Source organism: Meles meles, chromosome 2 (genome assembly GCF_922984935.1).
Source record: "Meles meles chromosome 2, mMelMel3.1 paternal haplotype, whole genome shotgun sequence".
Lineage (NCBI taxonomy): Eukaryota > Metazoa > Chordata > Mammalia > Carnivora > Mustelidae > Meles > Meles meles.
Window position 1 is genome coordinate 23,013,942 of NC_060067.1, and position 268,706 is coordinate 23,282,647.

General features: G+C 43.1%; 4 protein-coding genes and 1 non-coding gene across 6 annotated transcripts; 3 read left to right on the plus strand and 2 right to left on the minus strand.

Annotated features, from left to right (window-relative positions):
* Positions 1–44,166: 44,166 nt before the first annotated feature.
* Positions 44,167–117,428, plus strand: IGFBP7 (insulin like growth factor binding protein 7). Its single transcript, XM_045988549.1, has 5 exons — positions 44,167–44,705; positions 106,965–107,074; positions 114,884–115,000; positions 116,054–116,180; positions 117,174–117,428. Exons 1-4 carry the CDS (start codon positions 44,231–44,233, stop codon positions 116,162–116,164), a joined length of 813 nt encoding a protein of 270 aa, XP_045844505.1. The 5' UTR covers positions 44,167–44,230; the 3' UTR covers positions 116,165–116,180; positions 117,174–117,428.
* On the minus strand, positions 117,338–161,299 carry POLR2B (RNA polymerase II subunit B). The gene is made up of 25 exons (XM_045988524.1): positions 161,166–161,299; positions 155,698–155,770; positions 152,125–152,275; positions 149,185–149,297; positions 148,845–149,064; positions 148,133–148,291; positions 145,300–145,464; positions 142,407–142,603; positions 142,117–142,236; positions 140,769–140,955; positions 139,957–140,100; positions 139,577–139,716; positions 139,152–139,263; positions 135,061–135,215; positions 134,037–134,235; positions 133,560–133,728; positions 126,159–126,255; positions 125,020–125,114; positions 123,362–123,612; positions 123,191–123,280; positions 122,639–122,746; positions 121,186–121,299; positions 120,652–120,812; positions 118,072–118,267; positions 117,338–117,585 (listed from the first exon to the last, which is right to left on the minus strand). Exons 1-25 carry the CDS (start codon positions 161,182–161,184, stop codon positions 117,496–117,498), a joined length of 3,525 nt encoding a protein of 1,174 aa, XP_045844480.1. The 5' UTR covers positions 161,185–161,299; the 3' UTR covers positions 117,338–117,495.
* Positions 161,300–161,551: 252 nt separating this feature from the next.
* NOA1 (nitric oxide associated 1) lies at positions 161,552–175,299 on the plus strand. The gene is made up of 7 exons (XM_045988536.1): positions 161,552–163,100; positions 164,685–164,849; positions 165,516–165,721; positions 169,316–169,447; positions 170,539–170,655; positions 173,735–173,855; positions 174,761–175,299. Exons 1-7 carry the CDS (start codon positions 161,954–161,956, stop codon positions 174,958–174,960), a joined length of 2,088 nt encoding a protein of 695 aa, XP_045844492.1. The 5' UTR covers positions 161,552–161,953; the 3' UTR covers positions 174,961–175,299.
* A 13,194-nt stretch (positions 175,300–188,493) lies between these two features.
* On the minus strand, positions 188,494–212,722 carry REST (RE1 silencing transcription factor). Of its 2 annotated transcripts, none has more exons than XM_045997897.1 (4): positions 212,598–212,722; positions 209,353–210,256; positions 202,518–202,601; positions 188,494–195,347 (listed from the first exon to the last, which is right to left on the minus strand). In XM_045997897.1, exons 2-4 carry the CDS (start codon positions 210,245–210,247, stop codon positions 192,943–192,945), a joined length of 3,384 nt encoding a protein of 1,127 aa, XP_045853853.1. In that variant the 5' UTR covers positions 210,248–210,256; positions 212,598–212,722; the 3' UTR covers positions 188,494–192,942. The 2 variants fall into 2 exon arrangements, with proteins under 2 accessions (XP_045853853.1, XP_045853854.1); XM_045997898.1 differs by lacking the exon at positions 212,598–212,722 and adding an exon at positions 211,800–212,501.
* Positions 212,723–216,272: 3,550 nt separating this feature from the next.
* LOC123937733 lies at positions 216,273–216,388 on the plus strand. The gene has a single exon (XR_006817532.1). It is a non-coding gene; the product is annotated as a U5 spliceosomal RNA (small nuclear RNA).
* Positions 216,389–268,706: the final 52,318 nt, after the last annotated feature.

Below are 268,706 nucleotides of genomic sequence, written 5' to 3' on the forward strand. Positions count from 1 at the left end.
GCAAGAAAATCTGCGAGTTAAAAGTTGCCAGCCACTTCCATGTCTAACAAGTCATCTTGGGACACATTTTTGTTCTGGAAACAATCACATGGGCAGTTTCTTTTAGTTTTGCAAATGTAAGGCAGAGGCACCCATCGTAAGGCAACAATGTTCTTTGTCACAGAACATGTTCCTTGACAAAGGCTGCCCATTTCACCCTGCTGGCACTAAAACCAAATGTCACTGGGAAGTAGGTGAGCCAATCTGAGAAGGAGCCTAGAAGCTTCTAGGAGAAAAGAAATCAAGACTTCAGCTACATCTTCTTGGCTTTGCTAGCTTTCAAACATCTCTGATGAGTTTCGTTAGTTTTATATAGAAGCCCAGATTACAAAACAAGTGGTGTTTTAGTTTAGACAGAACACATGGCCCACTGCTGTGGCCACCGGGGCACTGTGCGTGTGAGAATACTGTGTATGAGGGCACACTAAGACACTGAAACACTGGGAGCCCACGCCATGACCGGTCCAGAACAGTGAGAAGAAATCTCTTTCCAGCACAGTGAGAACTATGCCCTGACGGGCTGATAGCACAGCCAGGGATGGTCCCAGGAAGTGGCAGCCAAGACAGTGTTAGAAACAGCAAATGCAGCCTACAGGGGACTCATAAGATTCTCCAGGGCTCTCTCCACAAGCCACTTATTCTTTAGTCTGAATAAATTGGGACAGAGGAGGGTTAAGTACATCGCAAGAAGGGGATCACTGAGAAAGAGAACATTTTCATGCTCAGTGAGATAGAGCCTCTATTCCATTCACTAGAGACATGACCATATTTTATGCCCCAAGCTGACAAAGCAGAAGATACACACTATACAAAAATATAAACCCACACGGTGTCTAACAAAAGGGGATTAAACTTCATAGTGTAGATTTTGTTCTCTCTTAACATTATACAGTTGGCCCTTGAATAACATAGGTTTGAACTGCATAGGTCCACTCACATATAGATTTTTTCCAATAAATATAGTCCAACGCCATAAATGTATTTTATCTTTCTTATAATTAATAATATTTTCTTTTGCTTACTTTTTACTAGCGTACAGCATATAATGCAGAATATGTGTGAGCTGATTATGTTATCATTCAGGCTTCTGGTCAACCATAGGCTCTACTAGTATTTAAGATTTGGGGAGCCAAAAGTGATATGTGGATCTTCAATTGCACAGGGAAGTCAGCATCCCTAACACCCATGTTGTTCAAGAGCCAACCATATACTGAGCATTTTCTGACATTAAACATATTTGGAAACACAATATTAATAGGTAATAAGAACTAAGACTCATGTAGTACTAATGTAACACTGTGTGAGGTAGTATCAGTAGCCTTATCTATAGATAAGGAAACTGAGGCATAAAAAGGTTGTATAACTTGCTTTTTTTTTTTAAGATTTTCATTTATTTATTTGACAGAGAGAGATCACAAGTAGGCAGAGAGGCAGGCAGAGAGGGGGGAAGCAGGCTCCCTGCTGAGCAGAGAGCCCGATGCGGGGCTCAATCCCAGGACCCTGAGATCATGACCTGAGCCGAAGGCAGCGGCTTAACCCACTGAGCCACCCAGGTGCCCCAGTTGTATAACTTGTTAATGACATGGCTAGTAAATGGAGAAGCTAGCATTTGAACCCAATTTTGTATACATAGGACATGTGATTATTTTCCTATAGTTAGTTCATTTTCCACATATTTTTGCTATTATAGATATGCAGTGATAAATATCCTTATACATAAATCTTTGAAAGTCAATAAAAATTTTTACCTAAATGTAGAACTTCACATGCATTGAACTCCATCACTTTAAAAAAAAAAAGTTATTATCTGAGTACAGGTGACCGACAATGTTACATTCATTTCAGATGTGCAACATAGTGTCTCAACTTCTCTATATGCTCTGGTCACCACAAGTTGTCTACCACCTGCCACCAAACATCCCTATTATAATATCACTGGCTACATTCCCTCTCCTGTGCCTTTTACTCCCCCTTACTTATACATTCCATAACTGCAAGTCTGTGTCTCCCATTCCCCTTCACTCATTTTGCCCATCCCTGCACCCCCTGGAAGCTATCAGTTTGTTCTCTGTATTTATAGGTCTGATTCTGCTTTTTGTTTGTTTATTCATTTGTTTTGTTTTTTAGATTCCACATATGAGTGAAATCATATAGTACTTGTCTTTCTCAGTCTAACTTGTTTCACTTGGCCCAATACCCTCTGGCATTGGGCCACAACTGGCAAAAATCTCATCCTTCTTTATGGTTATGTAATATTCCTGTGTGTGTGTGTGTGTGTGTGTGTGTGTTGTACACACCATATCTTCTTTATCTGTTCATCTATGAAGGGACACTTGGAAGCAGCCCAAGTAAATAATGCCTCAGTAAACATAAGGATACATAGATCTTTTCAAATTAGGATTTCTGTTTGGGTAAATACCCAATAGTGGAATTATTGGATCATATAGCTTTTCAATTTTTTTTAGGAACCTCCATACTATATTCCACAGCGACTGCATCAATTTATAGTTCCACCAATAGTGCACGAGGGCTTCTTTTTATCCACATCTTTGCCAACACTTATTATTTCTTTAAATTCCAGCACTTTTAATTTAAACCTGTGATATTTCTTGTATCTTGATTCTTCAATTCAGATTTTCCACTTTCCCCTCAACTTTTGTGTCATTCTGAGTTACCTGACCTGTTCTCCTCAAACAAATACTTATTCCTTATTTATTTATTTATTTATTTTTAGAAATCATTATTTTAGGTAGGCTCCACTCCCAACATGGGGCTCAAAAAACCCTGCAATCAAGAGTTGCATGCTCTACCGACTGAGCCAGCCAGGCACTGACAAATACTTTATCTTAAGCTTGACCCAGACAAGAAAAGTTCCTATGGCTTGGTCTCCGTCTCTCCCAGCAGTTCATCTCACACTCAGGCTCCCACTTTGTCAGCCAAACCATGCTCTCTTGGGCCACAGGGCCTTGCCACCTTCTGCTCCCTTTCCTGAAACCTCTCGCCTTCCCCTGGTGAACTCCCAACAGTCCTTCATGCTTCAGCTCAAGCTGAGGCCAGGGTGTGTTCTTTGTTATGTACTCACAGAACCATGTTCTTTTCCTTCCAAGTGGGAAATTCTTGCACTTGGTCATGAAATGATCTGATTAATAGCTGTCTTCCTTTTCACCGAAAAACTCCATGACCTGCTTTCTTATCATGGTACTCAATGCTGCCCTTAGTCTGGAGTGATGTTCAATGCATGTTTGCTAAATGAATGAATGAATGAATGAATGAATGAATGAATACAGCATCCCATGGCACAGCAATGGAACCACTGACCTTCCGGGGTGATAAAAGCATGCCTGGAGGGTGTCTGGGTGGTTCAGTGGGTTAGGCCTCTGCCTTCAGCTCAGGTCATGATCTCAGGGTCCTGGGATCGAGTCCCACATAATAAATAAAATCGTAAAAAAAAAAAAAAAAAAAGCATGCCTGGATTCATCAGCTTTCTTTGAGGATGATACTCTAATCAGTTATAATTTACAGCCTACACACATTCTTAACCCCATGATATCACTAGAGGGTGTCAGACACAGCTGAGATCAAGCTATCCCGTGATCGACTTTCTCTACTCTCTCCTCCCTCCAGACAACCTCTTTAGAGCCTCCAGTTATCCTTCCTAAGGTGGCTCTGATGACACAAATACCTGATTAAGAACCTTTGGGGTCCACAGTGCCCTCAGGATGAAGTCCAAGCTCCTAATCTTGACATTCAAGGCCCATCACGTTTTGGCCCTCACCTGTCTTTTTCCTCTTGTCTGCTGCCCCTAACATGGCCACCCCTGCCCCATATAGTGCAACACCACCGGTCTTCCCATACACCATGTGTTTGTATATCTCTGAGCCTTTTCTGTCTGTCCCCAGAATGCAAACCCTTCACCTCTGACAAACTCCTACTCATTCTTCAAGGTCCAAGGTCTAAGAACTAATGATTCCTTCTCTCAACTTCTTGTAGCATTTTGTACATAATTCTACTTTAGTATTTTCACCCTGGTTACATGTAGATTTTTGTATTTTCTGAGGGATTCTGAGCTTCTTGAAGGCAGGGACCATACCATTCACCTCGATCTCCCCAGTAACCACCTCTGTTCCTGACACAAAACAGGCATTCAATAAATGTTCATGCTGCTGTGCCTTTGGGTGTCACCCCATTCCACAAGCCTTGTGATACTTTTGAAAAACATTAGAATCTTAGAGCCATTGCTCACCAACCTGTCTAAAGATCCAGGAGTAGGTAGGATGACGAGATTCTCAGCAACAGAAGTGGTAAGTTCCCCATGGGGGCCTTGAGTCTCCGCTTCCTCCACCATCACCACCAGCTGCCAACCTCCCCAGCTTCCAGCAGTCCGGTGGGATGCCTGCTTCATCCTGCTAGTCCTCTCTGCTGCCTGTCTGTTCTTTCTATGCTTTTCTTTCTTTCTTTTTTTAATTTATTTATTTGTCAGAGAGACAGATGGTAGAGTGGCTGGTAGAGTGGCAGGCAGAGGCAGAGAGAGAAGCAGGCTCCCCACTGAGCAAGGAGCCCAATGCGGGACTCGATCCCAGAACCCTGGGATCATGACCTGAGCCAAAGGCAGCAGCTTAACCCACTGAGCCACTCAGGCGTCCCCTTTCTATACTTTTCCACCCTCTACTTCTTCATCACTTAGCCACAGTTCTGGACGGCTCGAGGTGAAGCTCCTACTGAAAGAATATCGGAAAACCTACATTCAGAAATCAAGCACAGAGAAGACTGCTGGTTTTCTTGAAAACCCGAAATGGAGACATTCTGGGGCTCTAACCCTCACCTCTTTCTTCCTCCTTCTACTCAGCTCGCTGCCTGTTTGCCCATCTCTCACATGCTCCCTCTTCTAATTTACGTGACTTTTTGCCTCAGCTCTCCATATTTAACTAGACCATTTCTTTCAGTATTCCAGTCCCAAAAATCTCAGAATAAGGCTCGGATCATCCCACTGCCCCTCCCCCAGTTTTATAGCTTTGGATCAGGTGTCCTGTCCCAGGCCAATCAGCCAGGGCTGAGAGAGGGGTTCAGATCATGTGGCTGGGTTTCCTGGACAGGAAGGGTGGAAAGAGAAGGGATGGTCAGATTTAGTGACTGCATCTTTAGTTAAGCACGAGGTGAGGACAGTTTTCAGTCTCTGACAAGCCTTAAAAGAGAAGCACCAGCTGTTTGGAGGTCAAGCATTGCCCACTATCCCCAATGGAATAGCCCGGAGACTGCTTTCTCCACATTGTTCCAAGCAGACCCTGTTAGTCTGGCCAAATGAAGACATGGGTCTGTAACTCAGAAGAGAAATTTTGACGGGAGATGAAAATGTGGATATCATCAGGATTAATGGGCAATAAACGGTGGTGGTGGAGAGGAGGAGGTGGGCATCGGCTCTATGCACGTAAATGGCTTCTCAGGGAGGTTGAGGAATGTGGGAGGAGGCTTAAAGACAGAATGCGGGGACCGGGGACGTGGAAAGAGTGGGCAAAGGAAGAAAATTCCTGAAGAATAGAAAGGAACGGCCAGAACAGTGGAAGTCTTAAAACCAAGATCTCTCCAAGGTGGGATAGAGTTTGGAGGAAGCGAGAGTGTCAAAACTAAAGAGATCAACTATGACAAGGATGAGCTTCTGAGGAGTGGAGAGGGGGTGGTCGAAGAGGATTGAGGAAGTCAGCAAATCACAGGTGGGGTGGGGGTGCCCTGAGATAAAGGTGAACAACAGAGAGGAACTTGGTGTTGCAGAGGAACTCAGGTGTTCCCTCTGAGATAAAGTTTCCTTGAAGATGTTTAGAAGCCGAAGGGAGAGGGCCGATCTCTTCAGAGCAGTTGAGAAACAATGGACAAGGAGTATAAGTGGAATGAGATTTCTGAGGGTGTGGGATCCGGAGTACGCTGTGAAGGATCCCACTTGGTTAGGGAGAGGCAGCGCCCCATTTGGGGGCGTTGCGGGTTCCAAGGTCAAGTGTAGGACATGGACCGCACAGGACCCAGCCCGCCGCCTTCCCAGCACGGCTCCAGCGCAGGGCGTGACGATGGTGCCCTCTAGTGGCTATAGTCGGCATCGCAGGGCACACGGAGCCTCTGTTGGCGGAAGACCCTAAATGAGAGGCACGACCCCCCCGGCCAGTGAGCGGTGGCGGCGGGGGAGGCAGGAGACCGAGGGAGAGGGAAGGGTGGTGAGGGCACGGTGGTCTCTAAGCATAAAGTTCACAACACAAGAGGATGGAGGGAGGAAACCATTTAGATAGGGGACATTGATCAGCCTTCCCTACGTTTCTCCTAGGGAGGCGGGGGAAGAAAACGATCTGGCCAATTAGCCAAAGCAACGGTTACGCCCGGAGCCACAAAAACACCTAAGTCTGAGTAAGCCCCGTGCCGTGCATTCAGACCTGTTGTGACCTGCCAGGCGCAGACCATCTGTAAATAGTGCAGCACAGAAGCATCAGGGGAGTCGGGAGGTGCTGCTACCTGCGCCTCGAAGCCAAGCACCGGGTAGTGGGGGAGGGAAACAGAGGGGCTCGAGCGCCGAGAGGACGCATCGGCTGAACAATGCTGCCATCTACCGGACAGGTCCGGGAATGAGCGGCCGGCCTGGCGCTCCCAAGATTGCTAGGGCACTCTGATGCAGAGGGAAAGGGGTCCCGCTCTGCAGTAGCATTGGGGAGGAGGGGTGTTCAGGCTTGACAACAGTGAGACTCACCTGACTCACATAGCGACTCAGGAAAATATGCAGGTGTTTTGTATTTTACGTTTTAAACTAACAAAGAAAAACCATACACCTGAAACAAATAATAACAATGTTAACGAACTGGAACTAAAATTTTGTAAAATAATGGCAACAAAGAAGCTGCTAGACACAGAACCTCTCCCCAAATAAAAATCTCCAATGAAATGTATATAACAAAGAGTAGATCAGTCTCGGGGGTCTGGAATGGTGCAGGTGGCAGTCTTCGGGTCCAAGGGCATTCTCAGCCTTACAGATCTATGCAGTGCATGGAAGCATGGAAAGAAGGTTTGGGTCTCGAGTCTGTGAGTTTCTCTGAGGTCAGTTTCTTCATCTCTAACATGGCAGTAACGTTGGCCTCAAAGAAATGTTCTTAGGACCAGATAGGCTGATCCTTGGAAAGAGTGTGCCAAGTATCAAGCTACACGTCATCACAAATGTGATCAAATACTAACTCTGGTTCCCTATCAGAGGGGACTGAACAAAACGTCCCACAATCAGGAGTTGTTGGTGTTGAGGGGAGACTTTAAGATTCTCCATTCCGTTTTCCCAGATACTATTTTTAGTAAAACCTGTCTTTCCTAAATGGTTCTCCCACACGGTCACTAGGGAGGTTGTAAGGAAGAAATTAAATCACTTTAGTAAAAAGCGTAGCTCTCCCTGAAGAGAGAAGGAACGGGGCATTTGCTCTTTGGAGTTGTATCTGTCAAATCAAAATGTATGTCAGTCTTATTTTTGGCAGCTGGACCACATGCTAGAGATTTTTGCAGTGAGCGTGATTTTCTCAATATTACTTAAGAGAATCTGAGGTTCATAAAGGTTAATTCTCCAAGGTCACCAAGCAAGGAAGCCGTAGGTATAAAACTCCCCACTGGGGGAGGGAAAATCAATAAACTTTGGATAAAGCCAGCCTTGAGCATAGGCAATATACCAGCCCATCCATAATGTCATTTCAGATACAGTATGAGGCTTTCCCTGCCTGATAAAAAGCACTTTCTCGGGGCGCCTGGGTGGCTCAGTGGATTAAGCTGCTGCCTTCGGCTCAGGTCATGATCTCAGGGTCCTGGGATCCAGCCCTGCATTGCTGCTCAGCAGGGAGCCTGCTACCTCCTCTCTCTCTCTGCCTGCCTCTCTGCCTGCTTGTGATCTCTCTCTCTGTCGAAGAAATAAATAAAATCTTTAAAAAAAAAAGCACTTTCTCGGCCTGCTTATAAAGAATATGTTACCATTAGAGAATGATTCTTCAAGTTTAAAACATTTTTGTTCCCCCCTTTTGAAAAGCAAATTCTCCTGAGAATGCTAATAACTTTTTAAGCTTTTTTAGTCATTTATACCTACCTAAGAAAGTTTATTGTATTCTTCCCTGGAGAGAAGCTTTTGATGGAGAGACAGATGAAAAAACGCGTGGACAGTCTGCATACTCGCAGGAAATGAAAAGGAAAGGAACACAGAAAGGGAGGCAGTTTGCCCCAAATTGCCAATTTCATTATTTTACCTAGAATTTTGGCTTTGATGATAGGAGGTGTTTTTGGTGCCAAAACACCATGGACTGAAAAAAACCAAGTTTGTTGGGGGACTCACATTTCCTCATTTCAACACTTAGTGGAAAACTACAGTAATCATGGCATAAGTCTGGTATTGGCACAAGGATTGACATAGAGAGAAATAGAATAAAATTGAGAGTTGAAAATAAACCTTAACATTTATGGCCAATTGATTTTTGACCAGGATGCCAAGACAATTCGTTGAGAGGGAAAATGGTCTTTTCAACAAACAGTGCTGGGAAAACAGGATATCCACATGTAAAAGAATGAAGTTGGACCCTTTAGTCACACTATATGACAAACTTAACGCCCTGTGGATTACAGACTTAAACATCACAGCCAAAACTATAAAACTCTTAGAAGAAAAGATAGGAGTCAATCTTCATGAACTCAAGTTAGGCAAAGACTTCTTAGCTACGACATAAAAGCACAAGGAACAAAAGTAAAAATAGATAAATTGGACTTAAATTTTAAAACTTTACTTCAGGGGCGCCTGGGTTAGGCATCCAACTCTTGATTTCAGCTTAGGTCATGATCTTGGGGTTGTGAGATTGAGCTCTGTGCTGGGCTTGGAATCTGTTTAAGATTTTCTCTCCCTCCCTCCCTGCCCCTCCCCTAAGTTTGCATGTGCACATGTGTGTGTGTGCGCACACGCACACATGTGCTCTCGCTCTCTCTCTCAATAAATAAAAAAGAAAAAAATTACATAAATATTTGTTGAATGAATGAGAAGCATGACCCCAGGAGACATTTTCATTAACATTAAGCTGCCAAGTCCCCGATGAGCACTCAGTTATGACCGTGCTTACCTGAGTATGAAATATCACCCATGCTGTTAAATGTCAAGGTCCAGAGGCACCTGGCCGGCTCAGTCAGAAGAGCACGCAAATCTTGATTTCGGGGTTGTGGGTTTGAGACCCACATTGGATATAGAGGAGACTTACATAAATAAAACTTTAAAAAATAAAACAAAAAATAAATGTCAAGGTCCGCAGCAGATAACCTGCCCCATCACCACCAGCAACAGTGACACCAAATAAAGAAGCAGAAGCTAAAAATAGAGTAAAGCCATTTAAAGATGCAGGTGAATATGGAGTGATCCAATAGAACTGTAATGTGAACCACGTGGGGACGCTGAATGTTCCAGTAGCAGCGATTTTAAAATTAAGAAACAGGGGCACACACCTGAGTGGCTCAGTCAGTTAAGCAGCTGCCTTCGGCTTGGGTCATGATCCCAGGGTCCTGGGATCGAGTCCCACATTAGCTCTCTGCTCAGTGTGGAGTCTGCTTCTCCCTCCTCCTCTGCCTGCTACTCCCCCTGTTTGTGCTCTCTTTTTCTCTCTGTCAAATAAACAAATTAAAATCTTTTTTAAAAATGAAGAAACAGCAGGTCAATATAATTTTAATAAAATATTTTCTAAATTATGATTTTTAAATATAATTATTTTACCCAACATATCAAAATATCTTTTCAACATATAATCCATAGAGAAACTATGGTTTCTCATAGTTATAGCTCATGGATTATATGAGGTAATTTACCTTCTTTCATACTAAGCCTTTGAAATTCACACTCACCGCTCATCTAGGTGTGGACCAGCCACATTTCCAGTGCCCGGTACCCACACGTGGCTCGTGCCAGCCCCATCTAGAGGCAGCAGCCTGATGTCCGACCACTTCCAAATAAGGATGAGTGGTGTCTCTGAAGCCTTGCTTCTTCAGTGAGCCTGACGTGAGTCTCTATGGGATTAAATGTCCATGTCCCTGTGTCTTCTCTGATTTGAGAAAAATCAGAACCAGGGTCCCTATGTACCCCAAGTAATGGAGCCAGATGGGGCCAAGACTCACGACCTGCTAGTCACAACTGGTAAGACTTGGGGCAAACCACTCCGTCTCTCAGGGGGCTGACTTCCTCCCAAATGAAATGTAGATCCTGTGTGAGGACCTTCAGAATGCCAGCCTGAACTCCCAGAACATGAACTAGTTCGGGGTCCTACTACTGGCTGCTTCGGCAGAATGGCTGAGGCTTAACTTTAAAAAAGAAGGAAATTGAGGCGCTGGGGTAGCTCATTCAGTTAAGCGACTAACTCTTGATTTCAGCTCAGGTCATGATCTCAGGGTCATGAGATGGAGCCCTGTGTCGGGCTTCACACTCAGTGCGGAGTCTGCTGCAGATTTTCTCTTTCCCTCACCTCCCCCCTGCTCACTCACACGTGTGTGTGCACACACTCTCTTGCTGTCTAAAAAGAAAAATAAATAAAATGGTTATTTTTAAAGAAGAAGAAGGAGGAGGAGAAGGAAATTCTACAGTATATGCCAATATGGATGGATCTGGACGACAGTACGCTAAGTGACATAAGCCAGACACAGAAAGACAATTATTGCATGAATCCACTTATATAAGGAATCTAAAACTGTCAGATTCCTAAAACACCAAGACTGGAATGTTGGTTGCCAGGAGCTAGAGGAAGGGGGAAGCGGATCATTATTAATCAACAGGCATAAAATTTCAGCTAATGAGTAAGTTTAACTTTTTACCAAAATTAGATTTTTCTTTCAACGTCTGAGCTGAGGCTTGAAAGGGGAGCTCCCACTTTCCTAGGACTTCTTGAGACCCAGGAGGGAGGCTAGCCCAGGAGAGGCCACTATGCAGTGGATTTCAGGTGACAGTCCATGGAGGGAGCTGGTGCTCCTTTCCAGCCCAGACACAGGAGATTTCACAAAGAGCCGATCAACTGCCAGAACACAGAATGGGGGGCATTCTCTATAACGTGGCCGAGCAACACACATGCTCGCGCCCTCTCTGCCTTTCGTACCATTCCAGAAACTCAGAGACATGTGGGCCGGGACACTTATAGATGCCAGCATCTCCAGAGAATGATGCCAAGATCAGTCATAGTAGGAGGACAATCCCAAACTCAACAGGAGCCCTCATAGCTGCTTCCCATCCTCTGCCCATCATCTGGTTTCCCATCGCCCGCACCCCTTCAAATTTCCATCAGAGCAGCTGTTGCATGTCATAGCCATAGAGAAAGCTAAACATTCTCCCATTGTCTAATTTATGCATTGGGTTCCTAGAACACTTGACATTAACCTCCTCCCAAATATTACCAAATTCATATCTCCATTCATGATGTCAACCTCTTTATCTCTTAGAAAGGTAACAGGGAAAAGAAACAAGCTTGAATGGCCTTTTTTTTTTTTTTGTCTGTCCGTAGCATTCTTGGAAATCTGTTAGCAAGGCAGCCAGCGCCTTCTCCCCTATTGTTAGCACCAGCTGGCGGGCCACCGGCTGACCGCACCTTGCCCGCGTCTGTGTTGCTCTCTGTTGCAGAATCCAACCTGGCGGCTTTCTGCTTTCTGCTCTCTGCTAAAGCAAAAGAGGGGTCATGGGTAACTGGGAAATTATCTGAATGAGATTAAAAAAAAAAGTGTTAAAGATACTGCTTGTTTAAATGGAACCATACAGGAGGGCCGCTGAAGCAGGTACCCTTTCCAAGCCCCCCTCCTAGGCAGCTACACAGCCTCAGCACACCTGGGCAGGGTGGGTTTGGAGGAAGCAGGTACAAGACAAGCAGACTTGGATGGATGGAAAGAAGGTGGAGAAAAGGTGAAAAAGAGGATGGTTCTGACCCAGGGAGGTGTGTTTGTTCAATGCCTGCATGGGAGACGTGTAGGTGAGCCACTCAGCCTTCGGGAAAATGCTTGCTGCTTCCCTGCGGAAATGCGGCCAGCAGCCAGCCTCCAGACGCTCTCCCAAGGGGTCGGGTGGGGGAGGGGGGTTCTGCCTCATACAGGAGGGACCCCTTCCCACAGCAGCCACATCTGGCAGCTAAGTGAAGCAGGGATCTGAAGGGCCCGCCACCATGGCCCCTTGTAGGATCACACGTCTGGACAGCACTCACTGCAGGACTCCTGGATCCCCTGAGGCTTTGCGGGGCTTGCACTGTGTCTCGGCCTCTCTTTCTTCCTCCTCCTGTCCCGCATGGGAGCTGATCCCAGTAAATGCCTGGACCCCAAACTCCATTTCAGCCTCCGCTTCTGATAACCCAAACCGCAGTAGCCTGGACTCGATCATACTAGATGTTTGACATGTGTTGCCCCTCTTAACGTGTACTGTTGTGTCTAAGATACTGTGTTGGTATATAGAAATACATAATATATAGTATGCAGTATATGTAACATTGTGTATGGTATAATATTGTATAGTGCGTGTATCTGTAATATATGGACACATATTATCAGTCCCCCTTTGCAACTGAGGATGCCAACGCTCTGAGAGGTTGAGTCACTTGTCCTTGGCTCACACGGTGGCAGGAGCGGGGTTTCAGAAGACCAGGCCCTCTGAGCGAACTGCTGGTGACCTAAAGTGTACCAGAAAGGAAGGCAAAAGGGGGAGAGGAGCGCTTCTAAGGGAAGAGCAGCGATGGGAGAGAAATTATAGTCACCTTTCGGTGACCTTTGGAACATACCCTGTACCCAAAATACTCCTTCTACCTGGCCAACTGCTAACTACACTCCCTTTCTCTCCAAAATTGGGGAGAAATTTTAATGTATAAATCCTGAGAAGAGAATTGCTTCCCCTTACTATAGTCATGTGGTCAAGTCAGCCAGCCCCCAGCCCCCAGCCCCCGCGCCCTGCCGCTGGCATCTTGTTGCCCTAGATCCCCCCTATCAGGAGAGAAGTGATATGACAAACTACCTCCTTCAGAGTGACACGCAAATGACAATGTGTGTACACCGGGCGAGATAATCCAGGACGCAGCTAATGTTTAACCTGAGCACCTGGGTTCCCGGTTGGAAAGCTATTTAGGGCAGGAAGGGCATGACATCGGCTGTCACTTTGCAGATTGGTGTGTGGAAGTCCAGTACTCCCAAAGCTGTTTATCTCTTTCTGGTTCTGTTGCCCGTAATTGAGATAAGGTAGACAATCTTTAGAAATCGTCTAGTGGTAAACATAGCTCTTCTTTACAGGGATACGGTTAACATGGATATTTTCTAAAAGCCGAAGCAGGATTCTTCATTAAGCAACATCATGAAACCCTGGTCTCTAAATATAGCAATTACGGGAGGTCTTTTTAATACAAATAAATAAAATCACTTGCAATCCAATTTTACTAGTCCTTTCAGTAAGCACTTAATCAAAACAATGTGCCACTTTGGAACAGGGTTATTTTGAGTTAAAGGCAACTGGGAGTAGAGAGATGTAAGAAGTTCTCTGCCCTCCCCTTACCTGCCTAAAAGCAGGGCGTAAATTCCCCTCTGTGAGTGTTTCCCTCCCCTCACCCCTACCAGCCAGAGAATTCTGTTTTTTTATTGAAGTATAGTTGACATAGAATTTTTGAGAAGAGCTGAGAAAAGCATTATCACGCTGAAATGAGTTTGCGTAAACAGATCTTACTAAAATAAGCTTGATGTTCCATTAGTTCCCCCCATATATTTCCTAGCCATTCCCCTACAATTTGTCATGCTTTGAAGCCTGTTGGGGACGATTATTGAAAAGATGTGACCGCCAAATGACCCGTGAGCTGGACCCAAGTGGTTGGAGGCCCTGCCTCCCCTTCCCGGTCCTAGGAAGGCAGGTTCTGATTGCCTTCTGCATTCCCAAAGGCCACTCCAAGGACACAGCCTTGAGATAGTGATGTAGTATTGTGAACACCTGCAGAGTATGCGTGACTAAGGCCGGGTTAAGGCCTCTTTGTAACGTTACAGATCTAGTGGGCGGGTGCAGGGAGCTATCTGTCCATTCTTTTCGCTGCACAAGATAAGCTTATTAAAACCTGCTACCGAGCAACCTGGAGTGGCCTGCCTCTTTCTTCCCTCTCTATGGGGCCCAGGGAAATGGGCTCTTTTCTCTTGTCAGTCTTTTATTACTTTATTTTTATAAGATTTATTTATTTATTTGGGAGAGAGGGGGGAGCAGAGGGAAAGAGAGAGACTCTCAAACAGACTGCCTGCTGAGAGCGGAGCCCTACACAGGGCTGGATCCCACAACCCGGAGATCGTGACCTGAGCCAAAATCAAGAGTCAGATGCTTAACTTACTGAGCCCCCCGGGTGCCCCTCTCTTTCGTTAGTTTAGTTCACAGACCCTCAGTTACTAAAATTAAGAGGTAGGGGAAAGTTCCCCCCACCCCATCCCAACATCAGCTACAGGCATCTTTTTTTTTCTTTTTTCAAGATTTTATTTATTTGAGAGAGAGAGAGAGAGAGAACACAAGCAGGGGGGAATAGCGGGCAGAGGGAGAAGCAGATGCCCTGCAGAGCAGAAAGCCCGACGCAGGGCCAAATCCCAAGATTCCAGTCTCAATCCCAGGACTCCAGGATCATGACCTGAGCTGAAGGCAGATGCTTTTTTTTTTTTTTTTAGATTTATTTATTTATTTATTTGACAGACCGCGATCACAAGCAGGCAGAGAGAGAGGAGAAAGCAGGCTTACCGCAGAGCAGAGACCCCGATGTGGGGCTTGATCCCAGGACCTTGGGATCATGACCTGAGCAGAAGGCAGAGGCCCTAACCCACTGAGCCACCCAGGCACCCCAAGGCAGATGCTTAACCAACTGAGCCACCCAGGCGCCCCATACAGGCATCTTTTTATTCAAGCCAGAGAGCCCTTTTGATTACTACTGAGTTTCCCTCTGCTTGGGCTCAAGATTTATTCTGCCTGACAATGCAGGTTCTTGCCGTTCTCTACTTCAAAGAAAAACACTTTCTAAATCAATGGTCTACTGAAAGGGAAAACCCATCACCTCCTGGGCTTTCTCTAGGAGTGGAGACCCTTGAGACACATGGACAAACTATCAGCCTGGAAGCGAAGAGGTTTGGGTCCTTTGCTAACTCTGTTCTATGACTTTCGCAATAACCAGTCTGGAGCCCAGTATCCTTGAAGAGGGAAGGGAAGGGAAAGAAAGGGAACAGAAGAGTTGACTCCAACTCCAAATCCTCCTCACTCTCAGAGTCACTCCAGCCCCTCGCTCTCTAAGTTTCAATTTCCCCATCTATAAGCTGAGGGGAAGGGAAGTTGACTAGACCAGCACTTCCCAAGGTGTGGTCCTCCTCTCCCACCACAACCAGCCCACCCCAGCAGCAACAGCAACGTTTGGGAATTTATTAGAAATGCAAATGTATGGGCTTGCAGAGACCTACATGCTAAATCAGAATCTCTGGGATGCAGCCCAGAAACCTGTTTTCTTCGTAAACTCTTCAGGTGATTCTCACTCAAATTCAAGAACCACTGGAGAAAGGATTTCACAGTTCTCTTCCCCATTAGAAACACTTAAACTCTTTTCCCCCAAATTTAAGATCTCGCTCCCTCCCTCCCTCTTTCTTTCTCTTAAGAACAAAACAAAAAACCTGCTCCAAACTTCTCTCTCTACAGATTACTAACTTCAAGGGACTTAAAATAAAATTTGCATTCAGTCATTTCCATAGCAACCTTAACAAAACCACAGAGATGCTTTTGTTCTTGAATATACCTGCTACTTCTTTTAAAGAGACTGTGTTCCTTTTTCACTTATAAATCCAATCTTATGTAAGGATATCTCTTAAAAACATCTCAGTAGCACATAATTACACTCCCAACCAGCAGAACAAAGAATGTCACTTAAATCATACCGCTTAATTGATCCTATATTCCAGCTCTTCTAAAGGCCAACCCTCAAGATGGAACACAATCTAAGATCCTAAATCTGCAGGAAAGAATCTGTCTCCGTAACAGTCGTCCGCACACAACTGCTGATTTCACACGCTGTCCAGTGACCCTACTTCTGGAAATTGCTGCCAGCTCTAACTGATGAACCACCCTCCCGCACTCTCAGACCGTGAATTTCTGGTGCAGCTGATTGTGTACCCAGGCCCAGGTTTGGCCCATAAAAACTTTCCTGGCCCTGGACACATGACCCATGTCATTCAGAGGTAGGAACATGACCCGTAGAAAACAATGAGATACGGACGGAAACTTCTAGGATATACACATGTGATATTTCTTCCTGGACTAGAGCGTGAAATGATGACCCCTAGAACTCCACAGTCGTTTTAATCCCATGGCAGGAGACTTGTCTGAGATGGAGCCCCTGAACAGGTGGAATTGTGAGGCCAGGAGAGTTAGTGGGGCCAGATATCATTTCTGAGCCTGTCTCAGACAATGCCTGGAACCAGCTCCCCTCTCCGGACCTTTTGGTCAAAAGCCCATTAGATTTTCTTTACTCACTTTGGGTTGACCTTCCTATCACCTCTGACCAGAAACATTTTAATGGATACAGAGTATAAATTAATGCATCTTTGGGTAGGCAACTTGTCAGTGTCTATAAAAAATCTCCCCATGCATAGCGCTTGTCCTAGAAATTCTACTTCCAGAAATACACTCTTCAGAAATACACTCATAGTTTTGGAAATACACACACACACACATTCATGAAGTTCATTGAAGTATTGTTTTCACAGCAAAGAGTTGGAAGCAGCCTAGTGTCATTTGATAGAGGAATGGGCCAATAAATCATGTTGCATCTGTACCATGGGACACTGTGGTGTCGTTAAAATGAATGAGGTAGGGGCACTTACACAGCTCAGTTGGTTAAGTGGCTGCCTTAGGCTTGGGTCATGATCCCAGGATCCTGGAATCAAGCCCCCTATCGGGCTCCCGCTCAGCATGGGAGTCTGCTTCTCCCTCTCCCTCTCCCCTCCCCCTGCTCATGCTCGCTCTCTCTCTCTCTGTCAAATAAATAAATAAAATATTTTTTAAATAAATAAATAAATGAAAGAGGTACATCAATATAGTGATGTTAAAAAAAATTCAGATATCAGGGCGCCGGGGTGACTCAGTGGGTTAAAGCCTCTGCCTTCGGCTCAGGTCATGATCCCAGGGTCCTGGGATTGAGCCCTGCATTGGGCTCTCTGCGAAGCAGGGGGCCTGCTTACCCCCCTCCGCCTACTTGTGATCTCTGTCTGTCAAAAAAATAAATAAAATATTTTTTTAAATTCAGATATCTATTGATAAGTAACAATTAGCAGTTCCAAAGAATATTTTTATATTCTATTGGAAGCAAGAGGTATGAATATATGAATTGAAAAGGTCTGGAACGATCAAATGGTCAATTCCATGGAGTGGGATAAGGGGACATTTATTTTAAAGCATTTTATATTGTTAAATTGTTATCTCTTATATAAACTACTTTGGTAAATAATAGAACAGAAAAAAAGAAAGAAAAGAAAAACACTAAAAATCCACTGAATTGTACTTTCTTCAGCAAACACTTAATCAGTGCCTACTGTATGCTTGGCTCTAGGCCTGGCTCTGCATATCCAGAGATGGGCCTCAGTATGAAGATAACACTAGGAGGTCTGTCCGTGCCTCACCTACTATTTTGAAGATTTGGCCATATTGAATCAGAGACTAACTCCATCTCATAAAAGTAAACATATGGGTTTTAGTATGTGTCTAGTAAAGTTATTACCACTAACTTACCATTCAGTGCTATCAGGAAATTTCTTAGTTGCATTTTACAACTAACTATGTTTTTCAAGGACTCCCAAAAAACCCAGAGCTCCTGGTAATAGTTATGAGACTGGTGGGAAAGCCAATACTAGGCATAGCCTTGAATCCTAGTGGCCCCATAAACAACACTTGCTTTTACTCTGTGAAACAGGCAAATGAGTTTTTTATTAAAAGAACATCTCGAAAACCAAGATCAATAAGGTTCTTATGTGCTGGGCTATATACCTCCTGAAAACTGACCCAAGACCACCAATTCATGTCCCAGAGACCACCAAACACCCTCTGTGGCGGGAGAGTGTGCAGTGGTTTCTAGAGAGCACCCGATTCCTTCTAGCAACAGAAAGATTTTAGCACACCTGTTCTATCCCCACCCCTGGGCAACCCAGTTTCCATGAAGCAATGAACTATTCACCAATCTCTTAACTATTAATCAGATCATTTGTTTACTTATGCTCTTGTCACTGCACTGTTAACTCCATGGACCATGTCAGGGGTACCTGGGTGGATCAGTCAGTTAAGCATCTGCCTTTGGCTCAGAACATGATCTCAGGGTCCTGGGATTTAGCCCCTCATCAGGCTCCCTGCGTCTCTCTCCCTCTGCTGCTCCTTCTGCTTGTGTTCTCGCTTTCCCTGTCAAATAAATAAGTAAAATCTTTAATAAAGGAGAGAGAGAGAGAGAAGGACCATGTCTATCCTTATATCCCCATCTCTAGCACAGGGTCTGACACACAACAGGGGCCTAATGAACATTGTTGAATTAATAACCTATTCTTTAGTCAAACCATTTTTATAGGTTTTTAAAGTGGAGTATAGCATTTTCACTTCCCTTCTCTGAGCTGTACTACAAGAAGACTAAGAACTATAAATTAAGAAGAAGCAAATGAGATGGTGCACACGGAACCTTCTATAAATTTCAGAGTCCTACACAAATCTTGGTGAGTAGTACTCAGGAAACGGCTAAAGTCTAAGGAATGGCTCCATCATATTCCTAACTTAATAGCCGACTTCGAAAATGAAGATCGTGGAGCAGTAAACACTTTAATACATGGGTTAAAGTATGTTTTTGTTTACTTATTTTTTAGAAACCTGCCTCATTTGTGCATTCATGATGTTAACAAAGAGAAAACATCATGGGGATGGGGCGGGTGGTCAACCCCAATCCTAGAGTCAAAGACTTTTAGAGGTAGATACGACATGGGTCAAGTACTGCACTTCTATCCCTTGAGAGATGCAAAATCTAAGTCTACAGCAGTGAAGTGACTTGGCTGGTGTCACCCAGCTAATTTTTCAAAGAGCCAGGAGAAGATCCTTTATCTCCCGGCTGACATTCCTCCTCTAAATCGTGCCAGGTCTGAAATTCTGATTGTGCTGGTTATTGTCAGACAATGGCTGGCATCTGGCTTTTCACTGTAAAATCAATACCTCAACACAAAAGTTAAATCAACATTACACTGAGTGTCAGTGATAACAAATTAAGCCACTTTAAGCTCAACAAAAATAGCTTTTTCTTTGCATACAGCTGTTTCTTTCCCTCTCTCCTCCTTCTTTTCCATGCACCAAACTCACACCTATCCTGGACACACCAGTGCAACTGGCAATTCAGAAAGATTCAGCAGCGAAATGCCCATCAGAGCAAAGCCCTGTTCTCAGCCACAGGAAGAAAGCAGTTGAAAATGCTGGGCATTCAAGTCACAAAAGATATGATTTCTGCCTGGGATTGTCCGATAACAAAAATGAATGATGGTTCTTTGCCTGAAAATACATATTGATTGTTGGCTGTGGATTTCACCATGTTTAATGCGGAAGTCACCATCCTTCAAATGTGTGTGAATTGAAGTTGCTGTTGCCTCTTCCTTGCAGGATGATTTGTAGCAAGAGACAAGACAAAGCAGGAGAAATGTCTACATCTGGGTCAGGCTGGACATTCTCCAGCCAATTTTCCACCCTGGATTATTTGATCTTCACTTCTCCGGTGCCCGTTGATTGCACGCAAAGGGCAGATGGATTGCCTGCATTTCACTGAGATGGAGGGGCCCTGGTATTCTTTAAAAGCTTTGGCAGAACTGAACTCCGTAAAGATCACCCCATATTCCCAGGCCAAGCCACCATTTAACAACTTAAATCTCTAGCGGCCTGACCTCGTCTACTTTCTGCTCTGCTGGCCTCTGAATGGGACCAAATAGAAACCAGCACAGATGCCGGGGGTCACCATCTCTCCCCGAGCCAGACCAAACTTCATCCTGGCTGCGCGAATGCAGCCATAGTTCCTTGCATCAATTTCTGATGCTTAAAAAGCATTAGGCTTTGTGGACTAATGTGGCTACCAAAATTCCTGCGGAAGATAGTTGACTGGTCATTCTTGGTCAACTGAGGACGAGATCTGTCTTCCCGAGCATCAGTTTCATGCCACTCACAACTTGAAGACCTCAGAGTCCAGTGAGCTCAGAGATTCTAAGTAGGAAGTTTCTTATAGTATAGAATTCAAGGGCTCCTAAAAGTTTTCCCTAACCCCAAATCCTTCCCCAACAGCCTATTATGATATCAAAAATCTCACCATTATAAGTATGTTTCATCAGAGTTCTATCAAATTAGGGTCTCTACATGGCCTTTGTAAAAATTCTAGAACCACTAAGAACACTAAATATTATCTCCACCTTAGCAGAAATGTCTTCTAAGTAGGCAGGCACTGAGCAAAAGGCGTTGTGAGGGTACGAAACATCCAGATTGGGGAGACACCTGGGGGATAGACAGTAAGAGAGTCACAGACTGGAAATACAGAATGGCGCCACAGATTTCCAATTTAGCCCAGGATCGGCTCAAGGAACACACCAATCTGGTTTATAAGAGAAATCAGTCCCAGTGAACTGTTCTGAAGATAACAGTAGTAAAATCCTAGAGGACATTCCCGGGAAGAGGTTTTTCATGCCTTTCCAGCCCTATAACTCACTTCATTGCTTTCTCCTAGGTGCCTAATGAGGGAAACAGGACTAGCGCCTAGACACAGGGAGGATTTGAAGAGGAGAAACATACTTTTCAGTATAACTGAGTGTCATTAAAAAGGTTTTTAATGCCTTATATAGTCAGCAAGACAAATTAGTTAACTTCACCTTCTTTTTTTTAAAAGTATAAAATATTGCCATTAGAGCAGCACCAAAAAAAAATCCCGTTAGATGTACCAATGCTTTATCATTGTTGCCAGTTCTTGCTTTGTCTAACTAATGACTTAATCATCTTTCTCCTTCCCCAAGTTAGAACGGACTTGGTTACCCCCTACTCAGTTGAGACTAAGGCTATGCATGTGGTCATGGCCTCCTTATCATCTCTTTTCAGGAAAGTCTCTATTGACTGAAATTCTTCTACTCTTTATGGATCCTGTATTGCCAGAGATGGCACATTCACTAACTTTCTTTATGGCTTGTTTTACGTGACTATTACAGAGGATCATACTGTATAAGGCCACACAGTATGGAGGTCATACTAAACACATACATGTGCCCACCTACTTCATGTATATCTATTTGACTCTGATTTCTGATACTAACTGAAACAATTTACGTCTCACACTTTAGGACCACCAAATTCATCTGAGATTATCCAATGTAACTACCTCAGTACTCACTGGTCTCTGAGGAAACCTGCCTAGGGATAAATCCTCCAAACTCTCTCCTCTCAATCTTTGGATGTGACCTCATTACCCATCATCCTCCTTCAGATCATCTGGGGATAAATGCTATGCCACCTCCCTTTTGAGAAAACCAGCTCAACGTTCTCTTGGTTTTGTCCATTTTGCCTCCCACAATATCTTGAAATATTAACTTTCTACTCTCACTGTCTTCGTAACACTCCCTTTCCTCCACCTACTTTTATACTCTAAATGTGCACCTGGCTCCCCAAATTAAAAGAACATCTCAATTCTCTCTCCATGTAGAAAGAGAAAGACTAACTTAATGACTAAACTGTACGTCCCTTAGACCATCTTACGGAAGTGCCGGTCACACGGTGGACACTCACATGTGATCTTTCTTTCCACCAGCTACTCCTCAGCGTTCCAGCCGAGCTGGATGGTGCAGCTTAGTGGGAAGGGCAAGGGCAGACCTTCAGAGTCAGGCAGATCTTGGTGTGCCTCTCAGCTGTCCCACTTACCATTGGGTCTAAATAATGGTGTGGGGCGTTGACAATGTGGTGAGATTGTGCATAAAGAATCAATGTGGGGTTTTTCCCTCTCCCACCATCAGGGGTAGGGACCATGATCTCAATTGTCATTGCATCTATCTCCAATCCCAAGAGACACACCTGGCATACAGAAGCCCCTTACTACGTATTTGTTGCACTAACATGCAACAGAGAACAAACATGATGATATCAGACCCCATAGACATATGGTGGGGACAGAAAAGGGTAAGGCAGAGAGTATCATGATCACCACAGAAAAAATGGTAAGACACTAAAGATTGCCAGAACAAGGGACTCTGATACTTGATTCCCTAGTCCTTCTTTAAAGTTTTTAAATATTTTATCTATTTATTTGACAGAGGGAGCGAGAGAGTACAAGCACGGGGAGCAGCAGAGGGAGAAGCACTCTCTCCACTGAGCAGAGAGCTGAATGCAGGGTTTGCTCCCAGGACCCTGGGATCATGACCCGAGCTGAAAGCAGACTCTTAACCAACTGAGCCGCCCAGGAGCCCCCCCACCCCATCCCAGTCCTTCTTTAAGGAGGTTCCTGTTAAAAAACCTTTTTGAATGACTCTACAATATTGATATGGGCATTTTTAGTCATAAAATGTTTTTATGTCAATCCTTCCTTTTGCCAAAAATGAGCAAGAATTTTAAACTTTCTTGGTTGGGTAGAAAGAGAAGAGATGGAAGAAACTAAAGGAGGATAAATTATCTGAAAGAACACTGAGGAAACATATTCAGGCATGGAATTCCAGAAACTAAAAGGCATCTCATCTTCGGTTCTGATTGAAGACGGATGTAAGTTCCCCTAGGGAAGGTTCCTTCCAACCCTTCTGAAAAGGTGTGCTTGAGTGAGTCTCTGCCCCTTTGCCTTGGATGTTTTGAAATTATGTAGCATTTTATACTCCCTAATTTTAGGATTTATTTGTTTTGGTGAAAGAGTGTATAGAGAGTTGCAGAAGAGAGTCCGTATATTATTAGAAACTAGAAGCTCCATATGATTATTAAGCAAAAGATGGCTGACCCACACTCTCGCTGTGGAAGAGAATTCGCTGTCACAGAAAGAAGGAACACTTTAGTAACCCAGAGCCTCTGAGGTTGCACCTAAGGCATCTGTCCCAAGTTCCAATAGCCAGAAGGAAGGCCTTGATCAGAAAGAATCATCGTCACAGACACAAAGCTAATGATGACACTCGAGGGCCATTACCAGGGGAAGCCAGGGGCTAGCAAGTTTCCACCACCAGAAACATGCCAGTTTCTGAAGTGCTTGCTTGCTCTCCTTGGTGGAGCAAAAGAGAGTAAATCTGAAATACTATCAGTTACCATTTTTTTAATCTTTTTTCTTTAAGATTTTATTTATTTATTTGACAGAGAGAGATCACAAGTAGCAGAGAGGCAGGCAGAGAGAGAGAGAGAGAGAGGGGGAAGCAGGCTCCCTGCTGAGCAGAGAGCCCAATGTGGGACTCAATCCCAGGACCCTGAGATCATGACCTGAGTCGAAGGCAGCGGCAATCTGCGGGACGGGGGAGAATAAAACAATAGATTCTGAAGATAAGAATATGAATTTTTAAAATTCTCTTCTCGGCTTTTCTTCTTTGTGATCCAAATAACATGGAGTATTTTGTGGTCAGTCGCAATACAGCTTTGAATGCAAAAGAATCTAAAAGTAAATATTTGAGAAGCAATTTAAATCTTTACAGAATTCTCCTGAAGAGAAAAGAAAGGGTGTTCGGTGGCAGGACACTAGGGAAAACTCCTTTAAGTCTTTTTTTTTTTTTTTTTTTTCCTATTTCTCCTCAGCAGCTCCTCACAAAAACTCAGTCTTTCTTCCTCTCCCTCCCATCCAGACCACTGGCTCAGAGATCTGTTCTGTTTTTCCAATAGCTCCGGGCTCTTTCCGCTACAGGTCAGACCTGTCTCTCTCTTCCTTCCAGCTCTTTGGGCATCACATTTCCACAATTAGCACAACAAACACTAGATCTAGTCTTCTTAGAAAAGGAGAGCAGGGAACTGTGGTTATTTATACATTAATACTTTTCAATGTCACCGACTCTTATCATACCTGTATTTCTAAAATTTTTTAATGAACACGTGTAACTTTGCAATCAGAAAAAAAGGCCATGTTTCCTTTTTTCAGTAAAACATAGAGTATCCTTAAAATAGAATATCCTAGGGGCACCTGGGTGGCTCAGTCAGTTAAGCTTCTACCTTGGGCTCAGGTCATGATCCCAGGGTCCTGGGATGGAGCTCCCCGTCGCATTGGGCTCCCTGCTCAGCGGGGGAGGCTGTTTCTCCCTCTCCCTCTGCCCCTCCCCCTGCTCACGCGCACTCTCTCTCAAATAAATAAGTAAAATCTTTAAAAATAAATTAGAGTATTCTAAAATAGTGATGCCCAGATTCTAGAATTTTATAATCAAGTACAATTTCCGTAAAAATCCTGGGGATTAACACAGGGCTAATACTTTTATATTTTGTCCCCCCAAAAGGATTATTTTTAAAATCTGCTATCCTCATCATTTCATAAAACAGAGAGTATTTTAACAACCTGAACAGCAGAGTAGGCATGGATTCTCCCAGCCGGCTCATGGCTTGGACAAGTTCTTTAAGTAATGGCTGAGAGTATTTCACGAGAATAGATAGAAATTGACTTCGGCTGATAAAAATTGGATACCCTTTTATGTTCAGAACAAGAGACAATTACATTCACCTGTCATTAACATAATATTTGAACTTATTTGCCATTGTTTTTCATTGCACTCGTTTCCCAGTATTCCTAACTACAAAGCACTACGCATTCACACTAAGCCCCTCGGACTCACTGGATAGAAGCAGCTTACATAGCTTTTTCAAAGGGCTTTTATACTGTTTCGTTTTGTCGTTCTTGTTAACAAAACATTCCCTTTCCTGAAACGTGTGTTCTTATTGAGGATGTAAATCTGGATGTTTCCAAAACAGATACATTTTAGGAGACATTACAGGTATAAGCTGTGTATGATAAAATAAATCACTTGTTCTCAGTAAGCGGGACTGAGGAATGCATTGTTGGGTTTCAGAATTTTAGCTGATTGCAGCTGCCAACTTCAGACTGCTGTCGGCTGGCTGGCTGGGGCTGTTCGGGGCTGACTGAGGGTCACGCACGCTGGAATCAGAAACACGCAGACAAAACTGGTCCCGGCCACCACGGAGTGCTTTGTGCTTTTGCTCCTATGCTTCCACTGGAGGGCCTCTACAGTTCATTAGGATTAGGAACAATACACTTTTTTAAAGATTTTTTAAATTTATTTATTTGACAGAGAGAGATCACAAGTAGACAGAGAGGCAGGCAGAGAGAGGGAAGCAGGCTCGCTGCTGAGCAGAGAGCCCGATGCGGGATTCGATCCCAGAACCCTGATATCATGACCCGAGCCGAAGGCAGAGGCTTAACCCACTAAGCCACCCAGACGCCCCAGGAACAATACACTTTTTAATGCTTTTGAAAATTATGGCAGGTGAAAACCTGAGTTAAAAAGAACGATATTGCTGGGGAGCCTGGGTGGCTTGGTCGGTTAAGTGTCTGACGCTTGATTTCAGCTCAGGTCATGATCTCAGGGTCATGAGATCGAGCCCCACATCAGGCTGAGAGTGGAACATCAGGCTGAGAGTGGAACCTGCTTAAGAGTCTCTCTCTTGGGCACCTGGGTGGCTCAGTAGGTTAAGCCTCTGCCTTTGGCTCAGGTCATGATCCCAGGGTCCTGGGATCGAACCCCGCATCGGGCTCTCTGCTCAGTAGCGAGCCTGCTTCCCTCTCTCTCTCTCTGCCTGCCTCTCTGTCTACTTGTGATTTCTCTCTGTCAAATAAATAAATAAAATCTTTAAAAAAAAAAAAAGGCAAAACAAACAAACAAAAACATATTTTTGATTAACACCAGCATCCCTTCTAGTTGCCCCCCTCCCCCGGAAGTAGCTCAGCTGACTTGCTTCTTAATCCGGCCCTACAAAATGCACTTGAATAATGGGTTTGACTTTTAAGTACAGTTTAAAAACCACAAAAGAACAAGCACACACATCAGGGTACCCCAGAGAGTTACAATATGTGGTTGTAAAATGAAGAGTATTTTGAAAGTCTCACACGGTTATTGACCTGTTTCCCTGACCAGCATCTCCTCCAAGCCCAAACTGATAACAATTACTTTACCTTTGAAGTAATTAGCTATGACTGCTGCCAGATATGGGAAGAAAAGGGGAAATGAAGAGAAGAACACCCCAGGTGATGACTGACAGAGTATCCTCTCTTTCCCAGGCAGGTGAAGAGAGGTGAGTCTGCTCCAAATATGTCCATCTTTCCCCTCTCCAACTGGCCAGTGTCCCCTGTGGAAAATCAGCTCAATGGCAGCAGTCTCTTCCCCTTCCCCTCGCAAATCTGCACCCACTGTTTTGTGCTGAGGCAAACAATTCATCTGATGTGAGAGAGGACCCCACCCAGAGTGAGAGAATCAAGCCCGGATTCCTCTCCAGCATCCCGGGGAGCTCCATCACCCCACCGGCAAGCCTGCCCACGTGGATGGGAGATCGGGGCCATAGGACTTGGCACTTGCCGGAGCTGCCCTCTGAAGCTCATCCAATAATCCCCCCACTGGATGCAGGAGGTATGGAGATAATGACTATTTCCTGAATATCGTGCTGTTTAAACAGCCCTGCTGTGGTGTTTGGAGAGATTCAGGATGTTTTTGCATCCCAGGTGCGGTTGGAGCTGCCGAGCTCAGCTAAACACAATGCACAGGCTTTGAGAACAGGTGGTGGCCCGCCAGATTGCTGGCAGTCGGGGTGGCGGCGGGTGTTTTTCTTGTTCCAGAAGTTGGCAGAGGAATGCATGCTTCAGTACAATCAGTAGCTTTCCATCCTCGAAAAAGGAATGTTTTCCCTGACCCCAGAGCATGAAGACACACTCTACACTGCTCAAAAGCCCTTTCTGAGACAGAACAAAGTCCAAAACTGCAGCCTGCCATGCAGAATCATCCTCACTTTATCCCCGATTTTAGCTGAAGCATTCTGGCTTGTAAAGTGAGCGACCCACTCAAGCTAGCTCAAGAGGGTATGTGTATGTGCAGAGCTGGTATTGCAGGAACACCAGGGAAGAGAGAGTTCTGGGGCTCAAAGGAGCTAGGAGTCCAGCAGGAATCAAAGCTCTCGGGGACCGTGTAGACGCTCCCATCTCTAGTTCCTTCACGACTGTCGACTATTTTCCTGTCTCTGTCACCCTCCTGGAAAGGGCTTCCCTGACCCCCTCTTCGCTGCTGTCTCTCCCAATTCTCTATCAAATAACCCAGTTTTATCATTTCATTGCCTTGACCACTGCAGTGGGTTGAATGTCGTTGTTCCCCAAATTCACATGTTGACATCTTGTCCCCAATGTGATATTATTCGGAGATGAGGCTTTGGGGAGGTAATTAGGTCATGACCAAGTCATAATTAGGTGGAACCTTCTTGAATGGCATTAGTGCCCTCTAGAAGAGGCCAAAGAGCTACCTAGTCCTCTTTCTGTCATGTGAGAATCTACAACAAAAAGCTGGCCGTCTGCAAACCAGGAAGCAGGACCTCATCAGGACGTGACTGTGTTGGTGCTCTGATCTTGGACTTCTGGCCTCTAGAACTGTGAGGAATACATTTCTGTGGTGTATTTACTGAGCACCCAGTTTACGGCACTTTGTTATAGAAGCCAGAACTAAGACAATTACCACCTGATTTTTTTTTAAATTTATCTGCTATTCATTTCCCCACTTTAACATATGCACGGTGACAGCAGGACTTTGTTCTGGACATCACCATAGCCCTAGACCCTCAAATAGCACAAGGCAGGTGGCCCTCAGGAAATGCATGACTGTTCACACTCAGCGCCCTCTGCTATGTAATTTCTGTGATAACAGGTTTAAATTCCCAAGAGAGGACATCTGATGGGTTCCCTAACCAGCAAAGGGACTTGTGCCATTCGTCCAATCAGCCAGGGCCAGGGGGAGGGGTCAGAGTCACCCTTTCCAAGGGACGAAAGATGTGAGGTCTCTAAGGGGTCTAGGAGTGAAGAAGACCTGAAACTTGTCTCAGAGGGGACTGGCCACCATTGCAGAGTTACCTCCCACTCCCCATGAACGTACACAAGTGTGTGGGCAACCCTCTTCCCCTCCCCATGCACGTGGATCACCCTCCAAGAAGACGCCTAGCTCAGACTAGACCTTCAGACTTGATGTTAGGCCACTCTGTATTCTCTGCTCCCAGATCTTGGCTCAAGCTATTCCGTCTCTGCCAGAAAGGCTCACCCAAGCTGGTCCAAGCTCCATCAGTCTACAGATGTTATAACCTTATTTCAGAAATCAACTCAGGTTCCATCCCTCGCCCAGATTCTGCCATTCGGAAGTAGCCACTCCTTTCCCCAAACTCAGGAACCACCTTGTTGCAACCTCTATTAGGGACTTATTCCAGGCTGCTTTCCAAGAGAAAGGTAAGAATCAGCTAATCAAATGCCACACAAAGACCCCTAGGAGTGGTAACCCAAAGACTTACAGTAAGACAGGAGTAAAGCATGATATCCACGCCAGGTACGAGAGGCAGCGATGAGTGTGCCCACACAGAGGACACACGTCCTTGAGGAATGCCATTGGGAAGAGGCTTCAAGGGTGATGAGGTTACATTTTGTCTACTTAACGATAAGGACAAGCCCAGTCTTTGCCCCGATGCAGACTGTCTCTAGATTTTATCCCTGAGACCAATGGTCATCCACTTTGGCTGCATATTAAGGTCACCTGGGATCCTTTTGAAAACTATCCCTGTCCAGACCCTACTCTAGAGACTGTGACTTAATTGCTCTGAGGCAGGGCATGGTCACTAAGAACGACTTAAACTATATCAAACAACATGTCAGAAGAGAAAGACAAGGGCTCTGAGTCCCAAGTGGACTGAGCATGAACCCCAGCTCTACCCTTTACCGGCTTCATCATCTGCGGCAAGTCACCGACAACATCTGAGCCTGCCTTTTCATACACAAATAAAGTGATGCCAGTTGTGTTTATCTCAAATGACTATCGTAAGGATTAGCGAAAACAGGTTTAAAATTCCTAGAACATAAAAGATGCCTCGATGAAATGCTGGGTATATGTATTATTATTTTTTTTAAGATTTTATTTATTTATTTGGCAAAGAGAGAGGGATCACAAGTAGGCAGAGCGGGGGTGCCTAGGTGGCTCAGTGGGTTAAAGCCTCTGCCTTCAGCTCAGGTCGTGATCTCAGGGTCCTGGGATCGAGCCCCGCATCAGGTTCTCTGCTCAGGGGGGAGCCTGCTTCCTCCTCTCTCTCTCTCTCTCTCTGCCTACCTCTCTGCCTACTTGTGACCTCTCTCTGTCAAATAAATAACAACAACAACAAAAAAAAAAACCAAGTAGGCAGAGCAGCAGGCAGAGAGAGAGGGGGAAGCAGGCTCCCTGCTGAACAGAGAGCCCGATGGGGGGCTCAATCCCAGGACCCTGAGATCACGACCTGAGCTGAAGGCAGAGGCTTAACGCACTGAGCCACCCAGGCGCCCCGGGTATGCATATTATTGAAGCCTCTCCCAACAACCTGCTGCAGAATGGTATTGAACACTCTATGGTTTAAACTTGTAAGGTAGTGTTGTCTCCACAAGAAAATATTAGTGCTTTAAGGAAGAGGGTTGCTTTGTCTTTAGATAGGCCACCTCAGCCCAGTTATGGAGGAAAGCCGACTGGCAGGCCAGATGTACTCTACTCTAAAAAGTAACATGGTCCAGACTGACTTTTCAGGGAGTCGATATGCCCTCCATGAGTGACATTTGTGTCAGCAACCCCAGCCCCGGAAGCAGCTATCTTGCCACAAAGCAACTGCCACAGAAGTCAGTAACTGCCCTTGAATAAGAATGCTGTGCCTGCAGAAAGCAATGGGTAGCACAGTTCCTATGGGAACATCACGTGAACGTGGGCCGGGCCTCTGTTACATTTTTCAGGCACGTTCGTATATGGGGGGGGGGGTATGCCACTGGGTACGAAAGACAAGGAGAAAGACATTTCCTGTTTTTTATCAGCAAAATAATAGTATCAGTTCCCAAATTCCATGAGAGAAATACTTCCTGGCTTTTTCGCTGTATTTGACCCTCTCCCCACCCAAAACTGGAACTCAGCCTGTAATGCAATGGTATGAAGCTGAGAGCTTGCAAAGTCTGGCTTGACTTAAATGGAGTTTGTGGGTAAGATACGCGTGTTGTCATTATAGTCTGGACCTCTAGAGAAGAGAAAATGGCACATTGTAATCAGGATAATTATTTGCTGACTTAATTTAGACTGTGGAAATGTTGATGAGCCTAGGTCCCTGCTTTAAAACATAAGATGTGGGAGAAAATTCCAACGTGGAAACATACAGGTTAAATTAAGCCAGACAATTGCAAGACAAACAAAAAAATATCTATGATAACAAAAGTATCCTGATCAGGACCCTAATTCATGAATTAACCTGTTATTTTTCTCAGCTGTGTACATTAGCCAGCGCTTGGTTGTTTTCCTCCATTAGCAGAGGGCCAACAAACCATGGCCCGTGAGTCAAAGCCAGCCTACCACCTGATTTTGTAAACAAAGTTTTATTGGTACACAGCCACAGTCACTTGTTGACACATCATCTATGGCTGTTTTCCTGCTACAACAACAGAGTTGTAGAGTTTCTGCAATTGTACGGCCTGAAAATTTTAAAATATTTCCTATGTGACTCCTTACCCGGGAAAGTTTGCCAAACCCTGCTCTGTTAAAACATGGCAAACGATCATCTCCCCACCGAAGATACTTAGGCTAACCATGATAACTTCAGTAAAAACATATTAAAATATATGCTTGAAGATTTACTTTTTGTATGGAATACACAGAATAGCAATAATGTGTTTATTATTTGTTACATACCACTTGGGAAATATTACTAAGTAAAATTGCCTTATACCACTAAATATCTATTTTTATATAGATAAGAGTTATGCTAACAGTAAAGATTTCATTTCAGTCTTTATTCGTAATTACTAGATAGTTAGTTATTTTCACTTATCAGGGCAACTTGGAAAAGAAATACGATTCATATTATTTCTGTCTTAGTTTTTCTACGGATTAAATGTAAAAGGAAATGGAGCTGGTGTGTTTAATTCAACTCAGCACTTTCTAACAAGGATGAAATAGTGTCAATTATATGCACTGCAGTTGTTTTAAAGCAAACTGAAACATAAAATATACTCAATTTAATTAAAGCATAAAAATAAAATGAGGTGTCAATAGTAAAAGAGTGAGAACAGCAGTATTGGTATGGTAATCTTATTTAGGCATCCAGATTTACTGCATCCAAAATTGTGTGGGTTTTAAACAGTCATTAATGGGAATCTGGTTAAAATAGAGCAACAAAGGAGGAAAAAAACAATTTAAATAAGTAACATTTTTCTTTTTTGCATTTAGCCATCTAAAGAAGGGGCTATTAAAATTTTAAATCAGTTTTTAATCAAAGTTTAGTAGTATAATATTTAATTGAAAACACCACCAGATGTTCTTTATCAAGACATCTTTCATAATGGCTAAATCAAGGTCTAAGAAGTTATTTAATGAGATAATTGTTGGTCTGTGAATACAGCAGCAATTTCTTATTTACTTATAACACTAAAACACACAGGTTTGGAGGGGAGCCGAGGTTCTGTTCACGGCTGTCTGTTTCTCGTCTCTCTCCCTGTGTGGTCCAAGCAAAGATGGGTGTTTTGCAACACCAAACCTCAAAGTCCAAGCCAACAGATGAGCCCCAAGTTTCAGTGCCTTGGGAGATGGGCATCCTCTTTGAACCCCAGGAAAAATTCCATTGATAAGATATAGGGCACAGGTAACACTCCAAGGTTCACAGGCACACAAAGCAAGGAAGGGAAATCACAGAGCTTGGCTTGCGGGAAGAGTTCATTTCAGAAAACAGTATTTGACCATTTTGGTAGGCAGAATTCTCAACTGACCACCCACTCTATTCTCCAGGACCATAAATATGAGGATATAGAATGCCCACGATTATGTTACTTACATGGCAGAAGAGATGTTGCTGATAGATGAAATTATGACTGATCAGTTGACTTGTAGTTAATCAGAAGGTAATTATCCAGGTGAGCCTAGTCCCATCACACGAACTTTCTAGAGACCAAGAGCTGTCACGGCTGGTGGCAGAAGAGGAAGTCCGAGGGATCTGAAGCTCTAGAAAGATTCAACAATGCTGTGACTGCTCCGAAGACAGAGGGGGCTGCATGCCAGGATCCGAGAGCTGTCCACCCGACAGCCAGCAAGCAAACAAGGACCTCCGTCCTACAACCCCCGGAACTAAGTTTTGCCAACAATCAAAATGGTCTTGGAAGTGGAGTCTTCCCCCAGAGCCTCCAGATAAGAACCCAATCCTGCCCACACTCTCCTTTTAGCCTCAGTAAAGAATCCAGTCAATCTGCCAGCTGCCCAACTTGTGTTAATTTGTTAAGCAGCGATAGAAAATGAACACCACCATCCCCTCCATTATGAAGGCCAGAAGGACCCCGCGTTTCCAAAGCATCTATTGGCTTTTCTTACTCAAGACTCTGCTTGATCAAATTCCTGAGATCCCCTTGACACTCACCGTGACATTAATAAAACTCTCTCTCTCTGGAAGAAAAGATGGAACTGAGAATCTATAAATGTTAAGCACATTATACCAAGATCGCCAAGCACCTTTCCCCAAGACAATCACTTTACCAGGTGGAGCCTGGTAATCTCCCTGAGATTCCTGGGTGACACCTTTCTTTCTCCAGAAAAGTTGTGCCTGGTTGGCCATTCAATGTTGCTACTATCCGGCAGAGGCAGACTTAGCTATGAACTTGTTTAAAATGCGGTGATTGAATTCAGGTTAGACATTAACATCTCTGCTACGCGGGAGGTAATAAAAAGGGTCCTTCCCCAAGCCCTCCGAATCAACCTCTGTTTGTGAGCAGAACCCTCTGTGTCGATTTTGCCCTTAAAAGAGAAGGACTAGGGCGCTTGGGTGGCTCAGTGGGTTAAAGCCTCTGCCTTCGGCTCAGTTCATGATCCCAGGGTCCTGGGATCCAGCCCCGAATTGGACTCTCTGCTCCGCGGGGAGCCTGCTTCCCTTCCTCTCTCTCTCTGCCTGCCTCTCCGCCTACTTGTGATCTCTGTCAAAGAAAGAAAGAAAGAAAGAAAGAAAGAAAGAAAGAACTAGAACTGCTTAGCCTTTTGAGAAAACGTGTCTCATCAGCAGGGGCTGCAACCCGCCTGGGGAATATTCAAATGTCATTTACTATTCTTTGAGATAGAGAATTAAAGAGCAACAGGAAACCCCTCTGATGCCTTGGAACCCCTGCCTTATCACTTATTTTAAAAGAATGAGAGGGGCACCTGGGTGGCTCAGCGGGTTGAGCCGCTGCCTTCGGCTCGGGTCGTGATCTCAGGGTCCTGGGATCGGGCCCCGCATCGGGCTCTCTGCTCGGCGGGGAGCTTGCTTCCCTCTCTCTCTCTGCCTGCCTCTCTGCCTACTTGTGATCTCTCTCTGTCAAGTCAATAAATAAAATCTTAAAAAAAAAAAAAAAAAGAATGAGAGTCCCCAAACCTCCGTAGGTCCTAAAGCAGCCACTGGAAACTGAAGAACTCCACGGGTGTGGAGGACACCAAGTTTGTCAAGACTAAGGACTGTTCTCCTAGAGACTCTCTCATCAGCAGATGGCTCAGAGACCCAGCTTGGCAGTCGCTCCGGTTTGGCTGGAAAGACCAGCACTACATAAACTGGTTTCCATCTTGCTCCACTCACCATTTTAACATCATCAGTATTCACACACGGTTGCTTAAAAGGCCGGCAGAAGGGGCGCCTGGGTGGCTCAGTGGGTTAAGTCTCTGCCTTCAGCTCAGGTCATGATCTCAGGGTCCTGGGATCGAGCCCCGCATGGGGCTCTCTGCTCAGCGGGGAGCCTACTTCCTCCTGTCTCTCTGCCTGCCTCTCTGCCTACTTGTGACATCTCTCTCTCTGTCAAATAAATAAATAAAATCTTAAAAAAAAAAGGCGGGGGGTGGGCGGCTTGTAACACTACTGAAAGATTTTCAAACTTAAGACAAACAGGTGTCTCTAACATTCTAATTGTGGTCTGCAAAGCTGTTTAGCCCTAAGTTATACCAACAGAACTACCCACCCAAATCCCTCACTCCCCAGTCCCTCCCCCCCCAAAAATATGAGAGGAATCAAGTGGGGGGTAAAGAAAAAGAAAAATAAAGCTGTGTTTACATAATTCCTCCAACTCAGTGAGAGGGGAAGTTCAAACAGTGATCTATTTTAGTCGATTCATGAATTTTGACAAACTTGTTGGTTTAGTAATCCTATGAAAACACTGAGGAATGTGCAGGAAATAATTGAATAATAACATTTATTGAGGGTTAGTTATGCCCAAAGCACTGTTGCAAGTGGTCTATGAGTATTAGTTCATTTAATGTCCCTACAACTTTGTGAGGTAGGTACAATTCTCATCCTCCTGTTACAGATGAGAAAACTGTGGCACAGGGAGGTTAAATTACTTATTCAAGCTCATAAACCTAGAAAGTGCTGGAAACTGGAATAAGAGAAGAAAGGGATCCCCCCAAATTATATATATTTATATCTAAATAGATATATACACATAATGTATGGTGCTGAGTTGTCTTAGATAACAGAGAGCTAACCAGTGGGCTCGGCAAAGGAGAGCAGGACAGGGCGGATGGACGGGACAAGGCTGGAGGCTGGACTCGAGGCCGAATCCATCCACAGATGCTGTGGGGAGCACGCCTGCGGTGTAGACATGAGCGTGAAGAACGCATGGAAGAGTGAGCGTAGTCGCCGGAGCAGCCGACCCAAGACAGCCCGGGAAGAAGGAACCGAGACTCAGGCGGCTCAGGACCGCAGAGGACCGGGAGGTCTACACCCGCAGGCGAGCATCAGACAGATCCGGCAACAGCCGGCCCGAGTCAAGGCTTGGTTGGGGTTTGGAAGCACAACCCTCAGAAGGGAATGGGGGCAAAGGAGAGGGGCAGGGTTCGGTCTCAGAGAGAGAGAGAATAGGATTTGGGAATGAGATGAATGCCAGCTTCTCTAGGGAATTCGAGAAGAGTGTGCACGCGAGGATGGCACGTTCAGGGAACTGGAAGGCTTTCGGTTTGGCAGGTCAGCGAGGTCAAAGGGGAAGGGTCAGTGATGCCGCTGGAGGACACGTTTTAAAATAATTTATTAAGAGGCGCCTGGGTGGCTCAATGGGTAAAGCCTCTGCCTTCGGCTTACGTCATGATCAGGGACCAGGGATCGAGCCCCACATTGGGATCTGCTCAGCGTGGCTGCTTCCTCCTCTCTCTCTGCCTGCCTCTCTGCCTACTTGTGATCTCTCTCTCTCTCTCTGTCAAATAAATACATAAAGTCTTGAAATAAAATAAAATAATTTATTAACAATTTTCTATGAAGCCTGACATTTTTCTTACCAGCTGGGGGTGGCTGATCAACAGTACTTATTTAGGTATAAACCTTCGATTGACCAGAGCTGCCTCAAGAGGCCCAGATTAAAAATTATATATGTTCTAATTGGTTTGAGGCAGTTATATCAGAGAATAGCTTTAATTGGGTCCCCAGTGAGCCTCTTCTTGCAAATGCCTGTGGTATAGAATTACACTGAGAATGTAACCAAAAAAAATAAAATGAAATAAAATTTAAAAAAAAAAAAAAAGAATGTAACCAAAGAAGATTCATCAGGCTGTCTTCTGAGAGGCCCATGAAGCTGGAAAGTGTTCCTTTCCCACATTAAGCCAGTTTCCCGGACTTGGAAATGTCCATCACCACACGGACATGCCATGGCGGAAAAGATGAAAGGTTTCCCGCACCGGAACCTTTGCCACATGGTCAAAGCCCCTCCTAATACTCCCACTGTGTACTGTCAGGACACCTCAGTTGGGTCTGCTTCCCACCCTGGTGGCTGCTCACGCCTCCAGGAAACCCCCCCACCCAGCTGTCAGTTATCCTGTCCCACAAAGACCTGAGACATGGGATCACACACAGGACATGAGGGATTTCACCAAAAGCTAAAGAGACACGAGTTCCCTTCTCTTAAAGTTGTATCCTCTCTCCCCTCTCTTGACTATCTCATCCCCAAATCACTTCTTCTGCAGTAAGAATATCCCTGGGGCACCTCCCCTGTTCCTGAAGGCCTTGACTATGAAGCCAACCACCAGTACACCTCATGGGCTTCCAGAACGCCAGGATAAAAAGGTCATCCCTGAAGCTTGAAAAAACCTAAAAAGGTTACTTCTCAATTAGGGATAGGAATAGACTTAAACAACCCAAGAGAATTCCACTCAACAAGAATCAAAAGAAGAGGGACTTTTTCCAGTATTCCCTCTGTTCTGGAACATCAACATTTCTCTTAAAAAGCAACCATTGGGGCGCCTGGGTGGCTCAGTGGGTTAAAGCCTCTGCCTTTGGCTCAGGTCATGATCCTGGGGTCCTGGGATCGAGCCCCACATCGGGCTCTCTGCTCGGTGGGGAGCCTGCTTTCCCCTCTCTATCTCTGCCTGCCTCTCTGCCTGCTTGTGATCTCTCTGTCAAATAAATAAATAAATCTTAAAAAAAAAAAGCAACCATTTTTATAAAGCATTAATGCTAGGAGAAGGCAGTAATGAGGGAGATGCCTTGGTGTTAGGGATTTGGATCTGACACTTGATGGCTATGGTTGGTGACAATACCAGAATTAGCTTGTTACTCACCCAGGAGGCTGACACACCAGCCAGGTAGCTACATTGTAGTCACAGATAAAGCAACAATCCTCTCTCTTGGTTATCAGCTTTTAAAAAAGTGAATCTTTAGCATCGGTGAAAGGAATGTTGTTATTCTACTCCCTTAACAAGCTTTGAAAAAAAAAAGAAAAAAAGCAGTTATCAGTGAAAGAAAATTTGTTACTCAACATCTTTACGCCCTCGCTGACGATCTGTTCTGAAGGGAAGGGATCAAAGCTCTCTGGATAAATATCCTCACAGACCTTCCGACACCCATATAACCCCCCCCCATAAGGACAAAGTTTTCCTCACAGTTGAGTCTGTGACTGAATCACTTATTCCCTGAAAATATTTTATTCATCCCGGCTTGCTATTCTCCCAGGCTTTTAGCAATGATGAGGAGACATTCTTTATTTTTTATTTTTCTACTTTGCCACGGTGAGTTATGGTATCGGGCAACTGGAAGATTAATATGGGGGCATTGCCTCATTTACCACCAAATGATCATATCATTTCCCCCATAACAAAAAAGGATGGAGCCTAATTATGGAATAACCCAAGGAGATTTCTCTCTACTTGTTGTCACAAGAAGCAATGCTTCTCTAATTTATTTTATAGGGGGATGCAAATGTAGAATTCTATGTTAATTCAAAGTTAAAGTGAAAAATAATGGATTTTTGGCCAGGAAATGAAGCTCTCAGAGATTTAACAGCCTCGTGTGGTATGTCTGGTACAGTGAGGATTAGAGCGTAAAACCTAAATTTTCTTTGCAATTGTGTATGTTTGGAAGTCAGCTTGCGATTCAGTGACCTTCTGAAATCTTGAAAGGTTGTCAGATAATAGAGCAGAGTGAGAGAGACTGTCTGCCTTGATGATCTCTAAAAGTCCTTCAGGGATCTCTGTGCCCCTGATGACTTATGACAGGGGATAATGGCACGCTCCTGCATCACCTCGCTTTCCGTGACCTCTAGAGAGTCCTTCAAGTTCTGTGTCTCTAATATTGAATTTTATAGGCTTTTAATGCCCTTTCAATTATATCATTAGCTATTCCCCTGCATAGCTATAGCTCTTTTAAGAGATCAGATGTAGAATGCTGATAAGAAATCGGTTTCTGTCCTTTATTAAACAATGAGATTTTATCATTGAGGGACTTCACATAGAGAGAACCAGCATCAAGGGCTCTGACTCTAAGTAAAATTTCCTGCAATGTCTCTATGACAATGTGGTATGATCACTAGGGAGCCTCCCCCTTGCCTTTCTAGAACTGTCCAAAAAGGATAGACCTGGTTTTGTAAAGATTCAGCACGGCCAAAATCAAGCTCATCCTCTCCCCCCAACACAAAACTGCCTCAGCAGCAGCTTTCACCAAGTCTCCAAGGCCAGAAATTTCGAGGTTTTCTCTTGACTTCCTCTCACAGTTACTTTCAAAGACCTGTATGTTCTACATCTTTAAAAAAACAAAACAAAACTCTCATCCCTCCCTTCCCCTCCATTTAGGATGACTGCATGTCCCTGTTGTCCAGGGCAATCTTGATTTATGCCCGTTGTCCCGGCAGAAGTATGAGCAGTACTCCCTGTTGCTCACGGAAGTCTCTGGGATGGGCAACAGATGATGTGGTCCATGCCGTGACTTCCCATCGCCACAGCTCACTTCAAGCCCTCCTTGGTTCTTGCCTGGATGGGAGTTGTAGTGGACAGTAGTAGTTGCCCAGCTGTCTAGTCTCTCGCCTACTGACATTTTAAAAATTTTAACTCAGGGGGCACCTGGGTGGCTCAGTGGGTTGAGCCTCTGCCCTCGGCTCAGGTCATGATCTCAGGGTCCTGGGATCAAGCCCTGCATTGGGCTCTCTGTTCAGCAGGGAGCCTGCTTCCCCCTCTCTCTCTGCCTGCTGCTCTGCCTGCTTGTGATCTCTCTCTGTGTCCAATAAATAAATAAATAAAATCTTTTCTAAAAAAAAAATTTAACTCAGTGCCCATTCCGTATCAGACCCAAGGTTGGCACCAGGTTGGGCTTCCCTGTAAGGCTGTGCGCTGTGCACACAGGAAGTGAGTGAAGCTGAAACTCAGTCCTCCCTTCACTTGCCGCGCCATATATTTTGTTGTGGGCTTAGTTCTCCTCCCTGGAGGAAAAGGCGACTTCTTCTTGGCTCAAAGACACCATCTACTTGCCAAGTCTTACAACCCCTGTGCTGTATCTGCCCAGGAAGGGGAGGGGGAGGCTTTCTTCTGGTTTATATAAAGACACTCCAAAGGCTAAAGGTAGCCCCTACTTTGTCGAAATGACACTTCTTCAAGTCTGTCCCTATTCGAATCCATTCCTCTCTTCTGTACTGACCTTCCTTTGCTGTCAACCTGATCCTGCCTCTCCCCTGCATCCTTCAACAGCTCACTGGCATCTGTGAGCTCAGGTCTGGAGTCGTGGGCGTGGTGTGCAAAACCTTTGACCATCTCGCATCTGCCTTCTCTCCAGAGCCATTTGTCCCCAGGCCTCCCCACGCACACCTTGCTGCAGCTGTGCTGGCGTTTTCCCGTTGTTGGCGTGTGCCAGAATTCTTCCCCCGGCTTCATCCTCTTCGTGTGCTGTGTATCTAGGCTGGCGACATCATTCACACCCCATCCTACCACCTGACAATCTACTTACTGGTTATGATGAAGGAGGGGGAGGGAGAGGAGGAGAAAATGAAATGATGATGAAGATGACGAGTATCTATCATAACAGACTGTTAGATAGAACAACTTTTCCTGTGCCTGGAAATGGAACTAGGATCCGCAACCCATAACTACAGATGCTTTGTGTCCCCACATTCTTCAAAAGAGCCACCAGAACGCTCCCCGGTGCTAAATGGCCAACAACAATCAACCCCACCAGACACGCTCACCCCTGCTCTATATAAGCAGGTTGGGGGGGGGGGCAATGAGAGCCTCGTGGAGGACACAGAAGGGTTTTCCTCCCCTTCCATGCCTGCCCCTTCCCACCCAAAGAAGCCAAGTTGAGGGGTGGGGGCAGCCAATATACTTACGGTGTTTGCAAAAATGGGAGACAAGTAGTCCATTTTCCAGTTAGATGTCTACTGGGGAGGCAGAGCACAGAGGGACACAGCAGAGCAGGCCACACGGCCCCCTCAGCCTCCCACAGGTGCCATAGAAGTTTGCCGGACTGGGAAGTCTTGGAGATGCCCCCCGCCCCAGAAAGGTGCTTGCTAGGTACGTGGTCCATTGGCAAAGGGTTTGGGAGTGTGCTGTGGGTTGGGGTGGAGGAATGTTGAGCTGAAATAGAATAGAAAATAAGGAGCTGGGAAGCAAATCTTATGACCTTCATCCAAAGGCCACCAGGAACACACCGGTAGTCGAATACATCGGCTTTCTTACTCAGTGTAGCAAGAGCCAATGAGCTGCAGAGTTCCCACAGTTAAGAGTGTTAGAAAGAACCGATTACAGGATTTGGACTTTGGGTGAGTAATTTTGGGGATGGTCTAAGGAGGCAGGAGTTCACTCAGGATGGAACAATTCTATGATTATCTCAATCATTCTTATGCATGGGGAAGGCAGACTTGAGTATAGAAATAATTGGTAAAGCAGCAGTCTTTTTTTTCTTTCAAGTTTTTATTTAGGTAAAGTAGCAGTCTTGTTTAGTGAGGGAGGGGCTGCTTAGTACTTTGTGGCCGGCACCTTGTCTGGAGTAGGGAGAAGATCTTGCCCTTATAGCCTTCGAGGAAACCAACCCTCCCAGCACCTTGATCTGGGGCTTCGAGACTCTGCAGCTGTAAGAAAATAAAAGTCTGGGGGCGCCTGGGTGGCTCAGTGGGTTAAAGCCTCTGCCTTCGGCTCAGGTCATGATCCCAGGAGCCTGGGATCGAGCCCCACATCCAGCTCTCTTCTCAGCAGGGAGCCTGCTCCCCGCCCCCCGCCTGCTTCTCTGTCTACTTGTGATCTGTCTGTCAAATAAATAAATAAAATCTTTTAAAAAAAAGAAAATAAATTTCTGTCATTTATACCACCTTATCTCCAGTATTTGATTATGGCAGCCCCGCAAACTAATGCACATGTATAACAAGTAAAGAGATTGAGTTAGTAACAAAATACAGTCCGTGAAGAAAAGCTGAGGCCCAGATGACTTCACTGGTGACGTCTGCTAAACATCTGAGGAAAAATTAACACCAGCTCTTCAGAAGCTCTTCAAAACAAACAAACAAGCAAACAAACACAAACAGAAGATGAGAGAATACTTCCTAACTCACTCTGAGGCCACTGTCACCCTGACACCAAAACCAAAAACAAAGCAAGCTGTGGTCCAATAATGCCAATGAACGCAGAGCCAAAACCCGGCAACAGCATATTAGCAGACCAAATCCAGAAACACATAAAAAAGGACGATACACCATGACTAAGTGGGATTTTACCCCAAGCAGGCAAGTTTGATTTAATGGTCAAAAATCAATTAATTTGCCATGCCATATCAATGGAATGAAACACATCTTTAATTGATCCTCTCAACAGATCCAAAAAAGGCATTTGGCAATTTGAAAGTTAAAATTCCAACTCTTGGTGATAAAAGCACTCAACAAAATGGGGAACAGAAAAGAATTTCCTCGGGGTACCTGGGTGGCTTTGTGGGTTAAGCCTCTGCCTTCCATTCAGGTCATGATCTCAGGGTCCTGGGATCGAGCCCCGCATCGGGATCTCTGCTCAGTGGGGACCCTGCTCCCCCCCCCTTTGCCTGCCTCACTGCCTACTGTGACCTCTCTCTGTCAAATAAATAAATAAAATCTTAAAAAAGAAAAGAGAAGAATTTCCTCAACTTGATATGACCATCTATCAAACACTCACAGGCAACATTATCCTTAGTGGTGAAAGAAAGCATTCCTTCTAAGGTTAAGGTCAGGACCAAGACAAGGATGTCCACTCTTACCACTTCTTACATTATACTGGAGGTTCTACCCAGGACAGTTAGGCAAGAAAAAAAAAAGGGGGTGAGGGGCATGGAGATTAAACGGGAAGAAGTATAAAGTTCCCTCTAGGGGCACCTGGGTGGCTCAGTGGGTTAAGCCGCTGCCTTCGGCTCAGATCATGATCTCAGGGTCCTGGGATTGAGTCCCGCATTGGGCTCTCTGCTCAGCAGGGAGCCTGCTTCGGAGCCTGTTTCGGAGCCTGCTTCCCTCTCTCTCTCTCTCTCTCTCTCTGCATGCCTCTCTGCCTACTTGTGATCTCTCTCTGTCAAATAAATAAATAAAATCTTAAAAAAAAAAGTTCCCTCTATTTGCAAATGACATAATCCTTTCTCCACACCCAGGCCTTTCAACGGACTAGAACAAAAGCTGAATTGGTGACAATATCTTATTTCTTGCAAGCAAGAATTTTCAGGTGCTCCTCCTTGGCGCCATCACACAGCCCAGGCGCCCCCTTCAGTGACAAGAACGCCACTGCTCTTCTGCTTCCTGGGCAGTGAGGACCCCAAAGGAATTCGACTGTCCCACGAGCTTGCCTTCTTACTGCTGGCTTTGATGCAGGGTTTCAGGACACCATACAGCTGCTGTCAGTGTCCCTATGATCCCTCCCCGCACAACTTGTAGAGCCTTAAGGCTTCATTCAGCTGCACACCCACCTGGGAGCTAACTGGATAAGCACCTTTGCTGCCTGTCTTCCCTTTCTGTCCCTGTCCATCCGCCTCCCCAAACCCCACTGCAACTGGTGTGTCCTTCTGTGGCCTTTCAAGTAAACTACTTGCCCTGGACTCCTTATTCTCCGGTCAGGTTGCGGGGAAGGTAAAACTGTGACAGGGTAGTCACAGTGGGTCATCAACTTAGCGGAACTTGACCAATGAGTTCACAACGTTGCAACAGAACAAGAAATTCCAGAGTGCGCTCTGGATTTGTTTCTTTTTTTTTTTTTTTTTAAAGATTTTATTTATTTATTTGACAGAGAGAGATCACAAGTAGGCAGAGAGGCAGGCAGAGAGAGTGAGAGGGAAGCAGGCTCCCTGCCGAGCAGAGCCCGATGTGGGACTCGATCCCAGGACCCTGAGATCATGACCTGAGCCGAAGGCAGCGGCTTAAACCACTGAGCCACCCAGGCGCCCTGGATTTGTTTCAATTTGGGACTGCATACTGGGTCATGTAAACTGTATCTCACAGTGGGACGAAAGCAAGAATATTTAGGAAAACTCTGCTCCAAAGACTTCTCATCGTTCATAAACAATGGCCACGTCAACATTTGACCTTGTAAAGAAAAGTGTCACTTTCCCAGAATATCTAAGGAGAGGCCAAAAAGCAGTGCCAGGTTTTCTAGAGAGAAGGATGCTTCGTTTTTTATTACCTGAATAAATTTTGTGATTGTATAATTTTCAAAAAAAGTTTACAAAGGAATCTTAGGAAGGCCGATGAGAGTGACATCACATATTGCCAGCGGCATCGTGAACCGCACACATGGGGTTATCAATCCTATAAATCCTCGGATTTGTGCTAAGAAAAAAGAACTCTGAAGGACTAAAAGGTGACATGCAGAATGACACACGTTGCAGTGTTGCATATTCAATAAAAAGGGAAAGAATTTAAAGGTCTGGATAGGAGGGATTTCTAAGGGCATACTCTCAGAAAAAGAGCCTTCAAGGGTAAGTCTGCAGAGCACTTTACAGGGAGACGGAGGAGGAAATGTCAGTCGTTTGTATCAAACACCTCATGGGATTACAGGAGAAATTGCTTCGGTGCCTCAGCGGCACACCCAGCGGTGCCCTGCTCTCTGGAGAGGTGTGATGGAGATCCACCACAATTTAAAATGAACCCAGGGCGATGAAGCAGCTCTCTCGCGAATTCCAGAACTCACACTTGAACTTGGCTTGGCATAAGCGAGCACAGGGGGAGGAGTCAATTATGAAGTTCCAAAAAAGAGGAGTGGTTGGCAATGGTTTGTCCTCTTTGCCCGGCACCCGAGACCACACCCGGTCTGTGGCCGACGGGGACACAAATCCCCCCGTGGGGTTTTAAACACGATTTGTTCTTAAAAGAGTCATCAGTAGTCAGGTGTCCCAGGTCCATGGAGAATTTAATCGATTAAACACAGGGTCGTCACGAAGTCGTTGTTGTCAAGAAGTACACACATTGGGGCTGGGACAGGCGCCGTCTCCGCGGGCGACCCCGAGGGACTGGGGAGCAGGGCGCGGGGCTGAGCGCAAGGGCCCGGGCGCAGCGGGTGCGGCGCGTTGGGGGGCAGAAGGCGAGCGAAGCGGACGCGAGGCCGAGCGCCCCGGGCCCGCGCGCAAGCCCGCCCCGCCGGCAGGGGCGCGCTGGAGCCGGGCGGTCCCGGGAGGCGCGGCGCGGGCGGGGCGGCCGAGCTCTCACCGCCCCGGGGTGTGGTTCCCAAGGCCCGGCCGGGAGGGGCGCCGGATTTAAAGCGCGGGGCTGCGGGACGGGACTCACTCGCGCTCCTACTGCCTCCGCACCCAGCCATGGAGCAGCCGCCGCTGAGCGTCCTGCTCGTCGGCGCCGCCGGCCTGCTGCTCCTGCTCCTGCCCCTCTCCTCTTCCTCCTCTTCGGATGCCTGCGGCCCATGCGAGCCGGCCGCCTGCCCGCCCCTGCCCCCGCGGGGCTGTCCGCTGGGCGAGACCCGCGACGCGTGCGGCTGCTGTCCGGTGTGCGCCCGCGGCGAGGGCGAGCCGTGCGGGGGCGGCGGCGCCGGCAGGGGGCACTGCGCGCCGGGCATGGAGTGCGTGAAGAGCCGCAAGAGGCGGAAGGGTAAAGCCGGGGCAGCAGCCGGCGGTCCGGAGGTGAGCGGCGTGTGCGTGTGCAAGAGCCGCTACCCGGTGTGCGGCAGCGACGGCGTCACCTACCCCAGCGGGTGCCAGCTGCGCGCCGCCAGCCTGAGGGCCGAGAGCCGCGGGGAGAAGGCCATCACCCAGGTCAGCAAGGGCACCTGCGAACAAGGTGGGCACGAGCGCTTTCCCTTCCGACCCCGCCCCGGCGGCCGCGCGCCCCCTGGCGGATCAGACCCGACAGGGCGTCCGTCGTCACGGTGGCCCGCTACGACTCCAGTGGGCATCCCGGGGGGAGACTGAGGCGAGGGGAGGAGGTGGCGCCGCCGGGAGGCAGGGGAGACGCCCCCCCCCCTCGTTTTATTTTGATAGCTTGTTTCGTGCGCCCAGAAGTGAGGACTGGCGACGGTATGTACATTCAGATGGCAAGTCGATTCGCAAAAGCTCCCCCCACTCTTTCGGAAAGCCAGGATGTCCTCTTCCCTCGTCCTTTCTTGGCTTGGGTGGATAGGTAGAAGTGAAGTCAGAGAGGGGGAAAGTTTGACGATGAAGTGCAAAGTCAGGACTTTCAGAAAAGGTATTTATCCTACGTTTAATTGACTAGGCTGTAAGAATTTTGAAAATTGGATTTTATGGTTCTTAATATTAGAGTAATTCACTTACTGGAAATTAAAGATTCTCAATCAGTAACCTAGCTAATTATTTGTGGGCATGAAGTACAAACTCTTGGATGAATGTTTTTATGTAGTTTATATTATGAACCTTATGATCATTTTGTTTTTCTTTCTTGTCCCATTTTTGTGTAACTCGTCCCCAGGATGCCCTGTTCAGCAGGAATGCCTTTGAGGTTATGTTTGATCGTTTATTTTAATTCCAGACAGGTCCAAACTTGCCATAAATGAAAGAGGAAAATAAATAAGTGTCTGGACTTGTAAGGGGAAAGAAACCTCAGGGATTTTAACTCTGTCTGAAATAACATTTTCCGTGGGCAGTAATTTCAAGGGAAAGCTAGAGATCCAACCTTGGCAGTCCCTCTCCTGGCCCCAGCCAATGTAGAAAAGGGGAAGGAGGCAGTTCCCTTGAAATGACAGAAGCAGTTGCTTCCTTAAGCACAGCCCAGACTTTTCTCCACACTTTCCAAATAATTCTTTTTTTAGAGCTTTTCCCAGAAGTCCATACTCTGACAGGTCGTATGTCGCCAATTTCAGAGTTCACTCCTGAAAGCCTTAAGTCGTGTGACTTACTGTTGACTCCTTAGATTACCGTCACCTTAAACTTAGAAAATCCCAACCCAAAATAATTCACAGACTTTTCCAACAGAAACACAGTCATTTTTTCTTTTGGATCTAATTTATCAGTCATTTCCTGAAAAGAGAAATGTGTGCAGTTTCAAAATTCATTCCAAATACTGCGATTTTTCTTACAAACCTTCCAAGGGAATGAATTTTTCCCCATAGTCTTTCCAAATGACTGGTACTTGCTTATCAGAGCAGAAGGTTCGCTGGGCGATTGTTTAAGCATTGTTGCCGATTCCGGCTGGTTTTATCCCTTTTTCTCTCCTACTGTGTGCACCTCTAAACACACAGGGGGATTATAAAATCTTGAGACTGGATAGTCGTTTAGAAGAGTCCTGCCACCTGATTGCCAGGTACACCCAGTTCCTCAGCATCTTTTCAGACTGCAAACCCATGAAGATACGGACCTGGTTTTTCTTTTTTTCTGGGAAAATGTTAAGGGACATAGCATCTAAAACTGGCAACTTTTACATAAATTAGCCTTTTCTTCCCAAACTAAATTTAGAGATACGGGTCTAGTGCCTGGGACCATTTATTATTACGCCAGAGAAAGCAGAAAAGACTTTGAGGTCTACCAGTATACTTTTCTACAACAGAGACGAATGGGGCCAAAACCAGATCTCCTGATATATTTCTCCTGATGTGGAGGTGTGTTGACAGTGACAGGCAAACGTGACAGTGCCGTTTCTTTCTGTGCCATTTAGTCCTAGGGCTCTGCGAAGAGTAGGAAGTGCATTTTCTAGGTTCCTCCAGCCATTTCTATGCTGAGAAGAAACTTGAGTTAGGCTTCCTCAAGTACTGAGAGGAAGGGGGCGTTCCTGTTCATCCCATTTACCGGCATTTATTGAGCATCTAGTACACGTCAGCAGTGTGCTGACACAAGTGTTCTCCAGCCACAGATGCACAAACAGATCTGGTCTTGATGAGTAAGAAACTATCCCTACAAGCTCGCCTCCTTGAGTGCTTTCCTTGGAGCCCTGGAGACCCTCCCAGTTGTCCCCTTCTTTTCTGAGATCACCACGTACCTACGGTCTGGGGAAAGATCTTGGTCTGCTTGTTTTCTGTGCCTGTGATGAGAGGCAAAGCCGTCATCTTGAAATATGTCCAAATGGTAATGAGCTAATCATCTCAAACCTTGGAACTGCCGTCATGAGTTTAGAGCCATTAGATCTGATTGAGGTCCCTGACGTCATGAGCAAGTGGAAGAGGGGATTTGACAATTCAGTTTGATAAAAAGTTCTGGAGGTGCTGAGGTCTACAATGAACTCACTCAGTTGGAAGAGAACAGGGCGCTCCTTTATTCCGGTTCTTGGTTGACGCCTTTTGTTCGTGGTTTGTTCGTGGTGCTTTAAATGCGAGCTTCTTGGGGATTCCACTGCAGCCACTTGGGGGTCTCTGTGTTCAGTACTTTTGGGACCCAAGTTCAAAGTACCTAGCAGGGCATACGAGGCTCTTGACCATAACGGTGTTATTATGGCCTCTTCTCCCCAACCCCTTTATGGTCCAGGCACAGAATGTTGCAGCTTGCTGTTTGCAATCACACCCTCACTGTCTTCCCACCCTTTGAACTCCAGGCCTTCAAGGATCAGCCCCTGTCCCTTTCTCCAGGAAGCAGCTTACCTGCCCGCCCCAACCCCGCTGCACTCCACCTACCCTGCACCCCCATGATGATGTCCTTGTCCTCCTCCGGTTCTCTGGAAGCATCCAGCCGTTTTCCAACCATATTTGTTGCCCAGATACTGTGTATATGTAAGCGAGAGGCGTTCTACCAGAATAGCAAGACACTGAGCTCTAGAGCCAGACTCCCGGGTGCACATCTTAATCCTGTCACTTACCCTGGGGCAAGTCACTTGACCTCTTGGAACTGGGTTTCCTCAACTGTAATAAAAGGATTATAATCGTACCTGTCTCAGAGTCCCCGTTGACATTCAGGTTGTGGCGATTATCCACAGAAAGCCCTCAATAGATATGCGTTGTCACTATGGAACTAGAAAGTAAGCTCCGTGAGGAAAGGGAATTTTCGCTTCCTGATCTGTGCCTACATCCATGCCTGGCACTCGTAGGTGCTTTAAACATACGCTGAATGAATTTTGAGTGTGCCAGGTGTTCTAGTCTCAGGGCGAGCAGCCTTGAATAAAATAACCAAGATCCCTCTCTCATGGCTTTTACTCAAAGCTTTAGACAGAAACAGCACATTTAACAGTGTGTGCCCTGAGAATGTACAACAGGGAGATGGGATGGAGGCTGGGGATGGAGCCGTGTGGCGTGAGGCCGGGCCAGGCCACGCAGAGGATCCGTGGGATGATTTCGGCCGAAGGATGAGAATTCCTGAGGGAAAAACCAGCTCTGCGGGTTTGTGGAGCACTCCCCATTGTCTCCACAGGGCTCTGGGAATGTCTGTCCTCCCCACTAGATCAGGAGCATCCTGAAAGAGGGACTCCATCTTGTAATAATTTATAAACACAGTGGCTGGCGATTCGTTGGACACTTGGTAAACACGTATTGGTTAAACAAGGAATCCATGGAAGGAAGAGCCTTCCCATTTGGAAATGCAGGCTGTGGAGTCTGCTCCCTGTCTGTTCTCCTTTCTCCTTGTATGTTCTGCCTTCCTGAAGTCTAGGCCAAGGAACACATCTGACCCTCGACTCCCCTTCCCTTCTAATGCTGTCCTGAACTCTAACATTAGGTGGTCAGTTTCCCCCTGAAATCCCAACATTTCTCTGGCAGAGGCTTAACCCACTGAGCAACTCAGGCACCCCCCAAAAATTAAATTATTAAAGGTCTGGTTTATCACCAGGGATGAGGGGAATGGAAGTCCGTGCAATACTCTGTTAAGCTAACACAGTTACACCATAAGATGGCTCACAGGACCTAGAGATAGGAGGAGCCGTCATCCAGATTTGTAGGAAAAGAGCCGGGAATGACTTCCTGGTAGAATAAGGTCCTGAGACGGGGATGTGAAGGCATTGGCTAGAGCAGAGCTGGTGTGGCAGTTGGAATGGACTTAAAAGGGAGATGTGATTGGGTATTATTAGCCACAGAAGGACTGGCACGTGGTTCCATGGGGCTTCCCTGCAGAGCAAGAGAGCAGAGGTGGCTAGACACTTGACAGAGCCCAGTGATGGAGGGAGACGTTTAGATGCATAGAGGTTTAGAGGTGATCACAAGAGCAGTGGAACCTAGTGAGTGATACGATAGGATTTACACTTTTTAAAAAATCTGTGTTGGCCACCCTTAGAATGGATTGAAAAGGGGCAAAATGGGGTCAGAGACCCCCATTAAGAAGCTGTTACAATAATCCCAGCAAGAGATGCCTAGACTTGTTCATACCTTAAGCTTCCCAGATCTTAGCAGCGTTGTCAGATCTGGGTCCCTAACCTACCGGGGCAAGCTCTGTGTTACTTGGGAGAGATGAGCCCATGGTGCTGCACTTTTTTCTTATAAATGACCCCTCACATGGCTTGCTGGTTAGCCTGCTCCCGAACTACAGACACTTTCTCGTTTCAGGAAGCTCCTCCTTTCTCTCCTACAATCCCCGTTCCTCTATCCACGTTCAGATCAGACACAGAAGAAGTCACACCCCCAAAAAGTCTCCCCCAGCTTTAAACATTTTTCTGGCCTCATTTGCCCTTCTGGAGCACAGAAACTTCAGGACCTTGGCTCATTCTTATTTTACCCAGTTTTAATCCCCACATTTCAGGGGAGATTTGAAAGCCAGAAGAAGCTTTCCACAAGATAATCGGCAGCTTTGGAAAAGGGTCCTAAAGGACTTCAGATTCTTTTTCCAAGAAAGTCATCCAAGAAACAAGTGAATGTTTCTGCATGGTTAGGAAGGAGTTGTTAAGTGGAAGGTGCCTGACCTTCTGTTCTAAGATTCCTCAGGAGACGGAATTAAGGGGCCTGGAATTCGTAGCCACGAGGCACATTTAGATTACGCAGTGGGAAGAACTTGCTCGTTTAAAAAACAAAAAAAAAACAACAGAAACGTGGAATACCGTACCATGCTCCTATAGGAGCCCAGAGAACTCTGTCTGAAAGTTTCTCTTATGGAGAGCTGAGAGAGAACCGTAGTGAGGAGCAGAAGCATGGGGAAGAAGCTGTTAAAAGTTTCAGATCTTCGATGCTCTAGACCTACGCGATGGCATGATTGAGCTAAGCCGGCCTCTGCTGACACCGCTAAATACGATTTCCATCCTTCCCTTAGAGCCTGCGCTCCGGGTTTACTGCAGATTTGCCTTCTACGAGAAGAAGCTGCCTTATAAGGCCCTCTTCGGGTAGTTCAGTGACAGCACGATTGTCTTGGATGGAGCCCAAGGGCAGCCAGCCTTCCTGCATTCTGGTGCTTCCTTCACCTCAAGTTACCCCCCAGATGATCTCACCTCATCTGTGTTTTTAATTGTAAGGCTCTTGTTTTTAGCAGCTGTTAAGAAGGAACCCTGAATTGTCATCAAACGGACTTGTAAGCCAGGGAGCCTGTGAATGTAAGCTTTTTTTTTTTGGTAATGTAGATCCAGGAGTGGGACTGTTAGAAAGATTCGAGGTGGGAGACGACTTATGAGTGTGTAAAGGAATGGCAGCTTCTTTCGGCAGTTCTAAAGATTTCCCTGCGAGACCTTTTACTGTTGAGGAAGGTGGGTGGGAGGGACTAGAAATGTGTAAGGAGAGCTTTCCCAAGACTGCGCTGGGTGGGTGTTTCAGGTCCATAGGATTCACCAGCCCACCACCCCCACAAAGCCTACAAAGGTGAGGAGAAGAAAGCCTCGGTTGATGGGGGGGGGGGGGAATTTGTTTTGTTTTACTTCAGATTGATGCGTTAAATTGCTGAACCCTTTTATCTCAAGTTGGGTTAATGGCAAAATGATCTGGGGCCTTTGAAAAAGCGAAGGTGTTGAACTGACTTTACTGTTCTACAAAGGAGGGCGGGCTTGCGGCTGATTAGGATCCGAGGGGCAAGAACGAGCCCCACCTCCCACCTCTGTTGGTATCTCCATGGGTGGGTTCCCCGGGAGAGGAGGAGAGGAGCCAGCTGTAGCCTGGGCTGGGTCCCAAAGCAGGCTGAGGTTGCAGAGAAGTTCTGGGTCCGCAACGTAAAACTGAGCCACGTTCATAAAGTAGGAAGTTACTTACAGTGAGAGAGCCAAGGACAAACCCACATATTCAGAGTAGGGTTGACTGTGAAAAGCAACACCCTCAGAGCTTCAGGATAACCCATATAATGAGTGAAGGAACAGTTACCTGCTTCACAGGATGTATGACATCACGTACCGTGTGCAGCCCCAGATCAGTGTCGAGTCGCTCTTGACTCTAACTGGGCAAGAACTGTACGCGGTACCCTGTAGGTAAAGAGAATAACCGATGTTTGTGCATCATTTACGGGTAGCGGTGGATGTTTGCTCCTTTGCTCCTCACGGCAGCCTTGGAAGGTAAGGGGAGTTACTTATCCCAGTTTCCGAACAGGGAAACTGCCGGTCAGCCATCCACACAGCCAGAAGACGGGGCGTTTCTGGTGTGTAAATCTAGGTATTCCCCAGGCTTGCTGTTCAAAGCGTGGCACCTAGACCCAGACTCGACCCTCAGCATGGTCTTTCTCCTCCGTTAACCTAAAATTATTTCAAAATAAACAGTTTAAAACAAGAGTCGGGGGGAGCACTGACTGGCTCAGCTGGTGGAGCGTGCAACTCTTGATCTCCGGACTATAAGTTCGAGCCCCACGCTGGGTGTAGAGATTACGTAAAAATAAAATTAAAAGAAAAAAACCTTCAGCGTGGAAAAAGTTTTAAGAATACCCTAATGGATATATCTTGCTTATATTTTCTCCTTGACAGATTGACAGGGGGTTAAATGATACATTCCTGTGTAAATAGTTCTAAAAAGAGCTTTATGCACATAAAATAGAAATTCGTTATGATAACAAAGGTGATGTCTTAGTTTACTTGGCTTTTTGGGGTAATGGGATGCACCTTATAATTAGTGTCATATTACATTCAGTGAAGGATGGTATTTCTTAAAGGAATGTATCTATACCGTGCGCCCCCCCCCGCCGGCCAGATACCTGAGCTCCATCTAGTGACAGTCCCTTCAAGGCCAGATGAGGACTTCACCTCAGTTGCAACCAAGGGCTTTTGAAGGGACAATGTGCTGGGAGCAGCTGGCCTGAATATTTTCTCAAGCGGGACCTCTTGGGGCATAACTTTTGTATGTGGCGTTTGATCATTTGCTAGGCTTTCTGGTAGCTCCGAGTAGGGTGAAGAAGGAGAAAAATCACTAAGAAAACTGGCAGCACACTCTGAAGTGTTCTCTTTCACCTGAAGGGTTAGCGCTGAGCACTGACTGAGCCCTGTCTCCCCCCCCCACCCCCACCCCCTGGCACGCTCCGGCATCCGTTTTCCCAGCTGGGATAATAATATTTACTCCACCTGTGCCTGGGTGGCTCAGTGGGTTAAAGCCTCTGCCTTCGACTCCCCAGGATCCTGGGATCGAGCCCCACATTGGGCTCTCTGCCTGGCGGGGAGCCTGCTTCCTCCTCTCTCTCTGCCTGCCTCTCTGCCTACTTGTGATCTCTGTCAAATAAATAAAATCTTCTAAAAAAAAATAGTATTTACTCCATATCTAAGCTGTGATTCATTGTAGGGCTCCTCTCTTTTGGGACTGAAGCATATTTTTTGTCAGGTGATGAGTTGCAAAAGAAGGAAAGTCCTTGTCAGGGTTTGAGAAAGCAAGCGTAATCCATTTCGACTTTCTGAGAGGAAAAGAGAGAGCACTTTAATATTCTAACAGGCAGAAATGCAGCTGACTTCAATCACCCCGTCCTTTCATGTTGTTTTTCTTGAAGAAGGGATGGCTCCAGCTCTTTTGGAGGCTTGTCTTTTCCCGGAGTGAGAGGGGCTCAAAGACATTTCCTTTACATCACAGCGGATTAGCAGGCCAGCGGTCAAGTAGTTGAATGGGGAAAGCTTTAGATCTAACATCTGTTCTGCTCTCTCTTCTGGCCTGACCCTAAGCGAGGAAGAAAATTTTATCAAGAAAGAGATCTCCTGGAACATTGAGAAGGTTCTGAAAGAGACCACACAGAAACGAGGCTTTAGGAATTTGTCTGGGTAGGCCGCGCCCGCAGGATGCGAAGCCGGCTCCTTCTCCATGGGAGCTCTCAGAAGTCTGTGCTCTAGGAACAGAAACCTGAATGTGAATTTCGGTAGCAGCGGCAGCAGTTACCCTGCGGGTCTGGCTTCGGAAGGACCCCCCCTCGGGAAGCCATGCAGCATGTGACCGAGAAATGAAATGTTTAGGCAGCAGCGGCTCTCAGAGGCAGCGAGGGGAACAGATTCGTGCGGAGAAGCTGCTTGTTAGAGCAGTGCAGCTGGAGAGGGCGGGCTGCGGCAGAGAGCAAGAGGCTGCCCAGGTTTTGACTGGCCAGAGCCTCAGAACCAGAGGCCCCTCTCTGCTCGGGCAGGTCTCATATCAGAGCTGTTGATGCAGCCTGGCCCTTTCTGCACCACCAAGCCTTTGGATCACTGGACGGTAACTGTCAGGGCCGGGCAGGCCTGTTGGGACCTAGTTGAGATGTGGGAACATGAGCAGCCCCTCCCTCATTGCTGCCTCCTTGGAGGCCTCTTTCTTTTCACTCGCTCTGCCTGGCCTGTCCTTGCATGCTGCCCTTTTCTCCTGCCTGAGCACAAAGAAATCTGGTTTTCTCTCTGCAACCCCAACCCTTTGTTAGTCACAGCGCTTGGCCAGCAACTTTATAAATGGTGAACTCTGCTCAGTCTGCACCCCAGTTCCGTCCCCAGACTCCTGCGCCGCATCTGGCATTCTGCCACAGAGCACGAATAAGCAAGAAGCAGGCTTGCCACCCCTGAAAGGTCCGTGTTATCCAGGAGATGGTCGTCCTTTTCTTGAGGCTTCTTTGAGATGAAGCTTTTTTTTTACATGCTTTAGGACCCTGGTTTATTCCATGCATCAGCCCAAACCCAGTGGCCCCTCCCAGGTCCAGTCCAGGAGGTAGGAGAGACAGCCATAGCCTCCTGGTGACCATGGGCTTGATAGGGCTCCAAGGAAGACCCCAGGCCTGACCCTACCAATTGCCTTCAATTCATTTGACTTCTGGGTCACCCAGCAGCCCAAATCTGACCAATACAAGTGAGGAAATACAGCAGAGATTGGCTAAGGGCATGAACTTTGGAGTCAGACCTCATGAGTCAGATCCCCCTTTACCACTTAACTACTGGGATGACCTTAACCTCCTTGATTCAGTTTTCTTGCTTGCAAAGCAGGTATAATAGTAAAGTCTGCCACTTAGGATCGTTGAGATCTTCGGTGAGCTAATACCTGAAAACCGTTGGTACCTGCCACATAGGAAAGTTTCAGTAAATGCTGTTTCATTTCAGTTTTTACTGTTACTAGGATTATAAACCCTGATGCAAGTTAGTTTATAAGTACCTTGATTGTGACATGTTGATGTCTTTGCCAGAGAGGTTGGGGGGAGGCGGGGAAAGAGAAAGAATCTTAAGCAGGCTTCCCATCCAGTGCAGGTCCGAATGCGGGTTCCATCTCACAACCCCAAGTTCATGACCTGAGCCCAAATCAAGAGTCAGATGCTCAACCGACTGAGCCACCAGCCGCCCCTACTTGATGTCTTACTTTGACCAGTCCAGATGTAATTCTGCCCTATGTATCTTCAGGCTAGATCTAAAACCTGTGTTTAAACCTATGCCAACAAAATGGCAGGGGGATGTTTTTACAAACAAATCCCTGAAAACCTTCCATCTCGTTCTTGTTCTTCAAGGATTTCAGGACAGGGAGTCCTCCATCTCTGAGAGATCGCAGAGCCAAATGCGAAGGGTTGCATGGGAAAACCCCAGGATACTGTCCACAGGGATCACTTTGCTTTATAGCATGGAATATTTCTGTCTTCCCTGTCCCACACTTCTAACAGCATTTTCAGGTAGAGAGGACATTTTAGATTCAAAGGACACTCAAATTATTTTTTTAAGTTTTTGTTTATTTATTTATTTGAGAGAGAGAGAGAGAGAGGAGAGCATGAGCGGAAAGAGGGAGAAGCAGGTTTCCACTGAGCAGGGAGCCTGATGTGGGGTTCCATCCCAGGACTCTGAGATCATGACCTCAGCTGAAGGCAGAGGCTTAACTGAGCCACCTAGGCACCCAAAGGACACTCAAATTAAGTAATTATTGGTCTGTTTCTTCCCTGCATATAATAGGAAATGTTTGGGGGGTTCGTTGGTTGGTTCATTTAAAAACAAAGAAAAATAAAGATACTGCTCCAAAGAAGAATATGAACCCAAATCAGAGATTGGCAAAGAGTATGATTAGTATTTATTAGGTGCATATTGGGTATTATCCTTGACTCCTAGAGACTTATTGGTATAAATAAAGCCCTTTGCATGCAATTCATGAATCTCCTCTTTGGCTTTCACGTGTAGCCTCAGCTTCGCCCGAACTCATTTAAAAATCGATACATTTAACTATAAACAGCCCTATTAGACTCAGGAAGGTACCCACTTAGGTGGGTTCTTTGCATCTGCTTGAAAAGTGGTGCCATCAACATCCCAGCACAGGGTGGAGAGTAGAAGAAAGGAGGGAATGGAGAGGAAGTTTGAGAAGCTAGGTAGCTCCTCAACTCCACCAGCTTCCGCGAGTTTAAGTGAAATTGACAGGACACTGGACCCACCAACTCTCCCTGCACGCAGTGTGCTCTGTCACATTCTAAGGCAGTGGTTCTTGACCTTGGCTGGACATCAGAATCCCCTGGGGAGTTCTATAAAATTCTGATGCCCAAGTTCTCCTGCAGGATTCTGATTTCATTGGTTTTCTCATAACCTGGGCAGCAAGACTTTTAAAAGCTCCTAGATGATTTAATGTGCAGGCCAGGTTCAGAACCATTGTTCTAGAAAGCCTTCAATGGACTTGGGGGTACATCGTTTCCTTAGGATAATAATGATGGGCCAGTTTTTGCTCCATTTATCCAGCGGGTAATGTCTTGCAGCAGGACAACTTCTCAGGATATCTGGTTCACCGTGGGAAAGGGGGAGCCCTAGAAACTGAGCACTCCGTCCCATGCAGGCAGCCCGGGTGGTTTGGCTGCTGCTTATCTCCTTGGCGGTTTGGGTGCTGTTATCGGAGTCAGACAGAATGGAACTGTTTCTACATCAGTATTTGTTGGTATTCATGAAGTTGGAATACCACAATACTTGAGGAAAAGTACTGCCCTAAAGCCACACAACTCAGTCTTTCAGTCCTGTCACTAGACCGTAAGTTCCATGAGTCCACTGCTTTGTATAGGTTTTGTTCACTGTTGAATCCGCGGTGTCTCTAGTTGGGATAGGATAGTGGGGATCCAGTACAGGTTGAGTAAATGAATGAATAATTAAGAGTGGATTGTGATGTGCCCTGTGGGGCAGGGGAGCCTTCACACTGGTGGACGGCCACCCTCTGCGTGTCACTCACACCCTCAGATCTCCAACAGGGAGAGGTGACTGTCCAGCTTATAGGTCCCCCAACCTAGAGGAGGATCTTTTGTCACTCAGCCTAGATCGTCCTAATTGTCATCTTCTCACATTGCCCCTTAAACTCGTATTCTACCATCACAACAACTGAGACTGCTGTCTGTCTCAGTTCTGTTCAGATTTTATTTATTCATGATAGAGGCAGCAAGAGAGGAAACACAAGCACAGGAGGGCTAGAGAGGGAGAAGCAGGCTCCCTGCTGAGCAGAGAGCCTGTTGTGGGGCTTGATCCCAGGACCCTGGGATCATGATCTGAGCCAAAGGCAGATGCCCAGTGGCTGAGCCACCCAGGTACCTCTGTTCTGCTCAATTTTATCATCTCCCCCAGTCACCTACCAGGCAGTAGTAGGGCACAGTATTCTACCACTGGCTGTGTGACTTTGGGAAATATATATAACCTCTCTGAGCATCAGTTTTCCCATCTGTAAAATGAAGCTTCTACCTCCGTCACAAGTTGGTTGTGAGAGTTACATGAGCGAATGCATCTTAAATGTTTAGCACTGTGTTTGACCCACGTTTGGCCCTTAATAAAGATGACTTCTGGTGATCTTTCGCCTTCAGTTAAACCACAATAGAGGAAGGCACGGATTCGCTTCATTCTCCCTATTTGTGGTATGGCAGGCCCTGAGTTAGTGAGCACTGAGCCATTGCTCTGAGGGGCAATGCAGTTAAGTTCCTGATCACGTATTTGTTAACCGCTCAGTACATAACTTTGTTTCATGTGTGTTTTTGCTTAAAGACAACTTACTTAATTTATATTGTTGATTTGTTCCCATTGAACTCATAACCAACAAGCCTGTAAGTCCTGCTTGGATGAAGCTGATCAAACACATCCTGTCCCCCTGTGTGTGTTTGCTTAGAACACGGACAGCACTTCAGCACTAAAATGGGGACCATTTTAAACAGTGAAATCACCAGCAGGAAAAAAAATGCAGAAAAAAAAAGTGGCAATAATCGACTGTGAAGGGGATTCTTGTTTACAATAGGAGAGCCAAAACAAGGCAGTTTGGCTGTGTTTGACCTCGGCTGGGAGACCTCAATCTATTTTATTTTATTTATTTTTATATATATATATATATAAAATTTGGGGGTTACGAATTGTAGTGAGTGGATGACTCCACAAATACAGAGTCCGTGAATAATGGGGGTCAATTGTCGGACACAGGTCATGGCCAACATTGGGGAACTACAGGGTTGCTGAGGGCAGAGCCCACTGTGGGCTGTGCTTCCTTGGTATGCCCCAAAGCTGGAACAGTTAAGGGCACAGTGCGGGTACTTAGTGGATAATTACTGGACTCTTAATCCAATTTAACAAACACACATCCTGTCCCTATGTCACCTGTCCCTGTGACAAGCTTCTGTTTTTCCCCTGCACTCATCTGCAAGCAGCGTTCCCATTCCCCAGGTGTTAGAAGGATAGATTTTACTGAATTTCTATAGAGACAGCAGGAGGGTCCCTCCCTTTTCTTTCTCCGGCCTTCCCACCAGCTAGAGTCTCCTGTGCGGGTCCTCCCTCACACACAGCCCGGCTGGCAGGCACCCCTCTTGACCTTGCCCGAAACCAGCCCTCTCCTCTCTCTCTTCAGCAATCAGGCTCTGTCTGGGCTCCTCCTGGTTCACCCATCACTTCTCTCAGGAGACGAAGGTTACCTGGATCATCACTGTCATTAGAAGCAGAAAATCATAATGATTCCCTAGGAATCATGTCAAGTACCTTCTTGTAAATGCTGTGCTAGCTGCCGTAATAAGGAAATTTGCAGGGATGAGAAGGATCGTGCCCCTTCTCTGAGGAGCCTGCAAACCTGTGGTCTGATGGTTTGCAAAGTATAGGAAGGCAGAGAAGAGGCAGTTGGACTAACATAAAAGAGCCACTTGTGAGTCCGATCAATAAAAATGTGCAGCAACAAAGAACATACATACAGCCCACCCCTCAACTCTTTATTTTTAACAATTAGAAGCCTATATTTTCGGGGCGCCTGGGTGGCTCAGTGGTTTAAGCCACTGCCTTCGGCTCAGGTCATGATCTCAGGGTCCTGGGATCAAGCCCCGCATCGGGCTCTCTGCTCAGCAGGGAGCCTGCTTCCCTCTCACTCTCTCTGCCTGCCTCTCTGCCTACTTGTGATCTTTGTCTGTCAAATAAAAAATTAAAAAAAAAATCTTTAAAAAAAAAAGCCTATATTTTCAATGCAATTTCTACTAAAAGGGAAAAAAAGGGAACAAAGGTATGTTCACATTTGTAGTCTATGACTACATTATAATTTAATTACAGACTTCATGAGCTTATAAATAATGTAACTATGGCTCGATGTGTAGTGTACAAATGACCAGTTATTACTTTGCCCCAAGTGACATTCTGGAGTAGAGACAAATGCATTTTATTTCTGTTTGCTCAGAATTGAGCTAAGGATAGATTGTTGATCCAAAAGAACCTCAAAGATTGTGTTTACCTTGGAGCACCCGGGTAGCTCAGTGGGTCAAAGCCTCTGCCTTCAGCTCAGGTCATGATCCCAGGGCCCTAGGAGTATCGAGCCCCGCATCGGGCTCTCTGCTCAGCAGGGAGTCTGCTTCCTCCTCTCTCTCTGCCTGCCTCTCTGCCTACTTGTGATCTCTGTCTGTCAAATAAATAAATAAAATCTTTAAAAAAATGACAAGTTTCTTAAATATTAAAAAAAAAAAAGATTGTGTTTACCTTGGTAAACACTAAGGAAAAAATGTAGTAAATTCACTTTATTCTACCCAGTTCCCTGACAAATGTATAAAAGCAAGATATTGAATAGGTGAAAATGACTTCTGAGATCACGAGGATACTATTTTGACATTAGTGATCCTTATCAGATGTTTAACTTTTGAGACAAACTACAGTGGGTTTTAAAGTCTAGACTTTACTTATCCTTGTTAATTCATTTCAGCTGGTGTGCAGTTTACGTGTGTTCTGGGAATGTGAGCTCATTTAATTTTGTTTTCAATTAAGATCTTTTTCATTACTGAAGAAAAACAAATGTTATGGAAACTTGTAGAATCCATTGAATTATTAAGTGTTCATTGTTAACTTTTTTATTGTACCCATTCCGTATTTTATTGTATTTCATGCTGGTGTTTTTCTAGGCATTTATTATAGAATTATTTAAATAGTGTTATTTGCATTTTTTATATCTTTTTCATTTATAACTATTCTCCAAGTGTTTCAGTCTTACAAATTTCATAATGCTACAAGATCATTTGAGTGAATCCTAATTTACTCCAGTTTTCTTCTGTCATAAATAACCTTAAAATTCACATCTTTGAACAAAAAGCTCTTCTTTCTTCTTTATGGTCTTTAGAATACCTTGCATTGGAGTTGCTGATTCAAAGGTATGGACATTTCAAAAACACTTCTAATACATATTGATAGTGGTGATTCCATTTTATTATTTCTTTTAAAGATTTTATTTGTCATAGAGGGAGAGTGAGAGAGAGCACAAGTAGAGGAAACAGCAGGCAGAGGGAGAGGCAGGCTCCCCGCTGAGCAGGGAGCCTGATGTGGGACTCATTCCCAAGGTATTGGGATCATGACCCGAGCTGAAGGCAGACGCTTAACTGACTGAGCCACCCAGGCATCCCTGGTGATTCCATTTTAAAAATTAGCTTCTTGGGGTGCCGAGTGGCTAAACAGGTTAAGCGTCTGCCTTTGCTCAGGTTGTGATCCCAGGGCCCTGGGATGGAGACCTGCATCAGGTTCCCTGCTCAGTGAGGATCTGGCTTCTCCCTCTCTCTCTGCCGGCAGCTCATGCTTGCTTGCTCTCTCTCAAATAAATAAAACCTTAAGTTAAAGGAAAAAAAAGTAGCCTATTCTCAATTAGACATATTTTCTCCAAAAAACAAAAGGCCAAAAGCAAAGCATTCCAATGTGTCGTTGAAATTACTTTCAAATTATCTTCAGACTTGGATTGTACTGTGACTGTCCCTCTCCAGTGTCTACAGACCGCTGAGAGTGACCCAGCCCCTCTGATAACATGTGCAGTGACTGGCCAGCACCCAGGAGCTCTGCCCATCATCCAGTCTGTGGGAGTGGATAGTTCAGGGTCAGCTGGAACTCCTCCATCAGGAGTCTCCTGCAGTGCTTTGCATTTGTTACAGTGCGCTTTGGTCAGTCAGACATTTTAAAATAATAGGGAGCTGGAGAGAATATGCCGTTGCACATCACTGAATTAGGATCCATTGAAAGCCTGTGCCTCTCTGCTAGAGTAGCTTGAAAATGTCTGTTGTAACGGCAGCCACCTCCGTGCGATCTGAACGGTCAGCACTTTGTGAACTTCGGAAGGCTTTGTCTTTAACGTTTTTTCGCAGAAGAAAAATAAGACCCCTTCTAACTGTTTGACCACAGTCAAACACATTACTGATTCTCGGCATCTCGTTCAACTAGCGATTCTCGGCATCTCATTAAATATGAGCTTGGTGCATAGTAGTAAGCCTGGGGCTTGGCCATCTCTTCCATCTGCGTTTGTGAGGTGGACTGTTACACGCCAGCTCTCTCAGGGACAGCCTGTGGCCTGTTCCGCTTACTACAGCAGGAAAAGAATCTGCTTACAACATTCTACTGCACAAGTCCTTGCAGCTCTCCTCGCGTCCTTAGAGATTGGCCAAGCCTTGCTTCCTTTTCCTCAAACCCTCCATCTCCAGCAGTTGAGGGACAGTCGTCCTCTCCGTAAGGCGGTTGTTCCTGTGAGTACACCAGTAACTACAGAGAGCTGAGGACAGATTTCTAAAACGGAGAAGCTGCACGTGATTGTTCCAGCAGAGCTTTTCCCGTATTTGCCCAGGAGTTAGGAATAGGACCGATATCCTCCATCAACAGGGAATAGCACAGTTCATAAGCGTTTTTACACATACACATAGGGGTGTCACCTTCTTAATCCTCCCAGGACCGCTGTGGGCTATTATCCTGACGTTACAAATGAGGCAGCCAAGGCTTGGCATGTTTGTGCCCAAGCAGAGCCCTAACTAACAGGAATCGCTTGAAGCTGGAGCAAGGATTCTGCGTAGGCAGGTGTGGACACGGGCACACGTGTGTACCCACATTGAACGCCCCCGGAAGCTAAAATGGAGCCCCGGGACCAGTGACACACAAGAGATGCTTCCTTCTGGCCCCTGATCTGTGGATCTTGGTTTCCATTCCTCAGACACAGCTCCCTGGATTAAGGCCACGTGTCCACACCCTCCGGTGACTCTGATTATCACCAGTGTGCGGAAGGGCGTGTGTTGTGCTGTGCTTTGGTTAAGCCATGCATGTCTTTTGGAAGGAAAATATCCAGAAAATCTAACACCGTTCTTTGAGCAAGCTAAAATAACTCGAAGTCAAGGTTTGGGCAGTGGTATTGCCTAGTACAGCAGGATAAAATGATTCCCCACGTCCCCGTGATTAACTTGGTTAATTACAAGTAGTCCACCTCCCAGCTGTGCACACTGCCTGCCTGGTCGGTTTTGCTCAGTAACTGGTGTGTCATTCAAATTTCTGAGGAAAATGCAAAATGAGTTTAAAAAGGTAATCACGAACCACTGCTTTCACATGTATTTTCTAAAAATTACCACTAAAAGGCAGAAGAGCTTGGGGCGCCTGCGTGGCTCAGTTGGTTGAGCGTCTGACTCTCGATTGCAGCTCGGATCATGATCCTCAGGGTCGTGAGATCAAGCCCTGCTTTGAGCTCTGTAGTGGGAAGTCTGCTGCTCTCCCTCCCCCTCTGTCCCTCCTCCCCGCCCCATGGGCTCACATGTGCTTGCTCTCTAAAATAATTACAAATTTTTTTAATTTAAAAAAAAAAACAGAAGAATTTTATGAAGAACAAATTAAGTTTTCAGTCAATATGAATAAAACCGAGTCCTGGGAGATTTATCGTGTGCGTGTGTACGCGTGTGTGTGATCTCTAAGGAATGGGAATGTGACCCACTCAGAGGTCCTTGAAACCAGCAGGGTGTATAAATAACAACAGAAAGGCCTGACTTTGAACACTGCCAAAGAAAGCAGGAAATAGGTTTCTCATGAAGTATGACATTTATCTCAAGACTCAAGAAGTTTTTAGGCAAGGAGGTGAAGGAACATTTCTCAGCAGTTTTCTGAATCAGTCATGTAACTTAGTTTGCAGTTTGTATGACTTTTTAGTTTGTAAGTAGTTTTATATAAGTCTGTGCCTGATGAGAAGGTGCTATCCTGTACCAGTTCCTTCAACACATAAGGGGATTGTTGGATTTGGGGAGGGGGAAGAGACCAGAATGATCACCGACAGAGAGCATCAGCTAGCGTCTCAGTAAGGAGTGTGTTCAGCTGCAAGTGACAGAAAATCTGGCTACCGTGTCTCATCCAACACACAGTTCGTTTGCTTGCACAACAAGGAGTGCAGGTGTAGACTACTGCCAGCGTGGGTTTAACTGCATAGCAGTTCCTCCCAGGACCCAGGTTCTTTCTGTTCTGTCATCCTTTGCCTTCTATTGGCTTTCATCTTCACGTTTAATAGCTCCAAGAAGGCTGCTGTGTCTCCAGCCATTGACTCTTAATTCAAGGTGGTGAGCAGGAACAGGAGAAAGAGCAATGCTGGTTGTGTGTCGTTTCATCAGGGGAGCAAAAGTTTCCCAGAAGCTCTCCTCTCAGCGAGTGTCTGCCTAATCTCATTGGCCAAAAATGGGTCAGTTGGCCACCCTAGCAGCCGGAAAGACTGAGAGTAAGGAGGGTGGAGGTTGGGGCAGAGTCAGCCCTTCCATGCCTGCCAGAGCCGGACAGCAGTTTCTCTGCAGAAACAGGTGTTAAGGTGAATGCAAAGGATGAGTGGAAGTTTGGTGTTTTGTAGGAGTCCACAGACCGCTCCCCCCAATCAGACTTCACTCAGCAGTGACCACTTTTGAAAAACAGATGACAAAATAGATCATGTCTGGAAAAAAAATGAGACAAGCTTATTTATAGCAAAATATGTCATTCCCAAAATTCAGTGGGAAGAGATTCTATGGAAAAGTTGCCAAAGATCTTCACAGAGACTTTTATGAAAGAAAGGACATTTCACTCCTTAGTGGTTTCCGTTCCAGAGGGGGTGGCTAGCAGATATGAGGATTCCTGCTTAGCTTGCGTTTATTATGGGGAAAGGGACACTTTGAAGGTAAATAGGAAGAAAGTCTTTATTGTTTGTATGAAGATACATGCTATGAAGATGTTTAGAAAACAAGCATCCTTTTGCAATTTATGAAAATCAAACTTCAAATCATCCTCAGGTCTAGGTATGATGAACTGTTATGTTTTTATGTTTATTGAAATTCCACGTAGGGGCACCTGGAGAGCTCAGTCGGTTAACCGTCTGCCTTCGGCTCAGGTCATGATCCCAGGATCCTGGGATTGAGCCCCACATCAGGCTCCCTGCTCAGTGGGGAGCCTGCTTCCCCCTCTGCCTGCTGTTCCCCCTGCTTGTGCACTTTCTCTCTCTCTGACAAATAAAATCTTTAAAAATAAATTCCACATACTACAGAGATGTTTGTTGAAAGAGCATGGGGTTCAAATCCCTGCTCCCCTAGTTACTAAATACATGATTTGGGCAAGTTACTTGACACTCCTGAGGTTCAGAGAAGTTCTCTGTAAGGTGGGGACCGAGCAGCCTACCCCGCCGGGCTGGCGAGAGGAGGTGCCTGGCGCACAGTAGGGACAGGCCGTCTGGTCGCTGTCCTCGTCATTAGTGCTCGTGCTGGTGCTTCTGGAACACATCCAAAATACCATACCTTCTTCCCTCTTTTTCTTTCTCTAGGGATGTGGTGATTGAAGATGGAGGCAGAGACAGAGTGGTAGGAGAAATTTTAGGGATCGTGGGGAGAAAGTTAGGGTTATTCTTGCACAAACTAGTCCAGAACCTCTCTGTTTTTATGTATGTGTCATTAATACCCTGCCTTCTTCCAACATGGGATGTGAGCAGTGTGTCCCCACACTCTTCAGGTGTAATGAGAGTGTTGTTAGAAAACACTGAACTTGGAAGAGAGATTGTCCATTGACTAAGTGTGTTGGATGGGCACGTTACTTAGTCTGTTGGGCCCCTCCATTTCCTTACCTGTAAAGCGGAGCTAGCAGGGCTGTATTAAAAGGGTGGGGTTGAGGCACCTGGGTGGCATACTCAGTTGAGCATCCAACTCTTGGTTCCAGCTCAGGTTATGATCTCAGCGTTGTGAGATCAAGCCCCCCCCCCCCCCGCCCAGGCTCCACGCTGAGCACCGAGTCTGCTTGAAGTTCTTGCTTCCTCTTCCGCTGCCCCCCCCATTCATGCTCGCTCTCAAATAAATAAATCTTGAAAAAAAAAAATAAAGAGATAAGGTTGTGGGAAATAAGCGAGTAATGGATCTGAAAAGCCCTTTGTAATGGTAAAGCTTGATGCGAATGCAAGATTTTATTCCTTTTGGTTTTACCAATTCTTACGGCAGCAGCTCTCCAGTATGCCCACTTAGTGAACTGTCTTGTGCACCTCTGTGTCAGGTGTTTCCTTTTTACTGGATTGCCCCATGGATGCCTGCACCCCCTCCTTCCTTTCAAGTCACTACCAGCAAGTAGTGCCCAGGGACCACTGCTGTTACAGTGTTAGCCTGAACCAAGCGTAATTAGTAAGGAAATCCACCAGCACAAATTCATACACAAGAAAACAAAAAGTACTTGAAAATCAGCATGGGATTGAGATAGTCTGTTCCTCCCCTGCCCTTCATTAGGTGGGCAATCAAGAGTTGGCAGTGTTCTTTCCAGAAGCTCATGTTTCATATTGACCTGAAAAGGTATTAGTCCAGGTAATGATGGCAACTTTTATGTGAACCATCAATCGCTTTAATGAGTACAAGAACGCATCCTATCCCGCTGCCAAAAGATGCGGGAATTAAGAGTGACTTGTTCACTGGTTAAATATGTGTTTTCTCTGTGTTGGGTGCTATATCGGTGCTGTGGGCATGAAACAGACTCCGGTCTCCAGCAGTTCTAGTTCAGTAATGGACCTATGGCAGCAGACTTGGTTGGTCCCCTGAATTCAGTCTCCTCATAAAGACAGAGCCATACAGGGGTGGTTAGCAGAGGCTGGGGAAGGGAGGAATGGGAATTGTTTAATGGGTAGTGAGTTTTAGTTTTGAAAGATGGAGAAAGTTCTGGAGATTGGACCTCGATGTGAATATACCCCGCGCTACTGAACTACACTTAAAAATAGTTAAGATGGCAGGGGGAGTCTAGGTGGCTCAGTCGTTAAGCGTCTGCCTTCGCTCAGGTAATAATCCCAGGGTCCTGGGATCGAGCCCGGTGTTGGGCTCTCTGCTCAGCAGGAAGCCTACTTCTCCCTCACCCACTCCCGCTGCTTGTGTTCCCTCTCTCGCTGTAAATCTCTCTGTCAAATACAAAATAAAATCTAAAAAAAAAAAAAAAAAGTTACGATGGTAAATTTTAGTTTTTAAATATTAAAATAAAGCCACTAGGCACCAAAACCAAAACCTCATGGACAGTATTTACCACACAGAGGTGACAAGCTTTCCCCTAAAAAGAATCCCAAATACAAGTGTGTTAAACCACTTAGGCCGCAAGGTCTGCATGGTGTCGATGGCTTTGGGTGAGGAAGCAAAGGAAAGTCATGAGGTGATGGACCCTATTATGGGCCAATCCCAACACAACCGGGAACACTCACTGGAAAGTGTGGTGCACTGAGTCCATTCATGGTTGAGGGCAAGGGACCCACAGAAGGATCCAAAGATCTGGGGCAGTCTGGACCCCATGAGCTCTCGGAACTGACCAGCCCAGACTCTCTTCCAAGACAGGGTCCCTCGCTAAGGAGAAACTGCTAGGAGTAGGATCAGAATTGGGCAGCGAAGAGACAACAGAAATGAAGGAAAGAGGGAGGCCAGGTGAAAGTGCGGAGGGAGTTAGCTCCTTGTGATCGCAGGACTGCTCAGCAACAAACAGCCAGAGACAAAGAAGAGGGTCATGTCTTCTCCGGCATTCCACATCATTATTAGGAGAGAAAACTTTTGTTCTAAGAAGTGTTGCAGTGGTTTTATGTATAGGTCTCATCAGCCAGAATTGGGTCACACCTCCAGGCCTGAACCAGTGACTGTCAAGGGGAATGAGACACCGAGATGGGCTCACGCCCAATCATCATCCACCCCTGAACCTCGAACCTTCCCTTAGCTCATGAGAGCCTGAAGACCCAAACGCAGTCTGGTTTGCCATTAAGGAAGACAGGGCCTGCCCTTTGGGTATATGATTAACAATATTTGGAACAATGTGCTCTCATGCCTAGTTACGTGATGGCTTCAGATATTGTGCTCACAGTCTGTGGGAATCCTCCTGTTAATTGCATTCGGTAGATCTGTTATCACATATCCAAGATGAGTTCTCAGGGGTGACCTATGCACTTGTGTGTGAGCCTCTTTTCAAAATATCCTTAATTCTCTTGGATAAAACAGGGAAATGTTCTGCTGCCCTAGTATTAATTTAAATAAGTATTATTGACTACCTAATAGATCAGAGTCATCTGTGAATTGTGGTGGGATAGAAATGAATAAGGTACGATTTCTGTCTTTAAGGTTCTTATACTGTAATTAGTATAAAGATCATTTACGCCTACAGCATAATTTTATTGTCTAAGTAGAGAATAAGTCTTAAGAAGCACCTGGATCTCTTGTCAAGCAATTCACCTACGAAGTAACTCAGCACCAATTATATAAAAATAAAGTTCTTCTAGTTAAAAAAAAAAAATTAGTGGGGAGGGAAGCGGCAAGGAAATCACACAAAGCCAGTCATCATATTTTTAACACTGAGTGAAAATAGCTCAAAATGGAGTTCTTGAGAGGTTAGAAAAAGGTGTCTTGGAATACCTCCTTCTAAAAGTCCAGGAAAACCAATTTTACATGAAAAAAACCTCAGAAGAGGATTAAGGTTGCTGCCATACTAAAACGAAATCTATAAGGGCAGAAGAGAGAATAACATCCCTGAAGCTAATGAAACCATCCCCAAAGGCATGTGCTCCAAACAGATAAAACTGTAACCAGCTATTCAAAATGAGCTCAGACACCTCTTTCAAAGAAATAAAAGGTAAGAAATAATAAAATCAGGCTTAGAAGAACTCAGAAATGAGGTGAATAGTTCTAATTACAAATAAACAATTACTTCAGAATTAGAGGCAAAACCAAAAGAAACCCAATACAAATAAACACAAATATTTCCACAAAAATTTTCCACAAAAAAATACAAATAATTCCTTGAAAGAATTTTTTTTTGAGGGGGCGGGGGAGAGGCCGAGGCAGAGAATTTTTTTTTTTTTAAGATTTTATTTATTTATTTGACAGAGATCACAAGTAGGCAGAGAGGCAGGCAGAGAGAGAGGGGCAAGCAGGCTCCCCGCTGATCAGGGAGCCCCATGTGAGACTCGATCCCAGGACCCTGAGATCATGACCTGAGCGGAAGGCAGGGGCTTAACCCACTGAGCCACCCAGGTGCCCCGAGGCAGAGAATTTTAAGCAGGCTTCACTGACGTGGGATTCTGATCTCACGACCCTGAGATCACGACCTGAGCTGAAATCAACAATCTGATGCTTAACCGACTGAGCCACCCAAGTGCTCCCAAAGAAGGAATTTAAAAACAAAAAAACGAAGAGATAAAAGTAACTACTGAAAATATGTAAAGCAGATCTAGCATACTGATAATAGAGGTCGTTATAGAAGAAAACTGATGCAGAACAGAGTAAATACTTAAGGCTTTATTCTAGGAGACCAAAATACAAAAACTGAAATACAAAAAAAAAATTAAAACCACATTTTGGAAGAGCAGACAACCTACCTAAGAATATTGTTGTAGAATGGTAGACAACAAGTCATTCTAGAAATGTTACTGGACTTTAAAAGAAAGAAAAATCCTTGAGAGATCTGAATAAAAGGGGAAATGACTTATAAGGGGAAAAAATAATTTATCAGACCTTTGACAGCAGCTCTTTCTGCCAGGGGAAAATAGTGTAACCACTGAGCGAGGGAGGCAAGTTAGGTTTACTGAGATCTGTTTTGTGAGCGGTGCCCTAGGAGTGGTATAAACAAGAATCACTAGAAGAGTCCAGAAAAAAAAAAAAAGCCATCACTTTCAACTAGGAAGGCTTCATGGCAGAGGCAGAAGTGTTTGTACATTAAAGAAATCTTGGAAAATTCTTAAACTAACATATTTCAGAATTACAACATTATACATAAATGTGATTTTTCCTCACTGTTCAACTATGTATAATATTGGATTCATTGCATTCCACCCTGTGTCCATATTTTCCTTAATTATTTTTACAAGAAATATATAATATCTGGCTAAAAGTTTTTCTTAATATTGGAATTTGAGTAATTTAGTCTGAGTCCAGAATAAACTACTACTTTAAAAATTATGAACAATTCAGTGATTTTTTTTAAGAGTAGATGTGATAAACAGCATACTTAAAATTTTTTAAAGTGGAAACTTTGGTCATCCAGCTTTTGAGTTGGTTGATAATTAAGACAAACGTAGTTATATATAATTGAACAGAATTCTGAGCAAAATTAACTGTCAAAGTATTCTCCATCATTATTTTTTATTAAAAGCATGTAAAATGGTTGGCAGGGTATATTTATATTTTAATGTATAGAATACCTTAAAATCTAAAGGGAATTTTCTTTTGGGGGGGGGGATTTTCATTTTTTTAAAAATATTTTTTAAGTAATCTCTACACCAAACATGGGGCTCAAACTCATAACCCCATGATCAAGAGTTGCAAGCTCTACCAACTGAGCCAGCCAGGTGCCTGGAATTTGCATTTTTATGTAATACTTTTTATACAAAGTAGTGGCCAATGTTAAGACTCCATTTAGCCTGCTTAATACCACATTAAAAATAAATTCAAGAGGGATTAACTGCAAAAAAAAAAAAAAAAGTAAGACTAATAGAGCTATTCTAATGGCCCAGAAACCATAAAGGAGAATATTGACTGACTTGGCTACGTAAAAATTCTAGGCTTCTATAGTTACTCATTCATAATTTTTTTTGAGAACATGCTATTTACCAGGCACTGTTCTTGGTGCTAAAGATACGGCGATGTCCTAAACAGCCGGTGTCTCTGCTCACAAAGACCTTCTATTGCGGGTTGTGTGGCAACTAATACCATAAAATGGCTGGGGGGTTGGAGGGGAGACCATGACCTGAAGAGATTGTTTGCAAAATACATGATAAATATTATAATACACAAGAGCTCATATAAAATAATAAGTAACCTAATAGACAAATACACAAAAGTTAAAGGTAACGAACTAAAAGAAGCAGCTGGAAATGGTCAACAAGTAGTTCCGCCTGCAAGTAGTTCTGAAAATGCAGTGAGAACAACCACGGCAGTGTTTCTCCCTTCAGCTTGGCCCAATTCCTGAAAATTCCTAACTCCCACTGCTGGGAAGTGTGTGAGGAAATGAGCACAAGTCCAAGAATTTCTAGCCTTTTTGAAAGTAATCTAGGAGTGTCTATTAAAATGAAATATTCTCATACCCTTTGACCAGGAAAGCATATTTCCTGGGATCTATCCTACAGATATAAAAGCACTAAGACTTGGTTAAGCCGCTGCCTTCGGCTCAGGTCATGATCCCAGCGTCCTGGGATCGGGTCTCACATCGGGTTCCTTGCTCAGCGGGAGCCTGCTTCTCCGTCTGCCTCTGCTTGCCACTCTGTCTGCCTGTGCTCACTCTGACAAATAAATAAATAAAATCTAAAAAAAAAAAAAAGCACTAAGACATGAGGACATGTATAAGAGTATTTACTGTATCATAGTTTGTCTTGTATATAGAAAAAAAATGGAAACATCCCGAATATTCTTAAAGAAGTTTGCTCATGTTATGAAACATTTTGCAGCTGTTGAAAAGCATGAATTTGATTTATGTATATTGTATTGACCTGACAAGAACCTATATGATATATTGATTGTTCAGTGACAAAAAGCAATTTGTTGGGTAATAGATATGAAATTTTTAATTAAAAAATGAAAAATAGGGGCGCCTGGGTGGCTCAGCGGGTTAGGGCCTCTGCCTTCGGCTCGGGTCGTGATCCCGGGGTGCTGGGATCGAGCCCCGCATCGGGCTCTCTGCTTAGCTGGGAGCCTGCTTCCTCCTCTCTCTCTGCCTGCCTCTCTGCCTACTTGTGATCTCTATCTGTCAAATAAATAAATCTTTAAAAAAAAAAAATGAAAAATATATGGATGCTAAAGAGGTTATTAGAGGCTTAGCATTGCTGTGAGATTAAAGTAGAGAGTTTACTGCCTCTTTATGCATTGTACTTGATAATGTTTGAATTCTTACAATGATCTTGTACTTTTTTTGTTTTTTAACATCATGTGGGAAAACCTTTTAACTTACTCCATGATGTTTTGGAGGGTGGAACTGTAATCAATGGTGGAAGTTTCAGGAAGGCTGATTTAGCTCATCTAAGGAAGAACTTTGCCACAACAGTAATTCAACAGTGGATTCGAGAACCTTGGGTGAGGGTCTCTGGAAATATTCAGGCAGAGAGCCATAAGCTGTTGGAGAGAAGACATTTGTATCTGGTTTTGAGAGTTGTTATGGAACATTCTGCAGCTGTTGAAAAGCATGAATTTGATTTATGTATATTGTATTGACCTGATTCAAATTAAAACCACATTGAGATACCACCTTACACCAGTTAGAATGGCCAAAATTAGCAAGACAGGAAACAACGTGTGTTGGAGAGGATGTAGAGAAAGGGGAACCCTCTTACACTGTTGGTGGGAATGCAAGTCGGTGCAGCCACTTTGGAGAACAGTGTGGAGATTCCTCAAGAAATTAAGAATAGAGCTTCCCTATGACCCTGCAATTGCACTAGTGGGTATTTACCCCAAAGATACAGATGTAGTGAAAAGAAGAGCCATCTGTACCCCAATGTTTATAGCAGCAATGGCCACGGTCATCAAACTGTGGAAAGAACCAAGATGCCCTTCAACGGACGAATGGGTAAGGAATATGTGGTCCATATACACTATGGAGTATTATGCCTCCATCAGAAAGGATGAATACCCAACTTTTGTAGCAACATGGACGGGACTGAAAGAGATTATGCTGAGTGAATAAGTCAAGCAGAGAGAGTCAGTTATCATATGGTTTCACTTATTTGTGGAGCATAACAAATGACATGGAGGACATAGGGAGATGGAGAGGAGAAGGGAGTTGAGGGAAATTGGAAGGGGAGATGAACCATGAGAGACTATGGACTCTGAAAAACAATCTGAGGGTTTTGGAGGGGTGGGGGGTGGGAGGTTGGTATTAGGGAGGGCATGTATTGCATGGAGCACTGGGTGCGGTGCAAAAACAATGAAATCGGTTACACTGAAAAGAAAGAAATAAAAAAAAAAACTATTATAAAAACTATCAGGGTTGGAGAGAATCTTAGGTGGAGAGGGGCAGAGGGGGAGGGAGAGTATCCCAAGTAGGCTCCCCACTGGGCAAAGAGTCTGACATGGAGTTTGATCTCACTACCCCAAGATTATGACATGAGCCAAAATCAGGAGATGGATGTTCAGCCAAGTGAGCCACCCAGGTACCCCTTGTCTTTTAGATAATAGCCATTCTGACTTCTCAGATGTGATATCTCATTGTAGTTTTGATTTGCATTTCCCTGATGATTAATGATGTTGAGCATCTTTTCATGTACCTGTTAGCCATCTGTTGTCATTTTTGCGAAAATGTCTCTGCAGATCCTCTGACCATTTTTAATTAGATTGGTTTTTTGCTATTGAGTTGCAAGAGTTCTGTATATATTTTGAATATTAACCTCTTATCAGATATGATTCGCAAATATTTTCTACCGTTTGGTAGGTTGCCTTTTCATTTTGTTGATGATTTCCTTTGCTGGGCAGAAGCTTCTTAGATAGATAGAGTCCCATTTGTTTATTTTTACTTTTACTTCCTTCACTTTTGGTGTCCAAAAAAATCATTGCCAAGACCGTGTCAAGGAGCTTATCATCTGTGTTTTATTCTAGGAATTTTGTGGTTTCAAGGTCTTACATTTGAGTCTTTAATCCATTTTAAGTTGAATTTTCTGGGTGCTATAAGATAGTGGTCTAGTTTTCCCACATCCATTTACTGAAGAGACTATCCTTTTCCCATTGTGTATTCCTGGTACCTTTGTCATAAACATATGTATGGGTTTATTTTGTCCTCTGTATTTTGTTCTGCTGATCTATGTGCCTGATGTCTTTATGCCAGTACCATACTGTTTTATAATGTAATTTGAAATCAGGGAGGATGTCATTCTTTCTCAAGATTGTTTTGACTATTTGGGTCTTTTATGTTTCCATACACATTTTTAGGTTTTTGTTTTCTGTGAAAAATGCCATTGCAGTAGGGATTGCATTGAATCTGTAGATTGCTTTGAGTAGTTACAGACATTTTAACAATATTAATTCTTCAATCCATGAGCATGGACTATCTTTCCATTTGTGTGTGTGTGTGTGTGTGTGTGTGTGTGTGTGTGCGCGTGTCTTCCTCGGTGTCTTTCATCCATGTCTTACAGTTTTCCTTGCACAGGTTTTCCATCTCCTTGGTTAAGTTTATTCGTAGGTATTTTATTCTTTTTGATGCGATTATAAATGGTATTGTTTTCTTAATTTCTCTTTTTGATAGTTTGTTATTAGTACATAGAAACATAACATTTTTAAGTACTGATCTTGTGTCCTGCAGATTTACCGAATTTGTTGATTAGCTCTAACAATTTTTGACTGAGTTGTTAGGGTTTTCAATATATAATTCCAAGTCATCTGCAAATAATGGCAGTTTTACTTCTTCCTTTTCAATTTGGATGTCTTTTTCTTGCTTAATTGCTCTGACTAGGACTTCCAACATTATGTTGAATAAAAGTGGGGAGACTGGGTGTTCTTATCTTATTCCTGGTCTTAGAGGAAAAACTTAGAGATTTTCACAGTTGAACACAATCTTAGCTGTGGGTTTATTGTACGTGGTCCTTGTTATGTTGAAGTACACTCTCCGTATACCCACTTTGTTGAGAGTTTTTATCATGTATGGATGTTGATGATTATGTACTTGCGTGTTTTTCTAAATACCAACAAAATATTTTTTAAAAACACTGTATCATTACAACATTGGTATTCCCCTTTTAACATAATAAAAGTCACTAAAATTGTAAGGTATTTTCCCTCCCTTCTTTTAGTTACAAAAAAAATTAATAGATTTAAAGTAGAGACTCAAAGATCTAGAGTGGTTATCAAGTAACATTTCACTTCACCATTAACCATCCCCTGCCCTCTTCCCCATATCATACCAGTCTAGATTTCAAACATAACCACTTCAAAGACACCGGTAATAGGAGAGTTCTCTCAGTTTGCTATCCACACTGGTCTAGAATGGAAAATGTCACAGTATCCTTTGCAAACTCAGGTTCTCTCTCTGAAGATCTTTCTTATTGTGAGTGCTGTCCTTTGGACTGAAGCTTACACCTGTTTTCTCCACCTCAGTGATTAGAAACAGACAATCAGAAATTATTCTGGGCCTCTATGGGACCTCCTGGAGGATTGCTTCAACCTTCCCATCTCAGAGGTTAAAACAAAACAAAACAAAACAAACAAACAAAAAAAACAACTGAGGACCAAGTAGCACGTGGAACCTGCCTGTGGTGAGAACTTGTACCAAAACCCACACACCCGCCCTGCCTGCCCAGTGCACCTTCTGTTGCTCTCATCTTGCCTTTCTCTCACACACCAGCATCACCTGCTTGGTTCTACGCTCGGTGCCTTTCACCCACTGACACAAGGTCGCTTAGGTTCACACGACTCACAGAACTTGTTGAAGTAGAAACTAATCTCTCAGTGTTGGGATTTGCCGTCCCACATCAAAGTAGGAGTGTTTCAGAGCAAGGATGAAACTCAGAAACACACTCATTTTGGGCTGAGGACCTAGAACCTTCGCTTTTCCCTCTCTGGTGCAGGCCCCATGCTGAGGTTTTATTTTAAGGTCAAAGCCTCACAGGATTAGGAACCAAGAGGATTTTTTTTTTTTTTTCATATCTATTCAAAACTGAAGCCCTATTGCCATTAGGAAGCTCAGGTTCTTTGCTCAGCATCTGCTTGTGTTCGGGCTAAGTGAAAACCCCTGGGGGGGTAGTGGAGGCTTCCAGCACCAAATGGTCTCCGCACAAGGTCCAAGCATTCCTCCTGGCCTGACAGGACGGTCACACCAAGGAGGATGTGACTAAGAAAGAATGTGACTTCAGATACTCTGCAAGTCCAGACAACTTCTGATAAACATTTAAACAGAGGTTAAGAATGTTTTCTTTTCTGAAGGGAAACTATGTGGTCTATGGTGTGAGTGGGCGGGGGTCGAGGGGAATACATCTAAACATCAGCTTCCTCTTTTCATAATTCTTAAGCATTTTAGCAGCAGCCATTTTTAATACCCTGACAGGCTTTCATGCTTAGAATCCATAGCTGGGTGCTGGCCAAAAGGGAAGGGGGATGGGATCTAGGAAGACCAGCCAATTCCAAAGTGATTAGCAAGCAAGTTTAAAAATAAGCTGGACGTGGAGGCCAGTTTCTCTGCGTCCCACCCTGAGTCCGGGAATGCGCCAAGAGGTGTCCACTCAAGCATGCTCAAGGTTCCCTGGTTGGGATCCTCGCTTCCTCTGCTGACAAAAGGGGGAAGCTCTGTGGAGGAAAAGGGTGTTGACTTCGGGGAAAGGTGAGGTGAACCAGATGGCACCTCTCAGCATCCTCAGCCCACCCAGGGAACTCGGGGGGCACTGGTCCAGGCGGGGGAGGAGAAAGCCAACACAGTTATCTGGCTGTCCGGGGAAAGGAAAACAGCCTAGTTCTGGTGACGCAAAGCACTTTTGTCGGTGGTGCTGAGCCAACTAACGTCTTCAAGCACTTTCTCCTCATGGGCTCTTTGCTTTATCTCCTCACATTTCCTGCATGGTGTGTGCTGGGGAAGGGAGTGTGGATAAGAATGACACTTTCTCTGCTTGATTCTAAATAAAAAGTAAGAAAAATAATGTCATTCCGCAGACTCCCTCTAAATGCAGTGGGTAGGGGGTGCTCAGGACAGGAAGAACAGGCTTTGATGTGGACGTTAGTAAAACCCCGCCTGTATCTGAAGTTAATATTCTTCTGAATCTCTCCACCTCCGTGATTTTAGCCATTATCCCCACAGCCAGGAGCGCTCAGGACCCACGGAGGTAGCGTGCAGGGGAGTCACTTCCTCTCCTTTGATTTTAAGTGTGTGAAGAAATTATTTCATTTGGAAATCCCAAGTATTCCCATACTCAATATCAGACAATTCTTGCTTTTCTGAGAGTACTTTTTTAGAAAGCACATTCACTTGTTTGTTGGTTTATTCATTTGTGTAGTCAGTCATTCGTTCACTCATTCGTTCGTTCATTCATTCGCACATCCCCCAAAACCTACAATGGGCTCTATCAGGATGGAAGTGGCCATCAGGCTGGTAGGCCATGACTCAGAAGACAGGGAGTCATGATTAGGATGAAACTTGTGGAGTTAAACCTACCCTGAAATCTTGACCCCACTACCTTGTGCAGGTCATTTAATCTATCAAAGCCTCTGATTTCTCATCTGTAAAATGGGGCTAAAAAGCATAAGCCCCTCATTGGCTTCTTAGGAGAATTACCTGAATTAAGAGGAAGAGGCTGCAGGTTACCTGGCCTGTAAGCTCAGTAAATTGTGGCAGGGACAGGATTCATGGATATCCTGCAGGTTGGTGGCAATTATTATCATCATTATTATTACTATTAATGAGACCAACAGCACAAGAGTGACAGGGTAAAGCACTGTCAGGTATCAAGGTTGGGGAGAGATTGCTGGGCAGGCATGCCTGCAAAGATTCCCTGTAGAACTTGCTTGCTAACTTGCTTTCCCTTGAGCTCTCTTATTTTTTTCACGCACATCTTCATGGAGAAATTGGGAAATTCCTTTCCCTTTGCATTTCACTTTCTCTTACATTCCCGAAGACTGAGGCTTTATTTCCGTACTCAGCTGAAGGCCACATGCCAGCATTGGCACTGACCTTGGAGTGCCAGGGTAATTATTTTGTCAGTTATTTGACTTTTTAGAGTGTGCTTACCTTGAAGAACCTCTGCAAAGGAGGGTCGTGTTAATGTGTAAGAGAGATAAGCGAGACGCCGCACTCTCTCTCTCTCTTTTTTCATGGCTGTTCAGCTGGAAAAGTGAAATGGTTCTATTTGCATCTCATCAAGCAGCTTTGAAAGGTGGGGGAGAAAAAGGGCTTTTACTAACGTACTACACCGGGATGTAAATTTGAGCGACACAGGATGCAGTGAGTCATCTGCACTTTGTTTTCTGTTTTAAGAACAAAGGACATTATAAGACAGTGTAACACCTTGCTTGAAGAAGTGCTGGTGTTTGGCAGAAAGATAGCAAATGGGATACTCTGAGTCGAGCCCGGAGGCTGTGGGCCGCCCCGTAGGTGGGTTGAATGAGTGATTCTCACTTGCGTGGACTCCAAGGTCATTTTTCTTACCCTAAATAGAAGATATTGATCCTCAGGACTGGAGAACAACACGAGGGCCAAGAAGAAATGACCCAGCTGTGGCAAGAGGCACGGAGGCCCACCGGGAGGTGGGCGACCCTGCGGCTGGGAGTCAGAGCTGCCCTGGTGGCATCCCCCAGGCCGGCGGGAGTGGGTGTTGGAGCTGGTGCGCTTGAGCCTGAACAGTTCTGTTGGGAAATTTCCATTATCAGAGAAACCTCCCAGTCATCATCCGAGTGCATTTCTGAAATGCCTGACTGTTCTTGGAGCTTGGTAAGTCAGGATTAGCCAGCCTTCCAGACACCCAGTCCGTATTACAAGCAGAGATCAAGGGGAGGTGGCCGAGCTAAAAAAATTTTCTTAAACCCCAAACCTGCAGGTAAATGGGCAGCACGTATTTATTTCACTGACCCATCAAGGGTAAGGGTGTGTTGTAGAAAGAGAGGGAAAGAAATTGATTATCACGGATGAAGCTTTGGAATTTAGAGCTAGAGGAATTGTTGAAGACTGAGAAAAGGAGATTGAAAGCAAACCTTGGACTTCTAACCACTTTTCCATCCACCACAAAAAGTCCTTTGCTTGTATGTCTGTTCATCGATTAGTTGAGGCAGACTTTTAGGTCACCTGTAAGACAATATGGGATAGCGGCTGGGAGCCTGGGTTCTCGAACCAAATTCCTTCATTTTGCATCCCAGCACACCTATTTACGAGCCTTGTGACTTTGGGCAAACTATTCAGCCTTTCTTTGCCACAGTTTTCCCTTCCATAAAATGGGAGACAGCCCCAACCTCAGGGTTGTTCAGAGGGTTAAATTAGTTACATATCTGTTACATAGTGAGCAGTCAGTGAACAGGGGTTGTTGTTGTTTTGTTATGGTGGCTGGTGGGGAGGTGGAGGGGAGGAGTGAGTGGAAGGGCAGGGAAAATGTGTGGAATTAGGGTAACAGGGTATGGGGGGTGCAAGGAACTATAAAAGTCATTTAGTCCAGCCTCCTCCTTAACCAAGAAAACAAATCCGACTACATTTTTTTTAAGACTTTATTTATTTATTTATTTGAAAGCGTGTGAACGGGGCCGGGGTGGGGGGGAACAAAGGGGGAAGGAGATAGAGGGAGAAAGAATCTAGAGCAGGCTCCTGGCAGAGCATGGAGCCCACGCCAAGCTGATCCCGTCACCCTGAGATCATGACCTGCGTCAAAACACATGCAGGCACTCTCTTTGTGTCTCTCTCTTGCTGTCTCTCTCTCAAATAAATCTTATAAATAAATAAAATGATAAGTAATTAAAAGGTTTCCTTTGGAATCAATCTCTCATTTGACTGGATTTGGTTGAAAATATGAATAACATGAAGACTCCATCCCTAACAACTCTCAGGCTTCACTCGTATCTACAAGGGCTGCATTTTAAGCAAGTCTGTTTCTTGGACATCTTTAAATGCTGGCGCTTCGTTACCTTGACATTAAACCTGTGATGTGACTTTGATCTTCGCGTTTCCTTCTGGGGTCACTAAAATCAAGACTTCTCATTCCCTGACGTGGCGTTCCTTCAGATGGTAGAAGATAAGTAACAGATGCTTCCCCACTCCAGGCTTCTCTTCTGTTAAACAGCCACATCACCTTCTGTGTTGGCTTTCAGACCCCACACCGTTCTTGGATGGGTCTGGTCTACTCTTAACCTCTTAGATGGGACCCCGGGCTGCAGGACTTCAAAAGATTAGTGCAGAACAGACGAGAACCATAGGTTCCCACGAATGCAGACCAAGGGGGCCTGTGGCCCCGTAACCTCCTCGATGTCATGTTGGGCTCTACGGTTAAATAAGGCAGAGTGGCAAGCAGGAGCCAAGGAAAGAGCTTTCCCAGATTCTTCCGGGGTGAGCCACAGCGGTCTTGGAATCATTGCTATATTGTTTGCATTTTAGATGAGAATTCCTCGTTATGTTGCTCCTAACAAAGAGATCCTTGGCATTCAAGATGTTTTCTTAACATTGATTTATTTTAGAGAGCACACAAGCAGGGGGCTAGGGGGCAGAGGAAGAGGGAAAAGAGAGAGAAGCAGACTCCCCGCTGAGCGCAATCTCAGTACCCTGAGATCATGACCTGAGCCAAAACCACTAGCCAGATTCTCGAGGGACTGAGCCACCCAGGCGCTCGAGCATATTCAACATTTTTATAAACTATGACTAAATTCTCACGCAAAGTTCCAACAATGAAAAAAATGTTCCTTTCACGTGATGCTAGGGGACATCTATAGCTGTGTTTATCAGAGATCTGTATTACAAATGGGCCAGGTTGCAGGAGGGATTGAAAGGTCTGGATATGGAGATTCCCACGTGGCTCCTTTAGGATCTGACGACGGCGCTTGCTTGCTTTATGCCCCCCCTTTCAGTTTGAAAATTATTGGACTTTATTTTTCCGGAAATAATGTCAATTGTCCATAGCTTTTCAGTTGCTGCATTGAACTCTTTCTCTTAAAGGCATTTGTTGTTAGGTTGGTTTTTGTTTTGTTTTTTTTTTTAATGTTTTTGCTTCACTGAAACTTAGTGTGCTTTTTATGGTTTTAGAGTTAACCTTGCAGAAATTTGATTAGAAAGGCACTTTAATATATTACTTGGCAACCAGACATCTGACAGTGCTCTGGTTCATTAGTTAGGAAACCTCCCCAAGCTTGTAGGAATGGACATTCCTCTGTGAACAGGGAAGCTTTGATCACTCCTGCAGGGAACAGGGTTTATCTTAATGCGTTTTGGGGAACGAGGGGAAGAGGTCCTCTAAATCTGGCAAAAGGAGAATACCCGTGATTAAGAAAAACAATGAAACATTATTGAAGAAGAAATGTACTTAAGTTAATATTATTCCGTGGTAGCTCCAGAGCCTATTGAAGACAGAGTTTGTTTCGGGAAAATGGTTCTCCCGTTGCTAGCAAGAAGCTAAGTTAAGCAGCCTCACACCAGATTACAGATTACACTGAACTGATCCTAATGAGGATAGACTTTTCAAAGCTATATTCATTTTACCATGAATAAATGGATTCAAAGTCTTATTCGTGGGTTTTTAATTTTCAGCTTTGAATTTGCAAACTATCAAATTCCTTCAAGGCTATGGTGTGCGGAGATGGCTCTGAGTTATAGGGTTGCTTATTCTTAAAGTCAGATGCCCTTTAGCAAAGCATTAGGCTTTGAAATGTGATCAGTCAAGGGTCCAGTAGGCACGGATTACCCCACATGAGGCTGTTTCTTGTTGGGTTCTAGCCAGATTTAATATCTCTCACAAAAAACACAACTCCACCCTGAGGGCTCCTAGGGCATTCAAAGTAGGTAACGCTCTATTGTTTTAACACAGATGATACCAAGTGAAGTACAATTTAAATTCCTGAAGCGTAACAGTACTTCGGTGCTAGTAACTTTTTTTATTTGGGAGCTCTATTTTTTTTTAATTTTATTTTATCTCTTTTCAGTGTTCCAGAATTCATTATTTATGCACCACACCCAGTGCTCCATGCAATACATGTCCTCCTTAATACCCACCACCAGGCTCACCCAACCCATACCCCCCCACACAACCGTCAGTTTGTTTCTCAGAATCCACAGTCTCTCATGGTTTGTCTCCCCCTCCGATTTCCCCCAACTCACTTTTCTCCATCTCCCCATGTCCTCCGTGTTACTCCTTATGCTCCACAAGTAAGTGAGACCATATGATAATTGACTCTCTCTGCTGGACTTATTTCACTCAGCATAATCTCCTCCAGTCCCATCCATGTTGATACAAAAGTTGGATATTCATCCTTTCTGATGGAGGCATAATACTCCATTGTGTATATGGACCACATCTTCCTTATCCACTCGTCCGTTGAAGGGCATCTTGGTTCTTTCCACAGTTTGGCGACCATAGCCATTGCTGCAATAAACATTGGGGTACAGATGGCCCTTCTTTTCACTACATCTGTATCTTTGGGGTAAATACCCAGTAGTGCAATTGCAGGGTCATAGGGAAGCTCTATTCTTAATTTCTTAAGGAATCTCCACACTGTTCTCCAAAATTGCTGCACCAACTTGCATTCCCACAACAGTGGAAGAGGGTTCCCCTTTCTCCACATCCTCTCCAACACACGTTGTTTACCGTCTTGTTGATTTTGGCCATTCTAACTGGTGTAAGATGGTATTGCAGTGTGGTTTTGATTTGAATTGGGAGCTCTATCTTTTTTTCTCTTAATTGAAAGAAGCAAGATGTCCGGAAAGGTGTTTTTTAAAAAAGAGAACTCGGTTATTAGAATGTTCAGTATCGGGCAGAAAGCAAATGGCGTATTGAGAAAGAACTTCAGGAGGTAAGAGAAAGAAGGGAGAGTTTCGGCAAGAATGACATAGGCCCCCTAAAGTAAGGCTGGAGAGTAGACTTGAGGGTCCCACGTGGTGCGAGAGAGAAGCGACTGGAGCCTGTGGTACTTTTAGTACTTGCTGAGGACCCCAGATGCCACTTCCTGCTCATGGTCACCTTGGAACCCATTCAGAGGCGGGTCGGAGGAAGCACACAGGAGTTGAACCATAAAATGGTGTTGTTCTGGGTCAGAGATGTGGTTTCCTAAGAGGAGAGCAGTTTGGAGCCGGTAGGGGGAGCGGCGGTGGGAGCTCTGGCCTCAGGCGTGTTACTCACCTCTGCACCGGTCCTCACCGCAGTTCCCAGTCAACGCCGCAGGACTGCCCTACCGGTCAGCTGAGATAACGGACACTTTGGAAGGGTCTCCACAGTACAGTGGTGGGGGGCGAAGTTGGAGGTGGTGGTGATAACTGTGGTGTTGGATCTGGCTGGCTTACGGCCTGGCCAAGGACTGCGTACTCCTGGGAGTTTACGGGACTACCCCCCAAAAAAGCCCGTGCCTGTCCTAGTCTGGTCCTCATGCTCTAGAGACCCTAGTCATCTTGGGGGGTTCTAGGACATTCTTACAACCACCTCTCTCCAGCCAGTGTTAGCAGTCCACCTAGAACAGCTATTCAAGACAAGCCCTCCTAAGCAAACCCAAAGTTTTGGAAGCCCTTATGGACCTGCCTTCCTGGTGACCCAGATATCCACCCTGCCACATAGGCCACCACGCCGGTGTGGCTCCCTTGGGGCTGACCTGTTAGGATACTAGCCCCCTTTGCTGGGCTGGGCACTGGGTGTGTGGACTGAGCCTCCAGTGTGTGCCCTGTGCCGACTCCCACCCCCTCAGTGACCAACAAGGGAAAAGAAAGGGTGGCTTTCCTGCCCTGTGTGTTGGGGATCTGGTTGCTGCATCTGGTTGCTGCGTCTAAGCCTGAGTGATCAGTGCCAGACGTTTAAGTGTACAGAAGCGAACGTTTGTCAGCAGATGGAAGGAGATGCTAGATGCTAGAGTCCCAGGTAGGCCTCCTACCGACCAGCTCTCCTCTCCCTACCGTGCACAACTCTCCTGGTGTGATGAGACACATGGGTGCTCCATGGCAGCGTGGCATGTACCGTGTGACTAGGGGAGACTTTCCAAAGGCCAGAACAGGAGGAGCGTTCTTTGTACGTATCAGCTGGTATTTCCACTCCAGATGGATCAAAAATAAGTGCCTTCCGTGGGACCTGGCGTTGTGCCCTGTTGGGCATCACTTGTGGCCATCGTCTACTCAAGCTGCAGCCTGAACGAATACACGTACTTCCTTCAGCCCGACCTGGCCACCGCCATAGGCACACGGGCCCCCAAGGGACTTGGTTAACCTGGTGAGCCAGCGTGTGCAGAGCAGAAGAAACAGGAGCTACTGTAAAATGAACACGTGCAAGCTGGCCTTCGTAATGAGCAGTCTGATTTCAGTAAATGACTTAATAAATTGAAATGTGTGTGTTGTACCACTCGACATTGACCCACAAGATTGATCATGTTCATTTTTCAGGATTTATCCATCTTAATCAAATAGGAAAATGCACCAAGTTTCCCCCTACTCCAGGGTTCATGGCTTATTAACCCTCCCCCCAAACTGTCAGCTGCGTTGAGATGTCTCCAGCATCCGTAAGAGAAAATAAAGGTGTTCTTATTTAAGCTTTCGGTTTTATATCCACACATTTTGACTTGAGAACAATGATAGTCTTAGAGAGGTTTCGGCCTTCATTAAGAGACTGAGAACTTTCCATCATTATAAATGTGTCCTGGGGCGCCCACCTCATTTAACTAGAGCATAATGCAGAGGAGTGATCTGGGACTGACTTCTTCCCATAAAGTAATCTTTTTAAACGGCTTGCACTTTTTTTCTGTCCCCAAAGGGATTTGTTAAATGTGATTGTCGGCAGGAAATGTGCTTTTTTGGGTGTTAACCATAATGGAAATGTGTAGATAAACAGAATCTCGGCTAATATAATAAGACAATCAGACACTTTCAGGTGGGGGGTTGGAGAGGAGGGGGCAGGATAGAGGAAATGAAGATAGGAAGACTTCTGTCAAATGTGAAAGTATTTTTGGAAGAAAGAGAGACTCACCTAAGATTCCTGTAGGAAATCTAAGGAGAAGTCCGGGGCTGAGGTCTCCTGATGGAGGAACTCCCATTTGTGTTTTGTCGGAGGGGCCATGGGCAGCCTCAAGGGACAGAAGTCTCAGCATTTGGAAGTTCCCACGATAGTCCAACCTATGGTTCCTGTCCAACTTCCCTCTGCTTGTTTGTGTTCTATATTTTTCTCTTTGGCTCCCTCCAGCCTGAAATAGCCCAAGAGACAAAAAAGGCATTTGGGTTTCCACACCGGTTTGAGTTTCCTTCCCAGGCAAGCCGGTGTGTCTTCATGGTAAAGTTCTGTCTTGAAGCAGCGCAATAGGAGGGTGTCATGGTGTCCTTCGTCCTGAGTCATGGGAGCACGCCTGGAGGAAGACCTCTCGGGGGATCCAGCCCGTCATCCAGGCACCCACCCCGAAGCCCCCCCAATATCTGGGCGAGGGGCTCAGAACATTTCTCTAGTTTTGGCCAAAGAGTCTTCCTTCCATGGCTTTTTTTTTTCTCTCTAGTGTCCTTAAGAAGGGTTCTACACCCAAGAGTGACAGTTGATAAGCTTCAGGGAATTCGCTTTTCATGTAAAAAGAAGTAGCACGTTGAGAAATGACCGAAGAGAGAGCATACAGCGCTGTCCGTCAACGTTAAGAGCATTAATGGATGTTCTCAGTGTAGACATACTTGCCCCTTTCACCTTGTCCTTGGAATACATGAAGTTTCCTTTCGCTTCCCTCCACGCCTTCCGCGAATCCCATTCCTGGTTTACGGCAGTGGTAATTTTGAGTTTGGACTGTGAAAATCCAACCCTTAATACGCTATTTCCTCCCTTTTAATATTTTCTTTCCTTCTTCTCGGGAGAATGTGGTGAAAGAATCTATGTGTTCTTCATTTCTTACCCCAATCATGTGTGAATGAACAGGAAGCATTTCTGTCTTTATTTTCTTTCTTTTTTTCTGCCATTACTGCTGTATTCTCCTCTTACCATGCCTTTGCTTGTTGCTTACCCCAGTCTTACTAGCTTCTGTTTTTCCCTGTTCTCTTGGGTGTCGTGTCTACAGGTCTTTGATGTAGGGAGAATGAAATCATGCACTGCTGACTTCAGGCCTTTGACTGGAGTTTAGCTTTTCACACGCTTGGGTGTCCTTTTAGGCCCACTTACTTTGAAACCTCAACACATCTCCAGAGCAGTAATTCCCAAACTTTGTTGGAATTGCAACGTCCTTTCCTTATATTTGGTTTATAAGACATCCTTCCTCCTTCCCCACCCTGCCAATCCTCTGAGAAGAGAGTAACATTTGTGTCTGTTAATGTGAAAACAAGGAAAACTTTTGTTTAATTTTAAGGGGTTCTTAAGACAGTATGACACTTACATACTGGAAAAATTCTGCAGTGTTGCCAAAAAAAAGAATCACTGCCGTAAATCTTGGAATAAGGTCATTTTAATCTCATGATTCCTTTTTTAAAATGTTTATTTTGGTAGAAAATACATAACAGGAAATCTACCCTCTTAACAGTGTTTTAAGTGTACGGTACGATGTAATTAACTGTGTGCACGTTGTCGTACAGCAACTCTTTAGAAATTTCATGTTGCGTGACCGAAATTCTGTACTCCCTAATTCCCCTTCCCTGCAGCCCCTGGCAAGCACCATTCTACTTTCTGCCTCTGTGAGTCTGGCTCCTCATGTACATAAAATCATCCCGTATGTGTCCTGTGACTGGCTTATTTCACTTAGCATAGTGTCCTTGAGGCCCGTCCATGTTGTTGTATATGGCAGATTAATTTCCCTCACTATTAAAGGGTAAATACAAGACTCTTGAGCGGGGAAAAAGTTCCTTATATCTTCTATGGGCTGTTTAAGTTTACAAATGCTCACAGTTAGGGCTTCTATTTTAAAGGTCCAGGGGTGATAGAAGCTCTGATTATTATATAATGAGGAGGTAACATAAAAGATTCTAAGATAGAAGTTACAAAGAGCGTGTTAAGAATAGTCGTTGGGGCCGCCTGGGTGGCTCAGGCATTAAGTGTCTGCCTTTGGCTCAGGTCATGATCCCAGGGTGCTGGGATCGAGTCCCACATTGGGCTCCCTGCTCAGCAGGAAGCCTGCTTCTCCCTCTCCCACTCCCCCTGCTTGTGCTCTCTCTCTCTCTCTCTGTCGCTCTCTCACTCTCTCTCTCTCTGTCAAATAAATAAATAAATCTTTAAAAAAAAAAGAATAGTCGTCGGAAATACGTAATATCATCGCTATCGTCATCTTCTTGGGATTGAGCAATAATGGCCCCAAATCAATAAATATCCGTCCATGAGGACTCTGTATATGTGGACATATTTCACCCTAACCCTTGGGGAAAGGACTTATGACAAAAACAAAACAAACAAAAAACTCATTCTCCAAGAAGTACTATGGTTTTCTTTTTAAGATTATTTATTTATTTATTTATTCATTCATTCATTCGTTCATTTATTCATTCATTCATTCATTTATTTATTTATTTATTTATTTGGAGAGAGCACAAGCAAGGGGAGCAGCAGAGGGAAAGGGAGAAACAGGCTCTCTGTAGAGCAGGGAGCCTAACACAGGACCGTGGGATCATGACCTGAGCCAAAGGCAGGCACTTGTCAGGTGCCCAAGGATTAATTAATTCAAGGACAACTCCAGTTGACGGTAGAGAAGGTTCAAAGATGTTGTATTGGTTGCTTATTGCTATGTAATAAATCAGTCCAAAACTCAACAACCTAAAGTAACAATGAATATTTGTTAACGTAACTCACACATTTTCTGGGTGTCAGAAACTTGGGACTGGCTTCTCCAGGAGGTCTGGCTTGGGACCTCTCAGGAGGTTCCAGGCAAGATGTCAGTGGGCACTGCAGTCATGTGAAGGTTTGACTGGGGTTGTAGGGTGTGTTTCCCCACGGCTCCCTCACGTGACTGTAGTCGGGAGGGCATAGTTCCTCCTACGCTGCTTGTGCATTTTAACACCATGACAGCTGGCTTCTTCCAGAAAAAGTGACCCAAGAAAAAGCACGACAAAAGCTGCTGTGCCTTTAATTACCTAGTCTCAGAAGTCCTGTTTTGTCACTTGTATGGCACTCTATTTGTGAGAAGCCCACCCCGCAGTCAAGGGAAGGAGAATTAGGCCCTGCCAAGAAAGGGAGGATTTGCTAAGGGGATGGGGAGACTCATGCAGCCGGAGGTATGCATAGGACGTGGACTGACTATTCTAGTGATGATGCCAGACAGACAGAATTGGACACCAGCTCACATCCGTGGTTGACAATCGGCTGGTGTGGGGCAGAGAGATCCAGGGGAACAACTGGCTAGCCAGACCAGAGCAGGGAACAAGGTTGGGCCAGTGGCTTTGACCAGGGAACAAAGATAGATGCCCTGGGCCAGCCCAGGAGCTTGGTGCTCTGCGAGGGAAGAAGCAGTTTTTCCACACAGACGCCTGCTGTTGCCGAAATTGAACAATGCACTAAAGATCCTTCCTCGGCTCAGCAAGAAGCTGGCTCAGAACCCAGACCCCACGATTCTGTGAAGTAGGAGGAGGGCTGACATCTTGATGCCATTCGCCTCTGGACTTGCCCCTTCGTACATGTCCGTCTGTTGGCATTTTCAAAGCTTAGAGTGAGCCCTTCTCTGTTTTCTCTGTAAAGTTAAGATTCTGGGGTGGCCTTAGTCTTTTCTCCAAAGCCCCTTTCCAAAACTTAACTTTTGTTTACTGAGAAGAAAGTTGCCTACATTGCCTCCGTAGACTGAGTTCATTTGTCTTGAGGGACGAATCAGAGTTTCGAACTCATCTCTTTGGCTCCAGCTCTCTTGGCACAGGACAGAGGAAGATAGTTTTTGCTTGTGGGTGTGCTTGGGGAGGGTTTCTTTCTTTGTTATTCTGTCTCAGCCATGCCCGTGGGTGAGCCAGCACCCGGGACATTGACAAGCCTCCATGCGTGGGCTGAAGTCACATGGGGAGTTCTGCCCAGTAGTAGTACCGTCTGTGATACTCCCGAATTCCAGAGTCAGCTGTGGTTTTCCGAATCCAAGACTCCGGGGACTTGGGGGAATTACTTTCCTGGAGCCATCCTTATCTTGTTTGCTCATGTTCTACTCATGCAAATTAGAAGTCTTCCTACCACAAAACTCTGTGCTGCCCATTTGCTTAAGAAATGGGGCTGTGGATGCTGAATGGCTTGGCTCAACAGCTTTCTAATCTCTCAGCTTCATGTGGTTTGATGGTGGCCAGTGGATTGAGAACAGACATACTGTTTTTCCCAGTTAATAGTAAAGCGCAAGAGATAAATTTGGTTCTAGTTTTCATGGCTGCCAGCATCCAGTAATGACTTAAGGCAAATGGCTAACACCCCACCCCCCAGCCTCACCTGTAAAATATCTTAGGGGTCCAAAGACTAAAGTCTGAAGTTAGTGCCTATATGATAGTTTAAAAGTATGAAAGCATTAACAGAAAAGGATTTTTTTTTTACTGGAAGAGGCAAATCTCAGTACTGCTTCCCATCCCACTAAAACAGTCTCATCCCTCCACTGGAACTTTCCTCTCCATGTGGAATCCACCATTCTTCTTCCATGTTTGGAAACAGATTTTTAAGTTGATCTTTTCACTTAAAACCTGGTACAAATGTTTTTATGTTTTTATTTTTTTTTAATTTTATTTATTTATTTGACAGAGATCACAAGTAGGCAGAGCAGCAGGCAGAGAGAGAGGAGGAAGCAGGTTCCCCTCACCCCTGAGCAGAGAGCCCAATGTGGGGGGCTCAATCCCAGGACCTTGAGACCATGACCTGAGCCGAAGGCAGAGGCTTAACGCACTGAGCCACCCAGGCGCCCCTGGTATAAATTTTTTAACATCTTTGGGTAACCGTGGCTTATGCTTTGCTGTTTTGTTACTTTTTTTTTTAATCCATCGTTTCTAATAATATTGCTGGTCAGTGTGGACTTGCTTTTGCACTTGGAAGTGTTTGCCCAACCTCCACTCTGGTCTCTCCCACCAGAAGTCTGACCAGCGACCCTGGATTTTCAAATCTTCTAAATTGACTAATAAGGCAGCGTTTTGCTATAGAGCAAAGAGCATAGAGGGGTTTTATCTAAGTTTTTAAATGAGATTGCTACTTTTTATAGATTTTTAAACATATGATCTATGTTGGTGTAAGGGAAAAAATACAGAATCAGCATTTCTCGCCCTTTGATTGCTCTCCTGAGTAGCTGAGTCAGGAGCATACAAAAGCCGTGCCTAAGCGTTGACCTGTGTGTACCTATGGATGGTTGAGGACTGACGTTTCAAGGCCACGGTTAACAAAATCTCAGCACTTTAACCCTTCCCATGTGCTAAAACGTGCCTTGTACAAACTCTGGAATAGGAGCAGTTAATATATAGCTGCCTGGTCCCCCCCAAAGCGTTTTTAATAATCAACACAAAATAAACCAGTTTCTTGGAATGGTTCCTAAACTTATGCTATTTAAACCTTCACGTAAAAATACTAAAAATATGCATCCTTGTGTGTGATTTGATAGAGGCATTGCTTCGCTCAACTACTCAGTTGTGTACTGAGTCTGTGCTGGGCGCTGGGACAGAGGAAAGGACTAGAGTAAATTGACAGATCCTTACCAGGCACTGAGCTCACCATCTGACAGGCTATGCAGACACAATCAGAACACCTTGTGAAAATGCTGGGATAAGGGTAAATATAGAGAGCCCTGGAGAAATCAGAAAGGAGGCCCCCATTCTAAATTGGGTGGGGGGAGGTGTGTGATAAGGAGTGGAGGGAGATGAGGAAGGAAGATCTGTTAAACAAAAAGACAGTTGAGGGGCGCCTGGGTGGCTCAGTGGGTTAAGGCCTCTGCCTTCGGCTCGGGTCATGATCTCAGGGTCCTGGGATCGAGCCCCACATTGGGCTCTACAGCGGGGAGCCTGCTTCCCCCTCTCTCTGCCTGCCTCTCTGCCTACTTGTGATCTCTGTCAAATAAATAAAGTCTTTAAAAAAAAAAAAAAAAAGATAGCTGAGACCAAAGGATATCTAGTAGGAGTTAACCAAGCAAAAGTGGGGAGGAATGGGAAATTAAGGGGATGGGGGACAGGGGATTGTTCCAGAGAAAGGAGTGATATGTGTAAAGCTTAGGGGAGAACAGGACATTCGAGGAACACAAAAAGTTCTTTATGACTAGAGTTTAGAGTTCAGGTGAGATGTGGCAAAAAAAAAAAAAAAAAAAGAGGCTGGGATGATACTCAGGGCCAGATACTATTTATTCTGGATTTTATGGTTTAGTAAATGTTTTCATGTAGGGCCCTTATCCTCTTTCTAGCAACTAAAAAGTTTTTCTCAAGATGAAGATGTAAATCTAAAACATCTAATTCCAAGAGAGACAACATTTTCACTATGATAAGGATTGCTTGGCTCTACCCAGGAATGTTTACTAAGTGTTAACGTTGAACTTTAAAGTTCTCATAGGATTCCTGCACATATAAGGTACTTTCCAAGAATATGGCATCTTCTTAATGATTTGTTGCCGGCAATGGCCAGCAATCCCTGTACCCACGGATGAACGGTTACTGTAAACTTTGCTGAGAGAGGAGAAGAAAAGGGGGTCAATACGGAGACACAAGACTCTTTGCTCTTTTTTACTCCCACTTTTATTTGTCCTTCAGGATAATCGTAAGTCTTTGTCAGTTTCTCAAGCAGGGATGTGTGACAGGGGGTCTTACTGAAACTAGGAGGAGGGTGCCTAGGTGGCTCAGTGGGTTAAGCCTCTGCCTTTGGCTCAGGTCATGATCCCAGGGTCCTGGGATCGAGTCCCGCATCGGGCCTCTCTGCTCAGCAGGGAGCCTGCTTCCTCCTCTCTCTCTGCCTGCCTCTCTGCCTACTTGTGATCTCTGTCTGTCAAATAAATAAATTAAAATCCTAAAAAAAAAAACAAAGAAAGAAGGAAACTAGGAGGATCTGTTTACAGGAAAGAATGATATGCTAATCTGCATATTCTGTGAGTTCTGCTAAACATAGCCTGGGGGACAGTGCAGACATTCTTAGATCACAGGATGGCTGTTGACGCTAAGAAAGCTTCAGGAAAGGGAGCTCTGTAGGGCCTTCCTACAGCAGAGTAGTCACGCAGGCCTTGCCATTCCAAAGGCCTCTGCCCTTCTCTGAAACCTTCCCTGGCTCCCAGTGGCCTCCGTGTTACCTTTTAGCAAGCCAGGTATTATGACTGATTTCATGCTCTATGTTAACCCCAGCAATTTGTAAGACAAAACAAGAAGTGTATTTTCTTTTTCTTTTTCTTTTTTTTTTAAAGATTTTATTCATTTATTTGATAGAGAGAGATCACAAGTAGGCAGAGAGGCAAGCAGAGAGAGAGGAGGAAGCAGGCTCCCTGCCGAGCAGAGAGCCCGATGCGGGACTCGATCCCAGGACCCCGAGATCATGACCCGAGCTGAAGGCAGAGGCCCAACCCACTGAGCCACCCAGGCGCCCAAGAAGTGTATTTTATAATACTGATTATCACATTAAACATTTATTGAAACCATTAATATCCAATAAAAATGGCTGCAGTTTCCAGATTGTTTTACTCCAAGAACTGGGTAGGATTCTAAGTGTATTGTTGCAGTGGGGTGAGTGTCCGCCCAGCACACAGTTTAAGGGGGATAATTTTCACCTATCTGGAGCTGTAGGTCTGAACTACCCAGAACCACTCAGATAATCACCTCTGAAGCAGTTCAGGCCAGAGTGTGAATGGTGAGCCCTGATCTCTCTTTAGGATTCTGTGTGACTCTTCTCCAAAATATATTAATGTTTTTATTCGCCGTTGCCTTTTCCTCGGTATAACTTGTAGACATCGCTTATCTCACTGGTTGACGTTGAAAACCTCTGCAGTCTAGTTTGGCCTCCAGTTCTCAAGATCTCTTTTCCTTCTCTTGCAACAAAACAAAGCAAGATGGAACATTTCAGCCATTGTGAATCATGCCGAGAGGCGACATGGAGGCTTAGGGTTTGCACTCAGCAAAGCTAGATTCACATCCTAGCTACACTACTTTCATTTGGGTGACCTTGTACAAGCCCCTGAACCTCAGTTTTTGTATCTGTAACATGACTAGCTTATCTCACAAGATTATTGGTAAAATCAAAATAAAGTAATAGAAAAGCTCTTTGTGGGGTATAAAGCCCAATACCAGTCTAACTTAGTTTTCGTGCAAATAACACCTCCTTTCTTTGAGCACACTAATTGCCTGTAGTCTCCTCACCTGTCCCATCCACCACCTTTAACTTCTGAAAGCCCCTTTCTCTTCTATGAATTCAGTTCCTTATATCGTGGGGCCAGTCACATTCCATCCATATCGTAATTGCTTATCTACCTGTGTACTCGGCGACACTCTCTGTATTGTAAACCCATATTGGGCAGGAGTCCAACCCAGCCGTCCTTCTGTCCCTCGTGTCCACAATACCCAGTTTGAGGAGGGCCTGAATGAATTAATCCATGCCATGTTTTTACCTGCTTTGTGCCAATGCAATGCCGAAATTCGGTTTAGTTAATATTCACTGTGGACCGTTCTTGCCTTTTGTGCCATTTTTCATAGGGATTTTCCCTTACGGAATCAGTTCAACTAGGCAACAGTAGAAGTTAGTGCTCTAATTACAGGGATGGATATTAAAGTTAATGATGATTTGAAGACATTTTTCTTTTGATATCACCTGATTATTAGGAATGAAACCTCTGGCCAGCCCACTTTTACATCTGGTGACCAGCGTATTCCAGTAAGATCTGTTCTTTAAACATCTTCTGAGTGTATTAATGTGACATTGGGAAAGCTGTGTAGTGCCGAGCTACGAGTATTTGTGGAATTGTTATTCCTCAGTATTATTGTGTAGGTTAAGAGACTGCTTGCTCATTTATAAAAGAAAAATTAGAACTGTCTGAATGTGATTAATCTCCGCTCCCGAGATGATGACCCTCACAGGCCAAGTTTGCATGGAAGTGTGGGTGGAAATACGGAGAGTGGTTCATGATTAGCCAACATACTTGTTCTTACTTACTTGAGTCTCCTTTGAATTTTCTTCTCTTCAAATGTCTGACGGGTTCAAAACCATAATCTTGGGGTGCCTGGGTGGCTCAGTGGGTTAAAGCCTCTGCCTTCAGCTCTGGTCATGATACCAGGGTCCTGGGATCGAGCCCACATCGGGCTTTCTGCTCAGCGGGGAGCCTGCTTCCTCCTCTCTCTCTGCCTGCCTCTCTGCCTGCTTGTGATCTCCCTCTCTGCCAAATACATAAATAAAATCTTAAACAAACAAACATAATCTTTTCCCCTGGACTAGAAGAGCCTTGGGTGACTTTTCCGTCTCCTCCCCATTGTTCACAAGCAGAACAAGCATGAACCCCCTTTGTGAGCAGGCCTCGTCTTTGAAGACTCCAGCTTTCTAAAGAGGTCACACGTGTTGCTGGAGGTTTTTCCCAAGAACGTATTCAAAAGACAAGGACCGAGGGAGCACACACTGCAGCTTTTACGTCAGTTTCAGGAAGATTGAGGACATTTTCTTCCCCAGGTTTAGAAAGAATGAGTTTTCTTGCTTTTATGTGTGGTCGCTCTGAAGAGGTGCCAAATCTGAGGGCCCAGCTGCTCGATGAGGAAATTATTTTTCTTCACTCAAACAAAAGAGTAAGCTTGCGAAGCCCGGGCCTGGCCGTGGCTCTAGCAGGAACGCCTGTGGTGGAGGAAAAGGCTGGTTCCGTCGGGGCGAGCCTCTCCCCGCCGTGTCACCTCACCTGTAGGATTCTTGGCATGTCCTTGTTCCCAGTCCTCACAGAGACACACTGTCCTCTCGTTTAAAACCCAGGCTGCTCTTGAAACCATGAAAACTTCCCCTGTTTTTTCCGGCACTGTAAAAAGAATTAACAACTTAAGGACACCTGGGTGGCTCAGTGGGTTAAAGCTTCTGCCTTCGGCTTAGGTCATGATCCCGGGGTCCTGGGAGTGAGTCCCACATGGGGCTCTCTGCTTGGCAGGGAGCCTGCTTCCCCACCTCTCTCTGCCTGCCTCTCTGCCTGCTTGTGATCTCTCTCTCCCTCTCTCTGCCAAATAAATAAATAAATAATCTTAAAAAAAAAATTAACCACTTAAGGAAAAGAAAACAAGAAAAACTAACAAAACAAAAAACACATAGCACCGCTGCCTGCAAATAATCAACGTGCCAAGGTAGAGAGTCTGGTCCTAGAACTACTGGTAAGGGCAGCAAAGAGCATCCCCATGTCCCCAGGTCCCTTCTTCTAGTAATGACTCCCCTGTGCACTGGCAGAGCTCTGCTTTCCCTGCCTCCCACATGTCACGGCTCACACCCACCCAGAGGGGCTCCACCGGTAAGAGCCAGCAGGATTTGCCTCCCTGATGAAATCTGTGAAATCCTTATTCAGAGTTCTCCAGCTCCTACCAGGACGTTCCTCCTGAGCTGAGATCAGCCAGACACACCCATTTCTCTGAATCTAAGGAGCAGTGTTGTTTGGCACTTGTGAGCCCCATGGAACAGTCTGGCTGATCCAAGTGCAGACGGTCCACTGCATGCACATCTAGCACCTTCCATGACGTGATTCTCCTCCCAGCACTCGGGAAGAACGTCTTGCGCTCGTGCCAGAACAGAGCACGTCTAGAAAGCAAGTGCCCGGTGGCGCCCATAACAGGGCCCAAGACACACAGACGAGAATTAGCCCACAAGGTAGGAGAAGTGTCCTGCTCTTGCTTGAGCCTCAGGGACAGCCCTGGAAAATGCAGAACATGGGAGAAGAAACTGGAAATTCTGTCAGGAAGCTGGGAGGCAATCTGAGAACACTCAGCAGAGCAGCTCCAGACAAAGGCTGTCTTGGGGCAAATAGCTGAGAGCGTTGGAGTCTCTGGACACAGCTGAGGAGAACAGAAGATAACCAGAGGGCGGAGGAGGACAGAAGATAACCAGAGGGCACTGTGCAAAGCAGGAGCTCTGAGACAGAACAGGGGAGCTGTTGTGAGCGGCTGATTAGCGTCCGGGGTTGTCTGCCAAGGAGGCAACTGTAACCATGAGCTCTGAGACAGAACGCAGCTGGGGCCTGAAGGGAAAAACCTCACCAAGTAAAAATGCCAGGCGCCCGGTACTCCGTTCCTCTGCAGCCCTTCCCCCACACCCCAGCCCCGAGGGGACTGTTTCCTCACACAGGGGGTCCCCGGACCCTGCTCCTGGCCCTCTTCGCACCAAGACCAATGTGTCTTAACGGAGGCGAGCAAAGGGTAAGGGCCGTGCTCTCATGGGATTTTCAGTAGGACCCACCGCTAAGGATGCTGCTTGCCAGGAAGTGGGGGCGGGGGGGTTAGGAGGCAGCAGAGGGACAGGGGCAGGGCTGAGAACCAGCTGCTTTCTTTTAGGAAAATGACCCAGAAGGAGAACTGCTAGGAGCCAGGGCAGCTGGGAGCTTCTGACAAAGCTTCAGACACAGCCCCGTCGGTGGCTAGAGCAGGAGGAAGCCAGCCGGAGCGCGTCGCTACTCTCTGGTGTCTGTGCCCATCACCAGAGCCAGTTCCCCGGAGTCTTCTCTCTCCTTCCCCAACGTTTGCACCTCCCAGGGGCCCTTGGCCTCTCCCCGAAGACACTTGGAAGCGTTCTGTCTTCCAGCCTGGGCCTTTTGGCTCCCCGCCCGCCTTCTGTCTGTCTTCCTCTTCATCTGCGTGTCCCCGGCTCGGAAGTGGTGTGGTGACCGAGTGCTTCTGCCTGGGGAGTTTTCCACAAGGCCCAGTGCCAGACCCCACAGCCAGACCAGTGAGCCACTCTGGGTGCGTGGCCCGGTCTTGGGCACTGACTTCCCGGGGGTCCAGTGTGCGGCGGATCCGCAGCCTCCGGGGAAGGTGCCACCGCTAGAAGGCCAGGTCCCACCTGGCGCTCACCCTGTGTCGGCCCGGGTGTCTGGCTGCTGCTGGACGCCCCTCGGTGAGGTCACCTGTGCCGACGGAACAGGTCTCCTCTTTCTGATTAACTCCTGCTCTGAAAGAATGACCCTCCACTGGCCTGTCCGCTCCCCCAGGCTTCCAGAACAGCCCGCCCGCCTGAAGCGATTTGCTGGGACCCCTACGGGGTCAGCCTCTCCCTGGACAGAGTGGCGCTAACGGCAGAGTTCGAGAACATCTGTTTCTTTGGGGCAGACCGAAGGGTAGCCCTTGTTAAGGTGCAGGACCTGTGGGCAAAGACGGAGCTTTGAGGGTGGGTCACCGCCAAGCTCCGGAAGCCTTTTTCTTACACGTTGGGTCAGGAAACATTTCCTGATGCGTGACCGTGCCGAGCGCTGGGAGAAAGGGAGTGGGCAGGGACTCATCCTGGGGGAGCTCACGGTCTGGGTTTTTAGGAATCCCAGAATCAGAAAAGAGCCCCGCGGTGGAAACTTCCCCACCCGTTTCTGTGCTTCCGGAATAGGAACGAGCAACCCACATTTTTCGTGTGTTGGATTTAAGGTGAGTCATAGTCCAGACAGAACAGGCCCATGAACTGTAGAGAAAAGGAATTTCCAAGACCCTGTTAACAAGTTACGCCCACATAACGAGGGAGTTGCCCTTCAGAGTGGTACTCCATATAAGTCAGTTCTTCCGTAGGCTCCAACCAAGTAAAACTCTAGCCCGCTGATTTAGCGTGTATGGACGTCGGTCCGTCTGGTAGGTGACGGTAGGAGGTGTTCCAGCCTCTGTGCGAGCTCTGCCGAATCACTGACCTCACCCGCCGGCATTGTGGCTGACGCGGCCCGGGTCGGCTCACCCACCACGTGGCTACCACAGTGGTCACCGCAGCTTACACCTCTGAACCCTCTGTGCAGGGTCCCTGAAGGGTCACGCCATCACGTGTGTTCCAGAATCACCTGTGTGTGGCAGTCACACCCTTGGTCAGGACCCAACTCCTTCTCGTGCGAGACCCAAGTTGGGGGAAAGAATAAGAAAACGTCCAAGTAAGACTTGTTTGTAAGCAGCAGATGGTTAAGAAGGAATTTTCTGTTCACGGTCTGTGGTCAGATTTGGAGTGAAAATTTTGAGAACACTGCAAGGTACACAGTCCTCGTAGAATGACTTGTGAATACTAGGATATCGGCGACAGGGGGAGGACTAATACACTTTAGAAAGATTTTCCGCGTGGAAGATTCAAGCCCTAATGGGGTGTCTTGTTAAAACCCAGCGGTAACTAGGAGTCAGGAAGTGTGATTCACACCGTCACCAGGGTTCCGTGGGCCGTCCCCAGGGTTCTGTCACTGGACGGTCTGCTTTCAGAGTGGCTGGCTCACGGCTAAGCTATGCCTTAGCTGTCTCCTCCTCTGCTGTGGGTGGGGTGGGGTGGCCACGTGGTCAGCAGCCCGCTAATTCTCGCAGACAGGCTGCCCGTGGGAGGGAGCGCCAAAGCTGCCTTCCTTCTGTACGAAGGAACCTACTACCTTGCCTTCCCAGGGCCAAAATGTCAGCTAGACGGTATTGACCTTGGTACTGCTGGTCCCCACAGACTGTAGTCTTTCTTCTCTTTCCGTCAGGGTTCAGACCTCAGTGCCCAGATGGTACTTCAGCTTTGGCACATTTAACCCCAGATCTGTCCTTTCCCCTTTCTCCCATGCGGTGCCTTCCCTAGACTGGCATTCCGCTCCCGCTCGTGGATAGGAGCCTTCTCTCAGCCCGGCCCACAGCTCTGGACTCTCTCCCTACTTCCCCCGATCCAGTCAGTTACTGGACGGTTGGTGTTCGTTCCTCCCTCCAGGCTGCCGCTCTCCTGTCAGTTCCCATGGCTACAACCTTGACTTCGCTCCCTAACCCCCACCCTGTCCTACTCCTCCTGCAAAGGCCTTCAGAACCATCTCCTGAAATGCCGCAGGAATCCTGCCTCTCCAGCACTGACACATGCGAGACTATAAGCCCATGGCCTCCACCTTCCACGGGGCCCCACACCAGATCTCCGCGGCTGTCCTGTTGCGCAGTGCGCTCTCCCAGAGCCACACCGCTGTGCTCGCGCTTCTGCCTGAGGCAGCTGGTTCCCTGCCACCGCACCTCTGCTCAGGCTGGTCCCTCAAGGTGGGAGCTGCCTTGACAGAAGTCCTACTCCTGAACTTCAAGGGCCTTCTCAGTTGCTCTTTCCTTTCCCCAGCCATTCCACGTCCAAGAGGTGTTCTGTCTTTGCTCTGAATAGAGGATTTTTACCAGCTCCAGTCATTGAAACAGAAGCAAGAACTAGTACTTACTGTTTTTTCTCTGCCCAGGTACCAGGCCCATTGCTGTATCTTCTTTGATCTTTCCACTAATGTAATGATTTCAGTCTTGTTACCCCATTTCAAGATGAACAAACTGAAAGGTTAAATAACTTGACAGTGTCACATTACTTGAAATGCTCGAACAGAATCCTTGATTCCAAGGTCTGTGCTCCAAAGTCACTATACAGTCTGTTACCTCCCCAGCATTTTTGTTCTTAATCTAAACTGTTCAGCATCCCCCATATATCCCAGTAGATTATATTTGGAGGAGAGGAAGCAACTCTTACATACTTTTGCCCCCAGCGGTGTTTGACAGGGCCCCATCATGACAAATTACTGGGTCTTTGTTCACACTAAAGTGTAAATGACTAACAGTAACTACCATAACCAGATGACTTTGCCTTAAACTAAAGCCCTGAAATGAAACCTATGCTGCTTAGGATTTAGTACTCTTTCCTCCTGCCCTTGCTGCCCTCCACTGACACCCGGGAGACTGTGCGTTGGATTCGCATAGCCAGGCTCGGCTGCTCTGTCACCCCACCTCTGGAAGTTCCCAGAATGACTTGCGTTGGCAGATGGCTCTGCTCTTTAATTAGCCATCGAGCTACTGCTTCCCCTTATTTAATATCAGGAAGTTTTTGCGTGTTTCATCCCCTTCCCCCTCTTGGCCATAGTGCCTTCCTACTATTCTTTTCCTAGTTTGTACTTTTGTTTAGTGTTTTCCCCTTCGATGTGTTATCAGAACTCAATCTGGGGATTTTTGCCAAGGTGTCTGAACTCCTCATCTCCATATGTGGTATCACCATTCTTTCTCAAACCCTCCTTTTTTGGTATGAACGCACATACTGTGTATGAACTGTTCCAAGATTCAGCATCTTTGAAGAGTTTAGATAAGTGTGGCTGGAAAATGCACTATAATGTAGAGAAGTCTTTATACTCAGCTGTCTTAGCCATGGGGATAAGTACTCAGAGCTCTAATGCCCATCATACAACCCAGCATGATGCAGAAACCCTTTTTTTCATGTGAGGATGATTGATGATCCTTCCCCCTCTCCACTCCCAGCAGACCTACCCTCCTTGGGGGGGACTCCGTGGCTAATATACACAAATTAATTTGCATCCCCTGATCATAGATAGGTTAGTGAGTGGGCAGTAGCCAAGAAACATTGCTTACGGCAAGAGAAAGTCAAGTGGAGGATTAAAGAATATCATGATAAATAATCTGCCAGCTGGTTAAGAAGTGGTTCTAGCATCACTTGGTTAGGGTCTCGGCAGCACGTACACTGGTGCATTTTCAAGACAGTGGCTGTCTACTCCGTTCCAAATGGCTAATCATGTTTGTTCTGAATTTACTGCCGCCTTTGACCCACGGCTTATAATCTGGGCTGTCCCACCTTCCAGTGAATGTGAGGAACATCTGATTCCAGAGTTTCCAGCCCAGTTCTGACTCCATCAGGGCACTGGTGTCTTCGGTTAGCCCTGCTGGGGCAAGCGTGGGAGAACAATGATATGTTAATCTGTATGGCACTAACTGTGAATGCAACAGGATTTCAGAGAAGAAGGAAGTGTGGAATCTTAGCTATACAGAAATGCCAGAGGAGGGTGATGCTTCAGCTGTAGAGTTTCAAATAAAGGATAGGGCATAAATAATAGATGAGAGGAAGGACATCCCAAGTGGGCCATGCATCATCATAAGTGAAACTTCAGAGTAGTAATGAGCCATGTAATGGTGGGTGAGCATGGGAATGAGTTTGGGTAGAAGTTAGAAAAGCAGATTTGTAGTGAAAATGGAAGAGATGATGAGGGAAATGGAAGCGGTGAAGAAAAAAAAATATATGATTGAATGTAGTATCAATAAAATGGGACAAAAATAGACAATTGGGGAAAATTGGACTTTTGAGTATTTTCCATTGGAATGTATTCAGCTTCAGAACGTGACCTCTCCTAACATCATCTATGAAACTCTTCCAGATTAAAAACATGGTTCACTAGGTAACAGTTGAAACCTTTATAAGTTCTATTTTATTCATTCCTGGGAGAATGAACTTTGTCATGAGTCACGTACATTTGCTGGGAATGGCCAGCAGTCCCTGTAAGGAGGGATGAAAGATAACTCCAAACTTCACCGTGAAAGAGAGAAGGCAAGGGTGTCAACCTTACACACAAAGAGCCTTTGCTCTTCTTTGCTCCCACTTTTATTGGTCCTTCAGCATAATGATAAGGTCCTTCAGGTCCTTATCACTATTTCTCAAGCCCCTGATGTGTGACAAGAGGTCCTACCGAAACTAGGAGGATCTGTTTATGGGAAAGATACAATATGATAATCTGCTTGATCAACTAAACATAGACTAAGGGACAATGCAGACATGTCTTAGAGCACAGGGTGGCTGTTTGGGTTAAGAAAGCTTCAGGGAAGGTAACTCCCAGCGGCCTTCCTGCAGCGGAGTGGTCACGCAGGCCTCGGCATTCTGAAGGCCAGGGCCCTTCTCGGAAACTTTCTCTGGCCCCCAGCAGCCTCTGTGTAAGGCAGCTATTATGCCTGGTTTCCATGCTTTACATTAACTCCAACACAGACTGCGTTTTCAGAGGCAGGAGGTCACTGGGCTGAGTTGCGGGCCATGAGAGCTCCAGAGCCAGGCCCTGGAACTGCAGAACCTCACGGATGTCAAAGATTCCATAGGAGTGAGCTCTAGGACACACTCCTGATCAGTATGTTCATTTCTAAGCCCAAAGAGAAGATTCTCAGGCTCGTCCTGGTTTCTTCTGTTAACTCTGGGTAATTGGCTTATCCGGGGTCTCTTGGCTTTCAGCAGCAGACACAGATCAAGAGCCAAGTATCCTGTCTCCCAGAGGGCTTTGTTTTTTGTGGTGTGTTTTTTTAATGATGACATGGTGAGGACCTCTCAGACCAAGTCGAGGAGTGTTTTATGCTCTATAAGAGAGTAGGAAATTGTTCACATATTTAAATACATTATCATCATGCTTTTTATAGGATAGCAGATTTTAACGATGTTCTACTACAAGTTCATGTAAATCAGCTTGAACGAAATGTGGGTCAAATTAAAGATTCCACTTTAGGGTCTTCTCCTGTGTCATTTGTGTGTGTTTTTTTTTGTTTGTTTGTTTGTTTTAAAAATTTTATTTATTTATTTGACAGACAGAGATCACAAGTAGGCAGAGGGGCAGACAGAGAGAGGGAAGCAGGCTCCATGCTGAGCAGAGAGCCCAGTGCGGGGCTCAATCCCCGGACCCTGGAATCATGACCTGAGCCAAAAGCAGAGGCTTTAACCCACTGAGCCACCCAGGTGCCCCTCATTTGTGTGTTCTGTGAGAACTGCTCTTTTAGCCTCTTCAGAATCAAATTGAAATATTCCAGATTCAAATCCATCCATCCACAATTTTTCCTCTTCTACATCTTTCGTGGTTTCTCAGGACATAGCTCTTTCTAGGTTATAATGGAATATTCCTAAAATAATCTGGTAATCTGTGGGTCATTTGTCTAGAACTTAATTCAAGGGAGCTGAGGAGGAGGGATGTACCTCTAGGTGGAAATTCTGTGGGAGACTTCTAACCCCTCCGAGGTAATTTTAAGACGACCCTGACACATTAAATTGAACTTTCGTTTTCTTCCAAACTTAGGACTTCTTGCTACAACTTCATTTAGGATCTGGCTGTCTTCTGCTCCTCCCCCCTCCCTCCTCCTCCCCTTCAGAGAACCATTAGAGAAGAGGCCATGTAAGGTCACCAGGCAAGAGTTATTAAGGGGAGGGGGCAAGAAAATGAACTTAAAGAGCTAAGATGAAAAGAGACTGGATGAGAATGGGGTTGTGAGAAGTAGAAAAGGAAAATGGAGTAGGCTGATTTGCATCCAGTCATCTGAGAAAGACAAGTGTGTCTGAAGTGGGGAAGCATTGGGGGAGACGCCTCATGCCGGCCACCACCGGGCAGCGCTGTGGGCATCTTGGTTGCCCAGGTTGGGGACGGGGAGGAGACAGGTGGTGGGCAAGTCAGATATTCTCTGTGCAGGATGTTTGCTAGACAGATGTCTGCGCAGCCTGACGTGCTTACTGAAACAAAGACAAGGATAAATAAATACCCAAACCTATCCTGGTGTTTGTCCCCAGACATTTTTAAATAGTCTGCAACTTGTTTCAAATGGAATCCAAAGACTGAGCATGATCTCGACAGTATCATTGGTACCCTTGGCCTGGCCTCAAGAACTGATTTTGAGCGTTTTGCCTGAAAACAAGCTCAAAGGAAACCGAAACTTCCTTTACCCTTAAAAGCAGAAACAAATTCTGGATCTGTTTAGGACTTCTTGGAAAAAAGGCAGAGTGGAAAGAGAAGCTGTTTGGTCAGGGGTCGTTTCGCCAGGCTCTCTCCTGAGGGTAGGATAGAGCCTTCGGGAACTGGACTGTGTGACAGACATGCAATTCAAGATGACGGTTGGCGGGGAAATTGCTTATCAGTGGAGTAGGTGGGATGATGGTGATTTCGATTGGGGGGAGGGGAGTACAGTGTTCCTGGATCTGCCACCATATTGCCCCCCAATATTTTCACTATCCCCTTGCTTCCATACAAAACCTGTCCACTTGGTGTCCCTGTGGGTCCCATGGAGTCCCTCTCTCACTCGGTGTCACAGTGGATGCTTACTCATCTTTCTATACAACTGCTGTCTCCTGCCTTCATCACGAGCTTGTCCGTTCCCTCTTCACACTCTGAGGAAATTTCCAGACCAGTGAGTGGCAAAGAACCAGGCAGAGTTCAGTAAGTAGGTGACCCCGTGGGTATCAGCACTGAACAGCGTAAACAGGAAGAGTCTGAAACCACAGATCCTTCCAACACAGGAAATCCGATCGAAGCCAGCCTGCCCCCACCGGCTCTGGGAGGTTGGTCGGTGTCTTGAATATTAGTCTTAATCATTCACTGATCTGACTCGGCTTTGCAAGAGACTACATAGCAAAACCTAAAGGGCATTCTGTAGGTCAGCACTTTCTAGTGTAGATACTGTTTACTCAAGTTTTCTTTGTGTTCTTGAATCTGACATTTGTTCAAGGACATACACAATAGCCAAGGGCTTTTGTGAATGTTGTGCAGCAAACGGGTCCTCATAGCCCCTCTGCTCCTCTACCCACATCAACTCAACAGATTCAGCGAGTAATGCACAATTTACGGAATGGAATTCTTGGGATGGGCTGGTAAGCAGATTTGATGAGAATTATGTCCTTAGAATGGTCTCAATATTGACTGAGCCCATTCACCTCAGGTTTAATATGATTCCAAGGGTTGGGACAGAGAAAGAGGAACCCACAGACTGATTTGTCCTGATCTTGAACCTCCTGGTGATGGCTCTCGTTCAGAATATCTCTGGCTTCAGAAAGAGTTTTGAAAGAACTCTTGTGCTTCCTGAAATGTAATGCTTCTTGGAGTAAGGAGAGGGTTGGAGAGGGATGGATGGAATGCATCCGCCCTCTCCTCAGTGCTGTGCTCTGAATACATTTCTAAATTATACCACAGTCATTACTGGTGCAAGGACAGACACACAAAGCAACGGAACACAAGAAAGAATCCAGAAGTAGACTCACTCGTATGTGGTCGATGGTTTTACCGTTACGATTCGGCAAGAAAAGGATGGCCTCAACAAATGATGCCAAAGCACCTTTGGGTGCAGTAGGGGATGAACTTTGACCTCTACTTCTCAGGATACACAAAAGTCAATTCAAGTTGGGCCACAAACCTTAATGTGAAAGGTAAAACTATAGAGTTCATAGACGAAAACAGGAAGTCTTTATGATCTTGGGCTAGGCAAAGATTTCTTTTAACAGGGCACAATTTCTTTAACAGGGCATGATTTCTTTTAACAGTCCTTTTTAAAGGACTAATCATAAAAGAAAAATGGGATAAATTGGACCAAAACTAAGAATATCTTAGTTTTACAATTATGCCATGGGAAGAATTCATAGCATGTCTTCAAGGCCTGTGACAGAAAAAAGCAGGCTGGAATTCTTCCAGGTGTCTCCAGAATGTGCCCCCTGACTAAGACCGAGGGCTCCGCGACTGGTTCTGACGTTAGGGAGACAGACACGAGTTAAAATAAGTGGTTTGTTGTAAGGCTCAGGCGTCGGGACCTCACAGGAAAAGAAAAGTCTTATATTCCTTGTGTGGTTTTAATACATGAGAGAGAGCTTTGTTCCCGAGCTCCTCCACAAGGAAACACTAGAATATTCTCTGAACAATCTCTCGAGGTCCCCTGAGCTTTGAGGTCATCAAGAGGAGTCTGTGTGTGGGAGGGAGGACAGGGCCACAAGGATGCCGGCAGGGAGGTGAGGGAAAGTAGTCCAGATTCCAGCCAGATCCGGTTCTCCCGTAGGCCCATCCCTGGGGTCCCAGGACCCTGGAGGAAGCCAGGGATGCAGACAGGCCTGGCCCAGACCTTTGCGGGGTCCTGTGTGGGTTCAGTCAGACTAGGAAGCATGGAAGACTGAGCCAGAAGCACACACAAACGCAGCACGACCACGCTCACCCCATCCACATTTGTGACTGAAAAGCCAAGACCCCTGGCCAAGATAGAGGCTTCCTCTTCAGACCTACGGTTTAGAGGAAAGGAAGCACGAAATCTATTTAGAGCTTTCAGAACTTTGATTGTTTTGCACATTCTTACAAAAGGGGAAAAAAATAAAAATACCCCGAGGGATTAGAAAAAATAAAATTCAGCATCTAATACTTCGGATGAGTGGGAAAAAATCCTAAATGCTGGAGTCATTTCCTTTCTGTTTCAAAAAATTATTAGTGTGCTGGAAATAGCCTGTTGAAAAAGGGGAGATTTTGTGTCCTTTGAATCCTGATTGTGCCAGAAAAATTTTCCAGGCCTAAAGGGGAAGTTGTCCCTTTCCCAGGACACTGATGCAAGATGACCCCACAGTTAGACATTTTATTTGGCTGGAAGACCCAAGGCAATAGAGAGCCGTGATTCAGAGGGAATGATTAACTCATTCATTCTAGAACTGGCACTGAGCATTGAGGACAGGCCAGCTTTGGTTTGGGAGTAGGGTGCTGTCGTAGCCACAGCGTGGGGTGGGGCGAGGAGGTCCAGCACGGAAGGTCAGGCTCCCAGCCCTGCCCTCACCTCTTCTGGGGACTGTCCCTCATGCCCCCGAAGGCCCCTGTGCTGGAAACCGGGCATTCAGAATGAGCAGAAGTGAAATACTAAACACAAGTCACTAAGAAGACGGTGTGCGCGCCTCCCTACAGCAGATGCTGGGGCGCTCCTCTCCCAGACCCCCCAGGAGCAGTGAGCAAGCACAGATCTCTCTGTGTCTGTTGGTTTCAAAAGTGCCGCATTTCAGGAGCACTTGGTGGCTGTGTCACTAAGCATCTGCTTCGGCTCAGGTCATGATCCCAGGGTCCTGGGATGGAGCCCCACACCGGGCTCCCTGCTCTGCCTTCCGCTCTGCCTGCTTGTGATCCTTTTCTCTTTCTCTCTCTTCCCTCTGTCAAATAGATAAATGCAATCTTTAAAAAAATAAAATTTTTAGGGGCACCTGGGTGGCTCAGTGGGTTAAAGCCTCTGCCTTCGGCTCAGGTCATGATCCCAGGGTCCTGGGATCGAGCCCCGCATCGGGCTCTCTGCTCAGCAGGGAGCCTGCTTCCTGCTCTCTGCCTGCTTCTCTACCTGCTTGTGATCTCTGTCTGTCAAATGAATAAATAAAATCTTAAAATAAATAAATAAATAAATACATTTTCTAAAAAGTGCTGCATTTCAGAGCTGGGTTACTTGCTTGAGCTCCAGGTAACGTGTAGAGAACTGAGTGGGTTTCCCGCGCCATCGAATTTAGCCATTGGTTGGCTGATGGGAGCAGGTTTACGGCGCTTCCTCCATAAAGGGCCCCGCTGTAAATGCTGTAAATGTTTAGGCCGTTCGGCCTCGGTCACAGTGACCAGATTCGAGGCATGACTGTGTTCCAATAAAACTTACTTTATGGACACTGAAACGTGACTCTCCTATAATTTTCACATCATGAAATATCCATCCCCCCCTCCCCAACCATTTAAAAACACGAAGACCTCTTAGGTGCCAGGCAGAAATGAGTGGCAGGCCCAGTTTGGCCCATGGGCCATAGGTCTGGCCAACACAAGGACCTCTTTAGTAACCAAAAAGATGCGTCCCATTGATGATGACTTTTCTTTTCCTGTGAGGTCCCGGTGCCTGAGCCTTACAACAAACCACTTATTTTAACTCGCGTCTGTCTCCCTAACGTCAGAACCAGTCGCGGAGCCCTCGGTCTTAGTCAGGGGGCACATTCTGGAGACACCTGCGTAAGGACCTTCTTACCAGACAGGATAGATCAGACTGAGAAGGCCTGGAGAGGTGTTCCAGAATTGGGGGGCTGGGCAGGTACCACTCTGGGCTCTCGCTGGGTGGTCTCATGCCTGCCAGAGCGATGTGGGCAGTGCCTTGACACGTTCCCCCACTTGCCGGTGCCCCCTGCCGGGGACCTAGACCCTTAGAGCCCAGGAAAGAGCTGTGTCCTCGGGCGTCCTGGTCACACACAATGCACCTGTCACTGCTGCTGTTCTGCCCACTGGCTCCCCCGGCTGAGAAGAAAGCCCTTGCCCCTTCCTCCGGGAGACCTAGGCCGCTACTTCTCAAAGGTCTCTCTCTCCTTGCTGTCTCCCAGGTCACGCGGCCCTCGAATTTCTGTCTGAGATGAAAGTCGTCATTACTTCCTGATCACCTTGACTTGTTGATCCTCGATCCTAAACCTTCTTAAAACAGGGGCTGCCATCTTTTCTAAGTGCACAGCACATTTTCAGATATCTTTAGATTTTTTTCTTTCGCTACCTAAGGAGTAGTCAGTTATTGCCTCCCTGCCAAAAGTAGAAATTCTGGTAGACGGGCACCTGGGTGGTTCAGTCGGTTCAGTGTCCAACTCTGGATCTCAGCTCGGTCTTGATCTCAGGGTCATGAGTTCAAGCCCTGTGCGGGGTTCCAAACTGGGTGTGGAGCCTACTTTAAAAGAAATTCTGGTAAGCAAAAAGGAGAAACAAACATTTTGGAACTAAATCTCATTATATTAATTGGAATAGCCCAGATAATGCAAAACAGCTGGTAAATTTAAACCATTAAATGTGATTTAAGGGAGCAGAAAATTTTGTAAACAACATTTTTCTTCCTACTGCTTTTTGTCTGTTTGTTTAGATGTATGCATTTCCAAAGCAGAGCTTAAAAGTCACGCTGGTGACGGGGATGCCAGTGTGGCCTTCGCAGTTTGCTTTAGATCGTGCACAGGAGGGACAGCCTCCTAAACAGAATCAAGTATTGACTTCCTAGTACGCTGACTGATGTTACAGACTGTTTAAAAAGACGTGTTTGGCTTTGTGTTCTCTCCTGTAGGGCCTTCCATCGTGACACCCCCCAAGGACATCCGGAATGTCACTGGCGCCCAGGTGTACTTGAGCTGTGAGGTCATCGGAATCCCAACCCCGGTGCTCATCTGGAACAAGGTCAGTGGTACAGCCTCCAGGAAGGTCTCCCAGGCTGACGAGCTCCTCTCTCAGGCACAGGGACGGCCACGATCTAAAACCTCTGGCCTCTTCTATTCCCCGCTGCTCCTCAAAGGTGAGGCCTTGTGACCGTCTTCCAGACACCGCTCCTGAGCCTGACCTCCAGAACGCTCTCGGCTCTGCTTTCCGTGTCGCTGCCTGAGCGTGGAGGTGTAGGAACTCGGAAACTGTGATGCTGAACCCCCAAACCCACCCTGAGAGTGTGTGCACGTGTGAGTGTGAGCACGCGTGTGCAGGAGTGTGTGTGCCCGTCGGAGACGGTACAGCATGGTGGTTAACAATGTGAGTTCCTTAACCAGGTTGCTAGAGTTCCAAGCCCGGGGTTTCTGACCCTGAGCGCTACGAACATTTGGAACCGGATAATGCTTTGTTGTGGGCACTGCCCTGTGCCTTGCAAGAGCTTCAGCAGCGGCCCTGGTCCCTGGCCTCTCGCAGCTGGCTCTATGCCAATGCGCCACCCCGACTCATGTCAAAAATGTGTCAAGGCGCTGCCAGGTGTCTCCAAGGGGGAAAATCGCCTAGAATGAGAACGAATGCGCTCAACTTGTGTCTTTCCCTGTATGAAAAATTATAGCATGTAATTTTTGTAAAGATTGCATAAAGCGGTGTAGGTAAAATCCCTTGGCCTGTTCTCAGACACATAGTTAACACTCCAGTGCTCTCTCTTGATTATTTCCTTTGCTGGTATCTGACCAGAGGATCAACTTCTGGAATTCCATAGTGTATCTTGGCCCCCATGGTCAGAATCTTTATGTTGCAAGTTGTAGAAACTCCCTTCGGGCTACCTTGAGCAAGAGAAAGGGAGGATGAGGAGTGATTCCAGCCTCTAGGGCTCCGCATCCAGGAACCCAGTGTGGTCAGGACTCTGTTCTTGACTCTCGACTCTCCATGTGGTGTTGGTCTCATTTTTGTCCTTCTACCTCCAGAAGCTGCTTCCACACTGTAGGCGGCCTTGTCATTGGCCGCTCCAGGCTAACATTATTACCACCCCCTTGGAGACTCCAGGGGAAAGAAAGGACTTCCCCTCTCCCTGCTGCACTGTGAATCCCATAGGAGGACTGGGACGCAGGTGGGGTCACCTTCCGCACTCTGGCTCCCCCGTGTGGCCAGAGGGTGCATCACCGTGTGCAGCCAGCTGGTGGCCGTGAAATCGGGGTGATTCCAGAAAATGCCTGGCAGTGGGAATGGGCAGAGACACCGCCAGCTGTATTACAGCTGACCTTTACAGCTGTAACTCCAGTTAACGGGGACAGGGAAGGGGCGCCTGGGTGGCCCAGTCGGTTAAGCTTCTGCCTTCAGCTCAGGTCATGATCTCTGGGTCCTGGGATTGAGCCCCTCATGGGGCTCCCTGCTCAGTGGGGAGCCTGCTTCTCCCTCTGCCATTCCCCCTGCCTATGCTCTCTCACTCTCTCTGTCAGATAAATAAAGTCTTTAAAAAAAAAAAAGAGGAAAAAGGACAGTGAAATTTCACCTCAATTTGTTTTAGAAAGGGGAGCGAAGAGCAGCCACCCAGGCCCAGATGTGCGCCTCCTGGCATAGGCTGCTGCCGCTCCCCGATGCTTATGTGGAGGCTCCCGGTTTGTCCAGAGGGTGGAGACGCAGAGGAACAACTTTTCCAGAGAATTCCACAGAAAGCTCTGTTGTAGTTCTCTAGGGAGGACGCGGTGAGGAGCCGGGGTGACCCCAAGTGTGTGGAGCATGTGACCTTATTGGCGGATCTTGGCAGAGAGTAATTTCCTCCGTCCTGGCTCTGCCCCACCCCGGCTAACCTACATACATCCCACACAGTAAATCTGCCTCGCAAATCTTTCCCTGGAAGCTTCCCAGAGGATCTGCGGCCGGAGGGAGGGGTGCGGGGAGAACTTGCCAGAACCCAACAAAACCTCGCTGCCGGGCTCTGCTGAATTTCGTCTGCCTTTGTAGTAATTTGCCACACACGTAACCCAAAGTGGTGTTTTTTTTAGGCAGACCGTGATCCACCAGCATGTCCTCAGTTCAGTGTAGGGTTCGCAACCAGCGCTTTCTTTTTTTTTTAAAAAAGATTTTATTTATTTATTTGGCAGAGAGAGATCACAAGTAGGCAGAGAGGCAGGCAGAGAGAGAGAGGAGGAAGGAGGCTCCCTGCGGAGCAGAGAGCCTGAGCGGGACTTGATCCCAGGACCCTGAGATCATGACCTGAGCCAAAGGCAGAGGCTCAAACCCACTGAGCAACCCAGGTGCCCCAACAGCACTTTCTTTAAAAAGTAGAACAGAGGGGCGCCTGGGTGGCTCAGTGAGTTAAGCCTCTGCTTTCAGCTCGGGTCATGGTCTCAGGGTCCTGGGATCGAGCCCCACATCAGGCTCTCTGCTCAGCAAGGAGCCTGCTTTCCCTTCTTTCTCTGCCTGCCTCTCTGCCTACTTGTGATCTCTGTCAAATAAATAAATAAAATCTTTAAAAAAAAAAAAAGTAGAACAGAAACTATCCTGAGGCATGGATCACATTTAGTAAGGTATCATTTCCCACAACTCTTCTTTGCCATATACCAGATCCCAGTGCAAAATGCATTTCTTGCTGTGGGCCATGTCCACAATTAAATAGGCCGTTTGTTTTCTCGCCACTCTCCCTGGAACCAAACTGTTGAGAATTCAAAGAAAAAAAAACGTCATATTCAGATTCAGTTTAAGCACAGCATTGCTTTTTTATTATGAATGGATATTAGAATCTCAATTGTTAAGCCAAAGTTCAAAGAAGGTCGCAGGTCTTTGTTACTCAAGGATTCTTAGCCAAGGCGGAGCGAGTTCACAGAGCGAGCCTTGTCTCGGAGACACTGAAGGCTGCAGTGGCGCCCCCTTGTGGCCGCCACAGCTGGTGCGTGGTCTGCTCTCGACCTGTAGTTACTAAGTGATGTTAAGTCCCATACTTTCCCGAAAACCCCTAGCCTTAAAGGAAAGGAGCAGTATGTTCAGATGGGGAAATGAACTGAAATAGCTGTATTTTAGGCTGACATAGCCTTAATTCAGGCAAGTCAGAGATGCTCACGGAGAATATAAAACACCTAGAATACCTTCCAGACACTTGGAGTTTCTGAGACTGAGACTCTCTCTTCAGTTCTTTTCCTGCCTGAACATTTCCACCGATTTGAGCTTTCGAGACCTTTAAGAATTTTTTTTTTAATTAAAAACAGTAAGTGATAATGGTAATATCAGGAGAAACTCTCCGAAGATATAAAAAGAGTTCAGAATCTCCCACCTTCTTCCACTCCCTGAAATTACTAGTGAGGACTGTCCTGGTTTTCATCTTTCTAAACCCTTACTTGTGCCCGTAAACCAACATATCCCCAGTGTGTGGGGTGATGTAGGAATAGACTGAGCACATTACTATGAAATTTGCTTTTCTCGATAAATACTTCCAGGGCAGCCCTCCAGGTCTGCTTCTCAGTAACTACATGATATTCCAAGTATGGGTTTACCGTAATTATTGAGCCATTCCTGTATTGTTTTTTCCAGGTTTTGACCACCTTAAATAACATGCAAGTGTGTATGTATCCTATATCCAAGGGCTCTTATTCCCCGCCCTCCCTGTAGCGGATAATTCCCCCGGAAGATACATGACTGGGTAGAAGATTTGTTTCATGCTAGTTTTAAAGACCTTCTCAGGTGATGTTCTAAACAGACTGTAGCCGTTCACACTCTCCCCAGTAGTGTATGGGAACCATTTCCCGCATCCTCACCAGCACTGAGTATTGCTCAACTTTTTAATTTTTGTTAATGATAGGTAAAAATATCCTTTACTACTTTAATTTCCTTGACTACACTGAGAATATTTTTTTCACATTGTAGTATTTAAATTTCTTTGTTATTTGGCAATCTTTTTTTTTAATTTTAATTGTTTTAAAGATTTCACTTATTTGAGAGACTGAGTGAGAGCAGCAGGGTTGGGGGGCAGGAGGGTGCAGAGCAAGAAGGAGCAGACTCTCCGCTATGCAGGGAGCCCAAACTGGGCTCCATCCCAGGACCCTGAGGTTGTGACCTGAGCCAAAGGCAGATGCTTAACCAATTGAATCTCCCAGGTTCTTCTAATTTTTATTTTAATTCCAGTATAGTTAACATACAGTGTAATTAGTTTCATGTGTGCAGTAGAGTGATTCATCAGTTCCACACATCACACGGTGTTCATCACACGTACATTCCTTAATCACCTGGTCACCTGGTCTACCCACTCCCCCTCCCCAGCCTCCCCGCTGGTAACCATCAGTTTGTTCTTTGTAGTTAAGGGTCTGTAGGGGCGCCTTGGTGGTGCGGTCGGTTAAGCAGCTGACACTTGATAGCAGCTTAGGCCTTGATGCCAGGGTTATGCGTTCAAGCCCTGTGTTGGGCTCCATGCTGGGCATGGGACCTACTTTAAAAAAATCATCTGTTTCGGGGTGCCTGGGTGGCTCAGTGGGTTAAAGCCTCTGCCTTCGGCTCAGGTCATGATTCCAGCGTCCTAGGATCGAGCCCCGCATCGGGCTCTCTGCTCAGCGGGGAGCCTGCTTCCTCCTTCCTCTCTGCCTACTTGTGATCTCTCTCTCTGTCAAATAAGTAAATAAAAATCTTAAAAAAAAAATCATCTGTTTCAGTTTGTCTTTTTTTCCCCTTTGTTCCTTTGGTTTCTTAAATTCCACGTACAAGTGAAATCATACGGTATTTGTCTCTCTGACTCATTTTGCTTAGTGTAATCCCCTCTAGCTCCATCCCTCTTGCAGATGGCAAGATTTCATTCTTTTTATGGCTGAATAATTCTTCATTTGTGCGTGTGTGTGTGCGCGCATGTGTGGACGTATATACACATACGTTTATCCATCTATTGACACTTGGGCTGCTTCTGTAATTTGGCTGTTAAAAAGATGCTGCTATAAAGATGGGGGCGTGCATCCCCTTAAACTAGTGTTTCTGTATTTGGGCGGTAAATACCCAGTCGTGCAATAACTGAACCGTAGGGTGGTTCTGTTTTCACTTTTTGAGGAGCCTCCGCTGGCTGCGCTGCCCGCAGTGCGTGAGGGACCCATTTCCTCCACACCCCCCCAGCGCTCGTTTGTTAGGGGTTTGACTTCAGCCATTCTGACATGTCGGCTGGCATCTCGCTGTGGTTCTGATTTGTATTTCCCTGATGATGAGTGATGCTGAGCACCCTTCATGGGTCTCTTGGCCGTCCATCTGTCTGTTTTACAGAAACATTTGTTCCTGTCTTCTGCTCATTTTTAATTGGATTACTTTTTTGGGTGTTGAGCTGTAGAAGTTCTTGATGTATTTTGAAGAGACTATTTTCCTATTCATGTGTTACAGGAATTGCCTCTCCAGGTGTCATTTACCTATTTTTCTCCTGGATTGTCTCTAATTATTAGTGGCTTTTTGTATATGAGCGATCTGGACCCTTTCCCGCATATTACAAATATTTTTTTCTTTGACAATCATTTTGTCTTTAATGGGTTATGGTGGCTGGGCATCCGAAAGTTTCAACAGACATGTATTTATTTAATCATAAACCTCTTCTGAAACTTCACCAGAAAGGCCCAGCAAATATGTCCAATACTGCATAAATGTCCTTTGTTTCCCGAAACTCAGTGAACACCTTGAAATGCATTAACCTGTAAGAATCAGACTGTTTAATCCTGCTTCTGTAACCACTGGCACTTTCCATTATTAATTGCTTATCTGCAGTAGCAGGCTTCAGGAAGACACTGTTGTAGCTAAAATACAAGCAGAGAGAGCTGAAATGACTTCCTAGGGTTCCCTCTGATTCTCCCCCTAGTTGACCCTTCACGGCAAGCAGTGACTGCTAGCCAGTTTTTTCTGCCTAGATTTCTGAGGTTCAAACTCAGGAGCACTTCCAGCCCATTGCACATCTGTCAGATTGTCTTAGAAGCCACTTTCCTCAGCCTGCATCCTTTTTTTTCCCCCTCAAACCGTAAAGCATATTTACCAACAAACTCCCCCTCCCAAAAGGGAGCAAGGGAATGTGCCATATAAAAATTTACCATGTAGCAATTCTTGACATTTCTGTGTGTTTTCTACGTGGTGTGTAGCTTTTTACAATATATTAAAATAGGAGCTCTGTTAAATGTTAAGTATTCCCTTTCCAAACAAATGCTTGACGAGTACAGTTTCTCCGTACGCAGTGGATCAGGCTAATGGGCACAGAACGCCCCTTACCAAGAGCGACACAGTCTGGGGACCAGCAGCTCCGTTGCTGAGGGGCCGTATTTCATGCAGGAGTGTTTTTCTGCCCTGGTCGCACGCAAAGCTCTTAGAGAATTCTGAAATTCACTGAAGACCAGAGATACATTACTTGGACCATTGAATCAATCCTTACACCGTTGTTAAAGCCATTTTCAACTCTTCAAAATCTGCACTAGCATGAACTGGTTTTGCCAGCTACTGGGGAGACAGAAGGAAAAAAATACCTCCCGAATGTATCTGTTTTGTCTTGATAGCACTTCTGTGCGAAAAATATTAAGATAGCTGGTTTTCTCTAATAGTTGCGATAGGGGGAAATCCCAGGGGGAAAGAGCAAGGAAGCAAAATCCAGGCATCCCAAATCAGAATAATGCAAGGATTTTTTAATAGAGTAAGAGTTGGCCTAGGTCATCTCATGGTTTTCAGAGCCCCAGCCCCGGTGTCATGCCACAGGGAAAAGAGTAGGTTTGAAGTTGAGACAAGAAGCTTAACAGCCTGTGGTAGGAGCGGAATCAGGAAGGGAGAAGCAACATGCATGGAGAGGGTCCGCACTGGCAGCTGGGCTCCTGGGACTCCGAATTTGCTTAGTAAGAAAAGAAAATGAGAACTACCTGTGAGATTGCAAATCCTTTTTTCTAATTAGAAGTAGTATCAGTAAACATCAACCTAGCTCTTAAAGGTGGCCCGGGATGGAATGAACACTGCTTTGTGTTTCTCTTTGGTCTTTTTAAAACCCATCCTCATTACAAGCCTTAAAATATTTGTACTCTGTGACTCAGCAGTTCCACTTCTAGAAATTTATGCTAAATGTGTATGTACGAAAGGGCTGCAAGTAAATTTTATTTTTCCATGTATTTTTCTGTATTTTCCAGAGTTTATTTTATGAACACAGTTCACAGGAGGAAAATTAGGGAAGTGTTCACTATTACCCTCAAGCCAAGGAAACTGAATGTCTTCTTAACCCATCCCCACTCTCTTCATGTCCACAGGGGTGGGCAGCAAGCAGCTTCTGTCATAAGAGAACGGTGACAGCATGTACTTGACAGGCATTTTTGCTCTCAGGTCTTTCGTAAGTCATTAGAATGAACACTTAGCCCTCAGAACAAAAGGAATGGTATTGGTTTTGGACTCAACCTCCTGTTTTCTGTCATAGAGGTGGTTGCAGGACTTGGGCTTCCCAGACGAGGTCCCAAGAATCAAACCTAACACTTGGTGAGTTTGTCAAACACTGTGTGGCAAGCAAGAAAAAGCTCAGCAGAGAAAAGCAGTATTTACAAGGGCACGAGTGAATGATAGTGGCAGCAAAGTGTGACGGTGTGTAGTCCCCACGCATGCGGAAATATACATTAGTTTAAAATATATAGACTTCAGAGGGAAACCGACAGGAGGAAATCAAAGATCTGTATTTAAGTATTCAGGAAAGAATAATATGGAAATTGCTGGGTTCAATCCAGTTAGAAAGTCTGACATATGCCCTGTACAGTTCCAACAACGTGGCTACTTCCAAGTTGATAATTCAGTGCAGAAGACTCAAGACTGTTTCCTTTTTTGTAGGTAAAAAGGGGTAACCACGGAGTTCAAAGGACAGAACTCTTGCCTGGTGACCGGGACAACCTGGCCATTCAGACTCGGGGTGGCCCGGAAAAGCATGAAGTCACTGGCTGGGTGCTGGTGAGTACTGCGAACTGGCAAGGACGTCGTTCTTAGGATTAGACACAGCAAACCTGGCAAAGGTGATGTGCCTTGCCAGCCACACCTCTTTGGGACAGGCCTCCCAGAAAACTTGCTGCTCTTTTCGGGGTAACTTAACAAAGAGCTAAGATTGGTTGACTGTTTTAGAACCAACCAACCAACCAATACATGGGAACTAATTCTTTAAGAATTCAAAGCAGGTGGGGGGAGGGGGGTCGGGAGAGGGTGGTGGGGTTATGGACACTGAGGAGGGTATGTGCTATGGTGAGTGCTGTGAAGTGTGTAAACCTGGCGATTCACAGACCTGTACCCCTGGGGATAAAAACACATTATATGTTTATAAAAAAATTTAAAAATTAAAAAATTCAAAGCAGGGGCACCTGTGTGGCTCAGTGGGCTAAGTGTCTGCCTTTGGCTCAGGTCATGATCCTGGAGTCCTAGGATTGAGCCCCACATCCAGCTCCTTGCTCAGCAGGGAGCTTGCTTCTCCCTCTCCCTCTGGCTCCCCCTGCTTGTGCTCTGTCAAATAAAATTTCAAAATTTTTTTTTTTTTAAATTCAAGCAGAGGCGCAGGGCTGACACAGTCAGTAGCGCGTTTGACTCTTGATCTCAGAGTGGTAAGTCCAAGCGCCATGTTGGGCCTAGAGCTTACTTCCCAAAAAAAAAAAATTCCAAGCAAAATCCCTACACGGAACTAAATGGCCTGAGCATTAATTTATTTATTTTTATTTGGACTTTGATACTCCTACATTGTATTTACAACTCTATCAACGTCTTCCTCGAACTGGTATGTGCACCTGTTCACAGTTCTTGAGCCTCACAGTGTGACGAGAAGCTGTCCGTGCTGTGTCCTCAGTGTGAATCCTCCGCAGAACACACAGGGCAGCTCTCTGTCCTGCAGCATGGTGCTCGCGCTATTTCTGACAGTATCTTTGCTGTGAAGCCCCTATTCATCCTAAGAAATAATGACCTCACTGAAGCCACAGGGAAAAGAGAGGTGCCACAGAGGAACTAAAGATCCTTTTCCCACAGGTATCTCCTCTCAGTAAGGATGATGCTGGAGAGTATGAATGCCACGCATCCAATTCCCAAGGAGAGGCTTCAGCATCGGCAAAAATTACAGTGTTTGATGCCATATATTAAATGCCAGTGAAAAAAGGTAGGTAATAAATCTCACAACCATTTAAGGACTAGTGCTTTTGTTTAAGAACGAACAGAGCCAGGGATGAAAGCATCCGACATCGCTCTTACTGACATTATCAAAATGGAGAACGCAGGGCTCTAAAAGCACATCGGGGTGGCTAATGGAATGCTACAATTAGGACGTCACTGCTTTCACTTCATCTCACATCTCAAACTTGAATGGAATGGCTTATATCTTCCATAATTTTCTATCCACATGGCAGTCTTCCCTGGTGTTGCAACTATTATATTAAATTTCCATTTTAAAGTAAGTGTGAGCAATTCTGGTCCTTCACTTTGAGCTTTATAAGAAAAAGCCAGAAGGGAGAGTATCCTGGCAGGAACCCAAACTCTCTGTTTTACCATCAAAAGCTTCCTCTCAAGCACCCATCCCAGGAGCATCAGAGTAATGCTACTTTACGTTTCTGTACTTCGCTTAAACTCATGTCTGAACTGGCTTCTTGTGAACCAAAAATAAGAAAATTTACTATGAGCATCTGCGGACCCATCCCCCTGTGCAGATCTCGGGCCTGCGGTATGGCAGGAGGAAGTACCAAGTAAACGGGCTTGGTCAGGCTCTCCTCGGCCGGGCTGTGCGAAGCCAGGTGCCAAGACGGCAGAGCTCAGCGTGACGTCATGTTTGCATCTCAGCTCTGCCCCTAATTATCCTCCGCTTGGAATGCTGAGTGAAAGCTTCATGACCGAGGAAAGTTCTCAGCCTCTCTGCATCTCAACTAGCTCGTCTGTGAAACGCGCTCTTCTACTTCTGTAACGAGGTCCATGTCTTTCTTACGCATAAAAATCCCAGAGCTCACACGTTCCAGAGAGCATCCCACGCTCTCATTTGTACAGCTCTTCACATCCCCTTCACATTTTGTTTATTTGGAAACAGTAAAAAGTACCTGAAAATTAGAAAGTCAGCCACATCCGTATCTGTAACTAACTTTCATCTTTTTCTCTTTTTAACTAGGTGAAGGTGCTGACCTGTAAACCTGCAGAAATGTATCCGTCTGCCTCACTAGTAGTAGTCCCGGATTACGGCAGCCCTGTTCTTGCCTAGTAACAGTTTCTCTTCCTCCGATCCACTAACGCTTACATTCACTGGTTTCACATAGAGGAAATCCACAATAAAGATAACATCAAGACTCCTACAAAAATTTATTGTCTATTTACAGAAGAGCATGCATGTAATTGAAATCAGTAAAATGCTTTCTCTCACAATGCAGTACACTGGTTTTTTTTAAATTGAAGAAACAAATATTTACAAGTATCTTGAGACTCTCTTGAGAGAGCTAAACACTCATCATTCGAGGGGCGATACTCATAGACATGAGTTCCTGAAAGAGCAGTTTGCACGCGTAAGGCATTCGCACCAAGGAAATCTGCGGGGGAGAGAAAAAGGTCAGTAGCAAAACTGTATTTGAAGTGATCCTACTTCCCTCGCCCAGAAAACGGTATAAGGTCTTGGTACTGAGCTGGTAGCGCTCATCTGCTACCGGGGCTTGTGGTGGTTCTTTCTCCCGAGAGGCTTTGGGATTTCAGCCTTCCTGCCAGACATAATTTATATTCACCCTTCTCAAAAGATTTCTTTTAAACTCCTTAATTTAAAATGTTTAAAATTCCTTATACATATCCTTATTTCCAAAGGATGACCAGGAAAAAAAAAAACTTTTTTTACCGCACTAAAACTGGTTTTTACGAAAATTAATTTTTCATCATTTAAAACTAGTTAATCAAACCTAGTTAATCAAACTAGTCAAGACTAGTTAATCAAACCAGTCTGTCCCACCACACTGACCCTGCCTGGATGATTAGACCAACATGGTTAGGACCTAAACAAGTATCAGCTGCCAGCAAGGTCTACACACCTGTGTTTTATTGCGGCAACCCCGGCATTCGTACGTATGGGTCCTCGTGTTAGCAATCGCCATTATTCCGCAAAGATTGCAAACATGAACCTGATACGGATCTGATGCCTCAAACAATCTTTCCCTTAAAAACTGCGCTGCTCCATGGGCAATCTGACAATCTCGTTCCATTTCTCCAAAACGCAGGCCACCATCCCTGTTAAGGAACAAAGACCAGATTATTTTGTACTTGTAGAGCAGCTTCTCCACGAATGAGTCTCCCAGATAGTCAAGCCTGAAATGATAAATGTTCACTGGCAAAAGTAACTGAAAGAACATGTGAATGGTAACAGTTTCCCCAGTAAGGAAGTGAAAAGAAATGCACTGTTTAAATGGCCAAAAAGTGGATGGCAGTGGCTTCCTAAACGGTCTCACATACAAATACATAAAACCAATGATTTCACCAAAAAAAGAGAAATCATCGGTCAACTCTGGAGGACACCAGACAACTAACCGTTTTTGAAAACTGGTAAAGAATCAAACATTTATCCTGCCTATATGAACTATGTCATGAGGTAACCAGTTGAGGAAACAAAGTTTCTCTCTATGGAAGTATTCCAGCTATTAAGAGAAGAAATAAAATTAGAATCTCAATCAATTTGCAGTCCCTATTTAATTAAGGGCTTCACATAATGATCACACATAGCTACTAAAATTGTAAGACACAACCAGATACTGGAAATATGTAACACTGAAGTATTCCTGCAAAAGAATGCAATCTTTCCATTTCATCAAAGCCCAAGATCTAATGAGCTGTTTACAAGAAAAATAGGAATGTACAGCCCAGGAATGCAATCAGCAAAATCCAGAGTGTGAGAAACCCTCCAGGGCAAACAATCCAGTTTCTTCAACAAATAAACTACAAGGAAATCAAATCAAAGGGCAAGCCATAGTTAAAAAAAAATAAGACAAAACCCTTCAGCTGCAAAACACAGATGTATTTGTATCCTGACTGAAATCAACCAACCTATTTAAAAATTATCCAATCAGGATAAGCTGTGGTGAGTGCTGCAAAGTGTGTAAACCTGGCGATTCACAGACTTGTACCCCTGGGGCTAATAATACATTGTATGTTCATTTAAAATAAATTATCCAATCAGGAAAATTTTAACATCAGATACTTAATAATATCAAGGTTACAGGTGACCCCTGAAAAATGTGTAAGGGGCGCTGATAAATACAAATGATTCACTGAGATGCTTTCAGATTCTACATCACAGCTAACCTTTAAGAAACTACAACTGGTCTTGGCACAGCATCAAAAAATAATACCCAGTCACCTATAAAGGCTACTAAAATATTCCTCCCTTTTCCAACCACATATCTATGTGAGGTAGGATTTTTCCTCATATACTTAAATATAAAAAATACTGCAATGGAATGAATACAGAAGCAGATACAAGAATCCTGCTGTATTCTAGTAAACCAGCTCACTAAAGAGATTTGCAGGGGCACCTGGATGGTTCAGTTGGTTAAGCGTCTGCCTTTGGCTTAGGTCATGACCTCGGGGTCCTGGTCAGGCACCTTGCTCAGTAGGCAGTCTGTCTTTTAAGGGCATAGGATATGATAAGCACTGACTGTTATGTGATGAATTACTGAACTCTACATCCGAAATTAATGATGTACTGTGTATTGCATAACTGAATTTAAATTAAAAAAATTTTTTAAAGATTTGCAAAAAGTAAATGAATGTCACTCATCATTAAATTTGGTAAATATATTTTCCATTAAAAATGTTATTTATGTTAATGTGTAATGGGTTTGTTTCTTAAGATTTGTTTGGGGGAGAGAGGGAGAGCACGCACACAAAATGGGCAGTGCAGAGGGAGAGAGAATCCTCAAGCAGACTCTGAACTGAGCACAGAGCCTAATGCAGGACTCAATCCCAGGACCCTCAGATCATGACCTGAACTAAAAATCAAGAGTCAGATGCTCAACCAACTAAGCCACACAGATGCCCCCTTATTATTTCCTAATAAATTGATATTTTAAGTCTTCATTTTAATTAGTTACTATTTTAAGTCTTTAACATGATTAACATCAACGGATACAACTCTAACAAAAGCTCTGAGAGGTCCTGGAATCAAGAAATTTGAGAACCACTCTTTCATAAATAAATGCTGAAATATATTTATAAAAGAAACTGATGTCTAGGCTTTGCTTAAAAATAATCAGGAGTTGGGGTGCCTGGGTGGCTTAGCTGTCTGTGCCTTTGGCTCGGGTCATGATGCTGGAGTCCCAGGATTGAGTCCCGCATCAGGCTCCCTGCTTAGCAGGGGGTCTGCTTCTCCCACTGACCGACCAACCTCATTCTTTCTCTCTCTCTCTTTAATAAATAAAATCTTTAAAAAAAAAAAAAAAATCAGGAGTTGGTAGGAGTGGGGAGATAAATGTAGTAAGGTTGGCCACTGATAATTACTGATGGGGAGTGACAGGCCCACGGGGGGTTTCATTACACCATTATCTCTATTTTTGTATGTGTTTAACATTTTACACTTAAAAAGGCTAATTAATAATAACGATGGTATGCAGCTCTCTTACCGAGATCTACCCTCCATGGGCTGTCTATTAAGGATCTGAATAGGTCCCCTGGCACGAGAATGAATCTTATCATCCACCATATGCTTCAAACGCTGGTAATATGTGGGACCAATAAAAATCTGTGATGTGATTTTTCGACCAGTGAACCCATTGTACAGGACCTGAAACAGATTTTGAAGTACAGACTTAAAAATATTAAATATACCTGCACAGATTATATGATTTCATTTGTATGAAAACAAAGCAGACAAAACATAAAATCAAGAGACTGTTTACCTTGGGGTTGGGGTGGGAGTAGTAAATGGAAGGAGACATGAGGGGGCATCTAGGCCCAAAAGCATTCTGGTAATTTTTGAGATCTGGGCGCCACTCACACAGGTGTGTTCACTTTGTGTGAAATAAATTCATCAAGCCATACATACATGATTTGTGCACATATTTAAAGCATGCATATTTCAATATGAGAACTGATTTTTTTAAGATTGAAACTACATACATACAGAAACAGAGCTACTAATGTAAGAGCAAACATACCTCATTTCCTCTAAGATGGTAGCCATAATCAGATAATAGATTAGAAATCTTCTGCACGTTAACAGCATCATTAAATGGAGTGGCATCACCAATTTCGCCCTTGTTGGCTGATACCTTTTTTAAAAAAAGTAGTCTTTAAAAGCTGAATCCTTCTGTCGCCCTTTATAAGTCTTTATCAATAAAAATATATTCAATTTTTAAAAACCCTTCTATATAGGGAAGATTTTGAACTTCAACATCTGTTACAGAAAGATGTAATATTTAAATTTCATTTTATTTGTATCTTAAATATTTATGACAAACTAATCTGAAAAAATTAAAACTCAATTACAAACCTTCAAAAAGGAAGCAATCCATGAGAACTGATACAAAAAGAATGAAACTCCCAACTATTTCCCATGGCTCAAAGAAAACATTTTAATGCCGTAAAGCCAAGTCACCCATGTGTTAGGCTATAGCCATTCTATATGTTCATTCTCTATGAACAAGATACTTAAAAACAGCAAACCCCCAATGAACGATACATGAATATAGCTAATAATATAGCTATACAATTATTAAGTTCACAGTGAACTAGCCACCAATGAATTAACTCCTCATCTACAGAAAAGAGCCAGTCAAAAGGATAACCATATATGTATGCACAGACTGGATGTAGTAAATTTTACAAAAATTCTGATTTAGCCAAAACTTCACAGATTTTTGCTGGGGGGGGGGGGGGGAACCACAATTAAAACCAACTTAAAAGCAGGAAAATAAGTATACTGCTTTTTTCCAACAAAGAACTCAAATATGAGAAGTCACCTATCATCATTTTGGAAGAAACTGGTCTGGAACATTATATATATATATATATATATATATATATATATATAATGTTCCAGACCAGTTTCTGGTCTGGATACCAATTGTACTGGATACCAATTATAAAAAAAATATATTTATATATTTATATATATATATATATATATATATATTTTTGGGGGGGACACACTTTTTTTTAAGATTTTATTTATTTGACAGAGATCACAAGTAGGCAGAGAGGCAGGCAGAGAGAGAGAGAGGGAACTTAAAAGCAGGAAAATAAGTATACTGCTTTTTTCCAACAAAGAACTCAAATATGAGAAGTCACCTATCATCATTCTGGAAGAAACTGGTCTGGAACATTATATATATATATATATATATATATATATATATATATATATATATAAATAAATATATGGGGACACACATTTTTTTTTAAGATTTTATTTATTTATTTGACAGAGATCACAAGTAGGCAGAGAGGCAGGCAGAGAGAGAGAGAGGGAAGCAGGCTCGCTGCTGAGCAGAGACCGATGCAGGACTCGATTCCAGGACCCTGAGATCATGACCTGAGCTGAAGGCAGCGGCTTAACCCACTGAGCCACCCAGGCGCCCGGGACACATATTTTTAAAGAAAATCTCTTACCTTCCCTTGAAGACATTCAATCAAGTGACCAATAGTCATACGAGAGGGAATGGCATGGGGATTTATGATGATATCAGGGGTGATACCCTCACAGGTGAAAGGCATATCCTAGAAGGAAATTTTTATTTATTTATTAAAGATTTTATTTATTTATTTGACAAAGATCACAAGTAGACAGAGAGGCAGGCAGAGAGAGAGGGAAGCAGTCTCCCCGCTGAGCAGAGACCCCGAGGCGGGGCTTGATTCCAGGACCCTGTGATTATGACCTGAGCCAAAGGCAGAGGCAGAGGCTTAACCCACTGAGCCACCCAGCCGCCCAGAAGGAAATTTTTAAAAGGAGACAACTCTCAACTGCAAAACTGGAACTGATTCCCTCCACCCTGAAGTTTTCTATGTCCTCAGTTCTGTTCAACATGCTTGTTTCATATTTTTATTCAACACTAAAAAGTCAAGCCTCTATCATCTTTGCAGTTTTAAGTTAAAGCAGATTTTGATTCAATAAAATGTTAAGCAGAACTTTGGGTTCGGGTCAGAGAATTACAAGATACCTACCTCTTGTCTGTACTGAATACCACAAGTACCCTTTTGACCATGTCGACTGGCAAATTTGTCTCCAATCTGTGGAATTCTAACAGAGCGGACCTGAATTCATATAAAAATAGGTTAACTTAAGCCAAACTGGTTTACTTTTTATAAACAAAAATATGAAAAAGCTATACTCACCCTTATCTTACAAAATTTATATCCTTCCTGGTTGAGAGTTACCATAACTTGATCCACAATGCCTGTCTCACTGGTTCTCAGGAATGTGCTACAATCTCTCTTGGTGTAGCGTCTATTAGTGCCCTCCAATTCATCTTCATTTTCAGGCAAGGTGACTGTTTTGCCTATAATCACATCATCTCCTGATACACGGACTCCAGGAGCTATCAAACCATCATCGTCCAGCTTGTCATAAATGGCATGCCTCATACCTAGGAGGAACAGACAGGGAATTTTCCGAAATGGTACTACTATATAAAGTACTTAAAATGTCACATAATCCGGGCCATCTGGATGGTTCAGTCGGTTAAGCACTGGCCTTCAGCCGGGGTCAGATCGAGCCCTGCATCAGGCTCCCAAGCTCAGTGGGGAGTCTGCCTCTCCCACGCCCTTCACACCACCCCCCAACTTGTGCGTACACATGCTCTCAAAAAAAAGTCACATAATCCCTCCAAAGATTAAAACCAAATACATATCAGTTCCAAGTCAAGAGATAAATTCATAGGAAACTTTAACACCATGAACCATGTGTAGTAATACAATGCTCTCAATTCTAAATACTACAAACTATTCTGAATTCTAAAAAAAAAAAACCCACTAGACTGAGCACTGGAAAATCAGATTATTTATATGCTATGTGATTTTGGATACAGGTGTTGCCATCTTCTGATCTTTTACAAGAAAAAGAATATGCCCTTGGAGGGCCTGGATGGCATAGTTAGTTAAACATCTGACTCTTGGTGGGGCGCCTGGGTGGCTCAGTGGTTTAAACATCTGACTCTTGGTTTCACCTCAGTTGTGATCTCAGGGTCATGAGATGAAGCCCTGAGTCCTGCTCTGTGGGGAGTCTGCTTGGGTTTCTTTCTCCCTCTTCTATCCCTCCCTCCTGCCCTCACTCCCTCTCAGTGAAATAAATAAATAAATCTTAAAAAGAAAAAAAAAAAAAAAAAAACAGTATGCCCTCTACACATATCCTCTCACAGAAATTTTGAATTTCATCTTATGTAATCTTAACTGCACTGGACATCAATTCACTACTCTACACAGAACCACTCACAGAAAATGGAATAGAAATACGACTTAAAAACAAAACACATTTTACTTCACACGATACCATCAGAAGTCCAAACTGTAGCAGATACAGTTTCCCTGGGACATCCCATTCATCCCACTGCATACAGTTTTTAAGTGTCTGTGAAAATCGTAACTAGATAGTAAGTTTGAGTTTTCTAGAAGAAACAAAAGTGCCAGGTATGACCTTTGTTTACCTGTTAAGTGTATACAAATATTGTGGCTAGACAAATATGGTCAGACTACAATGTGGAGAGGGAGGGAGTTCCCACGCAAACACATAAACTGAGGTAGAGTTCAGAGTACACGTAAAAAGGGTTGCAGTGTAACCCATGAAATTACATGACTTCTGTGATCTCCTCTTCAATGCAGGATCTACCAGGGTGGACCTTAACAAGCCAACTCCTATCTGCGAAGACATTATCTTATACATGAACTCTGCATAACATGAAAACACATTCCCATGTGATGGGGGGCAGGGAGAGGTAGTAATTAGGAAAACCATGCTATGTTGACTTTAAATTCCATAATTTAAATGTATCACTTACCCTGGCATGTTTCACGAGTTGGCTTCTCAAAAACTTCTTCTTGATCAAATCCTTTTTTAGATTCCTGTTCTTTGTATGATCGATAGAAGACAGACCTAAAAACACATGGTTGTAAAGGTTAACTTATATTTTACTTTTATGAAAGAGCTTAGAACATACCGACAATTTTCATTTTATTGATATTTGGGATTTAAACCATGAATCTAGGACAAGAGTTTACTGTATTAAGAGTCAAAGTTAAGTCTTAAATGCTGTTACATGGGCCACACATATAAGCATTTGACCTGTAATCTTAACACTGCTAGATTATATGAGAAGAGCAAAGACCTGAGGTTACTAACTGCAATCTCCTACCTAAAATAAGAACCCCTTCCATAATACTGCTCAGAGATGGTCACTCAGGATCTGCTCCAATATTTCCAGTGAGAAGTTTATGGTATTAAGCTATCATGCCCCCCCTCTTGGTCCTAGTGCTATCCTAACACTATTAAAAAAAAAAAAAAAATCTTCTAAATTTCCATTTTTTTAAAAAAAATTTCCAGTTTTTAACCAATCTTCACATGCTATGTATTTGAGATTGTCAATAAAACTGAGCATAATAAAAAAAGTTTGAAAAAAAACCCCACTGTAATTGTAACAGTTATTTATGGATCCTAAGATTAATAGGATTATTTTTAGACATTTCCATATTATCTAAATGCAAACATGTATTTGCTTAGCAAAAAAGAGTGGGGCGTGAGGACCTCAAAATAGTAGCATCTGAAAATCCTGAGGCACAAGACCTGTGTCCTCAGTCATTCACGACCATCAACCAGGCCTCCTGTTTTCTGGAGTCAGGCACTGATTTCACCACACTAAACTCTATACGGATATCTACAGAACAGTATGTGCCTGCCAGATATCCATAAAGTATCATGAATGGAGGCAAGAGTAAATACCTTAACAGAAAAATTTCTCTGTTGTCAGATCAAAACTTCCTCCAGCCTGACCTTCAAAACCACCAAAAAAGTTTGGATACATACAAGCCAAATCTATTTTTGAAGAGCTTTTTTTTTCTTTTCCTTTTCTTTTAAAGAACTGTTTTCATTATTACTGTTTGCACTGTATCTGTGTTTCGACAACTACTGTAAACAGCTGACCTGAAAAAGCCTCTGTCTACAGCTGAACGATTCATGATAACAGAGTCTTCTTGGTTATATCCCGTGTACGATGCAATGGCCACAATGGAGTTGATACCTGTAGTGCATATAAAAGCATACATTAAAGCCTCATCTGGGAAAAAATAAAATTGTTCCTTTCTTTTCTTTATTTTTGAGAAGTTAAAGATTCCTTAAGTTTTTTATTCCTGGTACCACTACCACCATTTACGAGCAATGTACCTAATATAATGAAAAGAAAAAGAAAAAGGCAAAGCTACGAGACATAAGACCCCAGGAATGTACATCTAGGGGCACCTGGGTGGCTCCATCAGTAGAGCGAGCGACTTGATTTCAGGGTCATGAGTTCAAGCCCCGTGTTGGGTGTAGAGATTACTTAAAATCTTAAAAAAAAAAAGAGAGGAACATACATCTAATTGACACTACCTTACTTTAAGCAATAGCTGCACATTTTGCAAACTGTGGCTGTGACAGTCCTGAACAAGAAAGGTTTCCTATCTAAGCTGCAGTAACTTTTCTGACCATGGATCATTATTCCTTCTGCGACAGATTTTTACAATTCCTTTAATGCATTTGGGATGACTCGCGAAGTAACCTGCAGTATTCCTGAAAACTCGCTCTCTCCCCTGCTAAGCACTGTAGCCCTGTTCTTCTGAGTTATTTCAGAACCGTCTGCTACCTTATCCACCACTTCCACCACCAGATCCATAACCACTACCCAGGGGCTACCAGAGCTTCTTCCACCAAAACAATTGCCCCCCTTTAGGGGTCCACAATTTGACTGCTGTTGTCCACTGTAAATTCCAAAATCATCATAGTTCCTACCACCACCATAGCTAACTCTTCCAAATTCCCCCCTTCAGGGACACCTGGCTGGCTCAGTCAGTTAAGCCTCTGCCTTTGGCTCAGGTCATGATCTCAGGGTCCTGCGATGAATTTCCACATCAGGTTCCCTGCTCAGTGGAGAGTCTGCTTCTCCCTCTCCCTCTGCTTCATGCTCTTTCTCTCTGTTAAATAAAATCTTAAAAAAAAAAATAAAGAAAAAAAACCTCCCCCTTCACTGTAACCACCATTTCCTCCACCACCACCACCATATCCACCTCCCTGGCGCCCATATCCTGGGCCCACCACAACCTCCTCTACTGCTGTAACCAAGACCACCACCATCGTCATCACCATCCTCTATAACCATCTCTGCTGCCACGCCACAGCCTCCTCGCCCGCTGAAGTTTCCTCCATCACCCATGAAGTAGCCCATCCACCTCTACGACCTCTTTGTGATCCAGCAGACTACATATCGTGCGGAGAAAATGCCTTTTCCACTTCACAATCATGCATGTTAATAGTGTGGCATTTCTAAACAATGATTATGTCAACTGTATCATGATCATCAAAAGTTACAAAAGTCCTCTCCTTTTTCATCTCTTCCTGTCTTCCATAACTTCCATGGTTTCAGTCTTGCCACTCCTTTTTTTTTGTTTAAATATTTAAGTAATATCTCCACCCAACAGAGGACTCAAACTCACAACCCTGGGATCAAGAGTTGCATGCTCCTCCAACTGAGCCAACCAGGTGCCCCAGAGTTTTGTTATTAACTTGAATTCCTTTCTAACACTTTAAAAATAAATATACAAAGCCTAGAAATCAAACTTTTCTTGAAAAGTCAGATCTGGCATCACTGGGCTCACTTACACACATCACAACCATAGCTGAAGCTGAATAGAGCTAACCCCAGTGGAAAGGCAAACCTCTCTCTAACCTGCCTAATGCCCAGGAGTCTAAGGCTGCAAGCCCTAATTAAAAGATAACACTAAATACTTTGTGCTAAATATAACCTTGACTGCTCTCTACAAAAGAAGAATCATACTAACAAGAGGGCATTTGTTCTTCTGAGGATGGATGGGTTTGTGTATTTAAAGTTGGAGCTAAAGTGCTCTGCTTGGGAAGGAAAAGGAGTGTGAAAGTCTACAAGGAAAGGGCAGTATTAGGGAAGTGAACACAAGTGGATAAAACCCTAGTAGCAGGCAAGGCCTTCAGAGAATCAGAAAAGTCTAATAAATAGTCACTCTTCGGGTGTGCAATGAAAACTCCTGAAATCTAAATGATTTCCTCCATGAAATCTTAGTAGCACCCACACTGGTCACCATCATTTCACGTGGATTCTTTGAGAGAACTAGAAGAATTTTAAGTTTCACAAATGATCAAGCAGCATCACACAAGGAAAATACATAAAGATGCAGGTTGCTGAAGGCAGGGGAGGTTCTGAAAGGTGGAGAATGTGCAGCAATCTCGGGGTCCCGGGTGATGTGCTATGCTCCTACTAAGGAAGCCAGGAGTAGGGCATACAGCACATGTGTGATACAGGAAACAGGCGAGCCTTCCCCAGCATGTCCTCACATTTCGGTGCAGCACCACCTATGGCCCGCACCTCTATCCAGGTGATGCGGCCTATAGGTGCTCAACTGGCTTGGCCTTGTGAACTTTCTTGTCTCTTGAGTGACAATTCCTGGATCACTACATATGGATGCTACATCAACTACAGCCCAGGAGGCAGCCCCTTCCTTCCCAGAACCTTCACTCAAGGTATCTGGGCAAGTCGGAGAGATCAGCCAAATTTATCTAAAAACAGGAACTACTTAATTATGCTTCTTATAGTTTTTTCTTAAAAGCCCCAAATCAAGATGCAATGTAATGAAGAGGAAAAGGAACAGGAAAGAGAGAGAGGAGGAAAAGGTCTACATTTGGTCAAAAAGGAAAAACACAGGCCAGAGTCTGAATTCTGGACTTAAATTTCTTAAGTTGTATAACTTTTGGCAGTAACTTTTCGGCTCCTGTCTCCACAGCTGTAAATCAGAGATGATACCACCACCAATATTTATAATCAGTTAACATTTATTCCTCCCATACTAACTGCCAGGCGCTAAGCCATGAGTTTTAAATGGATTTAGTCATTTAGTCATCACAAAAACTTTATGAGGCAGGTACTATTATTATTCTCATTTTGCAGGTGAAAAAATATCAAAATGCTTTTATGATACTTAAAAGTAACATCTGTAAAACACCATAGATGGTGTTTCACAAAAACTCAATGCCCAATAAATATCAGTAACTTCAATAAAATTATCGGTGAGCTATGGGGCGCCTGGGCAGCTCAGCTGGTTGAGCAGCCGACTCCTGATTTCAGCTCAGGTCATGATCTCAGAGTCCTGAGATGGACCCTCAAATCTGGCTGCAAGCTCAGCAGGGAGTCTGCTTCAGGATTCTCTCTCTCCCTCTGTCCCCCCAACTCACTCTCTAAAATAAATAAAAAAATCTTTAAAAGAAAGAAAAGAAAAAACAAAGTATCTGAGCTAAAGGACTATAAAAATCTGAAATCTAGGACTACAACGCACCTGTTAGCCAGGTTCACACCCTTCCTGCCACTGCTCTCACTCACTTCAAACAGCGGCTCAGCACTGAGGACGCTCTAAGTCCCTAGACACACTTAAGATGAAATTCTGTCACAAGGATTTTTGCTCCCAGAAGATGTCAACCACGGGAATAGTACACTACAGAAACAGGAATGATACTCATCAAAAAAGTCATTCCTTAATGTAACTTGATTAGCCCCAACCCCTCAGTCAGGGCTCAGAACTTGGCCAATGAGGATGGCATGTAAGACAAAGCCAGGGGCAATAATTCAGCCAGGAGGTCAGGAGATTGGTTACATCAACGGAGTGAACAAATAAGTAAAAAAAAAAAAATGAGGTCAGTGGGAGCCAGATTTCTCCTTATCAGAAAATGGAGTTCTAAAATAAACACTCCGGTGTTGGACTGCAATGGGCGATGATACTAGTGTGAACTCATGTTTCCTTTGACATATAATCACTAAAATAGACAAAGTGGCGGGGGGCAGTATGTGCATACATATTTTCCCAGGTTATCCGCTGAGAGGACCTAGAAATGATGATATTCTAATAGAAAGCAGCACACTTAGCACTCACACTTTGGTTTCGACATACTATCCTTCGCTGAAAGGAGAAATGGCTGAGTCCACGTTTAAGGAAAGCACAAAATACAAGCATGTAAAGAAAGATGATGGACCTATCAGGAGTCATCTTGAAGGTGTTCCCACTGGAAAATCTAGGGCAATTTTAGCATCAAAATAGAATGAATGCTGGAATCAGAAAATTGCCATTTGGCAAAAATCATCTGCTAAACTAATGGCTGAAAGTTTGTCAAGGAAGAGAAAATTTACATAGTCTCAAAGTATCTCTTCACAAAAGATTTACTATGACTTAGTACAAAATACTTATAATTAATAAAAAATGGAGAAATCTGATAACACACCATCTTAATCACATGATAAAGGTTAAAAGTCACTATTAATGGGACATATAGACAGCATGTGCCTCCTGATAGGATGCAAAGAGAATACAACATTATTTCTACGCTAGTCCGGCCAAAAATTCATACCCTGAATACAATCATGAGGAAAAAAAGCCAACCTGGGAGACAAGGTCCAAAGTATAACTTGCCTGAATACTTCAAAATGAGAGACAAGGAAAAACAAAAGTACTGCTCCACCCTGAGGAGACTAAAGAGACATACAACTAAATGCATTGCACAATCCTGGATTAGATCCTAGACCCATGAAGGACATTATCAGGACAACTGGCAAAATTTGAACTAGGGATTGTTCACTAGGTGGAGATCAATGCCAAGCTCCTGATTTTGACTGTGGTATTGCGGAGAATGGCCTTGTTTTTAGGAAAAATTCACTGAAGAATTAAAAAGTGATGTGGCTTCATGTCTACAACTTACTCTCTAATGGTTCAGGAAGAGAAAGGGAAAGAAGGCAAATGTGGTAAAACATGAACTAGGAAATCTGGATGAAAAAATACAGAAGTTCTTTTTACTAGTCTCACAACTTTTCTATCAGTTTGAAATTACCTCAAAATAGTTTTTAGAATAGATACTGTGATTAAGGCATGAAGCCATAACAGAACCAAAAGACATGTGTAGTCCCTACCAGCCATGACTTCACCACTTCATACCAGTATCAAAAGATTTTACCTCAAATCTAATCCTTTACCTGCATTTCTTTTTTTCTCTAGCCATAAAGAAACCTTTACATAAATGTTGAAGAAAACACAGCAGTGCAAGCATTCCCCAAAGATAGGAGCATATTGTAGGCAATCTAACAGACTCTGTTTTCCTAGACAAGAGTAACCCCTTGTGGAGGACTCTGAAAATAAATCATTCTAACCTATGAGAATTTGCTATCAAAATGTTAGATCCCTTAGTACAGTTAATAATTTAAGGCCCCTATTTACTAAGCAAGTTCTAAATAAATAACATTACCCACAGTTAAAGCCAAAATCTTATTAATAAGAAAACATTCATACCAAAGAACTATGCTGCCTCCTTTAACATTCAACGCTTCTCTACCCTTTAAACTTTTTTACCTGTTGTCCGGGCTCCTTAAGAAACTCCTCCTGAAAATTCCTAATTCTCCTCATCAGCTACGTCTCTAATCTCTTGTTATTTCTTTTCCTGGTGCCTAAAGTTCTGTCTCTGGCTTTATGCTCACTTTCAATTTCCCTCAGCCATTCCATGGTATCCTATACTTACCACTAATAAACTTCACAGCTCTAGATTTGACCTTCTTCCAAACCACATTTATAACTATTAGAAAATCTTTTCTGGGGGTGCCTGGGTGACTCAGTGGGTTAAACCACTGCCTTCGGCTCGGTTCATGATCCCAGGGTCCTGGGATCGAGCCCCCACCATCGGGCTCAGCAGGGAGCCTGCTTCCCTTCCTCTCCCTCTGCCTGCCTCTCTGCCTACTTCTGAGCTCTGTCTGTCAAATAAATAAATAAAATATTTTTTTTAAAAAATCTTTTCTGGGAGCACCTGGGTGGCTCAGTAGGTTAAGCATCTACCTTTGGCTCAGGTCATGATCCCAGGATCCTGGGATCAAGTCCTGCATTAGGTTTCCTGCTCAGTGGGGAGTCTGCTTCTCTCTCTCTCTCCCTCTGCTCCTCTCCCAGCTCATTCTCTCTCTGACGATAAAATCTTTAAAAAACAAAAACAACCTAAAAACTAAACATACTTAAAAAAAAAAAAAAAAAGAAAAGAAAATCTTTTCTGGGACACCAGGGTGAGTCAGTCGGTTATGTCTGCCTTCAGCTCAGGTCATGATTTCGGGGTCCTGGGATCCAGCACCCCCACCATTCCGCCCCGCAGGGAATCTGCTTCTTCCTCTCCCTCTGCTTCTGCCCCTCCCTCCTGCTCATGTGTGCATGCTCTCACTCTCTCTCAAATAAATAATCTTAAAAAAAAAAAATCTTAGCTATGGCAACAATTCAAAATCAACACGCTGAAACCTGAATTTTGGGGGCACCTGGGTGGCTCAGTTGTTTAAGCAACTGCCTTCAGCTCAGTCATGATCCCAGAGTCCCGGGATCGAGTCCCTCATTAGGCTCCCAGCTCCACGGGGAGTCTGCTTCTCCCTCTGGCCTTCTCCCCTCTCATGCTCTCACTTTCTCTCAAATAAAATCTTTAAAAAATCTTTAAAAAAAAATCTTTAAAAAAAAAAAGGGGCATTTTTTCTATCTTACATCTAAAACATCTTCCTTCTAATGTGCTCCCAATCTTATTAAGAGTACCCCTTCTCTTCTTGATCACCCAAGCCACAAATACTAACAATTTCCAATTCCCATCTTCCCTCCCTTCATCATTCCACATCCAATTAATCAAGGGTATTCCAACAGGCATTTATCCCCTACTCTTCATTTCTTAAGGACCTTACCAATTCTTAACTTAGACCATTGCAAAAACCTCTCAATTCTCTCCTTCCAATACCATACCTGACTATAATCTGTATCAACTGCCAGAATGATAGTCCCAAAATAAATTTCTAATTGCACTACTTCCTTGCTACAAAAAGCTGGATGCGTCTTCATTCTCAAAATTCAACCTGGTCTCTCCACACTATGAGAGACTCCTGCACTTACACCCCAGTCACTCCAGTTACACTCCAGTCCTGACACTAAAGTGCCAGGACTACGACTATTCCCGTATCTCATACACGCATGCATCTAAGGCCTTCCTCAACCCATCTCTCAAACTCAAATACCCTTTCATCAACTTTACACTAGTCTAAAATGCCACCTCCCCTGGGAAACTGGCTCTAGATTTCCATTAGGAGTCAATCATTTCCTGTACCTCATCATAACACTTTCCGCATATCTACCTCTTTATTATTCGTGTTGTTTCCCACATTATAAATTCTGAGAGAAGAAATGCTGTGTCATATGTATTTTATTAACCCTCCCAAGCACCCAGAAAAGTGCCAAGCATGACACGATCTTAAAAACTGAAGAGCGAAACTGAACATACCGGCTGGCAGCTCCCGAAATCGTAGATACTCCATAGACCGTGTAGTCACAAGTGGTTTTTGAGGATAATACAGAACATGGGCCAGTGTATCCATACGAACATGGAAGTTGGTGATATAAACTCCCATAGCCTGCTTACCCATAGCAGACTGATATGTGTTTCTAGGGGACTAAATGTAGAAATGAAAAGTAGAATCAATGAAAATTTAACTACTTCTAAAGGAACAAACTTCACAGGGTACTACATATATCAGGAATATGGTTGGAAAAGGTTTTGCTTTTTTCTGAAAGGTAAATGATAAACATTTGGAATCAACTATGGCTCCTAACAGTGAAACAGTAAGTATATTATACGCTGATTTTGTAGGAATTCACAGTCCTTTTCATCACCACCCTTTTAAGAAAAACTACAGATTAATCTAATTTTTTCTACTTCTCCCAATTCCGCACAAACCAGAAATTAAAAACTGCTACCAACCTGGTTATGATCAGGAAAGGGAATAATAGATGCACAGACACCAAGAATCATTGACGGGTGAATCTCGCAGTGTGTATATGTGGAACAATAGGCTACTTCTTTCTCCTGTAAATCATCTGGAGTCATTGCAAGCATCACTGTTTCTTCTTCCAGAGTATCAATATATTCTACTACCCCACTGGCCACAAGATCCTGCCAACTAAAAAAAAATTCACCTTATTTCCTTATTTACTGAAGTATTTTAACTAAACTTACTACTTAACAAAGAGTACTCCTGTATCTACATGTACAAATACAGAAAGAGTTCCAAAATAAGCATATTATTAATAGTGGGGGGAAAAAAAAAAGCAAGTTACTGAACGATACAAATGAAGTGTGGTCCTGTAAATACTACTAGTTTGTCTTGTTTTGTCCTTGCTTTGAACTATTTGGGGGCACCTGGCCAGCTCTGTCAGTGGAACATGCGACTCTTGATACAGGGATTGTGAGTCCAAGCTCCACACTGGTATAGAGATTAATTAAAATCTTTTTAAATAAATAAAGGAAATTACTTGTAGATATGTGGATATGAGTTACTTTTTAAGAGGAAAATACGAATTGGGTGCTTTTATGTGTTTTTTATTATATATGTTTTTTGAAATTTTTTTTATAATAAAAAATATACATTTAAGTATTAAAAAGAAGCTTTAAAATAGGTTCATCTTTTCATTAAATTTACTATTATCCATATTACATGTTACATATACATAACTTATGTTATTTATTATTATTAGATTTTAACAGGTCACAAAGACTTTTATTCTTAAAACCCTACAAGTCCCTTATGTGATGACAAAATTAAGAAAAACAAATGTGACTGCTAAGAGTATCTTTTTGGGGGCAATGAAAATGTTCAGGAATTAGGTAGTGATTGATGCACAATCTTATGAATATACTAAAAACCAATGAACTGTAACACTTTCAAATGGTTAAATTTATGGGGTGTGAATTGTATCTCAATTTTTTCCTCACTGCATGTTCTTACCTGTAGTTGTTATATTCTCTCTCTTTCAACTGATCAATATGTCTCTTCTTCAAAAGTAATTTTTGTTTTTCTACAATCAGAAGTGGCCTACAAATACGGCCTGCATCTGTATAGATCCGAATCTCCCTCTCTCGAATGTCTCTAATCATAGAAACCTGTAAGTAAAAAGACAAAACAATCTCATGAATGTTTATTTTCTCTGTATCATTAAGACTTAGCTAAAAACAAAATAAAATTCCTAATAAATTTCTTGAGGAAACAACTATCAAATAAAATGGACAAATTTTAGTTTATCATTGTTGAATATACTAAAAACCTAGGTATAATTTAAAATTTTGTAAAGAGGGGAGCCTGGGTAGCTCGGTCGTTAAGCGTGTGCCTTCAGATTGGTCATGATCCTGGGATCGAGCCCCACATCGGGCTCCTTGCTCAGCGGGAAGCCTGTTTCTCCCTCTTCCACTCCCCTGCTTATGTTCCCTCTCTCACTGTGTCTCTCTGTCAAATACATAAATAAAATCTTTAAAAACAATAATAATAAAATAAAAAGTAAAATTTTATAGAGAACAAATATTTAAACTTGATAATTATAACGCTGAATAATATCTGGCAATAATGTCATGCAAGATAAAGTAAAATGAAGAAAATATATTTCTGGCATCACAAACACTAGTATATAACACTTTATTTTGCCTCTTTGGTAACTACATAGACTTCACTTTGCAACCTTGCAGTAACCAACCCTGTATCACTGCACTGATACTGTCTCAGTAATAAGCCCAACTTATGACACTTACCTATCAAACAAATGACATAGTCTACCTGTCCAACACAGCAGTCACTAGCCACCTGTCAATATTAAGCACCTGAAATGTGGCCATTCATTCTGAACCGATATAGGCTGCAGTGTACAACATGTACAAACTACAAAACAGACTTCAAAGGCAGTACCACATAAACATAAACAAAGCAGAAACAGACCCATAAATAAAGAGAACTGGTGGTTGTCAAAACAAAGCAGAAACAGACCCATAAATAAAGAGAACTGGTGGTTGTCAGCGGGGAGGGAGCTGGGGGGATGGGCAGAGAGGGTAGAGGGAAGTAGGAGGTACAGGCTTCCAGTTATGGAATGAGTAAGTCACAGGGATAAATGGTACAGTGCAGGGAATATAGTCAAGGGTACTGTCACAGCATGTATGGTGACAGATGGTAACTACATCTGTGGTGACCATAATGTAGAGAGTTGGCAAATCACTGTTGTATACTTGAAACTAATGCAATACTGAGTGTCAATTATAATAATAAAAAAGTACCACACAAAAATAAGGAATGTAAAATTTCCCATAAATAATCCTTTATACTGATTAGATGTTGAAACTGTAGTATTTTGGATGTATCAGGTCAAATAAAATATATCATTAAAATTACTTTAATGTTTCTTATTTTTTTTTAACATGCCTACTAAAAAGCTTAAATTACATATGTAGCTCAGGTGCTATTTCTACTGGCAGAACTAGAAAATACATTCCCAGAAAACATAAAAAAATATTTGGGGCAGGGCACCTGGCTGGCTCAATCATGACCATGTGGGGCATAGAGCTTAAGTTTAAAAAAAGAAAAAAACAGGGAGAGGGGAATTTACAATAAAAAAAATAATAATTACTAAAAGCACTGCAGAATTTGAAGTACCAATTTACAAAGAAGTCAGTCAAAAAGGAAACAAATAAGAATTTCCAATGAATTATCTCGACCTAACATATAATCTTGGAAGTCAACTACAAAAATGAATTGACAATGAGTTGGGAAATGGAAAAACAGACTGGTATTTCTCCAAGAAAAGTACTTAAAGAAAAGTAAAATCACATCTTGATACTTCTATTGAAGATTGAAGATTAAAGGTTGGGTTTATGTAAGAAAGCAAAAGATTTGGATTACTGGCTTTAAAAACAAGTAAATCATAAAACCTTGATCAAAAACATAAAGGTCTGGGGCGCCTGGGTGGCTCAGTGGGTTAAGCCTCTGCCTTAGGCTCAAGTCATGATCCCAGCGTCCTGGGATCGAGCCCCACATCAGGCTCTCTGCTCAGCGGGGAGTCTCCTTTCTCCTCTCTCTCTGCCTACTTGTGTTCTCTGTCAAATAAATAAATAAAATCTTAAAAAAAAAAAAAATCAAGGTCTCCAAAACTAAGAAGTCGAAAGTCATTATAAAGGGAAAATGTAATGTTCTACACCTTTAGCCCCCATCTTGTCCTTCAAAAACAATCTAAGGAGAAACACTGTGTCTTTGAACAGAAACACCATCAGTGGCGCTGTCAATTCCTAGGAAAGATGTTGCTTTCAAATGCACTGTCTTGAATCCTTCGAAAATTCCTAATAAAATACAGTTTTACTGTCTTAACAGGACAACATAAACTGTGAGCTCTATCTCCTCAAAGCCCCAAAGGAAAAAGGTATATTTCAGTAGGTCCAGAGAGGACTACTGACAGAACAGCCTAACAGGTCCAACAAGGCAGAAATTGGTAAAATAAGGACCTCTAGTAGTTAGAAAACATGAAGGAAAAGAAAAAGTCCAGACTCCTTCAGGAAAATATACACAATTCTCCCATTTACTTAGAGTCTTCCAAAATCACTCTCTAACAGGGGATTAAAGTGGCTAGTCCAAGGACACAGGGTTACCTTGTATGTTCAATAAACACTTAATGTCTACTACTTGTCAGGTTCCACGCTTACAGCTGAAAATACAAAGTCATATTAATACATGTTCCCTGCCCCTGCAGAGTTAATGATGTGGTGAGTGAGGCAGGCAAGTAAGTTAGAAGGTACTATCTTTGGTCGAGCACTCTGTCAAAAACATTTTAAGTTAAACACACTACATACAGTCATAGAGATCTAATAAATCAGGGGTCATGGAAGAGCCCACAGGCCAAATCTACTCTCACTTGCCGTCTATTTTTATAAATAAATTGTTTTATTGGCTTATCTACTGCCTACGGCTACTTTTCACTACAACAGCAGAGGCGAATACACAACAGACAATATATGGTAAACAAAGCCTAATTTAGTATTTGGCCCTTTCCAGAAAACATTTGCCAAGCTGTAATCTAATCAAACTTTTTTTGGTGGGGGCGGGGGTGTTCAGGTAAGTATCTTGAAGGAGATGAGAATTAATGTAAGTTTTACAGAGTAAGTGAGATTTACCTGAAGAAAAAGTAGTAAGAACCTTTTCCCCTATTGCTCATTTTTGAGAAGAAATGGGGGACAAGGAACACAAATATTCCAGGTTAAGGGAATGGGCCCATGGAAAGGTAAAGAGGCCTAAAACAGCATGAAGAATTTAATCTTACCCTAGAAAACACAGAAAAGCTAAAGGTGGCTCTTAGCAGAAAAGCATGGTATTACCAAAGTTCTCAATCATAAAAAAATAAAGCCAATTTTGGTTCTTAGGCTTTCTCTTAGTTCTGCCTGCTCTCAAGTGAAGCATGCTGTTCCTGCCTTCAAGCTGTAAGTACCTGTGGTTCAAACCCCAGGATCTGCCTGCTAGAGGAAAGCCTAGAACAATCAAACTCCGTTCCCTGCTCAGCTACATAGAAAAGAGATCAGCTACTGGCTTAAGTGTGTTACAGTTTCTCTCCAAACCCACTTTCACCTAGAAAGAACCCACAGTGTAGATTAAGGGAAATCAAAAGACCAAGCCATATCCTTTAATACAGTACTATTTCGGGGTAGTAATCAAAAGTTGTATTTGGGGGTAGTAATAAAGCCCATATAATATATATTAATGTTTAAAAAAAAAAACAAAACCTATCCTAATCCCAAAGTACTTCAATATCCACCTAAATACAGAAATCTTTAGAGATGTATCACATTTTAAGAATAAATCTCTGGGCGCCTGGGTGACTCAGTCAGCTGAGCATCCAACTCATGATCCCAGGGTCCTAGGATTGAGCCCCGCAACAGGCTCCCTGCTCAGTGGGGAGTCTGCTTCTCCCTCTCCCTCTGCCTGCCACTCTGCCTACTTATGCTCTGTCAAATAAATAATAAATAAAATCTTTAAAAAGAAAAAAAGAAATCATGCACTCTTAATTAAAGACTCACTTCAGACACAATGATGTCCATCTGACGCCGCAATTTCCTTAGGGTGTTCATAAGTTGTTCAGGATCTTTATGTATTCCAACCCAGCAGCCATTAACAAAAATCTTGGTTGCACTAAAATGTGAAACCAAAAGTATTTTGCAGTTAGTTAACTCTATACTAAGCAACAACCAAAGATGAACAATAGTTTCAAAAAAAAAATCACATCTGCGTGCCTGGCTGGCTAAGTTGGTTAAGCATATACCTTTGGCTCAAGTCATAATCCCAGGGTCCTGAGATTGAGTCCCGTGTCGGAAAAGCAGGGAGCCTGCTTCTCTCTCTCCCTCTATTGCTTCCCCCTGCTCATGCTCGCTCCCTCTCTCTGTTAAATAAATAAATAAATAAAATCTTCAAAAAAAAGAAAGAAGGAAATCACATCTATACATACTCGGCAATAGCTGCAGGAGAAATTTCTTCTAAATTTTCCATACTCCATTCTTCTAAAAATTCCAAAATTGGAGAAGGCTGAGATCCAACTGAAATATAAGCCATCAGAGCTAAATTCTTCACAAGTCCTACAGCATGGCCCTACAAATAAACAAAAAATAAATCATTCTGATTTAACATGCCTATCAAAATTCCTTTCCATAAATATTTTTCCTTCAATTTGATTTCAGGATTTACTCACAGTTTCTAAAAACAAAATCATAAGTAAACATTAGTTCCAAAACCACACAGCTTAATTAAATACTTACTCCTACAAGTAATTACATACCTATGTAATTACTGGTAGAGTTTTTGTGCTAAATGTAGATTCTAATGTATTACCTCTGGGGTTTCAGCAGGACACACCATTCCCCACAATGTATTATGTAATTGTCTTGGTTTTGCTAGCTTGCCATCTCTACCAATAGGTGAATTTAAACGACGTAAGTGAGAAAGAGTTGATGCAAAAGTCAGGCGGTTTAATACCTAGAAAACAATAGCAAAACTTTTAAGTTTGGACATTTCTGTTACTCAAACGATCACATTTTTGGCAAATACTGGAATGAGGCAAAGTCACATTTTTACCTATAATCAACTGTCAAGCTCTCCTAAACCCTCCTTTCTGCATCTTGCACCTGAATAATATCATGCACCCCATAACTTAAGTGCCCCTTATAGCAGGGATGGCAAATATGTGATGTACAGTTCTAACATACCACATAAATACTTCATGCTCGCCTCCAATTACCAGACTGTTAATTCCGTTAAGAGTTGGCACCCCTAACCGCCAAACTGTTCACGGGTCAACACTGTACTGTACTTTGCATCAAAGGAAAGGAATACCCACTTATTCTCTGGGTGAGTGTCTAACATGGAGCTCCAGAAACATAAAAATTTCACTAACATGGACTGTCTTACTCCCAAGCAACTACACTTACTTATTAACTATCTTGCTGCAAGCCAAAACCTTAATCTCTCTTAAGTAATCCTAACAGCTAATTCAAGAAAAATTTCATTCTCATAATTCAAAATCCCCCAATGCTACCATACCTGAGGGGGAAAAAAGCAAAGTAAGCTATATTTAGTGAATGAAAGGATCTAACAGTTGCACAACATTTTTTCTATCAAACCTGTAGTCACAGGCAATGTCCTACCTGAGATACTCCAGCTCTGGCTTGATGAGCTTTCTTTTGGTCACCCCAGTTTCCCGTAGCTAAAGAGTATTTTAGGCCATCAGATATAATCCTTGTTTTAATTGCCAACTCCAAATTAAAATCCTTTCCTCGATCAATAAACTTCTGTGCATAGATCCGTACTTCTTTAAGCAAATTCTTAAACATACTGCCAAATAAAATGGCATCATTTTAAATATGTAAAGGTCAACAACATGCATTCTCAATATGGACAATATTGCCCACAATGGGAAGGAAAATAGTTGGGGTAGAGGAAGGGAAGTGTTTTTGTTTTGTTTTGCTTTAAGAATTTTAATTTATTCATTTAACAGACAGAGATCACAAGCAGGCAGAGAGGCAGGAGGAGAGAGGGGGAGGGAAACAAGCTCCCTGCTAAGCAGAGAGCCTGACGTGAGGCTCAATCCCAGCCTGGGATCATGACCTGAGCCGAAGGCAGAGGCTTTAAGCCACTGAGCCACCCGGAAAGCCACCTTTCCAGGCGCCCGGAAAGGAAGTGTTATTACTCTTTTTATGTAAAAAGCACTGATGTACTTACAGTACATAAACATACATGAGGGAAGCAACTAAGGGGAAAATGTCAAGAGGCTCCTTAGTGGGGTGAAAACAAAAGGCTGAAAAACAAGAAATCTACGACACATTAAAAAACAGAATGCATAGGGGTGCCTGGGTGGCTCGGTTGGTTAAGTGTATGCCTTCAGCCCAGGTCATCTCAGGGTCCTGGCATCAAGCCCCACATCTGTTTCTCCCTATCCCTCTGACCCTTCTCCCCTCAGCCCCCTGCTCATGCATGTGCACACACTCTCTCTCTCAAAAAAATATTTTACAAAACAAAACAAAAAACAGTATGTAGCAACTTTTTTTTATTAAATTGTCTATTTTTTGTTTTTAAAAATAACTTCTCTGATTACAAAAGTGTTGTACGTTCATTATAGGAAATATGAAAAACAAAGACATATGAAGGAAAAAAACTCACATTACACCAATATTGCTAATATTTTGATAGATTTCCCTCCAGCTTTTGTGTTTTTATAAAATGCAAAAGCACAACTAAAAATTCCAATATCATCAGTACTCAGAAAATCAAGACAAATGCCTTATAAAAAGCTACAAGAGGAAGAAAAAGGAATAAATAATAAACTATTATCATAAACTTGAAATTCTCAGACATTAAGCAGAAAAAATCTGGACAAGTGGCAAAGAGAATGTAGCTAACTTCAATACCAAGACAATTTAGTACCTCCGTTAGTGCAGCGATCAATCTAAAGTGAAATCTCTCTGCTTTAACCAATATTATTCTATCATTCCTTACCCTCTAAATAAGAATGCAAGCAATGGCCCAGCAAGATCCAATCTTTTGTTTCCATAGTGATCCCTGTCATCCAATTCTCTTCTACCCAAGGCTGCTAGAAGCAACCTATGAACCATGTACCTTTAAAATAAAATAAAAAAGAAAGAAAAAGAAGTGAAAAACAAAACATACAGCTTTTGGCTTTTTAAAAAACTCGTATGTTAAAAACACATTTCTGACATTTTTAACTTTAAGAAAAATTGTATCTCAACACTATCTTGGCAAAAATCTTAGAACAGTATTTAACATACCCCAAGAAATAAGCTTTTTTGGTCTCACAAAAGTCGCTGACACCAACATGAGGAAGCATTTCTTTTTGTAAGACTTCTTTTGCATATTTAATTCTTTTCTCTTTAGTGACACCAGGCTTTGCCCCTCTTGAACCAATGAAATTTAGTGCAACATTCTGTTCCTGGATGACAAAAGCTTCATCGAGAGAAGGTTTCACCTATCAGATAATTCAAATGAAAGTTATTTTCAAATTCATATTTTCCCCTTAAAATAAGTCAACTATAACTTAAACTTATAACATGTTAAGTATCCCTATGTACCTAATAGGATATACAAAAATTTTTTAAAAAAAACAAGGAATCATAAAATCGTAGAACTTGAATACACTTTAAGATCTAGAGATCTCTGACAAAATCCACTCATCAACACAGGCAATTATACTTCCTAAAAAAAAATACAAATAATTCCATCATAAAAAAAAGTAGTTTTTGGTTTTTACAATTTAATGAACAATGGCAAAACAAAAATCCCTTCTAAATATCTTACACCAATTAGAAAAGTTTAATAGTCAAATTAAAATTTACTAAACTACAAATGAATAAATGCGCCAGACTGGTTTCAGCCTTGGTTTAAGAGGTTTTTAACCTATAAATAAAAGCATTCTGTGTTGTGTAAAAGAGAATATTTCAAAGGCACATTGTTATAGGGACCTACATCCCATACCTGCTGCTAAACAGCCGTGGCCCCTGAGCAGTCATGTAATCTGTTTCCTTGTCTACAAAGTAATCAGTTATGATAATCTCTAAGTTTCATCATTCTAAAATTACAATTTTACACAATGAGCATAAGGAATGAGAGGTACCACTGAGTAACTCTGGCGCCTGTAAATACACTTTAATCCTATCACATATACTAAATGTCTTTCTTGCCTTTGACTTCTTAGGTCTATTTATCACTGATTCTCAAGTTAAACATCCAAATTCCAATCATGGAACCAAAGATCAGAAAAAGGCAACATCAACCATTCAAAGTGAGGCCATGTAATGGTAAATGGAAGTGGTCTTTTTAAATTGTCAATGTTGTTGTGAAACTTCTGTTAAGGTTAATATGGATTCAGAAAAAGGGATAATGATAATATTTGCAGAAGAAAAAATTAAAGCACTTTTGCAAAGTGAATGCTTGACTCACAGACTGTAAAAATTGGCCCAAGCTTTGTAAGAGCTAAAGGAACAAGCAGTAACTTTCAAAAATAAATAAATAAATAACATACAGAAAGTGAATCATCTCTTTCACTTTACTAAGAAAATTCTAGCTTGAATATGGTCCAAATCCAGTTTGAATCATTTGGGATGCCTTTGGATAAAGGATGACATATATTTTCTTTTAAATACTTAAGTAGTTAACATATTTAAGTATTTAAAGAAAACAAAAACAAAACAAAAAAATATATGAACACTGTTAAAAGCTTAAAGTAAAATCTAACCAGAATCCAATTTTCTCATGGAACTGTGTCAGTGCTCTAATAACATATACTCACTCCAACAATTCACTTTGTGACCAATGTTTAGTCTCCAATTAACCTTATTTCTCAGTAGTCTTAAAAGACTGGACAATTCAGGACAACTTTAAAACTATCAACTACAGAGACAAGGATCATTAATAAAAAGGACTGACAAAGAAATGGATATTTACCTAGACTCAAAGAACCTTCTCACAAAAATAGTAACTTTATTGTAGAGGAACCTAAGAGGCTACTGTAGAGTTAATATTACAAATAAGGGAACAAAATTCCATCACATGACTCCTGATGCAATGTCCTTCCTGGGAAGCACACAATATTGCTTCTATATTTTTCCTGGCAAAAAAGGGATAAATTGAATCTAATCATGAAGAAATACCAGAGAAGTCCAAATTGAGGCAAATTCTACAAAGTAACTGGTTTATTCTCTCCAAAAACTTCAATGTTATTAAACACTGAGGGAAAAGACAACAAAACATTTTTTAAAGAAAACAAAGACATCCAATACACAATCCTCGATTGGATTCTGAACCAGGAAAAAAAAAAAAACCATTATGGACATTATCTAGACAACTGGCAGAAATCTAAATAAGATCTATGGCTTAAGGGGCGCCTGGGTGGCTCAGTGGGTTAAAGCCTCTGTTTTCAGCTCAGGTCATGATCCCAGGGTCCTGGGATCGAGCCCCACATCGGGCTCTCTGCTCAGCAGGGAGCCTGCTTCCTCCTCTCTCTCTGCCTGCCTCTCTGCCTCCTTGTGATCTCTGTCTGTTAAATAAATAAATAAAATCTTTAAAAAAAAAAGATCTATGGCTTAATAGTACTGAAGCCAAGTGAAAGGTTCTGATTTTACTAACTATATTATGAATATGTCATTAATGTCTTCGTTCTTGGGAAATACACTTTGAGGTATTTAGGAGTAAAAGATGCCTGAAAATCACTCTCAAATGATCTAGCAAAACTAATGTGTGTATATAAAGAGAATGCTAAATCAAATGTAGCACAGCTAACAACTAGTGAAGAGTATACAGAGTTCTCTGTGACTTTTCTGTAAGTCCGACATTATCTCAAAATAAAAAAGAAGGCATCAACTATTCATTTTCCTTTTTTACTAAATCGCACCAGCGTTGTTATGTTTTCATGATTTTCCTTACTAGGGTTTCTTCTTGATACTGTCCGTGAACTCTGGCTGCCTCTAGTTTTTATGTCTATTTTACACAAAATTGTCAAGAAAGCAGCTGAAGCAAGGCTGCAGGCTTTCACTACACAGTAAATGGCATGGGATTTGTGACAACTAAATTACTCTTCAGAGCATCTTTCTACTATGTTGTAAGATTAGCAATAGTAACTTTAAAGCTCTTATAAAACACTGCAAATACATTTTGCTTTCACATTACCATTTCCATCATCTCTGGATCTTCAAAATCGTAAATAATATGCTCTAAAATATCTCTGTCAGACACAAAACCTAATGCTCTGAACACGATAATGATGGGAACTTCCTGCTTGATATATGGTAGGGTTGCCACAATGCGCTGACCAATAGCACTCTTTTTCGCACCCTAGAAAAATAAAACATCATTAGAATATCAGTACAGAGAAATCATAGCCATGTACAAACATCATGACAATCATTTCATATACATGTTCATTGTATGTATTTCAAAGGAAGTATACCTTCATACTTTAAGGAGCATACTATGGCTCCTTTTCAAAACCAATGGAACAGGTTTACTGATTTTTTAAACAGGCTAATCATGTAGGCATGAGAGAACTTCCATCCTCTACTATCTGCCTGCCAAAACTCTCTTAGAATTACCCAATACTGCACTTGGAATTGACATTTGTAGCCAACTGACTGGCTACAAAAGAAGATGAACACTGATCGTGCACCCTGTCCCCTGGCAAAACACACACACACACACACACACACACACACACACACACACACACAAAACAAAACGGACCATGCAAAACTCTCTGGAAGAAAGACACGAAGGGTAAAAACATATACACACATATGGACAAATATGGGAAAAAAGCTAAGCAACAAATGAAAAACAAATATTAACTCAGAGCTGGCCTGTAAAGTATCTCTCATTTGAATATTAACAAAATTAACAAAAAGCCTCTTTCCAAAAGTTTATTTTTTCCAGTTTCTCTTTAACTGTACACACATACAAAAACAAAATGAAAGTTACTAACCTACACTTTCATACAAATAACTGGATTCTCCCTTTTAATTATATTTCTTTCTTTAATATTAAGCTCTATCCTCTCTTGGCTTCATACCCCTATATTATCATGGTCCCTCTAATAACAATTTCTGTCATCTCTCTCTTCCTATTCAGGCCTCGGTCCTGAGACACCTTATCCCATCTTATGGGTCTTCAGTTAACCATTCTTCATGAACAATAACCATTGTTGTGCTCTTTTTCCTGTACCCTCAGCCCTCATATCTCCAAATGCCATTTGGTTGTTTCTACTTCCATGTCAATTATTCCATTCAGTCTATTAATTGTTTCATCACAGATCTTTCTCAGAATAAGCAAAACACAAGAAAATAATGCACATATCACATACCCTCACAAAATCTTTTGTCTAAAAAATGAACTCATTACATTCTAAAAAAAATCAAGACTTAGGGCGCCTGGGTGGCTCAGTGGGTTAAAGCCTCTGCCTTCGGCTCAGGTCATGATCCCAGGGTCCTGGGATCGATCCCTGCATCGGGCTCTCTGCTTAGCAGGGAGACTGCTTTCACCTCTCTCTCTTTCTCTGCCTGCCTCTCTGCCTACTTGTGATCTCTGCCTGTCAAATAAATAAATAAATAAATCTTTAAAAAAAAAATCAATTCTTCAAAGTTTTCTTTTTATCCAGAACTTAGGGATAGAAATATCAGAATCTTAATTGATTCATAGTATAATAAACATATCAAACTTATCACTAAATCCAGATGATTATTTTAAGATTTGATTTTTAAATAATCTTCATACCCAATGTGGGACTCAAAACTACAACCCTGAGATCAAGAGCTGTATGCTCTACCGACTGAACCAGTCAGGTGCACCAGATGAGTTTCCTTTCTCTGCCTCTAATTCATTCATTTTGCCCATAGCTGCCACAATAATCTAATATACTGTTTTCATTTCTTTGCTCTCCATGATCTAGGCCAATCCTTCTCAACAAAGAAAGCATATCTGCAACACCTGAGATCTTTTCCAAATACTTGTACTTGGGCCCCATTCTACCTATATTTACAAGTAAAAACCCCAGTGTGTATCACATGCTCCCATTCATATTTTTTGCATTAAGACTATTTCTGAACTGATTCATGAGAAATTATCAAAAGCAGCTGCCTCTGGGGAAAGGAACGGTCAAAGGAAGACTACTTTTTATAAGTGTACTCTTTTGGGGCACCTGGGTGGCTCAGTCAGTTAAGTGTCTGCCTTCAGCTCGATCCTGGGATTGAATACCACATCCGGCCCCTGCTCCACTGGAAGTCTGCTTGTCCCTCTGCCTCTGCCTCTCTCTCTCTGTCTCTCATGAATAAATTTTTAAAACTCTTAAAAAAAAATTACAGTATACTTTTTCAACTTTTGAACTATTTTATTGTGCATGTATGACTTAAAACAAAATACAAAACTGTTATCTGAAATTAAACAGAGGCAATTACAACTACTTTCAAAGATAGTTGTAAAGATAAAAATCAAGATATCTGAGTAACCTAACCAGCACACAACAAATATTCAAGAAAGCCTACCCATTTTTTAATAAAGATTTTATTTACTGGGGTGCCTGGGCGGCTCAGTTGGTGAAGCATCTCCCTTCAGCTCAAGTCTTAATCCCAAGGTTCCTGGGATCAAGCCCTGCATTGGGCTCTCTGCTCAGCGGGAAGCCTGTTCCCTCCCCCTCTCTCTGCGTGCCTCTCAGCCTACTTGTGAACTCTGTCAAATAAATAAAATCTTTAAAAAAAAAAAAAAAAGATGACTGCAGCCTTATGAGAGATGCTCAGCCAGGGGACCCAGCAAAGCTGCACCCAGATTCTAGATTCACAGAAACTGTGGAATGATAAATGCTGGTACTGGAGTAATTTGCTACTAGCAATAAGTAAATAATACAACACCTACCTTAACACTGACAAAAGCTTTTTTGACTAAGAATGCAATCTGATAAATTATAAGACTAGATAAAAAGAAATAAAGCCAAACAATATCATATTCCAGTCCATACCTGTCCTCCTCTTGCCAGCATGCTAACCCAAATAGTACTGGTGGGCCGGGATGAATTCTCCAAACATGATCTACACTCTCCTGTGTAGGCATATTTAGAATCCTTTTTGGCAAACACATAGACTGTGTTTGTTGCCATTTTCTCTTGAGCAATCAGAACCTATATGGACAATAAAAAAGTTATGCTATAAATCCCACAAGTCTTTGAGAGAAAGAGCAAAATCTGCACCTTAACCTGATCTGCGGGTCACTGAATTATCAATTCTTGAACTTTACAAACTCCACTTTACATAAATGCTTCACAGAAACATATAAGCTCAAATACCACCAAATTTCTAGTGTTTATAACATATAGCTAAATAAAGTTCTGGTTTATGTAAGTTGTCACCCCCTAAATAATTCTACTACCATTTCCAGGTTATTCTGTGTATAAATTTACTTTTTAATTTAAACTTTCACAACTTAAATCTTAATTATGATACTGTAATTTTCTTTAAAATATGCTTATTATGGGATGCCTGGGTGGCTCAGTCAGTTAAGTCGCTGCCTTCGGCTCAGGTCATGATCCCAGGGTCCTGGGATCGAATCCCGCATCAGGCTCCTTGCTCAGCAGGGAGCCTGCGTCTCCCTCTGCCTGCTTGTGCCTGCTCTCTCTGACAAATAAATAAATAAAATCTTTGAATAATAATAAAAATTAAAAATAGTTATTATACCTTTTCTGATCCATTAATAATGAAATATCCACCAGGATCCAAGGGGCATTCATTTAACTCACAAAGATCACGATCTGTTAAGCCATTCAAGAGGCAGTAAGTTGAACGCAACATAATTGGAATTTTTCCTATAAAAGTTTTCTGATGCTGAGTTTGAAGTTGTTCTTCACCTTCCTTAATGACTGTTTTTGTTATATCAACATAAAGTGGAGCAGAATACCTTTAGAAACAAAGACCACGATTATGTAATAGTAAGATATTTGCTAAACTCTTAATTGAACTTGTTAAAATTACATTTTCTGAATTGTATTTCAATACCAATTGTTGGAAAAAGTCTTACGTGAGATTTCTTAATCTGGCCTCATTTGGCATCATTGGTGAAGGAGCACCATCTCTTTCCCAATGGGTAGGTTTGGAGAGGTAAATTTGTTCAAACTTCAGCAAGTATCTTGGCTAAAAGGAAACCAAAAACATAAAAAGGGTAACTTTTTTCCATAAGATTCCATTTTAATCAATATTAGCATTCTTCACTAGCTGCAACTCTAGAAACTGCTGAAATTAACTCACTTTACTACGACGGAGACTCTCCAAAGCCAATATCCATATTCCATAGATGTCAAGTTGAATACATAATGGCTTTCTTAAGGCAAAAGACAAACAGTCTTAAAATATCCCAAGTAAATAAAGACTATGCACATATCTCATATGCTCTGTGTTTATACCAAATAGTTAAAGGATTTGTGTAAATAATCTGTATAACTTTATGTGCCCTCTCCTTGGTTAAGATCAGAAGAACAAAGTTACCAGAAAAGAAAAGATAAATTCAGACAATCAGGACAACTAAACACCAAAAAAAATTAACCTACCTCTTCAACATTCAAAAAAATCCTAATTACTCTATAAAGGACTGAGAATTTCCAACTTCCAACACTGACTATAGCACACCCACCCCAAAAGGGAAAAAACGTTTTCAATTATTATCTATTTGCTCCCCAATAAAACAAGATCCATGAGAACTTTCCAGAGATAAATGGATATGGGATTCTTTCTAAGCCAAATCTTAGACAGAGACAATGGAACTAAACAGACCACTAACGGTAATTAACACCCAAGTTCCCCAAACTGGAATAAAGGGCAATGAGAACTGGTGGTGATAATGAACCAAAGGGAAGTCATCCCTCTACTCCTTATTTCTACCATCACCCTAGTCTAGAACACTATTATCTTAAGCCTAGGCTCGTCAAGGGTTTCTGTATGTCTCCAGCCTCTTCCCACTCCCAACTAAAGGTCACTTCCAAAGTAACCTTTCTAAAGTAATGCTTTATGCACATTCCTTGACAATCTTTCAACAATTCCTAATGACATCCAAAGACTGTGACAATCTCTTTCCATCTTAACTTCCACTAACACCTATCAAAGACAGATCAGTGGGCACCTGGGTGGCTCAATGGGTTAAGCCTCTGCCTTCAGCTCAGGTCATGATATCGGGGTCCTGGGGTCAAGCCCTATATTAGGCTCTCTACTCAGCAAGGAGCCTGCTTCCCCCTCTCTCTGCCTGCCTCTCTCCCTACTTGTGACCTCTGTCAAATAAATAAATAAATAATCTTAAATTAAAAAAAAAGAAAAAGACAGATCAAAACAAAAATCATATACTGACTGTTGTGGGAATTCCATTCCCAAGTCAAGTAACACCAAGTATTTTCTTGCTGAACCGCCTAAGTATCATTTCTCTACTAAGACAGTCCTACCCTGCCCTTCATGGCCAGCTTAAGTCTCCCCCCATTTTTTCCACCAAGTTCTGATACTCCAATTTCAGACCTCTTCCTCGATTATATTTAATAGTACTGTCACTTTGAGTCTGTTAGATTGTTTTCTCTTTTGTTTTGCAAATACCAGGAAGAAAAAATGCTTTAACCATAAAATTTTTTTTTTAAATGCCCATTTTCCAGCACAATGCCAGAAAGGCCAATTATTTTTGTTCTTAACAGCAAAAGTCTATGTAGCATCTCCAACCAGAATGAGAAGAACAGATCGGCCCTCAGGAGATTAGCTACAAAAAAGGACTGAACTGGGGCTCTCCCTGACTCCCCTGACTCACTTTGTTTTTCAGTTTCACCATCTCTCTTCTCCTCAAAAACTAGGGATAGACTTGGACTATATATTTCTTTACAATCATTCATTTAAAACCAGATTCTAGGGCGCCTTGTGGCTCAGTGGGTTAAGCCTCTGCCTTCGGCTTAGGTCATGATCTCAGGGTCCTGGGATCGAGTCCTGCATCGGGCTCTCTGCTTGGCGGGGAGCCTGCTTCCTCCTGTCTCCTCTCTCTGCCTGCCTCTCTGCCTACTTGTGATCTCGCTCTGTCAAATAAATAAATAAAATCTTAAAAAAAAAAAAAGATTATAAAATTATACCCTATGATTTTAATAATGCTAATAACAAAAACTATGAGGAACTTAGAAAAACGAGAATAGGTGGTACACTTGGGTGATTTTCTCTTATTATCTCTTATTTTAATAATGTATTTCTTATAAAAGATAAGAAGGGGAAACGTCCTTCAAATACATTTTTTTTCTTTTTTTTTATTTTATTTTTTATTTCTTTATTTACAGCATAACAGTGTTCATTGTTTTGGCATCACACCCAGTGCTCCATGCAGTACATGCCCTCCCTATTACCCATCACCTTGTTCCTCAACCTCCCACCCCCCCAGCCCCTTCAAAACCCTCTGGTTGTTTTTCAGAGTCCATAGTCTCTCATGGTTCATCTCCCCTTCTAGTTTCCCTCAACTCCCTCTCCTCTCCATCTCCCCATGTCCTCCATGTTATTTGTTATGCTCCACAAATAAGTGAGACCATATGATACTTGACTCTCTCTGCTTGACTTATTTCGCTCAGCATAATTTCTTCCAGTCCCGTCCATGTTGCTACAATCAAATACATTTTCTTTTATGACTCCTTACTGTGGAAGAAAAAAGGGGGTCTTTCTGAAGCAATATGACTATTTATGTCTTGCTTCTCCTAGTAGATCATATTTCTTAAGTTCCCTCTCACCAACTATTAAATCCCTACTATCTGAATAAGGATTAGGTTTCAGATTACTTGCAAAAATGTATCTCTTCATTAGTAAGAATAAATTAGGAACTGATAAAAGATGCTGTAAGTATCCTGCTAAAAACACCAACTTTCTTTTCTTTTACCTTTAGACCAGGTAAGAGGAGGACTGAAATTTCAAAACAGAACCTCCTTTCACATACGTTACTTTATTAGAATAATCGTCTTACCGGTTCTTCAACTTCTCCGCTAGCGTGCTGAGCTTCAGCTTGTAGGTCTATAGGTGGAGCATCTTCCACAATTCTTTGAACAGACATCTGAATAAACTCATCAAAAGAATCCAGCTGTTGTCTGACCAAGCCTTTCTCATCAAAATAGGAACTGGGAAAATATTAAGAGTTTATAACCAATTATAAGTCAGTGATTTCTCTAGCATATTTCCTCTCTAATTAAATCCAACAAATAATCAATCATTAAATACCAGCCCATTATTACACAGTATGATGAGTTATCCAAAATCAGGGTGAGACCAGGAATACTTTCTTTGCAGAACTTGTTAGGCTTCAGGTAACACGACTTAAACTTACAGGTAAAATAATTAAAGCACAACAAAAGAACTATAAGGAAGTGCTAATATAAATGTCCTTTATAGATAAGTTTTATCCAACCTCTTTAAGTTATTTATTCATTCATTCATTCATTTATTTGATTTGTACGGCCCACATGGGGCTCAAACTCATGACCCCAAGATCAAAAGCTATATACTCCTCTGACTGAGCGAGCCAGGCGCCCTTCATCCAACCCCTTTGAAATATTTTTTTCAAACTAAAGAAAATGTGGATACTTGAGTGGCACAGTTAGTTAAGCATCTGACTCTTCATTGCAACTTGGGTCGTGATCTCAAGGTGATGGGATCAAGCCCCATGTGTGCCTCTGCACTCAGTGAGAAGTCTGCTTACAATTCTCCTTCCCTTTGCCCTCCCCATGTATTCACTTGATCTCTCTAAAGGAAGTAAGTCTTAAACTAAAGAAAATGTGTAGTCAAAGATAAAAGAACTCTAATTTGAATAAGTGGGAAGATGATACCCATGACCAAAATAAGGAAGATATAAAAACTTCAATTTTAGGTTCAATATTAGCTCTAATTTGTATATGTTAAAGGTGAGATGAGAGTAAGTCATTCAAGTGAAAATACTCAGCAAATGACTGATGATAAAAAATGAAGTATGGCTGGGGCACCTGGGTGGCTCAGTCGGTTAAGCCTCTGCCTTCGGCTCAGGTCATGATCCCAGGCTCCTGGGATGGAGCCCCAAGTCGGCTCTCTGCTCAGCGGGGAGTCTGCTTCCTCCTCTCTCTCTCTCTCTGCCTGCCTCTCTGCCTACTTGTGATCTCTGTCTGTCAAATAAATAAATAAAATCTTTAAAAAAAAAAAAAAGAAGCAGGGAAGCAGGCTCCCCGCTTCCCCGTACATAAGGTACGGCCTAAAGAATGGATAGGGCAATTTCCTTCAGTATAGACTGTGAGCTAACAGGAAAGAAATTTCTCACAACCACTTGGGTCCACCACTGATATGTAAGAAACACATGGAAAAAGGCACTGTCTGTAATTAAAGTAACGATAGTTTTTATAGACAATTAACAATGAAAAAACCTTCACAAAACTATGGATAAGATTCATTCCCCCAGGAAGACGTCCCAAGATCATTAGAATACTGCTTCATTAGACTATTATCCCTGGGGAGCCTGGTGGCTCAGTCAGTTAAACTCCTGATTTCAGCTCGGGTCATGATCTCAATGTAACGGGATCAAGCTCCACGTGGGGCTCCTTGCTCAGCAAGGAGTCTGCTTCTCTCCTTCTCCCTCTGCCCTTCCCCCTGCTTACAAGTGCGGGCACACACGCGCACTCTCTTTCGAATAAATAAATTAAAAAAAAAAAAAGTTACCCTTTAGATACCTAAACTACATAAATATCTCATTTTATAACTATCTTGATTATTTTACCAGAAGTCATCTTACTGAAGTCCCTGGTAATATTAAGTAACATCATAATCACACTGCTTGGGAAAAAAATCATTTGATATTAAAAAGTGAAAAAAACAAAGCATCAGCTCACAATAAACAAAGCACCTATAGTCATTTAAAATATAAAAATCAAGTATTTTGCAACAAATGCTAAATGGGGTAAGTATTCACAATAGTTTACCTTGAACAACCAATCACATATGCTGAAAACAATTCTTTTTTAAGATCAAAATATTCTTTCTCCCTGGATATTGTAGAATATAGGCATACCCACAGAATATCTATCTAGTTATTTTTTCCTAGTCAGATGCCTCTTGGTGTCTAATACTCAAAGATCATAGAAGATACAAATGTCTTAATACAAAGTTTTTAGGGTGCCTGGGTGGCTCAGTCGGTTAAGAGTCTGCCTTCCGCTCAGGTCATGATCCCAGGGTCCTGGGATCGAGGCCCACATCGAGCTCCCTGCTCCACGGAGAGCCTGCTTGTCCCTCTCCTACTGCCTGCCACTCTGCCTACTTGTGCTCTCTATCTCTGTCAAATAAATAAATAAAATCTTTAAAAAAAAAAAAATACAAAGTTTTTATAACCCATATTTAGTCGTAAAAATATACATTTACATTCCAAAATCTCAATACATTTTTAATAAAACAAGGTTCAAAAAGTTCAGTTTTACTCCAAATACAACTGGTACAATGTTGGAAGCATAAATTCTTTGAAAAGGAAGAAACTGTCAACAAAGCGGATGTGCATCTTGAAGATGAAGGGGCTCAGAGGTATCCTCATGCTACTATACATACACAGCAACTGTCGTAGCATTTTATATCCTAATACAGCAGGACGTTACTTCAATACTTAAAAGTTGCTTTTCTTACCTACATGTAAGGCTTCTGAGTTTTGTTACATTTTAATTACACATAGAACTGGATGGGAATTTGGGCTGAAATACAACCTAATATAACTTTATCCACTTAAAATAATAAGAAAACCAAAAAATCAAATTAACACCAGTAATGGAAAAAAACAGCATCACATGCCTCCTGATAGACTGCACAGAGAACATCACTGCTGCCAAAAGTGATCATTTGAATCTAATTACGAAGAGACATCAGAAAAACCCAAACGGAGGGGCATTCTAAAAAGCAACTGGCCTGGATTCTTCAAAAATGCCTAGGTCAAAAAAAAAAAAAAAAAAGAGGAAGACTGAGGGATTGTTCTAAACTACAGGAGATAAAAAGTAGGTCATGAAAACTAAATGCAGTATGTAATTCTAGGTTAGATCTAGGATCAGAAAAAAATGTATCTTGCTATGAACATTAGCGGGACAACTGGCAAAATCTGGGTAAGATCTATATTAAATTATTGTACTAATTCAAATTATTGTAACATATGTAACATATAACATAACAAATTAGTACAAATTATTGTACTAATATCAATTTTCCGATTTTGATGACTTATAATTATGTAAAAGAATATTCTTAGTCTATAACTTACTCTCAAATGTCTCAGAAAAAAAATTTGCAGAGAAAGGGAAAGGCAAAGAAAATATGTAAGGTTAACTAACATCTAGGGAATCTGAGTGAAATGGATATATGAATTCTTTGTATAACTTTACTTAAGTCTGAAATATTTTAAAAGTTCAAGTTAAATATATAAATAGAGAAACCAGCTCCCATGTAGCATATTCACATAAACATCTAATTTTTAAGAACAGAATAAGCAGGAAATCCCTTTATAGGTTATGGTGCTTTAAGGCTTATTAAGTTTGGTCTCAAAAGTTACCTGATTACAATCCAGCATGCTTCTTGCCACAAGTCTGGGGTGATTTCATCATCATCTTCATCATATTGCATATCTGCAAAAACCAAAAATATTATACCCATGTGCAATAAAATGCTAGTAGTTAACATCTTGCTCCTATGATTTAAAATAGCAGAAACATATTTACTCTCTGTTAAATAAAAAGCAATTCTTTAGCCCCACTTTTCTGAACTTTCAGTTAATTGAATTATTACTAATATGTTACAATAGACACAGGTACACATCCAAGTATACGCGGTCTCTATCACATAGGTCTATATCCCAGTATACATTACAAAGGTTCAGCGTAAGTTGTATGAATTCGTTAATATCCCATCTTCTCCGGAAAGTCCATGTAATTCTCATTAATAGCTAACTATAATGATAACTAGAAGCAAGCATACAGTCCTCAGATCAATAAGCTCCTCAGAGACTGGAGTGAAAGATTAGGGTAAGGGAGTAAAGCCAGAGAAGGGTTCCAATAGTTGGGCAATACCTTAAGGTACAGTGGTTTATTACAGCAACACTTCATATAGGTAAAGGTATGACAGACATATTTTCCGAAGATGGCCACAACTGTCTGCCATTTCACATGCTCTTTCATAATGTCACCTTGCTATGCCTACCAACAAGATATAGGGGTTTAGGGGTGCCTGGGTGGCCCGGTCATTAAGCGTCTGCCTTCGGCTCAGGTCATGATCCCAGGGTCCTGAGATTAAACCCCGCATTGGGCTCCCTGCTCCACAAAGAGCCTGCTTCTCCCTCTCCCACTTCCCCATCTTGCATTCCCTCTCTTGCTTGTCTTTGTCAAAAAAATAAATAAAATCTTTGGGGAAAAAAAAAAAGATATAGGGGGGTCTATATTTCCTCCCCGTAAATCTGAGTGGGTTTTTGGCACTACCATAACTAAAAGAAAGCAGCTGAAGCCACACTACATGACTTAAAAAGCTGTAAGAAAAGGCAATGCAATTCCACCTTGTTTACTGAAACACGTGCTTCTGGAGCTCTGAGTGGCCATTAGTTAAGTCCTACTACTCTAAGGCTTGTATAGTACAAGGAAACCTAAACCATACAGAAAGGACACTTACAGATGCTCGCATCAATCCTGGTCCTTGAGTCCTGCGAAGCTAGGTGCCAGACATGTGAGTAATAAACACTCTAGATCACAGAGGCCCTAGTCGTCAAAACCCAACCTCTGAGTCTTTGCATTGAACCACTGACATCACAGAGCAAATAAGTCATTCCTACTACACTCTATCCAAATTCCTGACCCGCCGAATTCATGAACACATTAATTTTTAAGCAGCCAAATGTCAGAATAGTTATGCAGCAATAGTAATTTGAACAACAGGGGATTTAAAGAATCAAGAGTGCATTGGTCCTCTCCTATTAGTCTCAACATCTTATCTAAAAGAGAAGTGTGTTGTATTTTTGTTTTTATATTCTAACTTATACAGCCTGTAAAACCTAAGGGCTTCCAATTCGAAATTTAATACATGTTCAAAGCAAATTATTTAATAAATGCTTCTTGAGCAGATTGGAATTACTGATCCTGACATGTGGCTGGGAGGGAGTAAGAAAGACAAAGTTACCCAAAATAGCTCAGGGATATCTAGCTTTGATGACAGATTAGAGATTACTATCACAACCACAAAGAAAAGCAAGAAGGTGAGAAGGTGAGAGAAATGAGGGGGTGAGCTTTAGGTATACTTGTGAATCATTTAAATACCTGCAGTAAACAACGGGATATAAATGTAAATATAAAGCTCAAATAAGGGATCTAAATTACAAACGGCTGAGAATCATTAACAAGTGGTTGGTAGAATACGACTTCCATACAGAAGGAAGACTGAAGGCAGGATATTAAGGAATACCTCTATTACAGTCATGTGAAAAAAAATGAATCCACGAAGGAGACTCATTCACTCAGCCATGCCCATTCAGCAAACATTTGTTGAATGCATTTACTATTTACTATATCCCAGGCATTGGAAACACAACCTTCAATAAGATAAGAGATGGCTGTATCTTCAGGGAGATTATCACCTACTGGAGGGATACAAACAAGATGAAGTCAATTAAAAGGAAGAACAAAGTGAATGGACAGTTCTAACCAAGACCTGAGAGGTTAGGGTAGACTTCCCCAACGCGGAGCTGGGTAGAGACCTCAAGAATAAGTAAATAGGAGTAAACCAGGCAAAAGGAAAGGGTAAGGAAGTGAGAGGCAGAGAAAGTAGTCTTTCAAAAAGAAAAAACAATTTGTCCAAAAGTCTTCAAAATGAAAGCTATTCAAGGAATGAAGGAAGGCTAATGTAGCTGAAGCATGGAGTGTGAGTGGTAAAAGAAACTGGTCTTTACCTATAGAGCTTTGAAGAACCATTCTAAGATTTTAACAAGGGTTTGGCTAGATCAGATTTTCATTTCTGAAAGATCACTGTGGCCACAGTATGGATGGTGAATGGAAACGCCAAGAAACCTGGAGCACACAAACCAGCTGAGAATCTGGAGAAGTAATCTAGATAAGAGATGGTGGTGGCCCCAACTAGAAATTATGGCAGAGGGGACAGACAATTGACCAGATCTGCCATATTTAGAAGACAGAACCTTCAGGACTTCGTGGCTCATTAGATAATGGGGGCAGAAGAGAGGAATCAAGAATGATGCCCAGGCTTCTGGCTTCAACAACACAAGAGGGGGATAGCACTCACTGAGACGGAGAACACAGGACAAAACAGATTAGGAAGGCTGATGAGTAATGGAAAATAGCTCAGTCTGGGCAGTGCCAACTTTGAGTAGCTTAGAGCACATCTATGTGAGTTGTCCAGTGGCAGTTAGATATGTAAGACACCTGAACTGGATATAAAAATTCGAAGTCATCCATATATAAATGGTACCTAAAGCCATGGAGATGGAATCCTCCAGAAATAATACGAATAGAAGAGAACAAGAAGGAATGTTAGGTAAGAAGAATTACGTGAGAGTTATGTGGCAGAAGGAAGGAATGAGTTTCCAAGAGGAAATCATCAACAATGCTGAATACCACGGGGTCTGGATAAGCTTTGAAATAATGTTCCTCTAATTTATCAATTGAGAAGTCATTGACATTCTTATTAAGAGCTGTTTTAATGCAGTGGCTAGAGCACAATTAGATCAGAATAGGTTGAGGAGAAATTGGAAAATAGGAATTGGAAACAACAAAGAACCTATTTCTTTTAAGAAGCGTGGCTGTGAATGAAAAGAGAAAGGCTAAATATTGGAAGAAAAAGTAAACAAAGAGTTTAACAACAACGAAGAGTTTAACTTGTGTGTGTGTGTGTTTTTGTTTTTGTTTTTGTTTTTTTTTTTAGTACAAGAGATCTAATATTTCACATAGAAAAAGAAGCCAGGTGAAAAGAAGTGTCTGAAAAACTGATAAGGGTATATCTAATAAAGCTACCAAAATGGGGCACCTGGGTGGCTCATCTGTTAAGCATCTGTCTTCAGCTCAGGTCATGATCTTGGAGTCCTGGGATGGAGCCCCATGCTTCACTCCCTGTTCAGCAGGGATTCTGCTTCTCCCTCTCCCTCCCAACTCATGCTTGTGCTCTCTCAAATAAATAAATAAAACCTTTAAAAAAAAAGAAGAAGAAGAAGAAGAAGGGCACCTGGGTAGCTCAGTTGGTTAAGCACCAACATTCAACTCAGGTCATGATTCCAGGGTCCTGGAATCAACCCCCAAGTCAGGCTCCCTGCTCAAGCCTGCTTTTTCCTCTCCTCCCCACTTAAGCTGTCACTCAAATAAATAAATAAAATCTTAAAAAAAAAAAAAAAAAAGATATCAAAGGACACAGGCAGGAATCGACTGTAGACTCAATGCCAGAACAGACATGATATATGAAGTAACTTTACCTCTCTTCCCATAGGATTATTTTACATTGCTAATGAGAATATATTGCGGCACCTGGGTAGCTCATTCAGTGTCTGTCTGCCTTCACCTCAGGTCATGATGAGGAGTCCTGGGATGGAGCCTCATGTCAGGCTTCCTGCTCGAGGGGAGCCTGCTTCTCCCTCTCCTCCCCACTTGTGCTCTATGTCTCTAATAAATAAATTAAATCTTCAAAAAAAAAGAATATAAACTAGTATAATCACTATAAACACTATAAAGGTCACTTGGTACCATCTGCAAAATGTTAAGCATGTATATCATCTGAGCTGACAATTCTATATCGAGGAATTTCTCCTACAGACATACTTGCATTAGACAAAATTACATGTACAAGATAATTCATAACAGCACTATTTGAACCAGAAAAAGATCAGATATAACCCAAATACCCATCAACAAAACATTACTTAAGGAACATTCGTACAAACTCACACGCGCGCACACACACACACACATATATCCAGAAAAGGGTGTTACCTTTTTTTTTTTAAGGGTGGAATACAGAATCCCGTTTATATTTGCTTGAATATGCATAAAGCATTCTGGAAAGAGAACCTACTGTGGAGGGGGCTTACGCTACCCAGAGGGTGGATAAGAATAAAACCTTACACTTTAACCGTTTTATATTTACTACCTTGAGAGCCATAAGACTATGCTACCCACTCAAAAAGTTAAGCTAAAAAAAGCTTTAACTTTTTTTCTGAGATAGGAGTTAAGAAATTTAGTGATGCTAATAGATTTCCACACTCAAGACAAGAGACAGAGAAGTTTAAACAGTAGAGTTTACGCTTTTGCTTCTTTTTCTCCATGCAGCGGCCTGGGAATAAGGACAAACGGGACAGGTGGCCACAAGACTGGCAGTCAGGAAAAAAGTGGTTTGAAATAGTAGCTGCGGAGTATGGAAGACCGAGCACTAAAAATACATAATGAAAACAGACCCGACTAAGAATTCTACATGTGAAAAGAAAAAATAAAGACATACTGGCCCTATCCAATGGGATACAAAACACCTGAAAACTCTTCCATCTTTGGGAAGACAAAATTTAAAGGTCATCTTTTAAGACAATTTACTTAGACGTATGGCAGCATGAAGGAACGCCCCGACATAGTCACTATAGTCTTTCCAAAGCCTAGCATAATGCTCGGCACAGGCTGACACTCAACAATTCAACTATTCGAAATAAATTCACTCTGGCTTTGGGGGAAATCAAGAAAGGAGCCCTTTGCTTCAAAGTCAAAACAACGGAAACTGTCTTACTGCTCCGCACTCCATTTCAATCCGAGAAGGCGGTATCCGACTTAGCCAGGAGCAGAAAGAGGACAGAACAAGAATTACCCGCACAGGAGCGTTAATGCGGTTCCCCGCACCCTCCATCTCTCACAATCCCAGCTTCGTTCCCGGCCTGGGGAAGGCTGGGGGTACGACTGAGAACAGTCGGGGGGAGGCCGCGAATCCTCAATTGGTTCAACTCCCCCCCGCTTTCCCTCCTTAGGTCGTCGCAGAGTGTTCTGAGGAGTTACCTACCCTCGTCCGCGTCATACATATTGGCAAACGATTCCCAAGTTCCTAACTTCTGGAATCAGAGAAAATCGCGCCGCAACCAACTGCACCCGCAGAGTGAGAAGAGTAATTTCCGTCTCCGGCGTTCCCAGAATGCTCTGCTTCTCAGGCCAAAGGCCACCCACAGAGCGGCCAACGTAAGATCTGCGCCTGCGCAAGTGGGAGGGTACGGTTTGAGGAGGGTTAGAGTTGCGCACGCGCAAATCGTAGACCGCCTCCTCCAGTGGCTAATTAGGAGGACGGTTGCTACCGTGAAGGTAGGATCCCGCCAATTAAATTTTGTGTTTTTCAATTCTGTTGCACAAATAATGACACCTGAATAAAATAAAGATTTATTACTAAGGGGTTTTAATTGAGGCCGTGAGTATGCGGCATTTGATTTTTTTTTTGCGCTTCCACAGACCAAAAACATGAAGCTTTCAAAAAATGTGATTCACTAAAAGCACGTTGTGCCAGCGGTGGCGCGTTGAAGAAGCCTGAAAGGACACAAACCCTCACTACCCTCTTCACCCCAGCCAGCCCAGCCTATTCGCGGACGCTTTTGGCGTAGCTTTGAACCGGTTCTCCGGCCTCAGATCCTTCATCGCGAGAACTCACAGGATGAGACGCCAAAGGAGACGTCGAAGTGCGCTTTCCGACAAATGACAGCCCACCAGTAGTACCGGGCTTAAGTTAGGTTTTAAAGCGCATCTCGGACCCCATTGCGCCTGCGCGCACGTGGCTCCGCCCCTTTACCCGGTGTCGCGTTCCCCATGCTGCCTACACGCCTCACCCGCCTAGTGCTGTGGCCCTTCCTGCGGGGATCAGCTCCCACCGCAGCGCACCATGTCCCTCGGGAGCCCCTTCTCCAGAGATGTGCGGCCGCCTCCTCCTCCCAGCACTCATCGGGCCTGGGACATAGGCTTTCCAGGGGCTCAACGGCGACTGGGGGTTACGAAGGGAGGACTGACACCGAGGAGCATTTTCTGTTCCCCGAGTACGTCCCAGAGCCCGAGCCCGCGCCGAACTTCGAAGAGCAGCTGCGAGAGCTGCAGCAGCGGCAGGAGGAGGAGGAGCGACAGAAGCAGCAGCGGCGGGACGAGCGGCAGCAGCAAAAGGTACGGGCTGGCAGTCGGGTACACCCGGTCGTGGGACACCCGGACCCGACGGTGCGGCCCAGCGGCCTGAACTGCTCGGGCTGCGGAGCGGAGCTGCACTGCCAGGACCCCGGCGTGCCCGGCTACCTGCCCAGCGAGAAGTTCCTCAGCGCGGCGGCGCAGACCGACGGCGGGCTGGCGCGAACTGTGTGTCAGCGCTGCTGGCTGCTGGTGCACCACCGGCGCGCCCTGCGCGTGCAGATGAGCCGCGAGCAGTATCTGGAGCTGGTGAGCGCCGCGCTGCGACGCCCGGGGCCCGCCCTGGTGCTCTACATGGTGGACCTGCTCGATCTGCCCGACGTCCTGCTGCCCGACCTGCCCGCGCTGGTGGGCCCCAGGCAGCTAATCGTGCTGGGGAACAAGGTGGATCTGCTGCCCCAGGACGCGCCGGGCTACCTGCAGCGGCTGCGGGAGCGACTGTGGGACGACTGTACCCGCGCGGGGCTTCTGCGGTCCCGTGGCCACCGAGGGCCACAGCACGCCGGCGAAGGCGGGCAGCCAGACTGGACAGAGAATTCGAATACTTCCGCCAGGCCCCGCACGGTGCTCAGGGATGTGCGGCTCATTAGCGCCAAGACTGGCTATGGCGTGGAAGAATTGATCACAGCGCTTCAGCGCTCCTGGCGTTACCGCGGCGACGTGTACTTGGTTGGTGCCACCAACGCTGGCAAGTCCACTCTGTTCAACACGCTCCTAGAATCCGATTACTGCATCGCCAAAGGCGCTGAAGCTATCGACAGAGCCACCATCTCCCCTTGGCCTGGTGAGTCTTAGGAGGTCCGCCCCCTTTTCTGAGATGCTGAAAGTCTGGTTGCAGCCCAGGTACCTAGTATATCCTTTCTTAATGGCCACCAGGGGCTGTCTGGAGCCTTCCATTTAAAAACTCCCTGGGGCGCCTGGGTAGTTCAGTCCTTAAGCCTCTGCCTTCCTCTCAAGGCAGGATCCCAGGGTCGTGGGATGGAGTCCCGCATCGGGCTCCCTGCTCAGCCGGTAAACCTGCTTCTCCCTCTCCAGCTTCCCCTGCTTGTGTTCCCTCTCGCTTTCTCTCTCTCTCTCTCTCTCTCTCTCTGTCAAATAAATAAATGAAATCTTAAAAAAAAAATTCTCTCTCTACTTTTGCCACACCTCTCTTTTGTGTCAGTCTACTGCTTGGAAATTTAGTATATGTTAGTCATTTTCTCAAGGGAGTATTTATGGAGCACTTCTAGGCTCCAGTCACTGTTCTTTAGGCACTGTAGATGAACCAGGGAAGAGCAAGAATTCCTGCTCTCTTTGGAGGTTTTTCTTGTAGCTTTACTTCTTTGTTTCTCTGGAAATTCCGTCTTTTTACTTTTTTTCTTTTTTTCCTTCTTTTACTTCCTAAACTTACACCCGCTCAGTCTTACTCTTCATATCTTAAGTTAATTCATGAGATCAGTATGCTATACACACTTAACACTTGAATAATTCACTAATGCTATATGATTTGTGGCTTTGAGAAAAAAAATGTCAACTTTGTGGGGGGTTTTTTTATTTATTTTATTTTATTTATTTATTTATTTATTTATTTGGAAGAGAGACAGTGAGACAGCGCATGAGAGGGGAGAAGGTCAGAGGGAGAAGCAGATTCCCCGTGGAGCTGGGAGCCTGATGTGGGTCTCTGTCCCGGGACTCCTGGATCATGACCTGAGCCGAAGGCAGTTGCCCAACCAAGTGAGCTACCCAAGCGCCCGGGTTTGTTTGTCTTTTTTAAAGATTTTATTTATTTATTTGTGAAAGAGCACAAACAGGGGAGCTGCAGGTAGAGGGAGAAGCAGGCTCCCTGCTGAACAAGGAACCCGATGTGGGGCTCCATCCCAGGACGCTGGGATCATGACCAGAGCTGAAGGCAGACGCTTAACTGACTGAGCTACCTAGGCTTCCCTTAACTTTGTGGTTTTAAAAAACTTCTATAATTGCAAAATGCGTCCCTCTGTGACCCTATTGGTATTTAACAGTTGGCAAAACTGCCTCATTTGTTCCTTTGAAACCAGTGTTTAACTTTAATAAGCTGTTCTCCTCTGTCCAGGATTTGGCTAAATTGCACACAGAAGTGCTTTTATCCTGGATAGTAATGCAGTGAAAATGGAAAGAAAACAGGTCTGCAGATTGGGGATTCAAACCCAGGTTGAACCCTTGGGCCTGTCTCTGAGCCTATTTCCTCATCTGTAAGATAAGAATGATCTTGTAGACGGCTGTCATGAAGGTTAAGTGAAGTTAATTGCAGTACATAGGTCAGTGTAGCTCCTCAAAAATGTTAGTTTTCCTCCCCTTATTCCCTCTTCTTGGACAGTGTTTATAAGAACATATTTATTCTTTGGCATTTCAGGTACCACATTAAACCTTCTGAAGTTTCCTATCTGCAACCCAACACCTTACAGGATGTTTGAAAGACAAAAAAGACTTGAAAAAACTGCAGCTGAGGCTGAAGAAGATCTTAGTGAGCAAGAACAACATCAACTTAATCACCTAAAAAAGCACGGTTATGTAGTAGGTAAGCATCTTCTATAGGAGAACTCTTGTTGGGGCTATGCTCAAATATTTTGTTGAACAACCTGAAATACAGCTGCCGAGGGCTAGCCAGTTTTTGTGAGGAGAGACTACTCTCCTTGTTCTGGAACAAAGAGGCCCTTGAGAGGCAAGGCTGCTGTTTGGAAACCCAGAGTCCTTTGTGCTAAGAAAACTGAAACAGTAGGTACTTGGAGAAATCCAGGAGGGGAGACCTGCAACAGCTGCCCACCCAGCCATAGTCAGCAGTGGAAGCATTTTCGCTGGGAAACAGCACCCTCTCCTTGCAGACCAGCACAGGTTGTGGAGTCCATGTTGCAGCTTTAAATTAGATTATTGTCCCTCTTCCCTTGGTATCTTTTTCCAACCTTCTTTCACTGAAAACAGTTGGATTACCAGCACTTCCCCCCACCAACACCCCCCGGCCCCTGCCCAGTGTACACAGCTAGCGACATATTTGACCATTGCAAGAGTCTGACCTCCACTGCCTTTGAAAACGAAGAGCAAAGGTATCATTGTAGTCTTGCTTCCCTCCACCATAGTTAGTCTTACTTAGACTTATTTTTGATGCAAGTGAGGAGAATAAGAATTACCTGTCTGGAATCAAAAGCTTCAAAGGAGTGACTAATAGCTTAAATATAACTCGTTCTAGGAAGAGTTAGAAGAACATTCTTGTATTCAGAAGAACGGAAAGACGAAGCTGCCTTTGAGTTTGATGCTGATGCACTTGCCTTTGACATGGAAAATGAACCTGTTGTGGTTCCAGATAAATCCACCAAACGAGTAGAATTGACCCCGCAAGATGTGAAAGATGCCCACTGGTTTCATGACACCCCTGGAATTATAAAAGAAAATTGTGTATGTATTTGATGTCTTTTGGAACTATGAACTTTCAGTTGCACGAGTGCCATCTTCATTGGCAGAACCCAGGAAAGGCATATCCTTTCACTTTAGACTCAGTTCTGGTTTCACTCACAGAAGCAGTTTAGGGTGATCTATGTGCCGTCAAGATCTGTGTCCATTTGGTAGGCTCCACTGTTCACAGCCTCTTTGTGTTATTGTGGTTGTTACTTCGTTAGGGAGATATTTATAAGATGCTAGATGTTGAGGTTGGAAGAAACATAACTATCGATGCAGTTCAGCCCACCTGTTCAGTGCTTGAATTCCCTCTAAACATATCCATCCAGCTTAAACTGAAATAAGGAAGGACTCAACCATCCCCTGAAGCAGTGTTCCCTTGTCTCCCATGGTAGCCCATTTGGCCTTTGACCTGCTCTTTGTGTGGAGCTGAACAGTCTCCCTGTAACTTGTACCCATCGTTCCTCCAAATGGTCCCATATGAAATGAACATAAGGCCTGTTTCCTCTGCTAGACTTTGAACTGCTTTAAAGTGCAATGTCCTCTCTCTTCCTCACTCTATTCTCTTAGTTCGTCCAACAAATATTGAACATTTACTGTGCTGACATAATCCAGATGATTTCTCTGTTGCTTGCAACTGTTCTGAGAGGCTTTTCATTAACTCAGGCCTCTTTTCAGACTATCTTCTAATTTGTTTCTGTCTTTAAAATATGACACTAAAGGGCTCCTGGGTGGCTCAGTAGGTTAAGCATCTGCCTTCGGCTCTGGTCATGATCCAGGACCCTGGGACGGAGCCCCGAATCAGGCTCCCTGCTCAGTGGGAAGTCTGCTTCTTTCTCTCCCTTTGTACCTCCCCCCTGCTTGTGCACATGCTCTCTCTCTCTCACTGTCCCCTTCTCTTTCTCCCCCTCTCTCCCTTTCAAATACATAAAATCTTTTAAGAAATATATGACACGAGGGCTCCGGGGTGGCTCAGTCGCTAAGCAGCTGCCTTAAGCTCGGGTCATCATCCCAGGGTTCTAGGATCGAGCCCCACATCTGGCTCCCCGCTCAGAGAGAAACCTGCTTCTCCCTCACCCCCTCCCGCTGCTTTTTCCTTTCTCGCTGTGTCTCTGTCAAATAAATAAATAAAATCTTTTTAAAAATATATACATATGACACTAAGAACTAAATTTCCCATATAAAGTACCCTCAAATGAGCACAACTTAGAATAAGATTAACTCCACCTGTCTTGCCCTTAACACGTCATTTTACTCCAGTTACGATCTCCTGGGCAACTTTCTTTTATCTCATTAAATTAAGCCCATATCCTACACACTCATTAAATATCACAACTTTTTATTCATTTGCAGTTTTGATTATCATCCATGTCACGGATTGACTGAAGAATGCCTCCAGGATACAGCCTTACGACAGATCCATTAATCAGTTTCCTTTGAATCTGGTTACTGACACAAGTTCCTATTTTACCTAATTATGTCTGTATATGCCTATGAAACCACAGTGGTGTCTTAGCTTCTTTTCATTCTCTGCCCTGTCTGGATTACTAAGTTTCATTCTCAGAATTATTCTCTATTTAGTGTCCCATGTCATAGAATCATGTAGATCTTTTAACTTTTTTGCACTCCTAGAATAATTGCTTGTGTCCTGTCTCTTCCTTAGAAGTTTATAGCTTCAGGGTGCTTAGGTGGCTCAGTGGGTTGGGCCTCTGCCTTCGGCTTAGGTCATGATCTCGGGGTCCTGAGACTGAGCCCTGCATTGGGCTCTCTGCTCAGCGGGGATCCTGCTTCTCCCTCTCTCTCTGCCTGCCTCTCTCCCTGCTTGTGAGCTCTCTGTCAAATAAATAAAATCTTAAAAAAAAAAAAAAAGAATCAAGTTCACAAAAGTTTTTTATCCACTTTTTTACCTTTTCTAATATTTCTCTTTTTAAAAAATGTTTTGTGGGTTTTTTAAGTTTTTTTTTTTTTTTTTTTTTTTTTTTTTTTAATTGGAGAGAGGGAAAGAGAGCATACATAGGGGGAGCTGCAGAGGGAGAGGGGGAAGCAGACTCCCCACTGAGCAGGGAGTCCGATGTAGGACTCCATCCCAGGACCCCAGGATCATGACCTGAGCCAAAGGCAGATGCTCAACTAACTGAGTGACCCAGGTGCCCTGAAAAAATACTTAAAAAAAAATACTTTAAGTAAAAATACTTTAAGTAACCTCTATACCCAGTGTGCAGCTCAAACTCAGAACCATGAGATCAAGAGTCACATGCTCTACCAACCGAGCCCCCGATGCCCCCCTAATATTTTTCTTTTTTAATCAGATTTTTATTCCTTAAATCCTACCAGAATCTTATGCTTGCTGGCTTTCCTTTTCTGTTTTCTCTAGTCTTTAGGAACTCTTCATCCTTAGAAGCCAGAGGATTCATGGGGCGCCTGGGTGGCTCAGTGGGTTGGGCCTCTGCCTTCGGCTCAGGTCGTGGTCTCAGGGTCCTGGGATCGAGCCCCGCATCGGGCTCTCTGCTCGGCGGGGAGCCTGCTTCTCCCTCTCTCTCTCTGCCTGCCTCTCTGCCTACTTGTGATCTCTGTCAAATGAATAAATAAAATCTTAAAAAAAAAAGAGAGAAGCCAGAGGATTCATAACTTTCTCATTTTTTGCTGAGCATTTGAGGGAAATAAGAAAACTGAAGACCAGACTTAAGAAAAGGCTTCTTCAAAGCTCTCTAACTGCTCCTAGAATGAGGGGCCCATTTTGCATTTAATGCATGCATGCTTGCCACTGGGACAGAAGGTGGCATATTGCCTTACCTTTAACTGAGAGCTACTGGTCCCTAGAAGCCTTGATGGAGTGAACAGATGTGCTGTTTTGGGATTGACATATCAATGTTTTCAATTCACACCAATTTTGACATTTGAGGGATGCTACCGACATATAAAGTCTCACACTCGCATATAAGTTCTTTTGTTCAGTATTAAGTTGTGAAGCAAGAGTAGAGCCATCCTTGGGGTGCCTGTGTGGCTCCGAGTATTAAGCCTCTGCACTCAGCTTGGGTCATAGTCTCAGGGTCCTGGGATCGAGCCCCGCATCAGGCTCTCTGCTTGGCGGGGAGCCTGCTTCCCCCCCCCCCCGCCCCGCCTGCCTCTCTGCCTACTTGTGATGTCTCTCTCTATCAATTAAATAAATAAAATCTTAAAAAAAGAGTAGAGCCATCCATAAATTGATTTAGACAAAAAGAATGTAGCAATTATATGTGCAGGAAATTCTGACATACTTTGGTTTATTGTGAAGTCTGGAAAAAAAAATTTTATCACGTTTTACCTGAGAGGTAATCACATTATATCATATCTCCAATAAAAGTAAGTCTTAAGGGGCGCCTGGGTGGCTCAGTAGGCTAAATAAAGCCTTTGCCTTCAGCTTAGGTCATGATCCCAGAGTCCTGGGCTCAAGCCCCACATCAGGTTCTCTGCTCAACAGGGAGCCTGCTTCCTCCTCTCTCTCTCTGCCTGCCTCTCTGCCTACTTATGATCTCTGTCTGTCAAATGAATAAATGAAATCTTAAAAAAAAAAAAAAAGGTAATTCTCTAAAAAATCTGCCCTCTGCTTTACAGATTTTAAACCTTCTAACAGAAAAAGAAGTAAATACTGTTTTGCCGACACGTTCCATTGTTCCAAGAACTTTTGTGCTTAAACCAGGAATGGTTCTGTTTTTGGGTGCCATAGGCCGCATAGATTTTCTGCAGGTAAGAAAAGTCTGTACTGTTAAAAAATGACCTACGTTTACTTTAAGGATGCAGATGTATGAACAGGATTGGCAAATTGTTGATAACTGGCTCATGACTAAAAAAAATGTTGATACTGTTTTGTTTGCTTGTTTGAAAATACCCATAATAAAAATCTGGGAAAAAGAAATGGGGAGGAAAAACAAGTAGTAGGTCTCTAAAGCTAGATCTTCATTAGGATATTGAATGCTCCATACAGCTTGGCATGAGGAAAAGATACTGTCCCTATCCTGTGGTACTGTTTCACATGGAAATCACAGGTTAAAAAAAAAAAAAAAATACGTACAGGGTTAGTGTGCGTTAAATAAATCCCACACTTTTTTAAGTTTTTATTTTGAAGTAATCTGCACCCAGTGTGGGGCTTGAACTCACAACTCTGGATCAAGTCACGTGTTCCACTGCCTGAGCCACACTTCTTTATATCCCAAGATACGTATGCAATTATGTATGCGCTTTTTTGTTTGATATTCTTTTATATAGCATCATTCCAGGATCTTAGAGTATTTATAGAATTGCTCCCTGTTTTCCCAAAGTGAGAAAAGGAATGAAGCATGGATGTATCCAGCAGCAGTATATGTAACTCGTAGGCCATTGCTATAGCATATTTCTTGGGTTTTTATTTGTATTTGTTGGCATATTTGTTGGCAGTTTAGCCTTGCACACTTAAAACCCTTATAATCTTCATTAAGGCCCACAGAATGTTAAGCCTAACTTTACACTGGCACAATTAAAGCATTTCCTTTTAACTTACATTTCCATGTATATACTTTTTTCTTTCTTTTTTTTTTTTTAAAGTAGGCTTCACGCCCTGCGTGGAGTCCAACATGGGACTTGAACTCACAACCCTAAGATCAAGAATCAGCCGCTTTAACTGAGCCACCCAGGCACCCCTCCTTATGTATTTCCTTTACTTACATTTGTTTACATCTCCATTTAACGTAAAAAGGGAGCTTGATTTTGGGGGGGAGGGCGGTAATTAATTGTAATTTGTAATGTGTTGGTTTTGCAAGTTTTTCATTCTGTAAAATAACTTATTTTCTTCCTTTCTTAAGGGAAATCAGTCAGCTTGGTTTACAGTTGTGGCTTCCAACCTCCTCCCTGTGCATATTACTTCCTTGGACAGGGCAGATACGGTGTATCAGAAGCATGCCGGTCATACATTACTCAAGGTGAGGCAACACTTTGAAGATTACACAGTTAGGTTAACCTGCACTGTGAAGTCCCACAGCCCTGCTAAGAAAGCCTTTGTTGGACATAACCATTTTTGTTACATGATCAGCTAGCTCTCTCCTCACCTGTTCTGCTTGAGGATTTTGGCTACAAAGTCAGGTGGGCCCTATAAGAAAAGGGATGTTGTTTGGACTGATCCTAGAATAGCTACTGGCTTTTGTTATCTCCAAACTACACTGGCCAGTACCATAACCGTGAGTGGCTATTTCAGTTTAAATAAAATTTTAAAAACAAATAAAAAATTAATTAATTTAAAATAAATAAATAAAATTTAAAATTTAGTTCTTCAGTTGCACTAGCTACTTTCCAGCCGCCCAGCTATCACATCATTGCAGAAAGTTGTATTGGTTTAATGCTGAGCAAAGAGAAGCTATGCATTTCTCACAACTGGGGGCATTGCTGGCATCCAGTGGACAGAAGCCAGGGTAATGGTGAACATCCCTGCAGTGCACCAGACAGACCCTCACAACAAAGAATTATCTGGTCCAAAATGTCCATAGGCCATGGTTGAGAAGTCCTGGGCCAAGTGGAAAAGCTCTCCTCCCAGGTTCTTAATCCCAGACACTTACAGATTATCCAAGCTTTTTACTCCTGCTCTGCTAGTTCCTTTCTTTGTATGTTACAGTTTCTCTGTCTTTAAAAAAACAAAACAAAACTCAGTGTCTTGCTTATCCCTTCTTTTACAGCCAGTATCATGCGTGCACCTCATGGCCCATCCTCTGCAGTCCCATCTGGCCCTTACTGTATCACTGAAATTGTTCTTACGAAGTTCACCAAATACTGTGTGAAAACTGTTTTCAACTTAGTAAGGCATTGCATACACGCAGTTCATGTGCAGTGTCTGTTGTACCATGTTGAAGATCACCGGAGCCAGACTGGGTTCAAATGCTCTGTTCCACCACCTCACAAAGCTAGGTGACTCTGTGTCCTACCTACGCCACAAAGTTGTGGCGAGGACTGAGTTGCAGGGCACTGCTGTAAGCGCTCTGTTAGTGTCTGTGATGAGGACAGAGCACATCTACAGAAATACCAGTTGCGTCCAGTGGAGGTGATTTAGTATTAATTAATGCTTATGCAGCTGAATATAAGTCAAAACCCAAAATACACACCTGCCCTTCAAAGAGGCTAAAGATAAACCTCACGAGAGAAGTAAATGCTTCTTTCTCTCTGTATTTCCTAAGAAAGCCGGACTGAAATGAAAACTGCATTGTTTTCTCCCCCAAAGTGAATATTCCAGAGACTTGTCGGATTTGCAGGGTGGGTGAGCTCAGAAGGGCCATCAGCAGTACAGGACCTATTGGTTTTTCTAGACTTAAAAGCGTTTTGTTGTCCTGTTAAATTTGCTCACTTTTTAGGCAAAATAGTAATACACGAGTTGAAATACAGCTGGAGACTTACAGGAAAGAAACTACCTTTGTTTGTGTAATATGGCTCTCATAACAATGAGCTCTGTGGTTCTATACCCCATGCATCTGTGCAGTTTTCAGAGTGGACATCAGATACTTGCCAAAGCAGCAATCCCAGCCTTCTCCCCCCCTGTAACGGAAATCTGTTTTGGGGGCTGCTCTGAGACTCATTCCTGCCTCCTGGTTTTCTTACCTCCCAAACCAAAATCAGCCCTGCCTCCTAATTGTCACTGAATCCAGCCTCCCAATCCAAGCTGTAATCTGACTTCATGAGACTGTTTTTGAGATCCGGAAGTATTTTCTTAGCTTCCAGCTTTTATTGCCCTCCCACCTCCAACCCAAATACATCTCCACAGCCACTAAAGCAGTGGTTTCAACCAAGGCTGACTTCTGCCCGCAGGCGACCTCTGACAATGACTGGAGACATGTCTGTTTTTCACAACTTGGTGGATGTTGAGTAGATGCCACGGATGCTGCTAAAAATTGTACAATGCGGGGCGCCTGGGTGGCTCAGTGGGTTAAAGCCTCTGCCTTCAGCTCAGGTCATGATCCCAGGGTCCTGGGATCGAGCCCCACGTCGGGCTCTCTGCTTGGCAAGGAGCCTGCTTCCTCCTCTCTCTCTCTCTGCCTGCCTCTCTGTCTACTTGTGATCTCTGCCTGTCAAATAAATAAAGTCTTTAAAAAAAAAATTGTACAATGCACAGGACAGCCTCCCCACTGCCCAACCAAGCAGTACTCAGCCTAAGATGTTGATAGTGCCAACGTTAAGACACCGTGCACTACACAGATACTTCAAAAATGCAAAGCAGGCCACGATATTTTTTTATTCCTATCTCTATTTTTCACGCTTATAATGCCTTGGTAGTTCCACATCACTGAGAAATCTAAACGGACAGCCTCACACTCATCCACAGACAACATCCCCTGCACAGTTCAGCTACAGTTTCCTGAACTCACCATCCTTTTTCCTGTTCCTGTGTCTATACGTGATGCGAACCCAGAATACCATTCCAGTAACTCCAACCTGTGTCTCGAAATACTGCCCAGATACTGCTCGTTCATTAATGTTTTCCTCAACGAAAGCGTGTTCATTACTTTTTCCACCACAACCATACTGCTTAATAGACACTTCCCATCACATTCCTTACCTCGTAATTTGTTTGCATGTTATCTCCACCTTCTAACTCCCTTTTGTAACATCTTGTGTCCCCAGTGTTAAACAGAGATCTGTTAGTAAATAATCATCCAGTTACTTCCCACACATGGACACATCTGTAAGCAGAAGCTGAACCTGACCCGTTACACCATGCCCTTCACTTGTCATGAGGTGGGGATTAATCTTTGAGGCTGGCCAGGCCTATGAGAACTAAGGTATTTTGAAGGATGCTACCTTAATTGCCGAACACTAGTCTGTAAAGCTTTCTGGAGGTCTGTCTAAATAGCGCAAACTAAGAAAACAAGATGCCGCTGTCAGGTCAGCACTAGACACACACCTGTGGCTCTTGGCACTGGGATCTACAGGCTTCATCTCCTCACAGAGCGCCCATGCTTTCCATTTGAACAGGAAGTGATTTGGGGTTTTCAGTAGCTGAGAATATTTATTTCGATGCAGGTTCCAATGGGTGGAGAAGAACGAATGGCAGGATTCCCTCCTCTTGTTGGTGAAGACATTACATTAAAAGAAGGACTTGGGGAATCTAAAGCGGTGGCGGACATCAAGTTTTCTTCTGCAGGTAATTTTACACCAGGCTCTTTTAAAAAGTGAACAAAGTCGGGGCACCTGGGTGGCTCAGTGGGTTAAAGCCTCTGCCTTCGGCTCAGGTCATGATCTTGGGGTCCTGGGATCGAGCCCCACGTCGGGCTCTCTGCTCGGCAGGGAGCCTGCTTCCCTTCCTCTCTCTCTCTGCCTGCCTCTGCCTACTTGTGATCTCTGTCTGCCAAATAAATAAAATCTTAAAAAGAAAAAAAAAAGTAAACAAAGTCCCCTTACTGACTTCTGGTGTATTTTTTTTTTTTAAGAGTTTATTTATTTGACAGAGAGATCACAAGCAGGCAGAGAGGCAGGCAGAGAGAGAGGAGGAAGCAGGCTCCCTGCAGAGCAGAGAGCCCGATGCGGGGCTCGATCCCAGGACCCTGAGATCACGACCCGAGCCAAAGGCAGCGGCTTAATCCACTGAGCCACCCAGGCGCCCCCTTCTGGTGTATTTTTATAGAAATGTGCATTTAACGGACACAGCCTGAGGATTTTAGGACATACATACTAGTTTATTCATTAAATGCAACCTACTATAAAAATAAATGTGTACCTTTTCACAAACGCATGCTTTCGTATGAAATAGAGCAAAAGAGGGGCACCTGGGTGGCTCTCAATCATTAAGCGTTTGCCTTCGGCTCAGGTCATGGGTCTCAGGATCCTGGGATCGAGCCCCGCATCAGGCTGCCTGCTCAGTGAAAAGTCTGCTTCTCCCCCTACTTGTGCTCACTCTCTCTCTCTGTCAAATAAATAAAATCTTTAAAAAAAAAAAAAAAAAAAACATGGAAAAGAGAGTAGTTGCCTTCAGTGCTCCATTTTGAGCTTGAGTGTTTTGAATAAGATGGTTGCTGACACCATTGTGTTTTCTGTCGCTTATCCGCATAGGCTGGGTGGCAGTAACAGCTCAGCTGAAGGACAGACTGCATCTCCGAGGCTACACACCTCAAGGAACGGTTCTGACAGTCCGGCCCCCTCTCTTGCCGCATATCGTTAACATCAAAGGAGAGCGCCTCAGGAGAAGCGTGGCCTATAAAACCAAGAAGCTTCCTTCCCTTGTGTACAATCTGCAGAAGAAAAAGAAATAGATAAATAGTTGATGTTGATCTTGTTCACACTGAATTTTAACTATACTAGACATAGCTACATACATTGAATTGTATTAAATATAACTGTAATAAAGATCTCTTTGCTCCCACCCTTTTTAATCCACCCAGGACTGTGCCTGTTTGTAATGTACTGGATTTGTAAAAATAAACTTATTTTTTTGTAAGGTATGTACGTGTATGTATTTGAGGCCCAAAAATACCTAAAAAGAAGTTTAGCTATGTTCAGTTTTCTCGCCCTGTTTGTTTATTAAGACCAGTTGTTGGGGCGCCTGGCTGGCTCAGTCGGAAAAGCATGCAACTCTTGACCTCGGGGTCATGAGTTTGAGCCCCACGTTGGGAATAGAGATTACAGAAAAATAAATAAACTTTAAAAAAAGAAAAAAAGACCAGATGTCATTTCTTGCAGCCTAGCTGAGAGAGCAACACAACAGCTAGCATATGAAAAAATGGCAAAAAATGAATTTGTCCAAAACATATTAGCTTAAGTAAGATGGAAGTGAATAGGTGCCTCTGTGCCACACAGTCATCCAAGTGTCCAACTTCTGGAACACTCCGTGGCTTCGTCTCCAGGCCTAAGGTGGTTGCTCACGTTGTCTGACCTTCCCAGAAAGTGAGTAAAGAACACACAGTTTGCCTATTTCGAAGAAGGGGGAAAGGTTGGAAATGGCACACATTTCATACCGTCCATTGGTCAAGTCATGGTCACATCTACCCACAAGAAAGCTGAGAGATGCTGGGGAAATGGGAGACCATTTGGAGGTTTTATTACCTAAGGGAGAATGAACACTGGGGAATCAAGTAGATATTCACCTTACATAATCCTACCTGAGAATCTTAAGACTCAGGTTATATCTTTTCGGCATCCAGTCTTTTCTGCAATTATCAGAGCACTTTTAACCCTTTTAACAACAGCTGCCTGTATATACTGTGTAACATTACATCAGTCAGAAGTCTACCTCTCATTCCAAGCTGAGTAAGTAGCGTTGTAGCTGTATACAGTGACCAACTGGCAAGTCAAGTCCCAGATCCCAATGCTGAGATAAACGCCAGTGGGATTTGCTGGCCTGAAACGCAGTCAGGTCCATGCACTTCCTGTAGACTAAGGTTGACCATAAAATTAATAGACATACCGATGTTCTCGGTCAACAGTATCCCCCAGCCCACATCTCACTAACACAGCTTAGAATAAATGGTTAGCATTTTAAGATGCAACTTGCAAAAACTAGAACTTGCTTTCATCACATTTCAAAGTAAATACTATTGGCATCTTGGGGAAGGGAGTTCTTTATGTGTGAAACTGCATTTCAATATGCCAGCATCCCTCATCCCCAGATAGTAAATGCCCGTAACAGATCCCCCTGCCCCACTAGTCATTGTGACAAACAAAAACGACCTCTCAGGCACCTGGGTGGTTCAGTGGATTAAAGGTCTACCTTTGGCTCAGGTCATGATCCCAGGGTCCTGGGATCCAGCCCCACATCAGGTTCCCTGCTCAGCAGAGAGCCTGCTTCTCCCTCTCCCTCTAACTGCAGCTCTGCTTACTTGTGCGCTCGCTCTCTCTCTCTCTCTCTGTCTCTCTGTCAAACAAATAAAATCTTTTAGAAAAATAAAATAAATAATAAATAAATAATAAAATATTTATTAATAAAATTAAATAAATTTAATAAAATAAAATTAAATTAAAAATTTAATAAAATAAAAATTAATAAAATTAATTAATCATTTAATTAATAATAAATAAATAAATAAAAATCTTTTTTTAAAAAAGTACCTCTCCCATTCCCAAGCTCACCCTCTAGAGGGCGGTAGCCTCCCAAATTGAGAAAATCAATTTCTAGTTGTTTTTATTTTGGAAAAAACGAAATACCACTAATTCTACAAGTTAAAAATCTGGCATTTGTATGGAAATATAGAACTTAAGAACTGATGCTGCTGGGACGCCTGGGTGGCTCAGTTGGTTAAGCCTCTGCCTTCGGCTCAGGTCATGATCCCAGGGTCCTGAATCGAGTCCAGCATTAGGCTTCTTGCTTGGCAGGGAGCCTGCTTCTCTGGCTGCCTCTGCCTGCCTTTCTGCCTGCTTGTGTGTACTCTCTCTCTCTCTGGCAAATAAATAAAATCTTAAAAAAAAAAAAAAAGAACTCACGCTGCTGTAATTATCCCAATAACTTCTGAATGTTTTATACAGCAAAACATTCCTCCTTACCGTCTCTGGACTTATAGCCTCTTGACTAACAAAGACCTGGTTTTTCAATGTTCTTTACTCAGACTCTCAGACCTCTTTGAGCTCTATAATTCAACGGTTTTGTTTTGTAAAGCTTGACAGAAGCAGACGTTCTAGGGTAACTTGCTAGAAGTTTCAAACAGTACAGTTTATTAGGCAAGTTTGGTTTCCCTTTTTGTATTAGTTAATGTCTTCTGGTCTTCATTTTCTCATCTATAAAAGGAGGGAAAGACATATTTTTTCAGTCCTTGTATAATTCTCAGCAAAAACAGGCAGGAAAGCCAGGAAAGAGTGGTTCCAATACCACAGACAAAAAAGATGCCCCATGCCCAGACAGTCGAGGATTTCTGCTAGGATCTGCGTTAATTGACTCCTTATTCTGCCAACCTAACGCAGCCCAGGATCACTGCTGGAAGATTTAATGGCTCCACAGTGAATTTAACTTTTTTTTGTTTTTTAAGATTTTATTTATTTATTTGACAGACAGAGATCACAAGGAGGCAGAGAGGCAGGCAGAGGATGGGGGGGAAGAAGGCTCCCCGCTGAGCAGAGAGACCAAGGCGGGACTCGATCCCAGGATCCTGAGATCATGACCTGAGCCGAAGGCAGCAGCCTAACCCACTGAGTCACCCAGGCGCCCAGTAAATTTAACTTTAAGAAAGTGCTTACTGTGCTGGTTTCCAAGCTTTAATCAGCATGATACTTCTTAATCCAGTAATCTAAGTACGAAGAGCTCCCTTGAATCAGTAAGCATTTCCTTGATGGCAGCATACAGGAATCATAGGAGAAATTAATGGCAGAGTGTCAAGAAAGCCCACTCACTTTTCCACAGAATAGAGATGGTTTCGAGTGGCTAGAAAACAATTAAGCAAGTTTATACTAGATCATTTACAAGTTCTGCAGCTTTGTGGCATTTAGCCTATCACCTCTTTCGCATTCAGGACCCCTAAAGGAAGTAAAATGCGTGCCATCGAAGGTTTTTGACTTCCGTGTAACAGTAAACTCAAAGTTGTTTTTATTTTAAGTTATACCCTATCTCCCCTTTTCCCCTCCTTGAAACAGCAGCATCTTTTCCAAGTTCCTGAAACAAAGTTTAACACATTTGGTGTTTTTAATCACCATAAATGGCCATCAGAACTTTACTGTGTCGTTCCCCAGAGTCTGAATTTGTTTATGTTACTCCCGATGCTCACTTCCCATGACAACCAAGGAGAAGTGGAGCGCCGATGCAATCCTGTGTGCTTGCGCTTCAGACACTTCTTACAAAATGGAGATCAAGGCCAGTTTCCTGCCGGTGACTAACTGGGAGCTCCGCTGTGCCAGCGCGTGGGGGGGGGGGGGGGGGGGCGGGCGGGCTACGGGCAGAACTGCTATTGCTTCACTGAGTAGGCACCCAGCGCTCAAGCCGGGGCGTGCTGTTTCGTAGACAGCCTCTGATCATTTATCCTGGCTTCCCTCCCACTTGGCTCTGTCTTGTGGAGCAATAGAATCATTTCCATTCTTTCTCAGACTGTTCCATTTTCTCTTGGCTGCTTTCCTCCTCCCCAGGGGGATTGTTTTCTCAACTGTCAAAGAGTAATGCTCAAACATTAAAAACAAGACCTCACACTCCTGTGAATCGAGTAGAGAGCACCTCTGCCGGCTCCTAATGTTCTCTGCGTCATGTTGTCTGCCCCATTAATGTCCTGTAGTGACACGGGAGCGGTTCAAGATTCATATTGTAACACCATGCAGGATCGATGCCTCCTTTTCCCCTTCATGTCAAGAGCATTGCTATTCTCTCATTTTGTACAAGAGGTTCTTGATCTGAATATTCCTAAGTCTGTCTAAAGCATCCTTAAAATATCCATGGCTTGGACCCCCAGGTTCCTGTTTTGCAAAAGCTTCCTTTTCTCTCCCAGATAATTCTCTATTTACCTTGTAGGTAACCAACCTACTGGAAGAATTTCTTTGGTCTTAATATCCTCTCAGGTAGATGCAACAGATATGACGCTTGGTTCGTAGATATTATCAGTACTTCTAGCCAGTAGCTGTGGTAAATCTGAAAAGCAGACCACAAAACAAACAAACAAACAAAAAAGTCGACATGCATCGACACATCATCAGGAGATCTGGGAAGTGAAAGACTGCCAAGATCCTTTCTATCTTTTCCCTGGAAAATCGCAGGTATTCAATGCATCATTCAGTGAATTAGGAGAATGAGGGGATTTTCTTGTTTGATTGCTTGGGTTTTGCCTTCCCTGGAAAATAGAAACAGAGCAGACTTAAATTTGCTTAGTAGAAGGGCACCTGGATAGCTCAGTTGGTTCAGCATCTGACACTTGATTTTGGCTCAGGTCATGATCTCAGGGTTGTGAGATTGAGCACCACATTGGGCTTGGCACTGGGTGGGTGTGGAGACTGCTTAAGGTGCTCACTCTCCCTCTGCCCCTATCCTAACAGGGCACACATGCATGCACGCATGTACACTCTTTTTTAAAAAGCTTAATTTTTGGGCGCCTGGGTGGCTCAGTGGGTTGGGCCGCTGCCTTCGGCTCGGGTCATGATCTCAGGGTCCTGGGATCGAGTCCCGCATCGGGCTCTCTGCTCGGCGGAGAGCCTGCTTCCCTTCCTCTCTCTCTGCCTGCCTCTCTTGTGATTTCTCTCTGCCAAATAAATAAAATCTTAAAAAAAAAAAACTTAATTTTTTGCTTAGTAACATTTGCGTTCTTCTAGGGTTTCTTCCTTTCCTGCATAAGGGCATCACCTCATGGTAGTTGTTCTTGAGACTATTCATGGTTGCTATGATCACATGCTAGCCCACACATCTTTTCATTCCTTTACATTATAAAATAGTGGCTATTTTTACATAGTACATACAATGTTCCAGGCATTAAGTGTTTTACATATAGTAGCTGAATCCCTACAGCAAACTCCATGCAGGAGGTACTATTATTACCTGCATTTACAGATGGGGAAACTAAGGCACAAGTAACTTGCCCAGGGTCACACAATGGAGCTCTGATTCAAACAAACCCAAGCCATCTAGGTTCAGCACCCCTGTGGGTTTGATTATACAGGGAAACTGACATTTTTCCCTTTCATTGTAGAGTTCTACAGATTTTGATATAGGTATGTTTGTGTAACAACCACCATAATCAGGTTACAGAAGGGTCCCACCTGATAGCACCCAGGTTTCTAACCACTACAAAATACTTCCTCTATAGATGGGAACACATCACCAGTCTAAAGGAGAGAACTTTTCAACCTCAGGGCAGAACATGTTATCTCAGAAAGGTCACTTTGAAGACCTCCAAAGGCAATGACACCATCTCCATGGAAACTCCATAACTGCCACGTAATTTTTTCTGGCTCCCTTTTGCACAATTGTACTGTTGAGAAGAGTATTTCTCAGGGCTGGGGCAGAGTGTGTGTGTGATGTGCTGCAGCAATGCTGAACAAACGTCAAGTGTCCCAGTGTGATTTCCTTGCTCTCTTACCATCTCAGAGAGCTTTAAATCAACTGCGCTTTCCTGGCTGGCTGGGAATCTTTTCACAGTGCTAGTGAGCTTTGCCAAGTACCACGGACAGATCACAGCATGCGTGGAGATCCTGACCCACAGTTCTGATTAAGAAAATAGTAAATTACACAGGAAATCTGGAATGCAAACATCCAAAGAATTATACCACTAAACTACCAAAGAAACGGACTTTTAGTCCTGACTCTATTAGTGACATAGAATTAGAACTGTATTAGAACAGAAGAACCCTATTCACCAAATGGCTTCAAATACTAAATTGATTTGGTCCTGAACTTAAATGGACTCGCGTTTTCTACTTGTATAGCACTCATTCTATTCCTCATTTTTACATCTCACTTTCACTAAAAGGGAATTCTGATTGCCCAACTAAAGACTTTCTATTATCTCCAGTTTCTCTCAGCATTTAACATCAGGCTTTAAAAAAAGTGTTGTTGTTGGTTTTTTTGTTTGTTTGTTTTTCCTGTCTTTGACTTTAAACTCCATGATAACTCAACGGGAAGAAAAAATAGAGAAAGGGGATGACTTTTCTCTAAAAGCCAGATAAAAGATGTATTTTGCTGAAACACTAGCTAAAGAAAACGTCCTTTTCACTGAACAAACAAAGCTATTGTGTAAAGCCAAGTCTAATTAGCTAAAGCTTATGCCTGATAGTTCCATTTACCCACTAACTCCCCCAGTAGGCATGGGTTAAGTCACTTCTAGGTAGTTGCTCATTTGTTAATTGGAAATGCTTTTTTCTTTTTTTGCTTTTTTTAAAAAACTTATTTATCTGAGAGAGTGAGAGAGAGAGTGATCAGGAGCGGGGGGGGGGGGAGGGCAAAGGGAGAAACAGACTCCCCACTGAGCAGGGAGCCCTATGGGGGATTCCATCCCAGGACCCTGGGATCATGACCAGAGCCAAAGGTATACGCTTAACCGACCGAGCCACCCAGGAGCCCCGGAAATGCTTTTTTATTAACTGCATTGAGAGCATTATTAGATTTGTATCCTTATCTATCGCTGGGTAACAAAGTAAGTGACAAACCAAAACTAAGCGACTTTACATGAGCATTTATTTGCTCCCATTCCTTAGTTCAGCAGTTTAATCTAGGCTCAGCTCAGTGATTCTCCTGCTCTGTAGGGACATGCACTTGCGCAGCTCACTCTCCATCAGGAGCTCCAGCTGGGATGCTCATCATAGCCAGGAAACCTGGGCCTTTTTCCAGTGGTCACTCTTTCTACTGGGTCTCACCCTCAAGCTTGTTTACGAGGTGACAATGTTCAGAAAGAGCATGAGACAAGAGACAAGTTCTCCAGGGGCCGAAGCTCAGAAGCCACATGTCACTCTCCTGCAGTCTATTGGTGAAAGCAAGTCACAATGGCAGCCCAGATGCAAGCTGATTGGAAGGGCTACAAAGAATCTGTGCACCAGATTTTATCCACAAGTATCTGGGATGTTGAGCACCTGGAGGAAAATGCAGTGTAACATTCAAATATCTACTCTAACAACCTTATGAAGAGAGTCCACTGTAAATCTACATAAGAAATTTGGGGCTAGTTTAAATTTACCTGCTATATGTACCTGTATGTTAGCTATCTATAGCAGCTATGTGACTGAGGAAAGGAGGGAAGAAACAGCTATGGAATACTGATGCCATCATAAACCTTTTAGGACTATTGAGTTTTTTAAAGATTTTATTTTATTTTTTTTAAAGGATTTTACTTTTCAGAGTACAAGCAGGGGGAGGGGTAGAGGGGAAGCAGGCTCCCAGATGAGCAAGAAGCCCATTGCAGGACTCCATCCCAGCACTCCTGGATCATGACCCGAGCAGAAGGCAGATGCTTAACTGACTGAGCCACCCAGGTTTCCTCCCCCTTTTTTTAAGATTTGAGAGAGAGAGTGAAAGAGCACAAGCAGGGGTAATGGCAGGGGAGAGGGAGAAGCAGGCTTCCCCACTAAGCAGGGAGCCCGACACAGGACTCGATCCCAGGACCCCAACATCACAACTCAAGCTGAAGGCAGATGCCCAATCTACTGAGCCACCCAGGTACTCCAGGAATATTGTTTTTAACTGTGCCTGTATTACTTTTGTAAACTTTTTTTTTTTTTAAATTTTTTTAAAGATTTTATTTATTTATTTGACAGAGAGAAATCACAACTAGGCAGAGAGGCAGGCAGAGAGAGAGAGAGAGAGAGAGGGAAGCAGGCTCCCTGCTGAGCAGAGAGCCCGACGCGGGACTCGATCCCAGGACCCTGAGATCATGACCTGAGCCGAAGGCAGCGGCTTAACCCACTGAGCCACCCAGGCGCCCCTAAACTTTTTTTTTTTTAAGATTTCATTTGTTTATTTGACAGACAGAGATCTCTAGTAGGCAGAGAGGCAGGTGGGGACGGGGTTGGGGGTGGGGGAAGCGGGCTCCCTGCTGAGCAGAGAGCCTGAAGTGGGGGTCCATCCCGGGACTCTGGGATCATGACCTGAGCCGAAGACTGAGGCTTTAACCCACTGAGCCACCCAGACACCCTACTTTTGTAAACTTTATTAAGTGAAAAAAAAAATCAATTCAGATTCAAATCTTGCCTACCTCCACCCCCACGGAGCACCTAGAGTCGCAGAAAACTATCTCAGTAAGTCAGCTATTCACAGTCTCTCTGGTGGGGAAGGTGATGAAGGACCTTTATATCTCAAAACAGTGTCTTATTGCTCTCCAAGAAGGAAAAAATGAGGCTTGAGGCAGAATCCAAGCTGAGGTTCTGAGGCCCCAGAAACTCTTCTTTCCCTGGCTCCCCACCCAGGGTGAGGGGTGGAGTGACATGAGGTTGGAACCCCTCTTTGACTTCCGGCCACCTACCAACACTTCGTGATCTCTGTCTCTCCCTGCTCTTTACAGTCCTGTGGGAGGACACTGGGTCCTGGCTTAGACTGGAGCTGGAGAGGGGTGGGGAGGGATGGGAAGAAGTAACCACAAAGGCAGTCCCACTTGCCCTAAAGCCAGCCTTTAATGTTTGACTAGAACTGTACACTGGGATAGCTAGAAATCTGACAAAGTATTAGTTCACGTTCTATCCCACTAGATGCCCTGCCCCCACCCAACACGGGGGCCTGTGAGGTAGTGTTTCTGCCAGGGACAAGACAAAGTCAGAAATCCTATTACCATTACTGCTGTCAGTATAAAGTAACTGCTGCCTGGGCAACAATAAATGAAACACGGAAGGACGGCACAAATAGCAGCTTACATTGTTTTAAGAAGTTGTTTAAAAAACACTTGGGTGTCCAGCAGGCACCAAGTGTATGGGGAGAAACCCATGTCAGGGACATCGGTTGCTCCCCTTCCTTCCCTCTGCGTAGGGTGGAGAGCCCACTACCGTAGGTCTCCACCGCTGCCAGTCAGTTCTGGGAGACCGGAAGACAGGCACGCACTGCCAAGTATCTGCAACTTGTGATCTTCTAATCTATGGATCGGACTGTGACAAATACCAAGGCCTGTAATACAGCAGGCTCCCAGGGCCCAAGAACCAAGGGCATTTTCAAATAAATCCAGCTCTCAACTTTAAACTACCACCTATTCTTGTGCTTTCAAACAGCTGCCCAACGGAGGCACCTGGGTGGCTCAGTGGGTTTCGGCTCAGGTCATGATCTCCGGGTCTTGGGACCAAACCCACACTGGGCTCCACGCTCAGCTTGGGAATCTGCTTGGCATTCTTTCCCCTTCCCTCTCCCTCTGCTCCTTCCCCAGCTCACGCTCATTCTCTAAAATAGATCTTTAAAATATACATATGGCTACCCACATGATATAGTGGCTTATCTAAAAATGCCAGCTTAAAAAAATATGCCAGTTTACGCCATCTTAGAACTAGGCTTAAGGATTAGGGCACAAAATGCTTTTATCCTAGTTTACTTTTGTTTCAAAGAGGTGGATTAATCTACTGATGGTAAGCTTCTCATATGGTGTTTGGTAGATACAAACTGATTATTAGTTACGATAGAAGGAACCTATTTAAAGAGTGCCCTTTTTATCATGTTAATAGGGCACTGTAAATTGAGAACATTCCGATTAGGTGGATATCCTTTTGATCACTCCTAATTCTCTTTCCTTTTATTTTTATATATTTTTTCCTTTTTATAACATCCATTTCCCCACATAGTCTTCACGTAATCAAAAAGACAATGTGACACAGACCTGCCACTTCCTACTGTGACATCAAGCAATGTACTTGTCTGTAGGATGCAATGTGGGAATAACAACCTACTTCTTAGTGATGCTGGGGGGTGGGGGTTCAGTGAATGGGATGTGTTTAGAACTGTGCTTGGTACTTTTAAAAGTACTTATACTCCTAGAGGCTAATACAGGACCTCCAAGCACTGCAGTTTCCCAATGACTAACGAGTTGTCTCACATGGGTTATGATTAAGTCCTACCTACTCTTACATGAAATCTGCTATTTTCTCTCTCTCCAATGCTTCCTTTAATGGAATTTCATACTTCTGCGCACAGGGAACAGAACATCTCATCAGAAAAATCGTTCTTTTATGCCAATAAGATTCCCATGGGGCTCCTCACATGGGTCAAATAGACGTGGCCCAGCTAGTTATATCTTATGCTCAAATTACATACAATTCCTTAATATGCCATTATATGGATAATATATTCACACCAGTAGTATCAGCTGAGTGTGAGGTGCTATTACCTACCTCCATCTATGCTGAACATTAAGTGTTGGGAATATTATTCATCATTCTGTTATTTTAAGCAACACTACATTAAACATTCCAAATATATGCATCTTCTGTGTAAAAAAAAAAAAAAAAAGCTTTAACATAAAAAGTGCAAGACTTGATTACCTAGAAAACCTGAAAGTTTTGTCCTAAGAACACAAGCATAAACTAACACGATTTTTAAGACTGGAAGAAATAATGGGTCCTCTGAACCTTACTTCATACGGTTTCCACTCTCAGAATACTTGCAGGTTGTCAACAAATTTTGGCAATAAGGATGTCAGAAAAATAGGCATTGAAGAGATTAAACCATGACACATTCACCCTTTGGAACATTATGCAATAGTTACAAAGAATGAGGAAGCTCCTAACTACTAACAAAGATCCCCAAATTCTGCAAACATCAATAATCCCATTTGTCAAAAGCCCAGAAACCAAACATTTTAGTATGTATACAGATAGGGAGGTAAAGAGTTAACAGTGAACCATTAAAAATAGTTAAGTCTAGAGACCAAATGAGGGTTAACAGGAAGAGAGCTAGTCAAGATGGGTTTTAACTTATTTGAAAATTTAGTTTCATATGCATTATGTGCTTTTTAAGCAGCAATTAGGGCACACATACAGAAACTACAATGTGTGGTATTTCAAAATTAATATAAGAATTAGGATACTATTCTTTATAATTGCCCCTTCCAGTGGTAGAATCTTGACCCCTCATAAATTTACACCTGCAATTCATCCCTTAAGACACTCCAGAAAGCTTCCATAATTTTTAATACTGTTATGACTTAAGAAGAGAGAAATTTGATATATCTGAGTTTCAAAGTATTTGGTCATATGTAAGAATCTTCAGTGCATTAAGACTGGTAAGTCTCATGAAGGGACCAGAAAGGGCACCCACCCCCCACCCCCAATGGCTGAATTGGAGTAAAGTGAATGACTGCCAGATAACACAGAAAACAAGAACTGGAGTCTACCAGAAGGAAAAGCTCTTTGGGACAGAACACAAGTGAACAAAAAAGGAATCACTGATTTGGGCAAAAATAATTACATGCTAAAATCATGGGTTTGTTGATACTTTTGATATATCCTCCCACAGATTATGAAGGGAAAAAATGTAATAGTGAAATCTGGTGGACAACACCTTAACCAAGTAAGCGTTAACACCAATAATGGGACAAAGTGACATGATGTACGCCCTCTGGTGTACTGTGCCAATACTTAGTATTCCTGCCAAAATGCATAACCTGAATTGAGGTATGAGAAAACAGTATTAGCATAATCTAAGTTAAGGAACATTCCTCAAACAGCTATCATGGACTCTTCAAATTCTTTCGTTGTGAAGCAGCAACTAGTGAACTGTTCTCTGTTAGAGGAAACGGAAGAGACGAGACAACTAAATGCCATGGGTAACAGGAACAAGGGGATTGTTAAAGGTTAGTGTTAAGACATTTGGCACAATTTGAACACAAGATTGTAACATACTGTATCCATCTGAAGTCCTAAATTTGATAACTGGGGTGTGGTTGTGCAAGAGAATGCCCTTATCCTTAGGAGACACAAATGGAAATATTCAGAGATAAAGGATAAGTATGCCACTTCATTTCTGGTGGTTTGGCAAATCATACCCAACACAGAGAAGGCAAATATGAGTGAATCCAAATGAGGGTACACAAAATTTCAAGGTACTATTGCTGCGATTTCTAAGTTTGAACCATTCTCAAAATAAAACTTAAGTCTCTTTCTCAAGATTTACTATTTCCTGCTACTTGGGTTGACTCTCCTTGCATCCAGAAAAATACCCTCCTTTAGGAGTAAGAGATTTCTGCATTATCAGAATTTAAAAACATCAGCAAACCTACCATCATAACTAATTAGCTAAAATCAAGGAGAAACAGAAATGCATGCCACATACACAACTCTCGGCCCGGGCCAACTATTCCTCCACTGAGGACCACATACTATTTCAGCTGCTTAATAAGGCAGTGAACATAAAAGCATTCGGACTCCTTAGAGAATACAATATAGTCTGACACAAAAGCCCACATACTACTTTAATATTAAAAGCTGTTTTGCAAGACAAACAGGTGAATTACACAATTTAATCATGCCCAAATAAAGGAAGGACTTCACGTATTTAAGGATAGTTACTTGGTCCGTCATGTAATGAAAGCGGTCCCAGTAAAACGATATACAAAGCACCAGGCTAAATCCTTAATAAGCACTTAACACTCAAAGCCACTCAATGGATAGAAATTCCATGTACCTTTTATAGATGAAAAAAATAGGTTCAGTAAAGTTAAAACGGTTTGCCCATTTTATAGGGTTAAGGAAGAGAGACTCATTGTGAACCCAGCTCTAACTCAAAGGCCCTAAGAGCACTTGAAACCACACTCTGAAAAGGCAATTTCTTTAATTTTTAAAGACTTTATTTATTTATTTGCCAGAGAGAGAGAGAATGAGCACAAGCAGGAGGAGCGGCAGGCAGAGGGAGAAGCAGGCTCCCCGCTGAGCAGAGAGCCTGATGTGGGACTTGATGCCAGGACCCTGGGATGATCTGAGCTGAAGGCAGACACTTAGCCCAGAGCCACCCCCATGCGTCCCTGAAAAGGCAATTTCTTAACACTCAAACTTTCCCTTATTACCAAACACTAGCACACTGTTCTTAGCACCTTCACCAATCTGCCTTTATGGAGCTGAGGAGGAGTGCGGGAGTACCCAGGTGGAAGCTCACACGACCATACTGTACTCTACCTACGAATTAGAGTCCAGTCCTCATTGAGATCTGGGGAGAAAAAAAGATGGCCAAGAGGTCAAGTGTAACTGTATGGCATATGTAAACATCCTAATCAAGGGTAAGCCCCTGGGAAAGGAGAAAGGGACTGAAGAAAACACACTTGTAGTCACTCCCTCTTTCATTAAAGGTAACATACCAAGTCAGACATCAATAGTATTTATATATTCAAGATAAAGGACCCACACAGACCTGGTTGGGCAAACTTTCATGCTCCTTGTCATTGATTCTACCATTCCAATAAAGTAAGTGCTCAGAAATTTATTTTGCTTTTTGCTGGCAAGGAGTCTTGCAAAAGAGGTCAGAGGGTGAATCACTCTCATCAGTATGAAGTATCCATTCTTTAGGACTCAAATCTTCCAGGTCACTTGCTGTATCAGGACAATGCAATCCAGTTGTTTTGATGCTTTGCATAGCCAGAGGTCTCTCTGACACCCTCTCCCTTTTTTTTTTTCTTCAACTCAACAAAAACACAATTCTCCATTAACAAAAAAAAGCAGACTCTTATTAAGACGATTTACCAATTTGAGTTTCATTTTCTTCTCAGAAAGCTTAAAACAGTACCTTGGCAGTCACCACTCGGTGTAACTCAACTTATTTTCCCTTCAATGTATCTTTTTCCAATTATGAGTCAAAATGTACCAACACCAGGCCTGCTACTGAGAAAGGATTATTTATGTTACAGCTGTATGGGAAGGAAGTATGTAAGTACACACAGTAAACCTATATGTAAGGGAACCTGTGATTGGGAAATAATTACTATGTAAAGCATGCCACGGTCTTCGGGTTGTTTCTCCCTGACCTCCATCTCCCAGAAAATTACAGTACAGGAAGATATGCTCTGGACTACTACCCACTGGACTGTTATCCCAAACAACAGATTGCCATGACCCTTCTACCTACCATGGGTTATCAGATGTAAGAATTTTGGAATTAATACACTTCCAATTCTAGCAAAATAAATTTGGTTTCTTTGATCCCTGACATACCAATAATAAACAAAGGCATGAAAGGCTTTTCAAAACTTTATTTCAACATAACTATGCTTACAGAAATACACTCATACTGGTTAATAGAATGCCATTTAAGCTTAACTTATCCTACACAATTTGGACCAAAGACTTGGTACATGGTTTAAGCTTTAAAAAAAAAAATTATTTGCAATCTGGTTTATTTTTCATCTATTACAAATGTATATAAAAGATCCTCCCATCAAATGCTGCTAAAGCAGGCAGCAAGAACCTTGAGATATTAACCTTTGGTTTGTCTCGGAAAAATAACACGTATTGCACTGTACGTTTATAAAATTGGTGCAATAAAACATTGTTGTAATGTTTCAATGCCAGTTTACAAAGATCAATTAACTAATGGATGTTGAAAAGGGTGGGGAGCCTATGTACACAAGTGAAAATGTAAAAGCTATCTGATTTAGTAAAAATTGCATGTAGATTACAAGTCTACAGAAACCAAGATTCAGGTAATTTATCGAATCTGAATTAACACTATCAGCTCAGTTCATCTGCTGAGGTCAACAAGGAAACTGCACAGACTAGCTGTTTTTCTGGTTTATGCAAAAAAAAAAAATGGAAGTTTCTTCCCCAGCTTTTCAGTCCAGAACTGATATCATACTACAGGCAAGGTATTCCTTCCACTGTCAACATTCATGGGGTGACATGTGATGATGTCTACTTGGGCTTAGGTTTATTTGCATTAGCACTTAAATGCAAAACAGTCCCCAAAGTTAAAGACCACATGACTTTAGAAGTGACTCTAAAAAATAAAATGGCCCTTCTTGGAAGACTAGAACAAAACATCCAGCCAGTTATAAGAAGCCTTATCAAAAATGTAGCCCCTTACAAATTACACCTCAATTAAAAAAAAAAAAGTAGCCCCAAAGCAGCTCTGAAAAGAGGAAAAAAATATAACTTAATATATCTTGAAGATCAATGTGAATATAGGTTCAGAAGACAAAAGAGAGATTTTCATAAGACTACCTAGGATTAGGCTTATAATGTACTCTAGTATTTCAAGTTTATCTCTAGTTACTAAACATCAATTTACAAATAACATATTCACTTTTTATTCCTTTAACAAAAGGGAAAATTCTAGTTTCAATTCTATCCAGTGGAGGGGAAACTGAGAAAACAAAGATTCAAACAGTTCCATGCAAATATCACATTTTTCAAATGGAAGAACTCCCAACTAAACCAGAAGTTCTTATTACTAACGTATTTTTCATTGAAACAATTTTAACAAGTACAAATACATGGCATTAAGGTTCAGAACCTAATATAGGCCTGACAATCAAGTCCTTGTTTTCTGGAAGAAAGGCCTCAAGTCCCACTCAATTTCCAGTAACAATGTTTTCACAGATCAATTTAATAACAAGGGGTTTTAATTTCCTTCATATTTTGTTTTTAGCACTCTAGTCTTAAAAACTAGGTTAAGAAAATTAGTCCAATTCCCCAGAAGTCTAATTTTTTTTCTTTTGTAGCATTGAACAATCCACAAAACCTCTTCCCCAAACTGATTCCCAATCTCCAATCTGTACTTAACATGAGTCTTTTCATACAGAATGTAAAAGTAACTTACATAAAATGTACCCATGAACATTAAAACTAGTTGTTAGAAAGATTTAACTAGCTTTATAATTTAAGATTTAAAACATAAATATTTGCAGCTTGATCTTCTGTTGACAATGATTGTCGGAGCCGTGAATTCATCTAGAATTCAACATCATTTATAAATTCCCATTCATGCACACAAAACACACACCATTAACACACAACTTACTCATTTCTTGAGAGAATCTTCTCTTCTTTAAATCTTTGGCCTCCCAGTCAATTCCAAGTTCCAATGTCTTTTAACTCAAACTTCACTCTCAGATTTTTAACAAGTTTTCTACCCACACTTCATCAATGCTTTCCCTAATCTTTCATGTTGCATTGCCAAACTCTGAAACCTGCCTCAAAGAGATCGCCAGATAAAAGAAAATAAATGATACATAAAGTGGTTATTTCAGAACAGAACACGGGAGGATCAGAATTGTTCAAGATTCCCTACTGGGATCATACTCTGACTGAAATGAATGAACTGCTATCAGCGAGAAAAATCCTGTTGGATTCTTTCATACTCTTTGGCAACTGGCCAAAGAACCTACCACGAAAGTTCAGAAGAACACTCTTTCTTAATACTAAGTGCCCCCACAGGAACACCAGGATAGCTGCAACTCATTTGAGGCCTCACCTGTAGAAAGCGGCTGTCACGGGGACAGCCAGGACACCCACTAGTTTGTGGAGATCCCTGAGAAAGTGTGATTTTTTAAAAATCTGGACTGTACTTAGGTTTCACCTGCCTTTTTCACTGTATTCATAGGAAGTAGGTAGCAGCTGGTCTACCAGCACTCATACTACCTCTCTCAACCTAGGTTTGCTGTATCATTGCTATGGCTTTGGAATCTCACAACTGATATTCGGTATACCTTGAAGGAGTAATTATGTCTCCTAATTCCAGGTCTGCAGTTTCCAAACATCACTTACAGTTCTTTATTCGGCTGAGGAGCCATATGGACACCAACCATCTATGTAAAAAGGTCTTCCTCAAATATTATGACTTAACACTGTACATCTAGGAAGTAGTTGTACTAAAACAAGCCAAAAATTTTTACTTATGGTTGGTATCTGAGATTAAAATCCATTTAATAAAGAGCCTAGTGGTTTGTTTATTGTAAAGGTCAATATGAGAGCTGTGAACTCACTACATCCATTTAAAATAAATAACTTATGTGAAATACAGATTCTGGCATAGATATAAGATGTGAAATTCAAAATCAATGGATTGAACCTGCATGTTTCATTTGCTCACAAATTTGCACACACTAATATTCTGCAAAAAAGACAATTGCAGCAAAGAAAAAAGAAAACTGCCCTTTTGCAAACAAGACTAAAAGCATCCCTCCAAAGAGGTCAAAATAAACATGCATATATATGTATAAAGTGTTACTGTTCAACAAATACTATTTCTAGAAAAAAATTGAACTGCATAGGTTAAAAAAACAAAACAATGTGCAACATCTTAAGCCATTAAAGCACCAAAAAAAAAAAACCCCACAAAAAAACCAAAACAAACCAAAAAAAACCAAAAAAAAAACCCACACCAAAATCAATTTTTTTATGATGATTAACATATACAAATAAGAAATATTGATCAAAACTCAGGAATACCTGGACTGATACGATGTCCACTGTTGGGAAAACTTTTCAATTTAAATGTCTCTCCTCATCTCTAAAAAAATTTTAAAGTGCTAACTTTATATAAAGCAGGCAAATTCTTCAAGTAATTTGCTATTTAAGTATGCCAATTTTTATAGAACTAAACGAAGAACTAAGAAAAAAAACTAAAGTGAAACAAGAAGACAGACATGGCAAGAAAAGTGACAAGTTACAGCCAGACAAAGCGACAGAATGCTACAATACCACCTTGGCCTCTCATTTCAATTAAATGTATAAACTAACAGATTTAGGTGTCTGCTGGTTTAGTACATTACCTTCCTTGGATTTGCTAAAATTTATCCACCAATAGGTATAGAGAGTCCCAAGGAAAAGAGTGCCACTTAAAAATCAACATCAGACACTAATTAAAGCAATTTAAAAAATAAAAGGTTGTCTATCACTACAAATGAGTAATAAATGTAATAGATCTTATAAACTAAGAAGTGAGGCCTTATCCTAAATTACTCCTGCCCTTTAGCTGCTTTTTCAAGGAAGTAGACATTAACCAAATGGCGATTGAGGTGCTTGCTGTAATCTTTTTCCTTTCTAAAAGAGCGATCACAGAAGATACAAACAAAATCTCCCTCGGCCACTTTGACTGCCAAGGCTTCCTTTGTATTTTTCCTGCTGGTTTCTTGTGGCACTGGCCGGGCCCCATTTAATCCAGAGTCATCGCTACCCTCTGACATGTTGTCACTTAGATCACTTCCATCATGACTATGGATGCCTTCGTCTTCATCCATTTCCTGAGACTCATTTACTGCCATGGTGACAGAAGGTGATGTCACAGCAGTTTCGGACACTGCTTCGTGGTTTTCTATTGGCAGGGGGAGCAGCACTGGTGAAACAGGTTCTTCAACTGCTGGCTCTTTGCCAGGGGGGTTCTCTGTTTTGTTCTCATCGGTGTCCATTTCCATTTCACGAAGCTCAGTGTCAGCGGGACACTTAGCATCTAACATTTCACCCTCTGCCATAGTCAAGTTTTGTTCAGAGGATGAAATACTGGCAGATTCCTTGATAATAGCAGCAAGACCAGCTAGACTCTTCCCTGCCTCTTCTACCTTTTGAAGAGGGGCTTCTTTACTTCCTTCACCTTCAGTGAATGATTTTTGGTCTTTTGACTCCTCTTCTTTTAAGTTTTCCTTTGGCGGTGGCGGTGATGGTGCAGCGAGATCCCGTGTACCTGCACTCTCCTTCGGAAGCTGGCTGTCTTTGACAGGCACTAAGCCAACTTCAATGAGGACTTGCTCCTTCCGTGCCACCTCACTCTGTGTGTTGGACTTTTCCTTTTTATTATCTTTCCGAGGAGACTTTTTGGGACTTGGTTCCATGTGAAGAGGCGGCTCTGTGGGAGGAGGCGGCTCCCTCTGAACAACCTCCATCTGAGTGGGCTCCCTGGGGGGAGGTGGTGGCTCCGTCGGTGCAGGCCCTACGTGAGCAGGCGCCATTGGAGGAGGCGGCTCTACCTGACCAACATCCATCTGAGCAGACTCCATGGCAGGGGGCAGCTCTAGCTGAGCAGGCCCCCCGGGAGGAGAAGGCGCCATCTGAGAAGACCCCTTGGAAGGAGAAGGCGCCATCTGAGAAGACCCCTCAGAAGGAGAAGGCGCCATCTGAGAAGACCTCTTGGAAGGAGAAGGTGCCATCTGAGAAGATCCCTCGGAAGGAGAAGCCACCATCTGAGAAGACCCCTCGGAAGGAGAAGGCGCCATCTGAGAAGACCCCTCGGAAGGAGAAGGTGCCATCTGAGAAGACCCCTCGGAAGGAGAAGGCGCCATCTGAGAAGACCTCTTGGAAGGAGAAGGCGCCATCTGAGAAGACCCCTTGGAAGGAGAAGGCGCCATCTGAGAAGATCCCTTGGAAGGAGAAGGCGCCATCTGAGAAGATCCCTTGGAAGGAGAAGGCGCCATCTGAGCAGGGTCCCCGGGGGGAGAAGGCTCCATCTCAATGGGCCCCCCAGACAGAGAAGGCTCCATCTGAGAGGGCCCCTTGGAAGAAGAAGGGGCCATCTGAGCAGGCCCCTCGGGAGGAGAAGGCACCATCTGAGCAGGCCCCTTCTGAGCAAGCTTGCTGCTTTTTTTACCTGACTTGTTCTTCAGACTTTTCTTCTTTGTACTTTTTTTCACGCAAGTATTTTGTTTTTTAGTCTCCTCTACTTTGCTATCACCTTTTGGCACTTCCTGACTACTTTTGGATTTGCCTTCTGCCTTCTTCTTCTTTTTTGTCACAGGTTCCTCATCATTAATAGTATCTTTTAAGGAATGGGCTTCAGCTTCCATCCTTCTTTTGCTTTTCTTGGTTTTACAGGTTGTTTCTGAATTATTTCCTGTATGCACATCCATTTCTTTAGTTTCCATTGCTGATTTGCGTGTTCTGGTAGTCACTTGAGTTGAAGCATTACTGAAAGACTTTTTCTCTTTCGAAACATTATCTTTTTTCTCCATTTTTACAGGCTTCTCATTCTTCTTTCCAGCCACATCCCCCTTTATTTTTGTCTGTTCTGTTTCTTTTTTTTCATTGGTAATATTGTTATCAGGCAGGTCAGCCTCTCGTTTTTTGGTTTTCTTTAGTTTCACTTTTGAGACATCCATGGTTTTATTAGGACAAGTAGGATGCTTGGATTTGAAGTGATACTGAAGATTACACTTCTTGGAAGCCGCATAGTCGCACGCAGGGCAATTGAACTGCCGTGGATTAACGTGTAGCTCTACGTGTTTTTTGAAGTTACTTCTATCTGCTGTTTTGTAGTCACAATGTGGACAGTTAAGAGGTTTAGGCCCATTATGAACCTGTCTTGCATGGCGGGTTACTTCATGTTGATTAGAGGCCACATAACTGCACTGATCACATTTAAATGGCTTCTCACCTAAAGTAAAAAGAGGTGTTAGAGAGAACATAGATTAAGACATGAATTTAAGCCATTTATTAAAATATAAGGATATGGATATGTTAAAACACACACAAACTATTCATTGAAAAGACTGGATCATGCACTTTACATTTACCATATTTATTTGTAGATCTTCTCTCTATCCTTTGATAATGACTCTCATACCAAATGGAAGAAAAATTATTTCATTTAACCATCATCTTCTAAAACATTCATCAAGCTAGAGCTCTTAAACACTATAAAGAACAACGATTCATCAAGAAGTACACAACAATTATTGGCAAAGTTGTTTGGGCTATGGATGTGAATTTTGGGGCAAGGGCACTCAAAGAGAAAAATCAATTTTTTTTTTTTAAAGAAAAGATAACTTTGTTTTATGTTTCATTAAAACAAATGTACAATGGAGGAGAATACATAATTCCCATACATTTTTTTAACTTGCAAGTTATTTATTATTATTATTTTTATAAACATATAATGTATTACTAGCCCCAGGGGTACAGGTCTGTGAATCACCAGGTTTACACACTTCACAGCACTCACCATAGCACATACCCTCCCCATAACTCCCATACATTTTTAAGATAAATGTTGAGACTTCTTAAGAAATATCTTACATTCCAAGCTACACTCTCAGACCTTAGATGTAGAAGTTGTAAAAGTTTTGGGCTTAGGGCACAAGAGGTCTTTTCTTTAAATTTAACCCTTTTGTCTATCTCAGCAGGAATAGAGTTAAACTTCACTCAGCAAAGTCATCCAATGCCAGAATTGCTACTTTAAAGCAAAAATATAGCCAAGCCAGAAACCTTCTGATTTTTCTCTCTACCTTCTTTTAACAAATGGGTAAAGAAACAACACAGGTGAGAAAGGGCATACAAATAGATATGGTATGTAAAATAATCAAACAAAGTCATGATCATTAGAGATCATAGGTCATACAATACCAAAACCACCCCCACCCCCAAATTAAAAGATATAAGATTAACACATTCTACCTGAATACATACCCATCTAGATCACACTCTAGTAAATATTACCAAATGGTATCCATACCCCACTGGTCCAATGGAATGCATAGTAGAAAAATGGAAATTGACATTTATGAAAATTCATCTCTCAAACATTCTCAAATTCATATCAAATCTAATTTTTTCATAAAGCAAATTTCTCAGACATTAAGCTTTACATGATGAGAAAATGTCTGATGATAAAATAACTGCAGAAACCAAAACTTACCCAGGTCCATCAGATTGATTAGACTGGTTATGTAGCTAACTGGACAACTCTTTTCCATGTTAGACTACTAACAGAGTCACAAATAGAGGTTTCTACAACATGCTTCATTACTCTGTCTTGTCCCCTCCAACAAATTACCTCAGTGGACACAAACATTTGCTTAACATATATAGACACAGAATGAGGAAAAAAATTAGTGGCATAATGGTTAAGAACTTCTTTTTAGAATGAGACTATCTGGGAGATCAAATATGGGCTCTTCTCCAACTCACTTTTGAGATCCTGAGCAAGGTACTGAAAACTCTCTAAGGCCCAATTTCTGCATCCGTAAAAATACTTTTAAGTGTTATGACCTATAAATAATTTAATCCATATAAAGCACTTAGCATGGCACAGACTTAGCTTGGCACAGCCAAGCAGTCCATATATACTCCCTATAAATCATCACTTTTGAAACTGGTACTTTTAGTATGGGTAAACAAAAGGCAAGATTCATGTGCTTATCCTGCCTTTCCATTTAAACCCTACCTCTGAGTAAACAAGCAGCTGATGAATGAAGTTTATCTCTTTAAGAAAATATTTGTGCTAATAAAAGAATTGTAATGGAAATATTGCCACTGTATAACCCCTAACAAATGAGGGTATTTACACAGCAAGCATCAAAGTACAAGCCTCCACCTATGAAATGGTCAGAGAATGGGAGTTCATAAAAACCTATTTAAATTTTGATGGCAAAATTTACTTGCTCCATTCATTCCTTCTCCATTTTATTTTTTTGCCTTTAAGTCGTGCTTGTATTAGATCTAGTCATCAAAACTGCACAGGTTTTTAATTTTTATTTATTTTTTTTTAAAGATTTTATTTATTTGAGAGAGAGAGCACGAGAGGGGAGAAAGTCAGAGGGAGAAGCAGACTCTCCAAGGAGCAGGGAGCCCGATGTGGGACTCGATCCCAGGACTCTGGGATCATGACCTGAGCTGAAGGCAGTCGCTTAACCAACTGAGCCACCCAGGCGCCCCAAAACTGCATAGGTTTTTAGCACCTAATATATTTTTTCGCCTTTTATCAATGATTTTAATTCTTTTCCAATTCTAGTATTTATCTACATTTTTCATCTTTATAAACATGTCAGATGTCCACTTTATTCTTCCCAAATTAACTTAATATATAGCAAATTCGAAAGAGGAAAGATTTTTATATACTTTACATATTCTTATCAAGAAGAATCCGGAAAGAACAACAAAAGGGACTTACTGAAGAGTAATGGGGCATACAATTATTACTTAGCAAAAAAACCACAAAGTTCTGATAAAGCAGCATGGGATGACTGTCAAAAACATCTCGTAGAAGAATGTCGTAATATTCTTTTTGACAGAAGGCAGACTATCAGTTGGGGGTAGACCATGGGAGTACTGACCAGAAAGGGTGAGGAGGGAACATTTCTGAGGGTGTATAAATGTTTCAGGTCTTCCTCTAGGGGGCAGTCAAGCAGGAGAAACCATGTGAAGTCACTGACCTGTCTGCTTCAGACACATGTCTGCATTTTCAGGTGTGTAAATTGAACCTCAACAGAATACTGTTTAAAAATTTACTCTATATACCTAATATAACCAATGTAACTAATTATTACTAATGTAACATTGTGTATCAACTATACTCCAATAAAAAATACATTTACTGACTGAAAAAGCCCAAACCACATAGTAAGTTGAATTTGACATGACATACTAAAATGAAAAAAAACCGCAAAGACACTGGGAAAAAAACATTCTAGAATTCATTATACCCTCAAACCATAATGTCTTTCAAATAAGCCCAGCCTATTAAAATAGTGCCTCCACAATAATTATCAAATACTTGGTGAAAGAAAAATAAACTTATGCTTGGAAAAATATTTTCCATTTTAAGAAGAGTAATAAATGGAGGTGGAAGTTGGCAAGTTGTCGATCTTCTTCAACAACAGCATCCATGACACTCATTGTGGAAATATAGTCAAAATGAATTCCTATGCTAGCAGAATGGGGAACTAGTCAGTGTGATATATAAAAAGATTATTATTAACAGCGAATACAAACTGGATGTATTTCATCTGGAATGAGGTATTTCATGCAGGATGAAATGACAGCATCTCCACTGAGAATAAGAAAGGGAGAACTATGGATAATGTCCGCGTATCTAAGACTAGCCCGGTGGTGAAGGATATTTTAATACCATTAGGGAGAAACACCAGTAAAATGGAGAATAACACCAGATAAGGTTAGATTAGTGTCAATTTTTCACCTCATCAACATTCTGATCCCTTCCTAATTTGGCCTAAAGAAACCAAACCCTATGGTTGGAAATGCTCTAAGTAAACAACTATTGTGGTTTTGCTTTATAAACCCATCTGTCAGCTAAGCTAAAATGTATCAACTCCACAGAGCCTAATTTCTTCCAAAAATAAGAGAATGAGTACATACTTTTCCTCTCTGAAATACAATCACATGAACAAGGGAAAAAACAAGGCCCAGGGGACCTTAAAAATCAGACTCCAGACCACAGAGAAGGTCCGCAAGATATTCACTCCATGCAACCCATTCAAAAAAAGACTACCTATCCAATCTGACCTCAGTGTACTTATGAGGGCTTCCAGCAACTTCAATTAAAGTATTGAAACATGGGGAGCCTCGGTGGCTCAGTGGGTTAAATTAAGCCTCTGCCTTCAGCTCAGGTCATGATCTCAAGATCCTGGGATGGAGTCCTGCATCGGGCTCTCTGCTAGGCAGGGAGCCTGCTTCCTCCTCTCTCTTTCTCTCTCTCTGCCTACTTATGATCTCTGTCAAATAAATAAAATCTTAAAAAAAAAAAAAAGTATTGAAACATAGGATCTCCTGGAAATAATTGCACACTCATACACAAAACAAACTAACCATGTTTGTTTCCTGTTTGCAACTCAAACTACTAGCCCCCAATAAAAGACATGTCTCTGCTCTTTCCACATGCTGTGGTTCCAATTCCGTTATGCTATAGCTTCTAGAGCCATTTTCTGAGCCATAATTTCCTTTTAACGATGCTGATACCTGAAAATGGGAGGGTGAGGAGTTTAAGGCTAAATCCTAGCTCTTCTGATTTAAAGGAATGACAATTAACCACAGATAAAGCATTTATCCTCTCTATATCTGAGTCCTAATCCATAAGCTAGATTTAAGTATTTAAGGGGTACTAAGATCAGAGAGAACAAATCCCAATTTCTCAGTACCTGGCATGCATACAACATATAGTAGCTATTACTGGGGCACCTGGCTGGTTCAGTCGATAGGGCATGTGACTCTTGATCTCTGGGTTTTGAGTTTGAGAACCACACTGGTTGCAGAGATAACTTAGAAAAATAAAATCTTTAAAAAGAAAATAGTAGCTACTACTCTTTTTATTTTGTAGCTAACTACTCTTTAAGAGACTTGTAAAATACTTGTTGTACTTTAACAGTAGCTACTGAATATCATCTTTTTAATACAGCTAAGAAATTCAAAAGACAACAGTTAGCAAACACGAAATTATTCTGGCAGAAATTACTGACTAGTCTAAAACACCACAGACACTTAAAGGGTGACAAAAATATTATCCATTCAAAGAGAAAGATTTAAGTATGTTATCATTCTAATCCAGTAACCCAGCAACACGAATAGTGGGTCAACCAGATAGACCTGTGTCTATCTATAGATAATCTATCTATATCTATCATTTGAATAGATATATGAGAGACACAGGAAGCATCCAGATTTGATTTCCAGTGTACAAATAATACAGGGCACAGACACAAAAGAAAAACCAATTGACACCATGAGAAAGCAAGTAAGACAAATCCAGAAAAGGGGACATTCTATAGGAAAAATGGCCACATTTCTTCAGTCCCTTAGTTTAAGTTTCCCCATTGGTAAAATGGGGACCGCAATTGAACTTGTACATTATTGGACAAGTTATAAAGGACAAAAATTAGTTAACTCACATAAAACTCTTAAATGTTTTATTTAAGGGCTAGAGCAGAACTATCAATAGAACATGATGCCCTACCCTCAAGGAAGCCTGAAAGAGCTTCCCAACGACCCTCAGAAAATGAAACCAGGAAGCACCCCTAAGCAATAAACTCAGGTCTGGTTAAGTGCCTCAACTCAATAGCTCAGGAGATTTAGAAAGAACATTCCAAGTGTATTAACATGACAAGAACTGAGGGTGAAGAAAAGCTAGCCCACATATTATGTGACCTCTTCATAGCTGCTCAAATCAGAATCTGTACTATTTAAGGGGCATTTATTTGTACTATTTAAGGGGTACTATTTAATCTGTACTAACTATTTGACTATAAGCAAATAACTATTTGACTATAATCAAATGTTACTCAATTACTAACTTAAAACGGCAATATCCAATAGAAATAAAATGCAAGCAATGTATGTAATTTTAAATTTTCTGATAGTCACATTTACTAAGGTAAAGAAAAGGTAAAACTAAATTTTACTACTTATTTAACCCAATATAACTAATGTCATGTGAACATGTAATCAATACTTAAAAAAAAATTTTTTTTAAAGTTGTATTTAAGTCATCTCTACACCCAATGTGGGGCTTGAACTCATGAGCCTGAGATCCAGTCACATGCTCCTCCAAATGAACCAGCCAGCCACCCCAAAATAGGTATTTAAGGTGCCTTTATTTATACTGTTTGAATTCTGCTATGTATTTTATACATTTCAGTTCAAACTAGCTATATTTCACAAGCTAATAACCACATGTGGCTAGTGGCTACACAAGCAGACTGCACAAATTTCAAGCAATTAATTAACCTAATGGCTCAAATCAGTCTACATAGACTTCTGTTAACACCAAGATTCTGATATAGCTTCCCTACAGGGGTATATATTCTAAATTGGAAGTAGAGAATTCTGATCAGTTGTGGTGGTTCACCAAGGGTCAAGGGTGAATTGTAGCCAAAATGAATTATGCTAAGACCACCTATGCTACTATTTATTTTTTAACTTTGCCATCTATCTACTTTGATAATGGGGACCAATTCTGGTTAGTGATCACAATTATTCCAGTCATTGGAGTGGACAAATTTCCTACTGCATTTATAGTCTGCATTTTATCTAGTATAGGTTAATAAATTGAGATCCTGGATTATCTATTATTCTTTCAAGTTTGGCTTCTGTAAATCAGTTCACGGAAGCCCTATCAGCTCTCAAAAAAGGACAAACCCACATTTTAGGACCTGAGAAGTTAAGAAGGAATACCTGTAAGCTGGAAACCACACACTATGAAATGTGGTGTTATACTGTGTTGGGAGTGGGGGAGAGGGTGAGAAGGTAGGGGTTGCTCAAAATGTACGAACCAGTGTTGGTCTATAACAGCATTTCAAGTTTTATTAGTCAGAGAACTTGAAGATCTGGTGGAAATTATGGATCGTCCACCCAAGAACAGTGCATGTGTGCTTTTATTTTTTTTTAACATTTTTATTTATTTATTTGAGAGAGAGAGAGAGACAGTGAGAGAGAGCATGAACGAGGAGAAGGTCAGAGAGAGAAGCAGACTCCCTGTGGAGCTGCAAGCCTGATGCGGGACTCCAGGATCATGACCTGAGCTGAAGGCAGTCACTTAACCAACTGAGCCACCCAGGCGCCCGAACGTGTACTTTTATACTCAGTTTCAGAGTTTCACCTATAGATTCCTTCTTAAGAACCTAAATTAGATACAGCGTCACATGAATACAATACTGATTTTTAACTCTAATTTGTAAATTAAAAATAAATCATAAATTGATTTTTAAAATAAACAAATAAATCATAAATAATGACCCAGTTCCAGGTCTACAAGGATTTTGTTATAATGATGTATGGTTTACTAAAAATCATAGAAGGGTTCCCATTTCTTACCAACCTGAATGAGTACGCATGTGTCTAGTTAGATGAGTCTTCTGGGAACTTGAGTAAGGACAGAGTTCACATTTATATGGGCGTTCCCCTGCAAGAATAGAAGAATTAGGGTTTAAATATGATAAAATAAGGTAAATAAAATTCTCACTAACAATATACACAATATTCAGTACTGAGCATTTTTTGATAAGGATTCTTCTTCCTATTCCTGTTAAAATAGTCCATTTTTTATTATGGATTAGAGATAAGTAAATGATTTAATTCAGAATTCATAACTGCATTTCAGCTTTGCTGACAGAAAAGATCACTGGCTTTCTGAATTCTCATAGTCCTTTTATTTTTCATAGTAATGCTACAAACTATCACATTAAATATTAAGAACTGAATAATTAACACTGACAAGGTATCAAGGAGCATCCTTTAAAAAAAAAATCAGAATTACCCTTAGGAAAAAAATCTACTCCAATTTTCTCATGCTATCACTCAGAAAAAAAATTTTTTTTTGGATTTTTGTGAAGGGTAAATCTATCATTTGAAATTGCTGCTTAAAGCCAAGAACATGTGAGTGGGGATGCTCAAGCTAAAAATTCCAAGTAGTAAACAGACATTTCACAAAACAGATCAGTGTTAAGGTAAATCATGCTCATAAACCCCTAAGGACTGAAAGTAACTGAAGATGAGAGGATAATGATTTCAGTACTAAAGAATTTAAGACTTCAACGGCAGGAAATATATGTTTTTTGGACATGGTTTGTCAAACACAAAACATTTTTTAAAAAACGCACACACACACACAAGCCTAACATTTTGTAATTTCTTTTCATCTGGTTTTGGCCACAACATAATAATTACAACCCTGGGCAAGTTTCCTCATTACAAGTAAAAGCACCTTCACTTACTGGAATTGTGAGAATTTAAATTTAAGATAATACACATAGAACATTTGATATTGTGCCTAGCAAACAGTAAAGCCCTCAATAATACCAGTTATTATTTTGTCTATACAGTAAGTTACAGTAACAGATGTGTCTCGTAAAATGGACAAGGGAAAGAAAAAACAAAGTGAAAAAAGAGGAATACTGTAATGAGAAGGAAACATGTTCCTGGTAGCCATACAGCTGTTATTAGTTGGTAGCTATAGGTCAGCTATAAATAGGTCATATCAATAGAATTCCTACTTTAGCCTGGAAGAATTTTAGCTTAAAATATGTTGAAGTATTTCTATAAACATATATAAATGACAGATAAGCACATGCAAAGATCCTCAGTATCTTTACCCATGACGGAAATGCAAATCAAAACCACACTGAGATGAAGACTTCACATCCATGAGGATGGTTATAATCAAAGGACAGATGTTCAAGAGTATTGGTTTGGATACAGAAAAATCCCAACACTCATACAATGTGAAACTGTAAAATAGTGCTGCCACTTTGGAAAATAGCTTAGCAGTTCCTCAAATGACTAAACATAGTTACTATATGGCTCAGCAATTCCACTCCTAGGTATGAACAGTTGACCCTTGACCAACATGTTTGAACCGTTCAGGTCCATTTATACATGCTTCCTCCCCGCCCCCCAAGAAATACAGCACATTTCTGTAAATTTATTTTCTCTTCTTCCGGACTTTTTTAAAAAACATACATACATTCATTCATTCATTCACTTACTTATTTATCTGAGAGAAAGAGGTATCAAGCAAAGGGCAAGGAAGAAGGAGAGTGCCATGCACACTCCCCACAGAGTGCAGCCCAGAGACTAGAATCAAGTCAGATGCTTGACCCACTGAGCCACCCAGGCTCCCCTCATGGATTTTCTTACTAAGATTTTCTCTTTTCAAGCTTACTTTACTGTAAGAATACAGTATATAATACACACAACACACAAAATGTGTTAATTAACTATGTTACTGGTAAGGCTTCTGGTCAACAGTAGGTTCTTAGTGGTTAAGATTTGGGGGAGTCAAAAGGTATGTGCAGATTTTCGACTGCGCCTAAATCCTGCATTGTTCAAGGGTCAACTGTATGTATCCAAGAGAAATAAAAATATGTCCACACAAATGTGTATATGAATGTTCATAGAAGAATTATTCACAATAGCCAAAAAACAGAAAACAATCCAAATATTCTGATGAATGGATAAACAAAACGTGGTATATCCCTACAAGAGATTATTTGGCAGCAAAAGGAAAACAAGTACTGTGCACAGGACATGAATGAACCTTGAAAACATCATGCTAAGTGAAAGAAGGCAGTCACAAAGGACTATATATTACTGTATGATTCTATTTAAGGGAAATGTCTAGAATGGGCCAATCCACAATGTATGGTATGTAAAATGAATCACAATTAAGCTGTCACAGAAAGAAAAGTTTATGGAAGAAATATCAAATACCATCACAGATAAACAAAGGATCAATTAAGGATAATTTAAATTCTTTTTTTCTTTTTTTTAAGATTTCATTTATTCATTTGACAGACAGAGATCACAAGTAGGTGGAGAGGCAGGCAGAGAGAGAGAGGAGAAGGCAGGCTCCCCGCTGAGCAGAGAGCCCGATGCGGGGCTCGATCCCAGAACCCTGGGATCATGACCTGAGCCGAAGAGGCTTTAACCCACTGAGCCACCCAGGCGCCCCTAATTTAAATTCTTTATAAGAGAAAAGATTGCTTCTATCTGTGCAAGTCTACAAAACAGGAATAAATACTCTAGAAAACTTAGTGATTTTTCAGTCACACATAGAGGCAAAAATGTCATCTTCTAGAATTTGTGAACTTTTTTTTTTTAATTTTAATTTTTTTAGATTGTGTTTAATTTATTTGAGAGAGAGACAGAGGAGACAGAGAGAACGAACAGTGGAGAGGGGTGGAGAGGTAAGGGAGAAGGTGGCTCTCTGCAAAGCAGAGAACCCGATGAAGGACTCGATCCCCTATATGGGATCATGACCAGGCCAAAGGCAGATCCTCAACCAACTGAGCCATCCAGGCACCCAGAATTTGTAAACTGATTAAACTATCAAACCCACAAAATTAAAAATCTTTTAACTGAAGACTCAAATGAAAATTCTCAGCCCATCACATATTACTCACAAAAAAGAAAACTGTACTTTGATTCTTAATCTTAGTTGTATAATATGACCTTGGACACATCACTCCAGGGTCTCCTCTCAGTAAACACAGGCTATTATAATTTAGTTCCTCAATATATTGTTCTGCAGATTAGCAGGGAAGTACCCAACACCATCCACTCAAAGAACAGAAGAAACCCATTAAGTGAAATCTGAAAACTAGGGTACTTAAATGAGAAGTGAGTCTATTATTTATCTCTACTTTCAGCATTAAATGAATTTATTTTCCTTTACAAACACAATTTTCAGAACCATGCATTTAACACCAGAGATACTCAGAACTTACATAATTGAAATATTATCCTCCCAATGCATACACTACCGAACTGTTTTAAAATGCTTACCAAAAATTAAAAAAAAAAAATTCACAAAGATAACATTAGGAAGAAAAAAAAAATCTTTTCAATAAAGTTCAACACGAAAATTTGGGGGGGAGGGGAAGACACTAAAATGTGAAATGAGATACCTACAACCAATGTTACCTTACTGAGAAAATACCAACTTTAAATTAATGGGGAGAAAAATTTATTGATGGTACAGTTAAGCATATAAAATACATCCATTAAAAATTAGTCACCTAAACTGTGGTTAAAATAAACCACTATACAAAAAACATTATAAATGGCCAAGAGTTCTTGGTTTTCTTTCCCCCCTGCTATTGTATTTTTTTTTTAAGGACTTAATTATTTAAGAGAGAATAAGAGCATGCACCTGCAAGCAGATGTAGGGGTAGAAGGGAAAGGGAGAGAAGCAGACTCCCCCTTCAAGCACAAAGGATCCATGCAGGGCTCCATCCCAGGACCCTGAGATATGACCTGAGCCAAAATTTAAGAGTTGAGTCAGAGGTTTAAGCAACTGAGCCACCCAGGCACCCCAAGAGTTCTTGTTTTAAAAAACAAACAAGGGGCGCCTGGGTGGCTCAGTGGGTTAAGCCGCTGCCTTCGGCTCGGGTCATGATCTCGGGGTCCTGATCGAGTCCCACATCGGGCTCTCTGCTCGGCGGCGAGCCTGCTTCCTCTCTCTCTCTCTGCCTGCCTCTCTGTCTGCTTGTGATCTCTCTGTCAAATAAATAAATAAAATCTAAAAAAATAAAAAATAAATAAATAAATAAATAAAATCTTTAAAAAAACAAAAACAAAAACAAAACAAAAAATGCTTTACATTAAAAAATTGGAAATACAAAACAAAACAAAACAAAGCTGGAAATACACACAAAATACTAAAAGAAACCTTTTCCAGTTCTCTCCGTTTTCTTTTTGGGTCTAGAAATATTCTTAAATTGGCAAATTTAGATTTACAGTTGAAAACATTTTTAGCTTTTATGGGAAACATGAATTATCAAAATACAATTGCCAAAATCAAAATGTATTAAGACAAAAGCACTGGGGTGCTGATCATATTCTCTATGTTGACTTGCATGGTGGGTAGGAGTACATATATTTGTTAAAAGTCATCAATTATACTTCAATCAAAACAATTCATCAAAGTGTACAGATCAAAGTCAGGCCATGGCTACTACCTGAAAGCTCTACAGATCACAGCCAATCCAAATTAAGCCCCAAGGTTTTAAAAAAACTGTTAAATGAATATGAAGTAATTACAGAGTAGCTAAGATATTGTACATGAGGTTTTGTCTGTTTAATTCAAACTGTGAAGTGATTAATGGGGTAGGATTTCCAAGTAACTCTGACTTCCTATGCCATGTAATTTTGTAATGTTTGAACTTCTAGACTTTGGAAACTAAAATGGTTTTTTTTTTTTTTAAGATTTTATTTATACATTTGACAGACAGAGATCACAAGTAGGCAGAGAGGCAGGCAGAGAGAGAGAGAGAGAGAGAGAGAGAGGAGGAAGCAGGCTCCCTGCCAAGCAGAGAGCCCGATGCGGGGCTCGATCCCAGGACCCTGGGATCATGACCTGAGCGAAAGGCAGAGGCTTTAACCCACTGAGCCACCCAGGCGCCCCGGAAACTAAAATGGTTTTAAAGCATGGAGACCGTCACAGGTTATAACAAATTCCAAAGCATCTCCAAACTTTTTTACTTGACAGTTTTAAAGCCATATATGTAATACTGGAGCATTCTCCTGGAGCTTATAATCTTGCCACAGATATCTTTTCTTCCCTTTTTTTTTTTTTTTTTTAAGTTTATTTGCCAGGAAGAACGGGTCCATGTGGGGGAAACAAGCCAACTCCACCCAAACAGAGCTTGATCCTACCACCAGAGATTGTGACCTGAGCTAAAAATCAAGTCAAGTGCTCAACTGACTGAGCCACCCAAGTGCCCTCACATCTTTCTTGTGACTGAATTTCATCTGCAAGTTTTACTGTTTAAGTCTACCACAATTCAGTAAAGCACTACTGACTCCCCTCCCCACTGTGCCCTACTTTACCTGTGGGGTTCAGTCTACTCAGTGATAACTCTTGCAAAACGGATCTGATGCAAACAGCATCCTCAAATCCCTTTTTACTTGTGATCCAGACCACTACACTAGATTACCCTATCCGATTTTGTTCAGACCACTAATCAGTCCTCAAAGGTACCAATTCTTAGCAGAAAAATGTAATGTGAGGAAACTACCGGTAAGTTGCAAACATTTTCTTAAAAAATGAGACCCCTTGGGGGCACCTGGCTGGCTCAGTCAGTGGCACATGCATCTCTGCCATTATAGTATTTTAGGGTGCTGAGGAGAAATGGGGGAGTAACCACTAACAGACAGGGTTTCGTTTCGGTTGAAGATGTCCTAAAAACGGACCGTGGTGATAGTTACAAACCTTTGTGAATATACTAAAACCAGTAGATTTTAACTTTAAATGGATGAATTCTGCAGTAGTGGACTGTATCTCAATAAAGCTGGTATTTACAAAAAAAAATGCCAAATGTGGTAAAATACCATTAACTAATGAATATAGGTAATGGGTAGTACACGTTTGGCATGTTGGTATTTTCTTTGAGATGTTTGAAATTTTTCTATTTTTAACGCTGTTCCATTTTTTTTTTTATAGACTAACTTACAATCTAGAATGGTTCTCTTATCTGTATGAGTTTAAACATGCTGAAAGACATTGTTTTTTTTTTTTTTTGTCTGAAAAATAGCTTCATTTTTCATGTGTGTTTGCTTTCTCAGGAAAATGATTTCAAGTGTGGTAATCCCACCAATCTTTTAAAAACTAACTTTTCACATTTCTAGGTTTCGCAGACAAGGTTAAGCTGTTCCACTCAAGAACTCAACACCAAGATAATTTATCTTAAAAGTTTATGGCTTCTGTGAAATGGATCTATGCAAGGGTTAATCACCAAGTTTTCCTTTTTGTCTAAGTCCTCAATTGCTTTGAGAAACTATGCTGCATCTTAGATGTATTCACTACTAACTAAACACATCTTCTAAAAAAAAAAAAGGTAGTCCAATTTAATCAAATGATCTACTTCAACTTGTTAGAATAAAAATTTTAACAAGAACATGCATAATATTTGTCTTGGTCATTCTGTGAAGTAAGTGTTCTTCTCTTATCCTCCAATCCCATAGTTATGACCCTCCTGGAGAGAGAAGCTAAAGCACAGAGGGGTTAAATTAAGTCGACTTATTCAAGGTCACAAAGACAGCAAATAATGGGACCAGAACTTGACCCCAGTATCCCTTCTTCAGTGCTACTTTAACAACCTACTGAATTAACTATCAAAAGCAAATTGAACTTATGGACTACAAGGTAGTCTTACCTGTATGAGTTCGAACATGTTGAACGTAATTATTTTTTCTGTCTGAAAAATAGTTGCATTTTCCACATGTGTATACTTTCCTTGGAAAATGGTTTCTCAAGTGTTTCCTCCAGTGATATTCACTTACTGTGGTATACGTGCAAATGATGCACTTGTAGACTCGCTCATTATCCCCAGCTCTTGTGTGGTGTTTCAAGTGAGCAGTATAGTGATCATATCGATTGGTATTATAGCCGCAGCGGTCACAGCGAATGGGGCCCTTGGAGAAATCTCCCTCCTCTGCCGTGGAAGACCCAGATTCTCTGGCTTTTGCTTGCTTCTCTGCACTTTCTTCCACGAAAAATTTCTTGGCACTATGAACTCTGATGTGATGCACAAACTGCTCTTCAGATTCGGCTTCATACTGGCATGGCTTACAGCGAAAAGGTTTGCTCTTCAAGTTCTTGCATTTGTCCTCCACTCCAGGTGTTTCAGGGGGAAGATCTTTATTTGAGCTGTAAATTTCTGGGGCAGCTGATACCTCAAAGACAGGCTGTGGTTCTACAACACTGAGTTCCAAACTTTCCAGTTCCATGTTTTCCAATCCACTGGGTTCACCTTTGATTTCAGGAGACTCCTCAAGTCCTTCTCCATCGCTATCTGAAAAATTGTTATCTCCAACAGGCATTAATTCTGCCATCTGTCTTTCTTCACCAACCAGGTAATCACAGCAGCTGCCGTTTACTTCCCCAGTTAAGGCCACATTTGCCAACATGATAAGCTGAGGCGCAGCCAATTCAGCTTTGGAGAGGTCATGCAAGTCATACATGTCGTTAGGCAAGGCCATGCCAATGTTGCCACTGCCCGTGAACAGCCCTCCTCCTCCAGAAGACTGCCCCATTACCTGGGTGGCCATGACTGTATTCTGAATTCAAAATAAGACAAAAAGTACAAAACCAGTTTAAACACAACATCCAGAACATTGCTCCAATACTTCATTAACTTAAAAAAATGTTTTTTCAAATATAATCTTTCAATACAATGAGCTTTGTTATTCACTAAAATTAAGGCTTTGAAGTATTTTTGTACTACCAAATTTTCCTTATTACAGTCACCAAAAAAAAAAAAAAAAAAAAAAAAATCTCTATTATCCCTACAAAAATGTCTACCAATTGTCTGACATACCACTGGCATGTCTTCCCTCAAGCACTTTTAATTTTTCTGGTGAAAAAATAGGTAACTTCATTTTTATGTTAATTTAAATTATTTTTCAATTCAACATATATAGTAAACTGCTGTCCTCTCAATCCCCCTTTCCACAGTTTACTGGTCAGAAAAGGGAGAACCCCAAAAACCATACTGTTCATTTGTTAAGTACAAACATATCTGGACAGTAGAAGCCTGTAGTAACTGGTCAACTGAACTGTATTTCACACAAACTCAACTAACTCCAGAAAAATAAACCACTGTGAAAAAGTACCACTTAAGTAGATTTTAACGACTCGACCTGTTTAAAACAAAAAGAAAAAGCAGAACTTTCTTCCTTGTTAAAAAAAAAAAAAGGAAGCTCCGTGTATTCAAAACTTCACAAATTAAAGAAACTTTCAAACCCTCTAATAACCGTACAACTCAACCCGAAAATCAGCAACTTTCTTGCATTGTGCTTGACTTGGCCTACTTGCTTAGGGGAAGCCATTACAAGATCACCTTCTTGAAAACATGCTGGGCTTTTAAAGTCGCCTTAACCACGTCACTTTCCAATCTAGAAGGTGCTATTCTCCAACTGAGTGCTGTCTTGCAAATTAGAAAAAGCAAAATAAGTGGCACACTCTCAAAGAATCGAATCAAACTCCAAACCCAAAAAGCAGTCCGTTTCACCCAGGTGCATTAAACACAAACCGACTGAGTTATAACGTACCAAAACTTGGCATCAAATGCCATCACAGAAAACAAACTGAGGGCCATAGCAGTCCCAGGGCTTAACAGCCCAGGCTACTCGGCAATTTACCCAAACATCGACTTTTCCAATACCCCCCCCCCAACCCTAACTACCGTCCCTAAAGGAATTTTCACGTTTGTCAGGAAGGCCGTCTAAGCACAGCCCGAAAACCCAACGTGTTGCACGAATTCCTGTGTGCGGCTGCCACCAGCGCCTGCCTCGGCGGCGGCATTCCTGACTGAAATAGGCATTCGGCCATTTTCTCAAAATACCAAACACAAAGCAGCTCTTTGCAAACTCGGGCGCTCTCGCTTCCTCTCGGCTGGGCCCGCTCACTGCACACATTTACACACCAACTCGCGGGAGTTGCCCCAACACTCGTCCTGAAGCTTTTCCCGAGTTCCCCAACACTAAGAAAAGCAAGGTGGGCAAACTCGGGGCGCCGTTGGGCCAGACCAAGTCTTCCCCATTCAGGGTTGCCCCCTCCCCGGCCCGCGGGCCCGAGTCCGGGAAGAGGAAGGAAAGTTACCGCGTTGTCGGCGTCCTAGCTCCTCTCACTGCCCCTGGGCTCACCCTCCGCAGAGGGCCCGGGTGGCTCCGCGGGCGCCCTCCCGAGGCTTCGGGCCCCTAGCGCCGAGGGGGCCCCCACGCGCGCTGGCCGCCTCCCCCGCGCCCCGGAAGTTTGCGAACTCAGTCCCCCACCGCGCCCCGTGGGACGCGCGCCCCGGCCCCGCCAGCTCGGGCGCCGAGGTGGTCGGGTGCGGAGGGCCGAGGCGGCTGGGCGGCCCGAGAGCAGAAATCGCTGTCCAGCCCCATTGGCGGAACCGCCCGGGCCGCGGGGCTGACTCAACCCGCCCGGCCGCACTCAACGGCGCCTTCCGGCGAAAGGGAGAGGCCGGAGAGGGAGGGGGACGCGAGGGCCGCGGGCAGACGAGGGGCTGCGGCGGGACCTGGGAGCAGGAGGACGGGGAAGAAGTTTCAGGACCAGCGCCACAAGCAGCTCCGCTCCTCAGGACCGACTCGAAGGACGCCCGGGCCCGTGCGGAGGCGACGGCCCGGCCTCAACTGGGGAAGGGGTCCTGGCTCCACACCGCTCCCCAAGGACGCCCCCGGCCCAGCCCCCGGGCCGCGCCAGTGTAACCCGATCCCTCTCGGCCGCCCGCCCCCGCCCCGCGCTGCGGCCGCCGCCGGAGCCACAGTATCTGCAAATCAGCCCTGGACAGCGCCTCGCTCCGCGTCCTTCCGCGCCCTCCCCCTGCCACTGCTGCCGCCGCCCGGCCGGCCCTCCCCCACCCCGACCGAGCCCCCAGCCCTGAGCCGCGCTTACCGGCCTTCCTAGGCGAGGAGGGGCGGGAGACCCGGCGCCGCCGCTCCTTCTCCGACTACTTTTCTTTGTTGCTGGAGTTTCGGGGGGAGGGGTGGGGGAGGATGGAAAAGTTGGGCGCTGGGGACGTCCAGGCCCGCAAAGGCCCAGGAGTGGAACTGCAGAGTGCTCAGGCCGCCGGCTCTCGCTCTGCCGTGCCGGCCACTGCCGCCGCCGCCGCCGCCGCCGCCGGGGTCTGTGGCCCGGGGCCTCGGCGGCGCCTGCTCTGCTGCTGCGCCGCGAGCTCGCGGGAGCCGCACATTCCAGCACAGGAGGCTGCGCCGCGCACCCAGCCCGCGCCGCCGCCGCCGCCGCCGCCGCCGCCGCCGCCGCCCGCGGGACACGCCCCCTCCACCGCCCGCGCGCGCCCGCGGGACACGCCCACCCCGCCGCCCGCGCGCGTGGCCGCCCGGCGCGCCCCGCCCCTTGGCGAAGGGGGTTGCTCTGGGCCCTGGCTGGGCTGTGGGCGCGCCTACCCGGAGCCGCACCTAATCCGCCTGGCCCCTCACTCTTACACCTACGTCAAAAAAGAGGCGAGCCCCGGTCCCTTTCTCGATTTCTTTCATAAACAAACGACAGAAAAGTTGCCCCTAGCCCTGGCATGCAAGGATGAGAATAGAGCTGTTAAAAGAAAAATCGGCAGGCTTTGACCGTTCTCTTTAAAACCACTGTCCCCGCCTTTCAAGTCTGAAGCGCTCGAAAATACCTTTTAGAATCTCCTGAATCTCCACCCATAGCCACCCTTAACTAATTAAACGTTAAGCTCACACGGTAAAAACGCATCCCAAATTTTAAGCAATAAGCGAAGAAAATGCAGCCAGTTTCTGAGTTGTGAGAAGAAAATGTCTCGGTCAGATCACGGACTCAAAACAGAACTGAGGGGACAAGTCCATAGACCTGGCCGGTAGCAGGTCATTCCTGAGCCTTCAAAACACGATTTCAGCGGAGCAATTATCCTCAGATTACAGGACAGTAAAGCAGAGGGTGAGGACATGGAGGCTGTCTGGTCACCACGTGTGGGAGAGGAACCTGGCTTCCCTGTTTATAGAGTGGCGCAACCATGCAGAATGGTTAAAAGCATAGTAATATGATTTTAAAAGAGAAAGAGAATGTAGTCTCATGTACCCCTTACCTTCTGTCTACAACAAATGCCTTCTTAGTCTGCCTTTGAACCCTAAATCATGTCCATCCTCAAAAATTTATTAGCTTCCTTAAACCCCTAGTTTGGCATTCAAGGCCCTGACCAACCCGATCTAGATAAATTGGACTATCACTAGGATTAAAATAGAGGTAGCAGCAAGTGTTATGGGGGTTCAGAGTAGGGAGATGATTTCTAGCCAGAAGAATCTAGATACTTCTCACACTACAGGATGACCCAATCGTCCCTTACAGAATTAGGTGGAAAGTCGCGGAAGGAACATTTTCCACAGTGAAAACAGCACGCTCAAAAAACCATCAGCTGAGGGGCACCTGGGTGGCTCAGTGGTTTAAGCCTCTGCCTTCCACTCAGGTCATGATCTCAGGGTCCTGGGATCGAGCCCGGCATCAGGGTCTCTGCTCAGTGAGGAGCCTGCTTCTTCTTCTCTCTCTGCCTGCCTCTCTGCCTACTTGTGACCTCTCTCTCTGTCAAATAAATAAATAAAATATTAAAAAAAAACCATCAGCTGAGATTTGCCTAACTCCTCTTCCAGCTCCCCCAGTTCCTTCTCTTTAAAGTTCCTTCACCCTTTTCTCTTACAACACAGCTTCCACACTCTCCAGTTTCCTAGTCTACACCCCAGTAGGCTGTAGACTATATATTAGAACAGTATATTATTAATTAATGCAGCTTGTCCCCCTATATTAGAACAGTATATTATTAATGAATGCAGCTTCAGATGTAAGATGGAATAAAGGCCCTTAATAAAGGGCTTAATCACCAAGGGTCCAGTTACTTAATATTGAATGCAAGCACTCCCCTGAATGAAACTTGAGAGGTATTCATTTTCATTGAACCAAAGAGAAAGAAATGAAGAAATGGAAGGACGGAGGGAGAAAGAAAGAGACAGAGAGGAGAGGAAGAGAGGGAGGGAAAGTAAGAAGGAAGGAAGGAAGGGAAGGAGGGAAAGAAAGAAAGAGCAAAAGGAATGAGAGAAAAGAAGGAAAGGAAGAAAGAGGAAGAGGAGAGAAAGGACAAGAAAAAACTTTCAATCTGCTACAAATTTGTCTACATTTATTCTTTTTTTATTTCTTTTTTTTTTCTTTTTAACTAAAATCTAATGTGAGTTGCATGGCTTTTTTAGATGCTGTAGCTCAGGGAACAATTCTGGCCTCTGTCAAAGCCCTCAAAGGCATCAACTATTTTCTTTCTCTTTTTTTATATCCAAAAGGGCGAAAATGAAACAACATCTCATCTTAAACTTACTAGATACATGTCCTTCATTTCCTCAGTCTGATGGCTTCCTGGAAATGTTTTTTATTGCTGGAAATGTTTTATTAATTGTGAATTTATTCCCACATATTGTGATGCAAAAAGAAGAATGGCAAATTGGCAGCTGCATTCATTTAAAATTAGCAGAGGCCCTTGTTCAAGAGATGGCATATTCAGAGTGACCTAAATTATCATGACATGAAGGGCACAGGTCAAATTCAAGGCCAAGTTACAAATCAATAGAAAATTTCCTTGGGGGGAAGCTAGTGCTATGAACTTGAATTCTTAATTGTTTTTCAAGAGACAGTATAATTTGCTGCATCCAAAATTTAAGATCTTCTGCAAGACAAAGACTTTGACATGTGAATGAGTTCTGGTTTTCTTATTTTGAGAATATGGATTCTTTCCTATATATTTAATTCATTAATTTTTCAATTTTAATTATCACATGTTCTTAATAACATTTTCTCTGGAGATTTACTTCAAAAGTTTGATATAATGTTTTTGTGCTTTCATATGCTTTTTATTCCTAACCATGTTTCATTTTTTTTTCCCTCTAGAACAGACCTTAGTTTGGCTGAACCCACATGAATATTATACTAAAGTTCAATTATCTGCTTTACATGTTACATAAACTCAAGGTTTGTGACTGCAAACTGGGGTACAACTTCTCCAATATGATGTTAAAAGATTTTGCTTCCACTCTTTTGCTGTCACCAGCCAAAGGGAAGACATTGGTGTGTCAAAGACTAACATTTTGGGTGTTTCTCCCACTGTTTGCATTTTCAGTAGTACCTGTCACTATTCACACTTCTGGGAATCTCTTCCCCATGTAATTGATCCCACTGAAGTTTGCATTCTGTGACTTAGCCCAGTTTCTATTTTGCATTTAGTTCAAGTGAACTTAAAAGACAACACTGCTCTAGTTTCTCTCTACTTTTATTCTGAAACTTTTTTCTAAAAAAGATTTTATTTATTTATTTATTTACTTGTCAGATAGAAAGAGCGAGCGAGCGAGCAAGCGCACAAGCAAGCAGAGTGGCAGGCAGAGGCAGAGAGAGAAGGAGGCTCCCGGCCAAGCAAGGAGCCCGATTTGGGACTCAATCCCAGGACCCTGAGATCATGACCTGAGCCAAAGGCAGTGGCTCAACTGACTGAGCCACTGAGGCGTCCTTATTCTGAAACTTTTAGTGAGAGTTTAAAAAAAAGGGCGGGGGGGGAAACACTGGATACTCTGGTTTCTCTTCAGATCATATAAATATTTTGCCTTTTACTAAAGATTTCTGTGGAAAGGAATGACTTTGAGTCTTAAACCAATTTTGGGGGTCCTTGTTTCATCAAGTTTACAAAAAGAGAGAGAGAGATAGAGGAAGGCAGGAAGGAAAAAGAGAAAAGAAAAGAAAGATTAGTAAGCACAGGGGCACCTGGGTGGCTCAGTGGGTTAAAGCCTCTGCCTTTGGCTCAGGTCATGATCCCAGGGTCCTGGGATTGAGCCCCACATCGGGCTCTCTACTCAGCAGGGAGCCAGCTTCCCCCTCCCACCCCCGCCTGCCTCTCTGCCTGATCTCTGTCTGTCAAATAAATAAATAAAATCTTAAAAAAAAAAAAAAAAAAAAGAAGTGAGTGAGCACAGGTCAGGTAGGTTAGAAAACTATTTCTCCTTCCCTCTGTCTCTTTAATAAATCACTTCTCTTGAGTTTTCCCTGTAAAATGAAGAGGTTGAACTGTGATGTCTAAAATTCTCAGCATCAGGGCACCTGGGTGGCTCACTGAGTTAAAGCCTCTGCCTTTGGCTCCAGTCATGATCCCAGGGGCCTGGGATAGAGCCCCACATCCGGCTCTCTGCTCAGCGGGGAGCCTGCTTCCCCCTCTCTATCTGCCTGCCTCTCTGACTACTTATGATCTCTCTGTCAAATAAATAAATAATCTTTAAAAAATTAAAAAATAAATTCTCAGCAGCTTAGAAGCTTAGGGTGCTTTTTATTCTGTTTGAAATTTCAAATCATGTGCAGTTTTTCCTAGTACAATTATATACATTTTAAGTTCAATGTACAGGTGTCCCTGGTTTCTTCTCTATGGTTCTCTTTTGCCCTCTGTGGAAACCCACCAGTAGCCTTGAGCCATACTGGCTTATGTGTAGACTGGTGTTGTCTGAAGCCAGGGATCTGAGGCCTGGTCTAGCTCTATCCAATGCAGGATCATCCAACTATCCTAGCTTCCAGCAGGACCCTGACCTTGTGTTCTGGTGTTGACAACTGGAACGCAATGTCTTATCCACTACAGTATCTGCAGCTTGAGGCACACAGATGCCCCCTAAATGCTGAGAGAAGGAAGGGAGGTGAACAAGGGAACTCCAAAATGAGCTGGGCTCCCTCCTGCCCTTTCCAGAGCCCAGAACATACTTTGAAGTACTCTCCCCTCGTTCCTCTTCCCTTCAGCGCCACTGGCCTCCTTGAAGCCCAGTTGTGGTTCCTTGTTCTACTTGCCGTTCCTCTTTGGAAACACTGTCCGGTACCCTCTATCCATGCTGCTCATTCCTGCCCCTCCTGATTCAGATGTCATCTTCTCATTTACCAAGTTTTTAGAATTACAGTTTCCTCCCCTTTGCATCCAATCCCACTGTCCTTCCCTGCTGTTTTTCGTATTAGCATTCATCACTAACTAGCATGCTATGCATTTTATTTGCCTTATTTATTTTTTTTCCTTACTAGAACTTAAGCTGCAGAAGGGAAATTGTTCTTTATCTCCAGTGCCTATAACACGGTCCTTGTTCAACAAGAGTTTATGAAATGAATGGCTGGGGGATCTCAGCTTGGTTTTTGCAATCTTTCAAAATGAGGACACCCCTTACGTATATCAGTACCCCCAATTCAGTACCCATCACAGACTTCCCTCATGCTAAATGCTAGCCTGCCTCTCTGAATCTCCCCTAAAATATTCCCTTCTCAATAATTAATTATTTGTTGAAGGAACAAAGATATGCTCCTGGACCCCTGGCCTTCTTGTTGGAAATCTCTCTCTCACCTCCTCTGTGTATTGTATTCTAGCCCACGGCTGGTTTCACACACCAGTCTCTAGTTGGATTTTCTTTGGTGCCCCTATCTGTTGCCCTTCCCTGCATTCTATCTCTTTACTCCGGCCTTTGTTATTGTTCTTCCTCCCAGAATTCTCCTTCCGGATGCTATGCAGACCACAAAAATCTTACAACTGGAAGAGATCTTAGGGGTCCAAGCTCTTATTTTATAGATGAAAGAAGATAGGCCTGCAAGTATTTGGCTTGCGCAGGTCTGCACTCAAGTTAGGGTACAGCTGGAACGAGGATCCAGAGGCTCAGATTTCCAGCCAGTCTGGTGCTCTTTCCACATCTCTTGAAATCTCCAGTCTTCAGAAAATATATATCCAGAATATATAAAATTGTTCATATTAAGATAGGCTTAAAAGGGAAGGCTAGGGAAGCCCTTACGATATTCTATTGCATTTTAAAAAAACTCCAGCCCCCGGGCAGCTGGGTGGTGCAGTTGGTTAAGCCGTTTGACTCTTGGTTTCAGCTCAGGTTCTGATCTCAGGGTCTTGAGATCAAGCCCCATGGCAGGTTTCAAGCTCAGTGTGGAGTCTGCTTAACACACTCTCTCCCTCTCCATCTATACCTCCCACCAACCCCTCTCTCAAAATAAGTAAGTAAATCTTCAAAGTACTCATGACCCAATACTGACATTTGAACCTACAAAACTCAGTTATCAATTTAGGGGAAAAGGGACTTACCTTAAAAGACAGCTTCTGGCTGCCTTTTCCTTCCTCCCACAGAGAAGCAAAAAGCTCCCAATCTGTGCTCCCAAAGTGCCATGAAGAAAGTATACTCGTACCTCTTTTCTCTCCTGCGTCTTTCTCAACTATAAGAACCTGGAGATAAGGAACTCAATATAACATTCCCCCCCCAAGTCCACAAAATCAAACATCTGACAGAGTGTATCAACCCAGCCAAAGCTAAAACCAGGCACTGGTTTTATTAATAAATGTTTCTTAGATGAGTAAAACTGTCCCTTCTCCTTATTTGTCTTCAGATAATCACTTAACATACGAGAATGGCTAAAAGTGAGAGCTGGCAATGTTAAGTATTGAGAAGAAGGATAAGCAAATGGAATTCTCATATATTACTGGTGGAAATGCGCATTGGAGTCGGTCTCTGTAGTTTCCTATAGAGACATTTAGCATATAATCCAGGTTTCCAATTGTTAAAAAGAAAACCACAGGGCCAAAATGGCATCACTTAAGCCAAGTTTCGTCCTCCCCGTAAATGGGAGTCTTAACTGGTCAGTCAGGAATTTTCTGATCAACATCAATGAGGTAATCTGTCACATGGGCCCTCTTCACCCACCCCCCCCTTCCAAAAAAAGATGAGGATGAGGTAATCTGCATGATAAGATTCCCGCTCTTCCCCCTAAGGGAAGGTGATCTTATCTGAAACAACCTTTTCTTTCCTTTTGCTAATAACTTCCTTGCCCCACCCTTCTTCCTATAAAACATTCCATTTTGTACACCTCCTCAGAGTGTCCCCTCTACCTGCTGGAGGGGGATGGTGCCCAATTCAAGAACTGATTAATAAAGCCAGTTAGATTTTCAAATTCACTTGACTGGATTTTGTTTAACAGTACTATACGAGAGAACTGAAAACACATGCCATCCTTGCAAAGACCCTGTAGGAAAGTGTCCCCAAACTGGGAACAATCCAAAAGTCCAACTGCTAAATGAATAAGCAAATTTTGATCCACCCATACAATGGAATAATCGTGTCAGGGAACTAAAACTTAGCCTTTACTCTCTCGGTTTAAGTGATTGGGGCCCTGCAAATTAGACTAACAAAGACAGATTAGCAAAAGATCAAATTTAATCATTGTTTTTGTTAAGGTATATAGAAGTGTACACAATAAAATGTGACAGAAAGGGGCTGTTAGAATTTGTGGCTTGGACACCATCCTGAAAAAGGCAGGGGAGGAGAAGGACACTTATGGGAAAACTAATGACTTCTTCAGGGAAGGTTGGGGAAGAGTACTTATGGGAAGACAAATGGGCCTCAGGAGAAGAGATGGGAGGTGTTAGGGTTTTGTTACAATGCCTGTGAAACGGTGTGGAGACCTCTCACCTTCTGGGATAAGTGACAAGAGTCTTTGTTAGTGGTTGATCCCAGGGAGGGGATTTATGACAATTGAGGTTATTTCTTACCTCTTATGAGAGACTCTGCTTTTAGGAGGTGAGAGATTTCAGGAACTCAAATGCCTTCTAAAAATCTTTTTAAAGATTTTATTTTTTAAACATTTATTTGAGAGAGAGAGAGAGTGAGTGAGTGGAGGAAGGGGCAGAGGGAGAGGGATAGAGAGAGAACTCTCAGGCAGATTCCCTGTTGAGTATGGAGCCTACACCGGGCTGGATCCCATGACCCATGAGATCACAACCTGAGCTGAAACCAAGAGTCAGATGCTTAACTGACTGAGCCATCCAGACGCCCCTTAAGCTTTTATTTTTAAGTAACCCCTACATCTAATGTGGGGCTCAAATCAAGCTTTGAGACCAAGAGTGACGTGCTCCACTATCTGAGCCAGCCAAGCACCCCTTTTTCTAAAAATATTTATGCCACATTAAGTGGCATATTCTGGACTCTTCCAGTAACTATTGGAAGAATAGGAACTAGCTATAAGGCAACTGTATGGATGAATCTGGAGAGCATTATGCCAAGTGAAAAAAGCCAGATACAAAAAGTCCACTTACCTTATGATTCCATTTGTATAACATTCTAGGGAAGGCAAGAGACACAATGGGATCGGTTCTTGCCAGGGGCTGCTGGTTAGGGAAGGGGACTGACTTCAAAAGGGCAAAAGGGAATTTGGGGGGTGATGTCAATGGTTACATCTTGGCTATGGTGAATGGCTACACAATTCAAAAAGTATAAACTCAAAATCCATAGACATGAGCAACTTTAATGGGCAAATTTTACAGAATGCATAGTATGCCTTAATAAGCCTGATCTTTCAGAAATATAGCTGTAGAGAATAGAAGTGATTTTTTCTTTGTCTAGGTGTTTGTTTATTTGAGTTATTTTGAGAAGTGTTTGAAATCCTTTCACAAAATGATACAACTGGCAATGGTGATTTTTCTCCTAATAGAATCGCTACCAGTTTATACTAAAAAGTCACTTTCTAACCCTAAAGCTATTTTATTCTATAGATATTTACTAAGCACCTCCTCTGTTTAGGGCACAAGGGTGGGGTTGGGGGGGTAGGAGGCGGTAAAGAAGTATAAACTAGGTTTTGATCTTCACCAGCTTCCAACTGAGCTGGGGAAATAAAACCCTGCTTTAGTTAAAGAACAGACAGTAAGAGCTTTTCGAGTTTGGAAGAGAAATTGCTTCTAGCTAGAGCAAAGCTTCCAGAAGGCAGCCCAGGATGTCTTGCAGGACAAGAAGCATGGGTAGTTCATAAGGAAAGAGTTCAAAGTCTAGAGACCAGTTACCTTAAGGTCATGGCTAACGTGTCATTCCAGGAGGAGGAGAGACTGGTTCTCCCATGAAACATGAAGAAGCAGGAACAGAGATGCAGGAAAGAAAGTCAGGTAAACCAGAAGAGCAAACCAGCTGGGACTGGAGCAAAAGAGGACTAAAGGTGAAGTGCATGGCATCAGGCTGGGCCTGGCACCCTGTTAAGTATGGGCTTGGCTTTCTACCAACAATGTCCTAAATAAGCAGTGATGAATTCTCTCAGAAAAACAGACAAACAAAACCACCAACAGAGTCCACACCACAGTCTAATCAGACTTGAGATGGTCACACAATCAAACCTTAACCAAATCATGCATGTTGATTGGGATAAAGAGAAAACGTAGATACCTGTACTCTGCTCAGAAGAAAGAAGCTGTTTCCCGAAGAAGCTGGTCCACCTGTAATCTAGAAAGGAAGAAAATGAAGGGGGGAGAATTGGCTTTATCTCATGCTGTCCAGAGAGGATTGAGACACTGGATGCAGCAGGTAGAAACTAGATTTCTAGAATCCTAGATTTAGGACAGTTCACTGGATTCTCCATGACTTAGCATAGATGTCAAAATCATTTAAGCTTTCCTGACACTGAGTGCATGCTCACAAAACAACTTAATAGTAATAATATTCGCCCCCACACTGTTGACTTCAGGACACAATTAAGTTATTAACTGGTATTCTGATTTTTGCATTTTCTCCTAGTGTTCTCCACTAACATCTACTACATGTCCTCCTTTTCTCACCCTCCCTCGCTGAACCCCAGCCACACTTGGCAGGCATCTTCCTGTCTCAAGGCCTTTGTAGATGTCATAAAATTAAGGATCTTGAAATAGTGAGATTATCCTGGATTATCTGGGTGTATCCTAAATCCACTGACATGTGTTCTTATAAAAGACACATGGAGGAGAAGGCAACGTGGAGACTGAGGCAGAGGTTTGGAGTAATCTGGCCACAAGCCAAAGAGGCTGGCAACCACCAGAGGCTAAAAGAGACCCGGACTGGAGCTTTCCCTGAAGGCCTTTCAGAGAGAGCCCCGCCCTGCTGACACCTTGATTTTGGAGTCACTGTGGGAAAATAAATTTCCATTGTTTTAAACCACCCAGTTTGTAGCAATTTGTTATAGCAGCCCTGGGAAACTACGACACAGCATGATTTCATCTATGTGACATTGCCAGCTGATGGAGGTACACACTTGGAGAGTGGATTCGATGTGACCCAGTGCTAAGAATGGGACGTGAGGTCATGGCTTGCCGAGTATAAAGGGGTACCACAAAGGAAATCTTTGTTGACATGGGACACTTCTGTCTGCATGTAAATCTTTTTTTTTTTTTTTTTTTAAGATTCTGTTTTCAGGGGTGCATGGGTGGCTCCATTGGTTAAGCACCTGCCTTTGGCTCAGGTCATGATCCCAGAGGCCCTGGGTCAGGGCTTCCTGCTCAGTGGGGAGTCTGCTTCTCCCTCTCCCTCTGCCCCGACCTGCCCCTGTTTGTGCTCATGCTTTCTCTCTCACTCTCTCTTGCTCAAATAAATAAATATTTTTAAAAATTAAAAAATAAAACATGAATTTTAAAAAGATTTTATTTTTATTTGTTTGAGAGAGAGAACACAAGTGGTGGGATAAGTAGGGTGAGAGGCAGAGTTTGGAGAAACAGGCTCCCCGCTGAGCAGGGAACCCTACCTGGGCTCCATCCCAGGACCCTGGGATCATGACCTGAGCCAAAGGCAGATGCTTAGTCCACTGAGCCACCCAAGTGTCTCTGTCTGCATGTAAATCTGATGAAATCTGAATAAGGTCTGTGGATTGTACCAATGTCAATCTCCTCGCTTCAATCTTATATTATAATTACATAAAATACTCTCATTAGAGGAAAGTAGGAAGGAGAACACAGGACCCCTCTGTATTATTTTTGCAACTTCCTGTGACTCTGTAATTACTTTAAAATGAAAAGTTTAAAGAGGTCATTTCACTTCTTTCTCTTTACTATTTTCAGTGCAGCTACTAGAAAGTTTTAAATTACATATGTGTCTTGCGTTATATTTCTATTTGATCAGGGCTGCTCCAGAATGTTATTTTCCCCTGTGGGGGTTCTCTAAAGGAGCCCAACAGCCTCCTGCCCTGAAATCTCAGCTTCACCTTCTATAATTGCAATAAAAACAATACAAGTCTGGGAAGTAAAGTCGTAACACGAGGGAAAGTACAGGCTGAGTCAGACAGACCCGGGTGGAATGCTGGCTTTGCCATTTAGAACCAGATCTCAAGCCAATCCTCCAACCTCCCTCAGCCTACCTCTCTTTGCCTGGACAATCAGAATAATGATGCTGTCTTGGCAAAACTCATGCGAGGACAAAATGAGCTCACAGAAGTGCCTGACACATATTGAACGTTCATTAAATGTCCGTCTGTTGCCTTTCTGCTCCAAGTTTCTCACGTCACATTAGATCTTGATGTTTCCAGAAAAGGGAAAAGGAGGGAAGTGATAATTAGGGCCATCTTAGAGGCAGTCTGCCATGCATGGGAAAGCACATTATTATTTGGAGAGGCTTTCAAATACTTGATTTCATTCACTGTTCATGATAATCCTTGATATAGATTATTGCTGTCAATCATTAACCTCCCAAAAGACCACCAGAAAAATTTGCTGATCAGGCAAAGGCACGTTTATTAGAATCCTGCAGGGAGAGGGAGAAGCACCTTGACAGAATCTTAGTAATTGGGAAAAGATATTTATAGGGTTTTAGGCCCAGGTTAGATGACTTAAACAGGTCTGGGAGGACAGGAAACTGGTTGGGAATAAGCAGAATTTATAATTAATAGTTTAGGATTAGTAAGCATAGCAGGGTGAGGGTATTAAAACACGTATTAATGAGCAAGATGTTAATCTTGATTAGTAACCTGTTTTACTTGGTTCATAGCGGTATCTTTCAAGAACAAGAATTTCACAGCACAAATAGCTAAGTTATTTCTGTCTGATCCCAGAACTCTTTAGCCCAGGGACAAGAAAGTAAGCAAGTTTCAGTTCTCATGGCTAACAATTTTATACTACAAACACTTTAAATGATTAGGTTAATGATTCATGGTACACCAACAAGAAAAGATACTCTGCAGCCATTAAGTTTAATTAGCAAAAGTACTCAAAAATATGTTACTGTTGTATTTGATGATATAATGTCAAATGCAGGAAACGAAGGGGCTCCTGGGTGGCTCAGTTGGTTAAGCAGCAGCCTTCGGCTCAGGTCATGATCCCAGGGTCCTGGGATCGAGCCCCGAGTCCGGCTTCTCCCTCTCCCTCTGCCTGCCATTCCACCTGCTTCTGCTTGCTCTTGCTCTCTCTCTCTCTCTCAATCTCTGTCAAATAAATAGACAAAATCTTTAGAAAAAATTTGCTTTAAAAAAAATGAAGGAAACAGAAGAAACAAAATATTAAGTTACACGGTTGGGACAATGTCAAAATATGTGAGGATTTGGAATAAAATATGCCGAGAAAATAATGCTGGGATGGTGAGGTGATGAGGGTAGCAATCAGGTCCTATCAGAAAACAAAATCCATTTCTAAGTATTTAAAACAGAGGGAGTTGGAGACAAGGCGTTGTTCACAGGGGTGGCGGAAGAGCTGAGAAGCCGACCAGGGCAGCCAAAGAGCTAAGGGTGTCCAACAGGTGCTAGAACTTCCACAGTGAGCCTGTTGGGCAGGAGTCCAGCCAGAGGTGGAGCAAAGGGGGAGATCACTGGCCTGGCGAACACACTTCTCGGGACGGAGAGTGGGGGAAAATGCCAGACTTCTCACTTCCTCACCGCTGCAGTGTCTTGCCGGGGCTTTCCACTGCCCAAACCCGGTCAGACACCAGCTTCCGGGAAGCCTGGGAACTGCAGCTGGCGAAGGCCAGCCTCCTTCAGATGCAGAGGAACACAGAAGAGCAGAAAGAGAGCTGAGGCCCCAGTGAGAGCTTTTCCTTGGCTTTCAAATATGTGTATTTGCTGGTATTATATTGCTTTTTCAATCTGGGGGCAGGGGGACACTAAGCAGTCTCTTCCACTCTAAGTGCTGTGTAAACGGGTATCACTTCTTGGGAGGGTCATTTGTCTCCGACTCTCAGAGATTTCATTGTACTTATCCTTTGTCCCAGCAACTCCATCTCTAAGAATTTACTCTACAGAAATATTTGCAAATATCTTCAAATATATGTATAATGTGTTATGTATATGGATGGTAATTGTAGCACCAATTTGCAATTGCAAAAAGAACTGGAAATGCCCAAGTGCCCATCAAAAGGAAATTGGTTTTAGACACAGTCACAGGAATAGTTTCTAAAAGAGACAAAATAGGGGCGCCTGGGTGGCTCAGTCTGTTAAGCGTCTGCCTTCAGCTCAGATCATGATCCTGGGGTCCTGGGATGGAGCCCCGCATGGGACAGGGAGCCCCTGTCCTTCTGCCCCTCCCCCTGCTTGGGCTTGCTTTCTCTTGTGCTGTCTCTCTCTCAAATAAAAATCTTCAAAAACTAAAATAAAAGAGACAAAGTATATATTGATATAAAAAGATATCTTAGGCACATTGTGCCATTTTAAAAAAGCGGGTTTCAGAACAGAACACAGAGGGTGCCTGGGTGGCCCAGTTAAATGACTGCCTTCAGTGCGGGTCACAATCCTGGAGTCTGAGATCAGTCCCCTGCATCAAGCTCCCTGCTCACTGGGGAGTCTGCTTCTCCCTCTGATCCTCCCCACTCTCATACTCTCTCTCACAAATTAGTAAAATCTTTAATAAAAGAAAGAAAAAATTATTTTAAAAAATAACACAGAGTATGAGCCACTTTTTAATTTTTTAAAAAGGGCATATATTGGTATAGAAAAATAACATTTAAACTATTTGTGGTGATTTAGGAAGTAGGCTGACAGGAGACCTCTGCTTTCAAATAGTACTTTTCTTGCTGTTTGAGTTTTTTGGTTGTTTTTTGTTTTTGTTTTTTTAAAAGATTTTATTCATTTATTTATCAGAGAGAGAGAGAGAGAGAGAGTGCACAAGCAGGGAGAGCAGCAGGCAGAGTGAGAACCAGGCTCCCCCATGAGCAAGGCACCTGATGTGGGACTCAATCCCATGACTCTGGGATTATGACCTGAGCTGAAGGCAGACGCTTAACGGACTGAGCCATCCAGGTGTCCCAGAATTTTTAAAATCATAATGAGTTCTGTTATTTTATAAATTGAAACACATTCAACCCAGCAAATACCTTACATGTCAGTTAGCCTAGATCAGTTTCTCGGTTTTGGTACCGACGTTGGGGCTGAATAATTCCTCACTGTGGAGGCACTGTCCTTGCATTCTGCGGTGTGAGCCGCATCCTGATCTCTCCCCACTAGATGCCAGTAGCACACACCCCTACCCCGAGTTGTCGCTGCAGAGACTGACAAATGTCTCCTATGGATATGGTTGTCTCATACAGTGACCCAGTTAAATCTGAATTTCGGATAAACAACAAATAGTTTTTTATAAGTATGTCCTGTGTAATATTTGCTGTATCCTGCGTTTTTACTTGTTAAATCTGGCAACCCTACCTGGGGAGAAAATTGCCCTGGCTGAGACCCACTAGCCTGGGTGTTATGCTGCTTCATTGTTTTTCTGAGCAGCAATCTTTGTATGGAAAATGCACCTGTTTGTCCCTTTCTTCACCGTGAAATAGACATGGCCAGAAGGCTGATTGGAAACCTGTAAAAAATTAAGTCATTTTCCTCTTACGCTGTCTGCCACCAAATAATTAATAGTATCTTCCCTGCTCACATGCGTGCTTACCTCTCTCTCTCAAATAAATATGTAAATGAAATTTTTAAGAAAAAAACCACAAGGTTGTAGAAAATATCAAACATTTCAGAAATGTGCACCTGGAAACTAGGATCTTCTATTATTACTTGTGCTTGAGAATAAGTAGTGTCAATAGTTACATACTTAGTTAATACAGAATAAACATTTTTTTAAAAGAGTTTATTTATTTATTTTTGTGTGATACAGAGAGAGCACAAGCAGAGAGGAGGGGCAGAGGGAGAAGTAGTCTCCCCACTGCGCAGGGAGCCAGATATGGAACTTGATCCCAGGACCCTGTGATCATGACCCAAGCTGAAGGCAGATGCTTAACTGACTGAGCCACCCAGGTACCCCAGAATGAACATTTTTAAATAAAATTACTTTGTATTACCCTGAAACTTTTTTCCTTTTTTTTTTTTAACTTTTTCCCCCCTTTAATAATATATCTTGAAACTGTTATTTTATGCAGAACTATCTGGTTTTTTTCTCTTTTTTTAAAGGTTTTCATCTATTTATTTGACAGAGAGAGACACACCAAGAGAGGGAACACAAGCAGGGGGAGTGGGAGAGGGAGAAGCAGGCTCTCGGTTGAGCAGGAAACCCAAAGTGGGGCTTGATCCCAGGACCCAGGGATCATGACCTGAGCCAAAGGCAGATGCTTAACGACTGACCTACCCAGGCACCCCTGGTTCTCTTTTTAAAATGAGATTTTATTTATGTATTTATTTTTTTTAAAGATTTTGTTTATTTATATGACAGAGAGAGATCACAACTAGGCAAGAGTCAGGCAGAGAGAGTGAGAGGGAAGCAGGCTCCCTGCCGAGCAGAGAGCCTGATGTGGGACTCTATCCCAGGACCCTGAGATCATGACCCGAGCCGAAGGCAGCGGCTTAAACCACTGAGCCACCCAGACGCCCCTATGTATTTATTTTTGAGAGAGAGAGAGAGAGAGAGAGAGAGGGAGGGAGGGAGAGACAGAGAAAGGGCGGGGGAGGCAGAGATTGAAGGAAAGGGAGAGAGAATCCCAAGGAGACTCTGTACTGAGCAGGAGCCCATTGCGGGTCCCAATCTCATATCCCTGAGATCATGATCTGAGCCGAAATCAAGGGTTGGACACTTAACTGACTGAGCCACCCAGGTGCCCCATCTGGTTCTTTTTAATAACTTCCCAGAATTCCATTAATTAAAAATTTTAAAGCACTCCAAAAACAAGTATTTGCATACTGAAATTAAGTCTGCATTAGGTTGTACAAATGAAATATACTCACTTATCATTTTCACTGGATTGTGTAACCTAGAAAGATTACAGCAAAAGTTGCTCAGATAGGGGCGCCTGGGTGGCTCCGTTGTTAAGTGTCTGGCTTTGGCTCAGGTCATGATCCCAGGATCCAGGGATCGAGCCCCACATCCGGCTCCCAGCTCAGCAGGAGGCCTGCTTCTCCCTTTCCCACTCCCCCTGCTTGTGTCCTCTCTATCGCTGTGTCTCTCTGTGTCAAAAAAATAAATAAAATCTTAAAAAAAAAAAGTTGCTCAGATATAAAACCTACCAAATCAAATTGAAAGATCAAATTTGTTGGAGAAAATCTCCCCAAAGTAGGGTTTGGGTAGGTAGAAGGGTAGAAGGTGGAAGAAATAAAGAGGATGTTTCACAAACCTATTTATTTGTGCATTTGTGATATACAGTTTCAGGATACAATAAAAACTTTCCCCCCATTTTCCACAGTTTAGAGATAAGGCTTTTGATAGACTAGATAAAGAACACTGGTTTGCCCATTCAGGTCATTGCAGACTGATGTTGAAAATTCCTCTGGGACCTGGTTTAACCTGGAGAGAAAATTACCCACGCCCCACAACCCTTCCCCAATGACTGTAGGTAAAATGTATTTGAAAAAAAAATTTTTACTTTTCAGATAGATACATTTTGCTGAGATTTCTTTTGTGTTTAAGTGCTTAGTTTCTTTAAGTGTGTTAGGAATTTGGATTTGTCTCTATGCAGGCAGAAACTAATAGGGGGTTTAAAGCAGGAGAAGGAGCTGATCTGACTGTGTTTGCAAAAGGTCACTTGGGCTGATGTGGGGGAATGAACGCTAAGGAAGTGTAGCAGCCTAAGTGAGGGTCTATAAATAATGCACAAAGGTCAAATTATTCCTTGGCTCAAAAGCCTTCATCTCAGAGTAAACCCGAATGCCTTTTAGTCTTCTGTTCCCTTTCCTGTCTTCTTTCCTTTTTCATTCCCCACCCCCACGCGCAGCCACTGGCGGCCTCACGAGGGAGGGGTTTTGTTTTCTTCATTGCTAGAGGGCCAATGCTTAGCAGAGCTTTGCAGACTAGTGTTGACAATATTGGTTATCAAGTGCGTGGTGCTTCTTTGTCTTTAGAATAAATTTTAAAATTACTAATTTGGTATCCAAGGTCTGTTGAGGGCAGTCACAGCCCCATCTTATCATTAATGTTTAGGGCTCTTGCTGCAGCCACACTCACCTCACTTTTAACTTTCTCACAGTCTTAGAATTCCCTGTGGCCTCTGCCTACAAGGATCCTGACTTCCTCTTAGCCAACTCCTTTTCAAACGTCAAGTCTCAGCCTGCATGTGATTTCTTCAGGAAAACATTTGCTTGTGACCTTTATAGACCCTAACAACAAACACTTGGTTTTTTGCCTTCTTGGTGTTTATCTCAGATAATTTGTTTTTATTGACAGTGAAAAGTTGTGGTTTTTTTTTTTTAACTTCTAGACCTTATTTTATTTTTTTTTATAAAGATTTTATTTATTTATTTGTCAGAGAGCGAGAGAGAGAATGGAGAGCGAGCACAGGCAAACGGAGTGGCAGGCAGAGTCAGAGGGAGAAGCAGGCTCCCTGCCGAGCAAGGAGCCCGATGTGGGACTCCATCCCAGGACGCTGGGATCATGACCTGAGCCGAAGGCAGCTGCTTAACCAACTGAGCCACCCATGCATCCCAAGACCTTTTTTTTTTTTAAAGAAAAGTTTAAGATTTATAAAAAAATTGAGCAGATAGTACACAGTTCCCATATACTTTCTCTCCAGTTAAAAAGAAAACCACAGGCCCAAATGGCATCACTTGAGGGCCAAGTTACCAAACCAGGCTTAATCCTAAACCAAACTGCAGTTTCAACTTCCCACAGAAATAATATAGTCTTAACCTGTCAGTCAGGAATTTTCTGGTAAGTACAGCGAGGTAAGCTGTCATATGGTGGCCCTTTCCACCCCACAAAGGACAATGAGGTCATCTAAGACCCCCTGTCTTCTTCCCCCCATCCCTAAAGAGAAGGTGATCTTGCCTGAACAATCCTTTCTTTTCTTTTACTAATAATTTTCTTACCCCACCCTCCTTCCTATGAAAACCTTCCATTTTGCACAACCCCCCTTCAGAGCTCCTCTCTCCTTGCCAGATGGGGTGCTGCCCGATTCATGAGTCCCTTTATGAAGCCAATCAGATCTTCAGACTCTTTTGGCTGAGTATTGTTTTTTTAATACCTCAACACACACACAGTTTCCCCTCTTGTTAACATCTGTGTGGAGAGCAAGATGGAGTCACACATGTCAAGCAGTGAGTTAAGCAGCCGAGGATGGCGCAGCCAAGACCAGATATCGCTGAAGCCAGCATGGGCTGACGACACCCAGAACCGATAACTGGCAGAACCAGAAGAGGCCTGCAGAGCCCCAAGACTGATAAAACTGCTTCAAATGGGAGACTTCCGCAGCAATCTGTCAGACTTCAGACACTGACCCTCTCAGGTCTGACCACATGAAAAAGGCAACTGCCACCACAGGCTCTGCCCAGCTGATGGCCGAATGTAACATTCTTCACTACTTGAACATCGTAAGCAGCGTGTGCCCAGAGCTGACCCCAACCGGACTGAGTCCTCGTCTCAGCTGTGTGCTCACGGACTGACTCGGCACTTGGTTAACTTCCCATCTCTTGCATCTTGTTGTTGGGCAACTTTGTACTGTGTTTGCTTTGTCTGACATGGATGAAGCCAAGTTAAGGATATTTGTTTTATTTCACTTTTATTTATTTATTTTTTAAAGTAATCTCTACACCCAGTGTGGGGCTTGAACTTACAACCCCAAGGTCAAGCGTCGCATGCTCTACTGACTGAGTCAGCCAGGAGCCCCTGAAGCCAAGTTAAAGGCGTAGTGAAATGTCATTTGAGTTTGAAATCCTGAACCTGCTCTACAGTTATGGTAACCTTGCTTTATGATTAAATTAACCTGATATTATGGAAAGACACAACTCACGCCTGTGCTGTCATAGTGTGATTTTGATAATCTTATATTAAAATGGTGCATTTTCAGGAAACAAACTGAGGGCTGCTGGGGGGTGGGGGGTAGGGAGAGGGTGGCTGGGTGACGGACACTGAGGAGGGTATGTGCTATGGTGAGTGCTGTGAAATGTGTAAGCCTGATGATTCACAGACCTGTACCCCTGAAACAAATAATACATTATTTGTTAATAAAAAATAAAATAAAATGGTGCATTTGTTAGAATTAATGAACCATTATGTGTTCATTACTTTCCATATGTTATTATTATTTTTTTAAGATTTTATTTATTTGACAGACAGAGATCACAAGTAGGCAGAGAGGCAGGCAGAGAGCCCAATGCGGGGCTCGATCCCAGGGCTCTGGGACCATGACCTGAGCCGAAGGCAGAGGCTTTCACCCACTGAGCCACCCAGGCGCCCCTGGATATGTTATTATTAACTAAAGTCTGTAGTTTATTTAGATTTTTTTAGTTTTTACCTAACGTCCTTTCTCTGTTCCAGCATCATATGCAGAATACCACATTACATTCAGTCATCATATCTCCTTAGGCTGTGACAGTTTCTCAGACTTGCCTTATTTTTGATAACCTTGACAGTTTTGAGGAGTCCTGGTGAGATGTATGATTGGATGTTATTTTTTCAAGTAAACTTTCTATTTAAGTATAACTCCCCAATAGTAATTTAATTCTCTGTGGTGCAATCAATATCAGTTTTTCCCAGTACACTGTAATCTCCATGAAGGTTAGGGTCACGTCTGATTTATGCATAGCTGTATCCCCAATGATTAGCACATAATAGACACTCAATATAAATTGGTGATGAATAAATTATTTGCTCACGAAACAATAATTTGTGCAGCACTCATCATTGGAAATTCCCACTCATAGGAATTCTCCTTGAGGCTAAGTACGGCCTTAGTATATCAGTACAAATCCTAGTCCTCCTTCTGGTTGAATTCCAGATTCTTCCTTTCCATTAAGTTTTTCCATATTATTTTACTTTACAATATGTCTCCTTAATCCATTTTTTTAAAAGATTTTATTTATTATTTGACAGAGAGAGACACAGTGAGACAGGGAACATGAGCGGGGGAGTGGGAGAGGGAGAAGCAGGCTTCCTGCTGAGCAGAGAGCCCAAATCCCTGGACCCTCATTATGACCTGAGCTGAAGGCAGACGCTTAACAACTGAGCCACCCAGGCGCCCCTTTATCCATTTTTTTTTTAAAGATTTTATTTAGTTATTTGACAGAGAGAGATCACAAGTAGGCAGAGAGGCAGGCAGAGAGAGAGAGGGAAGCAGGCTCCCTGCTGAGCAGAGAGCCCGATGCGGGATTCGATCCCAGGACCCTGAGATCATGACCTGAGCCGAAGGCAGCGGCTTAACCCACTGAGCCACCCAGGTGCCCCCCTTTATCCATTTTTTTAACATTCATTTTGTCATGTGCGTATGGCTTTATTACCTGCTAATCCATAGCATTATAGAGTATAGTCAAGGAGCTCTTACTATAGCAATGTATTAGGAAAGCAAGCCTTTTTTAAAATTTTTTTAAGAAAACCTATCTCCAAAAAAACAAAAACAAAACCAAAAAACCAAACCTATCTCCTTCTGAGAGGTTTATAATTTATTTTTTTAAGATTTATTTTATTTTATTTTATTTTATTTGACAAAGACACAGCGAGAGAAGGAACAGAGCAGGAGGAGTGGAAGAGGGAGAAGCAGGCTTCCCACTGAGCAAGGAGCCCAACATGGGGCTCTATCTCAGGACTCTAGGATCATGACCTGAGCCATAGGCAGACGCTTAACAACTGAGCCATCCAGGCGCCCCAGAGGCTTATAATCTACATGAGGAGACTGGACAGGTACATAAATATAAATAACACTAAGAAAACACTGGATAAAGTGGCAAATGAATGACATAACCCCAAAGTGTTTACTAGGTCTCTGGGAGCAGAGAACTCAATGGGACTAAGAGAATAGACTTTAAGGAAATCTGGAAACAAGATTTTATCTTTCAAGTTATAAGAACACTTGGTCCCGGTAATAGATACTCAGTTGTCAGCCCTAGAGCGTGGAAATCTCTATAGCAATCCTCCCAAACAAAAGATATCACGGGGCAGTGGAGTATGGTAGAAGGATATGAGTTTTGGAGTCAACACCCCAGCTCCGTTCATTATAAACTGTGTGCTCTGACATTTGTTAAGAAAAATTGTCCAAAATTTGGAAACAGGCAAGAAGAAGGCTGTGTATCTTGTTAGCGTCATACTTGAGTTCTGTCTTAACCGGCCTGCCCAAGGATGATTTAATTCTCTAGGGAAAGGACGGCTTTTGCTATGCTATTTGCTACTGATTAGGTCCAGATTCGGTGAAGAGTTAACATGAAGTTACATGATAACTTGCAGACTTTTGTCTGATAGAGAAGCAAATAATTTCTCCCTAGCAGAAAAGACACCTCCAGTCTTACTGCCCTGTAGGACATCAACCAGTTTTCTCTCTCATCTAGGGCATTTATTTCAGAATGTGTTTCCCGGAAGACTTTATAAATCTCTATTCTTCAAAGGGTCTTTGAACTGGCTTTACCTTGGCCAGTTCCTGAGTTCCTTCACAGATAAGTTCAACAAATCTTACACACACACACACACACGACTGGGAGCCATATTTTAATTTTGGGCAAGTTACTAATAATGAATTTCCTCACCCCTTAGTTTCCCCTTTGTAGTTAATGTCATGTGACAAGACCTTTCCTTTGGCCAGAAACTCACCCCGTCTCCACAGCTTGTGGGGTTTATTTTTTCTGCTTATAACTTACTATCCAGTTCAGTTCTGAACATGTGAAGCTGGAGATGTCCATGACACATGCCAGTGGAGATGGCGGAAGTTCTGACCTTCACACTGAGGGAAGGGCCTGGGCTGACAATATACGTTTAGAAGCCATCGCCATCATCAAGAAGGTATTTAAAGTCATGAGGCTAAATGGGGAGGGATGAAGGAGGAAGAAAAGGAATGAGAGAAGCAATGAAGACAGTTTACCTGATGCAACATCCAGTTGGAACTCCGGTATACAGAGACCCGCGGAGGATGACGAAGTAGCAGAGAACACTGGAGGGGGAACGAAGACATCAGAGAAAACAGTTCAGTGTCAGAGAAACCAGAGGGCTGACCCAGGTGAAATGCTGCTGAGCAGTAGTGTCAGCAGGGACTAGAGTGCATATATTAGACATGGTAACACGGAAGACGGCAGTGACTTGAGAAGGTCACTTTGTGTGGAGTAATGAGACAGAGGCCAAGCTAGATTCAAATGGGTTGAAGGGTGAAGGGAAGTTAAAGATGTGGAGAGAGCACAAGTGGAAAACTTCTATTACGGATAAACCTGAGACTTCCAGCAGAGATCTAGACTCTACAACCATGTAATACATTTTTTTAAAGATTTATTTATTTGGGACAGAGAGAGCGAGAGCATGGGAGCAGGAGTTGGGGGAGGGGCAGAGGGTGAGAATCTTCAAGCCGACTTCCCACTGAGCTCTGGGCACAGAGCCTAGATGCAGAACTCGATCCCATGACCCTCAAGAATCAGATGCTTGGGGCGCCTGGGTGGCTCAGTGGGTTAAAGCCTCTGCCTTCGGTTCAGGTCATGATCCTGGGGTCCTGGGATCGAGCCCCACATCGGGCTCTCTGCTCTGCGGGGAGCCTGCTTCCTCCTCTCTCTCTGCCTGCCTCTCTGCCTAGTTGTGATTTCTGTCAAATAAATAAAATTAAAAAAAAAAAAAAAAAGAATCAGATGCTTAACTGACTGAGCCACCCGAGCACCCTGGCAACCATTTATTATGCTTCTGACAGGCTCCTGATGATGTCACCAATGGGAAATCCAACAAGATTGGACGCCTACTATACACCACACTGTGTTATGTTAGAATTACTGAGAGGAATACCCAAGGAAGCTTCCACTCGAGTGGAATGTGGGTTCTAGAGCCCGACTGCCTGGGCTCAAATACCAGCCCTATCACCAACCAGCTCCATGAATTTCAGCAATTACCATAATATGAATCTCGGTTTCTTCATCTGTAGAATGGGGAGTACCTATATCATAAGGCTGTTGTAGAGATATGAAGTGTTTAGAAGATGCCTGGCACATAATAAGTGCTCAGTAAAGGTTACTTTCATTATCTTTTTCAAGGAGCTTGTTTAAGCAAGAAAATAAAGAGCCTTATAAATACAAAGTATACAGTGTCATGATCGAAGCATGCATTGGGGTTATGGAAGGCCAGAGGAAATGCTTGGGCTAATAGGAGTGCACGAACGAGTCTCATTGAGGTGAGTCATCCAGACTATATCGTGTTTTTTTTTTTTTTTCTCATGATGACCCTATAAGAAGGTTGTACTACATTTTACAAAGAAATTGTAGCTTAGAAATATCAGAGAACAAATGATGAAGAATCCAGAAAGCTTCTTTAAAGATTGATTGATTGATTGATTGAGTTATTCTGCAAAACCATGAAGGCCTGGGAGTCTGTAGCGTTGAGATCATATAGACCTTAAATGAAGACTGTATCTCCTATCCTTTGCTTGATGAAATTTCTCAACTTACATTAAATGGCTGTGAGGGAGGGTGGGAGACAGGGAGAGATAAAGACTTGGCCAGGGCTTTGTTGCTGTGTTCTATGGCTTCTTTCCCCACTGGTGACTTGGGTGTTAACATTGATGTTGAGGATTTCTTGTCCTTTAGTGCCCACCGTTCTCAGTCATGCTGCTTCAAAGAACAAGAGGTAGACCAGATGAAGAGTGGTGAGTAGCAAAGTAAAGTTTATTGAGTGATAATAGTAAAAAGCTCCCAAAGAGGGAGGGGACCACCAGAGTTTCTGAGTCTAGGGGTTTTTATGGGCTTGTTGGTGGGCTGTTTTTTCTGATTAAGCCTCCAGGAGCCTGTCATCCAACCAGGTTTGTGTCATCTACCTGTTACATGGGACAGGGTGGAGGGCTGCTTCCAGGGTGGTTAAAATCCTTTTAAGGGTGGCTTCCTCTTGGGGGTGGTGGCGGTGCCCATCCCTGCCTTCCTTTCTTCTAACCTTCATTATTGACTCTAGTACTAAAATTTTGTCCTTACCTAATAGGAAAGGAGTAATAATAAACTAATCTGACCAACTCCCCTTTGTTTAAAACCCATCCATATTTTTCCACGATCAAGGCCTCAACAAGTCCTGGTTGAAGTTAATTTCTATTTGTGTCCTTTTCATTCTTAAATGTCCCTTTATGAAAAGTCTTTACGAAGGCTTTTGAGACCTGGTTTCACTGGGTTTTAAGAATTCTGTGATCTTGGGGCGCCTGGGTGGTTCAGTGGGTTAAAGCCTCTGCCTTTCGCTCAGGTCATGATCCCAGGGTCCTGGGATCGAGCCCCGCATCAGGCTCTCTGCTTGGCAGGGAGCCTGCTTCCTCCTCTCTCTCTCTCTGCCTGCCTCTCTCCCTACTTGTGATTTCTATCTGTCAAATAAATAAAAATAAAATCTGTAAAAAAAAAATAAAGAATTCTGTTATCTAGGGGCACCTGGGTGGCTCAGTGGGTTAAAGCCTCTGCCTTCGGTTCAGGTCATGATCCCAGGGTCCTGGGATCGAGCCCCGCATCGGGCTCTATGTTCAGCAGGGAGCCTGCTTCCTCCTCTCTCTCTGCCTGACTCTCTGCCTACTTGTGATTTCTCTCTGTCAAATAAATAAAATATTAAAAAAAAAAAGAATTCTGTGATCTAAAATCTTGCCACACAGAGTACAGTCCATGGGCCAACTTGTTAAAAGAGAGCTTGTTAAAAATGCAGAACCCCAGGGTGCTGGGTGGCTCAGTTGGTTAAGCAACTGCCTTGGGCTCTGTGGGGAGTCTGCTTCTCCCTCTGACCTCCCTTCTCATACTCTCGCTCTCTCTTTCTCAAATAAACGAATAAATAAAATCTTGTTAAAAATTGCAGAATATCAGACCTCCACCAAGCTGTCCATGTACATTAAAATAATAGAAGCACTATTAAAAAATAGGTCAAAGGAACTTAGGAAAACTTCAGGGAACCAAGAGATTTTTGTATAGAGGTAGGACAAATTAAAGCTAAATCTAACATGGAAATGTTTTCTAAAATCAGATTTATAAGTTCAAAGTAAATTTCGTGACACTTAGTATATTCATGCAAGTGAACTGCTAGAGAGGTTAAGCTCCTTTGTAAGTACTCAACTTTTTCCAGAGAGCTGGAATTTTGTATTGATAAGTAGAACTTATCTGATGACAATGAAAAAGACAAATTTCTTATTTTAAACTCAGTCCTGGCACAAAGTCATCTCTAAGAACACAGTTCAGATAGAAGAAGAGGTAAGATAGTTACTCTTGCCATATTTTTTTTTCTTTCCCTTCCAGAATCAAGTATAGCCACTTTTTAAAAATCTTCTTTTTCTATTTCTAAAGAATCATCTTACACTGCTGGTAGACAACCTAGCATTCTCTGTGACAATTTGTTCTTGTTCTATTCCACACAGTCAAGACATTGATAATTTTTTATTATGAGAAACTACCTTTCCCTTTCTGTGAACTTCTTGGTTTCATGGAACTTTTTGTAACCATTTCTACCTATAATTCTATTTGCCAGCTTTGCAGGTACATTTTAATGTCATTTATAGGAAAGAATTAGTCAATTTTAAAAGTTAGGATGGTTTATCTTTTAAGATTTTATTTATTTATTTGACAGACAGAGATCACAAGCAGGCAGAGAGGCAAGCAGAGAGAGAGAGGGGGAAGGAATCTCCTGCTGAGCAGAGAGCCCGACGTGGGGCTCGATCCCAGGACCCTGGGATCATGACCCGAGCGGAAGGCAGAGGCTTTAACCCACTGAACCACCCAGGTGCCCCTGAAGAGCGTACCTTAAAAAAAAAAGATAGGGGCGCCTGGGTGGTTCAGTGGGTTAAAGCCTCTGCCTTCGGCTTGGGTCATGATCCCAGGGTCCTGGGATCGAGCCCCACTTAGGGTTCTCTGCTCAGCAGAGAGCCTGCTTCCTCCTCTCTTTCTTTGCCTCTCTGCCTACTTGTGATCTCTGTCTGTCAAATAAATGAATTAAAAATATTTTTTAAAAAAGATAAATAAATAAAACCACAAATAAAATACAATAAACTACTATGTTGGATTATTCTATTTTATGCCAATCCCTGTGAAGAATTGTCGTGGTGCCATTTACTGAGTATACCGCTCCAAACAAGCCAGTAATCTTGCCCTATTTCCCCACTCCCTCAAAGCTCCTTGTAGTGGAAAGGACATGATTTGATTTAATTTAATTTCACTTTATTTAAGCAATCTCTACACCCAAGTGGGGCTCAAACTTACGACCCCAAGATCAAGAGCCGCATGGTCCACCAATTGAGCCTGCCAGGTGCCCCAAAACAACATGATTTTAGATCTAAATTAGACCCCAAATGGAAACTCCTTTTTCTCATCTGTAAAGTGGAACTGATAGAACCTCTTTTTTTTTTTTTTTTTTTAACTTAAAGATGCATTTACTTGAGAGAGAGAGAGAGCAGGGGAGGGGCAGAGGGAGAGAGAGAGAATCACCAGCAGACTCCCTGCTGAGCACAGAGCCTGCCGCAGGGCTTGACATAGGACTTGATCTCACAATTCTGAGATCAGGACCTGAGCTGAAATCGAGAGTTGGTCGCTCAACCGACGGAGCCACCCACGCGCCCCACTGATAGTACGTCTTAAATGTGGTAAGATTAAGACAAATCTGTAAACCTGTAGCCCATAGCCCCTACTCAGTAAATGTTAGTTCCTCACTCTGGCACTGCCTAAAATATGTTAATCCTTCCACAAAGACTGCCACATATAGAAGGCAGGATGGGTGACGGAAGACAGCCCGTTAGGGCAGGATCTCTTTTCTCTACCTGTCCTCAACGTCCCCCAGCCGCAGCCTTGCAATATTAACAATCACTGTGACCACAGCAGAGGCAGCTTGGGGATGCAGGGAAGATCCGAGATGGAGCTGCCTCCCCAAACTGATGGTGAACATACAGCGTAGGAAGAAAAATCACAGATTCCAGCGTGAGCGAACCCTTGGAAATTCCCTTGGCTCTTGGCATAGCCTTCAGCAGAACCTGCAGCCCCAGCCACGGGCCACTGCTGATACCACTGTTCCTGAGGCAATAGTCTCCATTGTTGTGGGCAGCCTCCCAGGGTAATTGACAGCGACAGGGGTTAGGAGAGGTAGAAAGGCCAAAGAACAGACATCAAAGGCAATTATCGCAAAACCCAGCTTGCTGTGAATAGAGGCAGTCACTCAGAATCTCATTTTGGAACTCAACTCCCCAGACAGATTAAAAATTCTGATCATCCCCAAAGGAAAAATGAGACCCAGGAGCTTTCTATGAAAAAGATGTTTTGACCAAAAGCAGACCAGCATCTGCTTCCTGGGGTTGGGTGTTTCCTGGTTTCAAATACACTCCTTTCCAGTACCTCAAAAGCTGTTTGATGACATTTCCGAAGTGGTCACATCTGTTTTCCATTATGCAGTACGGTCACACATTCCTTCCTGCCAGCTGGTGGCAAAGAGTCATTCAGCAGCACCTACTGTGTGCATAGCGTTGCTTCGGGTAATGTGCAAATCTGGCCACAGAGGTGGGCACGGAGCACATTAACACAAACCAGAGATCATAGAGTAATTGGCTCCCTGTCAATTATTTTTGTCAGTACTGGCTCCAGGCCATCAGGAAAAATTCCTCTCCAGTTAGCCATAAAATCTGATAGAGCCAGTGTTTTTGATGGTCCTAGAGAATTAAGCTTCCCATATTCTTCTTATACTTAATATTGGGAAATAGATCCCAAATTCTAATGGTCTCTCTCTCTCTCTCTCTCTGTTTAAAGTATTTTATATACTTATATTTTAGTGTATATATTTCTCGACTTTATTATTATTAATTTTGGGTAATATACCTACATATCCCTAAAACTGAGATCCCTTTATGTTATTATTTTTCTTTTTCTTTTTTTTTTTTAAAGATTTTATTTATTTATTTTGACAGAGAGAGATCACAAGTAGGCAGAGAGGCAGTCAGAGAGAGAGAGAGAGGGAAGCAGGCTCCCTGCCGAGCAGAGAGCCCGATGTGGGACTCGATCCCAGAACCCTGAGATCATGACCTGAGCTGAAGGCAGCGGCTTAAACCACTGAGCCACCCAGGCGCCCCTATGTTATTATTTTTCAATTTCCATTTTCCACTTAGCAATATACTCTAAAGATCCTTACATATCAATAAATACACAAATTTGTATTTTTTAAAAGTTTATTTTCTTTTACTAATCCCTACACCCAACATGGGGCTCGAACTCATGACCCTGAGATCAAGAGTCACATGCTCCTCTGGCTGAGCACCCAGGTGCTCCCACAAATTTGTGTTTTTCTTTTTACTACACAATAATAGCTAAAATTAAACATCCTATTATTATTACTATTTATCCATCCTCCACTTATTTCTGTTAATTGTCATGTTCTCACACCAGAGTGCAGAGTACTTGTCTGCTGTATTCCCTATCTGAATGCCAGGCACCTAGTAGGAACTTTGTAGATATTTGATAAATGAATGATTTAATGAATTACAAAAAAAATTTTACCTTAAATGTTAAGATATAACTACTATTGTATTAAATTTTTACTATTTTACTTTTCAGAAGTTGTTATTTACTCCATTTTAAAATAATCATGGAAGGAGCACAAGGGGGGGCTCAGTGGGTTAAGCGTCTGCCTTCGGGGCAGGGTCCTGGAATTGAGCCCCTCCTTGTAGAGCTCCCTGCTCTGCCCTTTCCCCCTGCTGTCCCACCCCCCTCCCCATCTCAAATAAATAGATAAAATCTTAAAAAAATAATAATAATCATGGCAATCACTGAATTATACTCCTGAAACAAATATTAAATTGTATGTTAACGAACTGGAATTTAAATAAAACTTTAAAAAATCATGGAACAGGGCGCCTGGGTGGCTCAGTGGGTTAGGCCGCTGCCTTCGGCTCAGGTCATGATCTCGGGGTCATGGGATCGAGTCCCACATCCGGCTCTCTGCTCTGAAGGGAGCCTGCTTCCCTCTCACTCTCTCTGCCTGCCTCTCTGCCTACTTGTGATCTCTCTCTGTCAAATAAATAAATAAAATCTTAAAAAAAAAAAAAAAAGAATGTGTTTATAGATCTCTCTGAATGAGAAACAGAGAACAGTATTCTTCCTTTGTTCCTTGCACGGAACAAATGAAGCTCAGAGTAACATGCAAAAATCAGAGGGAAAATGAGACTGAACCATAATAATAAAAACTCTGGATTATTCTGTGTTTGTTGATTATTATTAAAGATATCTGTGTATGGCTTCTCCAAACAAAACAAAAAGAAGAAAAAAGCTCTTTAGAGATAAGAAATTTTCCCTTCATGTTAACGGATGTTTACTAGGGGCATTCTCAAGGTGCTATGGGAAATTCAAATATGTCCATGACAGGACATAGACAGGATTGCAGCCCTTGGCCCCTGTCTTTATAATCTTGGGGAAGATAAATCCAAAAAACCAGGTCCAGTATAAAATGAAAATGTGGGGGCCCCTTCTTAAAATTTTTTTAGAATTTTCGAGAACACGATAACAGAGCATTAAATCAAAACGGAACCCTTCTAATTGCAGGGCTCCATGCACTGAATAGATTACACACCCGTGAAGTGGGCCCTGAAGAAAACAACAAACCCTTAAGACCAAGAGGAATAAAGTAAACACAAGAGAATACACAAGGTACTGAGCAAACAAAAAAGGAAAAAGCCATCGGGAATTCTTGCTGTAAGAAAGGGGGAAGGGGGGGCGCCTGGGTGGCTCAGTGGGTTAAAGCCCTTGTCTTCGGCTCGGGTCATGATCCCAGGGTCCTGGGATCGAGCCCCACATCAGGCTCTCTGCTCAGCGAGCAGCCTGCTTTCCTCTCTCTCTGCCTGCCTCTCTGCCTACTTGTGATCTCTCTCTGTCGAATAAACATTTAGAAAAAAAAAAAAAAAAAGAAAGGGGGAAGGGACGGCTGTGTAGCTCAGTGGGTTAAGCGTCTGCCTTCAGCTCAGGTCATGATCCCAGAGTCCTGGAATCGAGTCCTGTATCGGGCTCCTTGCTCAGCTGGGAGCCTGCTTCTCCCTCTGCCTCTGGTCCTCCCCCTGCTTGTGCTTTCTCTCTCTGACAAATATATAAATAAAATCTTTTTAAAAAGGGGGGGGGAGAAAGGGGCCAAAAGATTATACCAAAAAAAGCCACTATTTCCTCCAAGATCAGTGGGTATGAGGCTGACGAGAGTAGGGAGTTAATACAGGGAGATTTCGTTGTTTGGTGTCTGTACTGCTGTATTATTTGACTCTTATTATGAGTTTATATTTATGTATTTGTAATTTAAATAAATCACTTGCCAAAGAATCTAGGCTACAGCTTATGGTTTCTTTCCTTTTTTTTCTAAGATTTATTTTTAAGTAATCTCCATACCCGGTGTGGGGCTTGAACTTAACAAACCTGAGATCACGAGTTGCATGCTCACTGACTGAGCCAGCCAGGAACCCCTAGCTTATTGTTTCTTAATGCTTATCTCCAGAGTCAGGAGGAAAACAAATCTCAGTATTAGTTTTTCCTTCCTTCCTTCCTCTCTCTCTCACTTTCTCCCTTTCTTTAGAGATTTTACCTATTTACTGGAGAGAGAGAGAGAGAGAGAGAGAGGGAATTAGCAGGGAGAGCAGCAGAGGAAGAGGGAGAAGCAGGCTCCTCACTGCGCAGGAAGCCCGACATGGGGCTCGATCCCATGACATCAGGATCATGACCCAAGCTGAAGGCAGACATTCAACCAACTGAGCCACCCAGGCTCCCCTAGTTTTCTATTTCTGTACTAAGTCAAAGCTTAGTGGCTTAAAACAATAGTAAACACTAACTAGCTCAGAGAGTTTCAGAGAAGTGGGAGCACCTGTGATGCCTGGGTGGTTTGGTTGGTTAAGCATCTGTCCTTGGCTCAGGTCATGATACCAGGGTCCTGGGATTGAGTCCCACATCAGGCTCCTTGCCAAAGCTTCTCCCTCTGCCTGCTCTTCCCCCTGCTTGTGAGCTCTCTCATTCTCTCTCTCTCTTCCTAATGAAGGAAGGAAGAAAAGAAAGAAGAAAGGAAAGGAAGGAAAAAAAATTGAGAGCACCTTAGGTGGGCGCTTCTGTCTTAAGGTCTTTCATGAAGTTGTGGTTAAGATGCAGCTTGGGCTACAGACTCATCTGGAGGCTTGATGGGGTAAAAGGATCCACTTAGAAGATGGCCCACTCATGTGACTGGACTACTTGGTACTGGCTTTTGGCAGAGGGCTTTGTCCCTCATCATGTGGACCTTTCTGTAGGACTCAAATGTCCTTATGACATGGAAATTGACTCCCCCCAAAGCAAGTGACCCAAAACAGCAAGTCAAAAGCTGCAATGTCTTTTATGACCTAGACCAGGAGTTGGCAAACTACAAGTGGCCAATAAAGCCAGCTGCCAACTGTTTTCATAAATAAAGTTTTATTGGAACCCAGCTATACTCATTTATTTACTTATTGGTTGCTTTAATGCCTCCGTGACAGCATTGAGTAGTTCCAACAGAAACCATATAGAGGTGCCTGTGTGGCTCAGATGATTAAGTGTCTGCCTTCAGCTCAGGTCATGACTCCAGGGCCTTCGGATCAAGCCTCTCAGCAGTCTCCCTGTTCAGTGGGGAGCCTGTTTCCGCCCTTCCCCTCTGCTGCTCCCCCAACTTGTGCTCTCTTTTTCTCTGTCAAATAAGTAAATAAAATATTTTAAAAAGAAAGAAAGAAACCATAGAGCTTGCAAAGCTTAAAATATTTACTATCCGGCCTTTTGCAAAAAAAAAAATTTGCCAACCTCTTGTCTAGCCCTGGAAGTCACACACCATTACTTTCATGGTATTCTATTGATTACAGAGATAAACCCTGATGTAGTGTGGGAGGGGACTGCACAGAGTAAGCATAGAGCTGGGCATCACTGGTGACCATCCTGGAGGCTAGCTGCCACACACTTCCCCTCTCTAGCACTGCACCTGCCATCTCAACATGGTAACTATCTGTCCATGGGTTAGCCTCTCCCACTACTGTACTCAAGCACCCAGAGGCCTGGGCCATGCACTGTTCCATCTTTGAGCATTCATGTGTTCGCACAGCAGCAACTTTCTGCGTTAACAGTTGCAAGAGCTAAGTAATGGCTGGGTTCTGTCTGCATGGGAACTCGGGGTGTCAGAAAAGTCTGACTTCACTGGGCAGGGGGCTTTTGAACAAATCTTGAAGGATGGGTTTGATTTGATTACCTAGAAAAAAAGGCAGAAGAAGGGAAGACAGATAAATAGAATACTGAAAAAAAATTAGATAGCAGTACAACTGCTGATTATTTGGCAGATGAATTATCATAACCTTCTCTTATTTTTTTTTCAAGATTTTATTTATTTATTTGACAGAGAGAGATCACGAGTAGTCAGAGAGGCAGGCAGAGAGAGAGAAAGGGGGAAGCAGGCTCCCCACTGAGCAGAAAGCCTGATGCAGGATTCGATCCCTGGACCCTGGGATCACGACCAGAGCCGGAGGCAGCGGTTTAACCCACTGAGCCACCCACACTCCCAACCTTCTTTTCTTAAAAGCCTATGCGTGAGTCCAGAACTTTTTGGTTGCAAATGGCAGAAGCCGAGCTGAAGGAGAACCAGGGAGGTGTAGAGGCACAAATGGGTCTCAGGGCTGTCCTGGAGCCAGACTATAATGTCACAGGAATCCCTTTCTCCATATTTTCCCTGTTACTTGCCCTGTGTAGGGGCTACATGGCCTCTCATTTAGTGTTGTAGTGGAAGAGACTGACCCAGAAGGGGCGCCTGAGTGGCTCAGTGGGTTAAGCCTCTGCCTTCGGCTCAGGTCATGATCTCAGGGTCCTGGGATCGAGTCCCGTGTCGGGCTCTCTGCTCAGCAGTGAGCCTTCTTCCCCCTCTCTCTGCTTGCCTCTCTGCCTATTTGTGATCTCCCTCTGTCTGTCAAATAAATAAAAAAATCTTAAAAAAAAAAAAAAAGAGACTAACCTGGGCGAGGACTCTTTTTTTCTAATGCTGAAGGGAGACATTCTAGGAAAGGATGCTGGATTGAGTCCTAGGCCCACTGCTGTGATGGTGGTTGAGAGCTGGCGAAGGCTGGGGTGCTTAAATTGGAGGTGCCTACAAGAACCTCTGACTTGAGTCAGAGGAGTTGTACTTCTCATAAAGAACCGGAATGCTACCACTGATGGAAGAGAGGAGTACCCAGTGGACAGTGGTAATAATGTCTGCTCTAACAGTGGCTTCCCTATCTTTTTGACCTTGATGCCTCGAAAGAAAAGAAATTTAATTAGGACTACTACCTGTATGCAGTACTTTGGGTTACCTGGGAAGCAGATTCTGGATGGAGAACTGCATGCAACTTATTTATTGGGGAGTACTCTGGGATCAGCACCTGTGACAGAACAAAGGTTGCAGGACTGGGCAGAGGGAGAAGTTGAATTGTGATGCTCTTGCAACCTAGATGAAGTTTCCTTTGATTCTACAGAAAGTTCTGAAGTTGGCTCATCAGTACTGTCTGAAATTGTGGCCAGAGTATGGTGGCCAACCATCCCACTTTGTCTAGGACTGGGTAGTCTCCCAGAATACAGGACTTTCAATTTTAAAGTTAGGAAAGTTCCAGGCAAACCAGGATAAATTGGTGCCTGTAGGAGGGGTACACCTTTGTACCCACCTTCCAAACTGACCAGCCATTGAATGTGGGCTTTCCCTGAGGAGGGATCTTAACCTGAATGACTCTGTTCTCTCAGACCAAGGACAGCTTCTGGGGAGAGACTCATTTTGAGCACTCAGTCAGCAGTAGGCAACATTTCTGGGAGTTGGGGACTAGTGTCTTAATCCTGTAGGGAGTCGTCAGGGTAGGGTACCACAGCATCTACTATAATGTGTAAAACTAAACAAATGTTTCAGGGGAAAAAACACCTACGCTGCTATGTATAGTGTACTCTTATATTTTTTGTTTTGTTCCATTTGAAAAAATACACAGACCCCCTCTGAACAGGCACTTCACGAAAAATATTCACATAGACAATACACAAATAGCCATATGAAAAGATCCTTAACTTCATTAGTCATCAGAGAAATGCAAATTTAAACCACAAGGCAGTACGTAGTCAAAGGGCTAAACTGAGAAAAACAATGTCAATTGTTAGTAAGGCTATGGAGTAACTGAATTTTCACACATCATTTATGGGAGTATAAATTGGCACAAGCTAAAAAAAAAAAAAAGCCAGAAACAAACAAACAAAACTATTTAGCATTGTCTACTAAGGCTAAGCATACGTACACATTTCGACTTAGCAGTTGCACTTCCAAGGTACAAACCCAACAAAAACATACACGTGACCGTGAAAAATATCTGAGAATGGTTTTAGCAGCTAGGGCATACCGTATGTCCCCAAATGGCGGCAACAACCTCTCCTGTTTGCTATCCTTTCCTCCAATGTAACCTAGAACCTCTTCACTTCACTAAAAGGGGTAGGATCTGAGTTTCCACCCTTTGAAACTAAGCAGGCTTATGACTCATTTGTAGCGAATAAAATGGCGTGGAAGTAATGCTGTGTTAAGTCAAATGCAAAGTTAAGTCAGTGGAGGGTAGAAGAATACACCGCCCCAAAATACGGCATTTCGGCATTCTGATTCTTTTGAGCTGAAGGCAATTGAGAAAAAGCATGTATGGGCAAAGCTCTCTGCCATTCCCATCTGTGCCTAAAGGCGGGGCATAGTTTTTAAACGCGGTCCTCCTCTCCTCTCCACCAGGAGCGACAGAAGTTAATCATCCGATACAACTGTAGATCTTATCAGCCCAGAGATGTTGCTAGAGGAATTTACATAACAAACCTTCTAACTGGAGCTTTATTTCCCGGTAGTTCCCTCATATATTTCCCTTCCCACAATGTGACATCCTAAAAACTTGAAGTCCTCTTCATCTCCCGTGTCATTTCTCTAAAACTTTGTTACTCTTTTGTCAAGTTCTAAGGGCCCTCTGGGTATAACTCATCACCGAGTGTACATGTTAATCAACTGTTTTTTTCTCCTTAATCTGTTTTTTTGTCAACCTAAGGAACCTCAGCCAATCAACTAAGATGGGTGGAGGGAAAACAGTTTTTCTCTGCTCCATCAGGAAAAGCCTCATCGTTTCTACCTCCTTCTTTTTTTTTTTTTTTTTTTTTTTCTCATTTTATTTATTTTTTCAGCGTAATCTACCTCCTTCTTAAGGACAGTCATGCTTGGCACTCGGTGAGAGGTCCAACTGCCCTAAGGCCACCATGCTGTAAGGAAGCCAACAAACCAGAAGAATCCACTTATAGGTGACCTAATTGACCTACTCAGTCTTTTTTTAAAGTTATTTATTTATTTGACAGAGATGAGAGTGTGCGAGCACAGGCAGGTAAATGGCAGGTAGACAGAGAAGCAGGCTCCCCACTGAGCAGGGAGCCTGAAGAGGGGTTAGTCCCAGGACCCCCAGGATCATGACCCCAGCTGAAGGCAGACCCCTAACCGACTGAGCCACCCCAGTGCCCCTTGACTTACTCAGTCTTAAGAGTCCTCTCAACCCAGGTGCCAGACATGTACCTGCGCCTCCATCAATTCACCTCCAGCTGCTGGGTCTTTTCAGCCAGAGCCCCAGACCTCACTGGAGCAGAGCTAAGCTATTCCCCCCAAGTGCTCTTTCCAAATTCCCAACTCAAGAGAATCTGTGAACATGATAAATGGCCATTTTTTTATAACCCTATCTATAATGGCCCAAACCTAAAAACTACCCAAATGTCTATTGGGAACAGAATGGATAAATTGTAGTATACTCATATAATAAAATATTTTAGGGCAATGAGAACTATTGATACATACAACAACATTGACGAATTTCACAATCATAATGTTGAGCAAAAGAAGTCAAATACAAAAGAAGACATACCATATGGTTTCATCTGTATGAAACGTCAACATGGCAAAACTTGGGGCACCTGGCTGGCTCAGTCAGTAGTGTGAGTCCTGATCTCAGGGTTGTGAGTTCAAGACCCTGTTGGGTGTAGAGAAAACTTAAAATCATTTTTTTTAAAAAAGGAAAAACTTATCTCTAGTGCTGAAAATCAGGCTGGTGGTTAGCTTAGGAGGAAAGTGACTGAGGAGTGTTTCTGAGATGCTAGCAATATTCTGTTTCTTTAGGTCAGACTGGCTATATGGGTGTGTCCATTCTGTAAAAATTTATTGAGCTCTTTTGATATGTGCACTTTTCTGTTTATAGGTTATACTTAAACAAAAACTTTTGGATGCTGGCCATGACCTACAAATTGATTTTCCAACCCACAAACAGATTACTACTCACAGTTCTATGGAAGTGGTGCCCTATGGATTTGTATGGGACAGTGACTGATAGTGATCTTGCCTCAGCCAGCCAGGTGGATGTCTCAGCTTCATAAATAAGTGTCCCCAACATAAAGCCTCCTGAATATCAGAGCCAACTCCTGCCTGTTCCTGTCTACAAAGGCTGTGGGGAATATTATCCTTTCCCTTCAGATCAGGATTGAATTAGAGTGTGACCCTAAAGAAGACAGAACTGTCGTGGCATTTTAAGAACATGGACTTGGGGATTGGACAGACAGATTTTGAATGGCAAGTAGCAGGTTAACTTAATCTTAAATCTTAATCATATATATATATATATATATATATATAAATTTTGTAGCAGGCTCTACACCCAATGTGGGGTTTGAACTCACGACCCTGAGATCAAGAGTCGCATGCTCTACTGACAGAGCCAACCAGGTACCCTCTTTAAAATGTTTCTTTAGCGCTTACTCTGAGCTAGCGTTTTACATGTACAATCTCATTTATCATCAGAACAAATCTATGAAGTAACTTAGTTACTAGGACTCTCCATTTTGAGAGATGAGGCAGTGAAGGACTGAAGAGTTATATAACCTGCTAGGGTTTCCACAGGTAAGCTCATTTTGATGGGTTAGAAATGTCTAAGGACTGGGGTGCCTGGGTGCTTAGTCAGTTAAACAATCAACTCAATTTCAGCTCAGGTCATGATCTCAGGCTCTTGAGATTGACCCCACATTGGGCTCTGCACTGGGTATGGAGCCTGCTTGAGATTCTCCCTCTGTACCTCCATCCCCTAAAAAAAAAAAAAAAAAAAAAAAAAAAAAAAAAAAAAAAAAAAAAAAATTTAAGGCTAGAGCCTGACATATTACGATAGTTTCTGGGTTTCCCGAATATATGGGCAAACTTCAAACTGAAGGACTGTGAGGTATGAAACTGGCTAGCCAAGAATGCAAGAAAGAGCTTACTGAAGATGCTAAAGATTCTTGGTAAAGGGCGACATCAGGTTAGGAACTTGGGGTTGAGTTTCATCTCCCTTTGATTCTTTTTTTTTTTTTGTTTCCCTTTGATTCATTTTTGACTAAATTGAGTCATTTCTGTTTTTCTTTTTGTACTGTTGTTTTTTCCCTTCTATAAATCACTTTTTTTTTTTTTTTTTTTTTTTTTTTTAGATTTTATGTATTTATTTGCCAGAGAGAGAGAGCACTTGCACAAGTAGGGGGAGCTGCACACAGAGGGAGAAGCAGTCTCCCTGCTGAGCAGGGAGCCCATGCAGGGCTCCATCTAAGGACCCTGGGATCATGACCCGAGCAGAAGGTAGACGCTTAACTGACTGAGCCACCCAGGCGTCCCTACCAGTCACTACCTTTTGGGAAATGATTAAGATCTTCGTTCCTTTGCATATTTGTATGATTAGCTTCTTTGTATCATTCAGGTCTCTGCTCAATTCTATGTCCTCGGAAAGCCTTTTCCTAACCTTGTCTGAAAGATCCTTCTTGCCACTCTCCCACTCCTTTTATTATTCCTTAGTTTTCTTTTAACCAATTAGCAATGCTTGAAACCATATTATTTCGTTGTTTATTGCCTGTCTCCTCCATTATAATGTGAGCTTCACAAGGGCTAAGATTTGTCTCCTTTGTTTACCCAACAACCCCAGTGCCTAGAATAGACCCTAGAAGGAGCATACCGCTCATTAGAGAGGGAAGGAAGGAAGGAAGGGAGGGAGGGAGGGAGGGAAGGGAAGGGATGGGAGGGGAGGGAGATGGAGGGACAGAAGGGAGGGAGGATGGGGAGGATGGGAAGGAGGGAGGATTGAAGGAAGAATGGAAGGGAGGAAGGAAGGAAGAGGAAAGAAGGAGGAGACTGGTATAGACATTTTAAGGACTTTGAGATAGCACTTTAAGACTATATTGGTAATACTAGCGCTGTGAGGGATTAAACCCTCAAAATCTCACTGGCTTAATACAAAAAAGCTGACTTCTTACTCACAAAATAGTCTAATGCAGATGTTCCTGGTTGGGCAGTTCTCCTCTAAGTAGTGATTCGGGGATCCAGGCTCCCTCCATATTAAAAATGTGGCTTCCCAAGGTTGCCTTGGGAGTCATCTCCATTCTTGTCGGCTGGGAGGGTTCAAGGACACAGAGCATGAGGCATGGGAGTTCTAATGGGCCAGGCCTGGAAGGACTCCATACTACTTTTGACCACACTGCACCTGGTATACCTAAGTGGAAGGGAGGCTGGGGAGTACAGTTCTAGTTGCATGCCTAGAAGAAGGAAACAAGTCAGCTGAACAGCTAGCCCAACTTTGTTGCTGTAGTTAAGTAAGTTAGTTCCTGTTAGGTATCTGGAATAAAGAGTTTAGAGTAAAATAATTCACTATTGTATATTTATATTTATGGAATCTGGAAACCATTTGTTTCAGAGAATATCCACAGTCTCTGTCTATGATAAAACCATTCCTTATTTTTGAGAGCTGTCTTTTATATTCCCTGGGGAGAGGAAAGAAAGGAGAAACTTGAATTTGATCTTTGTAAAAATTTCATTTGTATCTAAATTGCCTTACAAGATTGTGAAATGTTTAAATATAAGCTATAGTTTTGACTTGATTACAGAACCAGCCAGAGTTGTACCCAAAGGTGTGGATTTTCTAATAGTGTGACTGTCAACACTGTAAAATACATTTCCGAGGTTTCAAAATCTTACCACCTAGAAAGGAATGGATATTTTTTAAAAACTTCCAAATCTGATTTAGGCCCAAGTGAATCCTGGTATTTCCACTGCTTGCCTTACTATAATGTTTCTTTTCTAATTTAATACTCTATATAGTATATATAATTACATATAATATATAGTGTTAATTATATATATAGTACATATATAATTATATATAATATATAGTATATATCTTCAAGACTATAAGCTCTGAAAGAATGGGTTTCAGGCCATTAGTCAGAGGGGTTTTAGAAAGGGGATACCAGGAAGGAAAAAAAAAACATCTACAGAGGTTTCTCAGGACTGTGCTAGACACTGTGCCCATGCACTTGACTTCCAGCAATCCTCACATCGACACTGCAGGGAAGGTAGTGGGATGCCAGATTTATTGGTGAGGACCCTTTGTCTCTGGGAGGCTATCTAATTCACTTGTGTTCCTGTGACAACAAGGGACAAAGCCTGGATGTGAGCAGAGGTGGGTCTGGCTCCCAAGCCCAAATTCTTGACTCGACCAGGCTGGGGAAGAGAAAGAAAACGAAGAACTTAAAAAAAAAAAAAAAAAAAAAGAAATGAGCTAGAGATCAACACGGAAGAGCCCTGGAATTTGACTCCTCAGCCTTCTCTTTCCTTCTGTATCTTCCTCTGTATCTCTGTTAGCTCTTAGACTGTAGACAGATGGAAGTCACCTGTGCAGTTAGAGCTTCAGATCCCAGATGTTTGTAGTCACTTATTAAAATCACCTCGCCAGGAGTTTTTCCGAAGTAGTTGTCTGCAGGAGCAATCAAGTTCCAACCCTCATTCTGACTGGGAAGTTTGGACTACCCGGATCACGCCTCCATGGGAAAAACGAAACTGACAGATGAAGGGAGCAATTCCAAGAATAATTTTGGCGTTCAATTCAAGACTGGAAAATAATTTTCCTTCTTATTTGGGCAAGGAAAATGCCTCAAGGACAGTAAGAGCCTGCAGGAGAGGTTCAGCTAAGAGCCCTTTTTCCTCTTCCCCTTTGCCAGGCTCATATCTGTAAGAGTTGAACTATTTGCTACCTTCCCGAGTCTATACTCAGTTGTTTCATACAGACCTGGAAATATGCACATCATTGAAGTAAAAATTAAGCCAAACAGCAAAACTTCAGATTGGGAGAAACAACAGTCTTTACAAGTCTAAGAATTAAGCTAAAATTCCAGCCTTATCTATGAAGTAAGGTTTTTCAATCTTAAGAATTATATTTTGCAAAATGGAATGTATGTATCATTTTTAGAAAAGCCACTCCTGGGGTGCCCAGGTAGGGCTCAGTGGGTTAAGCCTCTGCCTTCGGCTCAGGTCATGGGCTCAGGGTCCTGGGATGGATGGAGCCCCACATCAGGCTCTCTGCTCAGCAGGGAGCCTGCTCCCCCCCCCACTCTCTCTCTGCCTGCCTCTCTGCCTACTTGTGATACCTCTCTCTCTCTCTCTCTCTGTGTCAAATAAATAAATAAATAATCTTAAAAAAAAATAAAAGGAACTCCTTTAGAATCTTCTTGGGTTGATAACATTTTCAAATTTCCTTTCTCACAGCTACTACATGTAAAAGAACAGCTGTGCTAAGACCAGTCCCTGTAAATTGGTATAATCTCTGCGGACCACAGTCCTGATGAAACATACATTGGCAACATTTATCAAAATTGCAGTACAAAAATTACGTACTTTTTGACTCAGAAATACTATATCCAGGAATTTATATTATAGATATACTTGCACTGTATTGACATATGTACACGGTTATTCTGCACCATAGTTTATGCAAGGCAAAAGGATGGAAACAACTTAAAAGTCAAGAGGAGTAGCTAAATAAATAATAGTACATGTAGACAATGCAATACTATGCAGACATCAGGGGCTGCCTGGCTGGCTCAATCAATGGAGCATTCAACTCTTAATCTCAGGGTTGTGAGTTAAAGCCCCGCGTTGGTTGTAGAGATTACTAAAAAATAAAATAAAATAAAATCTTAAGGGGTTCCTGAGTGGCTCAGTTGGTTAAGTGTCTGCCTCGGGACTGCATTCCCACATTGGGCTTCCTTTTCCCTCCACCCCCCACACTGGGCTTCTTGCTCAGTGGGTAGTCTGCCTCTCCCTCTCCATCTTCCTCTCCTCCTCTGCTCATGCTCTCTCTCGCTCTCTAATAAATAAAATCTTAAAAAAAATAAAATCTTAAAAAAATAAAATCTTAAAAAAATAGCACGCAGCCATCAGGATGAATAAGGAAGCTAAGATTTAATGAGCTCCAGGATATATTGTTAAATGAAAAAGGCCAAACGTGGACAGTGGAGCAAGCATTGACAAAAGTTGATTTGTATTGGGGGGGCTATATATATTTTTTGCTTCATATGCAGAGACTAGTTCTAGAAGAACAGAGAGAAACTTGTAACATTGATTACTTCAGAGAACTGGGAACTCGTGAAAGACTACGCTTTTTGCATCTTCTGAGGATTGAACTATATGAACAATTTAAAAGGATAAATTTTTTTTAAAGATTTTATTTATTTATTTGACAGACAGAGATCACAAACAGGCAGAGAAGCAGGAAGAGAGAGAGGAGGAAGCAGGCTCCCTGCTGAGCAGACAGCTCCATGCCTGGCTCGATCCCAGTACTTGGGATCATGACCTGAGCTGAAGGCAGAGGCTTTAACCTACCCAGCCACCCAGGCACCCCAAAAAGGATAATTTTTAACTGAAAAGATTCAGAATGAAAACACATCACAAAACAAGAATAACAATAGTTTTTTAATAATAAGTTTTTTAATAAATTTTTTTCCTTTAAAAAATAATAAATAACAGAAATTGTGGAGTTCCATTTTATACCCTAAAACCTTGACATCTGAAAGCGCTCTTTGTAGTAAGTTTGATTCCAAGAAAAATCCCAGAGAAGATCCAAGACGGAACTTCAAACTGTACAAAAGATAAATATTATGAAATTTCTAGATATTTTCATGGTTTCGAAGTGTCTCTTCACAGATCGTTCATTAGTTGCAAGGGGCAAAAGAGTATATATATAGTGAAGAAACTAGACAGCACCCTGACTGGATGATGGAAATTAATATCACCATCAGAGGCAGACAGATATTTTGTGATATCCTAGAAAGGTCACAAATCACTTAGGGGAATGTAAAACCAGACTGTACTCAAAAGGAAACCCAAACTGAAGAAAGCTCTAATAACTGGCCTGTATTCTTTTTTTTTTTTTTTTTTTAAAGATTTTATTTATTTATTTGACAGAGAGAGAGATCACAAGTAGGCAGAGAGGCAGGCAGAGAGAGAGGAGGAAGCAGGCTCCCCGTGGAGCAGAGAGCCTGATGCGGGGCTCGATCCCAGGACCCTGAGATCATGACCTGAGCCGAAGGCAGTGGCTTAATCCACTGAGCCACCCAGGTGCCCCTGGCCTGTATTCTTTTAAAAATGTCAATGCTATGAAGCACTGACTAGTCCACATTAAAAGAGACTAAAACAGACATGAAAACTAAATTCAACTAAATGTCTTCCTGGACTGGGTCTGGAACTAATGGGAAAAATAATACTATAAAGGACATTATTGGGACAATTCACAAAATGGGATTACAGATTATAGATAGAAGTAATGTACCGAAGGTTTATAAGAATGTGTTCTTTGGGGGTGCCTGGGTGGCTCAGTGGGTTAAGCCTTCAGCTCAGGTCATGATCTCAGCAACCTGGGATCGAGCCCCGCATCGGGCTCTCTGCTCGTTGGGGAGCCTGTTTCCTCCTTTCTCTCTGCCTGCCTCTCTGCCTACTTGTGATCTCTCTGTCAAATAAATAAATAAAATCTTAAAAAAAAAAGAATGTGAAAAAAAAAGAATGTGTTCTTTGTAAGTTCATGTAATTACAGTAAGAGATAAAGAAATGTGACATATGCAATTTACTCTCCAATGGGGGGTAAAAAAATAATAATGCATAAACATGCATGCATAGGTATGTATCTACAGAGTTAGTGAATTATACAGCAAATGTGGTGGGGCACCTGGGTGGTACAGTCAGTTTAGTATCTAGCTCTTGGATTCTGCTCAGGTCTGATCTCATGGTTGTGAGATAGCCCTACAAGAAGCTCTGCATTTAGCGGGGAGTTAGTTTGGTTGAGTTTCTCTCTCCCTCTCCCACTGCCACTCCCAAAAGAGCTCATGTGTGTACTTTCAAAAATCTTAAAAAACATAATAAAGTAGGGGCACCTGGGTGGCTCAGTCGGTTAAGTGTCTGCCTTTGGCTCAGGTCACAATCTGGTTGGGTTCCTTGCTCAGTGGAGAGTCTGCTTCTCCCTCTCCCTTTCACCCCTGCTCATGCTCTCTCTCACTCGTGCTCTCTCTCAAATAAATAAATAAAAACTTTTTAAAAATTTATTTTTATTTTTTAAAAGATTTTATTTACTTATTTGACAGAGAGAGATCACAAGTAGGGAGAAAGGCAGGCAGAGGGAGAGGGGGAAGTAGGCTCCCTGCTGAGCAGACAGTCCCCTGTGGGGCTTGATCCCATGACTCTGACACCATGACCTGAGCCAAAGGCAGAAGGTTAACCCACTGAGCCACCCAGGTGCCCCAAATCTTCTTTTTTTTTTTTTTCAAGCAAATATAGCAAAACATCAAAAATCGGTAGATTTATTGTGAATGTACTGATTGCCACTCAATTGTTCACTTATTTTTTTAAAAAAGATTTTATTTATTTGTAGGAGGAAGAGAGAACAAGCAGGGGAAGTGGCAGGCAGAAGGAGAAGCCAGCTCCCCACTAAGCAGGGAGCCTGGTGAGAGACTCAATCCCAGGATCCTGGGATCATGACCTAAACCAAAGGCAGACACTTAACCAACTGAGCCACATGGGAGTCCCTCAATTGTTCACTTTAAAATGGTTAATTTTATATTATGTGAATTTCACCACAAATGAAAAAAATTGATGGACTGCAGCAAAGTGTATAAAGGTATTGAGAATTTCTGTATACTATTCTTGCAATGTTCCTATAAGATAGAAATTATTTCAAAATAAAAGTTAAAGAATTTCTAGGGGCACCTGGGTGGCTCAGTGGGTTAAAGCCTCTGCCTTCAGCTCAGGTCATGATCCCAGGGTCCTGGGATGGAGCCCCGCATCAGGCTCTCTGCTCAGAGCCTGCTTCCCTTCCTCTTTCTCTCTGCCTGCCGCTCTGCCTACTTGTGATCTCTATCTGTCAAATAAATAAATAAAAATCTTTAATAAAAAAAAAGTTAAAGAATTTCTATATGTCAGTTAGTTTCCAGGAAAATGGACACTTAGTAGATGGGCCAGGAGAGAGGATTTAATTTGGAAATTGAATCCCTTACATAGATCTTGAAGGGCAGAAAAAAAGCAAAGAGACAGTGAGGTAACTCCAAGGTAGTGCCTGCAGGGAGGAGGGGCCATACTCTGGCAGAGGTCCCAACAAACTGAGACTCAGGCCTCTGAGGGGTACAGTGGGGCTGGTTCAGGGAGCATGGAAAAGAACCTGGTGGAAAAGAACCTGGAGGCTAAAACCAACTGCTGCTGTCACCACCACGGTTTGGTAAACAGACGTTGCCGGTTTCCTCCTCTTGATTTCAAGCACACACACACACACACACACACACACACCAACCACACACACACACCAACCACACACACACCAACCACACACACACACACACACACACACACCAACCACACACACACCAACCACACACACACACACACACACACCAACCACATACACACACCAACCACACACACACCAACCACACACACACACACACACACACACACACCCGCGCCACCAGTGCCCCTCCCCCCCCCACCAGTGCCTCCTCCTGGTAGAACCTAACAGCAGCCCACTGACAAAGAGAAGGAATGCAGCTTGTAGAGTTCCAGCCTCAACTCGTGCAGCCCAGCAAGGAGGATTCAAAACCACCAGCATGTAGGACTCAAGGTACTTAGAAAGCAATTCTTTCTGGGTTTGGATTTGACAGAGAATAGCTTAACAAAAGACACACTTTACATGTCAGAATGCTGTGATGCATATAAAGCCAAGCTTGAAAGAAAATTCACAGTCTTAAATACAAACACTAATACAGCTTGATTCACGTTATTTGTAGTAGTATTATTATTTGTAAATTCCTTTTTTTAAATTTTTTGGCCAACACAGGGCTTGATCTTACGACCCTGAGATTCAAACCTGAGCTAAGGGGCACCTGGGTGCCTCGGATGGTTAAGCATCTGCCTTTGGCTTGGTCATGATCTCAGGGTCCTGGGATCCAGCCCTGTGTCAGGCTCTCTGCCCATCAGGGATTCTGCCTTTCCCTCTCCCTCTCCCTCTGCCTCCTCCCCCCCACCACCGTTTCTGCTCTCTCTCTCAAAAAAATTAGTAAAATCTTAAAAAAAAAAAATACCTGAGCTGAGATCAAGAGTTGGACACTTAGTGGACTGAATCACCCAGGCACCACCATTTGTAATTTTTTTTTCTATTTGTAAATTCTTTAAAGTTGATGCAAACACTGATTTAACAAATACTGAACCACTGCTCTTGTGGAAAATAGAGGGTTAGCTTCCTGTGACCCTTTGGTCATAATAGTTTTGTCTAACAATCAATGCATAAGTTTGTTTTATGGGTGTTTCTGCTTGAAGAAGTCTTAGTTATTATATATTTGTTGATAGGTTAACTTTGCACTAATGTCCAATAGCACTATAACTCATGTCTAAATGAAGCTCATCTAACACGTGTATTTTCTCCTTATAGCATATCACAAAATTCTTTTTTTTTAAAGATTTTATTTATTTATTTGACAGACAGAGATCACAAGTAGGCAGAGAGGCAGGCAGAGAGAGGAGGAAGTAGGCTCCCTGCTCAGCAGGGAGCCCGATTCAGGGCTCAATCCCAGGACCCTGGGATCACAACCCAAGCCAAAGTCAGAGGCTTTAACCCACTGAGCCACCCAGGTGCCCCTCACAACATTCTTGCACTTAGGAACAGTAGGCAGCCCTTCAGCACTTAATGCAGGGTATAAACAGTGAAATCACAAATAAATAACCACACAAAAATGTGGAAATGGGGGTGCCTGTGTGGCTCAGATGGTTAAGTGTCTGCCTTCGGCTCAGATCATGATCCCAGGGTCCTGGAATCAAGCCCCATATCAGGTTCCCAGCTTAGCAAGGAGTCTGTTTCTCTTCTCCTCTGCTACTGTCCCTTGCTCATGATCTGTCTCTCTCTCAAATGAATAAATAAAATCTTGGAAAAAAGTGGAAAATGGGGCATTACATAGATTGTGGAAAGACATTTGCTTATAGTATGAAAGCTGAAATAAAAAGGCAGAGTGTTACCTTATTCAATTCAACTGGGAACAGGCACATTAGTCCAGTTCAATTTTTTTGCCATTCTGTACATGTCGAGAATGATTGCAAAAAGCACTCAAAGACTGATTGTATGTAAGTGTGGTAGGCAGTACTGACATGGCTCTAGGGATCCCTAATTCCTGTATTCACACGCTTCGGAAATCTCTTTCCCTTGAGCATGGATTAGATCTAATGATTTCCTACTAACAATAGAATACAGCAGTAATAATGGACTGAAGCTTCTTTAAGCAGATTACTGCAGGGGAGAAAGAGAATCCTTTTCTTTCTACCTTCCTAAGTCCTCAGCTGGGGCCTTTGTGGCAAAAGACATAACAAGAGAAAAACAAAGCAACATCTTTAACATGTATAGCTCATATAATCACGGAGAGACTAAGAGTAACTCAAAGAGCTGGCTTAGAGCTCCGGCTTATACAATATCTTCAACAAACAACAATAAATTTTGTAGAGAAATGACAGGACAAAGGAAAGTGGTTTTAGACTTCTAAAGGTAGCAAACTGTAGGAAGGTAGATATATGGGAAACTAATGGCAAATAAAAGCTCGTTAGTGCATGCCTGGCTGGCTCATTTGGAAAAGTATGTGACTCGTGACCTTGGGATTGTGAGTTCCAGCCCCATGTTGGGTGTAGAGATTACTTAATTTTTTATTTTATTTATTTATTTATTTTTTTAAGAGAGAGAGGAGAGAGTACATGCACGGGGCAGGGAGAGGGTGAGGGAGAGAGGATCTTAAGCAGGCTCCACGTCCAGGGACTGATCTCATGACTTAGAGAGCATGACCTGAGCCAAAATCAGGAGTCAGATGCTTAACCAACTGAGCCACCCAGATGCCCCAAAAATAAAATCTGAAAAAAAAAAAAAAAAAATTAGAAATAAAAGCTAGTTAGTAAAGCTTGTTATGTAGATTCCTCTGTGCCATCTACAGGTTGCTATAGGTCTATCCAACATTGTCTCTGGTAATTAACTTTTGTCCTTCCTGGTAGAAAGAGGAGGAGGGACATCTTTTTAATATTTATGCTCTACTTTTAGGCAAATAGGGGGAGGGCAGAGACATTTCCTTGTACCTGCTTCTCAACTGTCTTTAACTCAAAATAATTTTTATATCAAAGAGGCATATTATTAGGGGCTCTTGGGTAGCTCAGTCAGTTAAGCATCTGCTTTCAGCTCAGGTCATGATCCCAGGGTCCTGGGATTGAGCCCCGCATCAAGTTCCCTGCTCAGCAGGGAGCCAGCTTCTCCCCATGCCCCTTCCCCCACTTGTGCTTGCTTTCTCTATCTCTCAAACAAATAAAACCTTTTGTTAAAAAAGGCATTATTTTGGGGTGAAATATTTTGGTTTCCTTCATTACAAAATACTGCTTTCATCTTACTGGTCGGTTTTATCCTTGGCTCTTCTCTCATGCCTGCTCTGATGGTGAAGGTCAGCTATCAAGGAACTAGCAGCCAACTTCAAACCACCAGCTGGAAGAGGAACTGAGCCACTGAGTGAGTCTGGAAGTGGTTCTGTCCTAGTTGAATCTAGAGATGATTGTGTCACTGACCAGTACCTTTTTTTTTTTTAAGTTTATTTATTTAGGTAATCTCTACACACAACATGGGGCTTGAACCCATGATCCGAGATCATGAGCTGCATCCTCCACTGACTAAGCCAACCAGTGAGCAGCATCCTCCACTGACTAAGCCAACCCTCATTGGCCAATATCCTGATTGTAGCCTCACCACAGACCCTGAACCAGGGGGCCTGTGAAGCTGGGAATTTTGACCCACAGAAATTATGAGATAATAAATATATGTTGTTTTACAGACACATGGAAAGATGTTCAGCATCATAAGTATTCAGGGAAAAGCAAATCAAAACCACAATGAGATACCACCTCATACCTGTCAGACTGGCTATTACCAAAATGACAAGGAATAACAAGTGTTGGAGAGGATATGGAGAAAAGAGAACTTCTGCACATTGTTAGTGGGAATTTAAACTGGTGCAGCCACTATGGAAAATAGTATGGAGTTTCCTCAAAAAAATTAAAGAACAGAACGAACATATAACCCAACAATTCCACTTCTGGGTATTTATCTGAAGGAAACTAAACCACTAACTTGAAAAGGCCTATGTACCCCTATGTTTACTGCATTATATACACTAGCCAAGACATGGAAGCAACCTTAGTGTCTGCTGGTGAATGAATGGATAAAGATGTGGCATGTAAAACCAATGGATATTACTCCACCTTAGAAAAGAAGGAACTCTTGCCATTTGTGACATGTGTGGACCTAGAGGGTATTATGCTAAGTGAAATAAATCAGAGAAAGACAAATACCATATGATTTCACTCATATGTAGAATACACAAAACACATGAACAAATAAACAAAAAGCAGAAACAGACCAGTAAATACAGAGGACAAACCGATAGTTGCCAGAGGGAAAGGGGGATGAGAGGATGGGCAAAAAGAGTGAAGGGGAGTGGAAGATACAGGCTTCCAGTTGTGGAATGAAAATGTCATGGAGATGAAAGGGACAGTATAGGGAATATACTGTACTGTATATTGTACTGTAATAGTGTTGTATGGTAATAACAGACGGTAGCTACACCTGTGGTCAGCCTAGCATGTCAAATCACTATGGTGTACACCTGAGGCAAATATAACATTGTGTATCCACTATGATTTGAGTTTAAAAAACGTACGCTGGGGATGTCTGGGTGGCTCAGTAGAGTAAGCATCTGCCTTCAGCTCAGTCATGATCCCAGTGTCCTGGGATGGAGTCCAGCATTGGGCTCCATGCTCAGCAGGGAGCCCACTTCTTCCCTTGCCCGGTGCTCCCTCTGATTGTTCTTGCTTTCTTGTCTGACAAACATAAAATCTTAAAAAAAAAAAAAAAAAATTAAAAAGTATGTTATTTTACATCACCAACTTTTAAGGTGATGTATTAGCAACAATTAGCAATAAGCAAATAATACAATAAGAAAAATTAAACAAATTAAGCACTGAATATAAAAAAATTTTTTGAAAAACATAAGAAAAGATCAAATACAAAAATCAACAATTTAGAGATAAAAAAATGGTAGAACTAATAAATCCAAGAATTGACTCTTTGAAATGCAGTAAACTACTAACTTACTTAAGAAATAAAAAAGAAGAAAACATGAATATACAAAATAAGAAATGAGAATGGGGAAATAAGCACAGATATAGAAGAAAAATTTAGGAGTACTTGGTTGAGAAGCTAGTCTAACTGCTCTCTGTTGGGGCTGTTTCTCCCTTTACCCTGAGCCATAGACCCAAGAAAGCCTTGCCTGTTCCTTTGGAAAAAAGAAAGAAAAGAAAAAATACTTGATTCAATTTTATGAATTATTAAAGTTTAAAAGAAAATGTTTATTTCATACCTGATTCCTTCCTTTTCCCTATGGGGAAGTCAGGTGATGTAAATTTGGGCTTTATGTTTTTATCCTTATTATTCTCTGTAATTCAGGGTGAAACTGGGTAAAAATTTTACAAAGCAGTGTTAATCTACCAGCATGTCACCACCTATTAATGGTCATGAAATCCATGTAGTGACTCTTGACCGGAATTTTAAAATGACATACAATAAAAATTGGAATGTGATACACACTATTAATAAAACATAATACACACTATTAATAGAACATAATAAGGATAAGTGTTGTTTTCATAAAACTTGTACTTCAGTTACGTGTGGGTGAATGCATGCATATTAGATGTTATATAACATGTATTTCATGGGGTCTCTGGGTGGCTCGGTGGGTTAAGCCTCTTCCTTCAACTCAGGTCATGATCCCAGGGTCTTGGGATCCAGCCCGGCATCAGTTCCCCGCTCATGGGGGGGGGGGGGGCGGGCTGCTTCTCCCTCTCACTCCACAGCTCCCCCTGCTTGTGCACTCTCTCACTCTCTCCGTCAAATAAGTAAAATCTTAAAAAAAAAAAAAAAAAAATCATTTCTTCCTCCTTGTCCAGGTCAAAAGCATTTGAAAGTCACTTGTGCAGGACTCAGGATATATGCAAAGTAATTCTGTACACACAGAGAGCTCCCAAGAGAATCTTTAATTGGGAGCCCCCAAACCGAAACATGGTGGGATGACTTTTCGCCATGAAAATGTATGCCACAACCTTATAGGTTTCAAACTGTGACTCATTTTTTCCAGGGGTTAACTTTCCTTTTTCCACCTGCTGTATAATACCATTGGTAATTTCCATCTGTTCCAATGATCTTGTATTTCATGGCAACTGCTAGACTTCTTCGGTTTTATCCATTTTAAAATTATGTTTGCATGTTTTTTATATTGAGAATTTGTTCGTTTCTTGCTACATGATGGACTGCTAAACTTCATGTTATTTTTCCTTTAGTTTTAAGTTATATATATTTTTTCCATATGGAATCTATCTGCATAGCATATGGAAGAACCAAGGAAAACACTGAAGATCAAATCTTTTCACCAATCCTTTGGGTTGCCCTTACCTCCTACCTTAGTCTTCTTGCTCTTCTTTACTTTACTCCTAAATTGCATTGAGAAGGCATTGGCATTCCTCTCTCCCCACCTACACTCTGGGGGAGGGGCTGCCCATGGTATAAAGTAGCCCTCTGGAAAGGCCTGTGTGGCAGGGAACTGAAGACTGGCTAAGAGCCAACACATATCTGAGGTCTGACAACAGCCACAGGAGTGAGCTTGGAGGTGAACCCTCCCCTAGTTGAGCCTTGAGATGGCTCTTCTGGCTGATAACCTTCCTTGTCAGAGATCCTGGGCCAAATCTGTATCCAGATTCTTGACCCACAGAAACTATGAGATGATGTTTGTTGTTTTCAGTCAGTATGATTTGGGGTAATTTGTTACACCCCAAAGGTAACAAATACTGAGGCAGTCACCATTGTTTCAGCCTTGCTGGAAGCATGGCTCAGCCTCTGTCTTTGGTGTTGAAAGGAGCCAAATATGGTCTGTCCTCAGTTCCAGATGAATATGGGTACATGTGGGCACATGACCCAGGCTCAGTCTGTCCAGGAATGGCCTGGGATTTAGTGACCTAAATCCTTAAGGTAGGGAGGGGTGAGAAATGATCCTTCACGGCATCTGCCCCGAGGGTTCCGCAGCCGTGGCACCAATAGCAACTCCCCAGTGGGACTGTCCCTTTTCTCTAGTCCTCAATTTCCCTGTCTGTAAAATGGACACAGTAACAGTTCCTATAAGCTAGGGTTGTTATGAGGATTGCACAGATTCCAGTAAAGTGCTCAGGTCAGCAGCTGGCATACAGTAAGTGCTATTTTAATGTTGATTTTTATTATTATTTTATACATGAGGAAATAAAATCCCAGAGAAGTAATTCCCTCAAGATTGGAACTCATATTGGAAGAGTGGAAGGGGATATAAGAAAAAGGGGGCTCCTTTCCCCTTCGTTTTTAGGGAACTTATAGAAAGCTGCTCTAAAATTGGGAGTTCTTGACACTGAAGACTGAGATTGGGAGAATTACGAGCAGCAACGCGGAGTCCTGCTTCATCACCTGTACGTCATTCAGTCTCCCTGCATGAGTGAGACGTCAGATTCCCAGTGCAGTCTGCTTCTTCAGGGCTGGATGTGGACACACCTGGTTTTGAAAGGTGGGTTCAGGGCATCCCCAGGTTTTCCCTGTGGTTAGTCCCAAATAGTTACCACTTCCCGAGGGCGTGCTGTGTGACTGGCACAAGTTACCCACATGCCCTGTGCATTAACTCATGGGACACTTATTATTAGCTCTGTTTTAAAGATGAAGAAACTAAAGCAGAGGGAGGTTAAGTAACTTACCCAAGGTCACACAGCTAATGAATAGAAGAGCTCTGAATGTGGGCAGTCTGGTTCCAGACTATGCTCCCAACCACTATGTTTCCCTGCCTCTTAGGTAAAGGGTCCAGTCCAACCTACCTCTAGGCAGGCTCACTCAAGTGCCCAGTATCCAGCTCATGTGCTGGTCACTATGATCAGCTGAATAATGGCCCCCAAAGATAACCCATATCCTAATGTCCAGAACCTGTGAATGTTACAGCAAAAAGGACTTTGCAGATGTGATTAAACAGAAGCTCTGGAAAGAGAGGGATTATCCCAGACTATCCAGGGAGCACTACTTATAATCACAAGTGCCCTTCTGACAGGGAGCTGGAGGGGGATTTGAGGATAGAAGCAAGAAGACTGATTCCAGAAAGGTCAGGAGTTAAGGGACACAGGCAGCCTCAAGGAGTTAGAGAAGGCAAGAAAATGGATTCTCTCCTACACCTCCAAGGAGAGCCATCCTGCTTACACCTTGCCCCTAGCTTAGCAAAACTGATTTCAGACTGCTGACCTCAGGAAGTGTAAGAACACACATCTGTGGGGTTTTAAGCCACAAAATTTGTGGTAATTCGCTACAGCAATGACAGGAAACCAGTAACAGTCACAAACTTTGAGGGTGCCTCACTTCGGGGGTCATGGCATTAAGGGTAGGCATTATAGGTAACTCTGCTCCCCTCGACCCGGCATCCCCCCATGAGTCATCGGTCCATTCATATACCAGCAGCTTTTGCTCCTTCATTCACACATTTACGGAGTGCCTCATAGGGTCTAGGCACTATCAGAAGTGCTAGGCTTATGGTAAGCAGTGAACCAGACAAAAGTGCTATCTCGCAGTTTCCATTTCCAATGAAGGAAGGGGACAAAACATGCACAAAGGAAGAAATATATTCTCTGAAGACAATTATTTGTTTAGCTTAGGCCTCAGTCATTGCTCACCTGGGTAACCTCACAGCCTTCTACCTGCCTTCTCATGAGAAAGACGTCCTTGTCCAGTTTGTGAGTCAGAGACCCTGTGTGAGGCACCTTCACCTTGTGCTCCCCCAACCCCAACCAATGCATTCACCACACCAGAGTTTTCTTTTTAAAATTTTTTACGTAAACACCACACCCAACATAGGGCCTGAACTCATGACCCTGAGATCAAGAGTCATACACTCCACTAACTGAGACAGCCAGGAATCCCCAGAGTTATTTATTTTAGATTTTCTAAATTTTATTTTCTTTTTTATATTTTAGATTTGTATTTGTCAGAGAGAGAGACAGAGCACAAGCAGGGGGAATAGCAGGCACAGGGAGAAGCAGGATCCCTGCTGAGAAGGAGCTGGAGGCAGGACTTGATCCCAGGATACTGGGATCATGACCTGAGCTGAAGGCAGATGCTTAACTGACTGAGCCACTGAGGCATCCCCCAGAGTTATTTTCTTAAATGGCCCATCAGCCCTGAGGGATCAAGAGCAAAGAGCCTGCCTCAAAAGATCTTTCTGGCTCTGGTCTCTGCTCCCTATCCAGCCTTATCCCACTCTCCCCTTACCGTGCCTGACTCTGCCTCCGCAGCCCAGCTGGCCCATGGGTATTCCTTACTTAAGCCAGGACCCTTCTCTAGGCCTTTGCCTGTCTACTTGCCTGCTGTAGAGTGCCCTTGCCCATTCCTCTTTCAGAAAGCCTTTCCAGGACCCCTAAGTTTGAGTTAGTTTTCCAAGGGACCTGGGGAACATCCCACACATAGCACTCACCATATAGTAATTCATGTACATGTTGTCCTTCCTTAATGAACTGCAAGCTCCTTGGGGGAATGGGACCGCCCACCTCTGTCATCTCGGAACTGTGAGTGAACCTTACAAAATCTTCAGGCACACAGGAAGCCCTCACAAACACTTCCTGAAGGAACAAGTCTGAGTGGGGAGGTTTCACAGATCTCACCATGGGAGTGAAGAGAAAGGAGTCATTCATGAGGGCTAGGTGTGCCTTTCAAAGAATGTGAAATTTCAGACCTGCTGCGAGAAAGGGCCAAGGCTTGGCAGGGCATTCCATGCTGGCAAGCTGGATCGGGTTTTTGGAAAAGCCCAAGAAGCCTAGAGAGGAGGCTGAGGTGAAGCAGCTTATCCAGGGCTGCAGGCGGGGAAGTTGGAAGAAAACAGAGTTTTTCAAACCACGTTGGTGAGGTTGTAGGTCGTAATGATTCAGATACCAGAAAACTGTCCCAGGCAGGAAAGTTGTTGGGTTGGATGGATGGACCATTAGGAAGTCCTTCTCCAGAGATGTGTTAGAGAGCGCCACTTAGGAACGCACCATTCTTTTTTTTTTTTTAAGATTTTATTCATTTATTTGACAGACAGAGATCACAAGTAGACAGAGAGGCAGGCAGAGAGAGAGGAAGGGAAGCAGGCTCCATGCTGAGCAGAGAGCCCGATGCGGGGCTCGATCCCAGGACCCTGAGATCATGACCTGAGCTGAAGGCAGAGGCCTCAACCCACTGAGCCACCCAGACGCCCCCGCACCTCTTATTCTTGCAGGAAAAGAGCTGGAATGCTTCTTCCTTTATTTGGGCCGGGCCGCTTTAAGACAGCTCTGACCGCCCCCCTAGGGAGGAAGAGGCAAAAGTGAGGAGGAGGAAGAGGTGGCAGTTTTGAAACTCAGTAAAAGCAAGCTGCTAGGAGCACCGGAGAATCTACTGTGGGCCGTTTCAAGCCCCGCGGGCACTTTTAAAGCTGGAAGGGGTGTGGCCTTCTCACCGTGTGTCTAAAGCTGTGGACTGCCCTGGGGGTGGTTCTTTGATTACCCATCCTTCAGAATATTTACATATGAATTAGACACAATGGGACAGTAGTCACACAAACCCCCCAGGTGGGCTGGTTTCAGGACCGGAATTAAAGATGGACCCCATTCTTCTGAGAATCTCTTACAACAACTTAAAGGACTGCTGAGCGGATCAGAAGATAAGCTGGGTGGGGCCTGAATTTGTACTCCCGAAACTGTTTTTACACTGATAGGAAACAGGAGAAGAGATTTGTCTTGCACCCAGCCCAGCGCCCACCTCACTCCCACTCTGTACTTGGTCGCTTTACTCCACAGCAACGGCAAAAGGTGCTTTCCTCCGGTTGCCATCAGATGTAGAATTTTCCAAGAGGCTAGCATTTTTGTGGTTGTTCCCGGTTGGTGACTATATCCTGATGTCAAATCTCCTCCCCAGTTTGTGTGTCTTGACCCCTTCATCAACCCCACGTGTGTCATCTCACTCAACATTTCTTCAAACACCTGGTACTGTCAGCTCATATTGCAGTGCTTGCTACTAGCAACGTTAGTTGTGGAATTTTAGCTTAAAAACGGAACCCTGGGGCGCCTGGGTGGCTCAGTGGGTTAAGCCTCTGCCTCCGGCTCAGGTCATGATCCCAGGGTCCTGGGTTCAAGCCCCGCGTCGGGCTCTCTGCTCAGCAGGGAGCATGCTTCCTCCCCTCTCTCTGCCTGCTTGTGATCTGTCAAACAAATAAAAATATTTTAAAAAAAATAAAGGAACCCTTCAGTGACTGAGGGAAAAAGAAGTTTAAACCTAATTTCAAAATAACTGAGGACCATATATCCATATATATTTCTCCTGCATTGGGCCTCGTGTAGAAAAGTCTCTTCATCATGGGGCGCCTGGGTGGCTGAGTGGGTAGACGTTCTCTTGATCTCGACTCAGGCCCTGATCTCGGGGTCCTGAAGCTGAGACCAAGCGAGGGCTTTGTGCTCAGCAGGGAGTCTGCTTG

Coding starts and splice junctions, on each gene's coding strand:
- POLR2B (XM_045988524.1), bottom strand. Junction 149,298..152,124: donor GCGGAGAAGTTGAAGAACCG/GTAAGACGATTA, acceptor GTTTCCTTTTAG/CCAAGATACTTGCTGAAGTT. Junction 126,256..133,559: donor ATTTCGGGAGCTGCCAGCCG/GTATGTTCAGTT, acceptor TATGCACTACAG/GTATCAACTCCATTGTGGCC.
- NOA1 (XM_045988536.1), top strand. CDS start 161,954: ATGCTGCCTACACGCCTCACCCGCCTAGTGCTGTGGCCCTTCCTGCGG. Junction 165,722..169,315: donor GAATTATAAAAGAAAATTGT/GTATGTATTTGA, acceptor TCTGCTTTACAG/ATTTTAAACCTTCTAACAGA. Junction 173,856..174,760: donor CATCAAGTTTTCTTCTGCAG/GTAATTTTACAC, acceptor TTATCCGCATAG/GCTGGGTGGCAGTAACAGCT.
- REST (XM_045997897.1), bottom strand. CDS start 210,247: ATGGCCACCCAGGTAATGGGGCAGTCTTCTGGAGGAGGAGGGCTGTTC. Junction 202,602..209,352: donor ACATGTTCGAACTCATACAG/GTAAGACTACCT, acceptor CTATTCTTGCAG/GGGAACGCCCATATAAATGT. Junction 195,348..202,517: donor ACACATGCGTACTCATTCAG/GTTGGTAAGAAA, acceptor TTTTTACTTTAG/GTGAGAAGCCATTTAAATGT.
- IGFBP7 (XM_045988549.1), top strand. CDS start 44,231: ATGGAGCAGCCGCCGCTGAGCGTCCTGCTCGTCGGCGCCGCCGGCCTG. Junction 44,706..106,964: donor CAAGGGCACCTGCGAACAAG/GTGGGCACGAGC, acceptor TCTCTCCTGTAG/GGCCTTCCATCGTGACACCC. Junction 107,075..114,883: donor CGGTGCTCATCTGGAACAAG/GTCAGTGGTACA, acceptor CCTTTTTTGTAG/GTAAAAAGGGGTAACCACGG.